At 28.7% G+C, this 273,629-nt stretch overlaps 18 protein-coding genes and 1 non-coding gene across 36 annotated transcripts; 11 read left to right on the top strand and 8 right to left on the bottom strand.

Moving 5' to 3' along the window:
- Positions 1-24,330: 24,330 nt before the first annotated feature.
- On the bottom strand, positions 24,331-36,709 carry LOC113864572 (pentatricopeptide repeat-containing protein At5g24830). Of its 6 annotated transcripts, XM_027498439.1 has the most exons (8): positions 36,422-36,709; positions 36,110-36,329; positions 33,862-35,468; positions 33,594-33,676; positions 33,027-33,131; positions 30,381-30,440; positions 25,749-25,791; positions 25,216-25,610 (listed from the first exon to the last, which is right to left on the bottom strand). In XM_027498439.1, the coding sequence occupies exons 2-3, from the start codon at positions 36,145-36,147 to the stop codon at positions 34,031-34,033; spliced, it is 1,476 nt and encodes a 491-aa protein (XP_027354240.1). In that variant the 5' UTR covers positions 36,148-36,329; positions 36,422-36,709; the 3' UTR covers positions 25,216-25,610; positions 25,749-25,791; positions 30,381-30,440; positions 33,027-33,131; positions 33,594-33,676; positions 33,862-34,030. The 6 variants fall into 6 exon arrangements, with proteins under 6 accessions (XP_027354236.1, XP_027354239.1, XP_027354240.1 ...); XM_027498435.1 differs by lacking the exon at positions 33,594-33,676 and having other exon boundaries at positions 24,331-25,791; positions 36,162-36,329; positions 36,422-36,708; XM_027498437.1 differs by lacking the exon at positions 30,381-30,440 and having other exon boundaries at positions 25,218-25,791; positions 36,162-36,329.
- Positions 36,710-44,875: 8,166 nt separating this feature from the next.
- Positions 44,876-47,383, bottom strand: LOC113864571 (pentatricopeptide repeat-containing protein At1g11710, mitochondrial). Its single transcript, XM_027498433.1, has one exon. It carries the CDS (start codon positions 47,239-47,241, stop codon positions 45,313-45,315), a length of 1,929 nt encoding a protein of 642 aa, XP_027354234.1. The 5' UTR covers positions 47,242-47,383; the 3' UTR covers positions 44,876-45,312.
- Positions 47,384-50,680: 3,297 nt separating this feature from the next.
- Positions 50,681-52,723, top strand: LOC113864679 (40S ribosomal protein S4-2-like). The gene is made up of 5 exons (XM_027498674.1): positions 50,681-50,762; positions 50,997-51,074; positions 51,160-51,340; positions 51,709-51,806; positions 52,065-52,723. Exons 1-5 carry the CDS (start codon positions 50,760-50,762, stop codon positions 52,497-52,499), a joined length of 795 nt encoding a protein of 264 aa, XP_027354475.1. The 5' UTR covers positions 50,681-50,759; the 3' UTR covers positions 52,500-52,723.
- Positions 52,724-62,829: 10,106 nt separating this feature from the next.
- On the top strand, positions 62,830-82,108 carry LOC113865473 (DNA-directed RNA polymerase V subunit 1). Its single transcript, XM_027500049.1, has 18 exons — positions 62,830-62,907; positions 63,931-64,035; positions 64,556-64,682; positions 64,768-64,883; positions 66,644-66,697; positions 66,821-66,991; positions 67,824-67,982; positions 68,344-70,236; positions 70,332-70,507; positions 71,582-71,657; positions 74,237-74,361; positions 75,554-75,693; positions 76,498-76,772; positions 78,179-78,352; positions 78,429-78,569; positions 78,669-80,170; positions 80,656-80,770; positions 80,977-82,108. The coding sequence occupies exons 2-18, from the start codon at positions 63,946-63,948 to the stop codon at positions 81,262-81,264; spliced, it is 5,622 nt and encodes a 1,873-aa protein (XP_027355850.1). The 5' UTR covers positions 62,830-62,907; positions 63,931-63,945; the 3' UTR covers positions 81,265-82,108.
- Positions 82,109-83,856: 1,748 nt separating this feature from the next.
- LOC113866018 (beta-galactosidase) lies at positions 83,857-95,467 on the top strand. 8 transcript variants are annotated; one of them, XM_027500897.1, is made up of 17 exons: positions 83,857-84,145; positions 84,553-84,792; positions 85,031-85,177; positions 85,565-85,643; positions 86,111-86,294; positions 89,646-89,711; positions 90,048-90,284; positions 90,752-90,958; positions 91,069-91,372; positions 91,528-91,687; positions 91,805-91,913; positions 92,016-92,151; positions 92,236-92,291; positions 92,369-92,668; positions 92,765-92,887; positions 93,521-94,210; positions 94,827-95,467. In XM_027500897.1, the coding sequence occupies exons 1-17, from the start codon at positions 83,995-83,997 to the stop codon at positions 94,998-95,000; spliced, it is 3,363 nt and encodes a 1,120-aa protein (XP_027356698.1). In that variant the 5' UTR covers positions 83,857-83,994; the 3' UTR covers positions 95,001-95,467. The 8 variants fall into 8 exon arrangements, with proteins under 8 accessions (XP_027356698.1, XP_027356704.1, XP_027356702.1 ...); XM_027500896.1 differs by having other exon boundaries at positions 83,979-84,172; positions 84,550-84,792; XM_027500899.1 differs by having other exon boundaries at positions 83,979-84,145; positions 84,636-84,792; positions 94,827-95,395.
- A 524-nt stretch (positions 95,468-95,991) lies between these two features.
- LOC113865685 (prefoldin subunit 1) lies at positions 95,992-98,682 on the bottom strand. 2 transcript variants are annotated; one of them, XM_027500400.1, is made up of 6 exons: positions 98,497-98,668; positions 98,320-98,373; positions 97,101-97,206; positions 96,942-96,948; positions 96,741-96,825; positions 95,992-96,523 (listed from the first exon to the last, which is right to left on the bottom strand). In XM_027500400.1, the coding sequence occupies exons 1-6, from the start codon at positions 98,518-98,520 to the stop codon at positions 96,410-96,412; spliced, it is 390 nt and encodes a 129-aa protein (XP_027356201.1). In that variant the 5' UTR covers positions 98,521-98,668; the 3' UTR covers positions 95,992-96,409. The 2 variants fall into 2 exon arrangements, with proteins under 2 accessions (XP_027356201.1, XP_027356202.1); XM_027500401.1 differs by lacking the exon at positions 96,942-96,948 and having other exon boundaries at positions 97,097-97,206; positions 98,497-98,682.
- An 11,157-nt stretch (positions 98,683-109,839) lies between these two features.
- On the top strand, positions 109,840-117,896 carry LOC113865042 (protein LONG AFTER FAR-RED 3-like). Of its 2 annotated transcripts, XM_027499384.1 has the most exons (15): positions 109,840-109,987; positions 110,249-110,406; positions 110,561-110,662; positions 111,315-111,387; positions 112,230-112,336; positions 112,417-112,540; positions 113,634-113,828; positions 114,395-114,480; positions 115,298-115,405; positions 115,612-115,707; positions 115,808-115,906; positions 116,023-116,097; positions 116,785-116,916; positions 117,021-117,136; positions 117,449-117,896. In XM_027499384.1, exons 1-15 carry the CDS (start codon positions 109,906-109,908, stop codon positions 117,621-117,623), a joined length of 1,728 nt encoding a protein of 575 aa, XP_027355185.1. In that variant the 5' UTR covers positions 109,840-109,905; the 3' UTR covers positions 117,624-117,896. The 2 variants fall into 2 exon arrangements, with proteins under 2 accessions (XP_027355185.1, XP_027355187.1); XM_027499386.1 differs by lacking the exon at positions 109,840-109,987 and having other exon boundaries at positions 110,253-110,406; positions 115,993-116,097; positions 117,449-117,784.
- A 2,686-nt stretch (positions 117,897-120,582) lies between these two features.
- On the top strand, positions 120,583-126,381 carry LOC113866157 (protein LATERAL ROOT PRIMORDIUM 1-like). The gene is made up of 3 exons (XM_027501043.1): positions 120,583-120,625; positions 125,024-125,689; positions 126,092-126,381. The coding sequence occupies exons 1-3, from the start codon at positions 120,583-120,585 to the stop codon at positions 126,379-126,381; spliced, it is 999 nt and encodes a 332-aa protein (XP_027356844.1).
- An 18,003-nt stretch (positions 126,382-144,384) lies between these two features.
- LOC113865464 (phosphatidylinositol 4-phosphate 5-kinase 6-like) lies at positions 144,385-148,415 on the bottom strand. Its single transcript, XM_027500037.1, has 8 exons — positions 147,166-148,415; positions 146,734-146,901; positions 146,380-146,545; positions 145,918-146,034; positions 145,650-145,843; positions 145,407-145,549; positions 145,251-145,326; positions 144,385-144,870 (listed from the first exon to the last, which is right to left on the bottom strand). The coding sequence occupies exons 1-8, from the start codon at positions 148,275-148,277 to the stop codon at positions 144,591-144,593; spliced, it is 2,256 nt and encodes a 751-aa protein (XP_027355838.1). The 5' UTR covers positions 148,278-148,415; the 3' UTR covers positions 144,385-144,590.
- Positions 148,416-162,982: 14,567 nt separating this feature from the next.
- LOC113865666 (NADPH:quinone oxidoreductase-like) lies at positions 162,983-164,434 on the bottom strand. The gene is made up of 3 exons (XM_027500374.1): positions 164,311-164,434; positions 163,997-164,188; positions 162,983-163,316 (listed from the first exon to the last, which is right to left on the bottom strand). Exons 1-3 carry the CDS (start codon positions 164,387-164,389, stop codon positions 163,012-163,014), a joined length of 576 nt encoding a protein of 191 aa, XP_027356175.1. The 5' UTR covers positions 164,390-164,434; the 3' UTR covers positions 162,983-163,011.
- Positions 164,435-170,021: 5,587 nt separating this feature from the next.
- On the bottom strand, positions 170,022-173,522 carry LOC113866156 (putative disease resistance RPP13-like protein 1). The gene has a single exon (XM_027501042.1). The coding sequence runs from the start codon at positions 173,520-173,522 to the stop codon at positions 170,022-170,024; it is 3,501 nt and encodes a 1,166-aa protein (XP_027356843.1).
- A 13,685-nt stretch (positions 173,523-187,207) lies between these two features.
- Positions 187,208-190,771, bottom strand: LOC113866155 (putative disease resistance RPP13-like protein 1). The gene has a single exon (XM_027501040.1). The coding sequence runs from the start codon at positions 190,769-190,771 to the stop codon at positions 187,208-187,210; it is 3,564 nt and encodes a 1,187-aa protein (XP_027356841.1).
- Positions 190,772-194,142: 3,371 nt separating this feature from the next.
- LOC113866154 (putative disease resistance RPP13-like protein 1) lies at positions 194,143-197,658 on the bottom strand. Its single transcript, XM_027501039.1, has one exon. The coding sequence runs from the start codon at positions 197,656-197,658 to the stop codon at positions 194,143-194,145; it is 3,516 nt and encodes a 1,171-aa protein (XP_027356840.1).
- Positions 197,659-207,153: 9,495 nt separating this feature from the next.
- LOC113865716 (7-deoxyloganetin glucosyltransferase-like) lies at positions 207,154-214,100 on the top strand. Of its 2 annotated transcripts, XM_027500440.1 has the most exons (3): positions 207,154-207,183; positions 212,558-213,044; positions 213,157-214,100. In XM_027500440.1, exons 1-3 carry the CDS (start codon positions 207,154-207,156, stop codon positions 214,098-214,100), a joined length of 1,461 nt encoding a protein of 486 aa, XP_027356241.1. The 2 variants fall into 2 exon arrangements, with proteins under 2 accessions (XP_027356241.1, XP_027356242.1); XM_027500441.1 differs by lacking the exon at positions 207,154-207,183 and having other exon boundaries at positions 212,546-213,044.
- Positions 214,101-216,228: 2,128 nt separating this feature from the next.
- Positions 216,229-222,006, top strand: LOC113864931 (hydroxyproline O-arabinosyltransferase 3-like). Of its 3 annotated transcripts, none has more exons than XM_027499177.1 (9): positions 216,229-216,433; positions 217,316-217,788; positions 218,481-218,548; positions 218,636-218,837; positions 219,053-219,150; positions 219,262-219,331; positions 219,458-219,529; positions 219,903-220,016; positions 221,700-222,004. In XM_027499177.1, the coding sequence occupies exons 2-9, from the start codon at positions 217,393-217,395 to the stop codon at positions 221,760-221,762; spliced, it is 1,083 nt and encodes a 360-aa protein (XP_027354978.1). In that variant the 5' UTR covers positions 216,229-216,433; positions 217,316-217,392; the 3' UTR covers positions 221,763-222,004. The 3 variants fall into 3 exon arrangements, with proteins under 3 accessions (XP_027354978.1, XP_027354980.1, XP_027354979.1); XM_027499179.1 differs by lacking the exon at positions 216,229-216,433 and having other exon boundaries at positions 217,381-217,497; positions 217,561-217,788; positions 221,700-222,006; XM_027499178.1 differs by lacking the exon at positions 216,229-216,433 and having other exon boundaries at positions 217,381-217,788; positions 221,700-222,005.
- A 9,821-nt stretch (positions 222,007-231,827) lies between these two features.
- Positions 231,828-234,802, top strand: LOC113865578 (aspartyl protease AED3-like). Its single transcript, XM_027500247.1, has 3 exons — positions 231,828-232,310; positions 233,189-233,663; positions 234,363-234,802. Exons 1-3 carry the CDS (start codon positions 231,852-231,854, stop codon positions 234,719-234,721), a joined length of 1,293 nt encoding a protein of 430 aa, XP_027356048.1. The 5' UTR covers positions 231,828-231,851; the 3' UTR covers positions 234,722-234,802.
- A 2,560-nt stretch (positions 234,803-237,362) lies between these two features.
- LOC113865944 (U-box domain-containing protein 11) lies at positions 237,363-238,846 on the top strand. Its single transcript, XM_027500772.1, has one exon. It carries the CDS (start codon positions 237,507-237,509, stop codon positions 238,497-238,499), a length of 993 nt encoding a protein of 330 aa, XP_027356573.1. The 5' UTR covers positions 237,363-237,506; the 3' UTR covers positions 238,500-238,846.
- A 2,141-nt stretch (positions 238,847-240,987) lies between these two features.
- LOC113865785 (trihelix transcription factor ASIL2-like) lies at positions 240,988-260,924 on the top strand. Its single transcript, XM_027500530.1, has 3 exons — positions 240,988-240,999; positions 256,809-257,374; positions 260,384-260,924. Exons 2-3 carry the CDS (start codon positions 256,820-256,822, stop codon positions 260,780-260,782), a joined length of 954 nt encoding a protein of 317 aa, XP_027356331.1. The 5' UTR covers positions 240,988-240,999; positions 256,809-256,819; the 3' UTR covers positions 260,783-260,924.
- Positions 254,160-254,233, top strand: TRNAN-GUU. The gene has a single exon. It is a non-coding gene; the product is annotated as a tRNA-Asn (tRNA).
- Positions 260,925-273,629: the final 12,705 nt, after the last annotated feature.

The following is a 273,629-nucleotide window of genomic DNA, read 5'->3' as shown; positions in this document are numbered from 1 at the left end:
ACAAATTTAAAATTTCTAATTTAGTTGAAATAAATTGATGACAATTAATTCATGTGCTTAGTATTCAATGTATTGCTATTTAATATTATTAATTATTATAATTTTTAATAAAATTTACTATTTAGTATTTTTTTATCATATATGTACAATTTTATATAAATTAAAAAATTTAAAAATATACTTGTTGATAATTATATATTAATAATGAGACTATTTAATTAATAATCAGAAATTTACTTAACATAATAATGTATTTATGATAAATTATTTAATTAAAATATATTATAAAATATATCTTTATTTGAATATTTGTTTTTTTTTTTCGTTAGAAAAAGTTATGTTTTTTAGTTCTTTGACTTGTTATAAGATTAAGTTTTATTTTCATAATTATTGATAAAATGTACTTAAATGATTTTCCTGTATTGATTAAGAAAATAAAAATATAAAATAATTAATAAGATAGTAATGAATATAAAAGAAATGAAAACTTGTTTAATATTTAAAGTAATTGAAAATATTTAATGTCCGGAATTAAATACTCTCTAGTGCCTGTTAAATACGCATTAATCATTAATAATATACTTAAAAATAAATTTGGTTTTGTACTTTTAATTTAAATTATTTCTATAATTTGTTTGATATTATATAATTTTGAAAAAAAAATTAGTATATGATTATATACCATTAAGAACGAGTCTTTTTATATGTTGTGAATGTATTTTAAAATTAAATTAAATTTTTAATAAAATATTAAAAATATATTCCATAATAACTTTAAAATTTTATTTAAAGTGTACATATTTTTATTATAATCATAATTGTTCTATTATATTAAAGAAAATTAAATTAAAAGAATAAAATTTAAAATAAAGAAAAAATAAAAATTTATATTAAGATTGAATTGAAAAAGTTTAAAAAATAAGCAATGATAACGCCAATTGAATTATACAAAAATCTTTGCTGGAGAAAAGATTTAAGATTTTATTTGGACTGAAAGAGCAATGTTATATACATACTTTTTTTTAACATATTTTAAATTATTAAATGAAATTTATTAAAAATCATAAAAATAAAATATTAAATTAAGTGTAAAAAAGAGTTGAATTCACATAACTTTTATGTAATTTTTAATAATTTTTAACTAATAATTAAGAGTATGTTGGAAAAAAGTATGTTATTATCATTTCTTATAGTCAAATAGAGAGAGAAAAAATAAGAAGACAAGAAATATAATAAAAATAAATAAAAAGAAGGAATTAATATTTGGATTAATTAAAGGAAGAGAGAAGAAAACAAAAAAAAAAATCTCTACTTGTTTCAATAATTAAAAGAGAAAATAAAAAAGTTAAATTATATTAAAATATTATAAAAAATAAAATTAATTAAAAACATTTAGCGTTTTTATCATAATATTTTTCTTAATAAAAAGTACTTTAAAATTGAAAATTATTTAATATTTTAATAAAATAAAAAAATAAGTAAACATCGCCACCAACATTATCTTTCTTCGTTTTTACTATCTTCTAGTTTGGAGGAATTTTTGTATGTGTATATGTGTGAGCCTTACTAAAAAAACATCTTTCTCCCATCTTTATTTTTCTCATTAAAACATCAAACCTAGTTTTTTTTCTTTTCACTTATTTCCCTTCCTTCGTTCCTTGCTCCTATCCAAACATAGTGTAAAGGTAGATATTATTTCACGGGTGATGTTTAGAAGCTTTCAAAGGATTCTATCACATTATGCATGGCAAGTCTCATACTCTGAGCTCGCAAAATCGAAGAAAAAGAAACAATGTGAGTGATTGGTGATGGTCCAAATGTGTGTAATTGGAAGAACAAATGGACTACCTTAAAATTAGTTGCATGAACTCGTTAACTCTTATATATACAAAATAATGAACGAGAGACGTGATTTTCTCTAATTTTAGCTAGTTTTAAGCTAGTCAAATTGTGAGAATTTTCATTTCTCATAGGTTTTCCAAGAACAAACTAATTTGGCACTAGAAAAAAGTAGTGAAATCACTACTTAGGTTGATCATCATATGGAGTGATGAATGAAGAGAAGGGCAATCAAACTCTTAGGCCATTTAAAACCCCTATCAACCATATTTGGAAGGAAATATGGCATCCACGTATACTAAAATTAATAAAAATTTCTCTATATTAGCCAAAATAAATAATTAAATAAAATTTTCTCTATTATGCTTAACTTTTTGTATTTATCATTCATAACTCTTTTCATACTTTGACTTCCACTTTTAGCATCCTTCAATATTGTTTTCATATTTTCTAGAGTTTTAAAATTTTCTATCCAAACATGTTACTATAAAAATAAATACTAATGTCTACTGCTAGAATGATGGATCTATGTGATTTATAATGGCTAGAGATCATATGGGAAGTATACTATTTTTAGCATACAGAAGGAAGCATCTAATTAAGAAGATATCCATCAATGGTTGAAGCATTAGTTTGAGGCAACATTGATGGTCAATGGTATCAACAAAACGAATGTTATTGCAGATATAGAACTAATTATTCAATATTGTAGAGAAATATTGAGGCATTTCTTAGATTGACAAATGAACCAAGTTAGAAAAATAAAAATATTGTAGCATATGGTCCAATTAATGGAGCTAGAGACTTTGAGCTAAAAGATAAAAAATTTGTTAGTAGAATGAAAGTTGTAAGAAAATGTTTGAAACAAAACGAAGTATTTTAAACATTTACATTTATAATGCAAAAAATTGTACAAAATATCAAAAAGTAAAGAATAAGACAAGAAAAGTTATAAGTAAAACACAATTTAATACTTTTGAGGAGTTATAAAAAATCTTAGAACAATAAATGACAAAACAAAGACAGAAGATTGTTAAAAATAGAAAAAAATAGAAATTTATATAAAAAATGAATAAGAAAAAGTTTTAGCTACAAATCAAAAATATCAAAGACAAATGAGAAACTATTCCTATAAAATTTATAATAATATGCAAGGAGTAAAGGGTAATATATAAAGATTAGAACTTCAAATAGATTATTTAAATTTGGCACACTATAACATAATCCAATTTAAAGAAGTAAAAGAAAAAAAATTTAAAAAATATAGCTAATGTTAAAGTTTTCAACTCTAATGATATTCCTATTAAAGGTTAAAAATGTGTATGAGATTAATGAATTTGTGAGTTAACAAAACTCATTAATGAGATTTTATGATATAAGAATATTTCAAATGAGCAGAGAAATGAAATTTTGGTCACTATATAACAATAAAGACAATATTTAAAATTGTACAAATTATAGAGAAATAACACTTATAAGTCATATTATGAGGTTATAGAAAAAGTAATTAAACCTAGACTACCAGAAAATATTGATATGGTAGAGAATCAATTTAGATTTATTGTAGAAAAGTTCATAATAAAAGCTATATATATTTTAAAAAGGTCAATGAAAAAAGTATCATTACAAAAAAAAAATCTTATATGTGATTTTTAATAACTTACAAAATTATATGATCATGTGTTGAAAGAAGTGTAGTATTAAAGGTTTAAGAAAGAAAAGAAGTTTGTGTACTATATATTCAAGTTATATAAAACATGTATAATAAAGTAACTACAAATGTGAGAACTCTTGCAAACACATTTAAGGACTTTTTTAAAGTGATATATTTACACTAAAGCACTCTTACTTGTATAACCTAATATTAGATGTGTTTACAAATAATATAAAAAATTATTTTTAAATATATATTTTTTACAAATGTAAGTCCTAGTTATGGAATCAAAAGAAAAAGTCAAACTTTTAAACTTAGAACTTTGAAAGAAAACTTTGGAATATAAGAGATTTTACTTAAATAAAAATGTTGTCATATTTAATTAATTAATTTTAAATATATTCCCTCTTTCTCATTGGAGACAGTTAGCAATTTAGGAGCTCTGCAGAGAAAAGAAGTGAAATGAATTGGCAAAACAAAGTCTAGGCAAACAATATATATCAAAGCTAATGTTAGTGTGTTGTAAGAGATATTTATGCAAATTAAAAATATATTTATGCAAATATTTTATTTTTAAAATAATGTATTTAAATATTATGATAACTTTTCATCATTCAAATAAAGTCCTCTCACTAACATTTCTTTCCTATTCATACATGTTGGGAGAGTTCTACACATATAGCTCTACCTGCGTATAATTGTTCTGCTTTGGGAAAAGATCTCTTACAAACGCTTTCTATATCTTAAGTTCGATTATTATTCCTTAAGTACTTTTCTAAAGGTGAGATTTTATACATCTTATAGTTTTATTAGCTCTGTTGACATTTACTTTTAAGATTAATTTTAAATAATAAAATTAAAATATTGTTATTGAAAAACAAATATTTATTATCTTTTATGTTTTTAATATAACAAATAATCTTTTAATAAAAATTAATTAATTTAAAATCAATTTTAAAAACTAATATATTAATAAAATCATTAACTTATATGAGGCTTTTCACTGCACATATATGTTGAAACTTAAGAAAGTAAACATTGAATTAAAGTCATATATATCATATATTCCAATTGAATAATAATGTAAGTCTAATACAAATTATTCAGAATTTTACAGTGTAAAATTTTTGACACCATTATCTAATCACATATTTTATATCAGTAAAATTAATTAACTTAATAATTAATTTAAAAGTTATATATAATATACTAGTGTAAAAGTCTCTTACATTGTTCGTTTATTCTAACTAAATTCTAATACAATTTATTAGAAATGCGCTAGTGGGATAAAAAAATTTTATACCATTTTTTAATTATGACTTTTCATATAAAAATAGGATAACTAACTTTTATAGTAAATAATTTAAAAAATATATTTACAGCATATTTTAATTAAATACTCTTACACTGTCATTGTATTTTAACCAAATTTCAATATAAATTAATTAAATTACAGTGTACATTTTTGTTATATTGTCAATTATCTAGTTATAAATTACTTTATAAATAATTAATTCAAAAAATATATCTACTGTATATTTAATTCAAAATATTTTCTCTCTAAATATATAGAAGAAAGTTGTTAATTAGTTTATACATATGCTAGATTTAATTTTATGATATTAAAAAAATTATTAAATGAAAATTAATTAACTCATATCATCATTCATAAAATTAATAAATAAATAAAAAGGTCATTCAAACACCTGGACAAAAATAACACATTTTTGCATATTTAGTAAGTATAAAAATAGTTTGAATATCCAATTATGCCAAGAGCGTAAAGTTGACTCCAGAAAAAAAAAATACTGTATAATTTTAAATAGATAAAATAAAACAACTAAGCTGAAAATTATTGTTAAACTTTATATAAATTTAAACAAATTTTTAATAGTTACTTAAAGTTTAACACGATCAGTGAATCTAAAAAAAATCATATTTGTCCTAGATATATTACACTATATAATTAATGTAATACATGTTTAGTTATTTTATGTCAAATCTTGTATTTGAATTTGTGTATGAAAAAATATACATTTGTTAAGAAAATTAGTCTTACCATATTGTGTATATTCTCAATTTGAGTAGAATTATTTCTTAAAGAGAATATCTATAGTTTAAACTAAATAATAATAATTAATCAACTATGAGTATAATTTATGACACATTATTTGTTTTGCAGTTTAATAAAATCTAGATACTTTTACTATGATCAAGATCTAGGATTCTAGGTAATTTTACATTTGAACTATGAGTGAATCAATACATTTTACTCAATGTATTGAGTTAACATCAACATAATTCTTCTAAATTTATTATAGTCAATGTTAAATTGAAAGTTAAATTAAGAATTTATGATGTAAAAAAGGATTTTGGTTAATGGAGTGAGTCAGCTTTTTTGTTAAGGTTAATTGAGTCAATTTAAAGAATATGATAGTGAACTAAAGAATAAAAATCTTTGAAAATCTAAATAAAAATAAGGGCACATTTGATTCGGTGAAATAGAGTCATATTTGTCTTTATTATACAATAGTCATGAATGATTCCTTCTTTTAAAAACACTGAATGACAATTCTATTTTATTTAGGTCTTGATTACCCAAAGACAAGCAAAATATGAATATTCCTTCTTCAAAAGTGAGAAGTGTCATTCTTTGCCCAAAAAATTGAGTAAGTGCTTCCCTTTTCTTATATTTCCATTAAATTTAATTATAATTTTATCTTTTATTAATTCTGTGTTCAAATGTAGATAACATAAGGATTGAATAAAATAGATTATACTCATCAGCTAATCAAATGTGGAGCAGAAACGATCATTCCATTCATTTCCAAGATATTTATACATTCTAGTTTCTTATAAAACATGCCTTCTCATATGCATATAGATTTAATATGTTCATAAATGCTAAAGAACACCCTTTTTATATTTTTTTAATATTTCCCTCATATAACAAAGAATTTAATGTTATAAATATCTTTTATTGATATTCAATAATATATTACTATTTTAATAAAAAAAAATATATGAGCTTTATAATAATTCATTTAAAAGATATTTTTCTAAAGGTGTAAATTTTTTTTTTTACTGATATTACATTAAAATTAAACTCAAAATGCTTATATAATTATGAGATTAAATTTTAAATTTATGAGTTGAAGAGAATAAAATAAAACTATTTTTCATAAAAAAAAGTTTAATTTTATTTATATGAGGTGGAAGTTTTAAAATGTTTCATTTGATTTCATATATATATTTTTTAATATTAATATGAACACCGATTACATTTTATGAATTAAGTCTTTTGTAAAGATAGATAAATGTAACTTTTAAATGATTACTATAACATAAAAATACTAATATTTATGAATAAATTTTACAAATTAAACTTTGATATTTTAAACCTTTTTTCCTTTTAAATATTTACTTAACATTAATTTATTCCTTTAAATATTTTTATTATTAAGATTATCTTCATTTTATTTTTGTATGTACCTTTATTGTCAAACAATTGGGTGACTTATTTATTTTGTAACATATCTTCTATCTAAAATTTAATGTGAGATTAAATTAATACTTTTTTCTTTATTTAGTAGCATAATTAAAGGAAAATTTAATTAATACTAATTTTTTTAATTGCATGGAACATATATAGAAACATATTTATAAATCATTCATAAAATAATATTTTATTTCGTATAATCATTTTTATGTTTAAAAAAAATCAAAATCTACATTTTATATTTTTATTTTTATTATTAATAAAATAATATTTTTTAGTTAAAAAATACACATTTAAAAATACTGTTATTTAAATTAAATTGTGTATATATCTTTGCTCAACTTTAAATTAAACAAATATATAACTTTTTATTGTTGAAGGAGTAAATTAATGTCAACGTTCTTTAGAAAATTAAATCGATATATTGTTTTCTTTTTTTAAAAATGAAATTGATTTTTGTTGTAACTTTAGAAAACTGAAATGAGTCTATGCCCATTTTTAAATATTTGTTTTGGAGTGCAATAGGTGATATTTGATTAGATTTTTTTTAGTTAAAAAATGTTAACAATATATTTTTTAATATATATATATTAAACACATTCTTAATTATTAATTAAAATTTATTTAAAAAGATAAAAAAAAAAAAATGTGAGTCTCACTTAAAAGCTCTATTTGGATGTTTGGTAAAATAGAGATGAAAGAAATAAAAGAAAAATAATTAGAAAGATGAAATATAGAGAAATATAGAATGATTTAATGTTTGGATAGGTTTAAATAAGAAAAAATATAAAAAAAAATTATTTTACTAATTTAGATGAATAAAAAAATAATTAAATTATATTAAAAATATTCATAAAAAATAAAATTAATTTAATTTTTTAATTTTTTATTATAATATTTTATTAATAAAAAATTAATTTTTTTATATTTTAATATTTTTGAATATTAAAAATAAAATATAAAAACAAAAGCAAGCATGGCCACTACCACTAAAAAATGGCAGGGTTTTTTCGTGGCGCGGTAAAAAATAAAAATAAAAATCCTTGCAGCCTCTCTCCTCCCGAATTTCTATATTTCTTTTTTTTTTCTTTTAAATTTCATAACATCTAACAAATTTTTAATGTGTGTTAATAACTAAAATTATCCTCTATTTCTAATTTTAATATTTCTTAATAATTTTTAACAAATTTTAATTAATAATTAAAATTATTTTTAAAAAGTGTGTTAAAGAATAAAAGATCTTAAAAGATTGTTAAAAAATTTACTTGACGTCGCATAAACTTTTATAGTATTTTTTTAAGCTGCCATTTTTTCAACTTTTCTTGAAGAGTACTTTTATGCATCTATTGCATACTAAAATGGTGATTAGAAATATATATATATATATATATATATATATATATATATAAGAATTAAAATTTATGTACATATAAATAAACTAAATAAATATTAATTTAAAATTTATTCTTTATTAACTCAGTCAAAATTTATACTCATTTACACAATTTTTTTATCTTAAAACTATTCCTTCTAGTTACTTTATAAGAAAATTACAATTACTATTTTCTTAGTTATAAAAATTAAATATTACTTTTAAATATATTAATTATTAATTTCTTTGTATAAATTTATAATTTATTACAAGGTGCTTATATAACTAGATATATTTATTTATTTAATGTATAAGTCACTAATTTGACTATTTATTATTATAGATATTTTTAAAATATACTACAAATTGATGACATGAAACTATTGTTTTTAGTAATTTTAATGAATTCATTATTTATTTTGTATTAAAAGACGTAAAGAGAGTACATTTTAACACAATTTCCTATAATTAAAAAGACCTACATTTAAGCTATTCAATTATTAACTTAGGCTATGTTTGTTCTCCCATTTAAAACTATATTACTTAATGTTTGTTTACTTCAATAGAAATTGTCTTGTGTGTAATGAGTGTAATTCAATTTCATCCAGCATACATATAGGCACTTAGAATCCATCACCTTGCTTCACGGTGATCATGTCTTGATGAGCTGAGTGGTGATGGTTTGTGGGTTTCATGGCAAATAAATTTTTGTGGGCATGGGGTAATGGATGTTGTTTGGCAATGTAGAGAGGTATAATGGGTGGTATTGATGCTTGTTCTAAGGTACTACACAGGCACACAGGGTTTATGATGGTGGTGGTCTCTACTACGTAGAGGCTATGAATCAAGGGGTTAGCTATTAGCTCTGATGATAGTCTATAAAGGCTATAAGGATAATCTTGTGGAATGCGTTTCAAGAGGGTTGTGGTTGAGTTAATTTGCATTTTGAATTTAAAAATGTAAAAATTAATTTTTAAACTTCAACATAAATGGAGCATCAATCTGAATGGATGGATAGTATATCTAGTAGAGCTTCATTATTTAGGTTATATTTTGTATTACATGGGTATTGTAACCATGGTAATTTTGAATGTTTTGGGTAGATTTAAGATAATGGATCTTGAGGAGATCAAAATTTTCACTAGTGTGTTAATGATAAACAAGTTTCAGTTAAATATATATAACCAGGTAGAGAATAATTAACTTAATGTTTGACAAAAGTATGAACTAAAAGCGTCTTGACGTGCTTCTTAGGTTCGTTATGAACAATTTCTGTCAAGGCATGCATCACTGAGCCTTTGATTCTTCCTACAGTTTCATATCTTTTGTTTTTCTTTTGGTCAACCAACAATTTCATATCTTTAAACAGCTTATTAATCCCCAATTTTGGGCCTAATAATTTTTTATATTGTAGGAGAAATGTAGTTTAATTTGTGTGCTCATCATTTTAAAGACACTTTTGCTTGACATTGAACATATATGCATGCTATCATTACTATAATGATATACTCTAAATATGTAAAGGGTCGAAATGTAAATTATTTATTTAACCATCATTGATGAACTACTTTTCAATTTGTAATTTTAATTGAAGAAACTATTTAATATGTACTATAAATGTATTGATTTTAAATATTTTTCAATATGATTATTAAAATAAAAACCTCAATTTTTGTCAGCATGACATGAGGATTTCTTGAAAATGTGTCTAAAGACCAGTCATTTTCATTTTAGCTAAAAGAGAAAATATAGAAAGGACATGCAAGGGTCTAGATAATATTTTACTTTATATAATTTTAGGTTTTCACTTTTATAAATCTTGATATCAACTCTTATATTTGTATTCATTCAGGTTATTAGTACTTCTAATAGTTAAATTTTCCACTTTTATATTCCTATTCACTTTATAGCTTTTACTTCTTAAGTATCCGTTCCTCTTTTTTTTTTTTTTTAATGAAAGGTTGGTCGCTATAGTTTTTTATTTATTACATTATTAGTGCTTAAAATAACCTATCAGAATTATAATACTTATTTCAAGACTGAGAAATCAATACTTTTAAAAACTCTACAAAAAAGTATTGTAATTGACACCATACATTCAAAAAAAGTTATTATAAGAGCATTAAAAAAATCATATAATGTATTTTTATTGTATTATATTAACTTTCACCTTATTGATCTAAATGTCAAGGGTGCACTGCCAAAAGAATGATCATGGAACACAACTCAGTAGAGTCCTAGTGTCTACTAGGCATTATCTATTAGCCATAGCATAATGTTTACTTTTATGCTCAGAATATGGTAATGGCTATCAATGTTTAAAACACATGATTTGTTCCTTATACTGCTTACATTTATAAAGGTGATAAAACCAAAGTGTATATATATATAACAGTTTTTTAAAATTTTATTAATTATCGTAAAAGCTAAATAAATATAAAGTGATGGATGCACATTGCACAATTATCATCTGTCAGAACTCAGAAGCATTACTTTGATCTTTTACTTGCATTCTTTATTATGTTTTCATTCAAACTTTCTATATTGTGTCCTTTTCATGACAATGGTCTTCAAGTAATAATGAAAATCTTTACTTTTCAAAATGGGAAAACCACAGTCAATGCATCAAAGCTTTTCTCCCATTTGCTGCAACGAAACTCAGTGCTTCATTTATTTTTATTTTTCTTTATCATAACTTGACTATACTTTTTAAATTTTACAAATATAATTCAATGTAATTTTAGGCCTCGAAAAAATTGTACTAGTTTTTATTATTATAAATTTAAAAGTTGTAAAAATGTGTCTCTATTACTACTCTATGATAATACCATGTCCATTTAACTGTTACATCATCGATTATTTTTAAATGAGAAACAACTTATATGTTATGTTTTTTGTAAATAGTAATCGGCATGGCCAAAATTAATAAAAAAAAAATTAGAAGAATATAAACAATTTGAATTATATTTACATATATTAAAAATATAGTTTACTTTTTAGTTTAATATTAATAAATTATTGATGTAAAAAATTTATACCATTAATTAATTAAAATATAAATTTAAAAAATTATAAAAATTAATATTTTAATAATATAATAATTAATAATAAAATGATAATATAAAATTTTATATTGATAACGTGTATAAATTAAAATCTTTATTTTCCCTGATACATTTAACTTTCTCCAATTGGTTTTCAAGGTTTGGCCGACGATATCCACTTATGTATTAACACTCACACACCAAAATGTATTCATGTAAGCCACTTTAAACCACTAATTTTCCTCATTAAACTTAATTAATACCCAAAGAAGCACCATAAAGATGAGATGACTATGAACGTACCTAATCTTGGTGCTGTTAACCTCATCTCCAAAGGTTTGGCCGACTGTCACAATCAGAATATCCTACAGATATTCACAATATATATATATATATATATATATACACACACACACACTATTATTTAATCATATCAGAATTATATTTATTTTAGGGTTAATTATAGATTATAGATGAGGGTGTTGGAGCAGGCACATACTTGCTCACCCGACAGCACCACTTGCAGAACACTAGCAAAGAGGTAGTGAAAGTGGTAGTAAGTCAGCACCTGAAGCGAGGGCGAATCTGCATAGGACCCATTTTTGCACATAATGGGGTGTCCAAGTTCACTTACGCAACAGTTTATTTGATGCACAAACACATGATAGTGAAAATTACTAGCTATGCTCTTTGACAAAAATGGAATCTATGAGTGAAAGCTGGGCCAATAAGAAAGGGACTTTCTAGGCCTTTGTGGGAAGGGAAAATGTGTGTCTTAGATTCAATGTCTCAATTTCAGTTGGACAGAGACACATTAAGGTACCCTTATTTTTTAGCCTTTTTCTTTGGTTTTGTTAACATCCACTTTAAGACTGATTTTAAACATTTTGAAATATTATTTTTTTATTATAATTTTATATTTTTAAAAATAAATATTTATTTTTAGTAAAATTATACTATTTTTAGACATTTAATTGATTTGTTAGGCAATCAAGTTGAGAAGAGGTAACGTTCAAAGGGAGGGGCCGCAAACACAGATTTTGGAGTTGTTTACATGGTTGCCAAAAAGCATTGGTGTGTTCCTAACTGGTTACAGTGACAGATATTTAAGGAAAAGTGTGTTTTTTCTCTGTTGGTTGAGGCAACAACTACAGTTCATGCGATTCCCGAATGTTTCATGAGGATTTGCACCCTCTTTTTCTTTCCCCTGTATCAAGATGTGATATATCAATGCGAGGAATGGTAATGATAGTATCTGAATGTGCACATTTTTCTTCTTATTCAATCTCTCAAAACTAATCAAGATTGAGACGGAAAATCAACTCATTCAAATTTTCTTACTGAATAAGCTTATGGGTTTTTTATGACAAAATAATTAGTAAACCCACTTAATGTTTAAGAAAATTAACTGAAAGCTGAAAAGTTAATTTTTATTAAAATATTTAAATAGAAGTAGTTGTTGACCGATAATGGTATTGTAGCATCAAAGAACATGTTTGTATTTTTTATATAAATTTAATTTTTTTTATATTTCACAAAAAAATAGTTAATAAGATCTCTAAATGTAATTAAGTTTTAGCAAAAAATCTGAAAGTTATTAAACTATCTTATTAATTCACTAATGCATGAAAAAAAATTTGTCCATAAACTAATTCAAAAATATGAAATGAGATGCTTATATTTTTATTTTATCACTAAAAAATTATATTTGAGGTAATAATCAATAGTGTGAATATTTTTTGAAAATAACAAATGCTTTATTTATTAAAATAAATATTGTAGCATTAAATAAAATGTAAAATATAAATTTTATTAAAGAATTTAAGCAAATAGCTACTAAAAATATACATCTATTTGAAATTAGTCCATATAAATATTTTTAGTTGATTTTAGTGCTATCAAAATTTTGAAAATATTCATTACCTTTAATTGAGAATCATTAAGCAATAATTAAGTCAACAATATTTCACATAATATTGTCATGTAAAATTTTAGCTTTAATATTTAAATAAGTAATTAGTTTTGAAAAATATACATTTTAAGGATTAGTTTGTAGTAATTTTTTTTTAGTCCTATAAAAATTTTAAATAAGTTATTTTTCTATCATTATAATCAACACCAAATTATTTTGCTATTTGTAATCTACCGACATGCAATATTTCAAAGTTTGTTAATTCTTTTACTTTTATTACTATGATAAAAAGAGTGCATATTCCTATTATTTAAGATGAAATTGGGCACAATAAAAAAAAAAAAAACACAATAATCAAAAGAATAGTTTAATTTTAAAGGGTTCTAATGATGTTTTTGATATAAGGACAAATACAAATGGTGCTCATAATTTGCCTGAAAAAATGTTAGAAAAAATGACAAATTGAGTTTGGAGAGTATTAGTTTCAAAAAAATTCAAAGTAGTTTTGATCAATGGTAGTAAGATTGCCTACCTAGGGAAGCAATTTTTTGAAACAAAAAAAGAGAACCTTCACATTATCTCAATTGGTAAAAAATAAAAATATAGATTTAAGGGAATATAATAAAGTAAACTATCTCACACAACATAACTTCATCTATCTATCATGAAAGTTTTCTTCATTTTTAGCATTAAATAACACTATTTTTTATGAATATTTTTAACAGTGTTACGTAAAAATGTTGATTTAAAAGATAACGGCAGAGTTTATTTTTAAAAAATTAAAATTTTATAAAAATAAAAACAAAATAAAAATTTTACATGAACTAATTTTTAAATATAATTTTTAGAGATTATTTATTTATTTAAACTCAATAGCATCTAAAGCTAACATTTTAAAAAAAATGTATTACATGAAATATTATTAACTTAATGATCACATCCCATGCTCAAATACTGGTCTAATTTTTTAAACACTTTTATTTTGGTCAAACAAATATACAAGTTAGCCAAATAAATTATAGTTTGACAAAAAAATTATCAAACTAATTAATTTTTTCTTTTCTATTTAATTTTTCATTCTTATTTTTTAAATTAAATATTTTGTTATACAAATTAAGTGTGAAGTTTAAGGAAGCAATAAATGATGTTATGATGTATAAGTTTGAGTGTTATTTCAAGTAACATCTAAAAATTGTTATAGCCAATAAGTTTGTTTACTAAATTAATACATCTATTTTAGTAAAATAAGATTATAAAATAATTGAAATATGTTATTGAAGACACATTCTTAAAAATAAGTCATAAATCATTGTATTATTAAAAGTATTAATTTCGAGCAAGGCATTTAATTAGCTTAAAAGCTTGTTTAATTAAATTGGGCTCAATTAAACTAAGAAACTCATTTTATTAGTTTGTAGCGCCTTGTAATATTTTTAGTGAAACGCTGTCTCCTAGATTATGCTCTATCGATCTTTTATTTTTATAGAATTTTTTTTTCTTATCTTTTTTAATTTGGCAAACCCTTAAAAACACACTCTTTATCAACTTCTTGTTAATTTATTTATAATATTAAAGTATCAAAATTATTATATAAATAAATTTATAATATCATCTCATTTTCTTTACTAAAAACTTTAAAATAAAATTTAAAAAATATTATCCAGATTTTTATTTGTACAGTATGCTTTTATTCTCAGTCTCTGTCCTCTCTCTTTTTTCGTTATTTTGTTTTCAGTCATTCTTACCATACTTTTAAGTTTAAGGGACATTCTATACTTTTCCTTAAATTACGATTCTATTAATATCTTAAAAATTAAAAATTATTTAATTTTTTTAAAAATAAATTATTAACCTTATTATCTATTAATATAAAATTAATAGTCATAATTTTTTCACATATAAAAGAGAATAAAATATTCACTCATCTTAAATTAGTAATGTTTTTATTTTCAAAAAATTAGTTGCTTGACACTGCTATATTTTAATGTCTTAATTTATTTTTATTTAAATAAATTAAGAATATGTCATTATTAATAGGATTTAAAACTTATTGACTTATAAGTGTTTTATTAAATTAATAAATTAAATAGTAAATATTTTTATTACAAAACATAGTTTTTACCAATATTTTTTTGCTAACTTATTTAACTAATATATTTAAAGTACACTAGTTATTATCTAAATTTTTAAATATATGTGTTAGAATTTGTCTAACAAAATTTTAAATTGTTTGGTAAATTAGTGGTAAATTATTTGAAATATTAAAAGTTAGCTGGAAGTTATAAATTGATTAGTTAATTTAAAATAATTTTTTCAGTTTTTAAAATTGAGTGAAATTAATATTAAAACTGAGATAAAATCAATTAAACTCAAATTCAACTAAATACATTTTATTTTAAAATTTATATTTGAAAATAAACAAATTTAAAACTTGCATTGCAACCACTTAAAATGAGGTCTAGGTTAATTGATTTATAAATGTTTGGCAAAACTAATTGTTGAAGTAATTCATAAATACAAAATGACATAAAAGTATAAGTTTTAATTATTTAATCTTAACTTGGAAGTTGAAAATTATATATATTTCAAATATTATAAATTTTCTATTTTAATTTATTTCAAATAAAATATCATAATAAAAATGTTTGAATAACTTTTTATCGCGTACCTTTTCCATTTTTTATTTATTTTTTAGTTTCCGTCATTTTTAGTTTCTGTTTATTGTTTTTAGTACTTACCGTTTTTTATTACTTACTATTACTACTCTTATTTATCTCCTTAGAAAGAGTTAAAAAAATTAATATTTTAATTACTAAATTTATTAATTTAGCTTTACTAATAAGTTTTTTTATTCTTGAATTGCTGAAATAACATAAGTAATTTATATGGATAAAAAAAACTAGTAAAAAAATTAATACAATCTTAAACTTCTATAGAAACAGAGAAATTAAAAAATTATTTTTCTTCTCTCTCAACAGAAGATAAATAGATAGAGACAAAAAAATAAAAGGTAAGAAAAAGTAGAGACTGAATACATTTGAAAAGAACTAAAAAATAAAAATAAATTCTACGAAATGGAAAAATATGGAAATATTAATGTGCCATTTTGAATAAGAATTAATAGCTTATTAAATTACAATTATTTCGTTAAATTGATAAATATAAAATGAAAATGAGATGTTTATATATTTTTGTGTATTCTTTTATATTTTAGCAACAACAAAATATATTTTAGGTAGTATTAAATAGAGTAAATATTTTTTAAAATAAAATATTTTATCTACAATATACAAAAAACTAATAATTAAAATAAATAGTATAATACTAAAGAAGAATTTTCATTAAAATATATACTCCAACATTAAAGATGATAAATGGGAAATCTTATCAAATATTTGAGAGTAAAACTTTATTACTAAGTTCAAACACGACAACCCAATGAAATAATTAAGTTCCTTTGCAATTTTTTATGGAAGTACCCAATTTTAAGTTAAGGACAAGTATATAAATTGATTTTAAAGTCATTTTTTTTTCGTAATATGTTGATTTAGTAATATTAAAATAATTAAATTATACTATCCATTGATTTCACAAAATATATTATTTCGTTTTCTCAAAAACTCAAATTATTACATTATAAGTAAATGTTTTTTAACATTGTTTTATCCTTTTTATTTGTAACGTCATAATGATATAGCCAGGTCATGATTTTAAAAAAAATGATTTTTATTTAGATGTATTGTAATTGAATCATATATATTTTAATTTAAAAATGAGAAAAGGTGAAAAGGTGAAAAAAAAATGGTATTTGAAATTGAAAATTTGTTTTACAGTTGTTAAACAAAAATAGAATTTTATTGAAAGAAGGCCAATTTTTATTTACACTGAATATTTTACTATCTGCACTGTGTTTTTCCTGTGTACTGTATAGGTAGGTAGCATAAATTAATATTTAATAAATAATTAAAAAATTATTTAAATTAATTTTTCAATTCAATAAAACTTAAGAAGAGAAAATCTTATAATTATTTTAAAAGTATTTGTTTTGAACTATTTTTTAAATATTATAAAACAAAGTCATCCAGAATAAGCTGACATATGTTAACATGTTATTATTTTATTACTTACATTTAATATTTTTTAACAATAAAGACTAACATAATTGATGATCATTAATTTTAAAATTAAAATTTCAAATTTTAAATTTAAATTTTACAAAATTAATTTAAATAATACTATTATGTAAAATACAGTTGATGTAAATAAGATTAATATCACGTATTTGTATTTAAATGTTATTTTTTCCAAACTTCATACACATTTGATATAGTTAAGATATCCCATATTCGTGAGAGTATTTTTATAAGACTTGAATAATTTTTTTCCTATAAAATAATTGTTGTGATCAAATTAAACCAAAATTTCTAATGATAATCTTATTTTCATGCATTTTAAACACTAATAAAAATAGCATATATAAAAAAAATGTTAAGCATTAAAAATATTTTCATTAATATATTTTAAATAATAAATATTAAAATTTTAGTATAAAAAATATTAGTTTACACTAATAATATAAAACATTAGTGTATGATTCATGAAAGTTTATATCAATGTTTATATTAATAAAATAATTTTATGATATAATGTATTATATTATTAATATTTATAATAATAATTTAATTTTTATTAAAAAATTATACTAAAAATAAGTTTAATATATAATTATTTGTATATGATTTTTTTATTCAAATTATTTCAAATAATAATATCTCCATGGCTTTAAATTGTTTGTTTATTTTATTTATTTATGTTATCCACAAGTATAATGATTGCTATAAGTTATTTCTCCACTAAGAAAGGCTCATTTATATTCTTTGAATAGTAATTTTGACAAATTATCTCTAACACTCTCATTTGCAGAAAGAAAAACTTAAAAAGGCTTTTCTCTCCTTTGGCATTAAAGTTTGACACATTTGCACAAATTTATTGAATAATTTTTTTTATCATGTAAACTTTTTATTTTCTTATTTATCCTTGCCGTATTTGAAACAAACCCACTCTTATCCTGTTATCCACTTAATTTTTTGATAAGTTAAAAATAATTTGTTTCTTTAAAAAAGTAAAATAAAAATTGTTTTAAAAAAAATAAAAAATTTAACCTATAAAACATAATAGAAAGAAATTTTTTTATATTATTTTTCTTCTCTTGTAAGAATTTATCTACATGACTTAAATCTAATCTTTTAAAATTTTTAATTATTTATTTTACAATTATTTAAAATTATACTTTTGTTTATTTTAAAAAATATCAACCAACAAATGTCATTTGCGTTTGACATTAAACTAGTTTCTTTTAATATAGTTTTTATTTAATGATAATTAAATTATTAATATAGATGTTGTAAGTTTATACTAATAGAATCATATATTATATTATTAAGGTTTTGTACGTTAAAAAATTAATATTATCTCACATACATCAACATTTATATTATAAATAAAAGTCTACTATCTGTGAAATAAATATTAGTATAATTACTTTCTTACACATTTTGTTATATATATAATTTGATTAAATTAATTTATAATAATTTATTAATTATACTCTCTCACACAAAAATGATTTTATATTTTATTTGTATATTTTTTTAGTTTCGTTTTAAATTTAAAGATTAAAATGTTACTTAATTTTTTCTATTACTTCATCAAAAATTTTATATTATATATATATATATATATATATATATTTATAAAATTATCTTATTTTCCTATTTTTAAAAATTTTGGTTTTACTTAAAATAATTTTATATCTAAATTTATGATTATTAATATATATTAATTGTTAATATTTAATTAAAAAATTGATACTATTCAATAAAAGTATTATTATTTTTTAAAAATATATTTTAAAATTATTTAATTTATTAAATGTTTATCATTTTAAAACAAACTATTTATAATTATAGAGTTAAGTTAAAATAATAATTATTTACAAAATACAAAATCTTATTCTTTGATTATTAAATTATATGTATATTTATTTTAAAATAAAATCTTAGTGCATTGTATGAACTTTTAAATTAGTTAATATAAATCTATAATTTGGTATCCATTTAATAAAAAAAACTAATAAAAGCGTTTATATTTTGAAAATAGAAGGAAAAGAAGGTGTGTTTGTTAGACACGTGTAAACTACTTTGAAAATAAGTTTGCATTCTATGATCAGATTATTTCTTCCTTCTCAGTGTAGTGATTGAATTGCTGATAACGATAGAACAAAGCTTTGGTGCAAATGAGTGATATATATATAAACATAATTTTTTTACACAAATGTAAGTAATTTATATGAATTTTTCATTTAACTTAAATCTAATGAATTATAATTTATTATTTTATTGGCTTATATAAATAGTTTTAACTTTTAACTTTTAATTTTAAAGCAAGGCGTTTGAGTAAACTTATAAATAAGTACTTGTAATAAATAAAAAAATAAAAATAGTTTTCATAATAAAAAAATAATTTCTTTTTTAAAATACATTCCCTCAACTTCTTGATCTCTTACAAAGTCTTCAAATTCGTGACAGAGCAATTTTAGTGGTCTAAGCATGTTCTTCTTGTAATATTTGACTTCCTAAAACATAACACGTGAAGTGAAGAAAATGTTTCTTTCCTCTCGTCCGTTATAGTATTATGAAAATGTTTTTATATTTAAAGTGTAAGATAATATTTATCTGATTTTATTTTAAAAATTATTTTGCAGCTAATATAAATAAAAATGATAAAAAAACAATTATATACAGTATTATTTTTACAAAACTTATATAAGCCGTTTATGTTTTTGCTACTATCAACCAATTACGCAATTACACGTTAGAGTTATTATGTGATTGTTGCAGCACGCTGCTGGAGTCTTATTTCAACAACTTTTAATGGCCACTATATATCGTTGTTAGCCAATTGCCCAATTGTCGGAAGCATGAAATAAAGCTAACATGCCCCGTTATACTACACAGTTTCCTTACTTTAATAAACAAAAATTTATATTTTATATAATTTTTTCATTTTTCTACCTACAAATTATCTAAACATGTATTCAAATTAAATAAATAACATTCTGTCCCAGAGTTTGTGTTAAAAATCCTTATAAATAAACCAATATTTATATATATGGTAAAAAATTTATAATTTAATTAACTTGTTCAAGAAACTTAGCTATTTGCTAACTGTAGCACAATATTAAGTTACTGTTATATGATCATATCATGGAAAATATTAGCCAGGAGAGGAGACTACAATTGTGATGATGATGAAATGTTGTTAAGTATGGTTCGTTGCAGGGCTTTGTCAACAGTGCTGCCTATTTTATTTCTAATTGTAAATTTTAGTGTAGTTTTTTTTCCCTTTAAACCACATCTATCTTCTGTGAAGATAATGTTGTTCCAGTTAGATTATAAATGATTTTATCATTTTAATATGCAAAAATTGATATTGTACATTTTTTTTCTTTGTTTACATACACATCTTAAAAACATATTAAAAAATTAAAAAAATAACATTTTGTTGTGACTAATCTGTGGTCAAATAACTTTCCTTATGAATTCAAGCCACCTGTGCTTTCCATATAATGCGTACAACATTAATTATATTTTAATTTTTTTTAACTTAGGATATCCTTTTAATAATATTTAGAAACTTGATTCCTTAAAGACAAAAATTATTGAAACAAATATAGCTTCTGCCAACAATTTTGTTTAGATATATACAGTCAAAATTTGAATTTTAATTAACATGTTTGAGAAACATAGTTATTTGCTAGCTGTAGAACGATACTAAGTAGTTGTTATATCATCATATCATGGAAAATATTAGCTGGTATAGGGGACTACACTTGTGATGGTCAAATGATTTTAGGCATGGTTCCTTGCACGTCTTTCCCAACTGTAGTCTATTTTATTTCTTATTGTAAAATTTAATGTCGTTCATTATTTTTTTAATTTTTCTAACAGTTTTTCAGGTATTGGTTTTGTTTGAAGTTTTAAATGTTTAAGTTTTTTTTTTTTAATAAAAAGTGATTATGAGATGTAAATTTTTCAAAATTTAGCAACCCTTTTAACTGACAATCTTGTTTACATTAACTCAGCTGATTTTGAACAGGTAAAAATAAATAATTTTTTATTAAAGAAAAACTTATTATATTTTTATATAATAATTATTTTTAAATAGTTAATTTCAAAGTTAACATTTTTTCTTTAAAACACTCCTTTTCTTTCTTTTGACATACTTTTTATTGAAAAAGTGAAATAAATGACGTGAATGAGAAAGGAAGAGAAAGATGATGAGTGAACACAAATCAATCACCTTTTTTTCTTCTTTTTTATTTTTTTGTGAAAACAAACCAATGAGCTTGTTCTTTTTTTAATTCAAATCAATATTATCAATCGAAGGTGGGCCTTGACCTACTTATATGAACCACTCTTGGATCCACTTCCCTTGAATTAGTTGAATTAGTTGAACTTATGTTGTAGAAGTGGGTACATTGAACAGCCTAATCCAGTCCACTTGTATGTTAGACAAAAATAAAAAGTCCACTTGTATGAACCTCTCCGAACGCTTTTAAGTATTTTGGAAGGCACTTTCAAGAATAATATCAGTTTGACAGACTTACAAAATACAAAATACCAAAGGTGGGGTGGGGGGTGTGGAGAGGGGAGGAATCCAACCCCACCCTTGCAATCTTGCTTATAATACCAGAAAAGTTGGAAAGGTAAAATTTAATCCAGAAGAACTGGAGCAAATTAATTGAAGTAGAATGACAGAAGCTAGTCTGAATCTATAACTGATGTAACTTACTTGATATCCTTTTAGCAGGCCAAAAAGCTTGTACAATTTTCACTCAATAGCAGTTGACCTTCATCCCTCAAAGTCATCTTCTTAAGCTTTCTGTTTTCTACTTGCAATGTCTCCAGACAATACTTGCAAGCCTCAAACAAACATAGCAGAAGCATAGACATCTGACCTCAACATATTCCCACATTTTCAGAATAAGCAATCATTCTCACAACTACATGATGAAAATGTTAGAAATTTTATATTTATAATATTTATATAAATTATTTATATTTTTATGGACTTAATATAAGCGATTTAATTTTAATAAGTCCTCTAAATTATTAATAAAAAATAATATGAACTTAATAAGTAAAAATTGAGTTTAGACTCGTTAAAAGAATAACGAGAAAATGGTTTAAAAAAAATATATCACATTTCCCAAAATATCAAATCATAAGAAATCTAGTCTCACCTCATTATTGTTTTAAAGGTTCTCGTTCCACTACATTTATTTCATCAAGCTCTATGAATTTAGACCTTCTTCTTTTCTTAGTAATACACGTAATGTATATATTTATTTATATAAAATTCTACATAGATTAAAAGAAATTCTTAGAGAAAATTAATAGGTGGTTGGCCATATGAAAATAATAAGGCTGCCATATTTGCTTTGACAACAATGTAGCTCTATAAAGATAGAGCTACATTTCAATACATCTATCTTATTTATTTATTAACCAAGTTAAAAAGCAAGCAAATATGCAGGCCAAAACTAAACTCTAATAAATATTTACAAGAACTATCCAATAATAATCAAGAGATCTATAAAAAGAAATGAAGCATCAAGCAAAGGTCCACAATTTTCTGCTGCTTGAGTTGAGAGAATGAAGGAAAAAAAAACATTGAAATGATCACGTAGAAAATTGAAACAGCAAATTCCAACAATGTTTGCTTCAATTATATATTGTGAGAATACCGACTGAAAATAATTTCTTTTCTAATAAAAATGACAATTCAATTCAATGTGTCTGGTCCTTTCATAGAAGACTAGGTTTGAGGTAATACGAAGAGCAACCTAATTATCACAAAACAACTTCATTTGCTAGTCTTTTGTAAACACTAGTTCTTGAATTAGTACAGGTTCAAATATGTGACCAAAGCAATAGCACAATATTTAACCTCAGCACTGGATCTAGCTACTACTTCCTGCTCTTCACTTTTCCATGAGACAAGATTGCATCCAACAACAACACAGTATCTTATGGTAGAATGTCTATCAATACAACGTCGTGTCGTTATATCCGGTAAGCGTTATTTACATTCACTTGACCCTCTTTCCACAAAACCCCTAATCTATCATCTTCCATCTATCTCATTTGCCCTAACCTCCATCAAGTTAAAATAGATCCAAATAGTGTAAACGCCGTATGAAGGAAACCCCAATGGAAGTTTATTTTCACAGAAGTGCACATTTCAAGGGAGGTACGGGTAGATTGTTTTTGTAGATTGAGAACAGTGGTGAGAACATAAAAAAAACAATGGCAAGTTCCATTAGATCATTCTGAGTGTTTTAACTAAAGGGAAATTCTTGTAATCTAATTTGTGTTGGTAAAAAAACCTAACTCAAATATTTTTCCAAAATTAATGTGATTTTCCTCCATTGTAGAGTGGTAACGGTGTAGATTTTTTGTTTGTAGATTCAAAGATAAAAGAAATATTAGCAATACACTTTTTAATACGCTCCTAATTTAATATTTCTCTCTCGTACTTTTATAATTTTTAATAAATTAGTCAATGATTAGAAGTGTGTTAAAAAGAGTTTCTTAGACATTGTGATGTTAGCATTTTTCCAAAAATAACGGTGTTAGTACTGAAGTCATGGAAGACTTAATGGTTACAGTTAACAAAATAAAGGTTGAAAATTAAATAATAGTTGGAAGATTAAAATTTAGAAGTTAAAATTAGTACACTCGAATATTTTTATAATTGTGCAATATATTCAATTTTTGTTGTCATAACAAAGTGGGTATTGGTACATTTATGAAAGTAACAGAAGTGGTTTATGTAAGGGTTAATGTATTTGGTATTTGGAATTTAGAACAAATAGCTAGTTGTAAACTTTTTATGAAAGGAAACTAAAATGAATTGAAATATTCTGGCTCAGCTGTTTTCTTCTGCGTTAAATTATATATTTGAAAGAACTGAAAAAAACAATCATAGTATACAAGTGCAAGAATAAGAAAAATAAAACATGTTCATTCCATAATAAGGATAGCCTTCATAACTAACTAACAAAAATTGTTTTCCTTCTAACTAAATGAACATTGTAACTATTGACAACCACCCCAAATATAAGTACACGATACTAAATCTTTACAATAATCGCAAAAAGACTAGGTACAAAGTTCTAATTTTATTTAGTCCAAAAAATCAATTGTCTTCCATAACAAAAATCCCCAAGGTCATCTTCACTGCATATTGTCACCTTGATCATATTGAACTCTAGTTATTAGCATAAAGTTCATGGTTGGACTTGATCTTTGTTCAAGAATAGGCGCAACATTTGGAACAGGAGGAGGTTGGCTTTGATGTACTAGGGACATGAGAATGGTTGGCAAGTGCAATGATAGGGGTTGGGTTAGGTTCTACTGCATTGGTGGAACTTGTTACTCTTGGTTTGATAGGCAGTTCACACCTTTACCCAAGAGTCTTCTTTGTAGTTACAATTTCTCATGCTTGACTTGAGAAGACTCTAGTGGCAGCTGAGAAATTTCTTCCTATGTGCTTGGAACAAACACCTTAGGATAGGTTAACTTCATCTAGCAATGTAAGGATTGTCAGTACTAGATTTAGCAGTCCGTTGTTTCTCTCCTGTTTTTTTTCTCAACATAGGGTAGCTAAGCCTATTGTGGTTAAACCCACACCACCTTGTACATACAAATTCAGCCGAGCCTGTTCTCCTTACATTTTCCTTTCCCTTCTCCTGCCACTTCCCTTTTATGTTGACCTTGTATTTTAATCTTGTTCTCTCTCTCTTTTTTTCTTACTTTTTTTCTTTGCTTTCCCTTTCTTAATCCCCTTCCTCTTGTATCAACACCATTATTATTTTTCAATCTTCTCTTAGCAGCCATTGTGTTCATTGCTACACTTGTATTCTTTGCACTCTTTAATTTCTTCTTACACATAGGTTGCTTATTGTACTCCTCTTTTTTTCCCTTTTTCTTCCTTCAATCAATCACATCATGTATCATATTTCCTTCTTCATCATCCACTTTCTATATTTGCTTTAACCCTTGCAGCAATTACTTTAGCATATGTTGCCTCTTTTAGTTTACGGATAGAATGTTCATTACACACATGAATTTAGCCATTTTTCTCTGTAGAAGCATTCACCATTTCCATAAGATCTTTGTTTACTATCAAGTCCTTCAACCTTTTCTTCAAGACAGACTCAGGGTCTAGCCAATAAACATTTGTCATAGACTAACATTCAAGCTCTTTACAGTAAGATATGCTAAAAACATCCAACATATCATCATTGCACTCGAGTCAAATATCTACAAGATCCCTTTCATAGGTAACTTTACTAACATTACCTTTAACGAAGTTGCCTCCGTGATGTATGTGAATGGTTACCATCTGCAACAGGAGTCAATTTCAAACTTTCAATGACTAATCACATCACATACAATATAGATACAACAAAAATATACAAGTTGCACATGCAATACACATACAGCACCATACACACACACACACACACAAAAAGCATAGTGGACCCACGAGTTTAGGAAAAGGGACAAAAACTACAATTACTCAGTAACGATGTAAAAGGATGCCAAAATAGATATAATACAATGAAGACACAACACATTTGTGTTGTAATCTAACATCAAGACCACACACCACATTTGCATTGCAATCCAACAGTGGGACCACACATACATTTTAGGGAAAAAAAATTACTTTAGGGTTTAATACATTTGTCTAGAAAAGGCCAAAATCTTCTTTTCCTTGTCAACTTCAATTGTTGCAATCGGTGAAAACTCTACAACAAAATCGAGGGTCAACCTAATGTCATTTATGGATACTACTTGTTTACCAAGTTTATAATTTTAGTTCTAGTTTAATTTCTCTCTCTACAAAAGGGCGTCATTCTTTGTTTCCAACATAGCAGTAATTTGCCAGATAATGTGCCAACATAGATTGAATGTGCCAAGTAAGCAGTTTAGTTAGTAGGTATTAACAATAGTTCACTGCAAAAACAAGACATTATAAAGTTAAAAACTAAAGTGGTAATTTAGTCAACATTAATTACATTATAACACAAATTTGCAGTCAACACGTCATGGGTCCACACTAATCAATGACATGATCAAGTTCACTCCACGCAGGTTTTAATCTTGGAGTGAGTAGGACAAAAGTACAAGCAACTAAAGCTATGTTTAAATGTAATGTTTAAGAGGAGAGAAGAGAGGTTAGTGGAGTTTAACCTTGTTTGAAAATTACTTAATTAGGAGGATAAGGGTTAAGAGGTTTTTCTAAACCCTTAAAAAACATCCGAACATTAATTTTTTGAATTCTTCCATTTTAGGAATTTTTCTCTCTCCTACTCTTTTACGATTAGGATTTTTTTTTTTAATCAAAATATGTTAGGTTTTAGAGTGAAATTTTTTTAAAAAAAATTATAAAAAATAAAATTATTAATTTTAAAATTACAAATATTTAGAAAGAGAAAAATATTTAATATATTTTGTTTTTTGAAAAAGATAAAAATATTAATAAAATATATAAAAGACAGTAATATCATTTATAGAATTAAACCTCTATCATCCTTCTCTTTCAATATTAAACATCTAAACAAGTGAGGGAAAGAAAAGTTAAGCCTCTCTCATTTAGATGTTTAATATTAAGAAGAAAGGATATGAAGTTTAATCATGTATATGATATTATTATCTTTTATTTGTATTTTTTATCTTTTTTAATTTTTTCAAAAAATACAAAAATTAAGTATTTTTTCTCTCTAAAAATTAATATTTTTGTTTTTTATAATTTAAAAAAAAATCTCACCTTAAAAACTAACATCTTCAAAGGGAACAAAATTAAAATTTTAATCGTGAAAAAACACAAGAGAGTAGGAAGGAGAAAAATTCCCATAGTGGGAAACTCTGAAAACCAACAGAAAAAAGTTTTGGAAAGTTTAGAAAAACTCTCTAACCCTTTCTCTCCCAATTAATTAACTTCCAAACAATAGTTAAACTCCATTAATCCCTTCTTTCTCCTTCATTCCCCTCCTAAACATGAAATTTAAACAGTCTTAAGTGTCCATTTGGTGTACAGAATTGAGTATGAAATTGAACATTAGAATTAGAATTGAGCTTCAAAATTTTAATTATCATATTTGTATGTCCATCTAGAATTAGAATTATAATTCCATAGACCAATTCTATGGAATTACATGACAACTAAATTTGACCCACTTTAATTAGTAACCTACACCCTAAGAATTTAAATTCCTAATATCATATTTCACAAATACACATTGTATTGTTTTTTTACACGTTCTACACTTAGTCAAACTATATTATTTATGTTAATTATATAATAAATTGTTTGATATTTTTTTTGAATTTTTAGATGTCAAAAGAAACATTCAATTATTATTCAATTATATCATTTTTAATAATTATTTTTGTATTTTTAATTAACACATTATATTTTAAAAAAGTTATTAAATAAATTTTTAATGCAAAATTGAATTATTTTCAAAAATTTAGATCTTACATCTACACTATAGAATTTTATGTCAACTTAGAATTCCAATTCTAAGTTTTAATTATTTGAGTACATCAAAGGTAAAATTATAATTCTGAACCAATTTCAATTCTAAACTCCAATTCTAATTCCATGCACCAAATGAGCACCAAGGGTTTTTTCAATCATCAAAGATACCCTTCACTTCAACCCTAGTGAAATTGGTCAAATCAAGTTGGAATAGCACAGCCTGCCCGTCTGTTAATGGCTATAAGGAATGACCCTATGCCCAAATCAAATACCAATATACAATAAAGTGGAAAAAAATATAAGTGACACTGCATGGAGACTACATCCCCAAGGATCGAGAATGGGTATGTCAAAGGGGCAGGGTAGGCATGGGAAATAGGCACTTGCTATGAGGAAGTAAAAATCTGCCCAATGTTCATGGGGGTACTTGTTAATTGCAATTTAAACAGATTTACAATCCACCGGTATCCATGAAAATAAATTTGCAGATTTATTTTTAGACCTAGAAGAATTTTGAATAAATTATTAAAAAGAATCTTATGATAAATAATATCTCAAAGAATTTGATTTTTCACCAAGCTCAATAGCTACGTATGATCCATGTAATTGACATCATCTAATGGAATAAAGCTTTGTTGTTGTTGTATTTATTAGAAAAAAAGTACAAAAATATTTTAATATTAAATTATAATTGAATGAGCAAAAAAATTAGAGCACTTAAATTATAAAAATAATAATAATTTGTTATAACAATAGCACATTAACAAGTTCAAGTACATATCAAAAGCAGTGTTGTTAAATGGCAGCTATGGCGGAATTCGATGGCAGTTTTTGACCCCGCTGTTACAGCGTTACTATTTTCTGACATTTTTCAATGGCGGCACCATAGTCGGCCATGGCAGAAAATATAGGAAAAGTGGTGTTTTGTGGGAAAAATTGAGTTGGGCCATTGACTGGACCTGCTCCAAAAAGAAAATCTGTGAGCCCAAACCCTAAATCACATATTTTCTTCCTTTCTTCATCGCTATTGTGCCGCTTTGGAGCGGCAGTCCGCCACGTGATGCTTGCTGTGAAGTATTTTTTCACAGAGGTTAAGCCCTAATTGTAGTGTCTTGGTGTGGGTGTGCACTTTTGAATTGTAATGGAGAAAGAGAGCAAAATTCCAATCTTGCCCTTGCTTTATGTATTTTAGGGTTTTTAAGGGCAAAATAGACTTTTTCCACTTAAAATTTTTACCTTCTCTTCTCAAGCGGTAAATTTTCTGAAGGGTAAAATATTTAGGGTTCTCTCTGCATGCTTTTCTTCCTTCTCTAAAGCCAACTTCTTCATCTCCTTCACCATTTTCGCCAGAAAAGACATCCTTTTTGGCTGTTTTCCGACATCCATTTTCTATTTTGTTTCTTTGGACTCTGTCCCTCTTTCTTAGTTTTTCCCTCTCCTATTTTTTTTCCCTTCAGTTCTGTTTTTCCCTCTCCTATTCTGTTTTACTCTCCCATTTTTTTCGTTTTTCCTTATTATTTTGTTTTCTTGATTCTATTTTTCTCTTTTCACTTCCAAGTTTCCTTCTCCATATTTATTTTAACTCTCTACTTTTCTGTTATAACTTCAGCTTTTTATTCCCTCTTTCTTAGTTTTTCCCTCTCCTATTTTTTTTCCCTTCAGTTCTGTTTTTCCCTCTCCCATTCTGTTTTACTCTCCCATTTTTTTCGTTTTTCCTTATTATTTTGTTTTCTTGATTCTATTTTTCTGTTGTCACTTCCAAGTTTCCTTCTCCATATTTATTTTAATTCTCTACTTTTCTGTTATAACTTCAGTTTTTTTTCACTATTGTACAACTATTTTATTCTTTTTTTCTCAAAACCTTCCTTCTTTTATATGTAGTTAGTTTTTTAGTTTTATATCACATTTTGCAATATATATATATATATATATATATATATATATGACTGCCATTATTCCGCCATATCCCGCCATGGCATCCGCCATAATTTTATGGCAGTTTTTTTGCTTTCTGCTATGATCCGCCATCTGCCATTGATAACATTGGGTCTGACCAATATTCAGTGCATTCCATGCTCATACCATTTTAGGATGTGCTCCCATTTAATAATCCCTCAAAATACACATGGTGCCTATTATTGTTGCATTCTCATTTACTAAAGGAAACATACCTTTTGAATCTTATTTTTAAACTTTAATTGTCAATTTTATATATCTTTTAATCAATTAAATTTTATTTTAAAACTAGAAATTAATTTATTAAAATTATACTTTTATTAGTTTATAATTTAAAATTTTAGAGAAGTAATCAACTATTTTATGCATATATCACATACACCCATGCCCTTTGGGAACACTTGTTGGTTCTACACAATTATGTGCCCTCCCACATCAAAATGGTATGTTGAAAGTAAACACAAGCAAATAGCTGAAATGGGTCTCACCTTTCTCTCTCATGCTTCCATTCCCTTGCAGTTGTAGGATTATTCTTTTAACACAAGCATCTACATCATAACAAACTCCCTACCATTAGTCTCAAAGGACAGATTCCATGTACAAAGCTTTTCAAAAGTTCTTGACTATTACTTCCCAAAGGTGTTTAAATGTCTGTTTTTCATAATTCTTATTCCTTATAATCATCACAAACTACAATTTCAATCTCAAGCATTGTTACCAAATTCACTCACAACCCCCATGAACTATGAACTGGGGCATGCACACTGATTTGCAGAACTTCTTTTGTACCAATTTGTGCCATTTGCGATCCAAGATGTAGCAATTGACATTTGGGAAGCAAAAATAGTGAAGTACCATGTTACCTCAAGGGTCTCCATATTTCAACTCATTGTTGACCCAAGAAATGCTTTCAACATGGTGTTGTGACTCTAGCAGCGAGAAAGGGGTGCAAGACTACAAGTTGCAGTCATGGAATGGTGTGTTCTGTCTTTCCTCCACCAACATAGAAACCACCATGGAGAACTTCCACAAACCACCACCAACCATTGGGTTTTTCATATTATGTCTCCTAGCCTCTGTGACTATTCTCACACTAGTTTGATGGCCTCACCCGAATATCTTAGGTCTACTCCACAAGCTGATACCTCTTGGTTTGCAGCCATGAAAGAGGAATATGATGCTTAAGAAACAATAGCTGGAATTTGGTATCTCTTCCTCCTAATAGGGAATCTATTGGTTGTAAGAGGGTATTTAAAATAAAGGAAAACACAAATGGTACTATTAACAAGATTAAAGCAAGGTTGGTGGCCAAAGGATTCCAGTAACAATATGGGTTTGAGTATTATGAAACCTTCTCTCCTATTACCAAGCCAATCACAGTTCAAATTATTCCCACTCTTGCCTTAACACACTCTTGGAATAATTATTTCCTTAATGGTCTACTTCATGAAGAAGTTTACATGGACCAATCCTGGGCTGCTGATCTCTCTTTAATTTGTGAACAAAATAAAGCCATTTATGACCTTAAACAAGCCCCTAGGCAATGGTTTAAGAGATTAACTGCTGCTCTTCTCAACTTTGGCTTTGTACAAAGAAAATGTGATCCTTCACTTCTTGTGTACACTGTACAGTAAGGGCACAGCCGTGGTATATCTACTAGTCTATGTGGAAGATATTATTATAACTGGAAATTCTAGCCACTTACTACATCAACTCAATACAAATCTCAATTCTGAGTTTCCTCTAAAACAACGAGGAGATCTTGATTATTTTCTTGGTCGAGATAAAGATGTCGTCCACTAACTCCCTATTTCTAACTCAAAAGCACATTTCAGATCGTCTCATTGAGACTAATATGTATGAGTGGCATTGCAAACCAATATCTTCCCCTATGGCACATGGCTGCAAGATGTCTAAAGAAGGAACTGATTACCTACAAGATGCGTCTCTATATAGATCTATTGTTGGGGCCCTTCAATGCATTACCATTACTTCCCTTGAGATTACCTTTGCAGTAAACAAAGTCTGGCATACATGTCTCAAACTCTTGAAGTTCACTGGTCTACTGTAAAACATATTTTGAGCAGTACCTCGAAGGTACTGTCAATGATGGTTTGAAGCTCATTGCTGACTATTCTCATAATTCTCACTCTCTCGTTGCCTATTGTGACACAAATGGGCGTCTAATCCTGAAGATTGATGTTCTTCTTCTGGCGCTTATGCGTACTTAGGTCTTAATCTAATCTCCTAACGGGCCACAAGAAGCAACAAGTAGTGGCTCACTCCAGAACTGAAGCGGAATCCACAGCAGTCTTGCCTTATCAACCACTGAACTCTTGGGTTCAGACTATATTCATAGAGCTGACAATTCCTATTACTACACCAACTGTTTACTATGATAATCAAAGCACAGTCATATTTTCCCATAATCCTGTCTTGCATGCAAGAACTAAGCATGAAGAACTTTATCTATTTTTTGCAAGGGTAAAGGTTATCAATCATCAGCTAATTGCTCACATCCCAGCAACAGAGCAATGGGCTGATGTCTTCACCAAACCTTTTCCTCCTACTAGCATTTTGGAACTCGACCAAGCTCAAGGTGTCTGCTACCTCTTTCACCACCCTTCCCTGAGCTTGCAGGGGAGTGTTAGCACTGTTGATTGGCTATTCTGTTAAGTTGGTTAACTGTATTTTTCCAGTTGCTATAGTTGGTTAGCATTGCCAACCTCACCTAATGGGATAAGGCTTGGTGGTTGTTTTATAGTTGGTTAGCTTTGATAGTGACAGCTGTATCAGAACCTCTCTATATAAGAGCGACACCTCATTGTAACTCATTGAGTGAAAATCAATAATACATTTCATAGTTTACTTTCTCTGTTCTCTCTCTTCTATATGATACAATGAAATCTTTACACAACAAATAGATGCAATCCTAAAGTAGTATATATTCTGGACTGTAAACCTGTAACTATTCTCATCTGCGAGTGAAAAAGATATGATTCAACCTCTAAGTCAACTCATTTGTGAAACTCTAGAATCCTATTGGTGTCCCCCATCTACCCTTTACGTAAGTTCCATGGTTAAATATTTAAAAATTTATTGCAATAAAAGAATAATAAGTTCTAAAACCCAACCTGAATAGAAACATCATGAGACCTGAACTGGTTGTACACTTTCACTTTAATCTGCTGATAATATCATCTGGAGTAAGGAAGAATGCCGCATCCATAAAAAAAGGCCTACATATCACTCAGCAAATGAATTAATGAATAAGTAACCAAAAATCTGAAATCATTAAAAAAAAATTTATGACCTAAAATATAGGATGCCTAACTTTATTTTCAAATTTTCATGCCAAAGCCACTATGTTGTTTAAACATTGTTGTCTCCCAAATTCAGAAAAACAAAACACAGAATTGTGTCTGGAAACAACAACTTAAAGCTTGTTTGTTTATCCAAGGAAACCAAGGTTACACACTTTTCTACGTATAAAACAATGTTGAGAACCAGGTTCTACCAAAGTGAAAAAAAATTGCTGTGAATTAAAATGGAGACAAAAGCAGGCACTTTGTTATTTGTAGCAGAAACAAGAAAAATCTCATCATTTAACAGAAGTAAAAATTTCATATTTTCCAAAAAGAAATTTCCAAACCACAAAAAAATGACGAAGGAATGCAAATTAGAAATGAGAAAAAGCAAACATTGAAGTTGATATTTCTAGTGTAGACTGGTTCTCTAAGGTCCCTCCCTCCTGCTGGATCAATTACAAAGCTGTTCTCTCTAACTGCAATTTATTTAGATCCAAACAATTTACACATTCAGAAGTGCAAAAAGATGATGCCCACATCTAAATTACATTTCCAACCCAAGATCTAGCTAAGTTTTCAGGTACATCATTTAGCAACAGTTTGAAAGGCTGAGATTGACATACACAACAATTTTAGTGTTGGATAAAATGTCAACACGCACCTGGGGAGTGTTCATTACTCATATGAGCTGCAACCTGAGAACCGCCAACATTTTAATGGAAGTCTGTATTTCAGAGACATAAAGAGTGACTTTAAAGCAAATGTGGCTCTTTTTCCAGCGCTTGCAATGCAACTTTGCAATGTCAAAAGCCATAGGCATAATGTGGGATTTAGCAAGGATAACTACCCCGCTTACTTGCCAACCAGTCTTGATAGAAGTTAAATGCTTTAACTGGTTCTCCCAATTTGCAGTACTTATTAAAAAGAATCTGAACTGGAACATGATCATTCAATAAACCAGATTTTAGTATTTTAGCATAGAGCTCTTCTGCTTCTTTCATGTTACCTCTAATGCAGAATCCCCTAACAAGTTCAGTATAAGTTATTAAATCTGGTTCATAACCCATCTGCACCATCTCATTGTACACTTGAAGAGCAAAATCAAGACGTCCTAAATTACAAGCAGCACCTATCAACAAATTATAAGTAACCACATCAGGGCAGAGACCTTTTGAAATCATCTCTTCCTTCAGAGAGCAAGCACCATAAAAATTTTCACATTTCACTTGTGCAAGAATTAAAGCATTATAAGTAAATACATTAGGGAGAACACCAAAAGCCAGCATCTGATCTCTTGTAAAAAATGCACTATTAAGATCTTTACATCTTCCATATAAGTCAATTATAAGGTTCCATATTATAGGTCCAGGCACCATTAAATTGTTCAACATACACCGTAGCAAGTTTTTTACTCTAACAATATCTCCATCAAAACAAAGGCCTCGAATCACAATCTGGTATGTAATTTGATCGGGCATAATTCCCATGTTAGACATAACTCCAAGTGTATAAAAAGCCTCAGTAGTTTTGCCTTCCTTGCAAAGAGCACCAATAAGAATATTATAAGTAAAAGCATCAGGAAGTAAACCCTTCTTAAACATCTCACAAACATATCCATGTGCAAGATTCATATGTTGACTCTTGCAAAATCCATTGATAAGAACATTATAAGCTACAGCATCTACTTTTCTACACTTTTGAAGCATCTGATTCCAAAGACCAAGAGCCTGAATAATTGCTCCACTCTTGAAGTAACTATCCATAAATATAGTAGATGTAACTAAATCAGGTATATCTTTCTCGTCATCATCATTTAATATTTCTTCAAGCATCTTTTTGGCTTGCTTCAGAAGACCTTTCTCACACAATGCATGTACCAGTATGTTACAAGTAATGCTGTTTGGCAGAACCCCATTATTGGCCATGGTGGAGAACAGATACAAAGCTTTATTCACATTATTAACCGCACAATACCCCTTAATTACAGTGTTGTAAGTGGCACAGTTGGGATGAGGACCAAATTCTAACATCTGTCTAACAAGCCAATCTGCCTTCTTCAAGAGAACCATTTTGCACAGCCCATTTACAATATGGTTGTGGGTAAACACATCAGGAAGAACACCTTTCCCTGCCATTTTTCTCCGAAGCCATAGAGCTGCTCCCAACTTACCTTCCAAGCACATACACCTAATAGCGGCGGTATGTTCAGTGTAGTTAAATTCACATGCATATCCCTGAAGACCTATCTTTACCAATGATATGTTTTCCCTGCAACATTTTACATGTAATAACCAATAATGTCACTCATACAATGCAAAAGAATCAGTTACATCTTCTTCAAACATATACATGTACACACATAAACCATACACATGCATACACATATATCCATGCCACTAATTATTCATAAATATTGTCAGACAAAAGTCCTCTACGACAAGCTTTTGTCTAGCAGTCATCATCCGTGATACAAAGTAGATCATCATTTAGGTTGCATTTGGTTGATGATAATGATTTCAGCACAATTTACAAAAATGCCTCCTTGAACTAAACTGGCCCTTAACTTCTGGGTTACAAAGGAAGCAACAACTACAAAACAATCACCAAAATTGCTAACACCTTAGATACTACTTTAGCAAGTCATCAAGTGTATCTACTAAATTAACCTTGAATGAGTTTTTGGTATAGCTTATCCAAATAAATAGTTTTCAACTTATTTCATTAAGTTTTCTGATCAAATTTATGGCATGAGGCCTCGTATTATATATATAAAACAACAATAGCCAACCATTATCTCACTAGGTTGAGGTCGATTACGATATATATTAATTAAAATTGCAGATATAAAAATAAATTTATTTTAAAATAATAATAATTACATAAAATGCCAAAAAAAAAAAAAAACCTACAAATTTCTGCAAATTACATTCTTCAAATTTGATGACATTATTCAACGCTAACCTCATCATCTTCAATCGTTCCAAACTATCCTTTAGTATAATATCCAACACATTAAAAACGGCGTGTCGGCCCTTTTCATCAGCACCGAAACTCTTGCCGTTACGCGGACAATCTCCTGCATTTAGTTCGCACTTCTCCCCACTAGCCAAATCCACTCGACAGCAAATCCTACAACAAAACATATCATGTAATAAACGACATCAACTTAAAACGCAAGAAACGCAATTTAGTGGAGTACATAGAATATAGAAATGGAATACCTGGCATGTGCGACAGTGTCGTGCTGGGCGTTGAGAATGTGAGCGACGTGCCGTTTGAAGGAAAGAAGGGTGCGATTGAAAAATCTGAGAAGAGCAATGTGTGGTGGCGACCAACGAGGTTCTCCGATGGCAACGAAGTAAACAGCACTCGCTGCCATAAATCTCTGTTTGTTTTAATCAGATAGAAGAGCTGAAGGCATTTGGTTGCGTTGGTATTATTTGGATCTGCGTTTTGGTGAGAGAACATAAACTCGCTCTTCAGTTCTAACCTATCCTTTTTGGCACTTCACCAATACCCAGTTTGAAGTTGTAATATAACTGTTGTGTTATGGGCTTCTCTTACACGTTTAAGAATTTTGGTGCCTCTTTTTTGTTCATTTTCATTCCCCTATTGTTGGATCAAAGTGTGTTCTTCTTCTCCCATAGTTGGTGTCTTCATCCATTTCAAAGTCTATTGGGCCCATCCGTTTAAGGCAAACATTTTAAAGTTTAAAATCATTATTATATACCTATTTTTAGCACGGGTATGATTTTATTTTTCTATTAAATTAGTTTGTTTAAAAAAATTTAAAAATAAAAATTTGTTTTAAATAATAATCATGATATAGTTTTTTATTATTTTGAAAATAAATCATTTAAATTAAAGGTTATAAATTTTATTAATTTTAAAAAAAATATATTTTATATTATTTGATGGTCAAATAAAATTATTAGTCATCATAAAGTTTAAAAACAAATTAAATATGTTTGTACATTATAAGTATATTGTAGGTCTTTTATTTTTATATGAGAAAAAATTTTAAAATATCAAAATATGGTAGTTTGAAAAAATTACAAAAATATAGAAAGTTTTCAAAGATCGCAGTGACATTTTTTTTCTACTTTAACAAAATTATTCTTTTTTTTTAAATCACCGCTTGCAATTTTTATTTTTTTAAGTTTTTATATTTAAAAAAAATGTCGTTAGTGAGTTTTAACTTTTTATAATTTTTTAATAGTGACAATCTTTCAAACTTAGTCATTTTTTGTTGCTTTATCTGACTTACATAAAAAATTCTCATTGAAGATTTTTAAGGCAAATTTATTATAATATTGTAAATTAAAAAACAATTTATTATTTTATAGTAAATCTAAAACAATTTTCCAATCTGGGGTGTTTTTGCCACGTGATCAAATTTTCGCTAAACGGCTGGCGAAAGTAATTAATTTTTGAAATTTTTTGTATCAAATATGATTTCTTAGAGCGATTAATTTAGAACCGCTCTCATAAGTCTATTTTAGATAGCGGTTTCTTTTGAACCGCTCTCATAACTCGTTTAGAGAGCGGTTCCATTTGAACCGCTCTTAGAAGTACATATTAGAGAGCGGTCCTGCGGGAACTGCTCTCTTAGGTATATACAGCCAATTGCATGTTAACACGTGTCTCTAGACTGTCAAAAGAATTTCGCCAACCGAATTGCAAAATGTATAAGAATTTGACACGTTTCACCTAAAGTACAGTTTCGCATATTTGATGGCGAAAATTTTCTTTTCATATATTTTTAAATTAATTTCGTTACCGGACTGGCGAAACAAATAACAAATTCGTCATTTTAGTGGCGAAATTGCACACTCCACTCGCAAAGTTTGAACGCTATATATATACTCCAACCCTTCTCTCATTTTCAACAGAAGGACACATTAGAAGAAAATCTCAAGTATGTGTTATTTAATAATTTTATTATTTAATTTTGAATGTATAATTTTAGTTATATTTAATTAATGAGTATTGTTTATTTTATTTATGTTAATTATTGTAAAGTTTAAATATTAAATAAAGTTTATTTGAATAAAATGCAAGATGAGTGGGATTGTTATTATTATATATTGGAATGGTAGAATCTATGAAGAAAATGAAGGAGTAAGTTTTGAAAGAAGTAAAAAAGTAATTCAAATAAAACGAGGAATAAGTTATGAAACATTGAAAAGAAAAATTCATGTGAAACTCAATCTTAATCATAATCAAGTGATTTCTAGATTAATTTCTCGTTTTTTGATTGATGAAAATATTAGACAGTATACAGCTTTGGATATATGTGATGATGAAAATATTGATTGCACGATAAGTGCATTTCAACAACAATCTAGTAGAAATATTATTGAGTTATACGTAGATATTGCTGTTGGTGGAAGTTCATCAATGTCCTTACAGATGATGAATTTAAATTTATCACTTTCACAACAAAATGATAGGACCCTTGTGAGTCATGATTATAATGAAGGTAAAATTATTTTCGTTCTAATGTCTTTTAAGTAATATATGTAATTGATTGAATTAAAACTGATAAATTTTTTGCAATAAAGGAGTTAGGAATGATGCTGATGAAGATAATGAACACTCAGATTATGAGAGTTACACTGATGGAGATGATGAAGCAGAAATTTCGTTAGGCAGTTCTTCTTCTACTGATGTTGAAGACGAGTTTAATTCCAACTTACATATACAAGTAACCAAAAATGTAGGAAGTAATGTGAAATAATTATAAAGAATTTGTTTTTTGTGGTTATTTATTTATATATTAATGATAAATATAATGCAGAAGATACTGTAATTCCTTTTTGGAATGTTACTCCAAAGTATAAGTATATTAATTGGGAATATCTTGATCAAGAAATGAATGAAGAACATCTTCAAGAAGTCAATTCATGGGTTGAAGGAGATCCTTTATTTGTTGGCTTATATTTTGACAGTAAAGAAGATGTGAAGAATGTATTAAAACATTACGTAATGAAGATTCATCAAAGTTATTTTGTAGCTGAGTTTAAACCAACATGTTTGTACGTTAAATGCTTAAATCATACCTCTAGTTGTCCATGGAGAGTGAGGGCTTCATTGTTGAAGAATTCAAACAAGTGAAAAATTACTAGGTGGGTTGGTTCACATACATGTGTCAATATGAGAATTTCTCAAGATCATCAAAAGTTAGATTTTGATTTAATTTGTTCATGCATTCTTGGTAAGTAAAATATCAAGTTTTTTATTTTATTTTTACAATGACATTGTTATTAACTTGAGAAAATTTATTTTATGTAGGAATGGTGAACGAGGAACCGTCGGTACATATTTCATTGATACAAGAGCGAATATGTGCTCAGTTTGGATATAAAATTTCATATAAAAAAGCTTGGAAGGCGAAGCAAAAAGCCATTGTTAAAGTATTTGGTGATTGGGATGAATCATATGCTACCTTGCCTCGTTGGTTAGAATACATGCAATTAAATTCTCCTGAATCTGTTTATAAACTTGAAACAAAAGAGTGTGTGATTGGTCATCAAGTGAATAATAGGTATAGAGTATTTGAACGACTATTTTGGTCATTCGAACAATGTCATGAAGCTTTTAAATTCTGCAAACCTATATTACAAGTGGATGGGACGTTCTTATATGGTAAGTATCGTCATACGTTGCTCATTGCAACAACTCAAGATGGAAACAATTGTGTTCTTCCAGTAGCTTTTACAATTGTTGAAAGAGAAACACTGTCAGCATGAGAATAATTTTTGGCATTGATTCGTTTGCATGTTACCGATAGAGTAGGAATTTGTTTGATATCAGATAGACATCAAAGTATAAAAGGAGCTGTGTCAAATCCACACATTGGGTGGCAACCTCCAAATGCGTATCATGTATATTGCATTGGTCATATTGCCAGCAACTTTAATAGAGTTATGAGAGCAGTTCAAAAGGAACTGCTCTCTAAAATAGACTTATGAGAGCGATTCCAAATTAACCGCTCTAAGAAGTCATATTTGGTACAAAAAATTTAAAAATTAATTACTTTCGCCAGCCGTTTGGCGAAAATTTGATCCACGTGGCAAAAACACCCCAGATTGCAAAATTGTTTCAGATTTGCTATAAAATAATAAATTATTTTTTAATTTACAATATTATAATAAATTTGCCGATTTTTAAACTCCATACTTTCATTTTTTTTAAATATCATATTTTAATATATACATTTTTCAAATCCCATATATAAAAATTAAACCTACATTTTATGAGTTTTTTATAATTATTTTATTTTATTTAAAATCAATAAAAAATTATATTTTAAAATATAAATAAATATTTTTATAAATTTTTATCAGTTTAAAAAGAAATTAGTTTCCATGCATAAAATTTATGATGATAAAATATATTTTTTCACTTTAGTTATTGATTAATAGATAAAAATAAATAAATATATATATGTATTTAAAAATATTAGATTAAAAGAAAAACATAAGTTAAGCCTAAGTAAATAAAATGTATATTATTTTATTATTGTTATAATTTTTCAAAACAAAGTATACTTAAATATAAATACAATAAAAATTATATGATATGAGTGTAAATAAAAACATTAATTTTTTATTATTATGAAAAATAAATTAATTTACAAAATCATCATACATATAAATTTATAATATCTATTCTTGATTTTAAATTTAATTGTTGATCAATATATAAACATAGAAATTAATAATTAAAAGAAAAGCGAAAGTGAAATTAAATAACATCGCATTTATTAATTTAAAAATTTTAAAATAACATGTTTTATATAATTTAACGTTCTACTAAACAACCTTTAATTTTTTCCTATGCATTTATTTATATTTTTTAACTAAATTTAATATGGTATATTACTCATTTATGATTATAATTTAGAATTATTAATAAATTTTTAACTATATAATAATTAAATAATATTTTAAAAAAGATAACTCATTAGATTAATAATAATAAAAATAAATAAAAGTGAAAGGATAACAACTAAGTTAAGATGAGTAACTTATAAAATGTTTGACATAAAAGGAGAAAAATTATCTATACTACATACATTTTCACATATTTGTTAGAATTAGACACATACTACATTTTTTATAATTAACTTGAATAAATAAATTCTAAAATATGATAATATAAATCTTAAAATTTCTTTACAATAGTAGATATAAATATTGTAACTTTAACTCCTAAAACATTAAATATATGTTTTTATTCATTCTTCAAACAATGTAATATAATCATCTCATATTGTTAATTTGACTTTATTTACACTGCAAACAATTTAAACAAAATTAAAATATTTTCTTATCAATAATCATATTTACTAACATTAAAATTGTTATTTTTATCTTATGTCTTATTATTAAAGTATCATAATATTAATCTTGCCTTTTATATTTATTTTTTCTTCATTTGAACTTATGTTAAGATATTGTTTCTACAACGATTTTCTAATTCTTTAAAATTTAACAAACTCAAATATATAATAAAGAATTTTATTTTTTTTTGTTTCTTAATAATTATATCATGAAAATTGCAACATAACAAAACTCTTTTTTTAATGTTCGATGAATGATAATTCTGGGCTAAATAAAAAGATTACTATTTTTTAACTACAACAAATTTGTTTTTATTTTTTGACACCAAAAAATATTTAACAATCCCAGTCAACTACTTTAATATTTGAAATGAGAATAAAAAAAAGATTGACATATATATATATAGTAAAGTATTAAATATATAGTAAAGAATTAAGTTATTATCATAATTTATTCCTTTCGTAACAATTGTAGCATAGGAATTGCAACGTTAAAAAGTCTATTTTTTTGTAATGTCTAATGATTGATATTTTAGGTCTTAAAAAAAAAGATGACTAATTTTTAACTACAACAAATGTGCTTATTTATGCTCCACCTTTGCTGCTCCTCATGTTGAAGGTACATTCAATGTTTAAAGTTAGAGTATGTTGCATTATTTGTTCTTGCATATTGCAGGCTATGGATATTGGCGTTATCTGGCGTCGCACTGGCTCAGGTCCCTTACCTTTCAGCTTCCTTCGTATAATTGTGATGCTCGACCCGGTGAGTTATTTTTTAATAATAAAAAAATAAATATAGTCAGTGGATATAAATAAAAATAAACAAAGGAGACAACAGCTGCCCAAAAGCCTCAAAACTCACTCAATGACTGCCTGTTCTCTCACCTACATTTTGTGCCCTTGTATCTTTGCTTTTAACAGTTTCTCCTTCCTTCCTACTCCCCTTGCAACATAGGCAAGGTTGTTACAACCCAAATCCCTTCCTGTCCTTTACTCATATTTTCCACGTGGTCTAGAATGTATGAGTGCCTAACAAATAACAATTTTCAATTTTATTTACAACATCTAAGTAATCAAGATTTATTAGATTGAAGTCGAAAAAAAAAAAAAACTGAATTTGGCTAAGCAATATTAAATTTCTTTGTCATAAACATTCAAGACAAAATTTAAGTGTTAACAACAGTTTGTAAACCAGTACTAAGAGATTCTCAACGATAGAAAATCAATTATCTTGTTTAATGCTCTGCTTCTGTCAGAACAATATAAGGTTTAATCAGGTGTAAGAAATTATGCATACAGAAGTGTGCCACTCCTGTGCATTGTGTTCAGATAACCAACAAAAGAAATTATCAACTATGGTATAGAAAGAAGAGTAAACAGCAAAATATATGATCTCATCATAATCATATAGCATATACGCTTACAAAAGAGCTATCAATTTACAATTCACCTGAGCAGTATGCTTTTTCCCAGCTAGATGTTTGTTATATATGTCTTGACTAGTGCACACAATGTTGCACACTCTGCAAACCTTGGCAGAATCAGTGGTTGAACCACCATTCAAAAGCTTTCATTCCTTAGACTTTTCCCCTTGCCTGCAGCACCAACAGACACTTTTCCTTGGTACTATTTGTGTGACTTGGTACACTTGCATGAGAGGTCCTGCTAATAATGAATTTGGGGGATTAGCCTGCACCTGCAAATTCCTTTTGTGTTTCTTTCCCAATATGTTTTTCATAAACATCTTTGCTATTACAATCAATTTTGCAGACTTCACATCTAATTGGTTTGGTGACTCTGGTTGGTTAGGCAACTACTGTAGTGTGCTAATAGCATGGTTACATCGTCATGATCAGCATAAGAGTATATTTGAAGTTACTTGGAGTAAGGAAGTAGGTAACCAGAACTTTGTTGCTGGGTTACAGATGAAGATTTGGAATCATGACATGATGCTTCTTGTGTAACAAAGAAGAATCAAGCCATTATTGGAATCTAAGACTTGCTGAATTTGACAAGAATATCATTACCTCAGTAGGCACACCACAGGATGGTTGCTATCCAGGTGATAGGGTACAAGCTAACATCTTCATTGGACTTTTGCAGCTGAAGCAAGAAGCACGTAGCACCCTTTTCCAACAAGTCCCGAGTGTGTTGCATCACAAAATAGGGTTCCTTTGGAAGGTTGGAGAATAACTTGGCAACAAATTTGAACCTATAAATCGCTTTTACTGGTAGTGGTAAACAAGAAAAGACCTCAAATATTTCGTTTAGAGACATGGCCATAGCTAGGGAACAATATTCAACAACCATGGATGGTGAACAGGTCAGAAAAATGTTTAACTACAGAGGTTTTCTAATATAACAATACAGATAATTTGATACAATTACTGAACGCAAATCACACACAATACAGCAATATGCTTGCTGTCCCAGCCCTCTTAATTGCACCTCTTATCTACCTAACCCGGACTCAAATCTCTCTACTCCTTCCGTACACCAAACAAAATCCAAACCCAAATATTAATTGAAACAGTACACTCAAAAAACTTATTTCATGCTAAAAACTTATTCACGTGTCAATCTCAAGTCATTACAGCTAAAATACAACAGCCACATAAAATAAGTAAACCAACCAATAAAACAAGCCCTCTTAACTCAAACTCAAAGTGAGTTCATATTTATTATATAAAGACCATTATTACAAACCAAAGACTCGGCACTCTCTGCAGCAGAGCCTTTAACACAAAACATGGAGTGGACAATAGGATTGTATCTTCTCTGTTTTCTCCTCACATAGTTAGCTACATGTCATATATAAACAACAATTAAAAACATTTCAACTGCATGCCAAAAATTAAACCCTGCTTAAAATGAAACTCAGCTCTTAACTAGATGCAAACAAAGAAAGTACCACATCACTGTCCCAAATAAGTATCCCAGCAAATTTTGAACAAAGTACCACATCACAGTCCCACATAAAAGTATCAGAATACATGCATTAAATATTAATTAACAGTGCCCAAAGAAAATATTGTAGAATAATTATCCCAAAACTTGAATTAACTACATAATCACAAAACAGGGCATCTCCAAAATACCTCTCATCTCTGCCAGGATGGAAAGGAATTTCAGGTCCAATAGTGATCTTAATGGCAACGATGCCAGCCAACTGTGTTACAGCAAGATAACATTAACCAAACAATCATTAACTAACAGAGAAAAACAACTTTTCAGGTCTAATAAAACAAAATTCTAAGAAGAAACCCTCACCTGACAGAAATTCATAGAAATGATTGAAGCATCCAACAACAAACATATTACTCATCAAAGATATAAGACAACTCATTTCTTTGGAGAATATATTAATGCTAGCTAACACTAATTTTTTATGCAGATTACATATTTGAATTTTATCAAACTCGAATGGGAGGTCTTCGTATGAGATGATAAAACACAAATTTTATTATACAGGAGTCAACCATGAATTGCATTACAATTATCAACATACCAATTTTTTCAATATACAAAACTTGATAGAATCACCAAAATATGCTCCCACTTTACCATACAGTGCGGGAAGACTGAGACATTGAACACCACTGAATGTCAATTATCAGCATAATTCAATTGAATTATGAAAGAAATTTTGGCAAGCAACTGAATCAGTAGATGCTGAAGATGAAACAGGGATGGATTGGTGTAAAATATAAGTAACAATCTGATCACTTTCTATGGGGAAAGAGCCTGAAAAGTTTAGCATCCCCTTTATGCCAAAAGAAGTGGGCTTACAATGGCATTGTATGTCTCCTGGTCAGGGACTACACCCTTTAGAATCATGTAGTCATGTAATGCAATCACTTCCTCAGGATTAAAATTCCTGTTGAAATGGGTAACAAGAGTAGTGTATGTTATACAATCTGGACGAATACCCCGCATAATCATCATTTTCATCAGTTCTTTCGCATCTTCATGACACCCATACTTGCAGAGAAGGTTTATCAATGTATTATATGTGACTCTGTTTGCACAAATGCCCAAGTTTTTCATTTCCAATGTCACACTAAATGCTTGATCAAGTTGTCCGCTGATGCAATATCCACTGATCAAGGTGTTAAAGGTTATGACATCAAATAATTTTATCTTTTGTAACTCATCTACTAGAAGTTTTGCAACATCTGTTGAGGCCATTTTACATAGACCATTAATGACAGAATTGTATATTACTAGGTTTGGCTTGTCATCCATCTTTATCATCCCATCATAAACTCGAAGAGCATTTTCTGTGTTATCTACCTTGAAGTATCCATCAATCATAGTTCCATATGTATAAACATCAGGAACTAAACCACGTGTAATCATGTTCCCCAATAGTTTCTTAGCTAAAGCCAAATTTTTGGTTTTGCATATATAGTTGAGGAGTATGTTGAGAGAAAAAGCATCCTTTATCAAGTTAGCTTTTAAAATCTTGCTATGAAGCTTAAGAGCTTCAATCAGATATCCATTTCTGCAAAGCCCTTGGGTGAGGATTGCATAGGAGTACTGATCAGGGTTTATACGCTTATCAATCATGTCCGATAACACCAGAGACACTTCCTCCATTCCTCCTTTACGATAAAGCCAATACAAAATCGAATTATAAACAACAACATTAAGAAACAACCCTCTTTCCATCATTTCATCACACAGCCTTAGCGCCTCCTCCAAACTCCCCCACCTAGCATACCCATCTATTAATGTAGCATAGGTCCTAACACACGGCTGCAATCCTGCCTCCACCATTTCATGAACCATTCCTTCTGCAAGCACTAGTTTCCCTTTCTTACAAAACCCATTGATGATACAGTTGTAAGTAACAGAATTAGGCCAAACATAATCCCCAGTCATCACATTCATCTTCCTAACAACCTTTAGCGCGAGATCCAATTCCCCAATCTTGCATGCCCCATCCACGATCATATTGAACGAAACAACATTCGCAAAAACCCCACCCTTCAACATCCTATAAACCACCGAAACAGCCTCAACCAACCTGCATTCCTTACAAAGCGCATACACAACCAAATTAAAAGTATTCACATTCTCCACATAACCAAAAGAGCCCATTCCCTTATACAACTTCCAAAACCTATCAATTTCATTTAACTCCAAAACATGACTGAGGAAGTTATTCCAAGCATGAATTGAAACCCTAAACCCTCGATTTCTGACTTCAAAGATCACATCATAGGCACCTTCAGTGTCCCCAACCTGAACAGAAGCCCTAACCAACGCATCGAAAACTGCAATGCTGGAACCACACCTTTCGTAACTCTCAAGCAACGCTCTCAACACTACCAAAGGAGGAGTAGCCTCTTGGCTAATCAAGTTTCTCATAAAAAACAAAGCATCACCGAATCTTCTCGATTTCACTAACACGTGAACTAAGGTGCAACAAGAATCTAAGGAGAGTGGGGATAGTGATATCTCTTGGACCCAGTTGTAAAAGTCTAAGGCCAATTGTGGCGAGTTCTGGAACTCGCAAACGACACGGTTCACTATGGAATTGGTGAGCTTGGGGAAGAGGGGTTTCAACGACGCCCATCGCTTGCGTTTTAGATTAGCACAAATGGCTCTAAAAACGACGTCGTCGGTATTCTGGTTTGCGAAACGCTTACCAACGTGGAAGGCTCTCTTCGCGAAGAGGGTTAGGAGCATGGACCGTTCAGAAGAGTTAGCTGCGAGTGGTGATGTTGGTGGCGGCTACCACTGTTGAGAAGAATCCATTGTCGAGCTTTCAATTTGAATGTTCATGGCGGCGAATTTCCACCATTTTCCATTTTTGGGTTTTCTATTTTTATAATATATTCTTGTAGAAAAATATCTTTCTATTTATATTTTATATCGCAGTTTCAGGAATTTGTGCCTCATGAAAAGAACTACCAGGTTATATTTATTTATTTTTATTTATATCTATTTATTTATCTGTATTTATACTTGCATTTTATTTACACTCATAAAAAATCTCTATATCTATCTATTTTTTTATCAACTTATCTATATCAATATTTATATTTATTCTTCTATATTTATATACATAATATAAATTTATAAATTAAAAATGTATTGATGTATCAAGCTTTTATGAAATTATTTTATTAATTTTTTTTACTTTCATTCTTAATTTATTAATTTTAAATTTCAATTTAATATCATGTTTAAATTATTATTTTATAAAATTATTATTTATAATAATTGTATCCAAATAAAAATATCAGTAATGAGAAATACATCAATAAAAAATACATGTATTTTGTAAGAAAAAAATATTGTCTCTTCCATTTTTTTTCATTTTTAGTATTTTTTTATTTTTTTCTTATTTTAATTTGTTTTCTTCATCTTTTAAATATACTTTTTTTCTTATTATTTATTAAAAGAATTTAACTAAGCAATCAATAGAAGATTTAATCTATCTACATGTTTAAAATATTTACACAACTAAAATAATGTAACATGAGACTTTGGAATATTTTATTTTATTTTTAAAAATAAAAAATTATTTTTAAAATACAAATCAAACATGTTCTAAATATTATGTAATTTAATCTTTAAAATTTTAAAAATATCATATTAGTTTATGACTTTTACTTTTTATTAATTTAGTTCTTTGAATCATACTTTATTGACACATAGTAAAAAGACGTTGAAGTGATATATATGGTTATTATATGAAAGAAAAAAATATCATATTATATATAGTATAATATTTATATTTATAAGATATTTTAATCTCTAGTTATTAAGAGTATGTTTGATTTTTCTTTTAAAAATAGTTTTTATTTTATAAATATAGTATAAATTTATATTATATTAAAAAATTAAAAAGATTTGAGATATGTTTAATTTTTCTTTTAAAAATAGTTTTTATTTTATAAATATAGTATAAATTTATATTATATTAAAAAAATAAAAAATTATTTTTAAAAGAAAAATCAAACATATCTCGAATCTTTTTATTTGTCTGTTTTATTCATATTTTTTCTTTTCTCATACTAAAAATTACCATTACTAATCATTATTTTTATAACTTTTCAAACAGATTATCATTTTTCTAGCCAATCAATCATTTTGTCTTAAACTCTTTTTTTCTATTATTGTTTTAATTATTCACTTTTGTCTTTTTTTTCTTGTCACCTTTTTTCATTTTTCTCTATTCATGCTCATCATAACTATTAACCACTCAATTTTAGTCACTTACAAAAAAAAATTTGAAAACTACATTGCTAACTTATATATTTATACCTTAGATGATTGTGTCAAGTTCACGTCGACCTGAACACCATCCATCCTAGAAACTTAAGTTTCATAAAATGTGATACTTGCAACTATCATTAGAATTATCATTGTTGGAAGAAACACTTATCTCCTTAATCATTTATTTTTATTGAGTTGGTTTAAACTTATATATAAGATAACCAAATCAAACATAAAAAAATAGAATTTTAAATAACTAATTCAATGTAAAAAATAAGTAAAAACTTTTAACTTTGACCATGTGTGAGATAACGACGTAAAAATACTTATCAAATTGTATGAAAAAACATTTATTTCGTGCAAAAATATTCAAATTGATCTTTATTTTTTTTATATGATTGTTGCGTATATAAAAGGTCATGTTGTACATTTAAAAAACTTAAAATTTAAATTGCACACAATTAAAAGTTCACGAGATAAAATACATTTTCTCTCTTTTTAAATTAATGTATCTCTATCCAATGAATTTTGAATGTTTTAATAATATAAATATTTAAATTGCACACAATTAAAAGTTCATGAGATAAAATACATTTTTTCTCTTTTTAAATAAATATATTTCTATTCAATGAATTTTGGATGCTTTTTTCACAATTTGATAAGTGTAAAGTATTGCACTGTACATTTTAAAAATTTAGAGTTTAGATTACATATGACTAAAGGAATGAGTAATATAGTATTTTTTTTCTTATATTTAATGACAAACTTCTTTCTTTCATTTTTTAAGTATAAAGACATAGGCTACAAACTTTGTACATATTTTTTGTTTTGTGTTAATTTTTTACATAATCATGTTAATTTTATTGCAACATTATTTTATAAACAAAATTATGTTTATTTACCTTTAAATAAAATTAATTTTATATTTAAGTTCATATTTTAATTAACATAATAAATTTATAAATTTGTACTGAAATTTATTATAAAATTAATTTTAGGGGTTAAAAATAATTAAACATAAATAACACAATTTTATAAAATTTTAAAACGTAAATTTAGTTTAAAATAAATTTATTTTATAAATTTAAGCTTATTTTACTTCAAATTTACAAACATAAAAAGCTTCAACTTAAGACCAAACTCTCCCCAAAAAGTTACTGTAAAATGTCATTGTTTACCTCATATAATTAATTTTGTTTAACTTTAACACCTTTTATATATAATAAATAAAAAGTAATTTTTATGACATCTTAGACGATTAAAAAGACATTTTATGTCCTTTAGATGTAAAATAATTATTACTTTTAATATCACGTTGAATATGTACCATAAATTAAGATAGTTATTGATGATTGATATTAAAAAAATAGAAATAAACTTTTAAGATAATAAAATAATTATGGACATAAATATAATTTTCTTAACTATTAACAAACTGAATAAAATTGCAACTTAAAAAAATAAAATTATACATTTAAATTTTATATTTGTTAACTTTGAACTAATAACATATTTAGAGAATAAAATCTAACTTACAATTATTGATAAAAAATTACAATTAAAAATTATATTACATAATTTTATTGTGTAAATTCGTATTTTATATAACTTTAATGGTTAATTTTTAACCAAAAGTTATTACGTATAATCTTTTAAAAAAGGAAGAAAACTTTAAAATTTGAATTAAAGGGAAAATGAAAAGAATTATTTAATTTTTTCGATTAAATAAAAATAGATTCTTACGTATATTTTCTTTAGTCTCTTTTGAGATTAAAAAAAAAGAGTATATTGTTTTTACTAAAAATATAAATGACAGATCCAAACAAGACCCAATGATGGAAGAAATATGGGCCAGGCCCATGATGCAGCTCACTTACATATTAGGTTTTATCATGACCTCCCTCATAGTGGTGGCCGCAGCATCTCCTTCCGTTTCTTCAGCTTCGTGTGAGGGGGAGCAGTAGCTTGGTTCGCTAACCAGAATGGTTCGTATGCTCTTCTATCTTCGTTATGTGTTTGATCTTCGTCCTTTACATTCTACTCGAATTAAATCTTCAATTTTCATGAAATGGCGCGTTCTAATCTACCTAATTTTGAACTCTTTTCGGTGCTTTGCCATCCATGTAATATTATTCATTTTTATGTTAGATTGGATGTTTCAACCCCTTTTTTTTTATTTGCGTGTGAGACTTAAACTTTGTTGCGTATGACTGTGACAGGCCAGGGGATTGAAGAAGCATTTGAAGAGGCTCAATGCCCCAAAGCATTGGATGCTTGACAAATTGGGTGGTGCATTTGTAAGTGAAAGATTCATAATCTTTTGACCAGATTTCAAGGGTTTTTTTTTTCAAAACTGATATGAATTATTTTCATCCTGTATAGGCGCCAAAGCCCTCATCTGGACCACACAAATCTAGGGAGTGCCTCCCACTCATACTCATTCTGCGAAACCGGCTGAAGTATGCCCTGACATACCGTGAAGTCATTGCTATTCTGATGCAGCGACATGTCCTTGTTGATGGCAAAGTTAGGACTGACAAGACTTATCCTACTGGTTTCATGGGTATGTATGTAGCCTGTTAATTTTTAGAATAATTGTTCACATCATGTTATTAAGTCTATATAATAATAGGGTGATGTAGTTGGTGCATGAAGCTCTCACTTAGTGCCACGGTATATTTACCCAGCCGTGTCCCTGCAAACTTGTTATATAACTTGATGATTTGTGATTAATTAAGCAAACCCTCTTGAATATTGGTTGCTGTGTTGTGAAATCTGGGTTGTTGAGGAGTTGTTTAGATATTAACTGATTCCCTGGGATTCTTGTTCTGTTCCCTGCCCGCTTTGAGAGTCTTTGTTATGAATGTTGATATAATTCTAATGATGTGGCTGGTGGCATGATTTTTCTTTTTTATTTATATCTCTTTACAGATGTTGTATCAATCCCTAAAACAAATGAGAACTTCCGCCTGCTTTATGACACTAAAGGCCGATTCCGTCTCCACTCAGTGAGGGATGACGAGGCAAAGGTACCTTTTCCATCTGCCTAACCTCTTGGTGCAATTACACTCTTCTCATTGTATGATGAGTATGAATTCATTGTTTCAAGTTATTATAGCAAACAAACTGGTGCTGATGCTAGTAAACTTCTTAAATATCAATTTCCAGATTTTTGTGTAGTTAATTGTTTGATTATTGAGTTTCAATAGTGTAAATTGTTGATTTTTTCCCACTTAATGATTATGGTTTTATGGGTTTTCCTTGTATGTTGGTTGTGTGTATGGCAGTTCAAGCTCTGCAAGGTTCGATCAGTGCAGTTTGGGCAAAAAGGTATCCCCTACCTGAACACCTATGATGGTCGCACAATCCGCTACCCAGACCCCCTCATCAGGACCAACGACACCATTAAGCTGGATCTAGAGGAAAACAAGATCGTTGATTTCATCAAGTTCGATGTTGGGAATGTAGTTATGGTGACAGGTGGAAGGAACAGGGGGCGTGTTGGAGTGATCAAGAACAGGGAGAAGCACAAGGGAAGCTTTGAGACAATCCATGTTCAGGATGCTACTGGACATGAATTTGCAACTCGTATGGGCAATGTGTTCACTATTGGCAAGGGTTCAAAACCATGGGTATCACTTCCCAAGGGTAAAGGTATTAAGTTATCAATCATTGAGGAAGCTAGGAAAAGGATTGCCGCCCAACAAGCAGCTACCGCTTAAAAACCTTTGGGGATTAGCAGACTGGAATTCTGAGTAGTTTTATTAAATGTTTTTGGTTTCTAATTTCTCTTGTCTCGAGATTTTATCTGCTGAATTTTGACTCTTGGACTAATACAACTTTTATTGTGGATGTTATTATATTCATGAAGTAATATTTTCATTTCCTAGTTTCGATTTAGTTTCTAATCGTATGAAACAAGTCATGTCTACTCTAATCCAGTGCCCGTAAACCTTGGAGTGTGATCGTGTGTTGCTATTGAATTAAATAAGGTTATTTGCGTACTTGTAGAATGATTCAATCCAACACGTTATAGTCATGAGTTGTGCTCTGCTGTGACTAATTTCATGTCATTGATAATTCGTTTCAAAAGTACATTTTTGCAACGTAATCCTAGTGTTTTCTCACAAAGATGAATATCGGTTGTACTTCTCATGCCATAACGTGTGTTACAAACTATCATATTTTGTACTTTTATGTTTTTGTAATTTTTTAGATATATTTTGGTATATATAATTTTCAAATACCATGTATATAAAAAATATTCGACATAATAATATAAGAATTTAATTTAATTGTTATTGTAAAAAAATTAAATTATTGATGAATTAAAATATATTATTAACATTTTTTTTATTACAAAAATTAATAATTTTTATTAATATGATAATTTATAATTAATAATTTTACACTATAAATATTTTTATTTTAAATATTATATAATGTTTCATAAAATTTTAATAATATAATATAAAATTATTATTTTAATTATTTAATGTTGTAAATATTTAAAAAGTAAATATAAATTTACGGTATAATGTTGATGGAACCTGAAAGAAATATGTATTGATTTACTTTAAAAGAGCGGTGGTAGTCGGGATATATTTTTGCCTTAATCAAATGCCAGGAGTTACTTATTGAGGAGGAGGGACCACTTCTTGCGTAGAGCAAATATAATATATATGGATACAACAGCCTAATGAGATCATATATTTTGCTGTTTATTTTTCTTTCTGTCCCAAAGTTGATAATTTCTTATACCTGATTAAACCTTAGATTGTTCTGACAAAAGCAGAGTATTAAACAAGATAAATGATTTTCTGTCGTTGTCTAATCTCTTAGTATTGATTGACAAACTGTTGTTACACTTCAATTTTGTCTAGAATGTTTGTGACAAAGAAATTCAATATTGCCCAGCCAAATTCAGTTTTTGTTTTTTTTACTTCAATCTAATAAATCTTGATTACTTAGATATTGTAAATAAAATTGTTATTTGTTAGGGCACAAAATGTAGGGGAGAGAACATGCAATCATCTAGTGAGTTTTGAGGCTTTTGGGTAGGAGGTGCTGACTCTCGAAGTTTTAAAGTGTTCTATCCTTTTTTTATTTTTATTTTTATCTTTTTTTCAGGCTTTGATTTCTTCATCTATTAATTCCTTCCATTAAGGTTGGACAGCCTCAGAGAAATTTTGGAGTATTTTGATCTTGTCCAGATTTGTAACAAAGACTCTATAATGTTGTGACAAATTTTCGAATGACACAATTTCTAATTGGGTATTGGGTGCAAGACCTCACCCCTTTTACTTAGAGGAGTAGGCATGTCCAAATTGGAACGGTCATCAACTAAGTGTGAGAAGAATTAAGAAAAGGTATGTTACTTGTGTGACACTTTCCAGTTTTGAACTTGGTTAAAACCTTGGTTTTACCTTGAAAATGTGCAATTTGCTACCTCTATTTGAGGCTTTTATCTTTTATTTCTTCTAGAATAGACTTGTAGCTCATTTATTTCTGACTAGAGTCTTTATTTTTAAGTACAGTAGTAAGAATAGAGTCTCATGCCATGCTTGCTTCAACTTTTGTTTCCTCTGGCTCCACCGTTTCTGGTTGGATAGTTTTTGCGTTGATTTCAAAGTTTCTGTAGTAGGTATAGGTGTAGAATTCTAAGCAATAAGCTCAAAATATGTAGCAAGATTGGCAGGATTGATAATTTGCTCCCACGGTTGTTATTCGCTCATTCTCTCCCACTAAATTCTAACTTTGGTCTAGAAGGGTTGGTTTTCAAAGAAGGTGACATCTAAAGTATGGTAGAATTTTTTGTTAGAAGTGAAGTAGCACTTGTTTGTTTTTTTGTTGGAACAAAGGATAGGGTCAACTTCGCTTAGATTTTGTTGATGGTTATGAACAAAGACAATGTAGCAAAATATTTTGGGTGGAAGGTTGGTAACAAAGTTTGGTGTTGGGATAGATAGACTGAAGAATTTAATGAGGATTCTTGAAGTTGAGGGACTTGGATGACATTTTGGTTATGAGAGAGGTTGAGAAGAGAACAGCTTCACCCTAAAAGTGATGTGAGACATTTGTAAAGAGTATGAGGGATCGAGTTACTTCAAGAAGATGTCTGTTATTTCTTTTAGCAACCCCATTTTGTTGTGGGAAATCAACATGAGGTTTGATATACAATACCATTTTTGAGTAGGTAATCATCAAGGGACTTGTGAAAGTATCTCTACCATTGATGGTTCTAAGGATTTGGATAGAGATTTGAAACTGAGTTTGCATCATTTTGTAAGAATTTTCAAAGATTTTCCTTACTTCTGACTTTCACTTCGTAAGAAATACCCAGGTAACCCTTGTGTGCTCATCTATGAAAGTAACAAATCACCTTGCCCCTAAGACATTAACACCCTAGAGGGTCTCCATATCTCTTTATGAATTAAAGAAAATGGGGAAGACGGTTTGTATGATTGAGTGGGATAATGAAATTTGATTTATGCTTGGGTAACTCGCAGATTTCACTCAGGAATTCTTTTGACCTTTTATTAAATAAAGTAGGGAATATTTTTTTCCAAATACACAAAATTTAGGTGTCCAAGGTGATAAGTGTCATGCCATTACATTATCTTTTGAGGTAAACATTTGTGTGGCCTTCGCATGTCTACTCTTATGGTCTTCCACTCTTAGAAGGTAGATTTATAAACTCTCTACACATTCTTTAGCATTGCTAATCTTCTTCTCCGAGTCCAAATCTTGAAATTCACATACATGTGGGAGAAATTTAGTTACACACCTTAAATCTTGTGTGAGTTTGTTTGTGGGCAGTAAATTGCAATCCAAATTAAGAACACGTAATATAAATTTTAGTATTATGTCTTCAGAAATGATCACAAGACCTTTCTTGGCAACTTTAGAAATGGTCCTATCTGCTATGCGAACAACAGAGTCATTATAACAAAGGTTATATTGGTTGAATACATTGATATCACTTGTCATATGGTTTGAGGCTCCAGAGACAGCAATCCAAGGACCTATTTTCTGGTGATTGACATGAAAGACGGTGGAGATATTACTTTTTTGAGCAAGTGTAGCAGGGAGAGAATTTGTACTTGTAGTTTGGAAGGTCTGTTGAAACATTTTTTGCATCATTTCCATCTGCTCTTTGTTGAAAAGATTGGGTTCAAATTTTGCTATGGGTTTGCTTTCTTCACTGATTGTAGCATGAGCTTTGTTTTCCCCGTGTCTCAGCTTCCAATCAACAAGCTTCCTATGGAGTAACCAACATGTCTCCCTTGTGTGCCTATTTTTCTGCATCAATCACACTATCCCCTGCTTTTTTTTGGGAGTCCTTGTGCAATAAGTGCAGACCTTTCAGTGCCAATACTATCAGCTGATCCACTTAGCATAATTTCCCTTTTACTTTCTTCCCTTCTAACTTGCAAAAGCCTCGCAGATGCTAAGGAGTGACTTATTGTCAAGAATTCTCCTTCTAACTTCATCCAAATTCTTGTTCAGCCCCAACAAGAATTGGTATATTCGGTCTTTCTCTACTAGAGTTTTGTAATGCTTGCTATCTCCATGACACTTCCACCCCGTGTCTTCATAAATGTTCGGCTACTGCCAATGCCTTGTGAGAGAGTGGTAGTATTCAGTGAGAGAAGAGTCTCCTTGCTGCAGGTCATGTAGGAGGCTATTAATCTCGAAAATGGCTGAGGTATTGTTTATATTTGAGTAGGTTTTCTTTGTTGCATTCCAAATTTCTGCAACAGTCTCATAGTACATAAAGTTCTCAGTAGTTTCATTTGTCATGAGTTGAGCAGCTAGGGCATGACCAAGCTATTATCAAGCATCCATTTCTAGTGCATTAGATCCTTCTTTTCCGGTTCCTTTGCATCATCAGTAATGTAGTCTTCCTTCCGTTTTCCTTGGAGGAAGAGGCGGGCAGATCTTGCCCATAATAATGAATATAGTTATGGCTATTAAGTTTGTAACCAATGATTGAAAGAAGGTTTGTATCGGTCAAACTGAGCATTTCAGTTGTTGATTTTTTGTGTTTGTCAGCCATGGAGACTCACTTTATTGTCATATTTAGGAGCCCGCTCGGATACCATGAAAAAGTTTTTATTTTGCTCGCCAAAATATATAGCATTATTTAAATAAATTTGCCAAATCTAATTTACAGGTAAGGAAAGAAATAAAAAAAATTACTATGTATAATCAGGGATATTAATCCCTTGATTCTAGCTGTACAATTAATTAGAAAATCTGCTCCTCTAATTCAAGAATAATCTTGATATGGGCATTGCTATTCTTGACTCAATATCCAATATTTCTTATTATCCTTTATTCTATTCATCTCATTCTGATATAAGCAAAAGAGTAAACAAGAAAAGAATTGGCTGACTATCTTGTCTAAACTCTTAATCTTTGTTTTGCGCAAGCGCTATTGTTATAACTAAGTCTCTGTCTTGACTCGAGTGTTATATTGCAAAGGAATTATGTATTTGTCCAGCCAAATTCCATTTTTGTAATCTTTGAAACATTTGAATTGTTAAATATGTAAATGGTAAATAAATATCTTCTGATGTTTTCCTTAATATTAATAGGTAAATTTATATGTGGTCTTCTAATTTTTGATGAAAGGAGTGAGGACCTGATGTGGCCATACAGGAAATGATAAACGGTTAACTAATTCATTTTTTTATTTTATACTATCACCTTTACAAGAAAATCAACGTTGATCAATCTGCATGGTGTGACATATGTAAGATTCAATGCAGTAACAGGGATATGTATATTGTACACTTATACAGGAAGAAACACCAGAAGAACTTGATGTTAGTGATGGTACTGTTGTTGAATGCTTTACAAGAAGTAGCAAAGCTGATGATAGGGTCGCATGAAAAGCCAGGTACGGATAAACCAAAAACACGGAAGGCACCATAAATGGACATCAAGAAGAAGAAACGTAAAGTGGTAGAAGGTGGGGTTGCAATTTTAATTTGCACCCTATGCAGTATGGTGCGCAACAGCCATGCAAGTTTTTGATACTCACCTTGCTGGGCATGAATACACTGCAATGGTGAATAAGTAAGGAGAGTCAATAAGGGGAACTGCTAGCTGAGAAGGTTATTGCCATTGTGCCTTCTAAATGTTGTGAGAAAATGTAGCGATCACTTTGGTAATTGTCAAGTTTTTACGCTTTTATTAGCAATTTGATGTCCTGTATTTATTGTTATGCAATTGAAAATGTTAGGCCCCATGAACCTAAGTGGACAAGGTCAATCCAACTTAGTCATGGGCCTTGGATTTGGAAAAACATATAACAGGAGAAATAAGAAAGGGAAAAATGGAAATTAGAGAGTAATTAGTTATGGAGAGCAAATGAATGTGCAATGTTTTTCATATAATGTGGGGAAGAGAGAGAACAAGTCAGTTGTGCTTTTGTATGTTAGTAGTGGACAAGGGTGTGAATCTTTGTTGGAGCATTACTATGGGTATTGCAGAATTGATCTTGCAATATTTTTCTTCTTTGTTAATAATATAGTTAATATCTTTGATTTGGTCCCTCACAATTTGGTCTAACTTGCTGGATGCCCTAATAAAGCCTTTGTCTATGACATGACTTGGTGGAAATTCAAATGGAACACAAAATAGAGAGTTTCGAAAGGAGGAAGGGAAGTTTGGGTAATGTTAGGGTTAAAGAAAGGTGAGTCAATAATGGGAAAGACTGAAGAATGTGTCACTTAACATATGGTGAACTAACGGAGAGAAAACAAAATGGGTTGTGTTTCAAATATGGCCAAAACTTTCACCCTATGCATCAATGCCGTGAGCGACAACTTAAGCTAGCCGTTGTGGATGATGAGCAATGAGAGGAGGGGGAGAAGGAGGTATTAGCCTTGGAGATGGAGGAGCATCCTAGTGGAGAGCTGAAGTGTTCTACTCTTGGTTGTTATCAGGTTTAGGAAGTTGAATTTCAGCAAAGAACTATAACAATAAAAGGAAAAATCAAGGGAGTTGCATTGGTAATTTTGGTTGACAGTGGAGCTTCTCATAATTTCATTTTAATGAAGATTGTGGAGCCCTTAGGGTTAGAGTGTGGGAACAGTGCAAAGGTGGGAGTCAGATTAGGAGATGAGAACTGAAAAAAGGTGCAAGGAAGGTGTAGTGGAGTAGTAGTTGACTTGGAAGACTTGGAAATATACATAAATTCTTATGTGTTTGATATAAAAGAGACTGACTGAATTTTGGGTGTGGAATGGTTGGCCACATTGGGAGAAGTTACTACTAATTAGGGGCAGCAAATCATGAAATTTGAATGGGATGAAAAAAGTGTTGAATTGAAGGGTGAGTCTATTCTTGGAGGAAGAAAGGATTCTTTCTTCAACTTTATAAATCAAGAAGAGCAGGAAGTTGAGCGGTTAGTCTACCTCCATGATCATGAGTTGGGGGTGAAACTAGAAGAAGTGTTAATTTGATAAACAATAGATATAGTATCTTGGTCATATAACTTCAGCAAAAGGAGTGGCCATGGATCCTGAGAAAGTTTAGGGGTTATGGATTGGCCAATTCCTATGTTTATAAGAGGAGTTAGAGGCTTATTTGGACTAATAGGATATTATACAAAGTTTATTAAATATTATGACAAAGTTGCCAAACCTTTAACATACCTTACTAAGAAAGGAGACTTTCAACGGGGAAAAGCAACTCAAGTAGTTTTTGATGAGTTGAAGAAAATTATTACAAAAGCTCTAGTTTTGAGGTTTTCAAATTTTATTAGAGTTTGTAATCGAGTGTGACATAAATGAAAAAGGTTTGGGAGCAGTTTTGATGCAGGAAGGTAAACTTTTAGCCTGTTTTAGTAAATCTTTTTCTAATAAAAACTCAATTAAGTCTGCATATCATAAAAAACTCAAGGCATTGGTCTTGACAATTCAACACCGGAGACCTTATTTATTTGAAAATCATTTTAAAGATTTTTCTTATTAGAGAAGTTTGAGGCATTTGTTGCAGCAACGAATCACGACTCGAGACCAACAATTATTGACTTACAAAATTGTTAGAATATGACTTTGAAGTGTTGGATTTTGAGAAAATACAAGAAGAAATCCAACAAGATCCTTTTATGTAGAAGATGCTTTCAGATTTATAACAGCATCCTTCTTTTAGACCTGAGTTTTCTCTACATTATAGAGTTGTTCCCTAGTGATTAATCAAGTGGAAAGGACAATCTACTGAAGATGCTACTTTGGGAAACATTCAATTTCTAGATATTAGTCTCGAGGACAATGTTTCAATTGATGAGTAAGGTGGCAATGTTAGGCCCCATGAGTCTAAGTGGACAAGGCCAATCTAATTTAGTCATTGGATTTCAAAAACATATATCAAGAGGGCTTATTTATTTTTTTTAATGTTTTTTAAAAAATAAATTCTTAAAATAATATTTTTTAAAAATATATTCCGGTCTTTTTTGTCATGTCAAGAGCTGTTTCGCATACTGTCTGAATAATTTTTATTTTTATTTTTTAAATGCTATTTCGCCTACTGCAGAGACGAAACTTACAGAATTGCGCCATGTGTCATGATCTAGATTAATTTACGAAAGTGGTTAAAAAAAAGAAAAAAATTATATTTTAATATTTAATTAAAATTTATTAAAAATAGAAAATTATAAAATTTAAGAATAAAAAATTATATAATTTTTAATTAACTTAATTATCAACTACAAATATATTAAAATGTATATTAAAATTATATTATGTATACTGTATGACGCTAAAAAAAATACTTGATAATAAAATTATAATTTAAAAGTAATTGTTTTAAAGTGTGAGTCACATTTTTTTTTCTTTTTTCAAATTAATTTGTAAGTTAGGTGTGATATTTAAAAATCTTAATAATTTATATAATAAATATGTATTTTTTATTTTTTTTTATAGATATTTAAACTAAGGTTAACAAATTCTTAACACTATATTTTTTAATATATTTGTAATTATTAATTAATTTAATTAAAAATTATCTAAATTTTAATAATTTATTCTTAAATTAAATATGATTTTTTTTAATACATTTTAATTAAATATTTAATTTTTTTAATTAAATATGTTTTGTCCAAATAATGGATGAATGACGTGACAAAAAAAAATTCCAGATAAAAAATATATTTTTAAAAATTACCATTTTAAGAATTTTTTTAAAAAAATATTAAAATAATAAATCAGCCCCATTGATATAATTATAAACATATTTAATTTAAGAAAAAAATAACTATAAAAAAAATAATAAAAATATATATTTATTATATAAATCACACCTAATTTACAAAACTAGTTTGAAAAAAGAAAAAAAATATGGTTCACACTTTAAAATAATTATTTTTAAATTTATAATTTTATTAGCAGATATTTTTTTTAACGCCATACAATATACATAGTATAATTTTAATATATATTTTTAATATATTTGTAGTTGTTAATTAAGTTAATTAAAAATTATATAATTTTTTTATTCTTAAATTTTATAATTTTCTATTTTTAATAAATTTTAATATAATATTAAAATATAAATTTTTTTAACCAATTTCGTAAATTAATTCAGATAATGACACATGACACAATTTTATGAAATTTGTCTCTGTAGTAGGCGAAACTCACTAGATGATGACACATGGTGCATTCTGATAGTTTCGTCTATGTTGAAATGAAATAATATTTAAAAATTAAAAAAATATATATTTCGTCAATACAGATTGCAAAACAGCTTTTGATGTAACAAAAAAGATCATAGATAAAGAATATTTTTTTTAAAAATATTATTTTAAGATTTTTTTTAAAAAAACATAAAAAAAATAAATAAGTCTATCAAGAGAAATAAGAAGGAGCATAATGAAAATTAGAGAGAAATTAGTTAGAGAGAGCATGTAACATTTGATATAATGTAGAAAAGAAAGTAAACAAATCAATTATGCTTTTTGTATATTAGTAGTGAATAATGGTGCCAATAGAAGCTTTTTTCTTCTTTAGATATTACAAAATTGATTATACAATATTTTTCTTTGTAAATAATATAGTTAATATTTTTGACTTAATTTCGAACAGAATATATATAATTTTTGTAACACTATCATGAATATTTTAAAAAATTAAGAAATAATAATTTTTTATAAAAGACTATAATATTAAATATTATTAATGTATTAAAATTGGTGATATTATGTTATTTTTATAAAAAATTTACTTTACATATATTTTTATTCTGTGTCATTAAATACATTAGAAATATGTTTATGAAATCATATTAAATAAAAAGATCAAGCATTAATTATCTCAAAACTATAAAAATTATTTAATACTCTTTTTGTTTAATGATTAAAAGAATATACATAATAATTAAAATGATTATTAAACTATTCAAACATATTTAATACGTTTTATTAAATAAAAATATTTTATAAAAATGAAAAAAGAGAATTTAAAATTATTCCGGAATTCCTTAAATTCCCATAATTTTTTATGTGAATAAACATTAACTAGGGTGGAAACTTTTTTAACCGCAGTTAAGTTCATTTATGAAGTAACACTGGGTACGAACGTTTCACTTTCTCCCAGCTAGAATCCCAATAATGCCACCACAATCCCAACGTACAAACATGAGTCAGTGAGGGTAAAATCGTCATTCAATCACCAAAACCCCGCTCCCAAAATCCCATTCCGAAGTGTACACTACACTACACTAGAGCAAAATGCAAAATCATTTTCTTTTTTAGTTTTTTCGTTGAAAGCGAAAAATTCGTTTCATGCAAACAAAAGCAGGACCCAAAATTCACTCTCTCTCACACTCCTTCACGCACTCTAATTTCTTCATTTTCTTGTTTTCTTTCTCATTCTCTCTCACGCGCTCTCACCAGTGAGAAATTGATTTTCCTTCAACCAGGTATTCGTTTCTGTGTCTCGGTTGTTCTGCATTTTGGAGTTCCATGCAAAAGCGCTTCGCTCTCTTTCGCGTTACAGTGCCGATTCCGTGACTTGCTCACCCGTTTTGCTTTGCATTTTCTTGTACATTTTTAGGGCTTAGGGTTTTGCGTTCACCTGAGTTAGTCGCTTGAATTCCTCGCGGTTTCTTGTTTCTGAGGTAAGAAACAGGTAGAAGAATCGTATGTGTTGTGTGTTTATTTTTGTTCTATTTGTGGTTAGATTTTACTTTGACTAGCTATATTTCCCTGAAGCTCTTCATTCTGGGAAAAAATTTGAAGCCATTGTTCATTCTCTCTCTCTGTTGTGTTGAACTTCTCGTCAAGCTCTTCCTTCTTATTTCATTTTGAAGTTTCGAGTTTATCTAACATTTTGAAATGGAAAGGTTGGTTAAGTGAGCTTTGTTTTCGTTTAATTTATTTTTTTGATTATAGATTGGTAGGAGGGAGCTGAGATAAATGATGAAACGCTTGCATGCTTTTGGTTAGTGTTGGTAGAGGAGTTCATTGTTGACTGAGTTATCTCGAGGAGTGGTTACTGAATTTATGTGTGTAAAGGCAATTAATGCCCTAATTGAGGAGTAATCTTGTTTTCAGGGGATAATTACTAAAATTAATAATGCAGCCGTGGTTGTAAATTATTAACATCTTCAACTACAAAATTATAAATATGCCTTTGTGTGGTCTGGTATAGACTCACAGTTCAGCGTAATCTCTCTGTTCTTCAAGTTCCTTGATGGGAATTGGTTGAGGAATGACTTTGACATTGTCTGAACTGGTTGTTTTGCATGGGAGTGCTCTTAAGGTGGTAGGACTTCCAAGTAATAATGGAAGCATTGCTGCTTGGATAGGGTACATGACTAGTTGATTTTTAAAAGATTTATTTTTGGTAAACAATATGCGATATCTAGTAATCCCTTCAGACATTCTTGGTGGTTAACTTTTATTGGGCATGCCTGATGTATTCTTTCTCTGCTGTCTCTACAGACTTGTTTTATTTGAATGATTCTGTGAAATTGTGCATAAAGGGCAAAAATGCTATAAATGTTTCCTTAAAGTTATACTGGGTTACCTTTCTAGTAGTTTCCTGTTCCATTGATTGTTTATTTTCCTTTCCTCTATAATTCTGTTGAAATTTGTGAGGTTTACAAAAATAACCATAACTTTGACTTAACTATCTGCAGGCATTGTGATTTACCATGGAAGTAATGGAGGATAATCCTCCCTCAAGTGTTTTAGATGGGATTGTTGTTGGCATCAAATTTGGTATGGCTACACGCCAGGAAATTGTAAGCACAAAATACATTCATTTTTTCCATTAAACTGTATGTCTGCTAAATGCTAATCTGTAGAGAAGTTGAGGTCTGTTATTTTCAGTCAGCTTATGGAACATCATTTCTTTATGAATTAACTGAAATGAGATAACTTTGTATCAGTTTTGGACAATGTTATGGTCAATGCCAAGGATGAAGGATGGCATGCTTGGATTTTAGGAAATAGTTGCTAGTTTTTTCGTTTGTAGTGTTTTCTTCTGGGTTCTTTAAGGACTTTGTTTGGAGTAATATTTATTTTGTTTTTGACATTTGTTGAAATTTATTTATGCCATTGCTAATGTATGGTCTAATTTTATTTATTTATTTATTTATTTTGGTTTTGATTCATTTTTATGTAAAAACCACTTTTTTAATCAAAAGTTCTGTAAGATTTTAAATTCAATCTTTTGAATGCAAAATGAAGCTATGGCTTATTCAATGTTTATTTGGTTTTGATCAATTTGTTGGGAAATTTTCTGCTTTTGCCCTTTAATAGTGTACAGCATCAATTAGTGACTCTTCAATTAGTCATGCTAGTCAGCTGTCAAATCCGTTCCTTGGGCTGCCCCTTGAATTTGGCAGATGTGAATCTTGTGGTACTTCTGAAGCAGGAAAATGTGAAGGTTTGTTATTTGCTCATGGTATGTACTGATTTTTAAATGGAAAAACTATGTATTTCAAATAAAGTAATTTGATATTACTTTTCAGGTCACTTTGGATATATTGAGCTACCAGTTCCAATATATCATCCTAGTCATGTTAGTGAATTGAAACGAATGCTGAGCCTGGTTTGCTTAAACTGCTTAAAAATGAAGAAAACCAAGGTATTGCCCATATGGAATATGAACATGAGATTTTTCATTTTTTTTGTGTCTATATAACTTGTTTGAACTAATTCATAATACAAGTTGTAGTAGGAGTTTTTAGTGGTGTTTTGATCTTTAACCTATTTGTTTGATTTGAAAGGCTCCAGAAAGGCCATATGTCTTGTGATAAATTTTTATTTTCCATCTTCTCTTTCTGTTGTCATCCCAAAAAAAAATAAAAATCATGTACTATTATATGTTTCACATGGTAAAAAGCTTTTAAAATCTAATTTCTTAAATGTTGATTAACTAGTCTCATTTTCAATTGTGAATCATAGACTTACAATTGTTATCCCTTTTCCATGTTCTTTTTTCTCAGTCAGTTCTATGTAATTTAACACTATTTTATTGATACACTACAATCTTTCTAACCTATATGACTGTCAGAAACAAAAGCACAACATATATTAGATAAGGGAAGGGATCCATTTACACTAGGGGTAATTCTTGAACACTTACCCACTTACTAACTTTTTATAGAATGTTAATTTAATAAATCTAACAGTTGTGTCAAGTGTCAAGTGATACTATGTTGGTTATAATGTCTACTAAGTTTTAAATAAATTAAACCTTCATAGGCATGTAAGTTTTAGTTAGACATTTACTTCTATTCGAAAAAGTAAGTTTTGCATTAAAATAAGGTTATTTAATTGTATTAACTAGTTTTTATAATTCATTGAGTAATTAATTTCAATATCAATTTGCTACCTAAACTTGTTTTTAGGTAATATTGCATAATATTTCTTTGCTGATAATCCTTTTGTAGCACTTGAAAATTAAAATAAATCTGTTGTGTACAAGTTTGTCACATTTTTTTTTTTATAAAAAGAAATATTTAAATTGTTTGTAATTCAATCATGCTGAATGTTGATAATTAAAGTACGTCTTACAGTTGTTAAATTGTTTATAGATATTTTTTGACTTGACACTTAAAGAAATGCTATGAATAATAATGCTAATGTATATTTGGGTTGTTATATATATATATATATATATATATATATATATATTTATTTATAATTTTTTTGTATTAATATAGATTCTCTAAATGGTTGTTTGAATCATATTCTTTCAATTACGTAAAATAATTATGAAACAAATTTGTACTATTAAGTTGGTTATTGAATGTGCAAATATGTTATTAATATATTCTTTTTGACAAATTTATTTATGGTATAGGGTTTAAAAGGTAGTTTTAATTTTATGTTAGTTAAAGTAGCTTATCTTTGTAATCAGAAATTTATTTTATTTTAGATACTGAATTTTGTCAAAAGCTTAAACAAACACATTAAAAATTTGAAAAATGATTCATGTTTCAAAATAAAATTGTTGTTCATATAAATAAAGGTTGAAAATTGAAATAAATGGGTTCATAAGGGTGAGTGGGAAACCAAAAACAAAAAAAGAATGTTATGATTGAGGTTGTATGTACAATAGAAACTATGACTTGATTACTTTAGATCCTTTAGGAAACTTTTAAATTACTTAAAGTATTACAATTTTGTTGTTTAGGTCATATTCTCCCCCCGCCTCCCTCCTCCCTCCTCCTGGTCTCATGTTGAAGATAAGACTTCCTGTATAAGATTTACTGATTTTCTTGTCTTAATTTTTATAATAGTCTTGCCATCATGCATTTTCTGTGTTAGATTTAATACAAGAATTCAACCTCATCTTATACCATTTTGTGTGGTTGATCTTACTGGCTCACGACCTATCAGTTTGCAGCTTCAAGCAGTGGTTTGGCACAGAGATTATTATCTTCTTGTTGTCAGGTTAGTAGGAACAAATTGCATAATTTTCTTTTGCAATCCAAATTATGTGGAATTGTGGATGTCCCATCCTTAATAAAAATTCGTTCATTGCCTAGATTCATGATATTTATTTCTTCCTTTTAGGAAGTTAATGCTGCTCAAGTGTCTATTCGGGAGTGTAAAACAAGTGATGGTGCTTGTTACCTGGCATTGAAGGTATCCAAGTCCAAGATGCATGCTGGATTTTGGAGTTTTCTCGAAAAATATGGCTATCGATATGAGGGTGATCACACTCGAGCCTTACTTCCTTGTGAGGTTTGGTTTCAACTAACCTCCCTAATTACTTTATTGCTTGAAATGGCAAGTTTATTTTACTTGTATGTGTATATGTTGCTCAATTTACTATATCTTTGTAATTTACTATATCCTCTATTTTACTAGGCCTCTTTATGTTTATTCTTTTTCCTCTCGTTTTCTCTATCTCTTCTCTCCTGCTACGTGTCAGTTTATTATTTCTTTAAAATGTCATGTGGCAATGTTTGCATAGACAGCCTTCAAAGAGAGACATTGATCTTCTTATAGTTGCATTTTTGGTTTTGGCATTATTTTGCCCTGTGGCATCATGTTCTCTGTCAGACCAAGAAACCAAGCTATTTATGATTTGTATTTGTAATTGAGAAAGGCTATAAATGAAGCACGAAAAATCTACTGTACCACAGAGCAAAGCTCCATAGATTGGTTCACAGCCTTCTTATGAAGCACGGACACCTGTGTTGTTAAAGTGTCTTAGTGTCGGACATGTTTCTATCACATACACCTCCTGACATGTTTGACACATGTTCAACACTCCTTAATAGGTGTCCAATTAAGAAATTTTTTTTAATCAGTGGACACTTGAGTTGACACCTCTATATGAATGGACACACTAATATTATGGAAAAAAAAATTATTTTTTTTCACTTTTAAAAAAGTCAGTTTAAAAAATATTTTTTTCTTGTTTCATTACACCGATAGAAATTTCATTTGCATTTTCTAAATGATTGAAATTTCTACTCCTAAAATGTTTATGATTGGGTGTTACCTTGTTCTATCATTGAGTGTTTCAGGCTAATAGTTGTGTGCTTTTGCTTGTCAAATTATCTAACAGGTGATGGAAATTATCAAGAGAATTCCAATAGAGACAAAAAAAAAGCTTGCTGAAAAAGGATATTTTCCTCAAGATGGATATATTTTGAAGTTTCTTCCTGTACCACCAAATTGTTTGTCTGTGCCTGTAGTTTCTGATGGCATCAGTGTCATGTCTTCGGTGAGCAAATGAAAATGTTATTATATCAGAGAATGTCTCACACGTGCAACAAGTAGTTAGTTCTGTTCTCTATTATGGTTAATTCTATTTTCTGCTATTGGTATCTTTGTTATCAAAATCTGTTGCAGCAACAGAGTAACTGCTTATGTCTGTTGCACTGGACTTGATAACAGATATTGGATTCTGAACTATAATTACACACACAAGTTTAAGAACTCCATTCCAAGTTCATTATGTGAAATGAATTGCAGAGATTATTGAAACTCTCGATTTTCTTTCGCTTTCTCGCTTGAGCAACACTGCTTTGATTTCATCCTTGCCATAGTGCATTGGTAACCTATATTTATTTGTTGCTTTGCAGGATCCTTCCATAACAATTCTCCGAAAATTGCTTAGAAAGGTTGAAATCATAAAAAATTCTAGGTCTGGCGAACCAAACTTTGAGTCCCATCACGTGGAAGCAAATGACTTACAGTCAGTGGTTGATCAGTATCTTCAAGTTAGGGGTACTTCTAAGGCAACACGTGATATAGAAACACGTTTTGGGGTCAATAAAGAGCTTAATGAATCATCGACAAAAGCATGGCTTGAGAAAATGCGAACTTTATTTATAAGAAAGGGTTCAGGTTTTTCTTCCCGGAATGTGATAACTGGTGATGGTTATAAGAGGATAGATGAAGTAGGAATACCAGTTGAAGTTGCCCAACGGATAACATTTGAGGAGAGAGTTAACGTGCATAACCAAAGTTATTTGCAGAAGTTAGTTGATGAAAGTTTGTGCCTTACCTACAAGGAAGGTGTGTCAACTTATTCACTCAGGGAGGGCTCAAAGGGACATATATATCTTAAGCCTGGTCAGACAGTGCATCGGAGAATTATGGATGGGGATATTGTCTTCATTAACAGACCTCCTACTACACACAAACACTCGTTACAAGCACTTAATGTCTACATCCATGATGACCACACTGTGAAAATAAATCCTCTAATTTGTGGACCCCTTGGTGCTGATTTTGATGGTGACTGTGTCCACCTGTTTTATCCACAGTCACTTGCTGCTAAAGCTGAAGTAGTGGAACTATTTTCTGTAGAGAATCAGCTGCTCAGCTCTCACAGTGGTAATTTGAACCTGCAATTAACCACAGATTCATTGTTGTCACTGAAGATTTTGGTCAAGCGATGTTTCTTTGATAGAGCAGCAGCTAATCAATTGGCGATGTTTCTTTCACTGCCTTTGCCACGGCCTGCTTTGCTCAAGACCAGTTCTGGTGATTCTTACTGGACTTCCATCCAAATGTTGCAGTGTACTTTGCCTTTGTCTTTTGATTGCACTGGGGGCCGGTACTTGATTAGGCAGAGTGAAATGTTAGAATTTGATTTCAACAGGGAAGTTCTGCCTGCAACGATAAATGAAATAGCAGCCTCAATTTTCTTTGGGAAAGGTCCAAAGGAGGCACTAAAATTTTTTGATGTAATGCAGCCCTTTTTGATGGAAAGCTTATTTGCTGACGGGTTTAGTGTTGGCCTGCAAGATTTTTCAATATCCAGGGCAGTAAAAAGAATTATAGATAGAAGCATTGGGAAGGTTTCTTCTCTGTTGTATCAGCTGAGGTCCATTTACAATGAGCTGGTGGCACAGCAACTGGAGAAGCACATTCGTGATGTTGAAATTCCTGTTGTTACTTTTGCTCTGAAGTCAACTAAGCTAGGTGATTTGATTGACTCAAAGAGTAAATCAGCTCTTGACAAGGTGGTCCAACAGATTGGGTTTTTAGGGCAGCAACTTTTTGAAAGGGGAAGGTTCTATTCCAAGGGATTGGTTGAAGACGTTGCATCCCATTTTCATGTGAAATGTTGTTATGATGGGGATGGATATCCCTCTGCTGAGTATGGGTTACTCAAAGGGTGTTTTTATCATGGTTTGGATCCATATGAAGAGATGGTGCATTCAATTTCAACAAGAGAAATAATTGTGCGCTCTTCTAGGGGATTATCTGAACCAGGAACTCTGTTTAAGAATTTGATGGCCATCCTTCGGGATGTTGTGATTTGTTATGATGGAACTGTAAGAAATGTTTGTAGTAATTCCATTATCCAATTTGAGTATGGGATACAAGCTGGTGATAAAACTGAGCACTTATTCCCTGCTGGTGAGCCTGTAGGCGTCTTAGCTGCAACTTCTATGTCAAATCCTGCTTATAAGGCTGTCCTTGATGCTACTCCTAGTAGCAATTCTTCATGGGAGTTGATGAAGGTAGTTATTTCTTCCATGTGAATGATGGACATCTGTTTTTCTATTCTCAATAGTTGATTTTTCCTTAAAATTTTTATTTATGCATTTATCTTCAGGAAATATTACTCTGCAAGGTCAATTTTAGAAATGAACCGATTGATCGCCGTGTAATTTTGTATTTGAATGACTGTGATTGTGGAAGGAGTTATTGCCGTGAAAATGCTGCGTATTTAGTTAAAAATCAATTGAGAAAAGTCAGTCTCAAAGATGCAGCAGTAGAGTTCATCATTGAGTAAGTTGCCTCTTTTCGTATTATACATTTTAACTCTATTCTTCTAGTTAAGAAAATTTTCTTGTTGCTTACAAGGCATGGACCAACCATGCATAGTCTTTGTCAATGGTTTTAGTTGCACTCATGCCTGTCAATATGTGCTTGCCTGCATAACTAGTGTAGTTATGCATCTTGCTATGCCTGGATACTATGGAATATTATTTGTCTGTGCTGTCAACGTTGCAAGTTCTCTCGTAGTGCTGCATGATGTTATGGATTTTGCTGCCCTCATAATCCCAAGTACACTGGGGATTATTAGGATGCAGAATTGGATGGGATCACTAGGGAAACTTGGAAAATGGTGGGATAGTTAAGTTTGGGGAGCCCTATTGAAGGATTTGCATATGTGCAAGGATTAAGATAGTCCTGAAATATTTTCAGTTTTCATGAAAATATAAGTTAATTTGTCTATATTACTTTTCATATCTGTAATTTTATCTCATTTTACGAAGGGAGGAGGTATTAGAAGAAATGGATAAAGTTGGAAAAAGTATGCCTTCATGCTTTTATACAGTGACAATTGACAACAAACCGAAACCTTTAAGGTGACAATGATTTTGAAATGGTGGAAGTAATTGTATCAAATGAAAAAAGAGTTTTGTATATACAACTAGGGGCAGCAAGATACCTTTTGGAACAGAAAATCGTATATAAATCAAGGAACACTAGAGATGCAGCAAGAGTGCAGCCCTGCTGCTCAATCTCCCCTCATGTAAGGAGTATCAACTTTCTTCAATCAGGCTTGAGAAATTGCCAAAGAAGCCATGTTTCTTCTATTTTGAAACTGCTAGTTATGATTGCTGATGTGGCAGACATGATATAATTTTGGTTTACACTGTTTGAATATTTAGTTATTTATTGTGTTGGGGAGGATATTAAGTGCTCTTATGCACTTTGCCTGATCTCATGTTTATCTATTACTAATTTTGTTAAGGGTAAAAGAGTTTGCATTATTCATGTAAGTTGTGATATTTTACATTATTGAAAAAGGCATTGATGTGTAAATCTTTTGGGGCTCCTGTTTCATATCTGCAGATACCAACCACAGCGAAGTCATGTGGCAAGTACTAAAATTGATGCAGGCCTTGTTGGTCATATATATCTGGATGAGGTTATTTTTATCCACTTTGAGCATATTTTAATGTCACTACCTACTTGAACATTTTTCATGGGAAGTATACTGAATTTTTTCCCTCCCCTATATGAAGCTTAATGAACTAACACGACTGAAAATTTTTGCATGCATTTGGAATTTTACTCTGATATGGAGGTGGAATGTTCTTTTGAGGAACTATTTTTTATTATTTTATTAGAAGATAATAAACTGAAATTAGCATATTTAGTGAATTTTTACATCAACTTTATTTTTGTCTTGTTGAATTATAAAGATATATAATTTCTTATTTTTAAAATGTTATGATCTGTTTAAATTTGAATGTGTATGCTGGTTGAGTGTTTAAATTCTAAGTTTTTTAGTAGTTAATTTATGTTTTTTTTTTGTGCTAGTAATTCTCTTGTTGAATATCAGAAGTCAAATAAAAACTAATGTTTTTTAGTACACTAGACTAGAGCCTTATATGCTTGTCAAATCTGCTTGAATATACAATATAATAAATGCACTGATAACAGTTGTAACAAATTGTTCAATAACTTAGGGCTATGTAGTTGTTCTGAGGAGTAAAATATTTTATAAGTTCATTCATGCTTTATTGTGTTTGAGTAGGTTTTGATGTCCAGTTAGCCTAACCTTTAAACTAAACCTACCTTAGGCTTTACAAGACATGTATGAGTGAGTAACTATATGTGTAAGAACTTTTGGAGGCTTTGAGCCCTTGTTTAATTTTGTCTTAGATGTGCTTACAAATAACATACAAAAGATTATCTTTTGGTGCATTCTGTTTGCAGATGAAAATGAAATAGTGTTGGACTGTTGGTCGAGGATCTGAAAGAGACTAATGTTAAATTGGAGTTACGGAGAGAGACTGTAGAATCTAAGGGTTTTCCCTTGAGTAGAAGTAAGACAAAGTATATGCATTGTAGGTTTAGCAAAAAATAAAATGAGGATCATGCGTTGAAAGTTAAGCTTGGAAATGATATTATACCACAAGTTTTCAATTTCAGTTACTTGGGATTGATTATACAAAATGATGGAGAAATTGATGAAGATGTTAATCACAAAATACAAGCTGGGTGGTTAAAATAGGGAAAAACCAACTATCCTATACGGTAATGAATGTTGGGCCTTAAAGGAACTACATGAGAAAAAAGTAAGAGTGGCAGAAATGAGAATGCTAAGGTGAATAAGTGGACACACGAGAAAAGACATGATACAAAATGATAGAATATGAAAGAATATTAAATTAGCACCTACAGTGAAAAAGATGATTAAAAATTGTCCAAGTTGGTTTCGTTATATGCAGAGAGAAGACCTTTAGAGGTGTGAGTACGGAGAGTGGATTACATAACTCTTAGTCTGGTAAAGAGAAGTCTAAGGAGACCTGACAAAATTTTAGACGAAGTTATTAAAAGAGACATTTTAAAAATTTGGTTTTTGATCGAGTTCAATGGCATCATGTGATCCATGTAACCGACCTCACCTAGTGAGATAAGGCTTGATTGTTATTGTATTGTTGTTGTTAACATGAGTTTACCAGTGTTTTGAAGGTGTGAATTAGGGGTTTAATCTTACCTTAAGCTACTGCCTACTTGCAAATGAGGTAGAGATTGATGAGGATGTAAAAATAGACTAGTGTAGTGAATGTTGGGTAATAGTGCCAACAAGAGCTAAATATAATTGGTGATTTTGTGAATGTTGTGTTGGATGAGTAGATTTGTAAGAATTGACAAGATTAAGAAAAAAGTGTTTGGTTGAAATTGAGGAGGATGAAGAAACATTGGTATTTCCTTCCCCCTTTTCAAATTAAAAAAATCCCCAATTGAATGCAATTTACCACACTTCTATCTACTGTGCAACACCCACACTGTGATTAGCAACATTGTTTTGTTTGTTTCCTTGACATTTTTTGTATATTTTGCTTAACAACTCTGACCGTTTGTTGTTAATTATGAATGTGTTGTGAACTGAGATTTTGTTTTTTGTTTTATTTAGCTTTTTTATGTATATATAATATATGGAATAGGATCTTCTTACACTAGTGTAAGTTTAAAATCGTTATATGTAAATTAAATGAAAGGCTCAGATCGAGTGTAAGAATTTTTAGATTTGCACTAGTGTGAGAAAATCTTTTCCAATACTATTTAATCTGTGTATAAAAATTTTAAATAGCGGCTATCTTGCTACATGCAATCCTACTATAGTGTTTTGGGAGTTGGCTGCTATGTGCCACTATCTAATCTGAGTTTGATAATGATTATAATGCTTCCATGTTTGAAAAGGCCTGGTTGTTTTTGCATTATTTTTATAATTATAGTTACTATTATTGTTTTACTGATTTTTCTAACCTGTGTTAAATTGCACATGATACGAAGTAAGAACTCAATAAATAGTCAGCTATTATTGGAAATTGTAGCATTTAATAGTATCAATGTATTGAATCACTCTGAATTATATAATTTTCAATAAAAACTTACTATATATATAAAGATTCTTATTATGTATAATTTTGCACAGGTTAGGAAAACCATTATTTTATTATGTTTTAAATAACTAACAATAACCTTTTTGAACAGATGATGTTAGAAGAGCTGAAGATCAATATGGATGACATTTTCCAAAAATGTCAAGAAAAACTAAATTCCTTTACTAGGAAAAAGAGTCTTAATCAAGTCCTCAAGAAGACTGAATTGTGGTTTAGGTTAATCTTCAGTGCTTTCCTTATGCATATGATAGGCTACCTTCCATTATTAATTGTTTATGCTTCCCTGAAGTAATTTGTTGCTTGGATTATGATTTTAGATGGCATGGGTATTTGTAAAGAAAAGTCGGTCTTGTTCTTTTAAAAATTCTGTTAACTACTTCTGTTTGTTTGATTAATTGGTTTTTTTTTATATTATTCTTCTTTTATTTAACTTTCTCTTGCAGATTTTTTTTGGATTAAAATCAATTTCAGAATACCGTAAAAGTTACCATTACTAATATACAATTGATAGAATATGATTACATGAAGATGGCCACTGAACGCCCTTAGTCTTCGTATTATAATAGAAATAGAAGCTTTGTTAGAAAGGAATGGGAGAAAATTTGATGAGAGGATCAGAAATTCAAAATTCTCCTAATCAGAAAAAGGTAACATAAAAGACAGACTGGAACATTAAAACATAGTACATCACAAAGCTATCCATTCTCTATACAAGCTTGAAATGGGGACACCTTGAAGAGGGCAGACAATCTTATCCCATTATAAGTGAAGCATCAAAGTACTCAATCTTGGTTGTTTATAGGATATAAGCTCTTTTATATTTTGTTGATCTTACTCAAGTGATTTTGCACTTGTGTCTGAGAGTTAAAGCTTGGTGTTATAACTAGGAATTAATCCCATGATTGTAAGTTATCATCATGTTCAAGGAATGATTATGGCTGTGTTTGGTAAAAGTAAAACTTGCTGAAAACTTGTAGGTTGTAAGCTAGCTGAAAGCTTGTAACTTATAGTTGTGAGTTGTGACTAATTGAATTAGAGTTGTTTGGTAAAACTAGCTGAAATGTGTTGAATGTGACTAGAAAGACATGTAATACTATATTGATATAATATTAGGATTAAATGCGACCCATTTTATTTATTTATTATCAACAGTTCAATTAAATATTAGCTGAAATGTGTTTTTGGACAGGTCACTATGTGCCGTTGTCTGGGATTGATAACTATGCCGATCTTCATTTCTTAACTTCTTTCCCTGTGTATTAAATTTTTTCATCCAGAAAAGGAAGATAAAAGCTTTTTTTATATGCATTGCTTTTTTGTGTAATTGTAGTCACATGCTTTGTCTTCTGACTTTATGGCAGTTTAAATGTTAGTCTATCACTTTCTGATCAATGTTCCTTCTTGACAGTGAGTCTTGCTCATTTCTGCATGCTTCTGCACCATGTTTAAAGTTCATTTGGCTAGATGATAGTGATAATGATTTAGACAGAATTGCAAACACCATGGCTGACAAAATCTGCCCTGTTCTGTTAGAAACAATAATCCAAGGTATTTTCTTTACTAGTTTTTTAATGGAAGTGCTATAATTTTAATATCATTACATTAATATGTATTGTTTGGTAGGGAGGGTGGAAAAAGAGAAAAATGATACTTAGAGTAATGTGGGATTTAATTGATATTCTGATGTAATACTACACACTAATTTAATGCTCCTATAGCCCATTATATTTGCGCTATTAGGTCAAGTGTTAGTATAATCCAGAACAACTCATCCACTATATGAAGAAGACTGCACATCCTAATATTCTCTTTTAAATTAAAGCTTATGCAGCTTAAGGTCATTACCAGTAGTAAACCTCAAACAGAAAACATTAACCAAAATCTGAAACAAGTTGGCCCTTTTCAAATAATTAACTTATGCAACTAGTACTTCCCTGAATAATAAAATCTTGGCAGTGTCCTTGGCAGATAGCTCTTATAAGTCAGAAATTATGTTCTTGACCATTCTCCTCAAGCAATGAAGTAGGATTGGTCATATTCACTATCAGAAACACCTCACTGACCTTCAAAGAATGCAAAAATCTGTTGATGCAGGACTTGTCATGTACTCAAATGCATTAGTCCATATTTGTCCTTTTCACATACTAATGTGTCAAAATCTAGATTGTCATTGACTTTTGTTATCTTTTTGGATGTGATTTGCTTTCCAACTTTGTTTTTTGTAGTTCATATTCATTGGCCATCAGTTTCTATTTTTGGTCTATTGATGTTCTGTTACATTCATAATCACAATACATTAATTACTTGCATGTACTCACTTCAGTAATATTTTTATTTTACTCAAATAAATAGGAGACCCTCGTATTAACTCTGCAAGTATAATCTGGGTTAGTCCAGACACAAACACATGGGTCCGAAACCCTTATAAATCTTCCAACGGTGAATTGGCACTAGACGTCATTCTCGAGAAAGAAGCTGTTAAACAAAGTGGTGATGCTTGGAGGATTGTACTTGATTCTTGCCTTCCTGTTCTTCATTTGATTGATACCAGGCGTTCCATCCCTTATTCTATTCAGCAAATTCAGGAATTACTAGGGATATCATGTACTTTTGATCAAGCAATTCAGGTAAATTTCTGACACACACACATGCTTCTGGTTCAAAGTGTCTATGAAAACAAACTGGATTTAATTTCCTCTCTTTCAATTACTGTCTATGCTGCTTGTTTCCTCATTCTTTCATCTTCAAAAGTGTGTATAGTTTCCTTGAATGTACCTGACCAGTTGTCGTACGCATAGTCATCAGTGACTTTAGAGTTGGCTGCTTATGGTATGGTGCTTAAATTTAATGGAAGAGCATTTTTCTGGTTCTGCTAGCTTTCTTTATCTTAATACATGTAGCAGTGTAATTGATAACTCTAAAAATTTCAAGCTTGAAGCTCATAGTTGTAATTATTTTTATAAAAAATAAGAGTTTTTGGTATATTTGTCCTAGTCTTATTTAGAACTGAATGTAACTGTTGACTAGTAGTGATAGGATACTAGTGCATAAAGATGCATATGCTGCTTTTTTAAAAAGATATTTGGGTTTTAGTTTTTGAGATTTAAAGTTTCAAGGATTTGAGTTTATTAAAATGCTTGAATAAATAGTTTCTGCTTCCTTCAGCTTTCAAATATTTTTGGTTCTTCATCTTTCTTCGTTGTGGGTTCTCATCAAGGACACACATCATTGAAAGGTGTCTATTTTTACTATGGAGCAAACAAAATTTTTGGTATTATAGGAGATGACTGGGTTCTTCTTCTATTCTAGAGAAATTTTTATGGTTGTTGGATATAGATGTTGTGACAGAGAAACTAAGGAAGAGTTTGCTTGTTATTTTTGTGTTTACCTTCAGTTGATATGCTTTGATTTGTAATTAAAAAAATGCCATATTATTATTATATTGTTTCTTTTTTTAAAGATTTTGCGAGGGTAATGGCAAAAAATAGGTCCTGTCATTTTCACAATTTTCCTTTGTGAATTCTTGTAAACTTGAAATAATGTGAACAAGATTGTGTTTTTGTAATTATTAAGGAAAACATATACTGAAAAATAAAACAAACGCCACTTAAGATCTTATGGCCCTGTGGTGTGTGTAATTTTTATGTCCTCTGATGTGTGCTGGAGTGTGATGTTCATATCCTTGAGGTCTCTAAGTTGGATTTGGGATATGGTTCAAATTTTGGCCTTGCTTTGCTCTTCTACTCATGGTTGCTTCATGGAATGCCATCAGCATGTATCTTCTGAGATATTGGGAAAGACTTGCTGCATGCTTAGACCTGCACTCTATTGTATGTAATCTGATGTTTGTTTCAGAAGTTTTCATATCTTTCCATCAGGACTTAGGTGTCCTTATTTTTCTGTACTGAATTTTTTCTTTATAAAGAAAAATTGTGAAGGATATCATCAATTATCGAGTCTTGTCTGATGAAAGTCTCTTGATCATGAAGTTTCCCACCTTTTCCTCCTCTCATCCTTTTGTGACTTCCTGCAGCGTCTTGCAGCATCTGTGAAAATGGTGGCAAAAGGTGTTCTTAGAGAGCATCTCATTCTGTTAGCAAGTAGCATGACTTGTGGTGGGATTTTGGTTGGCTTTAATACAGGTGGATATAAAGCACTGGCTCGCCAATTGAATATTCAAGTACCATTCACAGATGCAACACTCTTTGTAAGTTGCTGTGTTACTAGTAATCTTGAGATGTATCAGGTGATTATTTTCTTACTTTGTGTGTGTGATTATGCAGACACCTAAAAAATGTTTTGAGCGAGCTGCTGAGAAATGCCATACTGACTCTTTATCAAGCATAGTTGCTTCCTGTTCCTGGGGTAAACATGTGGCAGTTGGTACAGGATCAAATTTTGACATCCTATGGGATGCAAACGAGGTGTTTGATTATACTCAGATTTAATATTGGAGTTGACTTTATAAGACTTTTATATCTGTAGTGTAAACATTATTTGAATATTGACATTTTCTTTTGCAGATAAATTCAAAGGAGATTGAAGGGATGGATGTTTACAATTTTCTTCACATGGTCAAAAGCCTTTCCAATGGGGAAGAAGAAAACATTGCTTGTTTGGGTGAAGACATTGATGATTTGCTTGAAGAAAATTTGGGCATATCTCCACAGCATACAACTGGTTTTGATGCTATCTTTGAAGAGAATATTGAACTACTGAATGATTCAACATCCAATAGTTGGGATGCAAATACAAACCAGACTGAGACAAAAACCAATGAGTGGTCAGCTTGGGGAGGTAACGAAGCTGATAAAGATGGAGGATCTGGAAAAGTCCAAGAGGATTCTTGGAGCTCTCATGGACGGAAAGCTGATTTCACCCAAGAGGACTCTTCCAGGTCCAGTGCTTGGGATTCTAAAACAACCAATCAGACCCAAACAAAATTAAATGAATGGTCAGCTTGGGGAGGTAACAAAACTGATGAAGATGGAGGATCTGGAAAAGTCCAAGAGGATTCCTCGAGCTCACAAAAGAAGAAAACTGATGTTATCCAAGAAGACCCCTCTAGGTCCAGTGCTTGGGATGTGCAAGATCAGATGAAATCTAATTCCAATGATTGGTCTTCTTGGGCTAGGAATAAAGTTGAAATAAAAGACAGTGAAAGAACCCAAAATGATTCTTGGAGCTCCCTTAAGCAAAAAGCTGATGTTACCCAAGGAGACTCTTCTAGTTCTGGCGCTTGGGATGCAAACATAACAGACCAGACCAAAACAAAATCAAATGAATGGTCTGACTGGGGAGGAAAGAAATCTAATTCACCAGATGGTGGAGCCCAAAGAGTCCAAGAGGATTCCTGGAGTTCCCGTAAGTGGAAAGCTAATGTTACCCAAGAAGACCCATCTAGGTCCAGTGCTTGGGATGTGAAAGATCAGACAAAAGCAAATTCCAGTGATTGGTCTTCTTGGGCTAGAGATAAACGTGAAATAAAAGATGGTGGGTCAGAAATAGGCCAAGAGGATTCTTGGGGCTCTGTTAAGCGGAAAGCTGAACCAAAGGTTGGAGCTGATGTTATGCAAGAAGACTCTTTTAGATCCAATGCTTGGGAGCAAAATTCTGACAATGTGAAGGTGACTCGGAGCAATGAAATTGATTTAAATTGGGATGCTAAATTGCCAGTTGGCAGTAGCTCGTGGGGTAAACCCAAGTCCCCAGAAAATCAAGCTTGGGATTCCCATAATCAGTCAAATCAAGCTGCAAGTTCACAGGGATGGGACTCCCAAATTTCTTCAGCTAATCCTGACAGTGACAAAGGTTTTCAGTGGGGAAAACAAAGAGATTCATTCAAGAAAAATCGTTTTGAAGGTTCACAAGGTTGGGGTTCAAATACTGGTGATAGGAGAAATAGGAATCGCCCGCCTAGAGCACCTGGACCAAGATTGGACATGTACTCATCTGAGGAACAGGATGTTCTGAAGGATATTGAAAACATTATGCAGTCTATCAGGCGAATCATGCAACAACAAGGGTAAGTTCCCATGGCAGTAAATGATAACTCTAATATAATTACTTTACAAGGCTGGTAAAAATCATATCTATTTTCCATTTTGTACGATTGAAATGTCTTCCCTATGCCCAGGTTAATCTGAGCCTTTTTAATTGTCACTCATTTTACCTACACTGAATTGCAAGTTGTATAATTTGAAACTGCAGAAGGTGTAATTCCTGCCATTTTAGGAACCCTTAACTGTGGTCAACAGTTTTTCTCCTTGCCACCAGCATTTTCTGGAAGTTATTTTTGGTTTACCTTTAGCTATATAGCTATTATTACTTCAATTTTTCCTCCTGATAAATGCTTCCATTATTAGTCAATTTTGGCTTTTGTTCCCTTTTGATGTACTCTGTAGCCTAGCCTTCGAAGATTTCCTTCTTATGTGTTCCCTCTGCTTCTATGAATTTTGTATTATAAGCTGGAGCATTTTTTTCAATTTTTATAATGAATTCCTGTTGAAGGTACAATGATGGGGACCCACTGGCTGCTGAAGATCAACATTTTGTACTTGAGAATGTCTTTGAACACCACCCAGATAAAGAAACCAAAATGGGTGCAGGAATTGATCATGTCATGGTATCCACCAAATCTGTTTCCTTGCCTCTTATCTTTCATTTACAGTTGTGATGGATGTCATTACAGGTCTCCTAGATAAGTTAGTTTCTTTCCATTACATAGTACATTTTGTACAGAATGATGGTATATTTTGGCGTTCTGTTGAGACTTGAATATATTCTCTGTTTTCCTGTATTTAATGTGGGGACGACTACTTGTAACAACAGGTTAGCAGGCACAGCAATTTTCAGGAAAGCAGGTGCTTTTATGTGGTTTTGAAGGATGGTCGAAAAGAAGACTTTTCATACCGCAAGTGCTTGGACAACTTAATAAAGAAGAAGTATCCAGATGTTGCTGAATCATTCATTGGCAAATATTTTCGGAAACCCCGTGGAAGGGGGGACCAGACTGCAACTCCAGCAGTGGAGCAGATCACAACACCAGGGCAGGCTGAAAATACAACACCAGTGGGTGACCAGACCCCAACTCCTGGGCCTATGGAAACAAATGAGTAGATTAGAGTTGTGTACATAATATTGTACAGAAAATGAGCAGATGAGGCCACTGAATAGTTTGTTACAGCTGACCAATTTTCCTGCAGGGAACGGTGTTTCCCTTTCCCTTGACTGTTACATGGTAACTTTTTTAGCATGTGAACGATGATATCACACTTGGGCAGATAATATTTTGTCGATTGAATGATGACAGCACATGATGTACCTATCAAACTTCACTCTGCCCACCATTTTATCTAACCTTCAACCTCATCCAGCTTTCAGACATTAACTAGACCACTGGTACCAGAATGGCTACCTTCTGATTATAGTTTCATGAATCAGATAGTGGCTGGTATTCTGTTGATTAGGTTTCTAGGCACCTCGAGTTGTAAACTGATAAATTTTCTCGGTTTTGGTTTTCTCCTTTCTCATCTTTGTAATACAAAGCCCAAATACAGTGGTTTTTTTAGTGGTCTTGCACAAAGTCCTATGAAGTATTAATTTCCATTTCATTGGTTTGGTCTTCTAACCACAATTCGAATGCTTTTATGCTTTTTTATGCAGTTTGAGTGTGACAATTTGTAGTTAGGCCTGAGTGGTTAGTGCAAAACTAGGCTGGGCAGATACTTTTTATTTTCTTTGAATTTTGGGGTATGATTTTAACCACAAAACTACTGTGTACTCTTCTGAGACGGGTACGTTTGGATGGAGAAAAACGAGTGGAATTTACATTTTAAGTACAGGGAGGAAAATGAAGGATTGTAATTCAGAAGAAATTCTTGTTAGGGATTGTACTTGCACATATTTGAATAGGGTACTATACTAAGCATTTTTATATTCGTATTTTTAAAAAAATTATACTCGAACATGTGCTGGTGCACGTAACAACTTTAATTTTCATTCTTAGATATCTATGCTTGAACTTGTTAGTTGTATTTGAGCTAAATAAAAATATTATTTTATACTTTAATTATAAGATATATTAAATGATGTATTTAACTAAACTTAAATTATATATATTAATATTATTTTTGTGTGTGTGTGTGTATATAATGATTTTTAGGGTTAAAATAAAATAATAATAATAATATGCAATGCTATTTGTATAATTTAAAGTTAGAATGGTTAAATATATGTAACAGTGGGCTTAGATTTGCATAAAACCAATCATATCCATTTTATACTATTATTATATTAAAAAATAATTAAATTTATAATAATTAATATAAAATTATATTTAGATATATTTTAATGAGTTAATGATATAATTTTTTATACTCTAGTATTAAAATTAAATTTATATTTTCTATTTTGCATCATTTATCTACTATTCAAATTAATTATATTGATTGAATTTTAAATTATTTTATTTTATTTTTTAATCAGTTTAAAATTAGTTGTAAATTTTATATTTGGTTTAAAACTAATTTTAAATATGACTTTAGTTGAAACCAGTTTTAAATTTAATATTTTATATTAAGTTAGTTTTAAATCTAATTTTTGTTTAATTTAATTTTAAATTTATTTTTTTAAAAAAATTAGTTTTTAATACATTTGCAAGTTTAGTTTTTAAGGAACAACTAATTTGTTGTACTAGACCACTGCATTAAATTAGTGCATTTAAAAAAAGTAATATTTATTAATTATTATACTTTATAAAAGGTTTTTATAAAATATTTATTATTTTTTTAATTTATTTTTAATAAATAGAGTCGATGATGAAACTTTAAATTAAAACATATTAAAATAGATATTAATAATAATAAAAATATTATATTATAATATTTTAAAAAATAAATTAAATATAAAAAAATAATAGTAATTAATTAAAAATATTTATTATATTTTTATACTTTAATATAAGAAATATATTTTAAAAATTATTATTTTAAATATTTAAACTTAATTATAAAAATTAAGGTTAATAAAAAATATTAATCATAAAGTTTTGTAAAATATAAAAAAATGTTATTTATAAAATATAGTGCTAAAATCTAATTAATGAGGATATGATATAATTTTTTTATGCAAAATATGACTTTAGATAATTGAAAAATACATTTTAGAAAGTAAATTTAAAACACTGTGATAAATAAAATTAGTTTAACATACATCTAATTTTTTAAAACTAATTTAACATTAATTATAAGTTAGACTTGCATAACTATAATTTTTTGTTTAGACATAAGTACAAGTTAGTCTTTTTTTTTTTCTTTAATTTTTTTTATCTTTAATGGTAGAATTTATTTTAATTAGTTTTCATAGTTTAAATTTTAAAACTTTATTTAAAAAAGGTACTTTTATTTTTAATTTGTTTAAATTGGATTTTTTTAAACTTTGTTAACAAGTCTCTTAAGAGTGTTATTTAAAGAATTAATAAATAAAATATTTTATAAAAAAATACTAAAGATACATTAAAAATTGTGAATTTGTGATATTGATAATACTTTCTAAAAAAATTATTTATTTTTAAGAATATTCATTAACATGATTTTTCAAAAGAGAAAAGGAGCATAAAATAAAAACTAAAGTGAGTGAAGCGTTATCAATCAAGGACCATAGCATGCCAAGTATAATGATATATTGATTAATTGCAAGGTGAACATTTACACACGTGAAAAATGTAGAACAATAGAAATATGAGATAAACATTAATAAATAGGTCGTTTACACTCTCCATTGACTGATATAACAACAATATGCACTTCAACCTTCGACCGATCTACTAATCTTTCCTTTGTTTATGTGATGATGGCTTCTTCCTCTTCTTCTTCTTTGGTTGTTGGGCCACATCATCTTACTACACGGAATGGTTACAGGGTTTGGGAGGATCCTTCTTTCATCAAGTGGAGGAAAAGAGACCCTCATGTTACTTTGCATTCCCATGATTCCGTTGAAGGTCTCATTCCCATGCTTTTTGCATCAAATAAGCTTTTACTTTTACTGGGATTCTAATGCAGTTTGACAAAATGCGATTCATTTCACGTTTTGGGTTGATTTGATTGTTGGATTCTATTTTAAAAATTCATTTTTTAAGGGTCTCTTTGCTAGAATACGACCCTTTTGATTTTATTTTTTTCTTGCGGGGTGGGGGCGCTTGGTAGATGGAAATGGTTGAACATGTCAATTCAATGAAATGACTTAAGAAAATGAAGTGTGGATAGATGATTACTGTGCAAGTCCCAATAAGTGACTGTGGTTTTTGAGATAGATGATTACTGTGTAAAATTTGTAAAATGAATTTGTGTATTTCTTTGAATTTGTTCTCTTTTTTTTTAATAATGACAAATTTTGTGATGTGGGTAGGATCTCTTAAATATTGGTATCAACGCAACAAAGTGGATTTTTTGGTTTCCCAATCTGCTGTTTGGAATGATGATGCTGTTCAGGGATCTCTTGATTGTGCTGCATTTTGGGTCAAAAACTTGCCTTTTGTTAAGTCCTTGTCTGGATATTGGAAATTTTTCCTTGCTGACAATCCCGACAATGTCCCGTCTAATTTTTATGAAAGTGAATTTCACGATTCAGAGTGGAAAACTTTGCCCGGTAAGTGTGGTGTATTACTCTCTTCCTGCATATGTTACGTCAGCAAGAAAACTCCTAACTATGTTTGCTTTAATTTATTCACCATGTTCTCTAATATTGGCTTTGATATAGAGTTTGTTGTTGTAGTGTACTGCTGTGGTTTGTTTTCTATTTGAATTGATTTCTTTTCTCAGTTCTCATAACTCGTAAGTGCTAATGTTTTTGTCATTGTTGAATTACTTTCCTCAAAATTGGACAGTTCCCTCAAATTGGCAGTTGCATGGATTTGACTGTCCTATATATACAAACGTGCAATATCCATTTCCTCTAGATCCTCCTTTTGTTCCTGTGGAAAATCCTACTGGCTGCTACAGAGTGTATTTCGACATTCCTAAAGAATGGGAGGGTATGACTTATTCAATTTCTTTACAATGTTAAACTTTTTCCTTCTGTGGATAAACATATGCTATGGAGGAATTTTGTGTTTACATTCCATTGTTTTCATTCAGTTCTGTTTCTATAGTGCATTGTACTTCAAATGTAATTACAATGCATTATACAATGAATGTGGTGGAAAATATATTTTCTTTAAATTGTAATTATTATTGTTGACTGTTAATATTTTGAGGAATTGTACCAAGGATTGGTAGATCTTGATAGTGCAACTCTTCCAAATGTATCTGGTGTCTTTTCCCTTTGTTTTTCTGGGCTACTTATCGGTATTTTCTTTTTTGTCAGCTAATTTTTTAGTTTAAAACACTTACCTCTTTGGAATATTATTGGCTGTTGATAGGTAGAAGAATTTTGTTGCATTTTGAAGCAGTTGATTCTGCCTTCTGTGCATGGATAAATGGACATCCTATAGGATATAGGTATCTCTTCCTCTCTTGCTCTCTGGTGTGCACATCGCACACTCATAAACATAGCTACATACTTGCTGCTTAATATGTTGCTTCTGTATTTTCAACTCAAGTAAATATAATGTGAGGGGGACATAAAGAAAATAAATGAGAAAATGTTAAAAGGCAATGCAAGATTAGGAGGAGACATGCTGTGAAATAGATGATAAATTGGTTACTGCAGTCTTCAGCAATGACGAAAATATGCTGTCTAATTGTCAGATGTTCATTTACCATCTTGGCACTTTAGGTGCAAGTCCCAGGCCAAACAAAGCAGTGGGGGAACATCTGGTTATGGTCATGCTAAAAGGAAAGGGCTTATATCTGTTTATTTTGGTGGATGTCCTGAAGTGGCTTTTTACATAATATCTATGAAGAACAAAGATAATGTGAAATAAGCTTTGACATTAATTAACTCTCTTTCTGTTTTGCAAGGACAGCCAAGACAGCAGACTACCTGCAGAGTTTGAAATCACTGATTTTTGTCATCCATGTGGTTCGGACTGTAAGAATGTTTTAGCTGTTCAAGTATTTAGATGGAGTGATGGTTCTTACCTTGAAGACCAGGACCAGTGGCGGTTATCTGGCATCCACCGTGATGTTCTTCTTTTGGCAAAGCCAGAGGTTTCCTTTTCTCTAAATTCCCTTCACCTACTATTGCTTTGTCTCATTTATGAGAAGCATTCCTTTTTGAAATACATTAGTGCATATTATAAAAGGTTGAACAGGAAACCATTAATGTTACATAAAATAATGTTGAGGTTCATGTTTACAAGAGAGGCAATCAAGTCCTTTCATTGTGGTACTTGTCAGTTAACAAATCGTCACCATACAAACTTATCATAGTACTAAGAAAAGTTCACTTTACCCCCTTGTATGTTTGCTCATGTGCAATTTAGACCCTAACATTTGAAAGTATACAACATGACACCTTATAGTTATCACAAACTGCATTCCCTGTGATGCAAAAGCACCATAGAGCAGTTCACATACAAAGAAGGACAAGAGCTCCAACGGTGAAACCCATACCCTCGTCACATACCTCAAAACCAAAGTCAACAACCTCGAAAATCTTCCACTGGTTCCAGCATAGGGACTCACAAAAACCGCAAGCATACTACAGCAATCACTCTCTTTCCTTCTAGAAGCTTCTAATATTCCTGTCGACAACCTCCTATGCCTCCTCTAATACACAATGCCAATTTTTTTTTGTGTAGTTATTTTTTACAGAGAACAGAGACATTGCAGCGATCATATTCTGTATATAAATTTAAAAATAAATAAAAAAAGAGAGAAAATGAAAACGGAGACAGATAAGGATTCTGAAAAGTTGAAACTTGAAGGAAAACAGGAGCAAGAAATTTTGGAAGGAGATTGCCAGAGTGAGATCTGTGAGAAATGATAAGAGCACGCACTAAGAGGATAAAGAGTGGCTTATTTGCCCAATAATTTAGCCACGTGAGAAGCATATGCATGTTAACAGTGAATTTGAACGTCACATTAATGGAAGGGCTTTTTTGAACATTTTGGTAACTATAAAGTGTCGCATTGCACATTTTCAAATGTCAGGGTTTAAATTGCACATGAGCAAACATAGAAGAGGAGTAAAGTGGACTTTTCCCTAGTAGTAATAATAAAAATGTTGAGCCATTTGATTTTGTCCATTTTGATATGTGGAGACCTGTTTATATTTCTAATATTTCTTGTGCAAAGTTGTTTATTTCTTTTATTTTATGATTGCTTGTGTGACATGAATGTTTTAAGAATAAAATTGATGTTGTAGAATGGTTACCACTCCAATAATGGGAGAGAATGCATGAATCAAACTATTTGAGGTTTTTAAAAAGAATGGTCTGATTCCTGTGCTAACATGTGTTGATACTCCACAACCCAATGGTGTTATAGAAAGGAAAAACCACCACCTTTTAGAAGCTGTCTGTGCTCTTTCAGATGTCCATTCCTTAATCTTATTGGAGAGAAGCAGTCTTAGCAGCGGCATATTTAATAAACTGGTTTCCACTTGTGTTCTTAATGGAGTCAGTCTTGTTCATGTCATGTCATCTTTCGGTCTTTTAGTTCCATGTATTAATAATCTCAAGTGTTGTGTGTTTGGGTGTACAGCCTTTGTTCATACCCACAGTTAACATCATGGAAAATTAGATCCCAGTGTACTTAAGTGCATCTTTATTGGGTACTTGCAAGACAAAAAGGGGTACAAATGTTATCATCCTTTAATTCATTTGTGTTCTATAGATGTCACCTTTCATGAAACTGAATCCTTCTACTCTGGTCCTCAGCTTCAACGGGAGAAATTTTTGGAAGCTGAGAGTGAATTTGAGTTTGAATCCTTTTGTCACCCTTTTGTCTCTTTATCTATGCAGGACTTTGAATCTTCATCAAGCACTACTCGGGAGAAACCTGCATTAGTTAGTCCAACTGTAGAAGAACCTGCACCTGCTCCAATATTGGTGTACCAAAGATGATAGAAACCCAACCTAGTCCAACACCAACCTTAATTGTCTAATACTAGTAACTGAGTCATTGGTAGTCCCATCTGATAAGTGTTCTGATGATTTACCCATTGCCTTGAGGAAAGGAAAAGGGTCTTGTGTTCACGATGAACATCTCTATATGCAGCACTAAAGTTTTCTTTTAGTTATTAATTCTGTCTAGATTCTCACTTTTTTACATGAGTCCTTAAAGGGTGATAACTAGATTTGAATCATGAACAAAGAGATGATGTCTTTTTCTCTGAAAAGAGTTGTTATGCTCTATGGGGGAAGATCGGTCTGAGGGGTGCCTTGGAAAAGAATGGGATCCGGAAAATTGTTAAAAGGCCAAAGAACAAGAAAGTAGTTGGATGTAAAACATTTTGAGAATTGAAGTTGCTTACTCAAGGTAGGACTTCTTCATACCACAGAGAAAGTATGTCCTTGGCCTCCCCAAGGAGACTCACAAGTTGGGACGCAAAGTTATGGGAAATCCCAATGAACAAAATCATCATATTAGAAGTGAGGAAGAAAGTCCAACAAATAGACAAAGCTTGATATTGGAGGCTTGTAAGAAAGCACATTTACTTAGCTCACACTACCAAACATAGCCTATGTTGTTAATGTGGTCAATCAATTTATGCACAACCCCCAAGAGAGACACTTGCAGCCTGTTACTAGGATCCTTCAATATTAGAAAGGTAACCCAAGGAGGGGATTGATGTTTAAGAGAGGAGGCAAGCTATCATTACAAGTGTTGCAATGCTGGCTTGATTGTTGGTAGGAGATCCACTTTTAGGATATTGCATGTTCTTAGGCGAAAACTTTGTGACATGGAGAAGTAAGAAACAAAATGTGATGGTGCGGTCAAGTGCAGATGCAGAGTTCTGATCTATGGCCCGAGGGATTTTTGAGTTGTTATGGATGAAAATAATACTTGATGGCCTTAGAATATAGTGTGATGCCCCTGTAAGGCTCTTGTGACAATAAATCCATCATCAGCATACTCTAATCTGGTTCAACATGATAGAAAGAAACAGAGAGAAATAGACCAGCATTTCTTTAAGAAAAAATTAGATAGTGGCCGTAAAGATATAGCAATGTTCCTTCTAGATTATAGTTGGTTGATGTCCTAATTAAGGGACTACTCACAGAACAATTTCGAGATCTTATTGCAAGGAATGATATATATTCATTAACCAGCTTGAGGGGGAGTGTTTTATGGTGTTAAATCTGCTTATTTCTTATTTCCTTTCTTGTACAGATTTGGTTTGATTTATTCCTCATTCTATTTTTATTGTAATTGAGCTCAATTTGATGCCCATGGTTGTACACTGAAAAATCAAGAAAGAATAATATCTGAGTTTCTTTTTTATTTTCAAGTTATTTAATTTTTGTTTTGAATATAGAATGTTCAAATTTTCAGCCATTTGATTATTTTTTTTCTTGATTGATACTAATATCTTTCGAAATATTTGGTATGTAGGTATTTGTTACTGACTATTTTTTCAAATCAAACCTTGCTGAAGATTTTTCTTATGCAGAGATACTGGTAAGCATAAATATTTTGTGAAATTGTGCTCATTATTTTTCATGTCATATATATATATATAGTGTCTCTGACCAGTCTTGCTTGTGGAAGATTCTACCTAAATCCAATTTTTGTAAGTCTATGTTCTGTTTGTATGATCCTGTAAAAAGAGTGGAATTGCCCAAATTTAAGAACAAAATGACCTTCACTATATTTTCACAATAAATTTTACCTGTGTTGGCTTTATTCTACCACAATTGCCCTGCTGTGTCATTGATGTTATAAAACATTACAATTTGTTTTCAAATATTATTGTTATTTGGGATATATTATCAATCCTATGCATGTATAATCCAGGTTGAAGTAAAAATAGATAACTTACGAGAGACAGCCAAGGATAGTGTTCTTACAAACTACATTATTGAAGCTTCTTTATTTGATTCTGGAAGCTGGTACACCTCTGATGGGAATCCTGATCTCCTTTCATCAAATGTAGCTGACATAAAGCTCCAACCATCAAGTGCACCATTAGGGTTTCATGGTTATGTGCTTGTGGGGAAACTGCAATCACCAAAGCTTTGGTCTGCAGAGCAAGTGAGGACTTTCAATCATTCTTTTTCTCATGTGTTTGGGTGGATTTTATTCATAGATTAGCAAACCAATTATTGCATTACAAATTGAGAAATAATGTTGAAGTAGTTATTGAGTAATTTTGTTCTGTACTAAATCTAGGACAGGAATCCTGCATAGGTCTCCTGAGTTTCTTGTCATGTTACCTACTTCCGATGCTTTATTGCACCTACGACATATTTTGTTACATAGCCAGGGAGTAATAGGCAGATCAAGTTTTTCAATAGAGTTCCTTAAACTCATATGGAGGTTCAAGACCTTTGTTTTGATGATGATTTATCGTTTATGTTATGTGATTAGAAGTTTATTGATATATTCGGATTTTCGTAAGGCTTCATATGACCATTTTTTTTTAACTGTCTTGGCCTAGAATTACTCTGTCACCTATTTGGTTTTCATGTGTCTTTTTGTTTTGTTTGCATTTCTCACAGCCATACCTCTATACCCTAGTTGTTGTCCTGAAAGATCAAGCTGGTCGTGTTGTTGAGTGTGAATCATGCCCAGTAGGATTTAGAAAAGTATCTACAGCCCACAAACAGCTGCTTGTTAACGGACATGCAGTTGTAATAAGAGGTGTAAACAGGCATGAACATCATCCACAAGTGGGAAAGGCAAACATAGAATCCTGCATGATCAAGGTACTGCTTGTCTTTTTTCCCCTTTAATAAGATTGCTAGTTCGTCTTTTTATGATAGTCAAATGATAGATGTTTTGCCTTTTCAGACACTAATAATTGCTGTGATTATAGGATTTGGTTTTAATGAAGCAAAACAATATTAATGCTGTGAGGAACAGCCATTATCCCCAACATCCACGTTGGTACGAGCTTTGTGATTTGTTTGGCATGTACATGATAGATGAAGCCAATATTGAGACACATGGTTTTGATTATTCTATGCATCTCAAGCACCCTACTATGGAACCAACTTGGGCAACTGCAATGCTGGACCGTGTGATAGGCATGGTTGAGAGAGATAAAAATCATACATGCATTATTTCCTGGTCTTTAGGGAATGAATCTGGATTTGGATCTAATCATTTTGCTCTAGCTGGTACGTACTACACTTGGGTTCATTTACCCTGATTATTGGCCTATGCATATGTGAAGCAACTTATTTCTTGACTCTTCCATTTCAGTTTATTTGAAAATTTTCTTATTAATATTATTTCTTTTTTTGTTTGTCTATTCATTTTGTTTATGCATCAGGTTGGATTCGAGGAAGAGACCCATCGCGAGTGTTACATTATGAAGGAGGTGGATCCAGGACTCCATGCACTGATATTGTGTGCCCCATGTATATGCGTGTTTGGGACATGGTGAAAATTGCCAATGATCCTAATGAAACACGTCCTTTGATTCTTTGCGAGTATAGTTTCCGAACATTACATGAACAACATAACATGATTTTCATTGTTCTCTGTTGTTTTCAGTGATAGATAACTATATGATTATTTATTTGTGTGATGTCCGATCCAAATGGCAGGTATTCACATGCAATGGGGAATAGTAATGGGAATCTACATATATATTGGGAAGCAATTGACACGACATTTGGACTCCAAGGAGGCTTTATTTGGGATTGGGTTGATCAGGTGAGTGGTCTTTGAATACCATAACCATCGACTAATGATCAACATTGCTTTATGTTGTCCATATTCTCTGATCTCTCAATTTTGTACTTTGCCTGCATGTAGGCCCTGTTGAAAGTTCATGCAGATGGTACAAAGCATTGGGCATATGGAGGTGAATTTGGGGATATTCCCAATGACTTGAATTTCTGTTTGAATGGCCTCATGTTTCCTGATCGAACTCCTCATCCCGTTTTACATGGTAAACTGATATTGAATTTCTAGGCATTCAATGCATTCTTCATCAGTTTACATTACTAAGTCATGGCTGTGCTTTTTGTTTCAGAGGTTAAGTACTTATACCAGCCAATCAAGGTGACTTTAAATGAGGGGAAATTGGAGGTACTCAATTTATCTGGATTTTGTGTTTTCTTTAGTCAAATTTTACCTGATAATTTATTTTAATCTTTATTTTGCAGATAAAAAATACCCATTTTTTCCAAACAACAGAAGGATTAGAGTTCAGCTGGTACATTTCTGCAGATGGATACAACCTTGGATCTGGTATTTTGAGTCTTGCCCCAATAAAGCCCCAGAGCAGTTATGCTGTTGATTGGCAATCAGGTCCATGGTATTCTCTATGGGCTTCATCAGAAGAAGAAGAAATATTCCTGACTATAGCTGTGAAGCTTTTGAATTCCACACGCTGGGTTGAAGCTGGTCATATTGTTTCATCTGCTCAAGTTCAACTGCCTGCCAGGAGAGACATTGTTCCTCATGTAATCTTTTTAACATTGACTTATTTAGAACCGAGGCTTAGGCCAATGTTGCTTAGTTAGGAATTTTTGTATTTTATGAATTATTATTGTATTCAGGCTATCAATATTAGTGGTGGCACTCTAGTAGCTGAAACACAAGGCGATACAATCAAAGTCAGCCAGCAAGATATTTGGGACATAACATTTAACACTAAAACGGGTTTAGTTGAAAGCTGGAAGGTAAATCCGAACTTTGAATTTATTACAGCATATCAAATGTTTGATTAAGTTGGTATTTTTGTCTAGTTCAAAATTAAAACAATTATAGTTTATTTAGATATAAAACACTGGACTTACAATGTCTGTTTTCTTAAAATGGTAAAACCCAGCTCCATGTTATACAGTGAAGAATGCCTTGAATAATGGTTTTTTGTATCTGAGTTCTGAAATAATAGTACGGTTGAATCTTCCATCACAATAAATACAACATAACAACAATACTCAATCCTTATCTGACTTGGTTAGGTCAGCTACATGAAACACATGACACTAGTGGATTCGGTCAAAAACTAAAGTTTCTGAGATATATTTACTATAAATACAACATGCACTAAACAATTTGTTTTTTGTTTGTTCCTTTGGTCTTCATTTGTTCAATTTCTGTTTTCATTTTCACGGTCCTGAGCATACATTACCCTCTCTCATGGTGTACTTAGTTTCTTTTTTCATAATTTCTTTTTCTCAATCAGAAACAAATACGTCAGTTTTGAAATGTTTGAAGAGCAAAATTATAATTTTCAAATTTTTATGACTTTACAGCTATTTTGACTCTTGACAAAACATTGGTATTAATATTATGCTGATAAATGCTAGGTTAAAGGAGTCAATGTTATGGAAAAGGGCATACTCCCATGTTTCTGGCGAGCTCCTACTGATAATGACAAAGGAGGAGGAGTGAGCAGTTATTTGTCCAGGTGGAAAGCTGCTGGAATGGACAGCCTCCACTTTATTACTGAGAGCTGTTTGGTGCAAAAAATGACAGAGAACATGGTTAGAATATCGGTTGTTTTTAATGGTGTTACTGAGGGCGGGGAGGGTTCTCTCTCTAACCAAGTCAAGTCAAAGGTTTTATTCACAACTCAAATGACATATACAATTTATGCTTCTGGGGATGTCATTATGGAATGCAATGTGAAACCAAACCCTGATCTTCCTCCTTTGCCACGCATGGGAATTGTGTTAAATGTGGAAAAATCGTTGGATCAAGTAACTTGGTATGGAAGAGGGCAATTTGAGTGTTATCCAGATCGAAAAGCTGCTGCCCAGGTTGCAGTCTATGATCATAATGTTGGAGAGTTGCATGTTCCTTATATTGTTCCTGGGGAAAGTTCAGGTAGGGCAGATGTTAGATGGGCAACATTCAGAAACAAAAATGGTTTTGGAGTATATGCTTCTAAGTATGGTAGCTCTCCACCCATGCAAATGAGTGCAAGCTACTATAGCACTTCTGAACTTGACCGGGCCACACACAATGAAGAACTCGTTGAAGGAGATAGCATTGAGGTATTTATGACTTGAACGAATATTTCTGCATAGGAAGCATTTATTATATTTTTCCCTTCGCCCTTAATAAATGAAATTGGTGGGAACCTAAATTAAAACTAAGAAGGGTAAGTGTTGATAGTGGGGTTAGGTTCAATGGTATTAAATGAGAGTAAATTATATATATGAGTAAAATTGTTATGTTATAATAATTTTTTAAAAATCAAGAAACTGAACTAACTACTTTTGTTGGTTTGTGTAATTTAGTTAGAGGTGCCTTAAAAAAAAGACCAAAGAAAGTATTATTTAAAGATGGTGCCGAAACTGCATTTGGGCCCAAATAATGGGTGGCAAAGTTTAATATTTCCCAAAAATGTTTGTAGAAGTGCTGACATGTAATGTAGATTCATCCAGTTTGTGCTGTACTTGATTGCATAGTGTTTGAATTCTGTTCTTTGTGACATGAATTTCTTCATACAAATTTATTCATGAACAATTAAGAGATTTGAATATTACCTGCTATAGTGACATGCAATTTATTAGCTGGAAATATGGCCATTTTTTTTATATATTATCTCAAGTTTCATAGAAATTATTATTATGCAATTTCTCATCTTTGATTTTTATGGTATTGCAGATTCATCTAGATCACAAGCACATGGGATTGGGTGGAGATGATAGTTGGTCCCCATGCGTCCACGACCAATATTTGATTCCTGCTTTGCCGTACTCATTCTCTATTAGGTTGTGTCCAGTAACTCCGGGCACTTCTGGTTATGACATCTACAAATCCCAGCTTCAAAATTCCTGATTTCTTGAATCACATGGCTTTATTCAATAATAAACATCATGTATCAGAAGACCAAATACCAGTATGTTAATGAAGGACAATAAATAAACTTACAAAGCTATTGATGTAAAGAAGCATTCTCGTGCAATCTTTTCAGTTAGCACCTTGATACAACGTGGAAGATGAATAATGTTGATACACATTTGTTCCATCAAAAATATATGACCCATTTCGTACTGTTGGATAATGTGTTGTAACTGTAATGTATAGTTTTATTGTTGTTTGGAGATTAATGACATAATGGAATGAAAGAAAATTAAAGGAGTGGGTTGTTCGAGACTTTCCCTCTGGTTGAATTTTGTTCAGGCTCCTTTGAGTTTGTTTGGGTGATAATAGTGAAATTGTGTTTAGCTTGCAGATATTATTGAATTTCATTCTCAAGAAAACTAAGTCTGCTTGAAAAGAGCAGGACAATGGTGTTACATTGGGTATAATTACTCTAATTTTAATAGTTGTAACTCATTTATTTGGATAAAAAATTTGAACTTAATAGAAAAAGATCAACTTAGCTAATTAGATTTTTATTGGCATTTTTTTCTTTTAGAAGCTTCCAAAATCCCTTGATATAATGGGTCTACTAAAATGATACTTGGAGTTGAGAGATTGTTGAGATGCATTTTACTTGATACTTTCGTTATGTGTTTTGAGATAGTAAAATATTGTGGCAGGTTATAATATATAAACATTGCGTGGTATTATTTTTAAATTGATTAATTGTCAATTTTATTCTATAGTTAACCTTTTAATTTAAATAGCAAAGTTTACGTCGAATGTAATAAGCCCATCCCACCCAGAGTATGTCAATTCTATTGACACCAACCAGGTAAATTACATCAACATAGAACACACACACTCTTTTCTAATGCCACCAAAAACTGTTCTGACTAAAAAAATGAAGAAAAAAAAAATATACCAGTAGAGTAATATTCGACAACAGTAATCAGATGCGCATTTTTCGTTGTAGGTGTGAGGTTGACTAATTAAATCGAGCGTTCCCTTCTTGTCACAAATTAAGCTTTCAAGAAGGCCAGTTAAACCGTGTTCATTTTTAATGGTTTCTGTTACATCCAAATGAAGCAGGGCCTTCTCACATCACAAAGGAGATAGCAGAGACATATACATCTCTATCCAGCATCAATAAATTGTGCTTGAGTAACCAAAATGCACACAATAATAAGGATTCCCAATCATGGAATAAACTTGACAATCTAAGAATCAAGATAACTTACAAGCATTTCAAGAAGGATGGAACATTCATGAAGCAGAAAGTACTAATCCTCAGTGTCTCAACTTCCGAATTTTTCTATTTGCTCAAATGCACTAGAAACCTGCCACTGGAAAGTTAATTTCACTAATGGAAAGTTTCTACTTTACATTACATTCATAGACATAATTTGCCGAGCAAGACCAGGATCTTGTTGCAGCAGCTCTCTCAAATTGTTTTCCACTTCTGCCATTTGCTTTTCCAAGTATTCTTTGGAGCTCTGTTAGAAGTAATAGAAAAAGAACTGACTTTCACTCAAAGATTATTGAAACTCATACTGTTTCAGAAATTTAGCTAAAACAGTTAAATTTGCTTCAGTTGTGAGATTGAACTTTTGTCCTTTCAACTTTAGAAAATTTAAAATAAAATAAGGATAAAAGTTATCGAAGGCTAAAAGTTTTCACACAAATGATGGAAGGACATGTATATATACATACCTGTAATGCAGTAATTGAAGCTTCACTATCCTTGAACTTGTTCTCCTGTTCATTCATTAAGGTTGCCTTGGTCTCCATCACAAACCTGATCATTATATTAACAGTGAATAAAAGTATGTCATTTATATTTTCCAAACAGCCCATAAAACAAGTTTGTGTACGCTATTTAGTAGCATGTGCAAATGGGTAACCACAACTCACGTTCTCCCTGCAAAACAAAATATATGGAACCATCATGTCTCTAGACAACTGCAGCATCACTAAATACAAACAGCAATACCGTCATTCCAATTTTGTAGGGTTGTTTTAAGAATAGCAGTAATAACACCAGCAGCCCAGCTTATGATTTTCTTTACATACCGATGGATTTGTAAACATTAGAATCATCAGGGACCTGCTTCAGCTCCTCCAATGTCAAAAAAGCACGCTTCTTTTCTGCTTCCTTAGAACGCATCTGGTTTTGCACCTGTGTGCCAAGGGATAAATATCAACTTGAAAAGTCTCAGGCAACCCCTAATAAGCATTTCACTCTCACATGCAAAATAACAATGCCAGGATTTTCATTTATTTTTTCATCCCACTTTAAATAGATAAAATTACATATTCTCTTTCAGAATTCAGGTATAAGTTTTCTAAGCAGTGCCAAGCCTGCACATCCTAGCACACACAAGTAATACTACCTAAAACAACAGCTTGGATGTCCTAGACACAGCAATATTAATTAAAATTTAAATCACTCTTCTTCATCATAAAAGCTTCTTCAAAAGTCAAAATTATTACAAGCAAGCACATTAATGAAATCCTCCAAAACAAAACATTAAGAATAGAGCAATAGTTATCAATAGCAGCCATAGCAGCTGCTATCGCAGCGAAGTGGCGCAGTTCCGCTATGGCAACCCTGTAGCGTCGCGGCTGTCGCGCTGCGAATAGCGGCCAGAAATCGCGGCTGTGGCGGCCACTATGCTTTTCTCCCTAAAAATTTTGAATCTGCACCCTTTGCTATTTGTAATTTATTTCCTTCTCTAATTTGAGTTTTCCTTTGTTGTTTTGTTCCAAATTTGTATATTAATTTTATATTTTTCAGTATGTATGTGTGTGTATGCAAACTCCAGAATAGCGGTTATCCAGCCACCACTATCCCTGCTATAGCGTTTTTGAGGTTGGCCGCTCTGCGCCGGGATTGACTACTATGAATAGAGCCAGGAAACACATGGTGGAAATTGGAAAAACATCATCAATTTATGAAACGAAATGATGTCAGATTCTAATAGGATCCAACCATACTCAGCCTTGATCAAACTTGAAATAAAAGAAAATCCCTTCTCAGCCAATACTTAGCCACATATTAATTAAAATATCAATCTAATATTTTTTAATAAATTTTAATTATCTCAAGTAAATGAGATAGCCATTAGTCACTAAGTACTATATACTATTTGCTAGAAGCTACTGATATTGCAGAAACAGAACGGTACCATGGATATCTACTTGAATCAAATTCAACAATTCATCTAGCTAGGTTAATAAAAAACAAATTCGAATAAATAATAATAATAAATTAAGAGAGATTATTAGAAACCTGTTTTAATTTTCCAGTAGTCTCGATCATGCGACCTTGAATTTCAAGGAAAGCCTGCATTTAAAAATAAAAAATGAAAATCGGTTACAGCAATAAGAACAAAATCGAAGAGTCACATATCAAAACAAAATTTTGATATGAAAAAGGAACGTAAGAGAGATGGTTTAGTTTAGTTACATTTCTGTTAGCTTCATCTGCCATCTCAATCAATCAATGCCAACCAGTAATCCTTCGTTTACGGAAACGAAGTGCTCACTCTCAGAAACCCTAACGTGACTGAATCCCAGAACAAGAGCACGGAGAAAATGATAGTCTAACTAAACGCAACGTTTGATGGTCAAATGGCTGAGCTAGGTTTAATTCATCTTTCCAAAGCAAATCATCAAATTATCAATAATCTCTTGAAATTATGAAAATATATATATAATCTATTTATATTTATTTTTGTTCTAATATAATTTGTTTATATTTGTCCATTTAAACTAGTAAAATAATACCCTGTTGAGAAATAATGGCAGGTTATTGGTGATTTTTCATAATCAGATTTTTAACTATTTTATTTTATTTTTTTATTTTAACCTGATAACTTATTTGTTAGTTTTTATTAATAATTAATAAATGTAATCTTGTATAATTTTTTAATTTTTACCCCTGTTACATGTAATAATAATAATAATAATAATAATAATAATAAATACTGCAACTTGTGATACTAGTAAATAATGTAATCAAAAGATGCCTAAGGCAAAAAAAAATTATTTTAAAATAATTATATTTAAAAGATAATTTTTAGAAAACCCTAAATATTTAGATAAATAATAATAATTTGAGAGTTTAGAGTAAAAAAATTTATAAAAAGATTATATCTATTTATTTTTAAAATTAGAGGAACTTAATTAATAAAAACAAGTGAAAGAAAAGAGCAAACTTAAATATAATCCAAATAGATAAAAAAAATGAAATTAAATAATAATAATAATAATAATAATAATAATAATAATAATAATAAAAAACAACTCCACTTCTTATAATAAAGATTATTACTTCTGAAAGACTTATATTTCATTGGAACATCACAATGCAATATCCGATGTAAATCAGCCTACCACTTACCTTGGCTCGTATTTAAAATAATCTACCGATGAAAACATAATTTTGATAATTAATAGTTGATTTTAGAGTTATCATTTGAATTTTCAAAGAAAAAACTATAGTAAAATTTGGTATTAAGGGTGTGTTTGATAAAATTAAGAAATATGTTAATTAAAATTTGAAAATTTAATTAATTAAATTAAAATTATTTTAAAAAATAAAAAAAATAAAAATGTTTGAGATAATTAGCTAAAAGCTATTAAATATGTACAAAAATATAATAATTAGCTAAGAAATGATTTTTCTATTAAATTAATTTATTTTAAAATATAAAATATATAGTTTAAATATATAAATATATAAATATAATAAAAAATTATATTTGTTAAAATAAATTATTATTTAAAATATATATAATTTAGTATTTATTAACATAAAACAAAATAGCATACAAATATCTTAATTTTAAAATGTAAAAATAAAATTTATATTATTTTATGATATCATAAATTATTCATTATTATAAAATTTTAAATAAATAATTATAACAATAAATTATTAAATATAATAAATTTTTTAATATAAGTTATAAAATTTAAATAAAAAGCTTTATAATTTTTATTTATATATTTTTTATATTTGTTGAATTAAATTTATATGATAAACTATCTATTTATAATTGTAATTTTAAATTATTAATAAAATTTTACTATATAATTATTAAAACATGATATCATATTTTTTAAAAATAACTTATCAGACTAATATATAAAAAAATAAAGTATTTATTCAATGTATGAAATTTTAAAAATTTGCTTTGAATATCAATATACACAAAACTATATATTAATATTAAAAAATAAAAATATATTAAAATTTTTATATATAAATAAAATTACCATAAAAAATATTGTAAATAAAAATTAATAATAATGTAATATATATACTAAATTTAAAAGTTTACTTTTTGATAAAAAAATATAAAATTGAGTTTTTTTTAAATGATTAAATTATTTTATATTTTTTGATAACTTAATAGTATTAATATTGATTGACATTATAAATAAATTAATTTTATTTAATAAATAATTAAGTATAATAAAATTATATTATTTAGGTCATAAAATTAAAATAATAAATTTATTAATTTTTTATATAATTGTTTTTTAATTTCTGAAAATAATTAATACAGTTTATTTATTATTTATTGTTTTAATTAAGAATTAATAAAAATAAATATATCCATAAACTAATTTAATGATCAAATAATATTTTAAAATTTTTATTAAAAAAATAAATATTAATTTAAATAAAATTTAAAAATTAATATTCAAAATACTGTATAAAAAGAAACATATACATTGAACTAAAAATAAGTAAAAAAAAATATCATTATTAGATCTTTAATTATTTTAAAGATATATGAATATAACTTTAATATAAATATGTTAAAATATTATATCGCCATTAAAAAATAGATTTATTTTAATTATTTTGACGCAGATATAATGATGTATAATTTTAATAATATAACATAATAAATAATTATATTAATAAAAATATTTATGTTGATTTCATATTTTTATGTATACTATCTGTATTTTGATTTATATTTAGAAACTAATTATAAGTTTACAAAATGACTAAATTTTTCTATTAGAAAGTACTCTTCTTTACATTTATAATTAAATGCTATTATAAAAAATTTTAAAAGTATTAAAATTTATATTCCAATATGAAAATTTTGATTAATCATATAGTTATAATATGAAATTTTAATAAATAAATATAATTTAATATGTTAATATAAAAAATATTTTTATAACATTTTTGACACTAACTTCTATCTTTCTTAGAATTAAAGTCTATTGTAAAAATTTAGATTTCATACTTATAAAATTTTAAAACAAATCATATATATAGAAATTAAATATAACATTTAAACTTAATTCAAAGTTAAAACGTTATATTTTCTTTACTTATTCAAAAATTACGATATAAAATTACTAAATATAAAAGTAGAACGGTTAAATCATTTTTATTTTTATTATTATGATATTTAATTATTTTTAATTTATTTTAATTATTATAATTAATTAGTTTTAATTGAAAAATTTTGAATTTATCATCATTATTTTAGTATTTTATAAAAAAAATATTGCAACAAAATTATTAAGTATAAATATTGTTAATTTTTTAATTTAAAAAAATAAAATTTGTCATTATAATTATTATAATATAAAATATAAATAAAATATTGTCTATGTTAATAGGTTATACACAATTATGATATATCAATTTCTATTAAATTATTTTCTAAAAAAATTAAATAGTAGAAACTAAAAGAGAAGAATTGTTGTATATAATATAAAAATTAATCTTTATATTAATTAAATTTACAAATATTGATATAATATAAAATTTATAAATCACATATAAGATTTGTCTATAAACAAAGTTAATACATAATATATATATATATATATATATATAATAATAATAATAATAAAGTAAAAGAGATATATATAATAAAATAACAAAATTATTTTATAAAAGACTTAAATATTTGATGACATTTTACTTTTTAGATTCTACACAATATTAAAAGTATTTATATAGTACTGCAATAAAAATAGTTCAATTTTTTAAATCTTTCATTGTTACCTTTTGTTCATCATTTTTTACTTTATTTTCTTTAAGTTACAACCAAAAAAAAATATCAAATATAAATTACTAATATAAGAAATTTGAATAATACAATTTTCTCATTCTTTTTGGTAAATTTGGTGTTTCTATAGTTAGAGATATAGGTAAACAACTTATTGCCAAATCATTTTCTTTTGTTTTTGTATTTGTATTGTCTAAACCTTCTTCCTTCTCAATCTATAAATATGAAACAATGAAAATAAAGTTATTCATCATTGTATTATAAACATTATAAATGAAAATAATGAAACTCCAATTCATCACAATTTTATTTACAGTGAAACTTTATCTTTCACAACTTTTAAAGTAAGTACTCATTTTTATTTAAACAATATGTCAAGTGCCAATAATCTTTAAAAGTTGTGGAGACAACTTAACACTTCATCATCACTTTTAAAAAAATTATCACATAAAAATAGTTATATGTTTTAATATATTTTATTTATATAATCAATTATTTGATTAGATTTTTTAAGAAGTTAGAAATTAACACATTTGCTTACAATTTTATATATTACAATAAGATCTTTTAATTTTACTTGTGCTAATTATTCAACAACTTCATCAAATAAGACAAATATAGTTGAATCCGTAGAATCTTTAACATCAAGTTCAAGAAGAAACTCGTAATGTATATAAATTAAGGTCATAATATATAATTCAATTTATTTTAATATAAAAATTTAAAAATTAGAATACATAGTGATAAATTAATTATCTTGTCATTAGATACTCAACGTCTTTATAACATAATTCACATTTAAAATTTGTAGTTGTGAAAGAAATTTTCTTCTTCCAATGGGGGCAAGAAATATAATACCAACTATTTTTAAGCATTACATTGTTCACAGTTGTAATACAACTAATTACGGTATTCTGAAAATTAATTAAAAAATTAGTTTAAAAAATAAATAAGAAGAACAAAGTAAACAAAGTATAAGAGAGATTAAAATTATCATATCACTCTTTGGTTTTGCCATTGTCAAGATTTTATATTTGTTTTTAAAATTTTCTAACTTATGAAGAATAATAGATATTGTATCATCAACATTGTGAGTAATATGCATATCATTAAAATTCCTTCAACAAAGTGATAATAAATAATTGAAAATATGGTTAAAATAAAAAGTAAAGAATTAGCAATAATTAACGTAATAAAGAGATTTTAAATAATCTCAATATCTAAATGAATTTATAAATTGAGTAACTTCTAGTATGTCAATATTGATATAATTCTTTGTTGATCTCGATGTAGAAATATAAATATTTTCTATAATACATACACTCATATTTTTTATAATTAAATATCACATATATTCACACTTTTATTTTCTATTCTTCTGTTATTGAATTCAGATTGTCACGACCCCAAGGGCAAGGTCATAAACATAACTCGCTAATTCTCAGCAAAACACAATAAATCACCTTAATTAAATACTCATGAACCATCATCAAAAGAAATCAACATGCATTAGTTAGAAATCATTCTTAACCGTGTAAGTATTACAAAATATGACTTAGCTATCATTACAAATATTGATTACAGCAAAAGACTAATACATGAGCAAATCCTAATGCCTAATCCTCTGCTTCTCCATCAGCTACTCCGGTCAGCTTGGGAAGCCGAAGCCTCACTTGCCTGATTTGCTCACGTACTAAGGTACGGTCATCGCAACACAAACATCACAATAACGACAAATGCAAGGGTGGGCTTACAAAAAGAAACAACATATTAATAAAATAATAGCAACAAATCAGCAAGAAACAACAATTTCTGCCCATGCAGTCCAGCCCAGCTCATGCTCATGCAAAATGAGAAACAGTGTCCATCTGGCCTTTAACAGCACATTCAGCAGGTTCAGAGGAACTGTGCCAGTCCGGGAGTGACTCGTTCCGGTATCTGGATCCAGATAGTACAGCTCAGCTTTCTAAAGCCACATGACTATCCACCTAGCATGTGACACAGCGCCTATCATGACAGCCCTATTCAGCTCTAGAATGATGCAGCAATCAACATATTAATAATTTCAGCAAATTTTTTAGCAAGTACAGCATTATTAACTCAGCAAACAGCCCAACAATTTCCTACACGTCATATTTAACACATGGGTCATCCTTCCTATGATTTTTCACAGCATACAACCACAATACTCTATCATTCGGCTATCAATACGCTTCAATCACTCCCCTTCGCCTAGAATCACGCAAGAGATTGGAGTTTTCCAGTGATTTGGGGCAGAAATCAACCGAAAAGGTGAAGGAGAGAAGAGAAGGGTCGAGGGTTTTCAAATAACCCTCGCGCAGCTCTCTTAAAACCCTTAAATACAGTATGAAACGCGACGCTCTCGCTACAGCGACAAATTCTCGCTGCAGCAACACACCCTCTCGCCACAGCGAAAAACTCAAAAGAAACTGCACTCTGATTTCTGCAGAATCTCGCTACAGCAAGACCTTCTCGCTACAGCGAGACTGTCGCTCTCTTGCTACAACGAGACTTCTCTCGCTACAACGAGAAGGCAACAGTCGCATGCCTTTCTCTCTGGGAGCTCTCGCTATAGCGAGAAAGCCCTGCACCAGAACTTAGGCTACTCATCTCATTTCAATTTCAGCCACTAACCAATATATACATACATAAATATACCTCTACATCAGCTCAACACAGCACATTCAATTATAATTCAACAATCAATGCAATAAGACAAGGTAAATACATTCAAGTCATATCATTCAACACATTCAAACCAAGGCATTACACATATCGTTAAAAAAAGTCCATTTATCTTTGTTGGAACTTCTTGTTCTCCTACAACATCATGAAAAACATAAAAATAAATAATTACTTGTGATGAATATAAGAAAATAATAAGAGATTTGATACAAATTAATCAATTAAAAATAAGATTTAATATATTATATTATTTAAAAATAAGACTACTTTATGCTTATTCAAAAAAATAAATTAAAATATATAATAATTTAATGAAATAAAATAAAAAATATCAAACTTGAAAACACATATTTACGTGGATAGGCCATGATTGCAAAATACAAAGAAGAAATATGACAATAAAAGAAGTTGAACAAATTTTCAAAAGTTATGTAAATATGACTTATATAAAAAAAGAAAAAGTTCTTTCTGAAGATATATGAAAAGTCAGAAAATAAAAAATTAATATCATAAAAATTGTCTTTTCATTCAAAATTTACTTTAATGATATAATATATAATATAAAACAATAATTCACATTCAATATATATTTTAATTTTTGAAATATATATTAAACTATATATTATATTAAACTAATTAATAAAATCATTTAAATATGTAACTTAACCTTTCATTAGAAATGTAATTTAACAATATATAGTATAAACTAATAATTTTATAAATATTTTAATTTTTAAGATATATATTGAACTATATATTATATTAAACTAATTATTAAAATAATTTAAATATGTAAACTTGTCTTTTCATTAGAAATATAATTTAATAATATATAATATAAACTAATAATTTTATAAATGTATTTTTTTATTTAAATTACATTTTAATATCTGAAGTAAATTTTGAAATATAAATTTAAAATTTATGAAAAAATTAATTTAATAATATATAATATAAAGTAATAATATTATAGGTGTAATTTTTTAATTCAACGTATATAATATAATCATAACTTCTAATAAATTCTTCTTAAATGTATTTCATAATAAGTATGAATCATATATAATTTTAATTCATAAATTTTAAAAAATATTGTTGTTAATTTTAATGAATGGTAATTTAAAGTAATTTCTAGTATAAATATTTACGTGTTGCCATTTGCAATATAATATAACCATTAATTTTAATATTTTTTTAAATACAATTTATCAAATCTAATAAAGATTCTTTAAATATAATTCAAAGATAATAAGTATGAATAAAATATAATTTTAATCGGTAAGTTTTACGTTTTGAATTTTAATATGCAGAGTAATAATTAAATACAATTAATACGAGTAACTTTATAGGTTCTGAATTAATTCTTTAAACATAATTCATCAATTCTAATAAAAATTCTTTAAATACAATTCAAAGATAAATAAGTATGAATAAAATATAATTTCAATTCATAAGTTATATATTTTGATTTTTAATGCATAGAGTAATAGGTAAATAGAGTCACATATATAAAGATGATTTTATACGTTTTAAAATTTAATGGATAGGATAATAAGTAAGTGTAGTTAACTTTACATAGAAATATAGATTTTTTAAATACAATTTATCAAATCTAATAAGGATTCTTTAAATACAATTGAAATATAATAAATATGAATAAAATATAATTTTAATTGGTAAGTTTTACGTTTTAAATTTTAATATGGAAAGTAATAATTAGATACAATTAATATGAGTAACTTTATAGGTTCTGAATTAATTCTTTAAACACAATTCATCAATTCTAATAAAAATTCTTTAAATATAATTCAAAGATAAATAAGTATGAATAAAATATAATTTCAATTCATAAGTTATATGTTTTAATTTTTAATGCATAGAGTAATAGGTAAATAGAGTCACATATATAAAAATGACTTTATACGTTTTAAAATTTAATGCATAGGATAATAAGTAAGTGTAGTTAACTTTACATAGAAATATAGATAGATATATATAGATAGATAGATAGATATAGATATAGATATAGATATAGAATATATAAATATATTAGAATAAAATTTAAAATTTAGTAATTAAATTTTTAAAATATTTTTTAAAAATTATTTATCATCTTTAAATTAAGATAGTAAAATTTTTATTTTACTTTCATTTATAATTATTTTATCAATAAATTATTAAAATTTAAAAAATCTTCTCAAGATAATAATTTATTATTTTTTAAATAATCAATGTTGTAATATTTATTTTTTTATTATTTATGACCTAATTTCTTCTTTTTTAATATAAAAAAATAAAAAAGTAAAATTTTAAAAGTTAAATAGATGGACAGAAAATATTGCATTGACAAATTTATACCTAAGACTATTTTCAGCAATGATTAAAAAGAAGGATAAGAAGCCGAGAGAAAATGAAAATGATATATTGCTATGGAAGTGTGACAGTGACAATAAATATAGTGTGCAATCTGCATATCACTACATTCATCATTTCTTGATTGTATGTAGTGGTTTAGAGTTGAGTCTAGTGCAAGTCTTATGCAAGATTTAGAAGGTCAGTGCACTGAGAAAAGTATTGATATTGGTTTGACGTATGTTGCTTAATGCAGTCCCGATGCAAAAGAACTTGATTAAACATAGATTGACGATTCCCTTAGAATTGAAAATAAGGATATATTGCATCTTCTTTTTTTTTTGCATCGTAGTATCTCTTTGAATGTGGTATATGGTGTTTGAATGATTTGATGTCAGTTTATACTTATATGTAAATTTGCACGAGACATTATCAAGCATGTGTGGAATCTAATGTGAAAAAAATAAATAGAAGAGAGTTGTAATAGTATAGTTTGCAGTAATATGGACAATTTGATAAGTGGCTTGCAATAATGTATATGTGAATAATATTAATGATCCCTTAACATATATTATTAATTTCTTTTATAGTTGTAACGGATTAGAGTACCATTGTATTCTAAATTTATTCTTAATAAAATATTAATGTTTAGCAAAAAAAAAAAATTAAATTAAAAATAGATAAAAAAATAAATATTTAAAAATATAAAAATACTTTTAATTAGTAATTAAAATAAAAATATTAATAATTATTCATTTCACTTATTTTATCAAATAGTGTTATTTTTATTAGATATTTTTTCACTAATAAAATAAACTTTTAGCTCATTATATTTTACTAAACACATTCTAAGTAGGGAGTTATTTTTTTACAAACAAATGTAGGAATCTTAAATTAAGATTATTCACATGTTTAATATTAATATTTTAAAAAATGTGCCTAAAATATAATATTTGAATAAAAGTGAGAAAGTTTTAGTCACATTCATACAAAAAGTTCAATAATTATTTAAACATACTAAATATATATATATATATATATATATAATTTTTAAAAATCACAATATCAAAAATTAAAATTCCTATAAAAAATAAAATTATCATAAATAAGAAATTAATAAATTATGTTATTTTTATAAAAATAATATAATTTAATATTATTAATATATTGAATTATCTAATTCTTAATAAAAATTTATTATACATAAGTTTTATTATTTTTTAACAAAAATTTTCTACTTAGCAAAAGCTTTTATAAAATTTAATAATAAATTATTTTTTAATTCTTATACAATATTTTTTTGTAATTTAGTCCTTATAAGTAAAAAAAATTCACATCATTTCTCATATAAAATTTATTTTTAATCCTTTTTTTGTCATTAGGTACATTGTAACGAAATTAGCTTTTTCTTTTATATGACAAATATATATATATATATATCCAAAGTGAGTTTAAATTATCTTTTTAATCCTTTTATAAGAATTTTTTTTTATAATTTAGTTCTTAGATAAAAATATTGTATATCAGTATCTATATAAAAATTTATTTTTAATTTTATTCTTATCATTGCGGCGATGTATCAATATCAAATGATATTTTTTATTTTTTCTAAAAGAGTATTTTAAAATTTTCAAATAAATATTATATTTTACTTTAACTTCATATTTTGATTTATCTTTACATAAATATTATTTTTAGCATTTTCATCTTTAATATCATTACTTATATGCTTTATTATATTTTATCATAATCTTTATTTTTTTTTTCAATCATTCTTATCTCAATATTTTAAATTTGAATCATATTTTTTTTAAGTGGTGCTTAAAGTTAATAATTTTTTTATTTATATCTTTAGTACATTTATAAAAATCTTTAAATTATTACTATAATTATTATTTTTATTTAATTTTATAACTATAATTAACTATATTAAAAAGATAATATTGAGATAAAAATAATATGAGAATTAATAAAAATTATTTTAAAAATATAATAAAGCAGACAATTCAAATATTTGAGATGAAAATATCATAATAATACTTTCGTAAAGACAAATAAAAACATGAAATTCTCAAGATAATTCTTACCTGAGTTTAAAATAAAAAAAGTTAAGTTAAAGCTCAACAATAAATTAAAAATGTTAGATAATAAAATATGAATTTTTTTTAAATAATTTGAAATATTGCTTAAAAATAATGAAAAATGTCACTTAACACTAATATAAAAATATTATCATAATAATAAGAATAAAATTAAAAATAATTTTTTTAATAATGATTGATAAATAAATTTTCTACTTATAAATATTAAATTATAAAAATAGTTTTGCACAGGAATTAAAAATAATTTAAATTTATTATATTAAAAAAAAACTAACGCTTTGTTATAACATACTGTAGCTGCGGCTTGAACGAAATTAAAAATAATTATTTATATAAAAATTAATATACAACATTTTTATAAGAGATTTTGTATAAAAACTAAAATAACATTTATTCTTAAAATTTATAATTGCATATAAAAATCTCACAGTTCCCATGTTCCCACGTTATAATGAATTTTACAAGCCTTAAAAAGTTAAAACAAATCAAATTAATTTTAATGTAGATGGGTGGAACCGGTTGGAACTACCTCACTTTTTGTTGATTCTTGGTTCGGTGGCACATATAAATAATTAAAATTTTGTTTCAGCTAGTGTGTGTGAAGCAGTTGTAGAAGCACAAGTGTGTGAAGAGAAAGAAAGAGAGAGCTTGGTTTTGGTTTTGAAAATGGACTTTGTTCTTCTTTACATACTACTTGTGTCTGCTCCAATCCTTTTTTGTCTCACTTTTGTGTCTCTGCCTCCACCATGTAAGTAACTCTCTCTTCCCTGTCTCATTTTAATAGTAGTTCCCATGTGGTGTTCAACCTCGTACCCAAGTTGCACACTTTATGAATACAAATGGTTATATAAATGTTTGTTTTTAGTTCTATATGTGATATGATAACTTAGTCATTTCTTGAAATTTTTAAAAATTGTTATAGTTTTATACTATTGTTGTCGCTGTTTGTAGAGTTAAATGTTTCTGTGAAAACTGTAATTCAATAAAGTTTGTGACTTTTATTTTTCAGATTTTTTGGCATGGAAGTCACGATGGTCTCTCCCTGTGGCTGACTTGGTTTTAAAGAATGGGGTGATATATACCAGTGATGACTCTCTCCTATTTGCAGACTCCATGGCAGTGGGCAATGGGAGGGTCGTTCGTGTTGGGAACCATTCATTTGTCCAGGTTATACTTGTTGGGGTGCTAACTTCACATCCTAATTCCCATTTGTTGGGGCAAAAAAAAGGAGCAATTTTGATTGAAGTCATTGAACGTTGTCGTTGCTGTTGTTCACATATGTGTGCTTCAATTGCAAATGTGCTTTTTGAATTTTATGTAGGAGTTGGCAGGTTGTGGAACTCAAGTTTTGGATCTTGGTGGGAAGGTTGTGGTTCCTGGGTTTATTGATTCCCATGTGCATTTTATTGATGGTGGATTGCAGGTATAGTGCATGTCACTTTTTTCTTAGGGTAAATTACGCTCACACCCTTTGAGGTTCAACAAAATTTCACCCAATAGCTTTTCTTTTTTTTGACCCTACTCAAAGCTTCCTTAATTTATGTAACAACATAACATTTTATACCCTTCTTTATTACACAAACCATCTGTATTTCTTATGCAATTATATGAATAGTGAAGGTCAAAATAATGGAAAAAAGAGAGGGATATCGGGTGAAATTTTGTCAAACCTCAAGGGGTATGAATGTAATTTTCCATTTTTGTTAGTGCTTCTTTTGTACCACTTTTGATGTGCCTGAGTCTGTTTATTTATTTATACTTTCTAAAATGATCATTTGGATATATGGTGAATTTACTTTAACGTGTAATAGTCATGGAAATCCTTATAATCTCTAAATTTTAGATTCTTTAAGGTACTTATGTAGAACTGCTAGAGTATCAATCAGATGCAGTTTATAAGAGAGCACATCACAAAGTCATGTTATTGCAGGATGAATTTGTTTCTGGGCTAGGTTGTGCTTGAGCTTCGAATCATTTGAATATATGAACTGAGTTTTGTTTTTAATGTGAGAAATCCTTTATGTTTGCAAAACAACAATGTGTTCCCTGTTATAAAATCCTGTTAGTAATTGCAGATGATGCAGGTGAAATTGAGAGGTGTAAATAAAAAGGAAGAATTTATCAGAAGGATCAAAGATGCCGCACAAAGTAAGCCTTGAGCTTAGGCATGCTTATGTTAAACTCATAAAAGTGTAGCTCAAATACAGTGTGTTCTCCTATCAAAGAATTCTCTCTCACTCTCTCACTCACTCACGCGCGCACACACACACACACACACTGCTATATTTACATTTATCCTACAGCTGGGTGTCCTAATTAAGGAGATAATAACAGTTACAAAGTTACAGCTTTACAATCGTGGCTTTGCTGGCTTTAATTGTCCAGCTATCTTATGCCTTGAATTTGCTGGTTATATTGACCAGAAAATTTGCTCATAAATTCCAGTGATAGCTTATTTCTTAGTTTTGATGGAGAGATAATTTACATATAACTCGTTTCCTTGAAGCTATATGTGTCAATTCATATTTCTGTTTCTCTGCCTACTCTAATGCAGACCGTGCTTCATTCTTCAAACCTGATTGAGGTTCCAAAGTTAAAATTATCATCCAAATATTATGTTGATGTGACTCAAACAAAGTTGATGATACTTGTGGTTACGTTTCCATATATCATAAAGCTGCTCTTTGATTCCATTAATTCTTATTCTCAATTTAACTTTTCATCTGATGGGAGTTGGGAGTTTTGTTGAAGTTGGCTACTTTACGTGTAGTTTCTTAAAAATGAACCTACTTAGTGGATTTTAGAAAACGTTGCCATCCTTTCTCTGAGTAATAATGCTGGAACAAAGGATTACAAGCATGTGGTTAAATCAACTCTAATATGTTCATCAAATGGAAAATGTTACATGGAACAATTTTAAAGTGGACACATTTCTAAATTCTGAATTTTTATGTCTGATGTATGCTCATTTTTTACACTTTTAACTTAAGGCACAAAACAAGGTTCTTGGATTTTGGGTGGTGGATGGAACAATGATCTGTGGGGAGGAGATCTGCCAGCTGCCTCTTGGATTGATGATGTTACTCCTAATAATCCTGTGAGCTATTTACTTATGTTCCTTCCTTTTTGAAAATCTTCATTCACAGCAATATAATCTTATTTGAAGCATACAAGCAGGTTTGGCTATCAAGAGTGGATGGTCACATGGGTTTGGCTAACTCAGTGGCACTAATGTTAGCTGGGATTACAAATTTAACTAACGATCCAAGTGGGGGAACTATCATGAGGAATTCCAATGGAGGTAATAGTTTATTATCTTTGTATTAAAAGAAATTCTGATCATTCTGGTAGTTTCATTGTTTTGTAGATAGAGTGATGAAGTGGATTTCAAAAGAATATGAGACTGAATATTGGACCATCCTACAAGTAATATGGGATTGGCCTTTTTATATCCTACTCTTTTTAATTAACAATATCTCACTGTGAATTTGTAAATCTCAAAAGGCATTCACTTGGAGTACAGAATTTTAGTCTCTGCATTTCTTTATGATGATTTTCTGGTTTCTATGTTGAGTTTTGTGTCTTAAGATTTTAGGGTAATTAAGCATTGTTAGATATAATTATTTATTATTCTCCACCTAAATGCTTAAGCTTTTGTAAGAATTGCTCCTTGACATGGTATCAAAGTCTCTCTTTCAAGAGTCATGAATTTAAGTCTTTCCATTGCCGTTATTCTTTCCATTATGGTAAAATGATCTTGTGGCACTATCCATATGGTTCAAGATTTGTATGAGGGGGTATACTTGAAAGTGTTAGTCTCAGCAGCATTAATTGTATAGGGAAATAAGTTTGGTGGAGAGCTTAGGAACATAAACATTTTTTAATGAAAGAGAGGTAGTGAGTTGAATATTACCACAATCAAGATAGGAGTTTGTGAATCATTAGCAACTGTAATGTAATGTGTCATCATGGCAAGAGAGGCCCATGGGTCATCCATGGTAACAAACACTTACACTTTAACAGAGAACGTATGAAGGTTTAAGAACCCAAACAGCTATGGTTGTTTGGCCAGGAAGGTGGCGCGTGGCTTTCATGCACGGGCAAGGGCTTCTGTGGTGTGGCAGTGTGTGAAAGCCTGTTCCATTTCAACCTTTGTGGCATATCTAATGGCATTTTCCTTACTACTACCAGCCTATTACTCACCTGTTTGTCAGTCTGCTTCATCTATTTTTCGATGTGGATTGCATGTTTTGGTGTTATGTTACAGACCTACAGTCAATATTTATATTCATTCCCCCAATGCAAAATTCTAATTGCTAGTTTCATTTCAAGATTCTTTTTGGTTCTGTATTAGCTAAACTGATACAGTGTAACTAAGTGTTGTTATCATGCAGAACCTACTGGACTGCTAATTGATTCTGCAAGGACACTTGTTACCTCCCAGATTCCAGAGGATTCAGTAGATGATAGAAGGGAGGCATTGCATAGAGCAAGCAATCTTGCCCTAACAAGGGGGGTGACCACAGTTGTTGACATGGGAAGATATTATCCTGGGTTCTCATCTGATCTTTCTTGGGATGATTTTTCAGGTTTGATCTAATAGTTTGAGTTATATGTGTAGCTCATAAGATGACACCTTTTTTGTATTTTATATTGGTATTTTTTTTCTTTATTAGTGTCATTTACTTTTCTTTTACTTTGTATATCAATTGAATGCCACCGTAGTGGGGAAAGCTGTTTAAATGTTCAAAGAACTAATATAGCAACTTCATTCTGCTGTACTGAGTATTGAGCTATACTTGAAGAAACCCGCATAATCCATTGAAACGCAATATAAATAACATAGTGGATTTATAACAGTGGGTTTAGACTCTAGAAGATTTACCTTATTCTATTGCATAATTTCATTTGTGTAATATCTTGAGCTGATCTAAAGCATATTATTAATATTTAAATAATTAAAACAGGAACAGAAAAACAGATATGATGTAATTTTAATCTGAGTGACACAATCCTACAGCCACGGATAATGCCGTTAAAATTTTGAACTGTGACATTTTCTCTGATTTTATGAGATATATAAAAGGGCCTTATTCTTGAGCTTAGTGACCTTCATTCGTTTCTTTATTTATTGTTTTTTTTTTTAATTGTGCAGATGTTTATCTATGGGCTAATTCTATGTCAAAAATGAAAATTAGAGTGTGTTTATTTTTTTCAATGGAGACAATGTCAAGTTTGGTGGTACGTCTCCTTTCAGAGCTTATGATTTATCTAATGCTATAATCTTTCTGCCTTGTTTGCAAGTGAAACTCCTCACTTATCAAGGAAAAGTTTGAAAATGAACCAAGAACAAATTGTGTGATAAAATATAGCATTTATAAGATTCATATCCATACTTTCATTCAGTGGTCAATGTATTGGAGTTTATGCACTAGATTTTTTTTTTCAAGTGAGGAAGCTTAGGTGTGCCCCTCTCCCAATTAGATGACTTCCTAATAATTGGCTTAAAAGTGCTTCACAAAGAACACTAGGACTGTAGAATGTGGTGGATGCTTGCCTTATTTGCTATCCTTGGAGCATTTGGATTCAGAGTTTTTTTCTTATGAAAAGGTTGAACATGTTGCATGTGTTTAGTTTTCAGCAATAATTGGTTTGAAGGAAACTACTTGTGGATATAAATTCATCATTTCATTGAGACTAGGGAGTCTTGCTAAAATAATTTCCATGGTGTAACTCTTTGTTCAAGTCTCTTTGAGGATTACTCATCCTCATATTTTGACGTTATTGTAGAATGGCAAAAGGTTAGCTGTTATTTGAACTAGTGATTCAGAGCGAGAAATGTCATAGACTTCATAGCATGTTTTTATTGCATCAGACAATTAAGAACATGGCAATCTAGTGAATAAAACTTGTTAACTGATATAAATCCAAAATAAATCATAATTCCAATGTGTGAAGGAAAATTGGGAATGGGCTTAGGGCCTTAGGCCTAAACCAACTTCAAAAGCTAGCTGTGTCAAATTTTAACAGTGCCTGAAGTCACATTTTTACTGCTTAGGACGTGATCAACAAAGTGGGTCATTCCTTGAGCGAATGGATTTATGTGGGTGGTGTCAAAGCATTTGCTGACGGGTCGTTGGGTTCCAATAGTGCATTGTTATATGAGGTGAGACTAGGCATTCAAATTTTCTGTTAATTTATTTTTTTATTCTCTCTCCATTGTCTATCTTTCTTTGGTTTTGTACTAGATATGGGTTGTGGGTGACCACGAGCACCTATGTTTTGAGAGAGAAAATTTTAGCTTCTAGTTTAACCATGCACATCTAATCATGTAGTTTTGATGGGTTAACCATGGTATTTCAAATTTTGTAGCCATATATTGATGACCCTGACAATTATGGCCTACAAGTGACTGACCCTGAAGCTCTTCTCAACATGACCATGGATTCAGATTTAAATGGTCTACAGGTGATTTATTCTTTTGTTATTTGTTACCAACCTCTTATGTGTTCATACACGATTTTTGATTATCAGCTCAGTTGGCTGGCTTCCTGTTATTTTATTTCAGGTTGCTATTCATGCTATAGGGGACAGAGCAAATGACCTTATCTTGGACATATATGGCTCAGTTGCTTCTACAAATGGGATGAGGGATCGTAGATTTAGGGTAACATTTTTGCAAAAACTTGGAAAGCTTCAATAATTTTTTTTTATCAATGATGGGGAAATTTTTCTTCAATGACCATTGTAAAGCAAGTCAAGCAACTAAAGCGCTGCTTTCAGATTGAGCATGCCCAGCAGTTGGCATCTGGGACCCCAGGCCGATTTGGCAAACAACGGGTTGTTGCATCCATGCAGGTTTCTAATGATCTTGTGGCTTTTTATTACGCTTAATATTATAGATGAACTGGTACTAGAACAATCACTAAAATGGCTTATTTCTTACAAATTTGGAGGGGTCAGTGGAAAAATTATACTCACACTTCTTGAGGTTTAACAAAATTTCATCCGATGCCCCTCTTTTTTTACCCTACACAAACCTCCGTTAATATATGTAATAACATAACATCGCATATGCTTCTCAATGACACAAACCTTCCTTGATTTCTAATGTAGTTATATAAATCAGGGGAAGTCAAAGTAATGTAAGAAAAGGACCTAAGGGTATCAAATAAAAATCTGTTAAACCTTAGGAATATGAATGTAATTTACCAAAAAGAATTGCTGATTCTAGGACCAACAATCAATTATATTCAGTTGCATCAAGATAGTACTTTTTCCAAATCTTACTTGTAGAAACAGATATTTGAAAATCCTAGAATTTTGTCCTGTTATGAATCTATTCTCTTCACTAATCTGTTCCCCAAACCTGCCAGTGGCTTTCTCCCTACTTCAATTTAGCTCATTATTGTCCTTTCCTCAAGTGACTTAATAATAAAGAACACTTTAAGATGGATTATATACGCCCTATTATATGTTTAGATAGTAGAAACAGTGCCCCTTACTAGATTTGTAATAATTTTTATTATTACCATTCATCAACAGCCAGATCAATTGTTGGATGATGCTGACTCTACTAGTAAAAAGCTTGGCAAGGATAGGGCTGAAAAGGAATCATATTTATTTCGATCGCTCTTGGATAATGATGTATTAGTGGCATTTGGTTCTGATTGGCCAGTAAGTTTGCAACATTTTATTAGTACTCCTCACCTTGCACATTTTCATATTTCATAACACAAGTTAAGAGGTACTTTGCATAATGTTATGTCTTTCTTTTACAGGTAGCAGACATCAATCCTTTGAGTGGTATTAAGACAGCAATGAGAAGGAGGCCTCCCACTTGGGAAAATGCATGGATTCCATCAGAATGCATTTCATTAGATGATGCAATAAAGGCGTAAACAACATTAAAGCCTTCATGTTATTCTAATGTTATTGTTAGTTTGTCAAACTGAGAAGAGTAGTCGAAATATCATATGGCATTAATATCATGATGTAGTATTCATGGCCTGCACATTTTTGTTTTTCCTAACTTCTTCGTATGATATTTTTAGTAATTGTATTGCTGTATGTAATCTTTTTACTGCTTGCTCAGCTGAGTGGTGTTCTGTCCTTTTATGATCAAATTCCAATTTTCAGTTCATATACTTGCATGTTTTTCTTTTACTGTTTCATGCATGATTCTTTAACACTCTTGTCCCCTTGACAGTTACACCATTTCTGCTGCTCGTGCAAGCTTCCTTGACAAAGATCTTGGATCCTTATCTCCGGGGAAAATGGCAGATTTTGTCATATTATCCACCGATTCATGGAAAGACTTTGCTGAAGAAGCATTGGCATCAATTGAGGAAACCTATGTTTCTGGTGTTAGAGCATATCCTTGAAGGTTTTCTATTTCAAGTTAGATTGTAAATTTGTAGTTCATTTTAAAATTTTCATCCCTTATCTCACAGTATTTTCATGCTGGTCCCTATGTGGAAAATTCTACATTCTAGTTCCTCCGTACAAATGCTGACATTATAATAATTTTAGATTTTGTCCTTATACTGGACAACATTTTTTTTTGTCCTAGCTTTTTTATATGTAAGAACTTTACACTTCATAAACTTTACAATTTGGTTTTCACCAGGAGACATGAAAAACATTTTAACATTGTTATAATTCGACAAATGGTGACAACCGATCTGTAAACACTTTTATGTAGGAACAAAATGTAAGGTTCTTTGATGATTTTCTTTTCACGTGAGAATATGAGAATAAATATCAACCATTGGATCTTATCATTCCTAGTCTTTAAAATATGAAAGTTACGTGACAACAGACAACTTGACTCTTTAAATTAATTACGTGATATTAATTAACATATATAATCTCGACCATGATCTTAATTAACCTACAGTCATGTAATATATATCGGGAATATATTAAATGAGAATATGAAAATAAATTTTAATCATTAAATTTTATCATGATTAAAATTAAAATATATGTAATATTTTTAAAGTCACATTTTTAGAAAAAATTTATATGATGTATATATTTTAATTTTGATTATTTATAATAAGATTTAATGATTAAAATTAATTTCTTTCATTTTTAAGTAAAAATAGTTTATTTGATTTGTACTCTCTCTTTATATATATATTTACATAAATGTAAGTTATGTTCATTCCTACACAATTAATAACTTAATATATAAAATATTATTTAATTATATATTATTTAAATTATCTATGTCCTATGGTTAAATATTTATAAGAGTGTTATCAAAAGATTCTTATTTTCATAAATTTTAAGAGTATATATTACGTTAATTTGATGCATATCAACAAGGTATCAAGTAATTGAATCAATATTAAATTTTGCATGGATAATTTATGTGATTGAAATTTATAATTTAATTATTAATTTTTGTTAAAACAGTGTAAAAGTAAATATAACTTATACCTGTACGCTTATATTAACATTTTTATCATAAAAAAATGCTAATATTATTTTATTAAATTTTTGTCCATACATAAATACATATTTAATCGATTTATTTACTATCTAGTTTAGCGGAAATATTGTAAACAATTATTAACTCTTTTTTTTTAATTGTATCATTTAGTATAGTGACTTTTAGGTAGTAAATTTTTATTTATTTTTCCTAATATATTTCCTTTTTATTTAGTCATTTGTACCTCTGCATTTCTTATCGTTTATTATGAATACTTACGTATTGAATTGGATTAATTTTTAAAAATGAAATTACCTGCTCTAAATTAATTTGTTTTCGTATAATCTCATTCTGAAACCTTTCTCTTGTTTCCGTTGGTATTTATATTTTGAATTTTTTTATATATTAATCCATTAAATTATGTAAAATTTATAATATAATTTCAAATTGATTCAACAAATATATTATTATAAGTTGTAACAGATTTATTAAAATTATATGAAATGAAACTCTAAATTTAAAATATATTTTTAATTACTTATCAATCCTACAATATATATATAATGAAATTAATTTTAAATTAAAATATAAAAGAAATATTCTTAAATAAGTATAGACAATATAATTTTCTTTTCAAGACTACATGTATCATGTTTATAAAATTTGATGGGTTGTAAAACTCTCCGTCACAGTGTTTATATTGTGATAATTATAAATTTTTTTAATTGAGTATTATTATTACACATATATAATTTGGATATTATTTATAATAGGCTAATTTTAAATTTAAATTTAAAACTTAGTCTAGTTTAATTATTTTTACATTATTAAAATTTGTTTAATGTTTTTTTTTAATTTGTTCAGATTATCATCCTGTGTAAAGGTTTTCGTATGGACTCGAATTTCAATGTACTTTCATTGAAAATGACATTTTTCACTTCTTCTTTAAAAATACTTCATTTGAAATTGTAATGCCTTGACCCTTGAGAATCGAAAAAGAGTTGTCCTCAACCATAAACAAGAAAAGTGTATAAACTCGATTTAGCTTTGTATCTAAAATGGCACTAAATTCTGTATCTCTTAGAAAGATTATGACATCTGCAGAAAATGTCAAGTTTTGCTCGTAGGAGAAGCCTCTGTTTTCATTTGAAAATGGAAAAAATCTAGGTATAATTTCTTAAATATTTTATATTATTTTTTAAGTAAAATTAAAATTTTATTTCAATCTTTTGTTATAATACTAAATATAAATATTTTATTGTTTTAATAAAAAAATAATATTAAACTTAAATAATTATAACTATTTTTCTTTAAAATCTGTGCTTCAGTCATTGTAGAAAAAATTTGCTTGCTTTGTAGAAAGTTAACGTCCAAATATTCCTTTTTCAGTGCCATCCAATCATGTCGTGACTCCACTACTTCTGTATCAAACAGCATACGTTTAAAAATTAATTCAACTCAGATTTTGGTATTTAGTATTTTTTTTCTATATAAAAAAGGAGCTCACATTAATAATATGTTTAAACTCACTTATAATATTTTTAATAAATTTTGAAGCACACATTAAATTATATTTAACATGAAAATCATAACATACACGAATTTAAGAGAAAATGCAAATAAAATATGTCATTTAAAGCATTATTTGAGCTAATGATTTTGTATATTTTATATTTTATAATAAATTTGAATTAATAATAAAAAAGAGTGTTGTGTGGCTAACTATGGCGGAGAGTAGGGTAGGGTATGGCATAAGGGCAGAGTTAGGGTCTCCCTAAAGGCTATAGAATGTGTAGTGTCGAAAAGCATAAAAAGGCGCACAACACAAAAACAGGATTCAGATAGAATGAAACATTTAAAGTGTTGGTTGTTCTCACCAAAGATTATAGAACTCTGAGGAAGCAATGTTCACCGGCGCGGTGGCTATGGCAGCAGAGTGTGACATGCGTATAGTATAAGGTGCGTATACGTCTCCCCTAAGCCTATACCTAATACCTATCTATACACATTACTGCCTAACCCTACGAATTTCACTCTGCCAATTATGGCTCTGTCATGAGAGACCACACTCCACGCCACAATAATAGACAGAGAGAGAGAGAGAGAGATTAATAATATAAAAAAGTAGATAAAGAAGGGTTGATTATGATTTATGAATCGAGTTGGCGAAAGTGCCAAACAATAGAGAGGGGACCCAACTTTCATTCTAAGGGCTATTTGTTTCGAATAAGGCCAATTTATAAGGCACTTAGGGTTAGGCTGTGATGATGACCTATTGTCCTTCATTAGACCCCCTATCACCCCCATATAGGTCTTATGTTGGTCCCCCTCCCTACTCTTTTTCTTTTCTTTATATACTTTTTATTTTCAGTCCCAAAAATCCTATTTTTATTATTATTCTTGTTTCTTTTCTTTTTTCTTTTACTTTTTACTTACACAGACAAAAGTTAATTATAATTATTTTTCTTTTCTCTTTAAAAAATATTTTTTATATGATAAAATATTTTATAAGATCAAATAAGAAGATTACCTATCTCTTTGAGTGTTACTATAGTGTTAGAATTATCTCAGCCATGCTTACCAAACCAGCTCACTGTGTACCCAATCTTATTAACAACCCGTTGACATTCTTGAAATGCTTATAAATTGCTCATTCATTTTTTTAATGATAAATAAAGGATTAATGGATCATAATTAATAAAAATTAAATTTATATTGCATATTTATAATGTATTTAATAAATACTTAAAATATAACTCATATACTAAACAAATAAATATATTTATTTTTATAAATAATATATAATTGTCTCGTTGAGACAAAAACTATGATAAATAAAAGTATAAAAGTAATTAATACATTTAGTATAGGTATTTAATTTTAATAATTAAAAAACAGTGAAAATATTTCTATAAAAAATAATAAGTTATTTACATTTATTTTGTTAAATGTCGAATCAAATTAGTTTAACTGTTTAATAAATTAATTTTATATTTAAGTTTAACTACAAATTTAAATTTTACAAAATTAACAATAAAATATTGTAAAAAATTTGAACCTCTCTGTATATAATTTTTTTATTCATCTATCTAAAGAAAACACTATTCCTATTTATTTATTCACAAAAATTAAAAATAATATTAATTATTATTTTATACCATTACTCTTATAAAATTTAATTACAATAAATAAAATATTTATATTATTTTCAGAGTCTAAAGATTAAAGAGAAAAAAGGTTATTATTTTTAAATTAATTTTTATCAAATATATCTAAACACAAAACTTATTTAATATAATCAATATCATAATAATTAATTATATCTAACTAATTGTTAAAATATTTTATTTTTCTAAGAATCTAAACATACACTTAGTTTATATACTTTTTTTTCACTCAAAAGATAAATAAGAATAAAAATAGAAAATGTCAATTATATATATATAAAATATTAGTAGATTGTAGTTTTATATTAAAAGTATCATTAATTTATACCCTAATTTTATATAAAAGTATCATTACTTAATTTTTATATTTGAATGTTATTTTATCTCTCTTCTTTAACTTTTTATATTTTCTCATAATATAAAGTGTCTATTAAATATTAAAAAATATTTTAAGATTATATTTGATAAAAATATAAAAAGCTAAATAAGTTAAACTTCAGTTTTATATATTTTAACCAGTAAAATTCAAGCCTTAAATTTAATTTATTAAAATAAGTAATTTAAACTTTAGAAATTTACTTTATTCGATTTTTTTGAGTTCGGGATTTTTGGATTTTCATGGGAAATTAACTTAGTTATTTTCATTATATGGAATAGTTTAATTGATTATGTATTTAGTGATAAATTATAAATATTTTTTAGTTAAATTTGAAAACTGATGATTAGTTTTTGTGAATTCCTTTCAATTTTTTTAAACGTATAATTTGTTTTCTAATATTGAAAATCAAGTTAATTTTCTTCTTTTAATGTGTTTGGAATAAAATATACCAGAGAACATTTATCACGATTAAAGATTTTTTTTTAATGTTATCAAACCTGTTTAAAAATATCTTATTTTTTAATAAGTAAATATAATCGAATTCAGTATTTGTTATTTTTCTGTTATTATTATAATATATTTTTCTTCATTTTTTTCATTTTTCATTTATTTAAAAAAAATCTCTCATGTGTTTTAAGTTAGGGATTAATTAATTTAAGTATAAATTGTGAATATTAATTGTTAAATGACAGATTTTTAGAAAATTTCTTAAATGGATGTATTTTAATAGTATTATCAAATTAGACGCTTTTTAGATATTAATTTATTTACTATACTAAATAATTTTTTTTACATTATGTATTTGTTTTAATTTAATATTATTTAAAATTTTAAAATTTTCATAATTTATTTATAATTTAATAAATTATAAATTTTTCATAATTTAATTATAATTTTTTTACATTATACTCTTTTAAACAAATATAAAAATATAAAATTTCGAAAAAGCCATGCAATATGTTTTTAATTATTTTTAATAAATTTCATTCAATGACATAAAAATTACTAATAATAACTAAAAAATGTGTCAATAAAAAAATACGTATATAACAGTAACTTTTTTTTAAAAGCTGAAATTAACATTCTAAGGTTTGTAACCATGTTTAAACCTAAAAGGTACGTGTTTTGTCTAATTTTCTTTAAAAAAATGGAACATAAAGTTATTTAATTTAATTAAAAATTTTAATTTAAATAAATAGCCGTAAAATAATGGTTTAGATAAAAAAAAAGCTGTAAAATATTTAAATTTAAATGTGTATTAACAAGTTTGACTTAGTTTGAAGGTATTAATTATCAGGCTAAGTAGAATAGTAGATCAACTTAATAAAATGAACTGAAATTGACAGCTATATATAATCAGAAGGCATGGGTTATTGTTTTTCAAAGAATTGTGAAAGTAAACCTTCAAACAACATTGCCACGTTATCCTTACTTTTTAAAATTAAAAAGAATTTTCACAAGCATAAGACTCAATAAAAGACACAAAATATATTTTTTATTTTAATGTAATTTGATATATGTTTTATACTTATATTTTTAAATTTAATCTGTTTGAGGGTAAACTTTATATAATATTATCAAATTGTGTGTTTAGAATATTTAAATGAATCCGATTTTTTTTCAAGAATACAGAAAACATAATATGATAATAAACATCTTTTCACTGAGATCAAAATTCATTTGTGATATATATAACCTGAAATGAATAGATAAACCTAAAGGTTAACAAGCAGGCTGTATTAATTTAGCAAAAATCTAGGCAATTTTTGTTTACCAATTAATAGTTTTATAAAAATTTAAAAGTTTGCTAATAATATCTTATAGAATTTGTTTCAACTTTCCAAAGTTATATTGTTTCAATAGATCTTTATTTGATAAAAAAAAATTCTTTTTTTATTCTAACATACGCATATTTTCTTATCAAATGATAAGAAATTATCAATCTAAATTTAATAAGTATTTAATTGAATTTAGATTAAAGAAACAATATTTTTTAAGAATTTGTTGGGATAAATTTTTAAGAAAGATTAAAGCTTTGTTAATTAGTATCTTAAAAAAGATTAATAATTATATTTTTTTTGGAAATATTAATTATATTAAAATTATGATAAAATTATATTAGCAATAGTTCTCAGTAGAAAAACAAAATTTCAATTATTTTAACTGATATCTTAATTTGTTAAAAGATAGTTTTCTTAAAACAAACGTCTCTAATCATGCACTTGATTTACCAACATCTTTAACTCTTCGTTTTTTTTGCATTTTTTCCTTGTCCAGTTTCCAACAAATCAGAAGGCAATGATGACCCTTTCTTCAGCAATGAATTCAGAACAAAAAACGTGCAAGAAACTGTGAAAGTTTAACTACACATACTTTGAGCAGCAGAGAGAGGGCACCAAATTTGCTTTATTAGAGACACATAACTCCAACAATAATTACTCACTCACCTTTCTCTGTCCGAGAATCTGTTAAGTTAAGTGCAGTTTCAGTGTCAGAAAGAAACCTGTAGCAGTAGTAGTAGCTTCCTGTAGCAGTAGTAGTAGCTTTTGTGGGTTTTCTCAATGCCAAACACACACAACACAAACACCAAATTCCCATCGCCATCATCATCATCATCATCATCATCATCATCATAGATCCCAGTTTTCATCAAACACAATCTCAACTCAGCATCCAACAACATTCAGCACTTTTTCTTTTCACATACACGCACAAAAATTTTCAAAAAATAAAATAAAAATAGAAAGACCCTCTAAATCTAAACCTGAGAACTGAGAAGAGTGTGAGACCTTGTTCCAGTAACCATGTTAGGCCTTAGAGACCTAGTTCTCATAGCTCCAACCCCTTCTCAAGTTTCACTTCACCACCATCAACAACAACAACAACAAACCCAACAGCCCATTTCAGCTGAACACCATGCCAACCTCCCTTTACCTTCTTCAGCCTCTCTCAGTGTTGGCCTTGGCTTTTTCCCTCTCTTAACTGCTACACCATGCATGCCACACCCTCATGATCACACCAATGATGTTCAAGTCCATAACAATACCACCAACAACTATTGGAACCTCAACATGTGTGGCTCCGAAGTGAATTCTGCAAGAGAAGGAATGATGGTGGAAGAAGACGATGGTAGAAACAAGCACTTGATGGAGGGCGAAGAGAGTGGTGAGTTCAGGGTGTGTGAAGATTGTGGCAACAGGGCTAAGAGAGATTGTAGCTACAGAAGGTGCAGGACTTGTTGCAAAGGACGTGGCTTTGATTGCAGCACTCACGTGAGGAGCACGTGGGTTCCTGCATCTTTAAGGCGCAGTAGTGGTGGTAGCAGTGATGGTGGCGATGCTAGTGCTTCCAAGAGGCTAAGAGCTTTGGGGTCATCCCAGAATGTTGCTGCTACCTCTCACAGTTCCACTTCCAATGCTACCACAACCAAGAGCTGTAGCTTAGATACTAGCTCTTGTCATCAAGGTACAATCATTTTCAGTTTTCATTTTTACCCATGTTGGGTACAGTTTAATCAAACCCATATTTAATAAGAATCACATCATAAATTTAAAAATTTAATAAGGTTGAGTTTAATTTTGATATATTTAAATTGTGAATCAATTAGAAAACATTTTAAGTGTGAATTTTAAAGTAGTTTATAAAAACTAATCATTTTTAATGACACAATGACTTGGAATTTGATGATAATGTGAAAAATATCTTTATACAGTCACTCTATTTTAGTTAAATTTTAAGTTTTTTTTACAAAATGTATTGAAATAAGTTCAGGAAAAAAACTTCGAAGATAGTATAAGTTCTTTCAAGTACGTTTGGTGTGGTACAATTTTGGAGTTTGGATGTTGAAATGATTCTCTTGAATTGCAGATGCTGGTTTCAAACAGTCTTTGCCACGGCATGTTCATGCACCTGCTGTGTTTAGGTGCCATAGAGTGTCTGCTATTGGCAGTGGTGAAGATGAATTTGCCTATTTGGCCACGGTTCGTATTAGTGGCCATGTGTTCAAGGGGTTTTTGTATGATCATGGTGTTGGTGGGAAGAATGAAGTACCAAATGTTTCAGAACTTCAACTGGGAAATAATGGCAGTGGAAAGAGCAACAGGGAATGTTCTGCAATTGGGGTTCCTAACAGTGCCTTCCCTGCTTCTGCTTGCTGAGATTGCTTCAAGGTACATCATTGACCAATCTTAACCTAAAGTAATATTACTCTGTAAAATCTTTTCAATTTATTTTAAAGTTTTTTTCAACTTATTTTAATAAATTTTATGATTAAATTTATGAAAAAAGTTCTCTTGTAAAAAAAAATTATTAAATAAGTATTTAGTTAAGTTAGGTTTCTAAATGCATATTATATTTAGTTAAAATAATGACCTAGTATTTTAGGAACTTAAATAGGAAATACTTCAAGGGGCTTGTTTGGCAATAGTGAGAAAATTCTTGTACCTCTCGTTACTTTTACAAGTAAAACAGCGTCAATTTTTCAGCAATGAATTGAGCTATTGGCAGAGAACTAAATCAGGAAAATAAATATAAAAAAAGAAATAGAATTAGCACCATAGTGGTTACCCTATATGCCTGCATTTGCAAAGGAAGGATATAAGAACAGTACACTTTACTTCTAAAATATCGTAAGTATCAACTTTTATGCAGTGGTTAATTTCATATGAAATGTAGCATATAGAGGGGGGTTCATCAAGATTCAAGGGTAGTGGTCACTTTAAAAATGTCACTTTCAATCAAAGGACAACAAGACAAGCATTACACGTGCTCTTCTCAATGTCCATTGAGAGTGTGTTACATCTCCACTAACACATTGTCATCAATGTTACATTCATGCATCTGATTGATCAATAGTTCCATACTTTACTGCTCAACTGCACTTTGTCTACATATATTATCTGACATCTAGCAATCCACATCGATTTTTATTTTAATATACTTTTCCTTTTTAATTTTGACTTTTGGTATTTACGGCAGGACATGGGAATTCTGTTCTCCACTTCTCCTTTCCACCCACACTTTTTTAATATATACATAGAGACACAATGTATCAAGTGAAATCAGTCTATATATATATATATATATATATATATATGGGAGACAAGTAAATTTGAATTGCATATATATATATATATGAATGGAGATTAAAAGATTTAGAAATTACATAATTACTTAAAAGGATTATATATAAATTTTAAAAAAATTCACATGTTTTAATTTTCATCATGAGATGTAATAATCAAAATTTATTTATATACCTATATATATATATATATATATAGATTGAATTGTTTCTTGTTCCATATTTTATGTGGTTGTCTATTATATCCTTGGTCCCATGCTGTTAAAATATTAAACATATCGAATTAAATATTTTAAATTAAAAAAATAAACATTAAATAATTTTTTTGTGTTTTTTTATACAATAATTTTCAATAAGTCTTTATTGTTTTCTTTGTTTTTTTTTTCCTCTTCTGGAGTTCATTGCACAAAGTTTGGCAATAGTTATGTAAATATAGTCTCACTGGTAGGATTGAATTGGATGCAGAGAAAATAAACAAAAGGGTAATGAAACGGAATTGCTTATGTGATTATCTTGTATGCATACTCGTAGTTACATCTCTTCTTGCTTGAGACAATTTCCAAAGAATGTCACATCTCATAGCCATAATAACTTTAGCAACATTGGTACCATGTAATTGTTGAAGTTCTTCCTTATCTTGTTGCTGATAAAGGCAGCCACCATTGTGCAGCAATATTTGTTTGGTGGGGATCTTTATAGCCTCACCTTCATTTGAAGTTTGGGTTGATTTCAAACTTTCAATCATGATAAAGGAAAAATCACCCCACTATATATTTTCTTAAAGCAATCTGTCAAGTACTAAAATTTTCAAAGTAAGCATCCAAATTATTTCCTGAAATTATAAGAGTTGATCAATTTAGTTACTTTTTAAAACTTTTGCTTAGTCTTAACTTTTAAAAACGAGAATTTACCTCAAAATTCTCATCTTCCCACCATCTCTTTCCATCCCTCCCATGTCGAGTGTCAACCCACTTTTTGTTGTCTGTTTCAATTTCTTGCTTACAAAGATTTCACCCACTTGTTAAGTCTTCCCATATTGCACATCAAATTATTGGAGGGTGGCTTTGTACTCTCAACATAGTTGCTTATTTTAGCAACCGACTATGTCCTTAGTCTTGACATCATTCTTGTCCTTGATTCCTATGTCTTGAAAACAAAAGAAAAGAGTAAAGACTCAATAAAGTGAAAGTTAAGGATGTGATAGAAAGTTGTTGGCAGAGGGAGAAGTGGGAATCCTTAAATAAGAGTAGGCAAAGCACACCAGTGATTTGTTGACTAATGTTTTATTATTTGTTTATATTGCAATTTCATTTTCTTGGTTGCTTTATTCCCCTTGTTTAGACCAGAACTTTGTGGTGTGATTTCTGGTTACCCTTTTGTATTTGGTTCAACATGTTCTTGATCTAGAGTGGATAAATTGAATTTTAGATTATTAAATTATTGACCTAATTTTACTTTATGTAGGGTGTGAGCTAATTTGTTGGACTTAATTATTTAAACAACTTGTATTCAAAATTAAATTAGTTTATATTAAGAAATCTACAATGAATTATTATTATTTGTTTTGACATGATATTTGGGTAAACCCAAAAAAAAATAAAATCGACAATTTTAATAATTAAGTGTAGTCCGTTTAAATAAACGAGTTGGCTTATATTGGGCGGTCAAATCAGTTGATACCTTTTTTGAATTTTTCTCTTAATTTCAGATAATTATTTAAACTCTTATAATATATTTGTATAACTTATTCATTTATTTCTTTTCATCTCATTACTTATTTTACTTTATACCTTTTTTGAATTTTTCTCTTAATTTAGAAAAAAATTATAAAGCATATGCGTATGAAAATAAACATTTTATTTGCCAATGACAGGTGAAGGATCGGTTTGGTGACACAGAAGACAGTTCATTCTGATATTTTACCGATAAACCTGACTACATATGTTCTTCTGTTATTACGTAAATTTCTCTTCTACATAATGTTTATATGCATACATAGGGACCTAGCTTCAATTTCTTGCATCAGAATTGAGACATTGATATTGCGGGATTTTAAATTCAATGCTTAGTTAAACTTTTATTTTTATCTCAATATTCATAAAGGTTTTACATGGGTCCAGAATTACAAAAAGAAAAAGGAAAAAAGAATTCAAAACTGCTTAGGGGGGAAGAAAGGTGATATACTGGTGAAGATATGATCCACATAGAACTATAAACAATGTGATTAATAGCCCAAAACGTTATTAGGATTAAGAAAATCAATGAATGAGGCAAGATATGCATGTGTTTGTGGTTTCATGTTATTTTTCACCAAATTTACAGCTACTACTTGGACGCTCTTTGTAGTAGGTTTTGAAATTTTAAGGCACGAATAGTGGTAGACTTGTGTGAAGATAGGCACTATGTGTAAAGGTGATGTAATAAACTACCATTATTGACTTAGCGTGTTGATATGAATAAATCAATTTTACATTTAGGGCAAAAATGAAGGTGACCTAATAAAAACTACCAAGTTTTTGGTACACTATATAGATACACTAAGAAAATAATAGATAATGTAATAAGAATAAGTCAAACAAATAAGACATAAAGTAAGAAAAATTTAATTAAGATATATCAACAATGCTTAATTAATGTTTTACTTTTTCTTCAATCATCATAATGGTTTACATGGGTACATAATAAAAGAACTTGTATATTACACTCACATGTACTCATTTAAAAACTCAAACTCAATTCGCAACGGATATTACCCTAAGTTTCACCAAGACTATAACCAAAGCTATTAGTAGTGCAAGACTATGTCAATGAGACAAAAAAAATTTAATTAATGAATGAAGTGAGATTAAGATTACAATAAAATCAAACAAAAAATTGTAATTTATAATTACAATTTTATGATTTCTAATATAGCTGATCTAATTAGAAGTATTTAATAAAATTAATTAAAATGTATTATATGACTAACAAATAAAGAATATTATAGAAATGTAATATTAAAATTAAAAAAATTAAAGTTAATACACGTGTGTAATTTATTTTTAAAAATAAGATGAAATTATTAATAGTTATAAAATACATACTATTTCAATATATTTTTTAAAAAAATTAACTTTTAAAATTATAAGTTCTTTCTATTTTCTAATCAAACAATTTTATTAGCTTAAAATAAGTTAAAAAATTAATAAATTATAAACTGATAAAAAGTTGTTCTAGTTTAATATGTAATCTTGAATATTCAAGTGTCAATAATGCAATTATTCATAGAGAAAGCTTTGGGACTCATGTACTTGAACATAATTGCTTTTAGTACAAAATACATGTAGTATAAACTAAAAAATAAATTATAAACTTATATTTTCAAATGTGTTTTAAAATATTTCTAATATATGCAACATTGCACAAAATAAAAACTAATATAAAATAAGTTTTTATAAAAAAATGTAGCATAATAATATTAATACATTAAATAATATTGAATTGTGTAAATTTTAATAAAAAAAAATATGTATAAACTTTTGTCCTTTATAATATTGTCCAAATTTAAAAAAAAAATAAAAAATCCTAAACGACGCCGTTAACTGTTACTTGATCAATTTTAATATACGCTAGTACCAAGATGGAATTTGACTCTTCTAAAAGAAAAAGTTATTTAAAGTTTTAATAATTTTATTAGTTATCACCTTTTAATGTGCAAACTTCTCTTTAGGAACGATTCTTGATATACTGTATAATATAATAATGCCAACTGCTAAGGCTTGGCTGGAAATATAAAAAAATTAGCCATCCCTCCACTTTCTCTTTAATGTAAGAGTAGTTTTCCGTACACTTGTAATATTTATTTTATTGCAACTATTCTCTTTAATTAGTAACTTTTTAATTTTTTAATATGAAAAATATAATTTAATTAAAAAATGTCCATACAAATATCGGATATGAATTATTTTAAAGAAAAATTAAATACTCCTAGGAATACTAAAAAAAGTGAGTTATAAAATTGAATATGCTAAAAACATATGAGTGGATATATGACAAAAAAAATAAAATAAGAAATAATTATATACAAGTGAATGAATAATATCAATAGAAAAAAAAAGACATAAAATTAATTAAAGTGATTTAGACATGTATAAAAAAAACTAAGTCGAATATATTAAAAAGAATAATGAATATCATAATTTTTAGTAAGGTGAAAAGAGATAAAGAGTGATCTAAACAAATTTTGGAGTAAATTATTAAAACATATTTTATGATAAATGATATTTCTTGTAAATTTAATTTTTTATTAAATTTAATAATACGGTCTGATTTAATCTTTATCACATAAGATAAATTTAATTATTTTTATTTTATTAAGTTACTAAATTTTTTAGTATTAAAAATATATATTTTTATATATTTTTAATTTTTATTTTTTTAAATATTATTTAAATTTAATTTAAATTTTAAATCTTGATACATTAATGATATTATATATATATATATATATAAAATAAATTTTAAGATTGTTGTAGTTTTAATTTGATTTTTTATTTTTAAATTTTGATGTATCATATAATTATAGATTATGTATCTTAGTTTTAATACTTTATTTATATATGTTTTTAAATTTTTAAAAGTCCTCTTTATTTAATTTATTCTTAATTAATATACCTAAAATGGATAATTACTAGCTCAATAGAGTCGAGTTCGGGTATATATATATATATATATATATATATATATATATATATATATATATATATAATATTTTAGTATATAAATGCCAAAGTTTTCTGAAGGTTAATTCCCTTGACTTGTTGGAATTATTAGACTGAAATAAGATTTGGGCATATAAAATAAGAAGTTAAAAATTTTTAGAGACTTTAATTTTTGAATATAAGAAAAAAAATTATTTGATTTTTTTTATTAATTTAACTTTACAGTATATAACTATTTATAATTAATGTAATACTTTTTTTATAAACTTTAAAAAAATGGACTCTTGTCATCGAAATTGTAACTCGATAAAGTAATTATGTATGAAGTTTGTTTTAATGTTTTATTCTTTATTTTAAATAAAATATTATAATTTATAATATTTGACTTTAATATCTTAATGTTAAAATTTTATTAGTATTTTCTATATTTATTGTAATCTCATATTATATTTGAAAATTTTTAAATAATACTTTATATTGAATTGGAAAAAATATAAATTGTATTATAATTAATTAAACTTTGGACAATGAAGATGGGTACACGAATTTAGTCATCGAAATCAAAATTGTTATAGAAAAACAAAAGCAAACAATTATTTAAAATATGGGTATAAAGATGGGTAATCATAATACCTTACATTTTATTCTTTATCATAAACATGTTGCTCCGTTATAGAAAAATAATTAAGTTCTATATGTTTTTCATGTTCATTTAAGATTGACTTAAATATATGGAAAAAGAAAACCATTATAAATATTTTTATTTTTAAAAAAATTCGAGGCAAATAAGAAAAATATTATTGGCATCCCCAAAACTTCAACATAGTCATGTTTTTATTTATTTTTATACTTTCGTTGATCTTATAATTTCAGAATCACAATAAATATTTTCTAATTTCGTACCTGTGTATTTTCCTTTTAGTAGTTTATTTGTTAAAATATTTAAAATATCCCCTTAACCTTAATATCCACACTTTGCATTTTAAAACATCCATATTATCTAAGCCTACGCAATTCACTAAATTTTGACGTTATTTTTGTTAATTTAAGCTTTATTTGATGGTTTTTATTTTATTTTATCCATGACTACTAGTCTATGACATGGAGGCATTTCTCTGTGTAGTGGGAAAAAAAAAATCCCTATTTCAGTGGCCAGCGTTTATAAATCAAAAACAAAAGAGAAAATTAATAATATAACTTGAACTTTAGGCATCTATTCAGATTCTTACTCCTTCAAAAACAAAAGAAAGCTAGTAAATCAAAACAAATTCTTAAAATCATTTTTATATATAAATATATTTTACAAATAAATTTGAATAACTTTTACCAAGGGAATTTTTATTTTGTAAGTAATTGGATGTGTTAATATAAAAGTACTTGTTTTGTATGATTTCAAATAAGGAAAAAATAAGAATAATCTCGCTCACTTCATCTTGTACTTGTCCTTTTAAATTAAAGTTAGTATCGTATCTAAATAAAACTAAAATTGAATAAAACAAAACAGAAATAAGCATAGCGAAATCCATTACAAGGAATTCGTGACTTAACGTCAATTTATTAACTGTGGTTATCAATGGCCAACAAAATATTTAGAAAATAATATTTAATGTTGGTTTTAGTAACCGGCCACAAAAAGTATGGAATTTAGTGTTAGTTTTGTGTAACTGTTACAATAAATACATAATTAAAAGTTAGTTTTATATAACTGTCACAAATAATATAAAATTTAGTGTCGATTTTGTATAACTGCGGTAAAAAGTACAAAATTTAATGTTAATTTTGTATAACTGTTGCAAAAAATGCAAGATTTAACATCAATTTTGTGTAACCACCACAAAAAGTGTGAGATTTAGCATGGTCTTATGTAAGTGCCACAAAAATATGAAAAAATATAAAGAAAACCTCTTTGTCCACACATTCTTCATCACTTTTCACCCTACCTCTTTATTATTGAGTTCCACCATCACCTTCCTCTCCGCCTTTGTTGTCACTTCACCATTGCTAGTCTGTCACTGCTGCCACCACCGTCAAAGTGTTTTTTTTTCCAAATGTGACAACCAGTTTTTGGTAATCCTCTATTATCTTTTTCACTTTCTCTAAATAGCTCTCTTTCAACGATTTTACACTATAAAATATCACATACACACATATATAATATGTTGTGGTGTTAAAAAATGAATGAAATGTGAACCCAAATAGAGAAAGAAGAAATGAGCAAAAGATGCAAAAAAAACAAGAGAAAAGTGTAGAAGCTAAAATTTAAACAGGGTGGTGTTTCTCATCGCCCAGTCTTGTATTTGAATTTTAAAATTTAGCAGCGGTTCAAAACCATCACTAAATAACTCTCACAAACTTCAAAATTTAGCCATCCAAATATTTGAATTTCAAAATTTAGCAGCGATTTAAAACCGTCACTAAATAACTGTCGCAAATTTCAAAATTTAGTGGCGGTTCAAAACCACACAAGTTTAGTTTTGTGTCGCCAAGTTTAACATTGTTTATATAATCGCCGAAAAATTACTAATAAACTAAGTTATAACTTATAAGTATTGTTAACTGCAAGCACCTTGTTTATAATGATTTAGGCTTGATAAGTCTTAGACTTTATATATTTTGAATTTTATTAATGTCTAAATTATTATTATCATAATCAAAAATTTCATCTCATATAACACATATTATCATAATACATATTAAATAAAAAGATTTTTTTTCCAGTATTGTTTAAAGCTGAGGCGAAACATGAAGTTTCAAAAACATATGAAATGCGCCCGATCTCAACACATGGCAAAATCCTAGGATGATTTTCTTCTAATGCAAAGGTAAAACATGCTTAGGTTTCGTCATATATCAAAATGTTTGTGATCTAGTTTATTTTAAAATTTTAGAAAATTAATTTTTATATAAAAATAAGTTATTTAAATTATTTAATATACATATTTTAATTAGATTTAAAGATTTAAAAATAATTTTATTTAAATTAAATTTAAAATTTCTTTTATTTAATAAGTTTCATATAAGGAAGGGGTGAAATTGGATCCGAATCCCCTCTAGTTATAGCGAAAATTAAACATTCAGTTTCATTTTCACTTAAGCAAAAATGGATTCGTTAAGTGAAAATGCAGAAAATGACAAAAAAATTTCTTACACAAAATTAGCTAAAGCGCGAAATTAAGCAAAAAGAAATGAGTAGCCTAACTTAGAATTGGGCAATGAGAATGAGCAATCTTTTGTAGAATTGGGAAAAGAGAATGAACATTTTTTTGGACTGTGATTGGGCAATAATAATGGGGAGTCATTTAGAATTGGGCAATAAGAATGAACAATCTTTTATTAGAATGAATAACGATGAAAACAAATGAATAATTGGTAATCTCACTTAGTCTTATGTGAAATGTAGAATTGGGCAAAGAAAATGAACAACATTTGGATTGTGATTGAGCAATGAGAATGAATAATCTTTTTGAATTGGGTAAATAAACAAATGTATTTGAATCCCTAACCAACTTAAATTGAAGATTGAACAAGACAAAACATTAAAGATTATAAAAGGAGACTTACCACTATAAGATTCTTTCTTTAGTAGAAAGTGTACTTAGTGTGTTATAAGAATAACAGTCTTGCCTTTTAGAGATCCCCTCACACTTTCCTGTATACATGGACTCTAATTTAGAATTTTGCTAAACTAACAAAGCATAATTATATTTATGTAAATAAATAGCTATGTTTAATTTTGGCCATCCTCTTTGCTGGTGGTGTCAAATTTATTATTTCATCATGAAAATAGTTTAGTTAATCTCAACACACTTATATCTTACTAATTACACAAACTGAATTCTAGATTATTTCTTGACTGCAAGTAACAAGCATTATAGAATGCTGAGAGTGCAAACAATAACAAAGATTAGATAAACCACACAATACTTGTTTCATATTGCCTATATTCCCCACAATGCACAACAACGACAACCTACTACATGTTCTGGAAGCAAACTCATGTAACACATCGTTAGTTACTGTGATGAAAACTATAACCGTTAACTACTTCTGAACATTCTCCAACTTGAACCCTATGATCCCACGCTCTCGCACAGGGGAAATCAGAGAGAATCCTTGTTGAAATTGCGCACACCAAGCTTTTATTCAAAATAACTCTTAGAGACAATGACTTGTAAAACGACAAATCTAGAAATTGAATGAGAACTTAGACGCGTGCAGTCTTTGTCGAACAGGTAGTGACAACGGTGTGCGAGAAAAACCTAAATGAAAGCCTATGTGTTAGGTGCAGAGGACCAATTTTCAATTTTATAAAATAAGACTACATAACAACAAATGAAATACTAAGGATTAAATAGTAAAGAATTCCTTAGGGACGCACATGAGGAACTTTAAACCTTCCTCACACTAAAACCCACATCAAGGTGAAGGGTAATTGATTAACCATTAGCTCTAGTTTATTGTATCATTTATGTTTGTCTCTTTGACCAATCATTAGAAGAATTTTGATCGATTAATCGCTTGATAATAGAGAAGAACATCCCTCGCTCAAACCATTGGCACTGTTGCTTCTCCTATTTGAAAAAAAAGGTTCTTTTTTCTCTATTTTTGTTCACTCTTTACTCTCTAAAATCTCCTAAACACCAACTATGGCTTGCAAAAGAAACTCAAATCAAGAATCCTTTAGAAGAAAAAGCTCCAAGCACACTCACAACATTTAACCCCATGCTAAGGAACCTTTCTTAGAAGCCACTCCTCCAAGTACCCAAACTGTGACCAGGAAGGAGGTGATAACCTTAAAGGTACTTGACACCCAATACTTTGTTAATGATGAATTTGACTTCATTACAATTTTGAAGAATTTAGAGCTGACTACCTTCTTAGAAATCAAGAAACCAATGTATCCAGATCTTGTTCGAGAATTTTACAGTAACCTTAGCCTTCAAAAAGGAGTTATGACATCATAGGTGGTGAGGATTGAGATTAAAATCAAGCAAATTCTGTGGTAAAAGCTGACAACTCTACCTTGTGATGGTCTCAAATTTAGTGGTGACTGACCTAGCAAAAAGTGGATTATTTAGACAAAATTTCACAAGCTTGAGGCCAAGACATCTCTTTTGCTAAATGATAGTCCCTTGAAAAGGACTACAACAAGCTGTTTACACACAAAAAATCGTCTTCTCCACTATGCTTTGGTAAAGGGTTTACTTCCTCTCTTTAGTAATCATGCATATCTTATAAATAAAGATGTTCTTTGAATCTGGACAATGCTTAATGGTATAACCATTAACTGGGGTTATTATGTGAGAAATCATATGCTTAAGGCAGCTAAAAGCAAAAGTGGTGGTATGCCTTATGCTATGTTTCTCACTAAAATTTTTGAGCACTTTGATGTTCCTCTTGATTAACAAAAGAAGGAAGATGCAGAAACATATAAAATGTTTGGGTAAAGAATATTATCTTAGATAGACATTAAACTCAATAGAGAAGTGTACTATGTTGTTCGTCAACTTGGTGGTGACCTTCTTCATGAAGAAGAGCTTCCAAAAGATAAAGAATAAGAATATGGCTCCTCTGCTCCTCCTCCTGACTTAAATGCACCATCATACATGGTGGCCTTTATGAATGAGATGTAGATTCATAATACCAGCGGCTTGATGTTCTAGTTGCACAAGTGTAGGAGATTTTTGTAAGTTACTAACTGCAGCTCAGAGGCAGCCAACTAATCTATCATGTAAGGTTTGTCCCCCTCTATATAAAATAATTTAGCAATATATAATATTTGTAGGAAAATGCCAAAAATTGATTTATTGAAAGCAAAGAAACATATGATGAAATCCGATGCATAACAAAGTAACAAAGCAATGAAATGAGAGAGATTAAAATACAATGAAAATCAAGCCATGTAATGAGAAAATTATTTGTTTGTGTTATAAATGCAGAGAACATCCCAAAATGTTTGAAGAAAATGCTTGTTGTTCTTGATGCAAATGAGTTACTCGCTTGTATAACTCAGTCCCCTCCAAAGAATCTCAATTCAGATAATTTCATTACACATTGAGCAATATTCAATAGGCCTTTTTATGTCGAATTTCTGAATTTCTACATCAAAAAATTTGATGTCAGTATATGGATTTCAAAAAACAAAAAAAATACTAAGGAAGTCATTGAATATTTGATGTCAAAAATGAAGCAAAAGTTGCTTTTTTGCTTGGATGATTCTTATTGTACTACCACTAATTTCAAGACCCAAGAAACTAAAAAAAAAAAAAAAAAGCTAGTTGTTTTTAAGAATCTTAGGAAAATTTGGGAGCATTGTAATCCTAATCTTCCAAGAGAGAAGGGATACTACAATCAATCCAACACATTACTCTTGGATGATTATCCATATAAAACATTACATAATCCTCCACACAACTCAATATTTCCACTTATATTTGATCCTTACTATAAAAATGATAATTCACTAGCTACTAGATGTGATCTGCGAGAACATCTAAATAGATTGTCAAATGCTGAAAATGTTCTTAACTATGTAGAGCAATATTCATTTGGTCAAAAACTTATTAATGATACAAATCCGTCTTGAAAATTCTACTGCAAGGTTATAGCTAGTCTTGATAAAAGTGTTGGTGGACATTTGGCCAGCTAAATAAGACACAACAAATTTTCAAAGCATTTAGTTCTCTCCCCCCTTCTTCAATCACAATTGTTCCTCAATTCAACAACTTGTGTTTGTTACTTGTCTTTGTTTATTATAAAAGTTGTGATATGATATTATTTGTATTATTAAATAAAAAAAAATCACTTTTGATAATTATAATCACTTTTGTTGTGTCTCATTTAGTAGGTCAAATGTCCACCAACATTTTTATCAAGACTAGCTATAACCTTGTAGTAGACTTTCCAAGATGGATCTATATTATTAATAGGTTTTTGATCAAATGGATGTTGCTCTACATACTTAGGAACATTTTCAGCATTTGATAATCCATTTAGATGTTTTAGCATATCACCTCCAGCAGCTAGTGAATTATCGTTTTTATAGTAAGGATCAAATATAAGTGCAAAAGTTTGAGTTGTGTGGAGGATTAAATAATTCTTTACATGGAGAATCATCTAAGAGAAATGTGTTGGATTAATTGTAGTATCTCTTCTTCCTTAGAAGATTAGGATCACAACGCTCCCAAATTTTTCTAAGATCTTTAAAAACCAATGGTTTTTTTTTTTTCATTTTCTTAAGTCTTGAAATTAGTAGTAGTACAATAAGATCCATCCAAGCAAATATTCAATGACTTCTTTAGTATTTTTTTTTTGTTTCTTGAAGTCCATATACCGACTTCAAATTTCTTGATGCAGAATTCAGAAACTCGACATAAAAGGCCTCTTAATATTACTCGATGTGTAATGAAATTATCTGGATTGAAATTATTTGGAGGAGAGTGAGTTATACAAGGGAGCAACTCATTTACATCAAGAACAAGAAGCATTTTTTTCAAACATCTCATGATGTTCTCTGCATTTATAACAAAACAAAAAAATTTCTTATTACATGACTTGATTTTCATTATATTTTAATGCCTCTCATTTCATTGCTTTGTTATGCATCAAATTCTATCTTATGTTTCTTAGCACCACAATAGTTAGCACTAGTTATAGTTACTTTTTTTGGTTAGTTTGTCAAAAAGATGGTTAATCTCATGGTTAACTAACCATAGTTACATTATTGTACTTTGCTAACAAATTATTCATTGATTTCAAAATATTTTGGTTATTGAATCATTTCTCTGAGTTTTCTTACGATGTGAATTTCTTTGCTTTCAACAACTTTTCCATTAGTTTTTGACATTTTCTTACAAATATTATATGTTGCTAAATTATTTAATATGGAGGCGGACAAACCTTACTTGATAGATTAGTTGGCTACCTCTAAGCTGCAGTTAGCAACATACAAATATCCTACATCTGTATAGCTAGAACATGTATGGTGGTGCATTTAAGTCAAGAGGAGGAGCATAGGAGCCATATTCTTATTCTTCATCTTTAGGAAGCTCTTCTTCATGAAAAAGGCCACCAGCAGGTTGACGAACATCATAGTACACTTCTCCATTGGGTTTAATGTCCATCTGAGATAATATTCCTCACCCAAATATTTTATATATTTCTGCATCTTTTTTCTCTTGTTGGTCAAGAGAAACATCAAAGTACTCAAAAATTTTAGTGAGAAACATAGCATAAGGCAGGCCTCTTGTTGATTAAGAGGAACATCAAAGTGTTAAAAAATTTTAGTGAGGAACATAGCATAAGGCAGACTATCACTTTTGCTTTTGGTTGCCTTAAGCATATGATTCCTCACATAATAACCTCAATCAATGGTTATAATATTAAGCATTACCCAAATTAAATAACATCTTTATCTATAAGATATGCATGATTACAAAAAGGAGGAAGTAAACTTGTTACCAAAGCATAATGGAGAAGACAATTTTATGTGTGTGAATAGCTTGTTATGGTCCCTTTCTGAGGACTATCATATACCAACATAGATGTCTTGACCTCGAGCTTGTCGAATTTTGCCAAAATAACCCACTCTTTGCTATGTTGATCACCACTAAATTTAAGACCATCATAAGGTAGAGTTGTCAGCTTTTGCCAGAGAATTAGCTCGATTTTAATCTCAATCTCCACCATTTATGACGTCACAACTCCTTTTCAGAGGCTAAGGTTATTGTAGAATTTTTGAATAAGATATGGATACACAGGTTTCTTAATTTCCAAGAAGGTAGTTAGCTATAGATTCTTGAAAATTGTAATGAAGTCAAATCCATTTTTAACAAAGTATTGGGTATCAAAGACCTTTGGGGTTATCACCTCCTTCCTAGTCACAGTTTGAGTACTTAAAGAAGTGACTTCTAAAAAGGGTTCTTCAGCATAGGGTTGGATGTTGTAGGTGCGCTTGGAGTTTTTTCTTTTAGAGGATTCTTGATTTGAGTTTCTTTTGCGAGTTATAGTTGGTGTTTAGGAGATTTTAGAGAGTAAAGAGTGAACGAAAATAGAGAAAAGAGAACTTACATTTTCAAAAAGGCGAAGCAACGACGCCAATGGTTTGGGCGTGAGATTTTCTTCTTTGTTATCTAGTAATTAACTAATCAAAATTCTTTTAATGATCAGTCAAAGAGATAAACATAAATGATATAATAAATTAGAGCTAATGGTTAATCAATTACCCTCCACCTTGATGTGGGTTTTAGCGTGGAAAAGGTTTAAAGTTCCTAACGTGTGTCCTTAGGAAATTTTTTGCTATTTAATCCTTAATATTTCATTTGTTATTATGTAGTTTTATTTTATAAAATTGAAAATTGTTCCTCTGCACCTATCACACAGGCTTTCATTTAGATTTTTTTTGCACATTGTAACATCCCCTTATCATTTTCCCTATAATTAGTGTGAATTTAATGTTAATAAGTGTTGGGATGTATTTGGTAGGGTTTTGGATGAGTTTGGAGGTGTTTGGGTACAGAGGATCTCGCCCAGGTGAGCATGGGTCACCCAGGCGAGCACGCACAAGTGAAAATGTATGCTCTTGGGTCCTCATCTCGCTCAAGCAAGGTGGAGCTCGCTTAAGCGAGCTTATCAGAGAAGAAAGTTCTAGACCACTGTCTGCATATCTCGCTCAAGCGAGCTTGTGGTTGCTCAAGCAAGCTTGTGATTGCTCAAGTGAGATGACGTCGCTCAAGCGAGACGCGCAAGATCTGAGGGTATTTAAGAAATTTTCAGCATGAAAATTCATTATCATCCGAAAACCACGTCCCTCCATCTCATTTTCTCTTATCTCTCTCCTTTTTAGTGAGATTAAAGTCGTTTCTCTCCATGAATGAGTTTCGACTTGAGTTCTAAACGATCTGAGGTGAGTTTCTACGGTAAAAATCTTAGTTTTACTGTTCATTTTGGTTTTTGGATCCTGATATATATCTCTTAATACTCAGGCTATCTTCGGTTGGAAAGTTTCCTCCTTTTACTATAGTTGTTCGTAAGCTCGTCCTCGAGGTAAGGAGAGCTCTATTTTATCATTTGGATAAAGTAGTATTATAAGCTCATAGAGCATTATTGTGAGAGTATGGAAGAATATTAGCTGAGTATGAAACGTAGTATACCCTTTGACTTTTCTAATAATAGGATACACGAAACCCTTAGTATATACATGTATAGGGGTATAGTTAGATCCCCAGCAATCATCACCTACGTCTATGAATTCCATGACCACGACCTTTTTGGAAATCCCACCCGATGGACCGTTGAGAGGGTTTTTGGGACAGAAGTTGAGGCTGATCCTGGCGATAGTTATCTGGGTCTGGATGATGACCTAGACTTTGATGATCTAGCTGCACTAGAGGGTTTGGATTCTGAAGATGATTAGGGCTGAGATTGCTCTGGGATCTATTTTGTAGGGTTTGATAATGTACATTATTGTAAGAACTGTATATTTTGACAGTATTTGTAATTAAATGTATAATCTTTACTTTCCATTTATGTTTCTGGAAAATTCTAAAGTATGAGTTATTGTATTATTTCACTCAATGAGTATGAAACAATTTAACTAAACGATTATAATCAATTTCAGCAAGATTTTCAATTGTGTTTGAATTTTAGACTAAAAATTAGACCAAATTGAACCATTTTTTTTTATTTGTATGAAATTTTGAGATAAAGACGTTACACACATCGTTGTCACTACCTGTTCGACAAAGCCTATACGCGTCTAAGTCCTCATTCAATTTCTAAATTTGTTGTTTTGCAAGTCATTTTCTCCGAGAGTTATTTTGAAGAGAAGCCCAATGTGGGTAGTTTCAACAAGGATTCTTTCTTATTTCAATCTGTGTAAGAGTGTGAGATCGTAGGGTTCAAGTTGGAGAACATTCAAAAGAAGTTGGCAGTTGTAATTTTCATTACTGTAGCTAACGATGTGCTGCATAAGTTTGCTTCTAGCACAGGAAGTGGGTTGTCTTTTAAATGAACACTTTTGCGTTTTCTCTCTTAGTCTTCTCTTCTTCTCCTCATGACTAATACTCTCTCCCCAACTTCCATATTTAACCATATTTAACTTCTATATTCAACATTCTTTCTTCTATCGTACCTAACTCCTTTCTTCCTCTCTCAACTTCATCTTTCTTTCACCCCATACCTAACTCCTCTCTTTCTCTTTCTACTCTCACCTCACCTCCCCTTATACCTATCTCTCTCTCTCTCTCTTCTTTATACCCAACTCTCCACTTTCCTCTTCCTTTATCACCATTCCTATACCACCTTCTCTCATTATCTCCATTCATCCTCAGTCTTCTCTTTCTTCCATACCCAGCCTCCAGCTTCTCGAATGTTCAAAATTTACTTATGCCAAAAAAATTCATTTAAATTAATTTACAAAATTTATTATTATTATAATTTTTATTACTATATTCTCAAAGTTGAGAGAACATTTTAATGTTTATAATATTTTAAAATTTTAAAAATATTTATATACTTTTTAAATACACTATTATCCTTCGTTATAATTATACATATTTAATATAATATTAACAGTAATTATTATTTAACATATAAAAGTTATAAAATGTCTTCTGAATTTTAAAGTACTATAAAAATTATTTATTATTATTATTATTCTTAACTCTGTATCAGAAAAAAGACCAACTCTTGAAAGAAAATTATTGAAGCAGTGAATCCATTTAGCATATATATGCAATAAAACTATTTAATATACTGTGTGGAACAAAATTACCACTTAAAATATTGGTTTTGTTAATATCAATAAAGCCTTTTTATTTTTGTTATTTAAAATAAAACCTAAGAATTATTGTTATCATTTTTATTAATTAATCATCGGTAAATTATAGAAAAACCATTGAAACTAATATGAGCGGTTTATTAAAAGGGAATTTTTAACTAAGCACTTTGAAAAATGTATAAACCACACAATCTCATAGTAATGAATATGGGGATCTATATCCAGTTAAATGAAAAATGAAGCAGAAACACCTTAAAATGATTGCTTAAACCTTTCAATTGATTAAAGGGTCACAAAACCATAGCATGCAAAAGGTGCACAACTACACAAAATAAAGAGTTAGTAATTTGAAATCACATCCCTTTCTAAGGTGGTAAGGATGATCCATGCATTTCTGCACACAAAAATCTAAACATCCTCCACCTCATTTTCTGTACATTTTTATTCAGCACTAAGACCCAATAGGCTCACCTGGGACAAGAGAAGTGAGAAAACAGTTACAAAAAGAATAATTTCCAATGTTGTTTGACCCTTTTTGTTGATTCATTTACAATTGGAAAAGGCTTGAGTAACTCTGAACAACATTGATCTACACTACAACATACATTAGCTGTGACTATAATTGATATAAAATTCACAAACTGTAAGGGGGTGAAGATGTTGGGAGGGAATGAACATATATTCCAGAAATGTGTATCCCGTCCTATATCACAAAATACCCTCCCAACTAGTGTGTGTCGGTGGTGGCCACTCTGGGCATGGATATCAATGTGTTGGTTAGTGCTGTCACTGCATTTTGAATACTTAGTCCTCTACAAAAACTTTGAAGATGAAATCACGAAACCGTCTCGAGTATAGCCTTGGATCAACCGCAGAGATTGAAGTCGGATCATATTGGAATGATTTATAAGCATGCTCAAGCTTTTTACTAATGTCGTAGTCTTGTAATATGTCTATTATCCCAAAGAATATGATAATCTCATATAACTCCCCTGTTGGTTCTCCAACGAGCTGAGGAGTGTCACAACTTCTTCGCATCGTCAATTCAGCCCGTGCTGGCATGCTTATGCCCAATTGAATCCACCTGAAACATGAAAAAAAAAATAATAATTATTTTCAGAACATGTCACCTTTCTTGACTGATGGGAATCAAGGTGGCAGTAAAAGCTTGAGTATTGGCGCAAGATAAGCATTAATGCAGATTGGAGGGGTCAAATAAAGGGGTGAAGTAAAAGTGAAGTATCAACAATGAATTTAGAAGCAATGCATGATATAACGGAAGCAAAACTGTCATGTCTAAGTTAAATAGGATTGCTACATGTATGTTGCATCAACAAATAGTAATTGCAAAACAATGCTTTTCCTAGTTGGATTCCTATTGGTTTAGTCTCACAATTTAGCTAGCTATCTAAACCAGATTTATTAAGAATTTGAAACTTCTGCCATGAAGTGTTGATAGACTACCGGCTAGGATCTACTACAAGACGATCCACATCCACTCCAGAAAGACGAGGGGCTCCATCATCAAAGCTACCATTTCCTGCAATGTATGTTCATGTATTCAGAAAAAATCCACATTGAAATAAAATTTAAGAAAATCCATCTATGATGAGATATAACCAGTTGGGGTTTGAGCGCCGGAACTGCGACCAGAAGGAGTAACAGTGTCACTACATGACATTCCTCGAAAGTGAAGACCTACCAACATACTGTAATCCATAATCCTCTCCTGTTCAAGAAAGTCACAGTCCCTATCCACTTGCCTGCATAAAGGAGTGTTAAAAAAATATAGTCATGATCTATTGACAGAGCAGCCAATAAAATGTGCTTAATGAAATAGAAGCTTGTATAGTGATTAAGTACCTGCAGAATTCTTGAAACCAAGACTTTCGCAAATGAAATATATAATTTAGATCAAGGTCTTTCAGTGTTGTTGTAGGCTCTATTTCTGCCTCAGGTTTGTCTGTTGAGCGACCAAAGGTCGAACCTTTCAAATCAAAGCGCCTATGGATGGCATATTGTGAGCAGAATAGATTTCCCATGATGACAAATCGAACCTGAAATTTATCAAGGGTAATCAATTATAATCTTTTGTCAAAATAAAAGTTTATATAAACCTCAGCAGCATTACCTTCTTTTGTGCAGTTCCTGTTAGCTTAACACAATGGAGGCCAAAGAACTTTGTGACTAGTGTGTTCTCAAAAGCCCGAACATGTTTGTAGTAACCAGGCAGCATTCTCAGAAAAACCTGCAATCATTTTTAAATAGTCTTGAATGAACTATCTTTTAGTAGATAATAAAAAGTAACATTTATAACAAGAAACAACTGAAAACTATCACATCAAAGAGACCTGTTGAATGGCAAAGAAGTAAGTCTGAAAAGGCTTTTAAATTAGTTCAAAAGCATATAATGTTCAAAGTTTATGATACATTTTCTTTAGTAATGCTCAGTATTGTTCCACAACTGTTCTGAAAACTCAGGATTACTGGTGAAACTTTCTTATTCTTGAAAAGCAAGGTGAGGACAGTGTATGGTTAGAATTATAACACCTTGAGGCTTATATTCAATCTATCCAACTAAAAGGGAACTCACCTTTACTTCTGATTTCTTCATGGTCTTTATCATGTAACGGTCATCATTGGTCAAATAGAAAAAGCTTCCACTTTTTCCAGGGGACGAGAGCTCCCGAAGTGCATCGTTCCCACATAATGATATCATGTAATCAGCAGGATCTACTTTGAACAACTTTCTGAGAGCCCTGCAAATAGATAAGAAATAAACAATCAGGATCTAGGAATTAGGATACATAAATAGTTATAGTTCCAATAGTTAGGGACTCTTTGTGATGTAAATTTACAAGAGCAGAATTAGAAGATTCAGATACAAAATGTGGTTCAGCTAATTAACAAACATAATTTAGTCTTGAGATTTTGATCAAAAGCTTACCTGAACACTACCGGGCAGTAGTCTTTCCATCGAAACTCGCAAGATGGGTGAGGTGGCGTGTGCTTGGATCCTTCTGGTGGAAATTTAGTCCATACTTTTTCTTTAGGATCGAATGCAGAAGACTTCAAATCAAGAGAGGTACTTGGAGCAGGTCTTCCAACAGCATGTCTGTGCTATGGCACAAGAAATTAATAACCGCACAGTTAAAATTAGAATCATGAAAGGGAATTTTCTTTTGCAAGTCCACATTCATCATTGCACCATACCCATACGGTGACACACAGTTATAAAGTAACTTAAATCCTCATCCTAGAAGACACAGTCTACCACTCAAAAAGAAGGAAAAAAAGCAAATGCAAAAAGGCTGCAGTGAACCAGAAAAATGAGAATAAATCAGAATTCACAGGAAAATAACTATGACCAGTTCAGTACCTGATACCAAGCTGCAGATTAAGCATGAGCTCATAATTCTTATGCCCTTTGGATATAGTCTCTCCTTGTTTCTTTGGAGCCTTCAACCTCAAATTTGGCACTCTTGGAACAGAACTATCAACCTGAGGGCTCCTTGAGCCATCATAACTGTAAGAGCCATCTTCAGAACTGTAATTACTAATCCTTCCATCCACTGACGTCCACCTTTGCCTCCCATTTGCATCAGTTCCCTTCTTACTCATCTTATCTTCCTCAAACCCAGGCACAGTCAAAGTCTTCTGTGAAGGAAAAATTGTGATTTTCTCATAAGAACAAACACTGCAATCAATCAAGTCCACAGAAAACAGCTCCTGAGGATCCCACTCCAAATTGCCATCAGAGGAAGAAGAAGGGTAATAAGTCCCACTTTGCTCCTTTGGATCTTTGCTCCAAACTCCAACATAGAGACTCCCATCACCAAACCTGAATGTTCCATTCCCCTTTGGCAACCCATCTTCCCAAGAACCATCATACCTGTTCCCACTGTTCCACACCATGGTACCATTCCCACAGAACAAACCATTCCTCCACTGGCCGACGTAATGGCTCCCATTCTTCCATTGGTACCTCCCATGTCCACTCTGCACCCCTTTCCTCCATTCTCCATCATACAAGTCCCCATTGGGATAACTCTGAGTCCCTTGACCCTGCCTCAACTCCATCACCCAACAACCTTTGTAGGTGTCCCCAGAAGAACCTATGTAAGAGCCCTTGCCATCCATGTAACCACTCTTGAAGTCACCCTCATAGGAGGCACCATTTGGCCAAGTAAACTTCCCTTTTCCCATGATGCCACCCTTTTGCCATTCTCCAACATACATGCACCCATCTGTCCATAGATACTTTCCATTGCCATAGGGACAATTGTCAAGCCATTGCCCTGTGTAGAAGTCACCATTGGGGAGAATCTTCTCAACATGGGATACCTCATCACCATGCCTTCCATCATCATCATCATCAACATGGGCAACAGACATTGATGTGAAGATGCTCTTTGCCCTCTTCCTTGGACCTGCTGATTTTCTAACTGCTGCTTCCCAAACCTTTCCCAAGCCTGTAAGCTCTTTGTTCATTCTTCTCCAAAAGCCTTCAACTTTGCCTCTTCCCACCCGCTCTCTCTCCCTCTTTCTCACACCCCACAATACCCTTTCGCCTATTATTCACCTTCTTCATCCATCAAACAAAATGAAAATACCTGTTGTCAATGCACAATGTTCATCACAGGAATCATTTTTGAAAGGTAAAGATGAAGAAGAGGAAAAACAAAGGGAATGGAAAATCAAAAACCAAAACCCATTAACAAGTTTGTTTCTTTTCCCCAGATTTTGGTTCTGTATAATGAATGGGTTGTATTCAGATTTTGAAAGAAACTGGTGCTGTAGGATTGACAGGGAAAGCAAAAAGGTTGGTTGGAACCTGTAACTGGCTTTTCTTTTCTTTTTTATTTTTTTATTTTATTTTTTTGCAATTTTTTATTCTAATATTCACTTTATTTTCTTTATTTTATTCTCTTTTCCTGCTTTTTGTTTGTTTTCTTTCTTTAGATGGTTTGGACCAAAGAGATTCAGCTCATCATTCTATTGATTCCGAATTTGGCTCCTAAAAGTAATAGCAGACTAGACAATTGGAAGAATGAGAGAAATGGTGGTGAGAGGATGTATTCATGTCAATGCCATTTTTAGCAACCTCCTCCTAATTTTGGTTTTCTCCTTCTTCTTCTATTTTCTTATACATAAAAATTCATTAAAGATACAATTGAAACCCTATTTAAAAGAGTTTATATAAAGTTAATAAAAATAAAAATAACAAATTTTATAAGTTCTTTTTAAACTTCTTTTAATAAACTATTTTGCATAATTTTGCTAAAATATTTTATTTTTAGTTTATTTTAAATGGTTTTACAATTAAATATAAGGTATATTTTTCATGTAATAAAATTTTATTAGATAATTACTTAATTAGGCTGTGTTTCAAATGCTGAGTATTGAATTTGAGGATTATAAATTGTAGTTTACTATTTTGTGCAGGATTAATCGTTTTCATTAAACTTGTTTCCTATTTATTTGCTGTGAAAGTGTCTTTTGTATAAGAATACGTTTACTTTGAAAAAAACAATATGGGACATTGTTGTGTAAAAAATAGGAGATGAAAAAACAATGAAAGGTTTCTTTTTGTTTGTTTGACATCACAAACAGAATGAATTTTATATAACAAAATGTGAATGGTCATTGGCATTTTTGAAGTGTTACATTACATTGTAGTGCCAATGTTTTCATGCCTCATGGAGCCAAAACATTTATTAAAGACATGCAAGATATAACTCAGCTACGCGCACTTGCTGCTTGCTTAGACTTTTCAAAAGTGAATGAGATATGTCAAAGAGTGTGAAATAAAATTTGTACCAACCTATCATCAATCATAAAAATAAATAAGGTAATGAACTCATTACACAAATTAATGAGGTAATCAACTTATTATACAAATTAATTCTAATGTTTTTCTTTTAAGTTAAAAAATAATAACAATGCACAAAACTCAAAAACATTAGGGGGGGTATTCTACTTTTCTGGTTTATGGGATATATGTTTGAAGTTTAATAGATGTACAAGGAACAGATATTCATTGGTGGCCAATAATAGGTTTTGTTTTCACTGCAAATGAGATTATTTAACCAGAAAGATTGAAACTTTTTTTTAAACAAACAAACATGTTTATTCATAATAATATGCAGATTTAATTATAAGTTCTCTTAAGACTTATGATAATTTTTTTGGTATACTCTAGAGGAAAGGAACGAGCTAGTCCCTTAACGTGTAGTGCACCCTAATTTTGTTATAAGGTAACTTCTCTTTCTGAGCTGTGTTCATTTAATACAAATATTATTTTTTTATGCATCAACCAAAAATTAAAAGTGCCCAAAAATCAAATCAAAAACACTGAAAATTGAATAATTATCAATTAAAATTATCAAGAATTTAATTAAATTGTGAATAGATTATTTTATATTAGTTTTAGTATTCTATTATTAAAACATATATTTAATTTTTAAGAAAAATATGAGATTATTTTAATTTATGATTTATACTTTAGATTAAGTTGTAATTTATAATAGAATTCAATGCTTCAAAATAATTTTTATAGTTATTATATATTTCATTTTTTATTTAATAAACATTATCTCTTAAACAAAAATAGTTATTAAAAATATTTACTTACTAATTTAAAACTCTATTCATACTCTAATTAACAATATTTTATTTATATACTATTAAAAAATTAAATTTGTGTTTCTTAACAAAATAATTCAATTCAAACCATAAAATATTAGTTCATATTAGTTTAATTTTAATATAACTTTTAAATCAATCTAAATTGAATCGAATGTTTTATTTGTATTTGGTTCAAAATATTCAATCCTACAATAAAGTCTTACACCACTGAATTAACCATTGGAGTTAAAAGTGATAAATTTATTGATTCTATTATAGAAAAATATATCAAAAATAAAAAAAAATTTCAACTAAGAGTTAAAATGTTAAAAAATTATTCAAAATAATATTAAAAAAACCTTAAAATAAACAAAGGTATTTTATTCAAACAAATATTTTAAATAGTAAAATAAACTTTTAACTAATTAAAAATATAATCAATCCAATAACTATAAACATGTAATTTTTGCATATATAAAAGGAGTGTTAGTAACACGTTTTTTTATTATTAACTAAATTTATTAAAAATATCAAAATATTAAATTAAGAATAAAAAAGTATAAAATTTATATAATTTTTATAATTTTTAATAAATTTTAATTAACAAGTAAAGATGTGTTAAAAATAAATATTACTGGCATTTTTTTCGTAAAGTATTATATACTAACACCATGAATCTAACATAAGCGTTAATACATAATAATCTCTTGCTTATCCATTTATTTTTATAACGATCAAAATTATAACATAAATTTATTTATACTGTGTTATAATTGTATGTAATAAAAATATTTAAAAAAAACTATCAAATTTCAAGTTAATGTTAAACACTTAAACAACTATATATCTTTTACACATAAAAAATAGTTTAATAGATAGGTTTATTCAATACATTTAATTGAACAACTTAGAAAGTTTTAGTTAATTTTTCAACTTTTCACTAACATTGAATACACTTGTAATCTAATAACTTACAAGAACCTGCAATTCTGATATATTGATGAGCAAATGCTTCAATTCTTAGGAAAAGTAACCTACATTTACAAAATATTAAACTCTATGCTAACCAATAAAGAACACATGTTGACATATATACTTATTAGCATCCTATAACATTTGATTTAGGTGGGGTTGTGAATAAATTTGCAGATGACACCTTTAATTTTCAATCAATATGAAATTAGTGATATAATATATATAAATTTGCAAGTATGATTAATTATTATTGAGATAACGGGGAATATGTATATGGTCGACTAATTATTATTGTTTTTCTTCATTATACCCACTAATCATTAATTATTTTTATATTATTTTACAAAACTTTTCATAGCAAATTAATAAGTGTCAATTTTTCTGTTGCGTTGGGAAACATGTGAGCCACTCGGTGTTGCCATGCTATATAACACCTCATTAGAATACATATCGATTCAATTATAATAATAATAATAATATATATAATTTACAAATCAACGCTTATATTATTATAATACACAATGTAAGTGTGATTTTATTTTATTTTTTAGTTTTAATTGTTTTTATTTTATTTTTTAAATGTTTAAATTAATTTCTTATTCTAAAATTTTATCTAATAATTCATAAAATATAATGAAAGAATGAAAAATTAGTATTTTATTAAAAAAATTAATTTTAGTGTGGAGGACTTGATTTGAGCATTTTAAAAACTAGAAGAATTAAATGTGAGAAATTAAAATTAAGAAGACCAAAATTATGCATATATTAAAATGTAGAGACAAAATTACAATTAAATATTGAACATAAAATATCTGTTATATATACTTTTTATAATAATGAGTTATATTGTTATTATTTAAAACTTATATTAATATTATTTTAAAAAACAGATTAAAATTTTATTTTTTATCCAACTTTTTAACTATTAATACGATAAATATTTTATATTATAGAATACATCTTATAATAATTGTATGCCGATCAAGACACTCTGACAATTTTAAATATATTATATGATTATTTTTAGTTTAGTAAAAATTAAAAAAATTATCACTAATAATTATTTTTTAATTATATTAAATAAGACTATATAAAAGAGATATGATTTTTAAAATACAAAATAAATTAAATGTTAAAAGCATAATGAAAAATAAAAATGACTTCTAAAATCAGTGTCATGTAAGATAACTCTTTTTTTTATTAAGATAACTCTTTAAAATGCTTTAATTTATAGATTTATATATTCTTTAAAAACTCTTTTTTTTACTACTATGTATTTTTTTTAAAGAATACATAGTAGTAATATTTTTTAACTCTAATAAAAAAGATTAATATTTATTAATTTTACGAGTCTTATTTAAGTTATTTTATTGAGTCTAATAATTTTTTTAAAATTTAAATTAAGTTTATTATTTAAATTAATAAAGTCAAATTTTAAAAAAAAAATAGGATGTGAGCATCTGTGATATAGTTAGACCTATTTTTATCCTTTATAATTAATAAATGAATTTAGAGAAAGAAAAAAAAGTAAATTTTTATTTAAAAGTTGTCAAACATTATACATTTATGTATCAAGGTAAAAACTGATTGGTATGTAAAAAAATAAAATAAAATAGAGGAAGAGAGATGGGTCTACGTGGTGATAGAGTATAAGAAAAATAGAAGTGTCCCTTTCATATATCATTAATAACTGATGAATGGGTTGATTGAAGCGTGCGGAAGGAGTGTGAACTGTGATGGTCCCAAACCATACGTGCAACGCAGCCAACTCCAACTCCAACTCCCCATTGTCAAACCCAATTATTAAGGGACCCTCTAAAACCTCATACAAAGGTCACACTTGTAAATAGAGAAGCTACACAATTATAAACAGTGGATAAACAATGTTAAGCATGGTTAAACATTTGATTGAATAATTCTTCATGAATTCTCAATCATCATCACCTTAAATAGTCAACCACATCATCAAATCCATGCCATGCATGGCTGGCATTTCAAGTTCATTTAATTCCCACAATTTTCCATTCTTCCTTGAAAAATATTGATGATCGTGAGAGGATTGTTACTCTTGTTGTCATGCCATGACATCTTTCCACATTTTCGGAAAGAAGAACCATATGATAATAAACATAGTGGCATGGTGGTAACAAAACTACGTGTCCACATGAAAATCAGAAGCTTATAAAATAATGCAATATTAAAATTAAAACCAAGGGACCCCATTTCAAAGCCCTAATTAAAAATGGGTCTATCACTGTCCCTTTGTTTTGTTAGGTCAAAGTCAGTAATTGCCCTCTAAACAATGTGTTGTGTCAATGACAGTATGGTTTATGTTTTGAAGAGACATGAAGGGCTTTGTTGTCATTGAAAATGCAGGCAATTTGTTGCTGATTGGGATCCCACAGAGCCCACCAATGCTCTAAATTTATTATGCTCTTTCATTTTGATATCAACTATGTTAGGGTCTTGTCTCCCATTGAGGTAGCTAATGTCAGAGACAAAATAACCTTTTGTCTAATCTAGGCTTGTTCATAGGCTTGAACCACCTAAGTAGCTTGGAGACAAGACCAAAAACCTGAACCTTAGCAAATGGTCCCCCACTTTAGCTCTTTTCTACACTTGTGCCTATAGATAACACTAAATTAACCATCTTCATCTCTTGGGTTTCTCCTTTTCTTGCCAATATTAAGGATATGTCAAATATTGTTATCAGCAGATGGTAAAAGCTATATTTATTTTAAATTTTTTATCCAATGCCTTGAAAATATTATTTAATATTTACTTAATTTTTAAGGTAACTGATGTTTGGATTGTTTACAGCCCCACACACGCACACTTCAGTGGAACATATTTCTCAATCTCTTTAAAATGGATTCTAAATATCATTGTATCTATGATGTCAGTTTCTTAATTATTATGAATATTCCAAACTAATTAACTCAGCCAAAAATGGGTAGCTGGTGAGACAGGGTTCAAAAATCATGCCCCATGTGTCTATGCCTCTTCTGTATACAACCCCATCTTCGATCTCTATCAATGGTCGATTCCCCATATTGAAGGAAATAAGGTTCTTATCTTGTGAAATTTTCTTTCAAAACATCAACTTTCAATTGAATAAATGGTTTTTCCAATATGATTTTTATCACACAGTTGAGCATCAAATTTCAACCTCAAAGTACCATCGACTACTCAATCCTATCATTGATATGTGATCATTCCATATCCACACGTCCATCTTCATGCATAAACTTTAGTTCTTGTCTTATTTCAAGCCCCTCCTCTCCCAACATGTCAATTATAGATTTATTTTTTTGTTTTGTCTACAAAATCATCTCTTTCAGACGTTGAGTATTTTATGATGGATACTTATCTTTGATTTTATTTTCTTAGTTATAAACTCGTTTGATATCAATATCTCGGAAATAACTGGCAAATCAATAAGATTTTTTTTATCTGTTAGTGGAAATCCTAGTTCTCAACAAATTATAAGAATCTAATTAAGGCTTAAACCAGTTGGCTACTGTTTGTGCGTATGTTGCCTGCAAAATCTAACAAGATGCATGCAAATATATAAGTTAACTCATCTATCAACAAAGTTCGACATAAAATTGATGAGGATTAAGTTTTTAATTCTGTATGCATGTAAAAAATGTTTTATTGGAAAATCAAAGATTATCTCGTTAATCTCTAATGCTTCGAAAGGTTTTAATCTTTCATCTATTGTCCAGGGATATGTACACCAAAACAAAAAAAAGTTCACAAATGCAATAGTGAAATTTTTAAATAATAAAATTTTTAAACTTGGTTATTAGATATCAAGGTTGTTACGTAAAACTTAGAAAACAAATGCATGAGATCTAGTTTAATATAATTTATCAATTGCTTTAAAAAAAAAAAAAAACTTTTGACCTGTAAGATTATTGATAAAAGTTTCAAAATTAAGTACTTCTTTCATCACATTTTGAATAGATAATATGATTAAATTAATAAATTTATCTGAAAACGTAATTGATCTTCAATTGGATTTATATAAATTTGATTTTAAAAAAAAAGAAGCATTGACAATAATTACAAATATTGCTAATAATAACGATAATATAGAATTGGGTTCAGTTTTATTTATATATTATTATTAGAGGTATGTAAATTATAGATGATAAAATGGTTTCATTTCAATGTATTAATTCGCATAACTTGCTTATTTTAATGGTGGTGGATTAGAAAAGATTTGATTGTGAATGAAGAAATCTTAAGATAAATCAACAAGATAGGAGTTGAAATGGCACAAACTATTACAACTCATGTAGAAAAATTACCAAAAGCATTTAGAACCATTATAAAAATTCAAAATTTATAATACACACACACACACACACATATATATATATATATATATATATATATATATATATATAATAAAAGTTTGTTAATGAATTAAAAATAATTTAAATAAAATAAAATTTAAAGTATAAAAAAAAACATAAGTTTATTTTAATTTATGAAAAAAATGTTTCATTTTATTATTTAATTGCTTTACCCTTATAAGTATTTACGGAGAAATTTATCCAAACTAAAAAATAGTTGATGGTTTATAATTTTTTTGTTTTTTTGTTTATGAAGACTATAAGATAATTAATTTTATATCTTTTGGGATTATATTGATTTAGCTCAAGTACTTTTTATATATTTGATAAACAACTTTATATTTATAATTTTTCGCGTTATGACTTTAAAACTATACATTTTTATTCATTAAATCGTATTATTTTTATTTAATATGGTAAATATATACCTATATCTATATGATTTATTCACATAGAATTTTACTTATATTGATCATTCTGACAAGTCAAAATTATAATAAATTTAATATTATATAACTATTGTATTTAAATTTTGTCATTAATAACATATAAATTCATAATTTATTTTTATACTTCATAAAAAATAATTCATAAACCTATAGTTTTAATAAACTAAACACATTTCCACTATTTTTATTTTCTAAAATCTAAAAACTAGATAACAAAATAAACATGATTTTCATTTTCAAAAAATATAAAATGAAAAAAATTTAACAATTAAAAATATTTTCTCAAACTAAACAACACTTAAACTTTGTTCTCATTTTCGTCCTATCCCAAACCCAGGCCTCACTCCAGGCTTAGATCTTTAAAGATTGGAAAATACATGCTGCTAATATGAAACTTTTGGGTTTCTTTTATTGTAATTATTAACTTCTAGTTGTCCAGAGAATAAAGATGAGTTCTCCCTCAAGCATATGAATAATTATGATAATTTTTACTTTAAGTTGGGATCTTTATTGCTTCCAATAGTAGTTTCCAAATTATTTCATAATGCAATCACAGTTAGATTCAGATTACCTGTACATGTAATTTATGATTTCTTTAATTGTTTCAGTAAAAGTAACATTTAAATTTGTATTTTTTTAATTAAAAATACAACAATTTAATAATCTTTTAACTTTTAATTATTTAATCATAACCATTATCGATTGGTAAAATCCATAATATATACTTTGAATTGAGTGACTTGGAAGTCAAATGTTTTCCAGAAAATCAATGTGTTTTTTGGGTGGAGGCAGAATCTACATACACTGAGGTAACTTTGATAAAGCAGCAACATCGATATATAAAATATGATTATTGGTAGTGGTGATATTCCAACATTCAGTAACGCTATATCTTTCTATTCTATATTTTTATTAAATAAAAATAATATATTTACAAGTGTTAAAAACATAAAATGTAGACTTAATTTTACTTACGTGTGATTTGGATTTCATAGTTTTAACAAAACATATAATAAATATGTAAAATATCATTGATTTATATATATTTATAAAGAAAAATATATAAAATTAAAAACTTTTATGATATTTTATATAGTATTTATCTTTAAATATTTTATATTTTTTTACAAATTTATATAAATAAAAAATTTAACACATTTTCATTATATTTTATTAATTATTGAATGGCATTTTGGAGTAAAGGACTTAATTTGAATTAAAAAATAAAATGACTAAATATAAGTCATTAAAATTAAAAAGACTAAAATTATACATAAATTAAAGTTTAGAAATTAAAAGTGTAATTAAGCCTGAAATATATTCAATTTTTACTTTACATAATAAGTAATGTACTAAGATATTATGAGGGGATTTAAAATTATGTTTTTTCTAATATATATTTTAAAAATACATTATAGTATAAATTTTTATCATTTACTTTTAGGCACATGTTAAGAAATTAATAGCAATTTTATATCAAAATTTTGGCAAAATGAACAATTGAAAAATAAAAAAAAGAATATCGGGATGACTTCCTATTTAATAATTATATCTTGGTTTTCAAATAATGACAAAAAGATGATTAAACATTTCCTAATATCTCCCATTTTTTCACATACGATATATTGGTCATAAATTCAACTTCTGCTCTATTTATTTTCTTCGTAAAGTGCAACAAAAGCAATATTTGATTTATTTGTCGTCCATTCCTAAAACAAAGGTTTTATTTTCTTAATTATTTTCCCTTAAACTTTTGCATACGTCTTACTTGCTACTCCTACATTTATATTCAGGAGAAATAAATGCACACACAAATGATTAATAATAATATTATTTTCACCAGCATTTTGCATTTAACACAGCTTGTATTGGTGTGTTATTAATATTATTTTCTGTCACAAATCTTTCAGTGATAAAAGTCTATTTATGAGCAATTACATATACCATTTTTTATTACATACTCTCTCCGTTCTTTTTTACCTCTTTTTTAAGATTAAAATACACAGATTAAAAATTTATTTAATATTTTTAAATTACTAAATTTTTATATCTACTTTTCAATTTTACTTTTTTATTTTTTATTATATTGTTTCTAAATTAAATTTTGACTACTCTATAACTTATATAGAGTTATTAGTATTAAAAATTAGCTATTCACTATATATTCTTAGCTCTATCTTCTTGATAGTATTAGCTTTTCATTAATATTCTAAATCACACGATTTTGCTGTAATTCATTAAATCATTTTATTGTACCATAAATTTTAATCCACTATTTTTTTTTCATTTTATAAAAATTGGAAAATAGAGTATACTAGCGAAATTTTTCTTTAATTTTTAAAATTATACAAATTAATTAGCCATTTTATTTATATAAAAAGTAAGGGTATAGTAAGAAAAAAAATAATAAGTGTATTCTTAAAATTATAATGAGACATATAAAAAAGAAAAAAAATTTTCTAAAATAAAGACAGATAAAAAAATAAAGAGAGTATAATTTTTATATTCCATATTAAAAAAAACTTCTCAGTCAGAAAATAATAATAAAAAAGAGCAAGAAAAAAATAAAATGAAAATATATAAAACCTGGCAACAACTGACAACGTGCGAGTTAACGTAAACAGGTTGGCAACAGATAGCATAGCAGGCCTAGCACAATAAATTTGGATCCACCAATTATTCAGCTAAGTTCAGCCCATTATATATCTATATTTAAAAATAAAATAAATATCTATATATCTATGAGTATTTTATATGATTGATAAATTCAGTTTTACGTTTTCTGGTGATATAAAAAAATATTATCAATCAGTTAAAAATAATTAAATATAAATTTCAAAATAATTATAGTAAAAAAATTAAAGATATATAATTTAAAATTTAATAACGGTGAATTTTTTTATATTAAAATATTATTTTAATTAAATGTATATCGCTCTATATATTTTTCTAGTATTCTATGCACATATCAAATAAAAAGTATATTTTTTTATCTTAAAAATATATATTTTTTAAATTGTATTTATAAGACTCTTTCAAATAAATCATACAGACTTAAAAAAATTATTAAAATTAACTTTTTTTTTGGGTTATATTAATTACTAAAAATTAAAAAACTTTATTATTTATAAATGAATATGCATAAAAATAATAAATATTCCTAAACTTTTGTAAGAAAAAAAAACTTATATTAAGAATCATAAAAAAATGCGAAATATTCTTATAAAAATAAAATAAAACCATTCAATACTTTGTCTAAGATATAAGAAATTTAACGTGGCGATGTCATGAAAAAATTGGGTCTTATTAAATAGTATTTTTCCAGTATTAGTTACAGAATTACAATAAAAAATAAGATGCATTAAAAATTCTAAAAAACTATATTAATTAGTATTTTTAAAGATAATAATTAATTTTTAAATTAACATTTTAAAAAACATGTTATCATTTATCTAAAAAAATAGTTATATATTCATGCATCTGCATGAAAGAGAGGGACACATTCCGAGAAAAAGAGAACGAAAATTTGATGGCATTGAAAATGGGTATTCGAGAATAATAAGGAATGAAAGGAAAGTGTGAAGAGAAATAGCAGCAAATTTGGAAAATCGTTCACTTCTTTCATTCACTCTTCTTAGTCTTTTGCTGAATTTGCATTCAGTTTTGAATCGACAGAAGAATGTGGCAGAAGCAGAATTTGGGATGCGAAGAACCCTTATTGACGTGACACGCTTCCCAACCATTCTCACCGCCGCAGATGGCAGAGGATAGGGTGGCGGAGCAGCGTGTCAGTGGCAGTGTGTTCTTGCAAAGCTGAAGAGAAGTGAAGAAATATAATGTTTATAACGTCACTGAAATGAATCACTTTGTTATAACGTCACTATAATCAATCAGTTCTGAAGGGGTTGAGTGGAATCAAAGGTACGGCTGAATGACGATGCACACTCATATATTTGACAAAGTAAACATTAAGTTATTCACTAATTTATTTATTTTGCTTTTCATGGGTTTCGGTTAATTATGTGACACATTAAAGATTATCCTTATCAAATGATAAAATAAACTATTCAATAGATTATTTATTAATTTTTTATTTATATCATTTTTTGTAAACTTAATCTATTTAAGAAGAATTTTTAATTAGTTAAATTAATAGAATTTAATGTTTACAAGGGGTTATTAAGTTATTATAAGAGTAATGTAATCCTTGCTTTATATGTATATAAAGAGAGAGCAAAAATAATATTTTAAACTCATATATATTAACATCTATTTTTCCTATGAAAATTGCTACTTAGTACAACAAATGACGAAAAAATTGTATAACACTGTCTTTTTTTTTTTTTGTCAAATTTTCTTTTTATTTTTTATTTTATTATTTAAACTAATTATATTCAGACACGATACGTTTGTTGAATTCAATGGAAAAATTTTGGCACTATTTAGCACTTCTCTTTTCCTATATTTTGCATAACTAAATGAATATTTTGTATAAATATAGGAATCGCAACATTGAGTTGGCAAACTGAGGATATTTTGAAGATCATGTATATTAAAACTATGGTTGTCTATATTTTGTCACAGGCATTTAACTAGAGTTGTGGATTATTTTGGTTTTATTCAGTTTGATGTGAGTAGCAAATTTATGTAGAACAAGTTTGGATAAAAAAAATCTAATTTATTTAGACCTTTAAATGCGAAAAAAATAAATAAATAAACTACACAAAAAAGTTATAATAACTGCAAAATTAAATTTAACACAAGAAACAAATTATTTACTTTATTATCTCTTTCTTAACATAAAATTATTGTTAAACCTAAGACGATCTAATCCTATAATTTTAATGAATTACATATTAAGGAGGCAAGATAAATATTTTCTGTATACAAACAATTTGCCTTAACGTATATAGTATTTAAAAAATGACTGAAATTATTTTATACAAAAGATCGAGATATATGATCATAAGAGCTGGAAAAGTGGACAGTTTGATGACTCATTAGTCCTATGCATTGCAAGTTTAAGGTCTTAAAATTATCTCGTCTTAAGATTTTTTGGAGTATTCTACAATCGATTCATATGGGACAAATATTTTATCAAATCAAATATTTGATAAAGTAGTCTCAAGTATGGTGACCCCAGCAATGGTAGTACAAATTTACAGAGGATTGGGCTTATTATGACATATATGAAAATTTACCTTAGAGGAAGAAATAGAATTATCATCGTTAATTTTATATTAATGCATAAAATTAATAGTTTATTTAAAAAATATAAATATTTTAAAATTATTATGATCATCAATTTAAAGATAATATATAATATTCTCTTAAATTTACGGTGTAATAGACACTTACAATTTAAACACTCGCTTATTGTGCTGATTAGATATATGTCTAGTTTTAATTAAAAAAATAGGAACAAAAACAATTAGATCTAAATTTCATTCTTTAATCAAACGAGTTAACTCAAGAGAACATTTCCTACATAGTTACCAACCAAAAGGAGGGCTAATTCCAGTCTTGAGGCCCTGTTTAAAGTGCCTAATTGTTCACATTATATAGAAACTACACGGAAAAGGTTCTTTGAATGGAGGGTCTGTATAACAGTTATTTGAAGGTCGGAATGATTGTCTTGATAGAGTGAATGAATGACATTGGTTTTTCATTTTGGTCATAATTATAAGGACTTCAAGTCATTGGGTGAAGGATCGGCAATTGGGTTAAATATCCAAAAGTGTAGAGAGCAAGAGCAAACAAAAAGAACGGGTCCAATATCCTTGATCCATGTCCTCAATCTTGGACTTATAAAGAGCAAAAAAGGACTGTGCTCTTGGGCCTGTACTCTTGAGCTTATTCTTTTGGTGATAAGGATTAAGGACACGTGTTAATACGTTCATTTTATGAATCAAGCACTTATGGAAAAATAAGCCTCTAGGAATGTGAATTGCACATTGATTTGGCATCATACCAAACCATGCACCAACTTGGTTAAACATATACTTTCAGAGGATACCATTGTGACTGCAAAGTATTTTGTGTTTGGTCTTTTAGCTCAATTACTGAATTCTATTAGAAAATTGGACCTAACTTACTCTTAAAAGCTATCTCAAGAGGAGGACAGTCAAAGCTTAACAAATTCTCTTAATGACCCTGTATCCTGTATATCAAATTCACCTTACGTTGTATCAGTACTGGGTTCTCCTTAAAAGAACTATTGTGAAGGTGATCAACCCTGTGTGAACACGAACCATGTACTCGTGTACCTGTAACATGTATTTGGTAACTATGTTTGAGCTTCTTCATTATTGATTTTAGATAACATAGCTTATCTCATGGTAACATTATCAACCTTGTGAGCCAAAGTTAGAGAGTTCTGATAAAGCAAAACCTAATTCAATTAACAAAGTCAAAATCATATGTGAATATGGATGACCTTGATTTGCAGTGATTATTTGGTTTAGAATCTAATTTCAACATCCTTGAACAGAAACATGGTGGATTCTATTCATACCTAGTAGGAAACCTTAAACCAAAACTAGAATGGAATAACAAGTAACAATTAACAAGCACATGAGCTAGACCAATGCGAATAACTTGAACAGAAACATTATAGATTGTACTCACAAAAAGTAAAACTGAAACTCAAACAAGAGAGCAACATAAAGCATTTTTCAAAATGATAACTTGGCACATTTTCAAGCTTCATATCATTGTCAAAATGCTAACATGCAAGTTTTGAATCACATTTGAATTTCTGAAATCCACAACTTATCTGATATTTTTTTGATAACTAGAGTAGCTTTAAGCTCAGCCTTTGCCTTGAAGTCGCAGTGTAAATGCCTGCAAGGATAGAAGAACTTGCTTTAACTTGTCCTTGACATCTTCATCAATTAAGTCACCATCCTTGTTGAACTTTCTAGGGGGATCAAATGCATTAAGGAAGAATTCGGGTTTATTGATGAAATGAAGATCAAGATAGACTCCAATTTGGCGAAGATGATACTGTGCCCTTCCCCCACCGAAGTCATATCCAGCGCTTACAATTGCAGCAGCTTTGCCAGCCCAAACATTTGGAGGCCTAGATGCCCAGTCAATTGCATTCTTCAGTGGAGCTACCACAAAAAATAAGACAAGTTAGCAAAATGCTTATATATTTTGTGATTTATTAGTGGTCTAAATTTATCCATCATGATCCAATTTGCAATGTAATATACTAATCTACCTTAATTTATAAAATAAAGAGTGAAGTCATTGGACTTAAGATCTCTGCTATGAACTCATCAATCCATTGACTTAAGTTAAAAAATGTTAATTTCATGACATACTTTTTTTTCAGAAACTATTACTTTCATCACATGAAAAAGGGTACTAAATTTTTTTTAGTTTATATTTTTTCCAAAATGCTTACATATATGACAATTTTTTTTAAAAAGGATAAAATAAAACAAGACAAATACATTTATTCAGAAACTATTACTTTCATCACATGGAAAAGGGTACTAAAAGTTTTGTATTTTTTCCAAAATGCTTACATATCTATGACAATTTAAAAGAAAAAGGATAAAATAAAAGAAGACAAATACATTTATCTAAGAAAGAATGCATGTGGTTAAACAATCCAAACTAAACACAGCCATCAATTAAAAAACAGATAATTTCAAGGGACTAAATAGAACCAACATCAAAAGCAATTCGTCGACATATAGCAGCATCACACCCAAAAATGAAATGACCCATTTGAATTTTTTGGGGTGCATGAGTACACCACATTTAGTTAAAGAAAGATGGTTACCTGTAACCGAATAATTATACTCAGGAGAAGCGAAGAGAACACTATCAGCTTGAAGAATCTTGTGGCGAAAAGCTTCAACTATTTGTGGATAAGTCCCTTGGTTCTCAAGATCAGTGTTCAACATGGGTAGCTCCGAAATGTCTATGAACTCAATTTCAATTCCTTCTATTGCTCCTTTACTTAGCTCAATTGCTGCAACCATCATCATCCACCAAAGTCAACAAAATGACATAAATTTGTAAGCATATAAGATAAAGAAATATACAGCTAAAATAAAAAGAAAAAAAAGAAATAGAGAGAGGGAGGGATGGAACCAGCACGGATGAGGCCTGAATTGTATGAAGCTCTTCTGAGGGAACCAGAAAGCGCTGCCACTTTGATCACTGTTACCATTGTTGAAGTGTTTTTGTCTTGTCTGGTCTGGTCCTCTGAGATGGTGATTATATATGAATTATGATAAGATAGATGGCCATAAAATAATCTTTAGAAATTGGAATACAGTCCGTGACGTGTCATTTACAATTTCTCTTACACGTTTTAAAACAAACTATAGGCTCTAATTTGTGTTTCAAATTTTATGGGCTGTTAAAAAATGTTAGATCGTAAAAAAAAGGTTTAAAGTTAATCTAAATTCATATTTTATACTTAACAGATTGTATCAGTTTGAATCTGATTAAAGAAAATTTCAGATGAATTGAATAAAAAAAAATAATTGTTCTTGAAAGTACTTGAAAGGAAATTAAAAAATAAAAATAAAAATAAAAAATTTCTGTTTTAAATATATCATATATATATATATATATATATATATATATATATATATTAATGAATATTTCTATTATTGATTTTTTTAATAAAGGGCTTCAAGATTTTTATTGATAAAAGTTGAATAATTTTAACTTTAAACACCTTTTCATAGAATGAAACGAGTAGAACATAGGGACTAAAGCCTTAATTTTGGTAGCCAAATTAGTTTATTAAAAAATTTAAATTATTATTATATTAATTTATAATATTTTATTATCAAATTAATTCCTATCTGAAAATATTTTTGATGTGCCGCCGTCACCGGTAAAGTGGGTGGCAGGAGCAAAGGTTAAAGAGTTTTAGAGACACTCATGTTGATGTTCTTAACACGAATCTGGATCGCCTGCAATTCTGGCGGGAACTGTAGGCTGTAGTTTCCCGTTCGCTTAAGCAAAATTTTTTTGCTTAAGCGAATTTTAGTAAAAAGTGATTTTGGCTTAAGTTAAAACAAAATCGCTTAAGCTACAAAAATTTGCCTCAATTAATTTCCCTCTCAGCCTCACTTTCTCTTTTCTTCTTCTGATTTTTTTGCTACTCATTTTAAATTTGCTTAAGCACAAGGGAGCGGGAAAAGGCTAATAGGGAGAAGGAAAAAGGGCTAGATGAAGGAGAGAAGGGGAGGGGAATGAGTGGGGTGAAGGGGAGGGGAGGGAAGGAGAGCTAGATGAGGAGAAAGGGGGAAGAACATTGGGTGGAGCTGAAGGAAGAAGAGATGGGAAAGGAAAGGAAAGAAATAGACTGAGTCAGAGGGAGGGAATAAGAGGGTGGCTGGATTGGAAGGAGAAGAGAAAAGAGGGAACCGAAGTAATGGAGAGAAGGAAGCATTTTCTTCTTCCTGCGTATTTTTGCTTAAGCGAATCAAGATGCTACAGTGTATTTTTACTTTTGCTTAAGCGAATTTTTATGGCTTAAGCGAAAATTGGCTTAAGCAAATTTATTTTAGCTTAAGCTAAAATCACTTTTTATCAAAATTCACTTAAGCGAACAGAAAACTGCAGCCTGCAGTTCCTGCCAAAATTGCAGGCGATCCGGATCCTCTTAACACCCAATAAATGATATTATCATATCTTGGTTCATTGGGAGTTTCAGAGATACTCTTATGGAGCTTAGTCCATCCAATTTACTAAAAAGGGAAAAAATTTATCACTACATATGAAACAAAAATTAAGAAATTAATTTTGTGGAGTAAAATACAGTTTTTTACATAAATAAAATAAAAAAAATCAAAATTACGTATATATATGAAAATAAACATTTTTACATAAATATCCTAATTTAAATTACATAAAAGTCGATTAAAATCGATTTTAATATCAATTATAAAAATTAATTTAAATCATTTTAATAAAATAATAAAAAAGTTAATTATAAAAAAATTAATTATAATCAACTTCACTTTAAAAAAATTTTTAAAACACCAAGCAAATTCATTGTTGGATTTGGAAAAAAGAACCAAAACTAATTGAGATTGCTTGCATGGAGGGTAGTTATAAGATTGAGATTAGTGAAAGTGTGACAGTAGAAGCTTACAGAAAAACACACAAGTGAGGTTCCACGCACACTTCTCTCTATTTCTTTGTCGCCGCCATTGAAGCTCTTTGCGATACATCACATGGCAAGTGAATTCTTATTCCACTCCTTTCCCCGTTTCTTTTCATGTCTTCAATTACATACTCTTATTCTTTTGTTACCAACACTTTCAGACATTAACTAATCGTTATTGAATTTAAAAATTCCGTCAAATTAATTTAAATTGAGTAATAATTGGAATCGAAATTGCTCTGCCTTGCTGCAACCTTCGTGAAATTCCCGTGCTCTATGCTTCAACAGATAGAGCAAAAGTAACAGTTTCGGTCGCGGGATGTTTATATGCAGCAACATCAGGGAAGATTGTCCAAAGTGTTTTTGTATCACGTTGTTACTATCAAAGTGTGGACTCTCACACTTGAGAGGGCACTATAGAGTTGAGAAACGAAGCTGTTGGAGCCATTGTCATGGCCCTCTCTGCAGTTGATAAACACGTCGTAAACCCATTGAGTTCGAAGATGAAGAAGAATTCATTGATTGATGAAAGAATTCATCCCATTGAAGATTCGAAGATGAAGAAGAATTTCTTGGTTAATGGAATCGAAGATGAAAAAAATATTGTTAGAGTACTTATTTGATGAAAGAAATTAAGAAGGGTAAGCAAAAATAGAAAACACACAGAATTATGAATATCTCTCTCACTCTTTCTTTTATCGCTGATGCTGCTGGCAAGCACCGGAACAAGTATGAACGCTGCATCTTCGCTGTCATCACTTTTTGTAGTATTTTTTTTAGGAGAAGTCGACTTCTTTGTATAACTTACACAGTTAAAAATGACTTAAATCAATTTTTATATTGAGGTTGAAGTCGATTTAAAATCAATTTTTATATAATTTAAATTAAGATATTTATGTAAATTTTTTTATTTTAGTATATATATGTAATTTTGATTTTTTTTATATAAAAAACCCGTAAAATACACACGATACAAGTATCTTTCTTTTATATTTTTAAACACTTTTTCAGATACACTGCCAATACAGGAAATAAGAGAACTAATACATTTTCAAGCTTTTAATTTAAGGGCATTAGAGTAGCTTGAAGCTCAGCTTTTGCTTTGAAGCCTAGGAGTAACTTATTTTTTGCCTCTCCATCAATTAAGTGACCATCATTAGTAAACTTTAAGGGGATTGGAATGCATTAAGGAAAAAATGAGGTTTATTGATGAAATTAAGATGAAGATACACTGCAATTTGGCAAAGATGGTACTGTGCCCTTACTTTGCTAGCCCAAGAACTTTATAGATTATTTATTTTTATATTAATTTTTTTATAAGGATTTCATAGAAATTTATTCAAACTAGACTTAAAACATCTTTTAGAAAATTCTATGGTGCCTCTAGAAATTAATAGATTTAAATACATTTAATACATAGACTAATGAAAATTTAACATGTATAAATTTATATTCCATCATTATATGACACTTTTTTTAAATATTGTTTTTAATAGTTTAAAATTATATAATAATTCCAAGAATGATTTTAAAAAATTGATAAATTAAAACCCATGCCCTTTTAAAAAATTAGTTCTATATATATGTATATATTAATGAAAATATGTTTAAAAATATGACATTTATACTTGTATTCTGTTAATACATCTGTCCATAAAAAAATTTGGTGTTTGTTTCCTTTTTAAAAACAGAAATCAAACATTTTTTTTCACTATAGTATTTCAAATTTGTGTTACCAAATGAATTCATAAAAATTTTATTTATCACCAATTTAATATTTTAAATATTCTTTTTATCATACGTCAGTTCTCTATAATGAAACATATAGTGGTATTATCATTTTTTTTTGTTGAAAAATTGGAAGGACAAAACACCAAAAGAGAAAATTAAGAAGCAATAAATATAGGCAAAGAAACTTATGTAAGGTTTTGAAATAGTAAGGAATTACACCCAATAGGAGGAAATTCCAAAATGCTAATTCCTAACTCATAGGAGTGGGCACGAGAAGCCAACAAATGATCTTGTGTTAAGTTTGAACTAAAACATGTTCTGAACAAATATAGGACAACGACAATATTAAAATAGAAAAAAAAAACCATGATGTTTAGGATGATCATCTATGAATTAAAATCCTAAGTTAGATGAGGAAAAAAGAATAAATTGTTTTTTCTAATAAATTTTAGAAACTTATCTGGAAAACTAATATTATAGGAACCAATAAAATATAAGAATCATGTAATTTATTTTCAAACAATAAGGACTTTTAAAAATTTTAATAGAACCAAAGGATCCAAAAAAATAATTTAACATGAAAATGTTGAATTATGCATACGTTTTATTTATTCATTTCTTAGACATGAATGATGTCATCTTTTAACTCATCGTCCAATAAAATGGTCAAAATAAAAAATTATACAGCAAGAGAAACAATTCTAAGTTTGACCCTCAAGGCTATGAAAAAAAAAAGTTTAGTTTTATAAAATTTAAGAACTTGGACGGTTATGATATTAATTAGTCATGTGGGTATATGAGAATCATGTTAGTAAATAAATATAAGTATTTCAGCTGATGTAAGATTAAATCCATATAAAATTTAGGCATTTAGCTAAACCAAAATGTTTCAAATGGGAAAAAAAGGCTTAATGATTTAAATAATATTTTTTTAAAAGTAATTACTAAAATAAAATTAAAAATAAACTTATTTTTTGTTTGGAATAAATTTTTGTTACGTAAATAGAAATTTTATATTTAAATTAGATAAAATTATTATTATTTATTTAATCATTTCATCTAAAAGAGGATAAAATACTCTAAAAACATGTGTTATTAATTTTATATAAAACAGAGATAAAACTATAAAAACTTGACACGTGTTTAAATTTAATTAAATTCATCTCAGACAAAACTATAAAATCTTAACATGTGTGTAAATTGAATTTTTTCGTCTCTATTTAAGACGAAAGTATTGTTACTCTCATGCCACTGACTTATCACTCAAATATCCTGCGTTTATAAATATGCAAGCTTTGCTTAGAATCGAGTCATTAGTAAAATTCTAAGACAAAGCTTGTACATTTATAAATGCAAAATATTTGGATGATGCAGCAGTACGTTATTCAGAGAGTAACAATACTTTCGTCTCAAATGAAAACAAAAAAAATTCAGATTACACACTTATTAAAATTTTATAATTTTATCTTAATCTACGGCAAATTTAACTATTTTTGAATATGTTAAGTTTTTATAATTTTGTCTCTGTTCTGTATAAAATTAATAACACATGTTAAATTTTGAAGTATTTTATCCTTCTTTTAAACGAAATGATTAAATAAATTTTTTTTTTGTCTTATTTAAATATGAAATACTTATTTATGTGATAAAAAATTATCTAAAAAATAAGTTTATTTTTAAACTTATTTTAGTAATTACTTTTTTAAAATATATTATTTAAATCATTAAGCCAGAAAAAAAAAAAGCCAAGGATTCTCAAATAACTGAAAATGTTTCCCTTAAGGAAGCCATGTTTTGGAATTCAGTGAACATTTAAAAAACAGGGAAAGAAGAAAGAAGTTGTAATGCTTAATGTGAGGAGGAAGATAAAGTTGATAACGCTTAGTGTGATTTCTGACAAATGGGAATTGGAGCATGCGTAATTTTGAACGTGCGGTTCATCTTGTTACTTTCTCGGAATCCATAGACGTTGTAAGTGAGCAATCTTTCCCCAGTCTTCTCCATTTGGTTGCTGACAACGTTGTATGAGCATTGGACACTTGCCTCGAATTTTGAAGGTTGAAATGGATTGGGGCAGACCCTCCTCTGGTAAGCATTGGAGGCTGGGACAGTCATCAATAATCAATGACTTGAGAGAGGAGAGGTGGCAGAGACCCTTGTAGTTCAGTTTTTTAAGATTTGGGCAATCATGGATTTCTAGAGAAGTAACAGAGAGTGGCAGCAACCCTTCATCAGGAAAAGACTCCACATCCACTTTTCCAAAAGACAAGGTTTCTAGAGAAGTGTTGTTGGCTTCCAAAGCCCCTCTTAGTGAGGCCATTATTTGGTAACAATTCCAGAGTTTTAGATAATTGAAACTGGATGACAAACCTCCATCAGGCAATGATTTTAATTGAGGGCACTCGCTAATATTCAGAATCTGTAGATGATTGTGAGCGTGCTCCTGTGAAATCATTTGTAGATTATGAAACTGGAGATGAAGAGAATAGAGTTTTGGGAAGAGATCAAGCGGAAAGGTCGTTAGAGAGTCACAGCTACTCTTGATTGACAAATATACAAGGGAATTGTGGCAATGATGAATGGGAAAATTCACATTTGGGCAATCATGAAGGACCAAATATTCAAGAGAGGCATCAGATATGGTGGGTCCAATCCTTTCAAGCAGCGATACTTGCATGAAGCTTCCATAGATGGAGAGTTTTTTCAAAGTAGATGGGTTATAATCCATTTGCATCTTTCCACACTTACATAGCTCTAATTCTTGAATGACTGGAGCCCGTGGAAGAGTAGCCACAAGTTGTTGGCAGGATGTAATATTTAGTTTCATCAAACAAGGAAGTTGCTCTGGCAACTGCTCCTTCAGCTTAGGACATTTATTTATGTAAAGCTCTCGAAGACGTGGAAAAGCACCCGTCACAGTTTTACATTCCCATTTCTCTAGTTTCCTCATATCTTCAAGGACTATGGTTTCCAAGAAAGGCAACACTCCAAGCGAAGGCAACAAAGCACAGCTTTTACAGTTGCTCAACTTTAATGACACCATATTCCACAATGAGTTATCTCCAAACCAACTTGGCAATTTTGTTCCGCCATAGTTCACCACTGATAGCCCTTTCAAGTATTTGGAAGGTTGTAGCTCCCCCAGTACATCATTTTCTTTCTCTGAAACATCATCATTCTCCCTCCAGTTTAACTCCAGCCTCACAAGGTGAGTTTTACTCTTAAAATTTGCTTTTGATACATCCGAGGGATTCACAATATTCTGCATCCCTGAAATGATCAAGTCTCCACGAAGATTGAGTTTTTCTAGGTCCTGGATATTGAAATTGCTCCCATTATCCACACAAAACGAACTCATCAATACTTGAAGATTCTCTAATTCCCCCAAATGCATTGGCATCTTTCTCAACTTAGTTTTTCTTAAATCGAGGTGACGCAATTTAGTGAGTTTATGCAAATTCAAGGGCAGCTCTTCCAATGATTCACAAAAACGCAGCTTCAGTATTTGTAAGTTATAGAGCGAACAAGTTGAATCAGGAAGCTTTGTTATTTTGGTATGAGAAAGGTCTAGAGAACGAAGATGTTTAAGATTGCATATAGAGTCAGGCACCTTTGTAAGATTCAGTTCTTTCGAAAACGATAAGACACGTAGAAACCTGAACTTTGAGAACAAATCATCTATCGACATCTCACAATTCCATGAAGGAAAATATGTATTCTTTGGTAGAGGTAGAAATGTACGTAACCTAGGTCTATGCAAACCATTAAACCTGCGAAAATGTTCAATGTCGTGACTTACAAATGAGAAATGACGTGTCTTCTCAGATATAGTTGGTGCTTCTTTCGCTTCTAATCTGATACAAGAATCCCCGCTTACATAATTTGTCAGGTCATTGAGAAGGTCGTGCATGACATAATACGAGATTGTTGTATCTTCCCAACTTCTTGGATATTGTTGAAAAAAGGACCTTGATAACAGATCATCAAAGTACTGTGCGCCAACTTCTTCCATACTCTTACTCTGTTGGGGGCATTGGAGAAAGTTTTCAGCCATCCATAACAGAATAAGATCCTCCTTGTCAAACTCGTAATCTTTTGGGAACAAAGCACAAAAAGCAAAGCATCTCTTGAGAGCAGAGGGAAGGTGGTGATAGCTCAACAACAAAGCTGGGATAATATTGTTATGTTCTTCTGGTAAGTTCCATATCTCGCTAGTCAATATGCTTTCCCATTCCGAAACCGACGATTTCGTGTGTAAGAGACTTCCAATTGTTTTCAAGGCTAGAGGCAGTCCTTTGCATTTTTCAACCAACTTGATACCTATCTCCTTAAACTCGGGATCCAATTGAGAATTTTCATCAATGGCTGCATGTTTAGCAAGCACTTTCCAACAATGATCTTCTTGCAGTTGCTTCAGGTGATGTACTTCATTTGACTGCATGGCTAAAGCAACTTTCTCACTGCGTGTCGTCACAAGAATTTTGCTTTCTTTTGCCCCGTAATTAAGAGGAGTTTGCAAAGCTTCCCACAGGTCTTGTTTTTCGTTCCAAACGTCATCCAAAATGACAAGAAATCTCTTCCCTTCCAAATTTTCTTTCAATCTCCCATGAACCATTTCTAGGTCTCTGCTGTCATCTGTTGACTTTGTGATTGCCTCAAGAATTGCTTTTGATAGCTTAAAAACATCAAATTCATCTGAAACACAGACCCAAGCTTTGATTTCAAATTTAGCCTCCACCTTTGAGTCATTGTATACATGTTGGGCAAGCACGGTCTTACCTATCCCGCCCATACCCACAACAGAAAGTATTGAGGGATGGTTACCACTCCCACTGTCAGATATCATCCAATTAAGGATAATTTCTTTGTCATAATCTCTTCCATAAATAACACTTCCACCCACCAAAGATGTTGAAGGCAATTTTTTTGACCCTTTACTACCTGATCCAACACCAGAATTTCTAGCCTCGTTCAAACCTAGATCATCCTTTTGGTTTGCAAGATACTCTAGTTTTTCAAGGATTTTTTTCATCCTGGATTCAATTTCCCTATCGAATGAACTGACAGAATGAGCCTTGAAACATGCCCATACATTGGAAGTACAGGTTTGAGATTGAGATTCAGAATCAGCTTCCAATTCACATTTGGAGACTTGATAGTCTATTTCATCCAGGAGATCCTCTGCATCAAGAACAGCTTCATTGACATCAACAAGCCATGCTTTCACAGCAACTTTGGCAGCATCTCTGACTACAGTGACCTGCTTTTGTTCTGCATCATCAACCAGTGCATTGATGCACACCAGCTCGAGCTTCAACCTGTTCAGCAGTTCATCATCAAGTTTTCTTCTTCCAAAGTACTCCAAAACTTGACCAGAAGTCAGCTTGTCAACTGCTGCCTGAATGAAAGCAGAAAGAAGAGCGCTACCAATCAATTCCAATGCCATGCTGTTGATATGATAAGGGAGTGATTGAATCGGAAAAAAGAAACGATTGCAACTGTGAAGTGCAGAGTTAAAACTGATGAAATGAGTAACAGCCTAATAAGATATGTTCTTAATGCTTTTCCTAATGGCTGGCAACGCTAAACTGCCTAAACATCGTTTTCAAGTCATTCATTGGCTGTCAACCAACACTGTTGAGTCTTCCCCACAACACAGACCTTTACAGTTGTATTCCACCATTGAACGAGTGTAGCCTGCTTAAAATGCACATTTTGCTTTTATACTCTGTAAACCCCTTAAAAAGTAAGATTGGGAATGGAGAGTAACTAGATAATAATAATAAAATTTTATTATAAGAAAATATTTATTATATTTTTATAATTTTAATATAATAATTATATATTTTGTATTTATTAATTATTAAACTTAATTTTAAAAATTAAAGTTAACAAAATCTTAAAAACAAAGGTTCAACTAACTTCTTATTAACAGTAGAATGAACATTCCACTTATCTGTCGTTAGATTAACTTCTTTTTATTCAATAGACTCACCTATATTGTCAGTATTAGAACATGAATATACTCAAGTATTTTATATTTTCCCATTCATTATCATCTTATTTTAAAAATATCTATAAAATAAAATATGATTTGGACATTCTCTCTCTAAACTACCATGCATACAATGCATGCATGTATATCTATCTATCTATAAAAGCTGAAATATAAAATTGTGAAACTGCGACATCATATTCATTCTCAAATAGGTTATTTACTTGAGATATATAGCATTAATTACGTTTTATAATTACTTTTTTTTCATGATTAATAAAATAAATTATTCTTTTAACATGAAAACATATTCTCAAAGCTTTTTATGATAATATATGTACATAATAAAATATATTCTCAACACATGAGATCCATGGACTTATAAATGAGAATCAATAAAGCAGTTGCATGCGGCTTAAGATAATTTAACTATACATACGATTTTATTTTATAGTGGCGCTCACACTACACTTAAGAAGGGAAACCATACAATTAACGTCATGAAATTAAAAGAAAAATATCTTTATATTTAATTGAAATAAATTTATTTAATTAAATTTTAATTGAAACTAGGATTTTAACTTTTATACAATTAACGTAACACTGTTATACATAAGATCCTTTCATGCATAAACCACTTGAGAATGATAAATCATATATCAACGTTCTAGCTTGTCACGTAATTATTAACAAAAGTCTAATTTATTATTTTAATTTTTTTGTGTGTTCTTCCCCTATTCTTTAATCTAAAATTTATTTTTAAATTTGGTCTCAACAGATTATAGTAACTTAGCCGGAAATAGCTTTCAAATAATTATAGCTAGTGAATTTATCGTACATTCAACAAATATTATTGATTAATATACTTTTAAAAGAAAAAAAATAAAGGTATATCATATGCTGATTTTTTTTTTTTTTTAAAGTCTATTTATTGACTTTTAAAGCCATGCAATACGACTCATTTTGTTTTTATTTTTACCAATCTACTAGTGTTGGATTAAAGTGGCCAAATCATCTAAGTTGTAAATTGACAAACAAGAAAAGAAAATGTAAAAAATTAATATAAATAAGAAGATTTATTTTGTATTTACTTATATGTAGTTTTTTAGATATACCTTATGCTCGTGGATTCAAATTCTCTTCGTGCAGAAATTTGATATCTAATTCTTTATTCACTTAAGAAATTTTAGATTTATCGAAGCAAGTAAATTTATTGTTCAAACATATCATGAATAGCTTAATCAAATATGACAGTCTCGAATAACTTCTTGCTTAAGTGAATTATATCTTATTTAAGCGAATGAGTCGCTTTAGTAAATATTAATAACTTTAAGCAAAAAATAGTATATAGAATAAATAGTGGAGTAAATTTTTACTCAAGTAAGAACATATTCACTTAAACAAAACACTAACTTTTTAAGCAAATATCAATTACCTTAAGCAAAAATTGAACACATAATATATAGACTTTTCTAGGTTGAGTAAGTTGCTTAAGTGATTCATAATTTATTTAAGCAAATCTTATCTCACTTAAGTGAAGTTGGAATAACTTAAGTGAATTATCAATAATGAGCATATTTTTATAAACTTTTTTTATAAACTTTGGCCAACTTCTAGTCTTTGATTTTTTTATTTGGAGGATGGATTTTTTAAGACACATTTCTACAACAATCACAACAATAGAAATAGCATGATTAACAAGGACTAGAAAATGATGCATGAACAATTCTCATCCTATGACACTTTGACATATTCGCTTAAGTTAAAAATTATTTGTTTATTATTTCTAACCTATTAAACTATTTGCTAATTATTTAATAATTATTTTTAACCTATTAAACCAAGCTAACTACAAACCAAAAATAAACAATATAAAAAGAAAGAGAGAATGAAATTTATGAAAAAATATTTTACGTTGCTTAAGCAAAGTTTCTTTTTTTAAGTGAAAATAATTATCGTTTAAGCAAAAATAACGTGTTTAAGCAAATAATTAATTAAAGTGACAGGTAATGCACTTAAACAAATAAATAGTCGTTTAAGCAAAAATAATAACAAATAAATAATTGTTTAAACAAAAAATAATTTGTTTAAGTAAATTATGTGATGATTTGGTATGCAAAGTTTAATGTAATAACGTATGCATCAAGAAATATATCGTTTAGACTCTTCTTTCTGAAAAAACTCTTCAAAAGCTAAACTTTAGAGTGAGGACAATATCATCTTCAAACTCAAACTTGGATTGTCATTGGCATGGAAAAGCAAGACATGGACTTTCATTGGCATAGAAAAGCATCTTGGTATTCCATTCTAAAAAATACTTGTTATATTTTTTTATTTATAATTTTGTTATTTTAAAATGAATGATGCATGTAAACACTCGAATTTTTTATTATATTTTTACACAAATAAAAAATAAAAATTTTAAAATAATTGTTTTTTAAAAAATTTATGATATTTTGTAAAAAAAAATTTATAATGTATTTTTTTTATTTTGTTACATAATCTATTTTATCACATATTTTATTTCTCTTTTCTTCTTAATTTGCAAGGTTGCAAAAATTTATAGTAAAAAAATAATTTTCCTTTCAGTCAAGTAATAAATTTTTTAAAATGAAAACAACATAAATTTTGTAAATAGTTATAAATACTTTCAAGCAAACATTTTTAAATATTGCTAAGAATTATACTAATATGAGTTTTTATTCCCATAGATATTGTAAATTAAGAAATTAAGAATGGAAAATATGATTCAATAAAAAATTAAAATTTCAAATAACAATACATTATTTTGATTATTTCATAGAAAATTGTTAACATCAATTTTAAGATTTATTTTAAAAATTAAAATTGGTCATTTTTTTATTAAAATTGATAAATAAAAAATGTAAAAATGTTTTTTTAAAAAATAAAATTTTACATTTTTAAATGTTTAAGATCAACTCTAAGAACTGGTCTTAATGAATTTTTTTTTTTTACAAAAATGTCAATTTTTTGTAACTTTAATTTGAAATTTAATGAATTTCAAATATTATGTTTGTCGCAAAAATTTTTCCCTTTCTTGTGTTCTAGCTCCCAACAACTTTAATTTAAAAAAATAAAAATTATTTAATAAATGAGGCTACTAAATGGTTAGATTAGTATCTCTGTTGCTTGTATGAGGCTGTGGTTTAACAAGTTGGTTCTTCTTTCAATTTTATAGATCGATTTACTATTATAGAATGTGCATAATTTAAGAGGATCTACACCAATTCTATTTTAGAATTACTTAAAATATTTTTGTAAATTAATATTAATTTGTTTTTAAATTTGAAGTTTAGTTTCGCCAAGGCTTGCTTGGTTGTATTGGAAAAACAAAATACAACAAATTCGTAAATTTAAGAAACTATAGACAACAATCTTTAATGATTTAATCCATAATGGAGAGGTCCTTTTTATATTTATAATATATTAAATTATAAATTTGGTTTCTTTAATTTTAATTTTAGTCTTAGTATTATAAAATTTTAGTTTTGAGACTTTACACTAAAGTTTTGGTCTCTGTTGTCATTTCCGTTTGTAATGGTGTCAACTTTTCACTAATGTGGCTAATATTGCTTAGATGGCGCTTATATGAACACTCATGCTCCCGTTACGTTGTTGGTTACATTTTATTTTTTTAACTTTATTATTTAAACCTTAAGTCAAGTGAATCTTTCATTTAAAATATTCATTGCACTAATGTTAATTTATACATAAAGATATTTTTCTAATATTCATAAATTAAACATTGAATAATATTTTCCAAGAAGTGATAAAACAGTAATTTACATATTAAGTGTTTGCCGAAATTTGAAAGAAATTATTATACGAACACCGATTTTAAATTAAATTACTAATTCGATTTTTTAAATATGTGATAATAAATTCATAAAAAATCAATAATAAGAAAATATAATTATTTTAATATTATTTAATTTGAAATTATTTTAACTTGAAATAGTTCTTAAAATTGTAATATTCAAATCAATATATAAAGTGAATTTGCATAGTACTAAATAAATATTTTAGTATTTTTATTAAATTATAACAATTTATCTATTAACAGTATGGTAAAAAGTATCATTAGAAATATTATTATTAACGAAGTTTGAATAAACAAACACATGCATTGTATCTAAGTACAAAATTTACTATCAATTTATGTTATTAATTTAAATTATTTTAGACACTTATATTATTTAATAATTTTTTATGCAACGTGAATTTCACTAATCCAACTATTAATTTGAAAATTTTCATCAAATAAATTAATTTTATAAAATTTGTATAAAAAAAAATAAGTACCTTGTCACGTTACATTATTTTAACAAACATTATATTTTTAAAATATAAATAAATATTAAATTTTTAATAACATGCTTATATATATATATATATATTGTGTAATATATACTTGATATACATAATTACAAAAATAATATAAAATGATTTAACAGTTAAATTGATCCATATTACCTCTTATAAAAAATAAAAAATAAAAATGACCATATTTAACACTTAGTATTAATAAATTTAACTCACCAAATATATATTACTTTAATAAAATAAATTACTTCAAAAATTAATAACTTAATAAGAGTAAAATAAGATGTCTACATTGATAACAACCTGCAGCTCCGATCAGCATCAAAATCTAATAGTCACATAATGGTGCAAGCTTGTGGATTTTCATCACTGAAACATTGGGTTGCCTTATGCAAAACTTCTGCTAAATCTCCTTCATAAGCTTGTCTAACACTGTCCATCCTTGGATCATAGTTTGGAATACTCCCAAAATAATCATAGCTAATTACCGTTTGACAATGCTCTTTTTTTTTGTTTCCATTGCCAAAGCAAAGACACTTGCATGATTTCTTTTTGCGGATATGGAGATTTTGCTTTGTGGAATTTGAGTTTGCATGAGTCCTTTTATTTTCATACTGCATTAGCCAAATTCAAATTTCAACAAACAACAATAAGATTCAATAATACATACTATATAACTTGATATAAGTGTTAGAAAGTCAAATGGTTGGGTGTAAAGAAAAAATAGTTATAATAATGTTATTTCAAAGGAGAAAAAGCCACTAGAATTTTTATTGGTTCTAACAAATTGACAAATATGAAAAACTTAACTACACAAACTAAGTTAGTTGTTAATTAAAAAATTGATAATAATTCTAACTAAAATGAATGATCTGAGTCTCATACACCTCTTTATTAATGTACTCCCCCTATTTCTATACATCGGATGATGAATAATTGTTCGGAAAAATAATTTTTACACACCAAACTAAACACAGCCATCAACTAAAAAACAGATAATTTCAAGGGACTAAATAGAACCAACATCAAAAGCAATTCGTCGACATATAGCAGCATCACACACAAAAATGAAATGACCCATTTGAATTTTTTGGGGTGCATGAGTACACCACATTTAGTTAAAGAAAGATGGTACCTGTACCCGAATAATTGTACTCAGGAGAAGCGAAGAGAACACTATCAGCTTGAAGAATCTTGTGGCGAAAAGCTTCAACTATTTGTGGATAAGTCCCTTGGTTCTCAAGATCAGTGTTCAACATGGGTAGCTCCGAAGTGTCTATGAACTCAATTTCAATTCCTTCTATTGCTCCTTTACTTAGCTCAATTGCTGCAACCATCATCATCCACCAAAGTCAACAAAATGACATAAATTCGTAAGCATATAAGATAAAGAAATATACAGCTAAAATAAAAAGAACAAAAAGAAAGAGAGAGAGAAAGGGATGGAACCAGCACGGATGAGGCCTGAATTGTATGAAGCTCTTCTGAGGGAACCAGAAAGCGCTGCCACTTTGATCACTGTTACCATTGTTGAAGTGTTTTTGTCTTGTCTGGTCTGGTCCTCTGAGATGGTGATTATATATGAATTATGATAAGATGGATGGCCATAAAATAATCTTTAGAAATTGGAATACAGTCCGTGACGTGTCATTTACAATTTCTCTTACACGTTTTAAAACAAACTATAGGCCCTAATTTGTGTTTCAAATTTTATGGGCTATTGGATACATAAAAATTAATTAATTGAAGTGTTTTTGTCTTGTCTGGTCTGGTCCTCTGAGATGGTGATTATATATGAATTATGTTAAGATAGATGGCCATAAAATAATCTCTAGAAATTGGAAAACAATCCGTGACGTTTCATTTACAATATCTCTTACAAGTTTTAAAACAAACTATGGCTTTTTTATTTAAATATTGTAAAATAAAAAATAATTTATTAAAATAGTGTATTTTTCAAACAATTTTCGTGTCTGGAATTGGGGCGCACACGTATCGCCAAAACGGCTGGGGAAACTACGTAGGAGCATTAGAGAGCGGTTCATTAGGAACCGCTCTCAGAAGTCCATGAAAGAGAGCGGTTCATTATGAACCGCTCTTAGAAGTTCTACGTTTCACAAGAACCGCTCTCAGAAGTCCTCTTAGAGAGCAGTTTATTTAGAACCGCTCTCTAATCTCGAGACAGTTTCGCCAAGACCGACGCGAAGCTGACCTTGTTTCACCAAATATAGAGCGAAACTTGTAAAAATAAATTCATCAATTACAATGAACGGTCATGGGAATTTCGCAACTGTTATGGCGAAAGTTATTTCGCCCAGCCCCATCTTCTTTTCTTCCCCCCTTCTCCTCCATTTCCACATTTGATTTTTCTGCTTCCCTTTCCGTCACTGGCCCTCGTATAGAGTTTATTCTTTTTGCTTTATTTGTAGTAAAAATTCTAAAGTTTTAAAGCATTTATCTGAGGTAATAATAATAATTATTATTATATTTATCTATTAATTTATAAATACCAGGTTTCGCCAAAAGATCTGCGTTAAAAACGTTTTCAGAGGAAAAATGGCGAAAGAGGAACTTGGCAGTGACTTCTGAGAGGAACCGCTCTCTAATTACCACTTCTGAGAGCGGTTATTCTTCAACTGCTCTCTTATGAGAACTTATGAGAGCGGTTCAGTTTGAACCGCTCTCTTTGAGGGACATTAGAGAGCGGTTACTAATGAACCGCTCTCTAATGTGTCTACTTTTGTTCCACAACGTAAATGGCGAAATTACCTTCAACTTTCGCCCTTCCTTTGGCGAAACTTGTTTTATAATATTAAAATAATAAGTTTTGCCAGCCGTTTTGGCGATACGTGTGCGCCCCAACCCCAGATAAAGACATTGTTTGAAAAATACACTATTTTGATAAATTGTTTTTTATTTTACAATATTTAAATAAAAAAGCCACAAACTATAGGCCCTAATTTGTGTTTCAAATTTTATGGGCTCTTAAAAAATGTTAGATCGTAAAAAGAAAAAGGTTTAAAGTTAATCTAAATTCATATTTTATACTTAACAGATTGTATCAGTTTGAATCTGATTAAAGAAAATTTCAGATGAATTGAATAAAAAAAATAAATTAAAGTCTCAATGGGTTAAGGGTGCAAATAAGGTTAAAATTTTATTTCAATAAATTATTCCACCAAAATTATTGAAATAAGTTTTAAAAAATTATAAGAGTCATAAATTATTTTTTTAATTATTCAAATCATTTCAAATATACACCCTTAATCTAGTGGACCCAATTAAGCTGACTCATTTTACTAGCTATAAAATTGTTAATTCTCTGCCGTTCAAAGGTAATTACCGGGGTTCTGCAGCTGTAGTCAAAGGTTCTAATTTTTTGTAACATTTCATGTAGCTAAAATAATGTATAAAAAATATTTTTTTGAAAGTGTGGATTTGATGCAGTTCAAAGCCAGGGAATCCAGTTTGAAATTCACAATGAATTTCAATCACGTCATATATTTTTTTTTAATTATAAGAATTTTATATAAAGATTTATTTTTTTAATTAATTATAAATTGTTAAATTATAATAATTTGAGTCCTTATTTTGTAACAATTGTTCTTGAAAGCACTTAAAAGGAAATTAAAAAAATAAAATTATATATATATATATATATATATATATATATATATATATATATATGTTTCAATGAATCTTGATTTTTGTTAACAGAGGGCTTCAAGATTTTTATTTACAAAACTTGAATAATTTTAACTTTAAACACCTACTCATAGAATGAAAAGAGTAGAGCATTAACATAGGGAGTAAAGCCTTAATTTTGGTAGCCAAATTAGTTTATTAAAAAATTTAAATTATTATTATATTAATTTTAAATATTTTATTATCAAATTAGTCCTTTTCATGAAATATTTTTGATGTGGCCGCTGTCACTGGTAAAGTAAGTGGCAAGAGTAAGAATTAAGGAGTTCTAGAGATGCTCATGTTGATGTTCTTAACACCCAACAAACGCTATCATCAAATCTTAGATTTAAATTAATGATTAATTTTAGTTCATTGGGAGTTTTGGAGATACTCTTTTGGGCTTAGTCCATCCAATTTACTAAAAAGGGAATAAATTTATCACCATATATGTAACAAAAAATTAAGAAATTAATTCATGGAGTAAAATACACACGATACAAGTATCTAAATTTTATATTTTTATACACTTTTTTCATATACATTGCCATTACAGGTAACAAGAGAACTAACACATTTTCAAACTTTTTATATGATCGTCAGTGTTGTCATGCACGTTTTGAATCACAATCTAAATCCATAGTTTACATTAACAATTTAAGGGCATTAGAGTAGCTTCAAGCTCAGCTTTTGCCATTAAGACTTTAGAGTAAATGCCTGCAAGGAAAGCATAACTTGCTTTAACTTATTTTGGCCTCTCCATCAATTAAGTGACCATCGTTAGTAAACTTTGGAGGGGATTGGAATGCATTAAGGAAAAATTGAGGTTTATTGACAAAATGAAGATGAAGATACACTCCAATTGGTGAAGATGGTAGTGTGCCCTTACTTTGCTAACCTAATAATTTATCTAAAAAAATGTTTTATTTATTTTTTATATTAATTTTTTTATAAGGATTTCATATAAATTTATTCAAACTAGACTTAAAACATCTTTTAGAAAATTCTACTGGTGCCTTCAAAAATTAATAGATTTAGATACATTTAATAGACAGATTAATGAAAAAATAACATTTATAAATTTATATTCCATATTATTATATGACATGCATTTTTTTTTGTTTAAAGTATTGTTTTTAATAGTTTAAAATTATATAATAATTCCAAGAATAATTTTAGAAATAATAAATTAAAACCCATGCCCTTTTAAAAAAATAGTGGTGTATATATATGAAAATATTTTTAAAAGTATAAAAATTATATACTTGTATTCTATCAACACATCTGTCCATAAAAAAATTTAGTTGCTGAATTAATTTCTTAAACATATTCTTTTGTCACTACTTTAGTCTTTCAAATATAAAAGAGAAAACTAAGAAGCAATAAATATAGGTAAAGACAGTCATGTAAGGTCTTGAAATAGCAAGGAATTACACCCAATAGGAGAAAATTCCAAAATGCTAGTTCTTAACTCTTATTCGTAAGAGTGGGTATGTCGCAACCGGGCGGTCGCAACGGTACGGTGAAAAACGTTTTTTAAAATGTATCAGAGGAGTCGCCACCAAAGTTTATTTTAAGAAAAACCTTGAAAAAACTTAAATATAATACGATCTTTAAAATCAAAAATGAGTTCGGAAGTCATTTACGTGTAGGGAAGGTATTAGCACCCTACAACGTCCGTTTAAAAACGGTTACCTAAAATTAATTGTGCAAATTCATTCTAATTTTGAAAAATATTTATTTAACCCCTAAACATTAATTATTTTATTTTAGAAGAAGAAATATTATTTATTGAAATATTATTTGGGTTATTTTAAAAATTATTTTGACTTGACGGGTTCGGTTCCCGCTCCTACGTATCCCCGGGTGCAATGGGAAACTCAAAGCCACGTAGTTCTATCTAAAAATTATGAAATTAGTTGATTAAAATTAGGTTTAGTAAAAGAAAATTTATTTTGAAATTAAAATTATTTTATAAAATTATAATATTTAGAATACAAGATAACGCAGTTATACATGTAATCTAAGAGAAACAATACAGAAAGTGAAGGGAGATCACACAACTATATTGCAAATCGTTAAAAAATATTTTATTCGTAAATCAAGTATTTGAATTTGAATTTTGATTATGAACAACGTTGAAAGAGAATTAAAGATAGCGTAAGCTATACGTTAATCTCTTATAATTTTTGAACAATCGAAGGCAATGTAAATCACATACCGATGTTAAAAAAAATGTATAATGTAATAAAAATGGAGAAATAATTTGTTATTTAATTTATCAAAATTAGAAATATGATTCAAGAAATTTTAAAATATGAAATTAATTTCATTTAATGAAATGAATAAATAAACTTGAATTGATTAAAAAAATATCTAATAAAAAAAAAATTAAAACTTTGTTGGATAAATTTATGTTATATAGAACCTAAAGTAACGTGGGTACACATAGATTCTAATAATTTATAACACGTAAAGGTAGAGTTGCTACACATTAACATTATAAATTATTATGTTAATAAAATAATTTTATTGATTGATTAGTAAAATAATGATTATAGGGAATACATTTTGATTAGTTATTAAAATAATTTTTCTAATTAATTAAAGATAACATATGATTCATGAATATTACCTAAAGCCTCGGTAACGTAGGTACACGTAGACTTTATCACTTTATAACACACAACGACGGAGAAGCTACACGTTAATATTATAAATTGATGCAATTATAATTTTTTATTATTATTGTAAATATATATATATATATATATATATATATATATATATATATATATAAAGAATTCATAATATAAGAAAAGATAAATCATAAATATAAAATTGAATCATCATCTACATTCTACAAATATACAAAATAAAGAGATAACAACTCTAAATGGTAACTAACAAACATAATAATTAAGACGTAAACAATGAGATAATATATAAAAAATTAGAGAGAATTTACTGCTAATGTTAGAATGAGATAAATTTTACAAATAATAAAAAAAAAATAACTCAAAGATTAAAAAGAAAATAATAATAATAATAATTATTATAAAAATTATATTGCACTTAATAAATTCTTACTTTTTATTATAACTATTCTAATTATTGTTACTAAAAAATGAAATCAATAAGTGGAATTAAGAACATTAATAAAACAAAAAATGAAATAAAATAAAAGATAAAATAATACTAAAGAATAAACTGTATGAATAAAATAAAATCTAGAATATAAATGATAATCCTAAATAATAATTTCTATTTTTTAGAAACTAAAAAAGAGCTAAATAGGAATAATAAAAAAAAAATAAAAAATGAATGATTGACAACAGAACAACAACAAACTAATTGGACCGAAATAGTAACGATAACAAAATGAAAAAAATAATAAAAATATTTTTCAGCATCCGAATGCATATTGCTTTCCATACATACAGAGTCAATTCATTTAATACATCCATAGGTACTGAACAAAATTTAAGGCATGAATCACGTTTCATTTTTGCAGGTTGCGTGCAACAGGCCCAGCGGCATAGATCAGCAAATTTCAAATCACTTTATATCAATGATAATAAAAAAATAATAAAATAAATAGCAAAAAAAAAAAAAATCTAAAAAAGCTGTAAAGTTTTATCGCATATTTAAATAATCATCTTCTTTCCCACTTGTGTTATATTTTGATACTTTTTCAACAAAACTAAAAGAAATGAGGAGCCCGTTTCATATTCTGAGAGAAAGAGAATACCTGGGCTACGGACGAAGATGCTAAAATGGCAGGAGTGGTAATCAATAGTGGTTTAATCGGTGGTCTATTACTTTCCTTCTCCGAAAAGAACCCCCTTCTCCCCCTCTGAAAAGCTTTTTTCTTTTTTTTTCTTTTAAAGATTTTTGCCGCTCTTTGAGTTTCTTTCTCGTTTTTTTTTTTTGAAAGCTCCTCCTCCAAAAATCCTTCACAGAGACTTGTTGCCTCTCCTCCGAAAATCTTTGAAAATTTTATCTCTTCTTGCTAAGATTTTTTGGCTTTCTTTTTTCCCTCTCCTTTTGAAAAATCTTACCGCTCTCTTAAGTTTTCGTTTATGAAAAGTCGTCCCCCCTCCCAGATTTCTTGCTTATGTATTTATATTGGTCATTTTTAGAGTTTAACATGGAGACAAAATTTTGAAGCTTTCCCTTTCTTACATATGGACTTTAGTCTGGGAGCTGGGTGTAAGCCTGCTTGATGCAGGATTTCCGTTTTTGGGACCAAATCTCTTTTTTCAAAATTTTCTATTTTTCTGTAAAATAATTTTATTTTATTTTTATAAATTAAAATAAAAAAAATAAAAAAAATTGGAAACCATTCCGGAAATACAAAAATTGGTATTCACAGGGTATGAGAAATCAACCAACGATCTTGTGTCAAGTTTGAACTAAAACATATTCTGAATAAATATAGGACAACGATAATATTAATGATTTTTAGGATGATCATCTATGAATTAAAATCCTGAGTTAGATGAAGTAAAAAGAATAAATTGTTTTTTTTTTCTAATAAATTTTAGAAACTTAACTGCAAAAATAATATAATAAAAAAAGAACCAATAAAATATAAGAATCTTATTGTCAAACAATAAAGACATTTTAAATTTTAATAGAACCAAAGGAACCAATAAAACAATTTAACATAAAAATGTTGAATTATGCATACGTTTTATTTATTCATTTCTTAGATATGAATGATGTCATCTTTTACCTCGTCATCCCATAAAAGGGTCAAGATAAAAAATTATACAGCAAGAGAAACAATTCTAAGTTCAGCCCTCAAGGTTAAGGAAAAAAAAAGTTTAGCATTATAAAATTTAAGAACTTGGACGGTTATGATGTTAATTAGTCATGTGGGCATGAGAATCATGTTAGTAAATAAATATCAAGCATTTCAGCTGATGTAAGATTAAATCCATATAAAAGTTAGGCATTTAGCGAAACCAAAATAATTCAAATGGGAAAAACATGCCAAGGATTCTCAAATAACTGAAAATGTTTCACTAGAGTTTCTTACTGAATTTCCGTCAAGGATACGTTGATAATGCTTAATGTGAAGAGGAAGATAAAGTTGATAACGCTTACTGTGATTTCTGACAAATGGGAATTGGAGCATGCGTAATTTTGAACGTGCGGTTCATCTTGTTAGTTTCCCGGAATTCAAAAATCGTGTGAGCAATCTTTCCCCAGTCTTCTCCATTTGGTTGCTGACAACGTTGTATGAGCATTGGACAGTTGCCTCGAATTTCGAAGTTTGAAATGGATTGGGGCAGACCCTCCTCTGGTAAGCATTGGAGGCTGGGACAGTCATCAATAATCAATGACTTGAGAGAGGAGAGGTGGCAGAGACCCTTGGAGTTCAGTTTTTTAAGATTTGGACAATCATGGATTTCTAGAGAAGTAACAGAGAGTGGCAGCAACCCTTCATCAGGAAAAGACTCCACATCCACTCCTCCAATAGACAAGGTTTCTAGAGAGGTGTTGTTGGCTTCCAAAGCCCCTCTTAGTGAGGCCATTATTTGGGGGCAATTATAGAGACTTAGATATTTGAAACTGGATGACAAACCTCCATCAGGCAATGATTTTAATTGAGGGCAGTCACTAATATTCAGCCTCTGTAGATGATTGTGAGCGTGCTCCTGTGAAATCATTTGTAGATTATGCAACTCGAGACTAAGATTATAGAGTTTTGGGAAGAGATCAAGCGGAAAGGTCGTTAGAGAGTCACAGCTACGCTCGATTGACAAATTTACAAGGGAATTGTGGCAATGGTGAATGGGAAAATTCACATTTGGGCAATCATAAAGGACCAAATATTCAAGAGAGGCATCAGATATGGTGGGTCCAATCCTTTCAAGCAGCGATCCTTGCATGAAGCTTCCATCGATGGAAAGTTTTTTCAAAGTAAATAGGTTATAATCCATTTGCACCTTTCCACTACTTAATACCGTTAATTCTTGAATGACTGGAGCCCGTGGAAGAGTAGCCACAAGCTGTTCGCAGGAGGTAATATATAGTCTCATCAAACATGGAAGTTGCTCTGGCAACTGCTCCTTCAGCTTAGGACAATTCTTTATGGAAAGCTTTCGAAGACGTGGAAAAGCACCCGTCACATTTTTACATTCCCATTTCTCCAGTTTCCCCATATCTTCAAGGACTAAGATTTCCAAGAAAGGCAACAGTCCAAAGGAAGGCAACAAAGCAGAGTTTTTACAGTTGCTCAACTTTAATGACACCAAATTCCACAATGAGTTATCTCCAAACCAGCTTGGGAATTTTGTTCCGCCATAGTTCCTGATTAATAGCTTTTTCAAGTATTTGGAAGGTTGTAGCTCCTCCAGTACATCATTTTCTTTCTCTGAAACATCATCATTCGCACTCCATTTTAACCCCAGCGTCACAAGGTGAGTTTTACTCTTAAAATTTGCTTTTGATACATCCGAGGGATTCACAATATTCTGCATCCCTGAAATGATCAAGCCTCCACGAAGATTGAGTTTTTCTAGGTCCTGGATATTGAAATTGCTGCCGTAGTCCAGACAAAACGAACTCATCAATACTTGAAGATTCTCTAATTCCCCCAAATGCTTTGGCATCTTTCTCAACTCAGTTTGTCTTAAATCGAGGTGACGCAATTTAGTGAGTTTATGCAAATTCAAGGGCAGCTCTTCCAATGATTCACAAGAATGCAGCTTCAGTATTTGTAAGTTATAGAGCGAACAAGTTGAATCAGGAAGCTTCGTTATTTTGGTATGAGAAAGGTCTAGAGAACGAAGATGTTTAAGATTGCATATAGAGTCAGGCACCTCTGTAAGACTCCTTTCTTCCGAAAAAGATAAGACACGTAGGAACCTGAACTTTGAGAACAAAACATCCATCGACATCGTACATTTCCATAAAGAAACATAACATGCATTCTTTCGTAAAGGTAGAAATGTACGTAACCTAGGTTCATGCAAACCCTTAAACCCACGGAAATGTTCAATGCCGCGACTTACAAATGAGAAATGACGCGTCTTCTCACATATAGTTGTTGCTTCTTTAACTTCTAATCCGATACAAGAATACCCGCTAACATAATTGGCCAGGTCATTGAGAAGGTCGTGCATGACATAACACGTTGTTGTATTGTCCCTACTTCTTTGAGATTTTTGAAAAAAGGACCTTGATAACATATCATCAAAGTACTGTGCGCCAACTTCTTCCATACTCTTACTCTGTTGGGAGCATTGGAGAAAGTTTTCAGCCATCCATAACAGAATAAGATCCTCCTTGTCAAACTCGTAATCTTTTGGGAACAAAGCACAAAAAGCAAAGCATCTCTTGAGAGCAGAGGGAAGGTGGTGATAGCTCAACAACAAAGCTGGGATAATATTGTTATGTTCTTCTGGTAAGTTCCATATCTCGCTAGTCAATATGCTTTCCCATTCCGAAACCGACGATTTCGTGTGTAAGAGACTTCCAATTGTTTTCAAGGCTAGAGGCAGTCCTTTGCATTTTTCAACCAACTTGATACCTATCTCCTTAAACTCGGGATCCAATTGAGAATTTTCATCAATGGCTGCATGTTTAGCAAGCACTTTCCAACAATGATCTTCTTGCAGTTGCTTCAGGTGATGTACTTCATTTGACTGCATGGCTAAAGCAACTTTCTCACTGCGTGTCGTCACAAGAATTTTGCTTTCTTTTGCCCCGTAATTAAGAGGAGTTTGCAAAGCTTCCCACAGGTCTCGTTTTTCGTTCCAAACGTCATCCAAAATGACAAGAAGTCTCTTCCCTTCCAAATTTTCTTTCAATCTCCCATGAACCATTTCTAGGTCTCTACTGTCATCTGTTGACTTTGTGATTGCCTCAAGAATTGCTTTTGATAGCTTGAAAACATCAAATTCATCTGAAACACAGACCCAAGCTTTGACATCAAATTTAGCCTCCTCCACCTTTGAGTCATTGTATACATGTTGGGCAAGCATGGTCTTACCCATCCCGCCCATACCCACAACAGAAAGTATTGAGGGATGGTTACCACTCCCACTGTCAGATATCATCCAATTAAGGATAATTTCTTTGTCATAATCTCTTCCATAAATAACACTTCCACCCACCAAAGATGTTGAAGCCAATTTTTTTGCCGCTTTACTACCTGATCCAAGACAATAATCTCTAGTTTCTTTCAAACCTAGATCATCCTTTTGGTTTGCAAGATACTCTAGTTTTTCAAGGATTTGTTTCATCCTGGATTCAATTTTCTTATCGAATGAACTGACTGAATAAGCCTTGAAACATGTCCATACCTTGCAAGTACAGGTTTGAGATTGAGATTCAGAATCAGCTTCCAATTCACATTTGGAGACTTGATAGTCTATTTCATCCAAGAGATCCTCTGCATCAAGCACAGCTTCATTGACATCAACAAGCCATGCTTTCACAGCAGCTTTGGCAGCATCTCTGACAACAGTGACCTGCTTTTGTTCTGCATCATCTACCAGAGCATTGATGCACACCAGCTTGAGCTTCAACCTTTTCAGCAGTTCCTCGTCAAGTTTTCTTCTTCGAAAGTACCCCAAAACTTGACCAGAAGTCAGCTTGTCAACTGCTGCCTGAATGAAAGCAGAAAGAAGAGCACCACCAATCAATTCCAATGCCATGCTATTGATATGATAAGGGAGTTATTGAATCGGAAAAAAGAAAGGATCAAAATCTGAAGTGCAGAGTTAAAACTGATCATATGAGTAATGCCCTAATAAGATATGAGTAAAGGTGTATATAACATTAGTTACGTTTTAAAAAATACATTTATTTTTCATGATCAAAGAAATCAGAAATTAAGTTAAGAAGAAAAAAATTTACTAAACTAAATTATTCTTTTAACGTCAAAACATATTCTCAAAGCTTTTTATGATAAAATATATGTACATAATAAAATATTTTCTCAACCTTCTCTTACCCTTGCACGCAGCACACCAGATGTATGGATGCATACACCAGATGAGAGAGAAAAAAATTGTCAAGATTTTGAAGAAAATATTATTTACAGAGCAGTTGCATACTGCTTAAGATAATCACTACACTTAAGAAGGGGAACCATACAATTAACGTCCTGAAATTAAAAGAAAAATTCTTTTAATTATACTTAATTGGGATAAATTTATTTAATTAAAATTTAATTGAAATTAGGATTTGCAAATAATTATAGCTAGTCAGTTTTTTTTTGTACATTCAACAAATATTATTAATTAATATATTTTTAAAAGAAAAAAAAAATTAAAGGTATATCATATGCTAATTTTAAAAAAGTCTATTTATTGATTTTAAAGCCATGCAAAATAAACTCAATTTTTTTTACCAACCATTTAGTGTTGGGTTAAAGTGTAAAATCATCAAAGTTGTACATTCACATGAAGAAAGAAAATATAAAAAATAATATAAATAGAAAATTTTATTTTGTATTTACTTATCATAATAACATGTTATTTTTGAGTTATACCTTACGTTTGCGGATTCAAATTTTCTTCATATGTGAATTGAATATCTAATTCTTTATTCACTCAAATTATTTTAAATTTACTTAAATAAATAGATTTATTACTCAAACGAGTCATGAATAGCTTGATTAAATATAAAAGCCTTTTAAGTGAGATTATATTGGTATAATTAGCTTAAATAAGCTATTATTTTAAGCTAATTATACTTTATTTAAGTGAATGAATTACTTCAATGAATATTAATAATCTTAAGCAAAAATAGAATAAAGAGCAAATATTAAGATATAGGTTTTCACTTAAGTAAGGATATATTTGTTTAAGCAAAACACTAACTGCTTAAGTGAATAACAATTACTTCAAACAAAAATTGGACAAAGAGTAAACTTTGTTAAGCTAAATAAGTCGCTGAAATGAGTCATAATTTACTTAAGTGAGACTGAAATAATTTAAGTAATTTATCAACAAAGAGTAATTTCTTAAGAACTTTGACCAACTTCAAGTTTTTGCCTTTTTCTCTGGAGATAAATTTTTTTAAGACACATTTCTACAACAACCCCAACAATAGAAATAGCATGATTAAGAAGGATGAGAAAAGGATGCATGAACAATTCTCACCATTATGACACTTTAACATATTCGCTCAAGTTAAAAATTATTTACTTATTATTTCTAACTTATTAAACTATTTGCTAATTATTTATTAATTATTTCTAACCTATTGAACCAAGCTAATCACAAAACCATTTAGTAGCAATCTCTAACCTATTAAACCAAACTGACCACAAACCAACAATAAAAAACATAAAAAGGAAGAGCGAATGAAATCAATGAAAAAAGATTGGAAGAGAAATCAAAGTGTTGCGCTTTTCATTTGAAGCAAATTTTGTGTTCCTTTAGCAATGTTTTTTTTTTTTTAAGTGAATATTTGTTTAAGCAAATAAGCATATTAAGCGACAATAAATTACCTTAAATAAATATAATTATCGCTTAACGATTAAGTGAAGACTTAAAAAGCAATAAATATAGGCAAAGACACTCACGTAAGGTCTAGAAATAGTAAGGAATTACACCCAATAGGAGGAAATTCCAAAATGCTAGTTCGTAACTCATAAGAGTGAGCATGAGAAGCCAACCAACGATCTTGTGTCAAGTTTGAACTAAAACATGTTCTGAATAAATACACGACAATGATTATATTAATATATAATACCTTCTATAAAATTAGTTAAAGATATATTATAATTAAAAATATTGTAACTTGTCGGGCAAAGGTAGATATGGGAAGTGAAGAGAAACAAAAAAATCATGGTTTTTAGGATGATCATCTGTGAATTAAAATCCTGAGTTAGATGAGAAAAAAGAATAAATTATTTTTTTTTCTGATAAATTTTAGAAACTTAACTGCAAAAATAATATCACAAATAGGAACCAATAAAATATAAGAATCTGGTAATTTATTTTCAAACAATAAGGAATTTTTAAAATTTTAATAGAACTAAAGGAACCAATAAAATAATTTAACATGGAAATGTTGAATTATGCATCCGTTTTATTAATTCATTTCTTATACATGAATGATGTCATCTTTTACCTCATCATCCAATAAAGGGGTCAAAAGAAAAAATTACACAGCAAGAGAGGCAATTCTAAGCCCTCGAAGCTTAGCATTATAAAACTTTGACGGTTATGATATTAATTAATCACGTGGGTATATGAGAATCATGTTAGTAAATAAATATCAAGCATTTCAGTTCATGTAAGATTAAATCCATATCTTAAAAGCAAGACTGAAAAAGATGAAAACTATTTTACAATACCAATTCAAACTACTTATGTGAGTGCTTTTGGTTTGATTCTTTGAATAAATGACATCATGATAATAAATGAAAACAGTTCTTTTAACTTCTGTGTTTTAGTCTTTCATAATGTAACATATTAAATTCCATATTGTTTAACATAGAATTTCTTCACATAGAAGTAGAATTTAGGGTTTAAAATTACTTTTACTAAACCTTTGCAATATAAGAAGTATCGAACAACTATCTCTTTGGAATTCAACTCTTCAAATTATTAAACAGTATACAAAAAACAGGTTATCAATGACACAATAATTTTTGGTACAGAATTGGGAACAAATCTGAAATATCTTGTGCAATACATAACATCTACACCCATGAAGCAAATATGAGTTCAGAAAGTTTGAGGACTGAGGTTTCCAGGTAAGCAAATTGGAATAACAGAAGTCTTAGAGATGACAAGAGTCCAAGACAACAACACATTGGATAATGAATTATCTCGAAAGCCCAAACTAATCGGGAAATCCAGTACCACAATAGTTCATGATTGACAACTCTTTCCATCTGAGCCCATAGAACCAAACTATCGCACACTATGTTTCTTAGCCTATTTCTGCACTAAAAAGTTTTTTTCTTTTGTTGATAATGCTTAATGGGAAGAAGAAGATAAAGTTGATAACGCTTACTGTGATTTCTGACAAATGGGAATTGGGGCATGCGTAATTTTGAAAGTGCGGTTCATCTTGTTCGTTTCCTCGGAATCACTAAATCTTGTATGTGAGCAATCTTTCCCCAGTCTTCTCCATTTGGTTGCTGACAACGTTGTATGAGCATTGGACAGTTGCCTCGAATTTCGAAGGTTGAAATGGATCGGGGCAGACCCTCCTCTGGTAAGCATTGGAGGCTGGGACAGTCATCAATAATCAATGACTTGAGAGGCGAGAGGTGGCAGAGACCCTTGTAGTTCAGTTTTTTAAGATTTGGACAATCATGGATTTCTAGAGAAGTAACAGAGAGCGGCAGCAACCCTTCATCGGGAAAAGACTCCACATCCACTTCTCCAATAGACAAGATTTCTAGACAGGTGTTGTTGGCTTCCAAAGCCCCTCTTAGTGAGGGCATTATTTGGTAGCAATTCCAGAGTCTTAGATATTTGAAACTGGATGACAAACCTCCATCAGGCAATGATTTTAATTGAGGGCACTCACTAATATTCAGAATCTGTAGATGATTGTGAGCGTGCTCCTGTGAAATCATCTGTAGATTATAAAACTCGAGACTAAGAGAATAGAGTTTTGGGAAGAGATCAAGCGGAAAGGTGCTTAGAGAGTCACAGCTACCCCTGATTGACAAATATACAAGGGAATTGTGGCAACGGTGGATGGGAAAATTCAAATTTGGGCAATTATGAAGGGCCAACGATTCAAGAGAGGCATCAGATATGGTGGGTCCAATCCTTTCAAGCAGCGATCCTTGCATGAAGCTTCCATAGATGATGAGTTTTTTCAAAGTAGATGGGTTATAATACATTTGCATCTTTCCACAACCCCATAGCGATAATTCTTGAATGACTGGAGCCCTAGGAAGAGCAGCCACAAGCTCTTCGCAGGATGTAATATTTAGTTTCATCAAACAAGGAAGTTGCTCTGGCAAGTGCTCCTTCAGCTTCGGACATTTCTCTATGGAAAGCTCTCGAAGACGTGGAAAAGCATCCGTCACAGTTTTACATTCCCATTTCTCCAGTTTCCGCATATCTTCAAGGACTAAGATTTCCAAGAAAGGCAACAGTCCAAGCGAAGGCAACAAAGCAAAGCTTTTACATTTGCTCAACTTTAATGACACCATATTATTCCACAACGAGTTATCTCCAAACCAGCTTGGCAATTTTGTTCCGCCATAGTTCTCCACTAATAGCCCTTTCAAGTATTTGGAAGGTTGTAGTTCCTCCAGTACATCATTTTCTTTCTCTGAAACATCATTATTCTCAATCCATTTTAACTCCAGCCTCAAAAGGTGAGTTTTACTCTTGAAATTTGCTTTTGATACATCCGAGGGATTCACAATATTCTGCATCCCTGAAATGATCAAGTCTCCACGAAGATTGAGTTTTTCTAGGTCCTGGATATTGAAATTGCTGCCATTGTCCACACAAAAAGAACTCATCAATACTTGAAGATTCTCTAATTCCCCCAAATGCTTTGGCATCTTTCTCAACTTAGTTTTTATTAAATCGAGGTGACGCAATTTTGTGAGTTTATGCAAATTCAAGGGCAGCTCTTCCAATGATTCACAAGAATGCAGCTTCAGTATTTGTAAGTTATAGAGAGAACAAGTTGAATCAGGAAGCTTTGTTATTTTGGTATGAGAAAGGTCTAGAGAACGAAGATGTTTAAGATTGCATATAGAGTCAGGCACCTCTGTAAGACTCCCTTCTTTCAAAAAAGATAAGACACGTAGGAACCTGAACTTTGAGAACAAATTATCTATCGACATCGTACTTTTCCATGAAGAAACATAATATGCATTCTTTGGTAAAGGTAGAAATGTACGTAACCTAGGTTCATGCAAACCCTTAAACCCGTGAAAATGTTCAATGCGGTAACTTACAAATGAGAAATGACGTGTCTTTTCAGATATAGTTGGTGCTTCTTTCGCTTCTAATCTGATACAAGAATCCCCGCTAACATAATTTGCCAGGTCATTGAGAAGGTCGTGCATGACATAACACGTTGTTGTATTGGACCTACTTCTTTGGGTTTGTTGAAAAAAGGACCTTGATAACAGATCATCAAAGTACTGTGCGCCAACTTCTTCCATACTCTTACTCTGTTGGTGGCATTGGAGAAAGTTTTCAGCCATCCATAACAGAATAAGATCCTCCTTGTCAAACTCGTAATCTTTTGGGAACAAACTACAAAAAGCAAAGCATCTCTTGAGAGCAGAGGGAAGGTGGTGATAGCTCAACAACAAAGCTGGGATAATATTGTTATGTTCTTCTGGTAAGCTCCATATCTCGCTTGTCAGTACACTTTCCCATTCCGAAACCGACGATTTTGTGTGTAAGAGACTTCCAATTGTTTTCAAGGCTAGAGGCAGTCCTTTGCATTTTTCAACCAACTTCATACCTATCTCCTTAAACTCGGGATCCAATTGAGAATTTTCATCAATGAATGCATGTCTAGCAAGCACTTTCCAGCAATGATCTTCTTGTATTTGCTTTAGGTGATGTACTTCATTTGACTGCATGGCTAAAGCAACTTTCTCACTGCGTGTCGTCACAAGAATTTTGCTTTCTTTTGCCCCGTAATTAAGAGGAGTTTGCAAAGCTTCCCACAGGTCTCGTTTTTCGTTCCAAACGTCATCCAAAATGACAAGAAATCTCTTCCCTTCCAAATTTTCTTTCAATCTTCCATGAACCATTTCTAGGTCTCCACTGTCATCTTTTGACTTTGTGATTGCCTCAAGAATTGCTTTTGATAGCTTGAAAACATCAAATTCATCTGAAACACAGACCCAAGCTTTGATATCAAATTTAGCCTCCTCCACCTTTGAGTCATTGTATACATGTTGGGCAAGCATGGTCTTACCCATCCCGCCCATACCCACAACAGAAAGTATTGAGGGATGGTTACCACTCCCACTGTCAGATATCATCCAATTAAGGATAATTTCTTTGTCATAATCTCTTCCATAAATAACACTTCCACCCACCAAAGATGTTGAAGCCAATTTTTTTGACCCTTTACTACCTGATCCAACGCCAGAATCTCTAGCCTCTTTCAAACCTAGATCATCCTTTTGGTTTGCAAGATACTCTAGTTTTTCAAGGATTTGTTTCATCCTGGTTTCAATTTTCTTATCGAATGAACTGACAGAATAAGCCTTGAAACGTGTCCATACCTTGCAAGTACAGGTTTGAGATTGAGATTCAGAATCAGCTTCCAATTCACATTTGGAGATTTGATAGTCTATTTCATCCAAGAGATCCTCTGCATCAAGAACAGCTTCATTGACATCAACAAGCCATGCTTTGACAGCAACTTTGGCAGCATCTCTGACTACAGTGACCTGCTTTTGTTCTGCATCATCTACCAGAGCATTGATGCACAGTAGCTTGAGCTTCAGTCTGTTCAGCAGTTCCTCGTCAAGTTTTCTTCTTCGAAAGTACTCCAAAACTTGACCAGAAGTCAGCTTGTTAACTGCTGCCTGAATGAAAGCAGAAAGAAGAGCACCACCAATTAATTCCAATGCCATGCTATTGATATGATGAGGGAGTGATTGAATCGGAAAAAAGAAACGATTGCAAATCTGAAGTGCAGAGTTAAAACTGATGATATGAGTAATAGCCTAATGAGATATTTTCTTAATGCTTTTGCTTATGGCTGGTAACGCTAAACAACTTTTTCAAGTCATTCATTGCCAGTCAACCAACATCTGTTGAGGCTTCCCCACAACACAAACCTTTACTGTTGTATTCCACAAATGCATGTGTGTAGTCTGCTTCAATTTCTATTATGCACATTTTGCTTTTATATTGTGTAAACACCTTAAAAATAAAGGTTAAACTAATCATTAATAGTAGAATGAAGATTCCACTTATCCGTCATTACATTAACTTCTTATTATTCAGTAGATGCACCTATATTTTCAGTAGTTTAACATGAAAATACTCAAGTATTTTTATATATTCCCATTCATTATCATCTTATTTTAAAAATATCTATATAATAAAACATCATTTCAACATTCTCTCTCTAAACTGCCATGCATTATAATGCATGCATGTATATCTATCTATGTATATATAGAAGCTGAAATACAAAACTGTGAAACTGCTATATTTATTCTCAAATAAGTTATTTACTAGAGGTATATAACATTAATTACGTTTTAAAAATACATTTATTTTTCATGATCAAAGAAATCAGAAATGAAATTAAGAAAAAAATTTACTGATAAAATAAATTATTCTTTTAACATCAAAACGTATTCTCAAAGCTTTTTATGATAAAATATATTCTCAACCTTCTCTGACCTCCGCACATGATATGCATGGACATGAGATGCATGGACGTGTACATGAGACTAGAGAATAAAAAAATTGTTAAGATTTTGAAGACAATATTATTTTAAAGTAAGAATCAACAAAGCAGTTTCATGCGGCTTAAGGTAATTTAACTATGCATACGATTTTATAGTGGCGCTCACACTACACTTAAGAAGGGGAACCATACAATTAACATTGTAAAATTAAAAGTTTAGTTTATACTTAATTGGGATTAATTCATTTAATTCAAATTTAATTGAAACTAGGATTTTAACTTTCAGAAAGGAGTTTACGTGGCACACAACCTGCGTTACACATAGGGTCCTTTCATGAATAAACCATTTGAGAATGATAAATCATATATCAACGTTCTAGCTTGACACGTAATTAACAAAAGTCTAATTTATTATTATTTTTTTTTTTTTTGGTTCTTCACCTATTCTTTAATCTAAAATTTATTTTAAAAATTGGTCTCAACATATTAGTAACTTAGCTGGAAATAGTTTTCACATAAATATAGCTAGTGAGTTTTTTGTACATTCAACAAATATTATTAATTAATATATTTTTAAAAGAAAAAAAGTAAAGGTGTATCATATGCTGATTAATTAATACATTCAACAAATATATATATATATATATATATATATAAAAGCTCTTCAAAAGTCAAACTTAGAGTGAGGAAAATATTATCCTCAAACTCAAAGTTGGATTGTTAATTGGCATGAGAAAGCAAGACTTGGACCTTCATGGCATAGAAAAAGCAGCTTCATTCCTACATTTGGTCTTACATTCAAAAGAACACTTTTTGCAATTTTCTATTTATAGAACTTTTTGTTTTTATTTTAAAATGAATGTGAGGCATGTAAACACTCAAATATTTTATTCTATTTTTACACAAATAAAAATAAATAATAATAATAATAGTAATTTTTTAAAAAAGTTATGATATTTGTAAAAAAAAATTATAATGTATTTTTCATTTTGTTAGATGATCTATTTTATCACATATTTTATTTCTCTTTTTTCTTAATTTTTAAGGTTGTAAAAATAATTGCAGAAATTTATAGTACCAAAAATTTTTTCCTTTCTCAATCAATTTATAACTTTTTTTTAAAAATGAAAACAACATAAATTTTGTAAATAGTTATAAATAATTTCAAGCAAAATTTTTTAAATATTGCTAAAAATTATACTAATATGGGTTTTTATTCCCGTAAATATTGTAAACTAAGAAATTAAGAATGGAAAATATGATTAAATAAAAAAATAAAATTTTAATTATTTAATAGAAAATTGTTAACATCAATTTTAAGATTGATTTTAAAAATTAAAATTAATTATTTTTATTAAAAATTGATAAATAAAAAATGTAAAAAGGATTTTTTAAATAAAAATTTAAAAATTTAAATTTTTAAGATTAACTCTAAGAACTGATCTTAATGAAATTAAATGCTTTTTTTACAAAAATTTCAATATTTTGTAACTTTAATTTGAAATTTATTGAATTTCAAATATTATGTTTGTTGCCAAAAAAAAATTTCCCTTTTTCGTGTCCTAGATCCCAACAACTTTAATTTTTTTTAAAAAATTATTTAATAAATGGGGCTACTAAATAGTTAGATTAGTATCTCTGTTGCTTGTATGAGGCTGTGGTTTAACAAGTTGGTTCTTCTTTCAATTTTATAGACCGATTTTACTATTGTAGAATGTGCATAATTTAAGGGAATCCTCACCAATTCTATTTTATAATTTATTTAAAATATATTTTGTAATTAATATTAAATGTTTTTAAGTTTGAAGTCTAGTTTCACCAAGGCTTGCTTGGTTGTATCAGAAAAACAAAATACAACAAATTAGTAAATTTTAGAAACTATAGACAACAATCTTTAATTATTTAATCCATCGGTAGGTCCTTTTATATTTATAATAGATTAAAATATATATTTGGTTTCTATAGTTAATTTTAATTTTAGTCTTAATATTTTAAAATTTTAGTTGAGACTTTACACTAAAGTTTTGGTTTCTATTCTCATTTCTGTTTGTAATGGTGTCAACTTTTCGCTAAGGTGGCTAATATTTCTTAGATAGCTCTTATATGAATAGTCGTGCCCCTTTTATGTTCTTGGTTACATTTTATTTTTTTAACTTTATTATGTAAACCTTAAGTCAAGTGAATCTTTCATTTAAGATCTTCATTGCACTTATGTTAATTTATATGTAGATTTATACATAAAGATATTTTTCTAATATTCATAAATTAAACATTGAATAGTATTTTCCAATAAAGAAGTGATAAAACAGTAGTTTACATATAAAATGCTTGCAGAAATTTGAAAGAAATTATAATATGAACACCTATTTTAAATTAAATTACCAATTATATTTTTTAAATATGTGATAGATTCATCAAAAATTAAATAATATTAAAATATAATTATTTTAATATTATTTGATTTGAAATTATTTTAACTTGAAATAGTTCTAAAATTGTAATATCCAAATCAATATATAAAGTGAATTCGCATAGTATTGAATAAATATTTTAGTATTGTTATTAAATTATAACAATTTGTCTATTAACAAAATGGTAAAAATTATTATTAGAATATTATTAATAAAGTTTGAACAAATAAACACATGCATTGTATCTAAGCACAAAATTTACTTTCAATTTATGTTATTAATTTAAATTATTTTAGATGCTTATATTATTTAATAATTTTTTATACAATGTGAATTTCATCAATTCAACTATTAATTTAAAAAAATTTATTAAATAAATCAATTTTATAATTATTTTTATAAAAATAAAATTAATAAATACCTTATCATAGTACTTTATTTTAAAAAGTATTATATTTTTAAAATATAAATAAACAGTAAATTTTTTTATAACATATTTATATATGTTCAAATTGTATAACATTTAATATACATAATCACAAAAATAATAATCAATCTAATATTTTATTAAAAATAAAAAATCATATTTAACACCTAGTATCAATAGATCTAACTCAACAAATATATATTAATTTAATAAAATAAATTACTTCTAAAATTAAGATCTTCATAAAATTTAAGATTTATCAATTCAACTGTTATTTTGAATATTTTTATTATATAGATTAATTAGTTTTATAAAAAATAAAATTAATAAATACTTTATTGCAATATTTTATTTTAATAGGTATTTTATTTTTAAAATATAAATAAATATAAAAATTTTTATAACATAATTATATATGTTTAAATTGTGTAACATTTGATATGCATAATCATAAAAATAATATAAAATATTCAACAGCTAAAATTCAATAGTTAAATTATCAATCTTACATATTTGACATCTAGTATCAATAGATCTAACTTACTAAATATATATTACTTTAATAAAATAAATTACTTCAAAAATTAATATCTTAATAAAAGTAAAATAAGATGTCTACATTGATAACAACCTGCAGCTCCGATCAGCATCATAATCTAAGAGTCACATGATGGTGCAAGCTTGTGGATTTTCATCACTGAAACATTGGGTTGCCTTATGCAAAACTTCTGCTAAATCTCCTTCATAAGCTTGTCTAACGCTGTCCATCCTTGGATCATAGTTTGGAATACTCCCAAAATAATCATAGCTAATTACCGTTTGACAATGCTCTTTTTTTTTGTTTCCATTGCCAAAGCAAAGACACATGCATGATTTCTTTTTGCGGATATGGAGATTTTGCTTTGTGGAATTTGAGTTTGCATGAGTCCTTTTATTTTCATACTGCATTAGCCAAATTCAAATTTCAACAAACAACAATAAGATTCAATAATACATACTATATAACTTGATATAAGTGTTAGAAAGTCAAATAGTTGGCTGTAAAGAAAAAATAGTTATAATAATGTTATTTCAAAGGAGAAAAAGCCACTAGAATTTTTATTGGTTCTAACAAATTGACAAATATGAAAAACTTAACTACACAAACTAAGTTAGTTGTTAATCAAAAAATTGATAATAATTCTAACTAAAATCAATGATCTGAGTCTCATACATCTTTTTATTGTTTTGATATCCTCATCTAACATTATAGAACATTGAATCATTGTTTTGATACAAATTATTCATAACTTACCATTTGATAATGATGGTGAGAGTTTGAGTAGTGCTTGTTAGAGTTTGAAGAGTCATTTTTTTCTTCATTGCCAAAGCAATGAAATATACTACAGAAGGTTTTCTTTTTGCAGCTCTGGAAATTTTGGTTTGGATCCATTCCTTCTTCTATTGGGTTCCTTTGAATTAGATTCTGCATTATCCAAATTTAAATGTTGACAAACAATAATAATATTAAATAAGACAGTATATAACTCAATGTGAATGTTATGAAGTCAAATAATTGGCTGTAAAGAAAAAATAGTTGTAATAATATTATTTCAGAAGAGAAAAATGCCTCTAGAATTGTGTATTGGTTTTAACAAATCTACTAAAATAAAAAATTGAATTAAACCCATTATTTTGATTTATTAATTTAATAATCTTATCTTAATTCTAACCACAATGATTCGAGTATCATACACCACTTCAATAATAAACTACTCTAGCTAATTCCTATATATTGGTACAATTATTTATTACAATAAAAAATAACAAGAGAAAGCAAACGTTTGTTCTCTTAAACATCTCAATAATGCAAGCATGCAAGAAGGGAGACAAAGGTTAAGAACAACCTTGGAAAGTGAAAAGGTATACAAATATTAATATTACCTTAGAAATAAATAGAATGGTTTTCCCTCCTAGCGTTTATTTTTCTAATTCTTTTTGTTTCTGATAGTGTCTTCTTACTACTGTGCTTAGTGCAATTTATAGTAAAACTTAATGGGTTTTCATTGAAGATTTCTTTTCTTAAGATTGTTGAGGAATCGTGATGAATTTTATATCAAGTTACTACATTTAAATGATATATATCTCATGTATTTTTATCCGAAATTATCGTCTTTGATAAGTAACACATTTAAGATTACTTAAATATGATGACAAAATTTATTTGATATATTTTATGTTAAATTACTTTAATTAAAATTATTAAAAAAATTATTTGATTTTTTCTCCTTCTCGCTGATGGAGCATTAATATAAGATAATAATTCATAATCTATAGCTGATATATATTTTTATGTCAAATTGTCACCAATAAAGGTAAAAAATCTGATAAGAAAGTAGTTTATTATACAAACATTTATTTATATTTATTATTTATATAATTTATGTTAAATTTTCATAATTAAACTATAAATCTTTCATTTGTTTCTATCATATCATCATTAAGTCAGCACTGGATTATACGATAATTAATTTATAATTTAAAAACCATATAATTTCATATCAAATTACTATAAATAACATTTATATATGATAGAAAGTAATTAGAATATGAATATGAATATATTTCATATGTTTACACGTCAAGTTTCAAATCTTAATTCTGTCCCATATTATTGCATTAAAATTAAAGTTTTGTTATATGAATTTTATTTAATTGTCTTTTTTACAATATTACCTGATCAAGGATTATCATATAAAAAATTGTCAATTTTTGTAATAATTAAAATATACAATTATATCTACGATATATTTTAATTGGCTAATAATATAAAAATCTTTACGTGGATAGTTCACCAGTTTAAACTTTATATGAAATTAATTTAAATATACTGTGATTTAATCATAAATTGTAATACAGCAAGAATAATTAATTTATGCAATTATTAATATATATTTTTACAAGCACCTCATTATTTTATACGTGTTCAATAAAAAAAAACATTTTCTAACACTTTCTAAAAAAAGGTACCTCATTATTTTATATAAATTTTAAATATTTTGTTAATATTTATTTTATATGTATAAAAATTAAAATTTTTAAATGTATAATTTATTTTTAAGAGTACTATCTTAAAATAAATATTATTCAGTTAAAATGTTCAATAATTACTAATAGTAATACTAAAGTCTATTAAACATCCTTTTAATCAAAATGAATTCATGTAAAGGGAGTTCTTATTTAAAAAATAATAATTTACAAAGTCTCAAAATTTTATAATCTCAAATTTATAATTTTTATTATGCAAAATAAACCTATTTGATTTTTCTTAATTTAAATTTTGCGAATGTAAAAAAATCTTGCTATATAAGTTAGTTCTATTATATAATAGATTTTTCTAATTTAAATAAAATTATTTCTTGTAAATGATACAATTTTGTATGACTAAATTTACACAATGTAATTGTATATTCATTCATGCTAACCTTTTTTTTAAAACTAATTATATATCATTAAGATAGAAATAAGATAGATCATTTAACAGAAGCTTAGGGCCTAATATTTTTAAAGTTTAGCCTGATTTAATCTATTTAATTAATAAAATAGGTTAAACTTGAACTTAAAAAAAGTCTATTTAAAATTTATAATAATATATTAAATAATTTTATATAAAAATTATAATATAATAATATATTAAATCAATTAAATTTTAAAATAATAAAATAAAAATTCTAATACTTTTTGTAATAGTTAAAGAAAGTTTCTACTGCATACTCTTTGATAGTTTATTTAGATATAATTCTTATAAATTTAAAAAAAAAAACATACCTATTTAAATGGTTTAACAACTTATTTATAAAGAAGTTTAATAATTTATTGAATATTTTAATACAAATTTTACTATTAAAGAGACTAATAACACAAATCAAACTTTTAAAAAGGTTAGGTTAGGCTTAATAAAAAGCCTATAACAAATAATAAATTAAATTTTAATTTTAAAATTATTAAATAGATCAAATTTATTTATACAAAATTTAGCCTAATTAATATAACCTATTTTCATCCTTACATATAATTAAGCATTAAGTCGTGTGTATATATGGAAAATCAATGAATGTGACACACGTGTATATAAACTTTAGAAAATGTCAATTTTTCTTTAAATAAAAAAATATTTCCAAATTGTGTTTCTTCTGTTTGCATACGAAGACATTACTAATAGATGTAGTGCGAATTGGCTAACTATGCGGCGCTAATTAGGGTATGTGACACACGTGAGAGATGTTTTAATGCAGCAACATCGAACATGTGTCGTTTGTTCCTTTTGATGATGTCGTGAACCATATATTTTCCGACTTTAAAAAATATTTTTTTATTAATTTTATTTTTATCAAAATAACAATCATTTTATATTGTTAATATAGAATTATTTTTTAAATTTTATTCTTCAAATTATTATTATTTTGATTTTTATCATCAATATTTTAAATAAAATACTCCTTTTTTAAGCATCTCCAATTCCAAGAAAAGAACTGTTCCTAATCTTTACCATACGCATCCCTCTCTAAGATGGTGTCGACCATTCCTACCGAACAAACTTTATATATAAGCTCTTAATATTAAAAATTTATAAATAATTATTTCACTAAATATTTAACAAATTAAATGTATTCTAATCAAGGCAGTCTAAGGCAACTAAACCTTATACTTGAAGTTTTCAATGTTTATAGGTTAAAAATTTCTAAAATAATCTTAATTATTTATAGTTGTTACTTAAAAAATATTATTCAATAACATATAAATAAAATTAAGGTAAATATATTTTATTTTTAAAAAATCAGTTCATCATCTTACTTTGACATATTTTCTTTTTTAATTAGTAACTACTTTATTTATTTTATTATTTAATATTGTAAATATTGAAATAAATTAAATCCATCAGCATATAAATTTTCATGAATGCTAATAACCTATTACGCACATAATACTTATGAAACAATGTAAACAACCCATGATATTTCAAGCATGAATAAATTTTTTAAACTTAAAATTAAAAAAATATTATATAACATAAATAGTGTATTAATAAATATTAAATATATTAAATTTAATATCACTTAAAAGTACCAAATAAATTTGAATATAATAATTTAGTAAGATATTTTGTATCTTAAAATTGTTTAAAAATTAAATTTTAAAAAAAATATATAATTTTAGGATGTTATTTTAATTATTTATAGATAATAATTTGAGTCAATAATTTATTCTTGTAATTTAATGATTGTTAAATTAATTTTTCAATCAAAACAATATTCATTTTACGATATTTTTTAAAAATTGAAGCTTCCTACAATTTGAATTTAGTAAAAATATTCGAATTAATATTATGTAATAATTTTTCATAATTAAAGAAAATCTCTAAAGATGCCTTTCAACCTACTACAAATAGAATAAGCATGTATAAATTGTTCTTTTTACTAATTAATATCACAAAAAGTTATAAAAAGTTTCTAATGGGTAATCTTAACAAAGTATATATATCTACATGCTGCTAGAATATGGTATAAGTTATTTGGAAGGAGCAAATCACAACCTTTTCTATCTAATTTAAAAAATATGTATATAAAATATCGATCTTTTTAATTTTCAAATATGTCATTTTGCTTACTCTTATAAATTAATTTAGTTTCCTTTTATATGTAAAATAGGTGTTAAATAATAATATTGGAGATATCTTTTAAAAATATTATCATGAGGGCATGAAAAAAAAGTCAATATATTGTCAATATACATAATAAATAATTACAAATTTAATTTCAAAGATCATGGTTGAAGAAGAAGTATAACAAATAGTGATATATGTTAGGGATGACAATGGGTAAAGTACCCGATGGGTACCCGTAAAATTTACCCTCAACGGGTAGGGTATTTACCCGCTAAACGGGTACGGGTACAGGTATGGGTATGGAGAAATACTCGCAAATTTCCATGGGGATGGGGGCGGGTATGGGTACCTAAGTACCCACCCGCCCCATACCCACATATATTATTATTATTATTATTATTATTATTATTATTATTATTATTATTATGCTACTTATGTGAGGAAGGCCTTAAGTCAAAAGCCCATAATGAGAGAGAATTAGGGTTAATACTTTATATATTTGGCTAGGTCTCTTTTATAATCATTGACAATTATATAATCATATGAGTTGCTCCACAATTTGCCTATCGAGAGTTGTGTTTTAGGAGTGTGACTTACATAAAGATCTAACCTATCACTTCTCATAGAATTCAGAGATCAAATACAACAAATTTTATACAAATACAAGTCTTCAACAAGTAAGCCTAAAACTCTATTATAATTATTATTGATATTTTTAATTATTTTTATTATTCTAATTTCATATATTCTAGTTTGAATAATTTTTTACTTATAATTGAGGAACTAATAATTTAAAAAAACAAGAATCTAACTTACTTTTATTTGTTAGAAAGTTTTTGTGGATGCTTTTGTAAAATTTTGGTCAAGATAAAAATTTTACTATTTATTTTATGTAATTTCATGTCTTATATTTTTTACTCAGTTTAGACTTCTTTTATAGGTCATTTATTTTATTTTATACTACTATATTTTCAAAAAAAAATTTATGCAAAATAAAAGGTTGAGAAATTTAATATAAATATTTATGTTACTCAAATAAAAGAATGCATATTTAAATATATAAAAATCTATCTAATCGAATTTATTTTATAAGATTAACATAAAAATATATTTATCAATAAAGTAAACCATAAAAATAGTTTTTTTTCATATTTTTAATAGAAAAATTTATTTACTATTTTATATCGTTTAACTAAACTAATATAATTTAATTATTATATAGTTGATATGAGATTAATTTTTTTTTTTGAAAATTATTTATATATGACACATACAAAATGTTTAGAAATTTAGTGATTAAAATTATGTTATATTATATTGACTTGGGTTAAATAAGATTTTTTATTTAAGTTCTTGCTTTTATATAGGTAATAACAAATGGAAAATGTATGTGAAGTAACTCCTTCAAAAGAATCTGAAAGTAGCTCTTCTCCAATTATTTTCATTACTCCCACACAACCTGAAAATGTTCCTAAAAGTATACTTAATGATTTTGGACCGAGTGACAATTCTGATATTAGAGGTCAATCTCAATCACAGTCTGATACACTTCCTATTTCGGTGGATGAAGATGATTGTGATGCAACTTATGATGAAAAAAAAAGAAAGATGTCGATTGTATGGAATCAATTTAAGAAAAAAATTATTAATGGGGAAGAAAAAGTTATATGCAATTATTGTAACAAGCAACTGACAGGTAGAAGATCAGATGGAACAAATTATTTGCATAAACACTTTCAAACTTGTAAGAGGAGGCCATATAAGGATATAAGACAATCAATCTTATTGAGAGAACAAAAGAAAGTAGATGAATCATCCACTTATTTAAGTAATTATCACTTTGATCTAGAACAATCTAGAAGAGATCTTGCTTCTATGATAATAATTCATGAGTATCCGCTTTCTATAGTAGACCATTTGGGGTTTAGAGCATATTCTGAAGGCCTCCAACCTTTATTCAAGGTTCCTAGTCGGAACACAATAAAATGTGACATTATTAAAATATATCAGAATGAAAAGTTGAAGACTATGGGACTCTTAAAGATGATTGGAAGTAGAATTGCTTTAACAACAGACATGTGGACAGCTAGCAATCAAAAGAAAGGGTTTATGGCTATCACAGCTCACTACATTACTGATGATTGGGATATGCAAAGTCGCATATTGAGGTATAATTTTTGTGATCATTATATGATATATTCATTTAGTAATTATTTGCATTATTTCAATATTTTTTTATATATGTATATAATTTATTTTTACATTAATAGGTTTGTATATGTGGAATGTCCACATACAGCAGAAGCTCTGTCTAAAGTGTTAGTTGACTGCATGCTAGATTGGAATATTGATAGAAAGTTATCTACCATCACTTTGGATAATTGTAGTACAAATGATTCTCTTGTTGGTTTGTTACTAAACAAACTTGATTGTTCTTCTCTTATGCTTGATGGTCAATTATTTCATGTGAGGTGTTGTGCACATATTCTCAATTTAATTGCTCAAGATGGTTTAAATATTCTTGGAGATGGCATAGAGAAGGTTAGAAGTAGTGTTGCTTTTTGGACAGCTACACCTAAAAGAGAACAAACCTTTAAGGAAGCAGCACGTCAAATCAAAGTTTCCATTACAAAGAAACTTGTACTTGATTGCAAAACAAGATGGAATTCTACTTATCACATGCTTGTTGTTGCATTGGCTTATAAAGATGTTTTTATTCATTTAAAAACAAGAGAGCATACGTATACATGTATCCCTACAACAAATGATTGGAAAATTGCTAAAGAAATTTGTAGTAGGTTGGAAGTCTTTAATCGTGTGACTGAGATGTTTTCTGGGACACAATATCCTACAACAAATATTTTATTCTCATTGGTTTGTGAAATAAAGTTATCTCTACAACAATGGCAAATTTGTTCAATTGAGGCTATTAGAAATATGGCTACAAAAATGGTAACCAAATTTGAGAAATATTGGTCTGTTATACATGGAATCATGGGAATTGCCATTTTTTTGGATCCAAGATATAAATTAAAGTTGTTAGAGTACTTCTTTCCCAAGCTCTATGGAAGTTCATCTTCTTTTCAAATTAACAATGTGAAAAAATTATGCTACTTGTTGTTTGAAGATTATCAAGCTAAAGCCATGGGAATAGTAGAAAGTTCAGCTGAAAAGTTTAATGAGATGGAGATGAATTTGGATATACTTAATGTTAATAATTTTTTAAGTGATTATGATTCATTTGTTAAAGATACAAATGATATGCAATCAAAGTCTGAGTTGGATATCTACTTGGAAGAGAAGGTATTGCCTAGAAGTGCTAGTTTTGATATCCTTGGGTGGTGGAAATCAAATGGGATCAAATATCCAATATTGCAAAAAATTGCCAAGGATATTTTGGCCATCCCAATTTCAACCGTTGCTTCAGAGTCTGCTTTTAGCACAGGAGGTAAATTGTTGAGTCCTCATCGTTCTCGATTTCATGAGGATACTTTGGAAGCACTCATGTGCGCACAAAGTTGGCTGAAACATGAAAATGAAGGTATTGAATACTCTATTAATATATTTATTTAATTAAATATTTTTGTTAATTTTAATTTGATAGCTTAATTATTGATTTTCTTATTATGTACTTGTATGTTTTAGTTTCTATTGGTATTACTGGACTAAAGCAATATGTAAACTTGAAAGATAAACGTTTACAATCATTTGGAGAGTCTGATTCTGATGAAGAGGTAAAATAGCCTAACTATACCATTTTGACTTTACAATAAATAATTAACTAATGTTATTTTTTTAGGTCTTGCAGAGTGACAATACAGGAATATAAAGTTTAGGAGTTGGTTGTTTTACAAGATCTTATAGATTATGTGTGCAATTTTGTTTTTGATTTTTAAGTACTTTAGTTTAAAAAGTTGATGTATTAAGATACATTTAACACTTATGATCTTTAAATATTTATTTTTTACTTATACTTAAACTTTGTTCGGTAATATTATATAAGTATATTTTTTTTATAACTGCTTTTTTTTTTTTTAGACATGCGCGGGTAATAGGGGTAGATATGGGTATAGGGATGGGTACTATAGTACCCTACTCATACCCTACCCATTGTCATCCCTAATATATGTGTTCAAGATCATAAGATGAAAAAGAATAATTACTATAAATTTTTAATTGTGTAAACACTAAACACTTAATTTTGTGTGATTTAATTTATTTTTAATTAATAAAAAATCAATATTCAAATATATTTTCCTATCTGTAAACACTCAACTCTTTTTTACCTACTTTGGAATGTATACTGTTATAAGCGAAATATATCTAACTCCAATAAAAATATTGTCCTATTTCTAAAATATAATTCATTAAAAACGTCAGTTATTAAAAACCATAAAATCCTGTTTACTAGTTATAACTTACATTAAAATATATCAAATAAACATCTTAAATTTGGAATATGTTGATCTATTGAACATTTGTTAATTTCACAATTTTTTTAAAAGACTTTATTACATTCTGCATTCACATGTTTGTGGTACATCTGTTTAACAAAAGGTCTTAGTTTAAACCTTACCGTGTGTAAAATTTTCGTAAGCCAATGTTATGAACCACCATCAGAAATTACCAATCTTAGAAAAGAAAAGGTATCACCTTTTAAAATTAATTAAAAGCTTAAACTATTTTAATAACTAAATTTGTTTAAAAATTAGAGAAATGATAATTGTATTTTTTTAATAATTTGTACAAAATGAGAAAGAAATAGGAAAAAATTATGATTAAAGGAATTATATGACATGCAAAACAAATTATACTATAAAATTTGTTATAAAAAATTATGTTAACAATATAACTTTGCAAATTACACTGTTACGTAATTATAAAGACACAAAATAGCAAGAAGTGTGTATTGAAAAGAATAATTCTTAATTTTAATTAGAGTTTTGTTAACCTCAATTTTAAGAACCAATAATCAACAGTTAATAATAGTAAAATTTTATTAAAAAAATATTTATTATATTTTTATAACTTCAATACAATAACTGTGTATTTTTTTTTTATATAAAATTTTTTAATTTGTAAATATTTAAACTCAGCCATTTGATTAACAAAACCCTTTTAATTAATATTGTCATATTAGTTTTTTTCCGTTAACTAATATAATTACCGGAAATTAAAGTGAGTAAAAATGCTCGTACATTGCAAGTAATGTGTAAGACAACAGTTATAAAAAATGTTACAGTAAAAAACTAACAAAAGGATTGGTGTACACGTTTAAACAGTAGCATTGATATTAAGTTATTTGCATTCTGTGACAATGAAAGTGCCAAAATCTGAACACAACACGTAATCTGGGTAGAAACAATTAATCCCACTCGGTGCCTAATCTCTTTGAATTATTGATCTTCCCCATCCTTTTCTATCAAGCCCACCTCTCTCTCCTATAAAATGTGGTGTAAGGAAGACAAGTTTGCATGCATTAGCAATTGGGTGAGTTCAATCCAATAACAACAAGCAAAGGGTTGAAAAATATACCCATTTATAAACAATTCAATGTTACCTACTAACTCTAGCAAAAGATATCTGTAGTTTACAAAAAAAAATTACATTGATCAAATATACAATGGAGAAACCTCATGCTGTGTGCATTCCATACCCAGCACAAGGCCACATAAACCCAATGCTCAAACTAGGAAAGCTTCTTCATGTTAGAGGTTTTCACATAACCTTTGTTAACACAGAGTATAACCACAAACGCCTTCTAAAATCGAGAGGTCCTAATTTACTCAATGGGGTCTCATCATTTAGCTTTGTGGCCATCCCTGATGGTCTACCAGAGCCTGATGGGGATGCAACACAGGATATAAGTTCCCTGTGCGAGTCTACGAAAAGGACTTGCTTAACTCCTTTCAGAAACCTCTTTTTCAAACTGAATAATTGCTTAGATGTCCCTCCCGTGACTTGCATAGTTTCTGACGGTGCCATGAGCTTCACTTTGGATGCTGCCAAAGAATTAGGCATTCCTGAGGTACTTTTCTGGACCACAAGCGCGTGTGGCTTCATGTGTTACATGCAATATCGCCGACTCGTTCAATTGGGCTTCACACCCCTCAAAGGTAAATTCATTCTCTTTACAATATATTAACATGGCTCTATTTTCACACCTTGCTACGTGGACCATAAGAAACACAAAAATGAATAATAATAAATTGTGAGCTTGACGTGTAGAATCAAGTTACATGACAAATGGGTATTTGGATACCTCCATCGATTGGGTACCAGGCATCAAAGAAATCCAACTAAAGGACGTGCCTAGCTTCATAAGAACCACAAACCCACAAGAATTCATGATGGATTTCATACAAGGGGAGTGCGAGAGAGCTCAAAAAGCTTCAGCAATTATTGTGAACACGTTCGATGCCTTAGAACACAACGTTTTGGACGCATTTTCATCCATTTTGTTACCACCCATCTACTCCATTGGTCCCTTGAATCTACTCTTAAATAATGCTGTCACTAATGAGGACTTGAAAACAATTGGGTCCAACCTATGGAAAGAAGAGTCACAATGTCTAGAATGGCTTAACTCAAAGGAACCAAATTCGGTGATTTATGTGAACTTTGGGAGTATCACGGTTATGACAAGTGACCAATTGGTTGAGTTAGCTTGGGGACTTGCCAATAGTAACAAGACCTTTTTGTGGGTCATTAGGCCTGATCTTGTTGCAGGGGAAAACTCAATTTTACCCTTGGAGTTTTTGAAAGAGACTAGAAATAGAGGCATGTTGTTAAGTTGGTGTCCCCAAGAAGTTTTGGGTCACCATGCTGTTGGAGGTTTCTTGACACATTGTGGTTGGAATTCAACCTTGGAGAGTGTGTGTGAAGGGGTTCCAATGTTGTGTTGGCCTTTCTTTGCGGAGCAGCAAACCAATTGTAGGTTTTGTTGCAAGGAATGGGGTGTTGGGTTGGAGATAGATGATGTTAAGAGGGAGAAAATTGAAGGACTTGTAAGGGAATTGATGGAGAGGCAAAAGGGTCAAAAGATGAAAGCTAGGGCTTTGGAGTGGAAGAAATTGGCAAAATATGCTGCTTCTAGTCCACACGGATCTTCTTTTGTTAATATGGACAACATGGTTGGCCATGTTCTTAAGGGCAAAATTGCTAAGAACTAGTTTTTAGATTAGCACCTCTCTAACCCTTTCATGGGATGTCTATGTTTTTGAAATGTGGATTCGTCTAAATTAGTAAAGAAACTGCTTTACATTTCAGTAGTTAAGCCGAAATTCAATTATTTAAATTGAAATCTACGTTAAATATGCACTAATTATTAAATAAATTAATGAAACGTATTAATATAATAAACATGTGTTATATTTGACAAGTAAGGAAATTGTATTTATATAATTAAACTGTACTCTTTCTTATCTTAAAAATAAGTAAACAAAACTTAAGGAATCATGATGTAAAATATAAGTAAATTTTAATTAATTTTACACTATTTAATAAAATTATTTTTAAAATAGATTTCATTAATTCAAATTTTATTTTTAATTTTTAAAATTTTAAGATATGACATCAATCATTACATATAACTTTCAAATGAAAAGAGCAAATTTTACTTAAAATAACTTTTTATAATTTAAATATCTTTCTACAAATTATTTTTCACCTTTAACGTTAACATTTAACATAAAAACTTAAACTATCAACTAATATTATATATTGAAAATTAAAAATTTAAATTATCTTTATTTTATTTTATTTTTTTGTAAAATAAATATCATAAAGGATGTATTAGAAAATAAAGTTTACTTTTTAGATAAAATTAAGAATATTAAATAAGATTAACTATATTAGAATGTATATTTTAAAAGGGATTGTTTTAAGTTGGTTGTATAAATTTATTAAATTTTTTAATATATTAATTAAAATCTAAAAGAGTAAATTTTATTTTTTAAATTATTTTAAAAAATATTGATTAAGACTTTTAAAAAATTATTTAAAATTTTATTTTAGTTTCACATGTTTGATTTCTGTCCCTGTATATTCTCAGGTATAATAAAAAAAATTAAAATGATGGAGTTCTAGCTCATGTATTTTGCTTACTTTTTTATTTTTTTTTTAGTTTAGGATTTAGATAATCGATATTTTCTTTTGGCAACCGAACATTGAGACTATAAATTAAGTTGAAATGATTTTTTATTAATAAATTTATTTACTCAATAATTATTTATTATTTTCATTATTGTAAAAAATAAGAGAAATTAAAATTTATAACCTAAAAAAAAAATTAAGATAAAATTTACATGATATTTAAGAGCAATAAAAACAGTTACACATTAAAAATATTAATGTTATTCTAAAAATGTTTGTCATATCAAATGACTAATTCAGTGTTTTGCATGAGAAATAGATTAATACATAGTTAATATAATTTTATACTAAATTGAGAGTATAAAAAAATTAGTAATTAATATATTTATAAATAAGTATTTGTTTTTATGATTAAAAAAATTGACAATTACTGTTTATAAATAGGAATAGAGTAATTAGTGTTAGTAGTAATGAAATTTTTTTGACATATATAGCTTGTATTGTAGGATAGAAGAAACAAATTTATAAGTTTAAAAATAGTTATTTGATATAGAAAAGGACAAATAAATAAAAATACTGCGTTCAATTTTAATATACATTGATGTAACAATTTTAGTTGGATCTTGTGATTTGGAGAAAAGCCAGCAAATATAGAAAAGGACAAAAGGGACAACGAAGCTTCTGAAATAAATACATAAAAATACTCCTTCAATTTTAATATACATTCGTGTAAATTTACTACTTAATCGTCTGCACCATGTTATTTGATTCTCTATTTAAATCATAAATATTCTTCCACTCTGTTCTTTCATAAAAAAACATAAATATCCACCGCATTTAACATTCATTTTCACATAGCTAAAATGAAAACGAATTTGACTGATTTAATTATATTTTTTATTCTTTTATTTTTAATCATTTTAATTATAACAATTAAGCTTTTTAATAAATTTTCTACTTTAAAATTTTATAATGTGTGTGAGAAGGATAGGATCAAATAAAAATAAGTGTCAAATTTAATTAAATAATATCGAATAAATTTTATTTAAAAATATTTTTATGTTAATATAAAAAAGAATATATTTGACTAACTTTTATAATAAAAAGATAAGCAAAATGCACAATAAAATAACCACAATGATAAAGATTCAAAAAATGAAGTCAACTTAATTTGTATTAAGTCACGAGCCCCTATAAAATGAAATCGAAGAAAAATGGAAAAAGGTAAAGAAGAGAAGAAATAATATATAAGGAAGGAGGTAATGGTAGTAATTAATTAAGGGATCTCGTCGCCGTGTTGCCTCCGTCGGAGGAAAACAACAATCTCCGATCTATAAACCATTCTCACTCTCAAATCTCTTTCTCTCTTTCACACGCGCGCGTTCACACATACACGCGAAGCATAGCAAAGGTGCGCTCTCTCTCTCTCTCATGCACCATTTCATCGTCTTCACCATTTGTTTTTTTTTTCATTTAAGTTTTCTGCTACTATTGCCGTAACTTGTTGTTCGAATTTAGCGTTGACGCATTCTTTATTACCTGCATCTCACTCTAATTTGATTCACCATGCACTTTATTATTCTTATTTTTTAAATGAAAAAAAATAATATTTTTTTTTTTGCCCCTACCAGTTTTGGTAATGGGAATTTGCAATGGGAAATGGAGGAAATGGAAATCAAAATATACTTTATGTTTGTTATTTTATGTTTTGATTAAACGTGCCTAAACCTTTGTTGCAGTGTTTCCCAAGTTTTTCGTTCTTACCCTGACGACTGTGTTTTCTTCATTTTCAAGTCCTTTTTAAATGTAGTGCTAAGATTCTGTTCCTAAATTTATGTGTGTGTGTGTGTGTGTTTTTTTTTTTTTTTTTTTTTTTTTTGCTTCACTAATGTGTGTGTTTGTTTCTTTTAAAGGTTTAAAAAAGTTTTTTTTTCCTCTGTATTGGCTGCTAGGGACAGTAGAAATTTTAGAAATTAGAGGTAGGTATTGAAATGTTAGATTAGGATTTATGTTGAAAAATGGTTGATTAGGTGCAATTGCTAACACATAATGTAATTATGTTGCAATTGCCTGTTGGCATAATTCAGTTGATGTGTAGATTTCAAAATCTGAGGTTGAAGAATTATAGTACGATCTGAGAAACTATTATTTTATTTTTCATAAAATTGGAGTGTGATTTGTTCCTTAACTTGTTTTAGTTTGGTTATCGGATGCGCTGAATGAAACTTCTTTAGTTCTTGTGCTTAAGAAGTGAGAAATTTGTATTCTGACTGAGAGCTATTTGTTTATTCAGAGTAGAGTTTGTTCTGTCAAGAATTGAGGAAGGCTCAGGCCCATGATATTTTGAAATCTCTCTGAAATAGGAAGACCATGGGACGAGCTTCACCATTACTTATAATTTTTTTAGTTCTTGGTTCTTCCTTCGCCACTTATAATCTGGTAACAATGATAATCCACTATGGATCTTCAGAAAGTGTGGCTGTTGATGATGGTGCATTATTTTTCGACCCCATTACTGAGATGCCTGCACATGTAAAGAATCGTAAGACATCTAAAGCACCCTTTCATGTTGCCTTAACGGCAACTGATGCTCCATATAACAAATGGCAATGCCGTATCATGTATTACTGGTATAAAAAACAAAGGAGTTTACCTGGGTCAGAGATGGGAGGATTCACTAGGATTCTACATTCTGGAAATCCTGACAACTTGATGGATGAAATTCCTACTGTTGTGGTTGATCCCCTTCCAGCAGGTCTAGACCGGGTGAGCTTACTGTGACTTTACATTATATTTTTCATATGCTATTCACTGTTGCCTTTTTTTATTCGGTGAACTGGCTTAATATCTTTGTTGCTGTTAAAATTGATATAGTGAGATGCCATGACCGCTAAACTGTTATACATTCTTGTATATGCAAATCTGTAAATTTGATAGAAAGGTGGGGGTTTTTTTACTATAGTAATTTGGTGAAAGAAGTGGAATCTTAGAAAATGATTTGGTGTTAAGGAAATAATTCAAGGGATGATATCAAAAGGAGTTTCGGTGATGAATTGTTGATAAAAACTATTATGCAATTTCAGTTAGGAAATAGTTGCATGCCTAAATTTCTGAAGGTAATACCTTCTACTGAAGAAATGTAAAATTTAGGGGCCTTTTTCTTTTTTCTTTTCAACATGAATGTATTAGAAGTTCAGCACTGCAGCATTCATTCTTCAAATGTTTGTTTCTTTGCAGTTCCAACTTTTTGTAAAATATATCAGTTTTAGAATTTAATGCAAATAAATGTCAACTCCTTGACTTGTACTTGGGGTTGTTTTAGCTTCTCTATCCACATTTTGTATTCCTCTACTCTAATTTTTTGCTATTGATGTTTTGAACTATTGATAGATAGTCAACAATTGAATGTTACACTCAGTCAATACAGTTTATATGTTTTCTGACACATCTGTTTGCAGGGATACATTGTTCTGAATAGACCATGGGCCTTTGTTCAGTGGCTGGAAAAGGCTAAAATAGAGGAAGAGTTAAATCTCTTACACTCTGTGAATTGTGATCTATCTTTTATTTCACAATAATAAAATATGACCTTGTTTCTCATCTTTTGATGCAGATATGTGTTAATGGCAGAGCCTGATCACATATTTTTACGTCCTCTGCCCAATCTGGCCTATGGAGGACATCCAGCTGCATTTCCATTTTTTTACATTAGACCTGATCAGAATGAAAAAATTGTAAGGAAGTTTTATCCAGAGGAGTATGGACCAGTTACAAAAGTTGATCCAATTGGCAATTCTCCTGTAATTATCAGAAAGGTAGAATCTTTTCCAAAATCAGCTGCTCAAATCAATTCAATTGGATCCGTAATTGTTCTGGATAGTTGAATAACTTCCCATGTCCCTATCCTTGTCCAGGTTACTGTAACCAATTGTATTGATTACTGGTGCTCTAGGTTGTAGATTTCATAAACATCATGTTGAAAGCTTTTAAGAGCAATCCATTTCATATGGATTTCACTGTTTTTTTTCAGGATTTGATCACAAAAATTGCTCCCACGTGGATGAATATTTCTTTGAAGATGAAAGAAGACCCAGAGACTGATAAATCTTTTGGCTGGGTGCTAGAAATGTATGTCTAACCAAATAACTGATAAATGTTGCAGATATTTTTTTTCTAGGATAGGTGCTGAAACTTATATTTTGATGCTTTATGTTAATGGTTTTTTCTTGTGGAACCAAGGTATGCTTATGCTGTTGCATCTGCCCTGCATGGTGTGAGGCATATTCTGCGGAAAGACTTCATGCTACAGGTTTGGCATAACATCATGTAGCTCATGATGTTGTTTTTAGTTTATGTTATTATGAGATCAAGTGGCTACCAAATATGACAAGCATACCTAACTCAAAATTTACTTTTCTTGTCTGTGACTTTTCAGCCCCCATGGGACCTTGAAACTAACAATAAGTATATACTTCATTATACTTATGGTTGTGACTACAATCTAAAGGTAAAGTATTTCTTTGCCTTGAATTGCATAGCATAGTCTATGAATTTTCCTTATAAATTTGCATTCTTGGTGAACGCATCTCTTAACTCCTGAAACCTGTTTTGTTTTCTTCTTATTATGCCATGGAACTCTGCTTTAGTAGATATATACTTTTTTAAAATACTTTTATTATGCAATGGAACTCTGCTTTAGTAGATATAAAAAGTAATTTTTTTTAGATTTTTAAAAAATTAGAAGTTACTTTTTGTTTAGTTACAATTACTAACAGTACTTTTTATTTTAGTGAGTAGTTATAATTTCAACTTTTTCATTTAAGCTACTAAAAAATAGCTTCTCTGAGAAAGCTAAAATAAAAAATTTTCATCGTGCTTAGGGAGAATTGACTTATGGCAAAATTGGTGAGTGGAGATTTGACAAAAGGTCACATCTAGGAGGACCTCCACCTAAAAACTTGCCCTTGCCCCCACCAGGGGTTCCTGAAAGTGTGGTATGTCTAGAACTTGCCAATTGATTTGAGTATCTTATTTGAATAATATCTAGCAAGAACTGCTTTCTTTGATACATGGAACTTCGCTCAGAACTTAATGTAAGATTCTATAACAAATTCTCTTTGCAATTTCATGCTAATTTTCATTTTTCCTGCATGGAAGGTGAGAAGAAAATGGCTCTTTTTCCCCCTTAGCATAAATATAAATATCTGAATGAGAGTCAGTAACAACAGCATCCATTTCTGGGAAGTTTGAACACTAATCCAATCATTGGACCGTTGTTTTATTTTTCATTCCCTAGACCAAGGGTTAATTCTTTGATTGCATATTTGCAATAGAATTGAGAAGCACCTTATATTGTCTGGTAGGGGTCCATAGGTTGAGGTTGTGCATAAAGATTGATTTGTGGGGAATGATTTGATAAGTGAGGGAACTATTTGCAAATAGTGACTTGATAATTATGAAACTTTGGTAAGTGGTTACATTTATAGGCCACTAGCATTGGTTCTGTCCAATTCTCCATCTTCTAGCACTGTTTGACATCTGGATACAATAATGGTCATTTGTTATCAAATGTATTGGCTTGATAGATATTTTGAAATGATCATTTTTTCACTTGAAGCTAGAACTTTTAAGATGCCAGTGCATTTTCTTGTTTTCCTCATCTACCTTTATACATAATTTTCTGACCTTTTTTTTACATGGATCTTCTTTCCTCTTCACTCACCCTCCCTAGAAGGAAAAGAAAGAACAATTTCTACCTTGGGTATACTTTGCTTTGTAATAATGGAAAGTAGCACCACTAGCTGGGGTGTTATTGCATAAGATGAACATTTATGATTCAATTAAATCTTTGAAAATACTGGTCTTGGGATCAACTTTAGGTTTATCTTAAGTAAAATTAAGCCTGGCATAGTCCATTAGGTAACCATGTCTCTCTTATGTAGAGGGAATCCTTGGTATAAAAGTGCATTCCGTACATGTTAGTGAGCATTGTCGAACAAGATTGTCCCTAAAGGGTATGCCCTGCCTCAGCCTCTCAAAGATATTTTTAGTTCATCTCCTTCAGGGTAGTGTTGCTTTTATGGTCATATTAATAGCAATATTAGATTAAGGATTAACCTTTCAAAAATGCGGTTGGTTCTGGAAACATTGTCTGCTTTTTTTAAGAGTTAGCTAGTTTAACGAGACTTTTGCTTGAAGGATGCTACGCTTTTTTAGAGATGTTTAATGTCTATCCACTGAGTGACTTCTTCCAGCTTTGAGTTGAAACAATGAAAAACCTCATGTATTTGTTCTTGCATTGAAACTTTTGTTGCTTTCTTGGTTGTGGTTATTTACCTTGTTTTATCAAAACTAATCCTCAAATTTATGTGCGGTCTGTCCCTCCTTAGTGTTGCATACTTGCACTGCTTCATCTTTTCTCCTTTCATTTTATTTTTCGTTTCAAAGCTTTATAGCTTATTATAATTCGGGTATTCCAGCACAAAGCAATTGACATCCCAACCTGCAGCATTTTAGTTTAAAATTGTATTTATATCTAATTCAGCTTCGATCATTTACGTGACATGAGCTGTTGATTTAGTTCACTCAGGTTACTCATATATTTTTATGATATCTAGTTGCAAAAGCATGATACAAATTATGATTAATGTGTTGGTTGCTTAAAATAATGTCTGCAGGTGACCCTTGTAAAGATGGTGAACGAGGCTACTGCTAACATCCCCAATTGGGACACGTCGTAAATATTATTTTCGCTTCATCATGATATTCAAAGTGCATGTTTTGAAAGAGAAAAAAAAGAAAGTAGAGACATTGTGACATAATTTTGTCTTGAGTTTAGTCATAGAATCATAGATTAATGTACACTATACATATGCAAGTTAAATGGAGGATAATCCTGAATTTTCCCTTGTTGGTGTCTTGGTGATATTCTTGAATGATATTTGTGCTCGTGCCACAATGTCAGATAATCTGTTCAATAAGTGATGGCTTTGAGATTGCTTACGTATATAATGACATTCCTTGTGTGTCTTGCATAGCCCCAAACATTAAAATTGTTTCCCTTCATTCCTACAGCATATGTGCATTTACTGTTATTTTTTCCTAGAGAACTTTGAATTTTACATAGCTCCGTAGTTTAAGTGAAAATTGAAGCTTAAAAGGCGATTCATGTTTCCTTTAGATTTACGCGTCATCATTCTTAAAGTGAAAAAATAATACATGCAACTCATAAGATACAGGTATGTTATGGATAAAGAAATTTGACTAGTTTTAAAACATTAGAAGGCAAGATATTGTTAAAATACGATATATAAAATTAGCATTAATTAAAATACTAAGTCAAACATGGAATTAATGTTTAAAAAATAAGCATGATTTGATATTACGAAATTTTAATTTAAAATATCAAACAAGGAACAATGGCTCTATAATTCTTCCTCTCAATATACTTCTAAGTTCAGAAATTGAGGCTGATTATTTCAGCGGTTTAGTTCCGGGTAATTTCCGTTTCACAGATCCTGATACTGTTATAAACTCAGTTTGATGGGTGCCATTTCTTTTTTACTTGGCAAAAGTTGAGTTTTGAAATTCCTAACTTGTTTGTAATTTTTGTACTATTAATCTGAACCGTAGATTATGTATGATAAATTCACAATCGAATTCATCGAATTGAGGACTTGCATCCAATTCTCATGTAGCACCTAATGGGATTTAGATACAACTCTTTCAAGATTCATTATTTCAAATCCTTCTTTAATATTTAAGTTTAAATTTGTTGACTTATATATAAGTTTAAATTCAATAACCTATTTAGACGTAAGTTTGTAGTTTATTTTAGTTCGTAGAAATCTGTATTTTTAATTTGATCTTTATATAAAACAATTTATAAAAATATCTTTAAACAAATTTTTTAAGAGTCTCTTATTTTAACTTTTGGTATAGCATTATCTTAGATTTTAATTTTTTTTTTCTATGGTCCTTATATATAACACATTTTTTGTTTTAGTTTTTGTATAAAAGATCTCAAATTATATGAATTAAAATAAAAATGTATTACATATAAAAATAATAAAAAACATATGTTTTGTACAAGTATCAAAATATAAACAAATGTGTTATATATATATATATATATATATATATATATATAGACTAAAATTAAACTCACCATAAAAATAAATTTAAAAAAATTATAATAATTCATAATAGACTAAAAAAGATTATGTAATGACATGGTTATGAGGATTATTATGAAAAGATGATATTTGAATGTTAGGTAAAAAACATTTTGCTTTAATTACTACGAAAAAAAAAAGTAAACTGATTTTTAAGTGTCATTGTTATTTATTTATTTTTACTTAAAAGAGGAGTGAAAGTATCTTTTTTAGTTTTATTCTTTTATTTTATAGAGCAAATTTTATGATTAAACTCTTATTATTTATCAAATTTAAAGAAAGACAGAAAAATGACCCAATTAAAGTCTTATAAAACTTAATCTAGTAAAACTCGTTTTCACCCAATAATTCATAAACGATCTCAATGTCGCATCTAAAAGCACATACCCAAAATGAAACTTGATGACATGTTAACCTCTAGGCCTTTTACCATGCAAAATTATTATTATTATTATTATTATTATTATTCATTTATTTTTATCTTTTTATCTCTATTTTTTTATCATATTATTTATTACACATCTTACTCTCTTTTTTTAATATTTTCTTTATATCGCTCTTATTTGTTCATCCATTTCAATCAATAGTGAATTAGATGAATCCAAATAGCGAATTTAAATTTCAACCACCGTTTTAACAAAAATACTAACTTGAGACAGAAATAAAAATTAAACAACTAAGTTAAGATAAAAATAATAATGAAAAACTTAAATTGAACCAAAAGAAAATTAAAGATTAGCAAAAAAAAAAGGGAAAAATAAAGAATGAATTTAAAATAATTAATTAATTATACTTATTTTTAATTAGAAAAGTGTAAAAATTTATTTAGTTATAAAATATACAAGGCCCGTGGCCAAGTTTTTCAAATATCTGTCTTAATCAGTTAACCAAGTACAACTCTATACCTATTGCCTAGCCATGTCCTTGGGACGTACATAAATTAAATAGATAAAAATAAGGTAATATTTTCTATTTATATATTTATTAATATATCAAAGAACAGCAGAGAAAATTGATTTTTTATTTTTCCTTTTCCCTTCTACCCAGTGAGAGTTGACTCCAATTTTGAACTTATTATGATGGGGAATGAGCCAAAAAAATGGCATTGACATAAAGTGGGTTTTCAACATGACATAATAATAACAAGGATAATATAAGAACAAAAACACCAACATCCAAATAAGCCAATAATTTATAATTAATTTAAAAAAAATGTAAATTTACAATGAAATTTTAATTCAACACAAAACTTATAATTTATTACTTCTTCTCAAGCGTGTGCTTAAAGTCAAATTAATTTAAGTCAAACCGACCATACATATAGATACAACAATCAAAACATTCTCATCTATTCAGTACACTAATCAAGATGTAAATGTGTTTTCAAATAAAGAAAAATACTTAAAACTTACGATAACTTTAATTAATACATTAAGTCTTTCTTTGAAAGCTTTTTTTTAATTAACAACTTCTTTTCATTTTGTCAAATTCATCAAAATAATCTCTAAATCAAATAAAAAATTATTTTAATTCATAACATAAATAATCATTGAATTTTAATTTTGTCACTCATACATTAATTATCATAAATAATTAGTCTCTTTTAGCAACTTGGTCCCTGTTGACTAAACAATTCCGAAAGAATTAGTTATTACATTTAAATAAGTTTTAATTAGTCAATTTAGTCTTCAAAGAATAGCATGCTGTGTTTGAATTATAGATTCTAATAAATAGGGATGAAAATGAGTAAAGTACTATAATACTCATTCTCATACTTGCGTTTAAAAAAAATATTTATTCTTAGTTCTATTTCTGAGTAAATAATAATTTTAATTCCTCTAAGTACTCGCATATCCATACATGTTCTTATTACTTGCACTTGTCTAAAAAAAAAAATACGTATAAAAAAATATACTTATATAATTTTACATAAATAACATAACAATACAAAAGTTTGATATATATCTTTCTAATAAAGTTTAAATATAAATAAAAAATAAATATTTAAAAATCATAGTTGTTAAGTATATTTTAATACATTAACTTTTTAAACTTAAGTACTTAAAAATTATAAATAAAATTTTACATATAATCTTTAAGATGTCTAAAACAATCAACTCATAAATTTGAGAATCATGTACTGTCACTCTTAAAGACCTAAAAAAAAGTAGTTAATTATTTATTGTAAAGTTAAAATAATAGATATAGTTAAGTTATTTTACTTATTTATCAAAATCAGACTCTTCAAATAAACTCTTATTTTTCAAGTTTATATATTACTTTGGTCCAACAATATCAATAGAAGATAAAACATATAACTACGTAATAAGAATTAAATTTTATATCAACTATGTAACAATTAAATTGTATTTACCTAATTATATGATATAAAATAGTAAATAAATTTGTTTATTAAAAATATAAAAAATTATTCTTATAGTTTACTTTATTGGTAAATATATTTTTATGTTAATTTTATAAAACAAATTTAGTTAGATGGATTTTTATATCTTTAAATATGCATTCTTTTATTTGAGTAACATAATTATTTATATTAAATTTTTTAACCTTTTATTTTGCATAGAAAAAATTTTAAAATAGAGAATCATGTATTAAAAGATAATATTACTCAAAAATTTAACATAGAAAATTTGTCTATTAAAAAAATTAAATAATTATGCTTACAAAAAAATTATGAACTGAGTAAAAAATATAAGACATGAAATTATACAAAATAAATAGTAAAATCTTTATCTTGACCAAAATTTTACAAAACAAAAACATCCATAAAAACTTTTTCAAAATTAAAAGTGTGTTAGATTCTTATTTTCTTAAATTCTTAGTTATTTTATTGTAAGTAAAAAATTATTCAAATAAGATTGTATGAAATTAGAATAAAAATAATTACAAATATCAATAATAATTATAATAGAGTTTTAGGCTTATTTATTTCTTTGTAAGTCACATTTATAAGACACAACTCTTGATAGAGTAAGTTACATAATTGTTAATAACTATAGAGAGAACCTAACTAAATATATAAAGTATTAATTATTAATCCTACTTTCCTCTTATTGTGAACTTTTGGAGTTAAGGCCTCTCTCACATAAATAATATATATATATATATATATATATATATATATATATATATATATGTGTGTGTGTGTGGGTGGGGGGTACTTATGTATCTATACCCGCATTCATCCATATTAAAATTTATAAATTTTGCATGTATCTATCAGTTACTTTATCTATTATCATCCTTGTTAATAAATAGTAGTGAAGTTTGGATAGAAAACATAAAACAATGAAGAATGCAACAATATGTGAGGAGGAAAAAATAAAAGTTGATTTTGAATTATAATGACCAAATCATTAGATTAAGGATTTTTTAAGAATTAAATAATTTGATTAAGAATTATATGAAGACCAAAGATTATTTTGACTTATTAGAAACTTTTAGGGAATAATTTTATAGATTTTAAGTTTAGAAAGAAATTATTTGTGACTCTAATTAACAATTTTGAGAAAAATAAACCTTTAACTTTGTTTCTTTGCAAAGTCTCTTATTAAATGTCAAGTGTTACGCTTAATTAATATTTAACATGTTAAGTTCACTTATCAATTACACTGTTATAATGTTTAATGATCAAGATTATATACATTAGAGACTGAAATTATATTTTATTTAATTTAAAGACTATTTTAAAGAATTTTAGTAACATAAGAATAAAAATGATAATTCACTTAAAAGGAAAAAAAATATAGTTTGAAAAATAATGCAACGAAGATTAAACTTTTTCTTTATTTTAATTATAAATCTTATTTAAAATAAGAAAACTAAAAAATTACAAGAAAAAATAAATTAAAAGACATCTAAAAAATTTCAATCACTTTTTTTTTTAATTTTTAGAAACTTAAATAAAATTATTTTTTAAAATATTTTCTTTTCTTCTTTTTTTTCCTTTAATGTAACTTATAAACAAAACAATTTTTTTTTTCAAAATTTAGACACTAGCAATTGTTTTGATTAAAGTACTTTCTTGGGCCAGTGGTATGTTGTTTTTATTAAAGTACGTCTTTAAAGCACTTTAATAACCTTTTTCATCTTTCTTTTTATAAAAAATAATTTAAAGAACTTTGATTCATAAACACTTTAACTAACACATGAGCATTTTAAAAGACTTTCATCTTCTTTACTGTAACATTTCACTTATACAATGCTTTTAAATTCGATGATATAAAATTTTATTTATGACATTAATGTAAACGTAACATGAAACACATTAACCAACAACATAATAATATGCATTCTTGAGTAGCATTATTTTATTAATCATTTCAATATGTATACAAGTTGAAGGATTTAAAGAGCATGCACATGTCATAAATTGAAAAAAATTAAAATACACGATACTTGTAGTTGATATTTATTTATGAATTAGTTTTAATATATATTTTTTAATTGTTATAATTTTTTTATTATATTTTAGTTTATATTATTTTAATTGTATTAATAAAAATTATTGTTCTTTTAATTGTCATTGAATATTTTAGCATTTTTTAAACTATATTATAATGACAAGAAGTGATATGTAATAAAATCCCTGCACAGGAGATAAATTTTATAATATTTTAAGTATTTAAACTAATTTATAAATAAGTGTTATTTATAAAGAATAAGTATATATTTTAACTTGTATAAAAAGAAGCTTATAGCTAATTAAGAGCTACCCAATGTTCATGTAGGCTTAAAAGTGAATTTTAATTTAGGCCTTTTTAGAGGAATTTAAGCATTGAATAAGATTTTACAATTTTATTTAAAATTTATCTTTCAAAATTTCTATGATATAAAATTATTCGTTACAGTAGTGTAATCAATGTTGATTACATTTATTACAAGCACAAATAGAGAAGTGATGCTAAAAAGAGAAGGGAAGAGCTTTAAAAAACTTTTCTTAACAGTAATGTAAGTGAACAATTAAGAAAGATTATTAATATTTTTTAGCAATTTAATTTTGATGATTTTTTAGCTATATTTATACTTCATCGCCAAAATAGTTTAATTTATTTTAACTGGTTTCTATTAATTGCTAAAAAAAATGTATCATAGCAATGCCTTATGCAATCCTATGAAATTGGCACTAAAAGAATGCAAATATTATCGTAATGATTTATATACTAGAAACAAGAATTTCAATGGCCTGTTTGTTTATAGATTATTCAAAATGGAGTTATATTATGCAACGTGCTATTTTGTAGGCACATTTCTTTCTCAGCACTCCTCAAAAGCGTACAATTTTATTGCCATATACGTGTTTTGGTGAATCGAATGTAGAGAAAAAGTGAGAAAAATAATGCTCTGTTCAATAAAATGCATATAAATTCCCCATTATGAATGTCAGATTCGAACCTGAAAATTTAAGATAAAGTCGTGTAAATTCTAGTATTTATTTCTATATAAATTTTGTTATAATAAATTGTACAACGACAAAAGAGATGTATAAAAAAAAGGAGCCCTTTATTTTATTAAGATATTATATTTATTATTTTTAACAAAATAAACTAAATATTTGATTATTCTAATTTTATTACTTGATTTTAGTTAAACTTAGGGTACCATTAGCATAAGCATCATGAAAATATATGCTGCGAAATTATAATAAAAATTTATTTATGAGATAAAGTTATGACGTCACAAATCGTGATCGTACGGTTGTGCGGTGGCGAGCGCGTGCTTTTGCTTGTGACTGTCGGCAAAAGCAATTTTTGACAAGTTCCCCAATGGGTTCCCGTGACGATAAAAATTAAATTATTAATAAAAATAAAATAAAAAATAATTAACGGTGGTGTGGTGGTGAACAAAACTTGCACAAGAAAAGACAGAGAGCGTTAAAAGTGTGTAATTGTGCTGATGACACCACAAAGTGACAAGTGTTCTTTTCTTCCTCCTTCCATTAGTCACGAGCGCTTCTTTTCAGTTAACCATTCCACGTCTATTTTAATTTAGTTATATTTAATATTTTCTCTTTCATTTTATTATTTTGCCCTGATGATTGTGAAGTACTAATTCAAACTTAGTTTCAAAAGTAAAATTCAAAAGGGCTCACATGTTAACTAGTAGAATTAAAAGTGGCTTTTTCTTCAATGATATTGTGATTACTTTTTTGTCAAACCAGAAAGTTAAAGCAGCTATTTTATCCAAAACACTCGAATGTATGTTAAGTAATAAATCGTCAATTTTAGGGCCTTACTCTTGCAATTTGAATTAAATTGACAGTGTGTCGTTTCTGGCTCCTTTATCACTGCAGTGGGATTTTGTGAGTGGAATTAACAAGGATGCACATGGCTATGGCTTTTGCAATTCCCAATCAAAATGGTGAAATCACATGTTGAGTGTTAATATAGATTCCAATACTACTGAAATGATATCCAATGACTAATAAATATAATAGGCCAATGTCCCAACTAGTTGTTCAACTCCTGCAGAGCTGAGCTTGACTGCACAATGGCCTTCATAAAGATGTTCGAATGTGACATTATGAAAATGAACTAGAGGATATTCTTTTCCTGTTTTCTCTATCTTCATTTCCCTTGCTATTCAAATTTAATGTTCAGATCAAGATCTCACTTCTAATATTTAATTAATGTAGCATATGAAACAAACAAAACAAATTAAGAAACACATCACCTAATGTTTCAAGCTTGTTCACTAAGTTGGTGTCTTATGTGGATATATAAGTATGCCCTTAGATCTTTGAATTTATTATACCGTCTTTGTTCAGTTTTGGAACAATTTCGGATCTGGAACGAATGATTAAGTCCCATTTTTTTTGGGTCCTACATTGCAAATAATATTGCTCTTTTGAATCGTGTTACCCCTTTTTAATTAAGAATCTTTAGCAATATCTTAAATCAACCTTCTTGTAAGGCATGATAATTTTGGCACTAGGATTTGAGTTTTGGGTATGTTTACGGTTTACCCTCTTTTATTCTTCTAATCAAGCACTTTGAATATTCCATGGTTTATGGTCTCACCAAGTCCAATATAAAGAATATGTATATCTCACACCTTCCAAAGCATAGGTAGCTCAGGACCATATTTACAGTAAATTAAGCTCAGACAACATATGTATATATATATATCAGAAACTGACTTTGTAAGATTTCACTGGATAACTTGTAGTGATGGATATAGAGGGGTATACTATTTTTATTATTAATTATAAGATATCTGACTCACTATGTTGAATATTATTTATTTGTGTTATGATTTGTAATTATACTAATTAGATTGCTTCGTTATTTGTTTATTACTAACAAACAAATAAAAGCAAACTTGTAAGTATAATGCCTGCAAATCCAATGACTTAAAGAAAAGAAGTAGACACAATAAAATTACAATTCCACCATGAGAAGGTAAATCCAAGAAGAGAATTAAAAAGGCACAGCCACAGGTCAATTCAGCTGAAATCACGGTTTCTGGTTTGCAGCTAAGTTTGAATTGTCTTCTTGCAAGGAATTCACCTGAATCTAACGTGGGATCAATGTATGTCCTTCTATCCCAAAAATCAGATAATCAACGTTAGCAAAGTAAGTTAATTAAGAGATCGGTTACTTTTCTGTTATTTACAACTTACAACCTTAGATGAAACTATTAATGAATTTCTGAAAACGTTTTTAAAAAATACTAACATGCAAATGGTAGTAGTAGAGAAATGATGGTGCATTATGGTACTTCAACAATCCCTCATTGGCGTCATTGTTTGCTAAGCACATCATTATAACCATTCCACGAGGCATGATATCACTTTAACCCATAACATGTCAATTATCAATGTTTCTTTTTTCTATCACTCCTCGAACCTGCAAATTCCCACAATATTATATAGCATTGCTGGGTAGATTACTAGACACAGATACCCAATGTGAGCCCTCAAATGATTCTGCACTACTATTAGAAACCACAATATCATTGAGTTTGAGGCATGTATCCAACTATTCATGCTTTAGCCTTATAGTAGCCCGCGACTTAACTTTTTCTTTTTTACTTTAGTGCAGACTCAGGCAATATATAATCATTTTGGTTTTTTTTTTCCCAAAAATACATGCCTGAAACCATAATATGTAATGGTAGCTTCCAAGTGGAATATTTTGTGACACAAGAATTAGGCTTAGCACCCTACAAGACCAAATGGAGTACAGTCTGTTAGCACCCACCGACTTCTATTTGTCACCCACTACATTAGAACTTCAGTGACCCATGCTCTCATTCCCCTCCAAAACCATATCCCCTAAAAAAATCTCTCAAAGATGAAAATGACTATATGATATTATTAAATTTGATAAAAAATATATATATATTTTTAAAATATTACTTATCATATAAAATATTTTTAAAATTTGTTTAACTTTATTTTATTTCTTTTCATAAAACCAAAAACCATTCTATCTACTTTTCTTATTTACACTTCCAATAATCTCTTTTGTACATATTAAAACTACCTTAATCGATTTTAACATTTTATCTTCAATTAATGTCACATCAAATATTTGTAAGTTAAAAGGATTTCACAATGTTAGTTGTTTTACTATATATATATATATCACTAAGTTCATATTTGAAGGCACCACAATCTCAACCTTAACAGGCATGAAAACCCCACTTTTACTTCTCTTCCTCCTCTTCTCCCTAGCCAAAGGGCTAGACCCAAAATGTGATGGCCAAGACCATGGCTCAACCCTGCAAGTGTTCCATGTGTTCAGCCCATGTTCCCCATTTAGGCCATCAAAGGCAATGTCATGGGAAGAGAGTGTTCTACAGCTACAAGAGAAGGACCAAGCTAGGATGCAATACCTCTCTAACTTGGTTGCTGGGAGATCAATTGTACCAATTGCCTCAGGCAGGCAAATCACACAGAGCCCTACATACATAGTGAAGGCCAAAATTGGTACCCCATCTCAGACCTTTCTCATGGCCATGGACACTAGCAATGATGCTGCCTGGGTCCCTTGCACTGGTTGTGTTGGTTGTTCGACTGCAACACCCTTTGCTCCTGCTAAGTCCAAATCCTTCAGCCAAGTTCGTTGTGCTGCTCCTCAGTGCAAACAGGTGTCATCAACATTCTTCCATTCTTCCAACATTTTCTACTTCCTTCCTACTTCTTTTACCCTTTTTGTCAAATCACATACTCACACCCTCATTTTTGTGGCGCTTGCAATGTTTGGATCTCATCATTTTGACCAAATAATGAATGAGAGTTACAAACTATATTCTAACTGCATATTTATATTTGAGGTTACTAAACAAGTAAATAATGTTACTTCGGAAATTATTGGAAAAAACTCTCATGAACTTGCTTTTTAAAAGTAAAATAACACTTGAATTGTGGGTTTAATTTAAGGTATATCGTAAATTTATTAAAATGTTACTGTAAATTTACCTTTATTTTTATGTTTTATCAGCAAATTCACTTTTAACTAACTTTAGATAAAACAATTAGTTTCTTTCTCTTTCATATACAACAATATATCATGAACATTGAATTTTAAAAAATAAGATGAACGTAGGGAGCTGTGTTGAAGGTACAATAATTAACCTTTACAAAAAGAACTCTGAATAATATTTGACAGAGATTAAAATCAATTTGATAAGAGCATTACTCAAATGTTTGGAATGATCCAAAAGAATATCTTAGGTTTACAGCAACAAAAGGGGTCACGTGTTCTATCTACCTCTTCCCATCACAAAAGGGTCACTATAAACAAAAATTAACACCTGGGACGTTAAAGGTCCCACGCGCCACTTATTGGGCGTAGAATTAACTTATCCATGTACAATCCGAGCAGTCTTTATCCTTGTCGGTGCTCTATTTACGTTAGTAGACAAAAGTTCACGAGACTTGCAAAAGTTGCTTGTTAATTTTCCATTTTTACTGTGATGTTTATCATTTCTCAACGTTACTCTTAAGCTTTTGTGCAAATATTTAGGTTCCCAACCCCACTTGCGGAGGAAGCGCGTGTGCATTCAACTTCACCTATGGCACCTCCTCCGTGGCAGCTGACCTGGTCCAAGACACGCTGACCCTAGCCACTGACCCAATTCCAGCCTACACCTTTGGTTGCATTAAAAAGGCAACAGGGAGCTCAGTACCACCACAAGGATTGTTGGGGCTGGGCCGTGGCCCGTTATCACTTTTGGGCCAAACCCAAACGATATACCAATCTACATTTTCTTACTGTTTGCCCAGCTTCAAAACCCTCAATTTCACTGGGTCACTGAGACTTGGGCCTGTAGCCCAGCCCAAGAGGATCAAGTTTACCCCTCTCCTCAGAAATCCTAGAAGATCTTCACTCTATTATGTTAACTTGGTTGCAATTAGAGTTGGCAGAAGAATTGTGGATATTCCTCCGCCGGCATTGGCGTTCAACCCAACCACCGGCGCAGGCACCATTTTTGATTCTGGTAACGTCTAATCAATACTTTCTTATTATAAAAAATAAGAACAATAAATATAAACTATTACATCTTATTAGAATGGTAAAACGTTAAAAAATGTACATAATATTTTAAGTAATTTAATCATGTATGTATATATTATAATATATTATTGTGGGATGGTGGGGTTCTCATATTCAATCTAAACACTATTCAGTTTTCACTGTTTAGACTAATTATTATGATAGATTGTGTCATGAAATGTATCATATGATTCCGTCTCTTTAGGTTTTTCTACTTTTGGGTATTTTGTTTCTCCCTTTTACGTTCAAAACATAAATGGTGAACACTTGTTCTCTATTCTGTCCCCATTCTCAAGATGAAGCTCAATTATAAGATCCATGATGACAACAATTTGGTCAAGTTTTGAGTCAAAATGCTAGGGTGATTGGGCCATAGAATTGGGTTCATACATGCTCCACATGTCGTTTATGAAAAACACCCCCACTTTTCAACATTTAGATCAAATATATTGTGGATACTCTACACCTTTTTTTTTTTAATCAATAAAACAAAAGGCAGAAAATAAAAAAGATAATAATGATGTATAAAATTAGAAGCTGGCAAAAAAAGTAATAAAAGAGATAATTATAATAATCCTACACAAGAATTAATAATTTCACTAGAGATTATTTGAAATGGGATTTTCTTGTTAAAAATACCTAGGCACGGTGTTCACCCGGCTGGTTGAACCGGCATACACGGCCGTCCGAAACGAGTTCCGGCGACGAGTTGGGGCAAAACTTACGGTGACGAGCCTAGGAGGGTTTGACACATGCTACACAGTTCCAATTGTTGCACCCACGATAACATTCATGTTCTCAGGCATGAATGTGACACTCCCACAGGACAACATCCTCATACACAGCACTGCCGGCAGCGTCACGTGCTTGGCGATGGCGGCGGCGCCGGAGAATGTGAACTCGGTGTTGAACGTGATAGCCAACATGCAACAACAAAACCACCGTGTGCTCTACGACGTGCCCAACTCAAGGCTTGGTGTAGCTCGTCAACTTTGCAGCTAATAAAATGTGGTTCTTTAATTTGTCAAGAATTTTCATGACTTGTTCCTACATTAATAACAATGTCTAATTAGCATTGCAAGTTATCTACATAATTCCTATGGGTTTTTGGTTTTTTCTTTGCCAAAGAGTTTGTTGCTAACTATATAGAACGTAGTGGGCTACCTTGTTTAAGGAATCAATTACTTCTAAGTTTCCAAGTTTGAAGTTATGTTTGTAGCTTTGTAATGGTATGTGTCACGGGTTTATATATCTGTAGCAATCCCCCGTGTCGTTTATTGATGTTTGATTGAATTGATGTAACACTTACCTTATGGTACAAGGTCACGGGTTATACATACCATTGTCGTTTTGGAAATATGACCCCATTCATTTACCATATTATATTTATAGTATTTAATAAATTTAAGGTTAAATTATGAATTTAGTCTTTAAATAAAAAATAATAATTTAGTAGTTTAACGGTTGGAGTGTTTCAAATACAAGAAAAGTCTTGATTAAAGTAGATAGAAAATGTCAATTTTACATTTATATTTTGGATATTAGGTAATGGTCATCCAATAGCACACCAACATAAAAACCATGTGTTATATAGTTGACCAATTATAAAAGGTAAGGTTCCTTGCACGAGTTTACAGCCTCTTGAGCCATAAAATTTCTCAATCCAATACATAATCTTTCATCTTTGGTCACTAATTGATCTTATCTCACCTTAGAAAAGTGGAAATAAATATAATTGACGTTTGTATAGGTTGTTGACATGTCCGTCGAATGGAGTCTACCACCTTGCATTTATATATGTTGACAACTGGGTACAACCAACGATATCTTCCACCTTTATTAAGAAATGCATTTATCCACTTTTATTTTTTTTTATGTTATTTATATATCATTTTGATGTGACAAAAGGTCAACATTCATCCAACAATAATTAATATTGCAAATATATACCCATGTTACTCTCGCTCATCATTTTTTATAATAAATTATTATAAAAAGTAAAATTTATATTAATGAAATATTTGACATTTCATTTGTTTAATACGAATCAAATTAAACTGAGAAATTAGTATTTACTATTAGAACCAAATAAATTTGAAGTCAATGGGTTTTTATTTTATATTTAAAAACTAACAATATATAGTTTTACAACTTACTATTATATACCATAATGAAATACTTCTTAGGGAAACAAAGATTCACTTCTGCGCAATTATATTAATTTTGGACACATCATACTACATCAGCTTTTCTTATCATCTCCCTGTGACTTGTTTTTTTACATGTTTACATTCACTTTAGAGATAATGAGTTCGAACACTTATTATAGTTTATCATAAATGTTGTAATACTAATTTAATCAAAATCAATTTTCATATTATATGTTGCTATAGGTGTGACGTATATGTCATTTAGCCACAAATCAATAATTAAATTCTTAAATTAAAGTCCAAATTATCTGCAATTCTGCATAATGCATATAGAACAAAGGTACTCATCAACCTAAATAGCTCAGAAATAAGAACGCGGTGCTCATCGCCCTTAACAATTTTTATTTTTTTTTTAAGATTAAACTATACAAATTTATCATTCTGTGGTAGTTGAAAATGTCACTTATATGCTTTAACAACTATTTAGTCGTTATCTACTCTGTAATGTGCCAAAATATGTTTGCATTACCGTATAACTTTAAGCTTTATATTTTATTGCCTTAATTATATAGTTTTTATCTTTTTACTTTACGTAGGTATGATTTTAGTTTTTTAAGTTTAATTGCTTCTTTCTAATTTTTTAAACATGTATTTTTAATTTTTCTAGTTTTAATTGTTTATATTTAATTTTTTAAATATATAATTTTAAATTTTTTAATTTTAATTACTCATATTTAGTCTCTTTAATTTTTTATTTATGGAATTTTGATATTTTAATTTTTAATCATTCAAATTTAGTTATTCTTTTAAATGTTTAAATTAAGTTTTTCATTAAAACTTCTATTATATTTTAAATATTATATTTTATTTGAATATTATGTATATTTTCTTACTTGTTTGTATAAATCAATAAAATAGCATACTTTCATTATATTCTTAATTATTGTATAAAATTTTAAGATAAAAGACTTAATATGAATATTTAAAAACTAGAAAGAATAAATGTAAACAATTAAAATTAAGAGAATCAAAATTAAGCATTTAAAAATTAGATAAATTAAATATAAATAATTAAAATTAGAGGAACCACAGCTACATAGGTGTAGTCATTGGAAGAACATATTATGAATAAACTTAATTAAGTCTACAAAACATTTGAGTTAAACAAAGCTTGTTTACTAACTAATTAAGTCAATATTGTTTTAAAATATTTATCGAAATAAAAAGCTATTTAAAATATGTATTAAAATATAATTGAAAATTGGAATGAACAGGGGTTTTGACACAAGTTGATTATAATTTATAATTGATAAAATAAAAAAAGAGTATGAAAGGAATCAAAATGGTAACCTTTAACGCGCACGAAAAAAGCATCTTGTCAACGTCGAAGCTCCAACGAGTCAACGCAGCGCGAAACCGCCACGACTCCATCTTCTGAGGCGTACATGGTGACGCCTCCAACCCCAACCTAACCCCCAAACACCCCTCTCTTATATTTAACCTTTGGAATAGTCGGCGACGCGCTTTTTCGCTTTCCCTTTCGCTTTTCCTTCTCCTTCCAACCAACCACCCCACCCAATAGAAAGCCCCACAATCCAAACACACCTTAACTCTCCCGAACCTCACTCCCGGCCAAAATGGAGTCCAAGCGCCGCAGCGTCCGAAGCCTGGTTTCGAAGCTAAGCTCCGTCTCCGAACCTGCCCGAATCGATGCCCTCTGCCAGCTCCGGCTCATGTCCAAGCAAGACCCGGAAACCCGACCCGTCATTGCGGAATTGGGTGCAATCCCATACCTGGCCGAAACCCTCTATTCCTCTTCCCACCCTTCTCAAGAGAACGCCGCAGCAACACTCCTCAACCTCTCCATCACCGAAAAGGAGCCTCTGATGTCGACACGTGGCGTCCTCGACGCTATCGCGCATGTGATCTCGCACCACAATTCAACCTCCTCCGCCGCCGCCGTTCAATCATCCGCCGCCGTCATCCACAGCATCCTCTCCTCCGTCGACCAGTACCGTCCTGTCGTCGGTGCTAAACGTGAGATCGTTTACGCGCTGATCGATATCTTGCGCTGCCACGCGTCGTCACCTCCGCGCACGATCAAGGACGCGCTCAAGGCTCTGTTCGCCGTCGCGCTTCACCCTCTCAACCGCGGCACCATGGTGCACCTCGGCGTCGTTCCGGCGCTATTTTCGCTGGTGGTGAAGGACGGTAGGATTGGGATCGTGGAGGACGCGACGGCGGTGATCGCGCAGGTCGCCGGCTGCGAGGACAGCGCCGATGCTTTCGTCAAAGTTTCCGGCGTCGGCGTACTCGCAGATTTGCTGGACCTCGCCACCGGCTCCAGCATGCGCACCAAGGAGAACGCCGTGTCGGCGCTGCTCAATTTGGTGCGCTGTGGCGGCGAGAAGGTCGCCGGCGATGTTAGGGACGTGGTGGCGTTCGGCGCGTTGGACGGAATCGCCGACGTTAGAGATGGTGGTAGCGGCAAGGGGAAGAGTAAGGCCACGGAGTTGTTGAAGCTCTTGCTCGGTGATAGCAATGAGAATGGAAATGGCAATGTCAGTTTGGTGTTGAGTAGTGATAACGGTTCATCGTTTGGTTCGTTGCGGAATCATGATTCGGATTGAGTTTGATTCTTATGTAATGAAATTTTATTATTCTTTTTGTTCTTTGCTTGATTTAGGTTTAGGATGGCGAGTTCAGTGTACAAATTAGGGGATGATTTTGTTCTATTTTTGTTGGTGGTGGTGGTGGTGTGATTATATTCTATTGATTATGTTGTGATATGATCAATATCATGATGTATTGTACATTCTAACAAAAAGAAAGGGTTTTTTTTTTACTAGTAACAACTACTTTCAGGTTATTCTTATGCTAATGAGTAGTTTTGTTTTGGATTTGTTTATGTTTTTAGTTAACTAATGTTTGAAACTAATGAAGGTGGCTTATGATATGACACTTGCTTCAAGAGATTAGTTGGTAAATATACTGACTTTACTTTGGTGCTTGCTTTGAAATTTGAGATCAGATTTATCTGCATTCTTTAAGGTGATTTGTTATGCTACTGGGTGGTGATCAATTTGTTGTTGGTCTGTAATTGCAGCACTACTTTTTGTGGTAGTCCTATTCAATGGTTTATCATTGGTCATTTGACTTGACTCATGTCATATGACTGTGTATTTTTTGTACTGGACCCATTTTATGTTCCTCTTGACTAATGACTGGAAGGTTTTTCTAGTTTTGATGTTGTATGTTTCTGTATCAATTGGTTGTTGAATGCCTTTAAATGACAATCTTTGGAATGAAATTGAAATGAGGGGTATCAGTTGTAAGTGCGTGCTTATGGTTATGGAGCTGCAACTGCAGAAGACAGTGGCTGCTACCCTGGTGGAAACAGCTTTCTTCTTTATTAGGATGGGCACAACAAGCGAGAAAGAGTGGGAAGGCTGTTAAGTGCTTTCACTGACTGAGAAAATATGGGAAAAGTGGGGGTTGTCTAAAGAAGAGAAATTATGTGTGTATCTGTGATTGAATGATGCAGAATTTGATTTTAGAAGGTATCCACCAATCCTAATCCTGCAAAAAAGAGAAGTTGTGGGATCAAAACTGTTAAATATGCATCTCCGTTCCTAAAATATCTGGAGTAATTTCTCTGTCTACAAGGACATTTGGAGTCAAGGGGAATTTTATTCTAATTTGCAACATGGTATAAGGACATTGTTTATGTTCTTTTGGCTGACTGACTTTATAAAGAAAAAATTGTTTTGAAACAATGTTGCTGAACCTGAATGACGTTTGTTAAAAATATTTATTGACAAAGAAGGATTGGTCAATATTAAATTAAATATAAAATGATGAGCGTATGATTACTAGGGACTTAAACAGCATGCTAACCTTGATGCTATGATCTACCAAAATTCACAGACATATATGTTTTATGGTTTGGATGCCAAGAGAAAGAGAATTAAACAGATAGCTGCGTGAACTTGGAAGGAGAAATGTCTCAGTTTGGTTGTGTATGATATGTGTAAAGGAAAGATCACAACCTGTAGTCCCACCAGTTCTCAGATTTATCTTTTCTAAACCCAATCAACGTTTTATTTTATATTTTTGGTCTTAAATTTATACGTTTTAAACTTTAGTGTTTCGACCTTTCATCTATTTTTATATTTTCTTTTTCTTTAATGTTGACTTCATTATCTACTATTATAAAGTATTATGTTGATTACCTAACTTATTTGTGATATTATAAGAGATTAATGAATACATAAAATTATAATTATAAAACATTTATAATAATTCAAAACAATATTAATGCGTCTAATGGATTTTATATTTTTTTAAAATTATTGAAGGATAAAAAAATTTTAGTTTACAGAATATTAAACTTAAATGTTCTTACACTAAAAAAATGTGAAATTATTAAAATTTAATAGTTTATTTTTTTAGCCTGAATTGGGTTCGTTTAATTTGGATTAGCTGAAAAAAGAAGAAGAAACTAACCCATTTGATCGGTTTGGATTTTATTTCATCCTAAACCCAAATTAACTAAACCTATGAAGACCTCTGTTTCCATGTAGTGCAAATTTGTACTATATTTTATTTTTAAAAACTAAAAATTGTTTTTAAAGAGGAATTTAAATATACTCTTAATATGTTGCACTCCTTCCCATTATCCTTTTTTCTTTTTCTAAAATAATCAGCGTTATAAATGTATATGAAAAAAATCATCATACAAGAATATATATATATATATATATATATATATATATATATATATATATATAAAAGGTAAAACTTCTTTTACGGGCATTTAAAAGAGGTTACAGGTGAAAAAAAATTGAATTTATAGATAATTTACAAAATTAATTTATAACTTTTATAATTTCTTTAGTTATTTCAATAAATTTATTAGTATAATTTATTAAAATATACTATTTTGAATTTATTTTAATAAATTTATTGTCAAATTAATAAATAAATACTTAATTAAGTTATATAATGAAACATACCTTTAAAGTAACTTTTTTACGATAACTATTTTTAAAATTTTGACATTTTTGTAATTTTTTCATAAATTATGTTATATTTTTATTATGACACATCACCATTTAAATTTTTAATATGGTCGGGATAACAAGACTTTTATTACATTAGTCCAATAGTCATTTTAATTGTGGTTACAGCCCAACCCAATAAAGAAATAGTCATTTAAAATAATAGCTTAGGTTCATCGTAAGAATCCAAGTTAACACAGGAAAAAGACAAAAAGCACATGAATTTTCTTATGAACATGATACACAAATGAGCATAGTGCAAATCTAAGAGATAATACATTTTTTAAAAGGTAAGTTGTCATCCTAACCATCAATTGAAAAATTAATTAAGCACTTGAAATTATTAACTTGACATGAGTGTCCATCTTTCTACAGCAGTTAATTTACTTTTTCCAATGAGATATAATAAAATAGATAGTTTATTAGTAAAGCAACAAGTATCTCCTTATTTCTTCTCTCTACACTTCATAAGACTAAAGAACTTATTTTCCTCTATTAATAGTTTTGATAAAAATAAAATAAAAAAAAACTAGCAACTCCACTAGGAATTAAGAATACTTCTAGATTACTTCATCTGATTAGCTCTCAAACACTAAAAGAAGAATAAGAGATTTTGTTCAACATGTATATTTCACTTGAATTAAAGCAAGAACTCCCTATAATTATTACATAGCCAATAGCCAATCATTACCGTGACTAAGAAAAGCAAAGTATATCTTATGAAGGATCAAAATAAAATAACACTTTTTACGCATAAAAAAAATGGTATTCACATAAAAAGAATGGGTAAAGAAAATATCACAAATTAACAACAAAGGCAAGTATATAGCTTTTAACCTTTTAATTTGGTATTTTATTTATTTTCTTATATATGCCTACCAATAATAAATTTCAATATTATTGATTTCAAATGTATAAGCCCTAAGTGAAACATTCTAAAAACAATGATGATAAACAAGGAAATCCCCCATTTTAAAGAATTATCAAGGAAGTTGTTTTAGAATTAACTTGATGGGATAATGATTGGAAGTGATTTTGAGCTAATGTTTGTGTCTATGATCAATTTCTTAACTAATGCTACTCTTGACTACTGAAATATTATTTTTGAATTCTAAAATTGGATCTTATTAAGTATTAATATCTTTAAGATATTAATTAAGAAAAACTACATTAAAACTCTCAATGAGAATACATTAATAGTATATATTCTTTTACTTAAAAAAATATTTATTAGCATTTGTCTAAACATTTAGCAAAAATGAATGGAAAAATATTATGAAAAAATTGTTTAAGTGAGTTAATGACTCAAGAATAAACAACTAAGAAATATATTAGACTATTAAAAAAAATAAATTATGGGCCAAACTTGTATAAGAAGATAAGTTTAATCATGAGTTAGACCATGAGAAAAATGTAATCTTGAGTTTGACTATTAACAAAAAATTAAAGCAAATACTTAATTCAGAGCACAAGTTACCAATTTCAAACCATTCAAATTTTGTTACAAATTCTAACATTTGACATCAGAATCATTAAACGGTGGAAGAAGAAAGATGAAACAATACATTTTGTTTGTTTGTTTGTTTGTTTTGAGAAGGAATTGGAAACTAGAAAGAATCCATTAGCTCAAGCTTTTGTGCCACATTAACCATGTATGAAGAACACACCTTGTATTCCAACCTATTACTCTTCCTCTAGTAACGGCAATTAATATATGATTATGTGTATTGTGATACTTCATAAAGAAGAAAGGGATGATTCCAGAGCATTGTGTCAGAATAACTATAAATGATGGAACAATGACAACTGAACATGGTCGTGATTAATGCTTCTTTAGTCAATTGATCACGAACCATGTTGTAGCCTTGTAGGGACCGTTCATACGCATCAGTATACACATTCATGAAAGTTTGGGAAACCATTTACAAAGGGAAGAGGAATTAATGGCTTGACAGGTGATTGATTCTTATATATCATCATCACATCACATCACATCTATATTTATAAAATTAATATGTATTTATGTCTCTTATCAATTAGTATATAAACAACATATTTTTATTAAATGCGGATATTTCTACAACTAGTTTTTTTATTAAACCATATACATAATACATTAATTAATTAGCCTATACGATCTTATTAATATAAATAAGATTATGTGTTTTTCAAAAAATTAATTAGCTTTTTATATTATAATTTAATAGTAGTAAAAAGTTATGTCTATAATTTATTACTAAAGATAATTATTACCTATAGCACAAAGTGGAGTTTTTAATTAACAAAAAAAGTATGTAAGAAAAATTAATGGAGAGCAAATTAAATAATTGAAACAAAATATTGTGATTGATGAAAATAAGACTATTTTAAAATATTACTTGATTTTATCATTCTACTATAATTGAAAATAATATTATATGATAGTTACAGCCACAGTACATTTTAGGCTTATATATTGCTATAACAAAAAATAAACCTAATATATTTATAAGTATAAACTAAAGTTAAACTAATATTTTTAACATAGAGAAAAAAATATAATTAATAAATTGATATTTAATTTTTTATTTTATGTCATTTTAATTTGTAATATTTTTTATTTTAATCCTTTGACGTAAAAAGTATTTATAAATTGTAAAATTTCTTTGGAATCTTCTTACAGTATCATCACCGCTAAGGTTTTACGCTACGATATCGTCGCAGCATGACGTACTTGTCGTCTTATAAAATCAACAAAAATAGTTTTTAATTGATATACAAAATTTTAAAATTAATCTTTATCACTACTCAAAGTAAGTTAATCATTTATTTAACTAATATAAATTCGTATCATTATATTTAGAAAGAAAAACGGTATGTTTAGGAATAATAGTTCTCCTATTTTCAATGGTAAAGGAAAGGTTACTCAATCTGGATCTTGTTTTGATGTGCTAGGTGATAATGAAACTCAAGACATGCATGGAAAAGTGGTTGAGTATGAAGTTTTTGTTAGATTTTTTAACATTAATATTAATATTTATATTAATTTGTGGATTAACATTATTAAATTATTATGGTTATATTGTTATTAATTATGACGTAAAATAAATGTATATAATAATAATAATAATAATTATATAGATTTTGTAATTGGGCTCTTAGTGTGAATAGTACGTTATGGGTTAGACTATTCTCTGTGCCCAGTGAGAGGTTCCTACTCTCATCTGATTAAGCTTATATAACTGTTGCCCCATTAGACAGTTACCAGTGTGGGATAATAGCAATAAGATAAGAGAGTAGTACACGCTCACTCAAAACATGGATTGCTTATGACTCATAATTCTCATCGGGATTGCTTATGACTCGTGGGTTCTCATCAGGTACGCGTTTAACACAATTATTCAATTATATATAGTTGGAATTGTATAGAGTTGTTATGATGTGTATTATATATAATTGTGTTATCTTTAATAATTATATTTAAAATTCCTACAATTTTCACTCGAGACCAAAATTTGGATAGTAAAAATGATTTGATTATTAAGGGTAATCCTAATAGGTCAAAACTTATATAGGTAGAGGTGGTTCTAAGCCTTTTATTCATAATATTTCAAAGAAATTAGTCTATTCTAACTAGAATTCTAGGCTAACTAAAGTTATAGAGGAACTTAGGAAAGATCATCTTCCAATAACTCAGAACCCAGTAACCTGTTCTGATTTAGTTAAAGAAAGGGATAGGGATATTCTCTTTCTAATGAAGAATATGCAACAAGCTATTCACCAAAACTCTTCTGGGAAAGATTCAATTCAGGATCTTTTAGAGGTTAGCTTAAGAAATTCTTAGAATTCTTATCACTCCCCTAATAAGGGGACAAAGAGTAAACCCTCTGAACCTTCACCAAATATGGATATAGGAATAACTAGGGATAATTATGTTAGTAAACCTGAGTGTTTTGCCAACAGTATAGAGCTGGAATTAGGGATGGAAACAGGCTACGCCAGGCCAGGCTTTACTCTAAACAGGCCTGGCTTGTAACATAATTATTAGACCTCAGCCTGACCTGTTACCTGTTAAAGGCTTTATTTTAGGCCTGGCCTGCCCTGTTTAAGTGACCTGACATGAAGCATGTTAACAAAGCTTGTTAAAAAAAATTAATATTAATAAAACTATAAATATTTTATTATTAAATTAGTTTATACATTTTTCTAATTTCTATCTATGTTCTTAATAATTATTAAATAATCATAATAATATTTATATAATTTTATAAATAATTTTTAAAATATTATTTAAGTATTAATTATAAATATTTTATATTAATAAAATTTATATTTATATTTTTTTATTTATTTTTTAAAATTATATAAATAATAAATATTTTAGTTTTATTTTAGAAACATATTTTGTTTATTTAAAGACATCTTATATTCAACAAATAAAGTTATAGTAAATACATAAAATTGATAAAAAAAAATAACATTCACACAGTTTGTTGAATCAATTAAAAGAAAATTATATGTTTTAAAAAAAATAAATTTAAACTTACTGCAATATATATATAATGACAATAATAATAACTATTAAATTAAAAAAATAATTACAAAAAATAACACTTATAAAATTTATTGAATCAGCTAAAAAAATTATTATATTTTAAAAAGTAAATAAATATCGTCATTATAAAAATTATAGATGATAAATACTTATATTATAAAATTCATAGATGTAGAAAAATAACATATGAGCATAGGAAGAATTATTAAAATTTATATTTAAATTAAAATAACTTATATTTCTAAATTTTTATCTTAATTAAAAAATATGTGATAAAATTTAATATAAAAATTTAAATTTAATGTACTATATATATATAAAATGAAAACAATAATAACTATTAAATTAAAAAATAAATACAAAATATTTAATTTTATTTATCTCATTAATTTGTTATTTTAAATTAACAAATAAATGTAAAATTAACTACACTATAATAATAATGTAATATAGAAAATATTAATGATACAATAAATTAAAACACATACTTATAAATTACATATAAATTGATAAATTGACTAATAATTTAATTAAAACATGTGCAGGTTATAAAAATATATATTATTATATAATTTATTTATAATTATATTATTTATATTATTTGCTACATGGTCTAATTATATATATATATATATATTATAATAAGTTTTTTATTTTATTTTGTTATTTTTTTATTATAAATTTTTACTTTCAAATAAAATATAATTCAGATTTAAGCAATCTCTATTTATTACAAATAAAAAGAATTATAACATAATATATTGATATAATAATTAAATAATTAAATTAATGATAATAAAATTAAGAGTATAAAAAATATGTTAATATAGTTTTATTATTTTATTTTTAAATTTTATTTCGTTTAGTTTTGATTACGTCTTATTCCTGTTCAAAGACTTAACTATTTTTTAAATTGTTTAAATATAATAATTTATTATTAAATAAATTTATTATTTAAAAAGTGTAATCATGTGTAAATATTTTTAATTTTTAATATAATATAATTTCTGTTTATTATAATTATAAATAAATAAAATTATAACATAATATATTAATTTAATAATAACATAATTAAGAATATAAAAATATATTATTAAATAACTCTATTATTTAAATATATTTTGATAGCTCTATTTTTAAATTATATAATATATATATATATATTTATTTATTTATTTATACAGGCCAGCCTGTCAGGCTTAACAGGCTTTATAAGCAGATCATGCCTGACTTGTTTACTTAAACAAGCCTTAAAAAAGGCCTGAGCTTGATTTGTTTATTAAAAAGGTCAAGCCAGGCCACAGGCCCCTATTAGGCAGCCTAGTCTGTTTCCATCCCTAACTAGAATCCAACATGCTTGTTTCTAAGCATCCTAAGGATGTTTTTTAATTCTTAAAGTGTTTAGTTTTATGAACTGCCTCTTCTAGAATTGTAAGGGAGTTAGGAAAAAAACTTTTGCTAGGTTAGTAAATAATTTAGTGAAGCTCTATCGTTTGAATTTTGTTGCTTTACTTGAACCCAGGGTAAGTAATGATAAGACTGATAAAATTATCAAACAAATTAATCTAAAAGGTTTGAGAAGGTGGATGCTATTGGCTTCTCTAAAGGCATTTAGTGTCTTTGGAATCCTAGAAATATTAAGGCTACTATTATGGTTAAGTCTAGATTTGCTATTCACCTTAAAATTAAGAATTCTGATGATAAGGAATGGATTTTATCTGCCATTTATGTGAGACCTTTAGATAAGCTAAAAACTGAATGTTGGCAAGAATTGATTGAATTCAGTAAGACTATCAATCTCCCTTGGTGTCTTGTTGAAGATTTTAACACTGTTCTTTATAATAAAGAAAAAATTGGAGGGAATAATGCTAATTTATACCACATGAATAAATTTGCTAATTGTCTAAATGAGTGTAATCTATATGATATAGGGTTTAAGGGCAACCTTTTTACCTGGCATAGAGGCACCTTGAAAGAAAGAATAGATAAGGTTGTTATTAATAAAAATTGGAATAAGTATTTCCCCAACAATTCTATGGTTCATATACCTATTCTCAAGTCAAACCATGTAGGTTTGTGGCTTAAAATTAGGACTAAGGGTGATAGATTGACTAATAATATTAATTTCAAATTTTTGGCTCCTTGGATCTCTCACCCTGATTTTAGCAATCAAGTCAGTAATTCTTGGATCCTTTCCTTGCCTTAGATTGAGAATGTTGTTAGATTTAAAGATAACATATCTCTTTGGAATAGAAATGCATTTGATAATATTTTTAATCAAAAGAAACATATTTTTTGTAGAATTGAAGATATCCATAAAAAATTAGCTCATGGAAACAATCCTCATCTTTATAATCTTATGAATTCCCTTTGGCAAGATTAATAAAATGTTCCAAATTTTGAAGAAACATATTGGTACCACCATTATAGATCAACCTGACTTAAGTTAGGTGATAAAAACACTAAGTTTTTCTATAAAGCTGCTGTTATCCGTAAGAAAAAGAATATCATTGAGGCCTTTAAGAATAATTCTGATCAGTGGGAGTTCAATGCTAATAATCTGAAATCTTTGGCTCTTAATTACTTTAGTAATTTGTATTCTGATCTAGTTATGTTCCCTCTTGGCCTGCTTACGAAAACTACTTTTCTTCCTTTAAGAGACTTTGACAGAATTAGATTAGATGCTCCTATTTCCATTTATGAGATTCGTACTACTTTATCTAGCATTGAGAATTTTAAATCCCCTGGACCTGATGGTTTACATGCATTTTTTTAAAAAAAAAATTAGTGAAATATTCTTGACCCTTTTTTGTTCGGTCTTGTTACAAATGTTTTTAATAACCTTGCTAAGGTAGCTGATATTAATAACACTAGAATTACCTTGATCCCTAAATTGAGAATCCTAAACACATAAATCAATTTAGGCTAATCTTTTTATGTAATGTTAGATATAAGGTAATAACTAAGCTTATTGCTAACTGAATTAAAGATTCTCTTACTTACTTGACTCTAGCACCCAATTTAGCTTTGTTCCAGGAAGACAGGGTATAGATAATGTTTTGATTTTACAAGAATTGTCCCATTATTTTCATAAATTCAGGCATAAAACTAGGTATATGTTAATTAAATTAGACCTTGGAAAAGCCTATGATAAACCTCGGTTGCCCTTTATTATTGAAACCCTTCAAAAAATTGGATTTAGCCCTAATCTAGTGGATGTGATTAGTAATTGTATCTCCTCTTCATCTATGACTATTAATTGGAATAATTTTGTAACTCATTCGTTTAATCCCTCTAGGGGTATTAGGCAAAGGGATCCACTTTCCCCTCATCTCTTTGTCTTGTGTATTGAAGACTAGCTCACCTGATCAATGATAAATTGGATAGTGAGGATTGACTTTCCTTTTCATTTGGTAATAATGTCCTTAAAATTTTGCATTTGTTCTTTGTTGATGACATTATTCTGGTAGCTAAAGCCATTATTGAACAAGCTAATGTCATCCAATCTGTGCTCCATGAGTTTTGTTTATCTTCTGGACTTCATATAAATATCAATAAATCTTTTTTGGTATTTTTTGCTAATAATTACTCTATTCTTAATCAGTCAATTAGTAGTAGTCTAGGAATCCCTGTTGCTAATAAGATAGGTAGATACATTGGTATTCCTATCCATCATCTCAGACCCTCTAAGAGCCACTATTCATATATTTTAGATAAAATTAGGAAAAAAATTATCCATCTAAGAAATGAATTTCCTTTCTATGAAGGAAGGGTTACCTTGGTTCAATCTTGCCTTATGAAAATCCCAGCTTATGCCATGCAAACTCAATTAATTCCTTCTGCTGTGTGTCAGAAAGTTAACAAAATCTATAAACACTTTATTTGGGAATCCTTAAAGGCTGGGAAGTGCCACCTTGTTGGTTGGAACACAATTTGTAAACCTAAATCTGAAAGAGACTTAGGGTTAAAAGATCTGCACCTATTAAATAAAGCATATTTACTAAAACTTTAGTGGAGGTTCTTAAATTCTCCTTTAGCTTTATGAGTTCAGGTCCTTTGTTCAAAATATAAGTTTCAGGTTGGTCAAAATCCTCTGACCATAAATTGCTCTAAAGCTTCTCATTTGTGGAGCATTTTATCTTCTATTTGACATACTTTTTTTCAAGGATTTGGTTGGCATATTGGGATGAGAGGAAGGTTAAGTTTTGGTTTGACAATTGGTGCCATGAGGTGGGTGTTTTGTCTTCTTATAGCCTTATCCCTCTTTCTGCTCTAGATCAGTATATATCAGTTTGTTTGTTTTTCAAAAATGGGGTCTGGGACTGGGAGAAAATTGTTAAGATCCTTCTTGATTAGGTTTGTAATGCTATGGCTAGAATTAAACCTCCTTTATCTTCTGAAGGACCTGATTCTATGTTTTGAAATATGACCAATAATGATATATTTTTTCTAAAATCTGCTTACTCTTTGTTATACTGTTCTAATACTATTTTTGGTGGATGTCATAACTTGTTTAATGCTATTTGGAAGTGGGAAGGCCAATCCAAAATTAGAATTTTTCTGTGAAAACTTGCTCACAATAAACTATTTACAAATCTTGAAAGATGTCATCAAGATATGTCTTCTTCTTTTCTGTGTATCAGATGTTATGAGGATAAAGAATTTGTTATCCATGTGATTAGAGATTGTATTTTTGCCAAAGATGTTTGGGAATATTTCATTTTTCTTGAGCAATGGGTTGTTTTCTTTAGTAGTGGTATATATGACTGATTATTGGTTAATTTATCTAATAAGCAGTTTAATATGTTTTCTAATTAGGGTAGCTTATTTTATATTATTGTTTGGCATTTGTGAAAGGAGAAAAATAATTTTATTTTTAAAAATTATTCTGTCCAGCTACCTGCCCTCATTCAGAATATTTTCTTTGATTTTCAGGCCTTCTCTGGTAGCTGCAGTTTTCTATCTAGACCATTCATGAAACAAGTTAAAAGACCATGCTCAAACCAAATGAGTCCCTCTTCCTACTAACCAATGGAAGTTTAATGTTGATGGAGCTTAATGTTAGATTCTTAGTAAATTATATGTTTCCACTAAAAATATTTTTATATATACAAAATTTATAATACTTAATATATTATTTTTATTATTTTAAATAAATGATATAATATAATTATTATAATTTTATTACATTTATATATTTTAATATATATTATTTATAATTATAAAATTAAGTTAAATTCTTTTTAAATTAATATTTAAATAATTCTATTATATATTTGTTAAAGATAAAGTCCGTTGTTATCGTAAACATTAGAAATTAGTTATTTATTTCTATTAGGTGTATGAGAGAGTTAGTTATCCTACTTTATCAAAAATCTGTTACTTGCTTAAAAGAAAATAACTTTTATATTCATTCCTTTATCAATATTCTGTTACTTACTTAAAAGAAAATAACTTTTATATCCATTCTTATATTAACTATTCTAACAAATAAGATTTTGATACATTCTTTAGCATGTTTATCTTTACTTCTCTAAACTCTTTCAATATTATATATATATATATATATATATATATATTAATTTTAAAATAAAATACATGTGTATTACATAATATTACATAACTAGTAATTTTAAAGTATAATTGCATAGGATTTAAGATGAAAAAGACTATCATTTAATATAAAATTTCGAGAATAACTAATGTTAAAGATTTGGAAGGGAAAAAATCTTACATAAGAAAAAATATTGAAAACATTAAGAAATAATAATTTGAGGATTTTTGAAAAAAATAAAATAATAATTAAATAAGAATAGCTTGGAAGGTGTTTTAGCAATCGATTATACGAGAATGCAAAGAGATAAAAAGAGAAAATAAGAAATTAAGATCACTATGCTACATATTGAAGAATGTATGATCACGTGAAAACAATTTGGTTGATTTTACGTTTGTCACTTAGCATATAACTGCGAGTAATGACAGGTTCAAGAAAGATCGAAGAAGCTAAGTATATGTGATTAATTAATATAATTCTAATACACAAGTTTTGCCATATGGATTGGTGTCATTATTCATGTAATATCCTACCCATCTAAATTAATGCTTCAACAATGACATCTGAACTTAACTCGTGATATAAGTTGCTTGGATTTTATTTTATTTTTAATGTTACTTTAGTCAATGAAGAATTTCTTTGATAAAATTAATTAATGTTATCTTTTGATGAAATAGAAAATGAGTAAAAAAAATGGTAAGAGAAATGAGATGGAAAATATTTGTTATATAATTAGGAAAATAGTGAAAAATTTTACTTTTCTAATTTGAATGAATGAAAAAAGAATAAAAAAAGTATTTATATAATTTTTTATTATAATAATACAAATTTTATTTTAACAATATAATATATTTTGGTTATATAATTTTTAAATATTTAATTTTATTTAAAATTTATTTTCAATACAATATAAAAAATAAAAAATATCACTACACTTTTCCATACAAAATCTCATCAAGTTGTGAGAAAATTCTTTGTAGGTCCTACAAAAAAATATTATTTTTTACTCATTTAAATCAAAACATTCAAACATATAAAAACTTTCTTTTGTTACACTTTTTTTTTAATCTTTACGTGATATTTTTCACCAAAACAAATAATTGGTAAAAGTTGCAAATTTGTAGTTGTAAAATTAGTTAAAAACTTCTTGTTAAAAGTTTGTAATTATATAATTAGCTGATTGAAGTGTTTGATAAATTTAGTAAAATATATTAAATATTAAAATAATTATAATTAAGTATTATTATTTATTATTAATAAATTAGTACTTATTTATTTATTTATTATCAACAAAGAAGTTAAGGGTAGATAGAAAGAACCGAAACTGGCAGAGAATGAAACAAGAGAGGGGGTGACGTTGTCTACAGTATAGCGAGAGAACGAGGGAGATGTTATTGTTAGAGTTACCATTATTGTATAAATTAAATATAAATTATTTTAAAAAATAAAAATAAGAAGTAAATTATTGATAAAAATTAGTAACTTTTTAAAGGTTAAATTTTAAAAATTATAAACTCTTAAGTAAAATTAAAAAATTTTGCTTTCAAACATGTGCTAAAACATAATAATTTTTTTAATGTGTTTAATATGGTATGATAAAAACTAATAAATAATAAATTTTTATTAAAAATCATAGCATTTAATGTTACTAATATATTAAATTTTATAATATCTTATAATTTTTAATAAAAAATATTATTCATATATTGATATTACATGTTTTTAAACACATAAAAAAATGTTTAAAATATAAATAATAATCACTGAATCATAGATTAGTTGGCGAAAGGCTATTTTAGTTAATCAAAGGTCTAATGTTTGAATATCTAATAGTGTAGTTATGGTAAAACTTAAAAGGAAGAGTTTTATTTTCCATAACCATATTATTTAATAACTAACATAATGGAACCTTCATATTGTTATTTCATTTTATTTGATTGATATATTTTTAATTTTATTAGTTAAATTTCATATAAGTGTCATGCATGGTACTATAGAATTCTGGCATTGTCGGTCAGCCATTATGATCCCTTCAAACTTAATTTATATGCCACTATTTGGTGGGCCAACCATGCATGATGCTAGGAGCAATACATCTATATAGAATTAATGGTTTTCAAAGATGATGATGATGATGAGTCAACAAACGTGTTCGTGTTCTTCATCTTTGGCTATTTAGCTCATGTATCTTGGATCCCTTTCCCTCTCACAGATGATATATTCTTGCTTAGTATGTATTTAATTTTTTCAATGCTTTTGATCGATGAGGATTTTCAAAGTTTTCAAACGGTGGAAAATCACACTCTTCTTCTAATGGTTAGCCTTTAAGTAACATAACGAAGAATGGTATGTTGAAAAGTATATCAGAGTGATATTTTATGTTTAAAATAAAATTTTGAACACTCCTATATTTTATTTTTAAATAAATATCTTTAATTTAATTTTATTTCGATTCATTTTTAAATTCTGCCCATTCTTAATGTTTTGATATGTTTATTGTTTAGAATAATAAATTAGATAAAAAATTAATGAATTTAGAGTATTTAAATAAATTTTCTTTGTTATTGGTAATATATTTAAATTAATTTAAAAAACAATTTATGAGCAAAAGGGGTGAAACAAAATTAAAATTTAGAGTATCTAATTACAAAATTGATATAGAATTAAGAATCAATTTGGACAAAATTAGAGTTCAAGATGTATAAAAATGCAGGAGGTTGAATACTCTTTTCTCTTTTATATTTGAAACACTTTTATTTATTCTTATTTTTGTAATTTTGATTTACTTTTACATCTTAATTTTAAATATCATTTTCTTTCTAGTTTTTTTTTTTTTTCTCTTTCCTCTCAAGGTGAATAAATCTCAAGAAATATGAAAAAAATCTTTTTTGTTTGTCTTTTCTTTAGGCTAAAGTTTCCATTGATACCTCTATTGAAATTGGCAACAAATAAATTATACGAAGAAGCAATACATATACTAGTTTTAGGAACCAAAGATAACAGTGAAAATAAACCCAAGCCATTTATAAAAGCCAGATTAGATAAGGAAAACAAACTTACAGCTTTAATTGTAGTTTACTACAAAAGTAATTTTCTGTTGAATTGATTAAATATATTTACTGAGGTTTTTCTTCTGAACGATGCTGGAATAGCTCAGTTGGTTAGAGCGTGTGGCTGTTAACCACAAGGTCGGAGGTTCAAGCCCTCCTTCTAGCGCTTTCTGTACTTTTGTTGTTTTTCATTCATCTCATGAACTTTAAAAGTTTTCTCTCCCTTTCAATTTTATTAATTATTTTTATTTGGATGAAAAGTACTTAAAATGTATGGTCAATATGAGTAAAGAAAATGGTCTATGAAGTAGAAAGATATTTTTGAATGACTTTTTCTTTGAATGGATTGAGAGAATCGAATAGGAACAGAACCAAACATCGGAAGTCAATGTATTCGACTGACGTTAAGAAAAAGGAATATCTGATTTCCTTTAACGTTAAAGAGCAATCTTTAGCAGAAGAAAGAAGGGAAAATAAAAGTGATAAGAACCAAAGCTCGTTGGAGCATTGAGGATTGAATTACCCGTTTTTCTTGATGTGGCCTACTATGATTCCTTGCCACTATGCCCAACCAGAGTCGTTGTTTGAAAGCCATTAGGCGTAACTTTAGGTCTAGTGGCTGTGCATCACCCAAAAGCCTTTCAAAAGACCCATTAAAGAAGCATAAAAGCGTTTTTATATATATGGGAGAGAGAGGGGAAAAAAGGACTAAACAACAGATTAATAGCTGTTAATTTTTAGTAAGTATTGCACTTTGGCTGGTGCTTAATTTATTGGTGGGTGAGTGGCCTTTTCTATTTTATTCAATTTCGTTTCACGAAGATCAATAATCAAATTAATTGATTTAATTAAATTGATAATACCTGATCATTTTTATTTTCTTTCAACTCCTTTTTTTGTTTGGCTTTAAAAATTGTTGTGATTTAGTTAAATTCTTTTTTCTTACTTCTCCTTAGTCAATTATGGTGAAAATCAAATATCAACATGTAATTAAGGATTGATGTGATTTAATTTGAATTTCTTAAGAGATCAAATTCAAAATTTAAATAAATCCATTAAAAAAGAACAAGTAAAAAATTTAAAGAAAACTTTAAACAAACAAATTCAAAAAAAAAAAAATCGCTAAAAATAAAGCTATTAAATGAAATTTTGACTAGATGTATTAAAATAAATAAACTAGTTTCATTAAAATTTATAATTTATTAGAATTATTTTAATTTGTTATTATAGAATTTACTACCATAAAAACGAGGACTTTATTACGATTTTAGAATTTTTTATTTTATTATTGAAAATTGTTTCTTATGGATTTATTCCCTCTTACTTATATTCTATCATATTTCTTATTAATCGAAAAGTGTGATAGAAAAAGAGAAAGTTAGGTCGAATAAAAATCGAATTTTCTCTTAATTTCCTTTGATAACTCTGCATGTTAATGGACTAATAGTCTGTTTGGTCGCTGCCTGGATTAATGGTCATATATTAGGATCTTATAAAACTGCGAGTAAAAAAGATAAGATTAATGACAGTTTAGTAAAAAAGAAATATTAAAAATAAGATAACAGTGTGATAAAATAGTTTGGAATAGGGTGATGAAGGAAGGATCTAATGAAAAAGGGTGACAGAGCCACGTGATTGACCCACCACCACCACTCTTGCTAGCATCAGTGGATTTCTTGGTTGGCTTCATGTCAACGCTAACAGCCAAAACAATAAAACCCAGCATTTCCATTCCTCACAATCACACAACTATAACACCACTACTTCCCCCACAAAACCATGAAAAACAAAATAAAGGCCAAAATTTAAAGTTGAGGAGTTAACATCATTAACTCATTTGACAAAACTCAACCATTCTTTTAACTCTTCTTTTTTTTACATTTTTCTCATTTTTTTTGTCCTATAATTAGTATCATCTCATACTTTTCTTTACCTCTTCTTTCTATAATTTTACCCCTTCACACGAGACCATTTAATTGAAAATTTATTATTCAATCTTAAACTATTACATGCTTATAACTTTGACCAATCATTATGGTGATGCTTTATATATATATGATATTTAAAAATAATATATACTAAAATACAGTATTTTTAAAATAATTATAAAAATATAAATTCAAAATTTATCCATAACAATTTTTTGTGCAGCTAAAAGATGTAAAAACTAAAACTTATGAAATATCGAAAATTGTCAACTTTTTTTAAAAAAATAAATGTCAAAATTTGTCAACAACGATTGTTTAAAAATTAAAATATCAAAATTCATTATTGACAATTTTTAAAATTTTCTATATTTTTTCAAAATCTTATATTTTGGTATTTTAATTTTATTTTTACCATTTTAAAAAAAGCCTCATTATGCTAATTTTCTTTTCAAAAATATAATATTTATTATAATTTTAAAATGATAAGTATTTAATTTCAAAAAATAATTACACTTTTAGTCGATTATTTTCAAGTACAAATATTAAAAACATTTTCTTATAAAGATTGACCTTATAAACATATTATAGTTACAAATCCTATAATAATTTTGGGTGTTTAATGGGTATAAAATTAAAAAATTATTTATTTTGTTTTACATTTCTGCTTTTCCTTGTTCTTTCCAGTTTCCACTAACTAACCCCTACCTATACCCTCTCTGTTTTGTTTTGGCATTTGGTAACAGGGTACCCTCACCCACTATTTGCTAACTCTCTTTCTAATGCTAGTGGTCTTTCTCACCTTCTAATGTGAAGAAGAAATTGAAATGGAAGAGAAAGAAGAAACGAAGGAAGATGATAACATTAACAACAACGAGGCTTCTTCTCTTCCAAAAGAAGAGAGCGTGAGAAAAGGGTTTTGTGGTGAAAGAGTTAAGAGAGATGAGTGGAGTGAAGGGGCAGTGTCAACACTTCTTTCGGCCTATGAAGCCAAATGGGTACTCAGAAACAGAGCCAAACTCAAAGGCCATGATTGGGAAGACGTCGCAAGGCACGTCTCCTCACGTGCCAACTGCACCAAATCACCCAAGACTTCAACGCAGTGCAAGAACAAGGTCGAGTCTATGAAGAAGAGGTACAGATCAGAGTCAGCGAGTGCGGATCACGCCTCATCTTGGCCTCTCTATTCACGACTTGATCTTCTTCTCCGTGGAACTGGCCCAGTCACGCCCGTCACCGCCGTGCCTCCGCCGTCTCAGTCGCCGTTCGACCCGTCACCACCGCCTCTTCTGTCACCACCGCCACCTCTTGCTGCTGCTTCGGCCCCAATTGCAAATGCGCAAAACTCACCTGGCTCCAATGGCGTTGATAAAATACCCAAGGTAAATATTCTATTCTCAATTTTTCATCTCCAGCTTTTAAATAAATATTTAAATTTTTATTTTAGTATCTTAAATTTTAAGAATTAATTATTTTGATATTTATGTTTATAAAAAAAATCATTTTATTCATCCTTTATTTTATTGTTTATCATTCTTTTATATAGAAATTGACTAGAATAAATATTATTTTATAAAGTCATAATTAAATTAAATTTATTGTAAAGTTAGAATTAAAATCATCGCTCTAATTAAAAGACTGAAGTATATATTCATTGTAAAGAAAAATGGTTAATTTTAGTTATTAAAGTTGTAGTTAAAGAATTAATAATAAAAATCTTCATTAAAAGAATATTGTGTATTAAAAAATAAAAATATCACAAAAAGTTTTTTTTAAATAAAAATTTATTTTTTTATATGTTTAAAATTAAAGTATGAAGTTATGGAAACCGTTTTTTTAAATCTCTATCTACTTGTTCCACTTATATGATTTCTCTCTATTTTGTGAGGTTTAATTTTAGAGGCTTCTAGTAGACTTCTATTTGATTTTATGTTCGTGTAATACTGTAGCATGAAGTGACTTAAACTTCTTTATTACTATTTGAAAAATGTTACATTAGCTTTAAAGTGCGATATTATAAAAAATATTTTCAATTTAAAATATATTTTGAGATATGTATATGTAGAAATAAAAAAGAGAGAAATAGAAATTTTTATATAATATTATATGATGTCAAATTTTATATTTAAATAATAAAATGTTTTTGAAAAATGGATTAGAATGAAATTTTGTAATTTTTTTTTACTTTCCTTATATCTTACGTTTTATGAAATCAGGAAAAAAGAAAAACTTATTTAAATTTCTTTCTCATATTTTCTTATGATAACGCGAAAATAGGGTAGAAAATAGAGGGTGTAAAAGAAATATTATTTGAAGAATTACATGAAATAAAATTAAATGGATTTTTTTTAATTTAATTGAAATTGATTTTGACACTTATATATGTGTCTCTTGTGAGTGTGTTTGTTTGTGTCTTTATAATTAAGCATTTTAGTATTTATCATTAGCATAAATTAATTAAGTGGTGGCATGTCAGGCGGTTTTTAAATAATCTTTATAACGTGTCGTATATTATTTTAATAAATATATTAATTAAAATTTTAGTTTTAATTTTTTTAAAATTTGAAAATTGATCTGTGTCTTTTCTTTTTAATAGTGATAACTTTTAACCCCATCAAATCCCTTCTTTGCTAAAGCTCCCTCGATGATGAATTTATGGTATATTTGGATAGAGAATAAGAAATTAAATGAAAAATATGTATTTTTTTGAATGAAAAAAACAAGACAAGCAAAATCATTTTTTACCTGTTTAAACGAGTGGAAAGAGAGTAAAAAAAAACTGATTGTATTAAAAATAATAATAAATTAAATTAATTAAAAAAATTAAATTTTTTATTATAATTTTTTCTTCATGAAAATTACTTTTATTTTTATATTTAAAATTTATATAGATATTATTAATAATAAAATAAAAAATCTGGCCAAACAAACACTTTTCTTTCTCTCTTCAAACACACTCGAACTTTCTTCCTTGTCTCCTATGATTGCAAGTCCTCTCGTAACAATAACAAAATGTTAGTAATACGCTTGTTTTAATATTTTTTATAATTATTCTATTTTTTGAAAATTTAAAAAATCATAAAAATATATATGTTATTTACGTTTGTGGACTCTTGTCTCCATTTGTATTCTCAAAATCTCCCGTTGCAAGCTCATAGGATGAAAGAACCTAAAATGTGAGTTTTGGGGCCAAACATCGAATACGCACATGGCCACCATAATTGCAAAATGGACTGTTATTTTCATATTTGACTTAAAAAACAAAAGTATTATGTTCATATACGAACGTAGCAGAGTTGTTGAAGAACTAGAGTGAGTGTAGGTATCATCGCATAGATGCAACATTACTTCATGTCTCACCACTAGGTTCAAGGGCCAATCATTGGTTTATTCTGTACTGTGCTTCTACTTTAAATGTAAGATATTAAATTTCTTCTATTAAAATTATCACACTTTTTTTTTACTTCACTTTATATTTTATATTTCTAACCTTTCGATTTTTAATAATAATTTTTTTGTCATTTTAACACATCAATTGTTCAAAAGTCTTAATTATGATTATAAATATATAAAAAATCAAATATGAAACACGTGAAGAAATAATCGTATTAGAATATTATATTTAGAATGCGGGTGTGTTTATTGTTGTACTAAAATGTCTATTTTCATTCGTCTTTAAATAATTTTTATTAATTAAATTAATAGTAATATTAGTAAAATAAAAAATAATAATAGACACATTGACTGACAATTCTATTAAATGCTTCAAAAGTACAAACACGAAATGAACAGTGAAGTAATAACTGTGGACATAAAATGTCTAGACTGGTCCAAGCTAGCTAACTATGCAACTTATTTCAACAGTATAAATGCTAATGCAATTGAAGTTGACATTAAAATAACCGAAAATACAAAGCACACCCATACGTATTCTCACAACGTATATTAATTTTATTAGGTTTAACTAATATTTTAATCTTAAAATTTGATTTTTAATTTAGTTCTTTATTTTTATTTTTAAATAGATTATTTATAACTTTTTTATCAAACAATATTGGAATGATTCTTATTTCTTATTTAATCACTCTAAATTTTGTAAAATTTTTACTTAATTCCTCTAAATATCATGGGTTTTTCTTTATTCTCATAAATAATAAACTTTTTATTTGCTGATTTTCTTAAAAGGACCATTCTATTTTATTGTCACCAAAAAAATCGTACTGTCCAATTGACATTCACCATTTTTTTTTCTTTCTATTAGTTACATCACATTACTCGTGACACTTATGACATTTTTATGAATCTTTTTGTTCTACCTCTCTAAATGTGTACACTTGAACCTTGTGTATGAAACATATTTCAATTACTAATGATATGGTGAAGATTAACAGGAAGATGGGTTAGCAACTAAGTCATGTGATGATGAATCTAACAAGAATGCATTGGACACGGATAGCAGCACGCCTGCGCTTTATAGCAAGAAGGAAGAGTTGAGAAGTAACAAGAGGAAGAAGAAAACAGTTGACAACAATGGAAGAAGAAGGAAAGAGTATGTGGAGATAGCAAAAAGCTTAAGATGGTTAGCGGAAGCAATGGTAAGGTCAGAACAAGCAAGAATGGACACAGTGAAAGAGATAGAGAGGATGAGAGTTGAAGCTGAAGCTAAACGAGGGGAAATGGATCTTAAGCGAACCGAAATAATAGCCAACACACAATTAGAGATTGCTAGGATCTTTGCAAGTGTCAACAAAGGTAGTGTTGATTCATCTTTAAGAATTGGAAGAAGTTAAGGGTTCCTTTTGGAAGCTAATTAATAAAAAAAAAAGTTGTTGTAAGTGCACATAAAGTTAGTCAATATTATATTTTTGAAAAGCAAAACTTTTGATGGAGGGGATAGGGTGTTTATGAATGTGTAATTGCCTATGATAGTGAAGAAAGTAGCATATGATAGTGATAATAATAATAAGAAACCAAGGGTCAACCTGCTTTTACTATTGCTTTTGCCTTGCGGTAGAAGTAAAACAAATAAAAAGGGTTTATGCAGGGTAGTTTTGGATCACATGTAGCCCACCATTAATAGCAGTTGAGTGTGAGCAGATGAATTTTTTAAAATATTGAAATAGTTCATTAACCAATTATAGTTTATATGGTACAATTTAACTTTATGAATTGGTTGATATAAAATTATAATTCTAATGGTATTCATAATTTTTAAGAAATTCCTGGGGGATACTATCATCTTTTTTTTGCTAATTTAATTTATACTATCTAAATATCTGTATATCTGTCCAATCACTTTACAACCTTGGGAAGTATTTCCCATTCGTTTGGTTAGATTGTAACTTTTCTTTCTTATTTCCTATTATTGACTATAATTTTTTTTGGTCAACATAATATAACTCTAGTTTCAATGGATGGGTTTTCTCAATTGGGGGTATGTACGGGCTTTTCCCATGCAAATATACAAGGCCCGATATTTTAGTAGGTTGTACATGTGTTAAGTTTGCTGGCCTCTTTCATAGCTAGCAACACTCTTTCTCTAACGTACTATTTATTGTTTATTAAAATTTATAAAAATAATAATAATAATTTATGAGTGAAAAAAAAAAGATTCACATAATTTTTAATAAATTTTATTTAAAAATGGAGAATATGTTACTAATATTCCTAAAATATGTAATGTGGGGTATCCTATGGCCTAATGGGTCGGGAAAGTGACAACTTATTTCAACAGTTTTGTAAAGGCTGCATGCATAACATGTTCTTTTATAAATTTCTTGGCGCAAAGAAATGTTTTTACATTAAAATTCTTTCTTCACCAAAGCTCTAGTTAGAGGGTTATTTTTCACCCGTTTAAATCTTAGCTCGCACACATTCTCAAAATCAGATAAGTCAAGCATGACATACTTGATACAAATCATAAACACTTTCTAAGCATCATTATTACATCTATTATCTACATGTGAAACAAAAAACTAGCCACTCTACTATCATAGACATAAAATTCATATATCCAACCATATGACAAATACTTGTAGTATGATACTAGCTTGGCAGTTAACAATTTTCTATACTCACAATAAAACTTTTCATATATTTTAATTGTTCGACATTATCCATAACATCTACACCCACATATACATTTCCGTTCAATAATATTATCGCATACCCTAAAAATATAATAAACCAACTGAGACCAAATACTAATAATATTGTAACAACAAACCCCCTAAACCATCACTATCTACCAATTAGGCTATAGCATTATCAATGGATTGCTTCTTGTTACTAATCAATATTTTCTTTCATCAACACAAAGAAATACAAAATACACCAATGATCTAAACAAATTTAAAATTAATAAAAAATAAAGAAATATACCTATCAAACCTCTCTCGCTATTAGAGTTTTCTTATGCACCAACCGAATGCTAAATTCTTCCATTCTGTTAAAAGTTCTAAAAAAAATACGATAAAACTATAAATAAGTCAATCTCATCAATAATGCAATTATTTGATAATAATAATAATAATAATAACAACAACATCACCATTTAGTAGTCGAAGATTTGAAGAAAGGGTAGTCAATGGGGTTCCATGGAGTCATTTCATGTGCTGGGAACGAATGGGGTTTCAAAGATAGGTTTTAGTGGTGTCAACTTAACATTTTGGAAACGTTTAGCTTGAGAGAAATAAAGAGAAACAAAGAGATATGAGAGGTGAGATATATTTATGAGTTGAAACATATTTGTGTGAGTTTGGGGTCGTCTTAGGATTCTAGAGTTTTGTGAGCCAAAATTTGTCCTTTCAAATATGAAAATGAACTTGAAAATATTAAAAGCTGAGTGACTAAACGAGTTCAGTAAACAATTTCATTAAAAATAACAATTAGCACCTTTAAAAAAAAAAGATCGATGGTTATTGTTTTTACTCTTGTATTTTTCCTCCAAAAATATATTGCATGCTCATCACTTTCCTCTTATTAAAACTAATTCATCTTGTTAGTATGGTTAGAAGAAAAAAGACTAATAGAAAGAAAAGCAAGAAGAAAATTGAACCTCTAAGGATCAACACCCTTTCCTAAGAATTTATGATATGAGCAGATTTCTATGTTAAATTGAAGAAAAAGAAATGTGTTCTACGATGCTTCCACCTCATGATTGTTGACGCAAATGATTATTAGTTTGATATACATTTTCTAACTTTCACATAAATCATATTATTAACTTTAATTGTACTCTCGTTTTATCATTTCACATATTTTGAAAATTATATTTTTAACTTGTAAAAAGAATAAAATTATCTGTGTTTTTTATTTGTTTTTAGATCGTTTCTACTTTAAACTCTTAAAGCTCTAGAACTGTGCTATAGGATCATATAATCGAAATAAACCAGTTGGAGACCTCTGAGAGTTGTCTATAAGCCGATTGAATGGAAAGTTTCAATTAATATCATTAGGGGAAGTTGAGAATTAAAATAAAAAGTTTGTAGACTTAAAAAAAAGGTATTTAATGTGTTATCTAATATTTTTGTAATGAATATTATATTAGTTTGCATTAGAACTTATACTGAAGAATATTATTAGAATTTATTTGGAATATTAATCAGGTGAACATGCCATGTGCATTGATGTTTTGTACAGTACAGTACATTTTTTAATTATTTAAAAATATGTATATCACGTAAATTAATATTTTAATTAATATTAAATGATCTGTATATTTTAAATTATATAAACTAGTGATCAATCAGTAATTAATTTTATTTTAAATTATGTAATTATGTCTAAAATTAGTGACCACATTTTGTCTTTAAATTAATCTTTAAATTTGGTCATTAAATTAGGTTGTTAAATTTAGTCTCTAAATCATTTGTCAAATTCAATCACTGAATTTTTGGAATGAATATACAAAACTCCATTGCCTCCCAAAATGTTTTTGCTATAAATACATGGAGCGAAGAATTAAGTGACATTGGCTATCCAAAATGTCACACCTAACTTCTTTAACATTTAATTCTCACACTCTTTATTTTCTTTTGTAAGTACTTATATGCTTGACGGAATAATTATTTAGTTATCTCTTAGCCTCATATTATGTGATAACCTAAATCTTTTTTTTTCAAAGTTCACTTTTAATTAATTAGTATTTTTTTTTACTTAGATCTATGTTGTGATTTTTTTATTAACATATTATAAAATCACTATTTTAATTAGAAAGTTTGTGCTATGGAATGATTAGATTATGTAACTAGATATTGATAAATCTTAACTAGTTGTACAATATTCTTAATTCAACTAATCGTCTGAGTACTATTGCTTTTTCTTAAAAAAAAAAAAAAAATACTCTACCATTTTTAAACAGGTATGAAAACACTATTTAATCTCTTTTTTTATGACCTTTTTCACTATAATCACAGTCATAATCATTATATTTCATATTTTAACCGTGCAAAATTATTTATAATAATATTGTGTATACAAAGTCACCAAAGGGCTACTGCAAAGATATAAAATAATCACAAAACTGAAATTAAACTTTACTTAATCAATGCTCTCATGAAACTTTCCCAATGATGAGATGCAGTATACTAAGATCCATTCCTTTCCTTGCATACAGAGGAGAAAGAGATTGGTCATAGTTGTTGGCTTGAATGATAATGATGGAGAAATTACTAGAGTCGTGAGGCTTGGGATTGGAATAATTGACTAACAGTGATAGTCTTTGAAAGAGAGCGTGAACTTTTAAAGAGAAAGGAGACGAATTGAGGGATAAGATGAGAAACTCATTCATAAATTTTAATCCAAGGGTCAAAAGTTACGACTTTGTTATTATTATATTTTATAAAAACATATCTTCATGCCTCAATAAACACTCAATGAATATATTGAGTTTAAACCTAAAATTTATAACCTAATAAAAAATAAAAATTACGAGGAAAAAATACACAATAAGTAAATTATTAAATTATAACCTAAATTCATACTTTTTTCCATTCAAAGTGCATCATAAACGACCAGTGTGATTTCTAGCATACTAGGAAAATTGAAGATATGAACACACTATGTAATTTCTAGCGATTCGCATGGCATTATCAGATGATATAAGTTTTGGATAAGAATCAGTGTTTGAATTCATTAATTAATGAATAAATTGAAGATGAAGTTTTAATACATTGGTACGGATGGGTCAAGCAGCCTCTACCATTCAAAGGTGACGATTCAATGCTTATACAACTCCACTTCCCCCATGAAAGCAGCAACTAAGTTCAATGGCAAACAGCAGTGAGAAATTACTATATGAGATTAACCTCAATTAATGTGTTCGATCCTATGATGCATAGAGTAGCTTTCAGTAACATCATTTTTGCAATAAATTGTTTATTAGTTCCTTAAATTATAGAACTGAAAGTGATCGTTGAATGTCTATTCTACCAATTCCTAATTGATGTGTAATTGGGTGTTCGCATTAATTTTTGTATAAGGTTTTGTATTTATTGATTCTATCATTCTGTTTTCGAATATGCATTTTTGTAGTTAGATTTGTTTCAATTATTCCTACAGTGAGTTAGCTAAGGAACAATATAAATGCTATTCATGGACGTACAGCTGCTAGCTATTACACCCCTTCACTTTTTTTCTTAATTAGATAATTAAAAAATAATAAGAATGGTTAGAGTGGGAGTGAAATATGAGAAGAGTTATGAATAGTAAACATAAAAAATTAAGCATAATAAAGAAAATTTTAATTTCTCTCAACAAATAAATCGTTTAAATTTTTTTATTTGATAAAAAATTATCTTGTTAAACTTTTGTAGCATTTTAAAATTAATTTTTTTAATATTCAAATACATAAATAATAAGAATTTTAAAATTTCCTGTCTAAACACATTATTAGTGTTATTTTTAATACTATAGCGCTATCTTAAATCTTTTTCCAAGCTTTACCGCAAGGTTCATTAACAAGTAGTTAAAGTAGGAGCACAACTTCTCAACTACCATGCCAACTCCTTTGAGTTTATGTTCTGTAATTAAATGAATTTGACTAATCCATTTTTAACAATTTAATAATTCAATACAAAGAATATTTTAGAAAGAGAAATGTCATATCTTTCTACAGTTTTTTAAATATTTTATAAATAAATAATAAATAAATATTTCGATACATTTTATATTTTAAAAATATAAAAAGCCTTTACTTATTTTATCTAGTAAGATAGAAGGATTAATAAGATGTTTTAGAAAAAAATTAAAATTATGTTTAAATAAATTCTAGTATGAAAATCGTTTATTATTGCTAAATTGTAACATAAGATATTTTCCCTATTTTTTTCTTCTTTTTCTCTATTTTACTTCTCAAAAGTAAAATATTGAAAAAAAAAAAGATCTTGCTAGACCCTGATTCAAATAATATATTTTATTAAAAATCAAATTAAGGTACGTTAAAAATTATAATAAAGATATATTAATAATATTTTAAAAAATAATTGTAAACTAATGCTCTGAGGTTATTATTTAGTATTTGGCAAAATGAAACAACTGAAAAACAAAATTTAAACTAAACTTGGACATGCTTTTGTACATTTTGTAATTTTTCTTTAAACATAGTATGAATAAGAGAAAAAATCGTTGCTCGATCTAGTTGCTTAGAGATATTAAGAAAGATTTATGTTGTTTTTGTTAATTCATGTTAATGAATTTAATTAGTTAAATATCAAGTTAGAAGTTAGAATAAAGGTTGACACTTTGAACCTGTTTTTACTTATTTCAACCAACAAAACGGAGTCTCGTGTAAAAAAAAAAACACATATAAATTAGGATACGAAAATAATGAAATAAGTTCAATATATGTCAATTTTTTAATTCTATGATAATTGATTGGTTTTCATTTCTAAACAGAACCTTAGATAAAATTCATTATTATATGCTTAGTTTTTTTGTTTTTTTGTTTTTTTTTTTGCAATTCGTCGCTACCTTTTTTACTAGCATTAAATGATTTCCTTACTTTAAATGTATATTTATTTGAATAGAATTTATTAAATAACTTTAATTATTATGTTTGTTAAAATTAAATTAAATAGACAGATTGAAAAATATTTGTATGTATAAACATATTATTACCATAACTTATTAATTTAATTATTACGAAAGCAATTATCTGCAAATATAGTTTTCCTTTTCACTTTTTCCGTTAAAAATAAAATAAAACACCTTAGATCGGTTCAATGAAATTTTTAAAATAAATTTATTTAAACTTAAACGAAATGCTTAATAAATACTTAAAAGAGACAAATCCAAATAAAATATAAAAGAACTAAAAAGTTTATACAAAATAAATTTATTTGGATTAAATTAAATAAATATTAAGTACGGCAAAACTTTTTCTTATTAAACTTTATAGTAACTATGTTAAAACTTGTTAAAGAGAACTTTACCATTTATAAAAATCTTATCTAATTTAAACAAATTAGTCCAATATTTAATGTAATATACAGTCATTGAAAACTTAAAAAGAAAATACATTAAATACAATAGTTTTTGTATTTTTATACAATATTTTTTATAATAAATTTTAAAATTTTTATTTTATTAATCTCCACACTTAATGCAGAGAATAAAAAAAATTATTTTATTATATATTTAAATTTGTTTGTTTGAATATAAATACTTACATTTTAATAAAATCTTAAGAATTATTATAAAGTAAAAAAATCAATCGTTTCAACAACAACAAAAAAATCCTAAATAAACAATTTACCCATATTATACTTTCCATTAAATAATCATTTAAATTTTTATACACAATTTCGAAATGACATGTTTTCACAAAGAAAAAGAAAATTAATAATAATAATAACATGTGAGTCTATTATCTATCCAACGAACAAGAAACTCTAATGCGAAGCAAAACGTGTTAGGCATCAATCACGTGCACACAAATCCCATTCCGTACAATTCAAACTTCCCCTAAACGACAACGTTTGAGGCCAAAGGCGCCTGCGAAGGCGCGAACGCCAACAACATAAGCGCGGCCATTATGCCGACGGGGAAGAACAGGAGCACCAGCGGAGGCGGAGGAAGCGGCGGCAACATCAGCGGAAGCACCACCATGGACGCCGTCACGGCCGCCAGAATAAGAATGGAGGCGGCGCCGAAGAAGCGGACCATGAAGTTTGGTTCTCGCTGGTGGCGAGGGTGAGAATAGCGAAGAGTAAACGGAATGAGAGAATGGGTTTGGAAGTTTAGGTAGGAATTTGAGAATAGAATTTGATTAGAATTTATAGCGTCACATGCAATGCAATGTTGGGGTGTGGGATGGGACCCACATGCCTGTTCCTTTATGGTTTCTATGGTACCATTCGTTTAATCTCCTCTCTTCATACCAATTTCTACCACTCAGCTATATTTTGTACATTTCTTTGTTAATCCGTACTTTAAAAGTAGTAGTTAGATTTTTTCTTTTTATTAAATTATAGTGTATTGAATTAAAAATTGTCGAAAAAACGTATGAATTATTTAAGATAATATCAATTGTTATTATTTTATTCATTTAAAAATATTATACTAGATACTTCAAGAGCTAAAAGGAGATCTATTAACAAGGTTAATAAGGAAGTTTGATTATTAATTTCAACATAACAATTAAAACATTTTAACTATGTAGTTTTTTTTTTCTTTAAACTGATAAATAACATAAATATTATTATATAATACTGATACTATAAATAAAGAGTGAAATTTAATATTAGTTATTGAATTTTGAGAAGGTATAAATCAATTTAATCACAAGTCATATATAATTTATCTAGATTATTATTTAATATATTTATTTATTGGAGTTTTAATTTAGAAGTTTGGAAGAAAAGAAAAGAAAGAGTTTAAAAGGCGGATAAGAGAAAGAAAGAATAAACTCTTTCACTTACTTATATTATTATTTTTTTATATTTTTATTTATAGATTTTATTTTTTTTATTTTTTAAAAAATATAAAAATTGAAATGGAGAATCTCAAATAAAAAAATCATTCTTAGGTAATTGATAAATTTAATTAACTAAAATGTTAAAAGATTAACATTTAAAAGTTGATAATAGAATCAAAACTTATCTTAAAAGTAGAGAACTAAAATACTAGTTTTGTATCATATAATTTAAAAGACATAATTTTTTTTTTACTTTTATTTAAAGGAAATTTTAAGAATAAAAATAAATGTTAAATTAAAAAAATTTAAATGTTTTATATTTAAAATAATTTTCCATGTATAAGGCATGTATAAACCAGACATGGCTATAAATTAAGCTAAGTTTATTATCCGGGGAGGTATATGTGTATTTTGTAATTTTTATTAAATTTAACACATCATTACAATGAAAGGACCAAGGGATAACCTAGTTGCAATCTTAACTAGGTATGGGTGGTAGACATAACAAAATAACACATATAAGTTTGAACTTAAATTGATATCATTATAATTTATATATAAAGTGAGTGTGACGATAATGTTAAAAATTCAATGCTAAATTATTAGAAAAAAAAAAATTCAATGCTAAACAATGTGTCTCACCTGTTTTTTACGCCCCTGTCTACGTACTAAATTTTACCCATAAAAATTCATACAGACCAAATCAGTAATTCTTATGCGGATGATAAAACTAACAACACTTCCAAAGAGTACAAAGAAGAAAAAGTTCACATAATTACGAAGATCTCCTCACTATTGAAATTAGTCAAACATACAGCGATAATAGAGGGAAAAAAACATTAATTGTTAAGTTTGCATTTATCAATATTCATTTAATATTTAAATTTGTAATCTTTATATTAATTTTAATTTTTGTTTGATAAAATTCATATTAATAGAAACAAATCTTACAGTTAATATTTTTGTTTTAAGTGCTGCTGTTCACAAGTATACATTTTGGGTTGTCTCAATTCATCATGAACTACTTGTCTCAATTACTAAACACTGAGAATCTTTACATTGTTATTATAAATATAAAGTTACGTTGTAAATAATATAAGCATTACATACATTAAAAAAATATAAATTTAAAAATTGTAACCAATTTTTTAATGTAAACATGAAACCAAGCATTTATTTGGTGTCCGTTGAGTAATCCAAATCATATATCTAACATTGTTTTCATATTCATGCAAAGTCGTCGTCGGTAAATTCTGTGTTAGCATCGATTTTTGTCGGTTAATGTCGACTTTTGCTCAATGCATAGTAGTGTATGAATTATTTCTGTAATAATAATAATACATGGCAAGTCATAGTGAAGTGAAAAATTGGCATTATATTACTTTTGTAATAATTAATGATTAAATGCTTCTACCCAATTGGGCTTGTGCCATAAGTATAGGATTTGGAGGTTGTGACTATTCTTTCTAATTCACAGTTTGCAATAAGTAAAGAAGATGGTGTCTTGAATACGATAGGGAATGCTCAATTTATTTTATTCTCATTCACAGTTTGCTTCTTAAATTTTAAAAACAGAACAGAGACCCAAAACTATTTCTTTAACGAGGAGCAAAAAGAAAAAAGAAAAGGAGATTTGAATAAGTGTGGAGGATTTACGTTAAGAGGTAACATCAAAATAAAGCCCTATTTTTAGCAACCCCTCCCCTTTGGTTACCTTTCCGTTTCTGAACAAATTGAAGGGCAATTTGAATATTGTGCCAAGTCACGCCAAAAGCCATCACAATTTACTATATATGTAGAAATATAGAATTCAAAATGAAGTTCAATGTATATATGTTGGTGGGTAAAAAAAGCGTAACGTTGATGTTGTGGAAAGTTTGAATTTTATGATTGTTTGGTTGAATTTTCTTACCTATGTGCCTTAAAGACTTTTGCGTAGACACAAAAAAAGGAGAACAAGAAAGAATACGCTTGCACGCCATGCTTTCTATCTATTAAGTTGCTACATATGTTTCAGAAAGGTAAATTCTGTGTCTTTTCTTTCGGTGGAGAATTGTTTCATGTGATGGGAAGCTCTTTTCTTTATCAAGTTTTGGCAATACCAAATACCAATTAACTTTCTAATGAGGATTTATAATCAAATATTATGGAATAATAGTAAGAGGTTTGAGTCCATTAATTTTTAGCACTAAATTACTTGTCTAAATAACATCGATTTTGTTTTATTTTTTTATTTTTTTATTTTCTAATGAAGAACAAGATAGTGAAAACGAAGAACAAGTCATTTTCACTCTCTTTACACATGGACCACATGCAACTCTATAAACTAAACCACGTGCATCACGTGAATGAAGACATTAAATGTGTTTTATAGGCATATTATTTTTATATTAAAATAATGACAATAAATTTGAGTCATGTAATATATATATATAAATGGCCAAGAGATTAATTAAAATTATATAATCCATTTTATAATTGTATAATTTTTAAAATGTCACATAACTTTTATATTTTCATTTTGATTATATTGTACCATTTAATATAATTTATATGCATGATTGATTAAATAAAGTTTTTATATTTTTAAAATTCGTAATTTTCTTATTTGATCTCTTTATTTTATATTTTCATCTGGTTGAATACTTAGACTTGTTAACTTCACTATTTACTTATATAGCATTTGAGCCGGCATATATAACTTTGATTGGACCATGAGATTTACCATTGAAAACATCGAATCCTTAATTTGTATACATTTTCAAAAGTTTTATTTGTACTAAAAACTCGCACTGATCTAATTCAGAAGCATGATACACATTATATCAATACACTAATGTTTCAATCAACTCTGGCTCTGCATCTAACTTGTTTTATATATTACGTGAAACATGTCTGCGTATAATCTATGTTCGGTAAGTATATATCACGTGCTGATTCAGCGCTGTGTAGTAAAATATTCTTGTATGAATCCATATCTGTGCACGTTCTTATTTTCTGCAGGAGAATTTTTCCGAGCCTGCCCATGAACCTGTCTTGGTCCAGAGAATGTTTGCACCAAAACATGAACCTAAAATGCTTGGGGCCCCCACCTCAGTTTCGTTTTACCTAATCATCCTTTGATGTGTCAAGGTTTAATTTCCACCAAGAAAACATTTGTAAGGAAAAGCATTTCAATAATGCTTCTCAATTTATAATATAGAAATTTTGAATTTATTAACAGAATAATATATTACATTTATAAATTATTTTATTATTATGAAATATTAATATACACTATTAATAGACAAATACTATTATATTATATTTTGATCTAATAGTATAGACCTTTACAATATTTGTTAACAGTTTAAATTGATTTGCCAAAGCCCGAAACAATTGTTGAGTTTAGGAGCTTTATACATGCCTTTGACCCCATCTCTTTTAATTCGGCTCTTTCCCGCACGTTTATATTAGGCAGGTTCCATTTCTTCTATTCTATAGTTAACAATTAGTTTTGTTTCCTTAAATAAATAACATATTTAAAATATGCAATTTAAATTAATTTTAATTGTATTTAAAAGTAATTTTATCCGACTATACTCAATTAAACCATTTTCACAGCGTTTAAGGCATTCAGGAATCTCAATTACACGTATTTCTAAAAGATCTTTTCTCAGTTGTCACCTAAAAAGTTTAGATGGAAACATATGAATTTAGGATCTTTTATCAACACGAATACTCTGTCATTCTGATTTATCTAAAATGTAATCATCCTTAAATACTAACAGTTTTGTTTTTTTTAACATGTCTGTATATAGAGAGAAGAAAGAAGAAGAAAAGTTCTGAAAATAATACTTCATATGCATTAAAGATAATAATAAGAGAACAATTTACTCAATTTTTTGTCTTTTACCTTTAGGCTATGTTTGAGTATTAGGTATAAGAGTAGAGAGAGAAAAAGGAAGGGGTTTAATTTTACTTGAGAGTTGTTTAATTAGGAGAAAAAAGTTTTGTGAGTTTTTCTAAACTCTCGAAAAACTTGTTTTTCAAGTTTTCCATTTTGGAGTTTTTCTCACTTCCACTTTTTATACTATTTCACAAATAAAATTTTAATTTTAATTTTTTTAAATGTTAATTTTTCAATTGATAATTTTTTTAAAAATTAAAAAAATAAAAATATTAATTTTAAAATTATTTATATAATTATTAACCTTCTTCTTCCTTCAAACTCTTCTCCTTTCTCCCTTTTCAAACTTCTAAACAAAGCCTTAAAGTACAAAATCACACTTCTCTCTTTAGAGAATAAGTCTTTAGAATTTTGAGGAGGCATGGAATATGAGGTTTAGAAACATGAACGTAAAGAAAGAGAAATGAGTTTTCATGCCTCCTAGACTATAAAAAAAAATGTAAAAAAAATATATTTTTACATGACTTGTCTTGAAAATATATTAATTTTAACTTATAAGAGTAAAAATAAATGTGATAAAACAAGAACAAAAGTGAGAGAGATTAAATTAGTGGACTCGTTACGTTGACTCAGTGGTATAATAATCCAATGTAATTTTAGATAGAAATAAATTTTTAGTTGTACTGAGTATTATTAGTTAAAAAACATGATAACATATTTCTAATCCAAAAATGTTTTTAAGGTTTCTATATGTTATTTCAAGTTTAGGTCACAGATTGACACATTTGCTGTTTACTAAATCTTAAATTATATTTTTTAATTCTTAAGTTAA

The sequence above is a fragment of the Abrus precatorius genome, unplaced genomic scaffold, assembly GCF_003935025.1.
Source record: "Abrus precatorius isolate BTA unplaced genomic scaffold, Abrus_2018 Scaffold4, whole genome shotgun sequence".
NCBI lineage: Eukaryota > Viridiplantae > Streptophyta > Magnoliopsida > Fabales > Fabaceae > Abrus > Abrus precatorius.
The sequence above is the reverse complement of the archived record's forward strand: the minus strand, read 5'-3'. Positions and strand labels throughout refer to the sequence as shown.

Bases quoted from the DNA above. Each gene is read 5' to 3' on its own strand.
- LOC113864572 (XM_027498437.1), bottom strand. From the start codon at position 36,579: ATGGCAGCGAGTGCTGTTTACTTCGTTGCCATCGGAGAACCTCGTTGG. The intron at 36,330-36,421 runs GTATTCCATTTC...GTTTTGTTGTAG, and splicing joins GACACTGTCGCACATGCCAG to GATTTGCTGTCGAGTGGATT. The intron at 35,469-36,161 runs GTTAGCGTTGAA...AAAATGTTGCAG, and splicing joins GAACGATTGAAGATGATGAG to GGAAAACATATCATTGGTAA.
- LOC113864571 (XM_027498433.1), bottom strand. From the start codon at position 47,241: ATGCTCCTAACCCTCTTCGCGAAGAGAGCCTTCCACGTTGGTAAGCGT.
- LOC113864679 (XM_027498674.1), top strand. The intron at 51,075-51,159 runs GTAAGTGAAAGA...CATCCTGTATAG, and splicing joins ACAAATTGGGTGGTGCATTT to GCGCCAAAGCCCTCATCTGG. The intron at 51,341-51,708 runs GTATGTATGTAG...ATCTCTTTACAG, and splicing joins TTATCCTACTGGTTTCATGG to ATGTTGTATCAATCCCTAAA.
- LOC113865473 (XM_027500049.1), top strand. From the start codon at position 63,946: ATGGAAGTAATGGAGGATAATCCTCCCTCAAGTGTTTTAGATGGGATT. The intron at 64,683-64,767 runs GTTTGTTATTTG...ATTACTTTTCAG, and splicing joins TGAAGCAGGAAAATGTGAAG to GTCACTTTGGATATATTGAG. The intron at 75,694-76,497 runs GTATTTTCTTTA...TCAAATAAATAG, and splicing joins GTTAGAAACAATAATCCAAG to GAGACCCTCGTATTAACTCT.
- LOC113866018 (XM_027500896.1), top strand. From the start codon at position 83,995: ATGATGGCTTCTTCCTCTTCTTCTTCTTTGGTTGTTGGGCCACATCAT. The intron at 90,285-90,751 runs GTGAGGACTTTC...CATTTCTCACAG, and splicing joins AGCTTTGGTCTGCAGAGCAA to CCATACCTCTATACCCTAGT. The intron at 92,292-92,368 runs GTACTCAATTTA...TTTATTTTGCAG, and splicing joins TAAATGAGGGGAAATTGGAG to ATAAAAAATACCCATTTTTT.
- LOC113865685 (XM_027500400.1), bottom strand. From the start codon at position 98,520: ATGGCAGATGAAGCTAACAGAAAT. The intron at 98,374-98,496 runs GTAACTAAACTA...TTTTAAATGCAG, and splicing joins CAGATGAAGCTAACAGAAAT to GCTTTCCTTGAAATTCAAGG. The intron at 97,207-98,319 runs GTTTCTAATAAT...CTTGGCACACAG, and splicing joins CTACTGGAAAATTAAAACAG to GTGCAAAACCAGATGCGTTC.
- LOC113865042 (XM_027499384.1), top strand. From the start codon at position 109,906: ATGGACTTTGTTCTTCTTTACATACTACTTGTGTCTGCTCCAATCCTT. The intron at 116,098-116,784 runs GTTTCTAATGAT...ATTCATCAACAG, and splicing joins GGGTTGTTGCATCCATGCAG to CCAGATCAATTGTTGGATGA. The intron at 116,917-117,020 runs GTAAGTTTGCAA...TTTCTTTTACAG, and splicing joins CATTTGGTTCTGATTGGCCA to GTAGCAGACATCAATCCTTT.
- LOC113866157 (XM_027501043.1), top strand. From the start codon at position 120,583: ATGTTCACCGGCGCGGTGGCTATGGCAGCAGAGTGTGACATGC. The intron at 120,626-125,023 runs GTATAGTATAAG...ACCTTGTTCCAG, and splicing joins GGCAGCAGAGTGTGACATGC to TAACCATGTTAGGCCTTAGA. The intron at 125,690-126,091 runs GTACAATCATTT...CTTGAATTGCAG, and splicing joins TACTAGCTCTTGTCATCAAG to ATGCTGGTTTCAAACAGTCT.
- LOC113865464 (XM_027500037.1), bottom strand. From the start codon at position 148,277: ATGAACAAAGAGCTTACAGGCTTGGGAAAGGTTTGGGAAGCAGCAGTT. The intron at 146,902-147,165 runs GTACTGAACTGG...GCCATAGCACAG, and splicing joins AATCTGCAGCTTGGTATCAG to ACATGCTGTTGGAAGACCTG. The intron at 146,546-146,733 runs GTAAGCTTTTGA...ATCTATTTGCAG, and splicing joins TACTGCCCGGTAGTGTTCAG to GGCTCTCAGAAAGTTGTTCA.
- LOC113865666 (XM_027500374.1), bottom strand. From the start codon at position 164,389: ATGGTAACAGTGATCAAAGTGGCAGCGCTTTCTGGTTCCCTCAGAAGA. The intron at 164,189-164,310 runs GTTCCATCCCTC...TGATGGTTGCAG, and splicing joins TTCAGGCCTCATCCGTGCTG to CAATTGAGCTAAGTAAAGGA. The intron at 163,317-163,996 runs GTAACCATCTTT...TTTTTGTGGTAG, and splicing joins GTATAATTATTCGGTTACAG to CTCCACTGAAGAATGCAATT.
- LOC113866156 (XM_027501042.1), bottom strand. From the start codon at position 173,522: ATGGCATTGGAATTGATTGGTAGCGCTCTTCTTTCTGCTTTCATTCAG.
- LOC113866155 (XM_027501040.1), bottom strand. From the start codon at position 190,771: ATGGCATTGGAATTGATTGGTGGTGCTCTTCTTTCTGCTTTCATTCAG.
- LOC113866154 (XM_027501039.1), bottom strand. From the start codon at position 197,658: ATGGCATTGGAATTAATTGGTGGTGCTCTTCTTTCTGCTTTCATTCAG.
- LOC113865716 (XM_027500440.1), top strand. From the start codon at position 207,154: ATGGGTACCCGTAAAATTTACCCTCAACGG. The intron at 207,184-212,557 runs GTAGGGTATTTA...TATACAATGGAG, and splicing joins GTAAAATTTACCCTCAACGG to AAACCTCATGCTGTGTGCAT. The intron at 213,045-213,156 runs GTAAATTCATTC...CTTGACGTGTAG, and splicing joins GGGCTTCACACCCCTCAAAG to AATCAAGTTACATGACAAAT.
- LOC113864931 (XM_027499178.1), top strand. From the start codon at position 217,393: ATGGGACGAGCTTCACCATTACTTATAATTTTTTTAGTTCTTGGTTCT. The intron at 217,789-218,480 runs GTGAGCTTACTG...ATCTGTTTGCAG, and splicing joins TTCCAGCAGGTCTAGACCGG to GGATACATTGTTCTGAATAG. The intron at 220,017-221,699 runs GTATGTCTAGAA...TAATGTCTGCAG, and splicing joins CAGGGGTTCCTGAAAGTGTG to GTGACCCTTGTAAAGATGGT.
- LOC113865578 (XM_027500247.1), top strand. From the start codon at position 231,852: ATGAAAACCCCACTTTTACTTCTCTTCCTCCTCTTCTCCCTAGCCAAA. The intron at 232,311-233,188 runs GTGTCATCAACA...GCAAATATTTAG, and splicing joins CTGCTCCTCAGTGCAAACAG to GTTCCCAACCCCACTTGCGG. The intron at 233,664-234,362 runs GTAACGTCTAAT...AAAAATACCTAG, and splicing joins AGGCACCATTTTTGATTCTG to GCACGGTGTTCACCCGGCTG.
- LOC113865944 (XM_027500772.1), top strand. From the start codon at position 237,507: ATGGAGTCCAAGCGCCGCAGCGTCCGAAGCCTGGTTTCGAAGCTAAGC.
- LOC113865785 (XM_027500530.1), top strand. From the start codon at position 256,820: ATGGAAGAGAAAGAAGAAACGAAGGAAGATGATAACATTAACAACAAC. The intron at 257,375-260,383 runs GTAAATATTCTA...GAAGATTAACAG, and splicing joins GCGTTGATAAAATACCCAAG to GAAGATGGGTTAGCAACTAA.